At 40.6% G+C, this 233,430-nt stretch overlaps 8 protein-coding genes across 30 annotated transcripts; 4 read left to right on the top strand and 4 right to left on the bottom strand.

Annotated features, from left to right (window-relative positions):
- The first annotated feature begins 2,347 nt into the window (after positions 1–2,347).
- strip2 (striatin interacting protein 2) lies at positions 2,348–37,235 on the top strand. 3 transcript variants are annotated; one of them, XM_019278969.2, is made up of 22 exons: positions 2,348–2,545; positions 9,666–9,735; positions 11,808–11,882; positions 16,339–16,473; positions 16,584–16,704; positions 18,501–18,569; positions 20,127–20,233; positions 20,379–20,506; positions 22,808–22,996; positions 23,550–23,600; positions 26,797–27,029; positions 28,460–28,525; positions 28,602–28,665; positions 28,924–28,995; positions 29,405–29,479; positions 29,612–29,709; positions 30,270–30,396; positions 31,470–31,570; positions 31,876–31,942; positions 32,057–32,161; positions 32,762–32,966; positions 33,927–37,235. In XM_019278969.2, the coding sequence occupies exons 1-22, from the start codon at positions 2,525–2,527 to the stop codon at positions 34,175–34,177; spliced, it is 2,430 nt and encodes an 809-aa protein (XP_019134514.1). In that variant the 5' UTR covers positions 2,348–2,524; the 3' UTR covers positions 34,178–37,235. The 3 variants fall into 3 exon arrangements, with proteins under 3 accessions (XP_019134514.1, XP_019134512.1, XP_019134513.1); XM_019278967.2 differs by having other exon boundaries at positions 2,348–2,635; XM_019278968.2 differs by lacking the exon at positions 23,550–23,600 and having other exon boundaries at positions 2,348–2,635.
- Positions 37,236–37,642: 407 nt separating this feature from the next.
- On the bottom strand, positions 37,643–39,826 carry morn2 (MORN repeat containing 2). Its single transcript, XM_019278961.2, has 6 exons — positions 39,604–39,826; positions 39,480–39,509; positions 39,355–39,405; positions 39,171–39,277; positions 38,953–39,089; positions 37,643–37,992 (listed from the first exon to the last, which is right to left on the bottom strand). Exons 1-6 carry the CDS (start codon positions 39,608–39,610, stop codon positions 37,881–37,883), a joined length of 444 nt encoding a protein of 147 aa, XP_019134506.2. The 5' UTR covers positions 39,611–39,826; the 3' UTR covers positions 37,643–37,880.
- A 171-nt stretch (positions 39,827–39,997) lies between these two features.
- dhx57 (DEAH (Asp-Glu-Ala-Asp/His) box polypeptide 57) lies at positions 39,998–48,432 on the top strand. Its single transcript, XM_019278960.2, has 25 exons — positions 39,998–40,104; positions 40,743–40,776; positions 40,869–41,075; positions 41,177–41,482; positions 41,553–41,759; positions 41,845–42,734; positions 42,811–42,995; positions 43,082–43,203; positions 43,391–43,586; positions 43,771–43,895; positions 44,018–44,151; positions 44,241–44,295; positions 44,412–44,626; positions 44,713–44,829; positions 44,943–45,039; positions 45,180–45,353; positions 45,501–45,701; positions 45,833–46,109; positions 46,208–46,303; positions 46,397–46,480; positions 46,600–46,737; positions 46,820–46,894; positions 46,983–47,117; positions 47,191–47,391; positions 47,482–48,432. Exons 3-25 carry the CDS (start codon positions 40,873–40,875, stop codon positions 47,623–47,625), a joined length of 4,377 nt encoding a protein of 1,458 aa, XP_019134505.2. The 5' UTR covers positions 39,998–40,104; positions 40,743–40,776; positions 40,869–40,872; the 3' UTR covers positions 47,626–48,432.
- A 132-nt stretch (positions 48,433–48,564) lies between these two features.
- smkr1 (small lysine rich protein 1) lies at positions 48,565–49,649 on the top strand. Its single transcript, XM_010749157.3, has 3 exons — positions 48,565–48,681; positions 48,814–48,865; positions 48,965–49,649. Exons 2-3 carry the CDS (start codon positions 48,863–48,865, stop codon positions 49,226–49,228), a joined length of 267 nt encoding a protein of 88 aa, XP_010747459.3. The 5' UTR covers positions 48,565–48,681; positions 48,814–48,862; the 3' UTR covers positions 49,229–49,649.
- On the bottom strand, positions 49,369–51,200 carry stmp1 (short transmembrane mitochondrial protein 1). Its single transcript, XM_010749145.3, has 3 exons — positions 51,041–51,200; positions 50,730–50,783; positions 49,369–49,928 (listed from the first exon to the last, which is right to left on the bottom strand). Exons 1-3 carry the CDS (start codon positions 51,053–51,055, stop codon positions 49,857–49,859), a joined length of 141 nt encoding a protein of 46 aa, XP_010747447.1. The 5' UTR covers positions 51,056–51,200; the 3' UTR covers positions 49,369–49,856.
- Positions 51,201–51,310: 110 nt separating this feature from the next.
- LOC104933661 (dynamin-1-like protein) lies at positions 51,311–63,320 on the top strand. 2 transcript variants are annotated; one of them, XM_019278942.2, is made up of 19 exons: positions 51,311–51,542; positions 51,903–52,044; positions 52,478–52,524; positions 52,610–52,681; positions 54,019–54,105; positions 54,477–54,639; positions 54,744–54,864; positions 55,107–55,238; positions 56,614–56,820; positions 57,037–57,157; positions 57,304–57,459; positions 57,538–57,627; positions 57,736–57,828; positions 58,509–58,562; positions 58,910–58,990; positions 60,579–60,710; positions 60,805–60,914; positions 62,198–62,357; positions 62,461–63,320. In XM_019278942.2, exons 1-19 carry the CDS (start codon positions 51,441–51,443, stop codon positions 62,515–62,517), a joined length of 2,127 nt encoding a protein of 708 aa, XP_019134487.1. In that variant the 5' UTR covers positions 51,311–51,440; the 3' UTR covers positions 62,518–63,320. The 2 variants fall into 2 exon arrangements, with proteins under 2 accessions (XP_019134487.1, XP_010747469.2); XM_010749167.3 differs by lacking the exon at positions 58,910–58,990.
- An 875-nt stretch (positions 63,321–64,195) lies between these two features.
- On the bottom strand, positions 64,196–78,066 carry tnnt2e (troponin T2e, cardiac). 10 transcript variants are annotated; one of them, XM_019278943.2, is made up of 20 exons: positions 77,965–78,066; positions 75,193–75,239; positions 75,090–75,097; positions 74,988–75,011; positions 73,701–73,724; positions 73,092–73,112; positions 72,905–72,919; positions 72,701–72,715; positions 72,371–72,385; positions 71,866–71,880; positions 71,351–71,371; positions 70,054–70,075; positions 69,893–69,953; positions 69,655–69,771; positions 69,488–69,565; positions 68,592–68,705; positions 68,116–68,228; positions 67,901–67,991; positions 67,075–67,115; positions 64,196–64,392 (listed from the first exon to the last, which is right to left on the bottom strand). In XM_019278943.2, the coding sequence occupies exons 2-20, from the start codon at positions 75,225–75,227 to the stop codon at positions 64,353–64,355; spliced, it is 870 nt and encodes a 289-aa protein (XP_019134488.1). In that variant the 5' UTR covers positions 75,228–75,239; positions 77,965–78,066; the 3' UTR covers positions 64,196–64,352. The 10 variants fall into 10 exon arrangements, with proteins under 10 accessions (XP_019134488.1, XP_027128310.1, XP_019134489.1 ...); XM_027272509.1 differs by having other exon boundaries at positions 72,371–72,376; XM_019278944.2 differs by lacking the exon at positions 67,075–67,115 and adding an exon at positions 66,031–66,068 and having other exon boundaries at positions 77,965–78,065.
- A 1,100-nt stretch (positions 78,067–79,166) lies between these two features.
- Positions 79,167–137,449, bottom strand: cald1a (caldesmon 1a). 11 transcript variants are annotated; one of them, XR_003461257.1, is made up of 17 exons: positions 137,324–137,449; positions 111,384–111,469; positions 101,778–101,915; positions 98,534–98,963; positions 98,419–98,442; positions 98,128–98,337; positions 96,704–96,819; positions 94,649–94,916; positions 92,490–92,627; positions 88,898–88,941; positions 88,625–88,703; positions 87,391–87,534; positions 87,133–87,228; positions 85,168–85,236; positions 84,798–84,849; positions 83,380–83,416; positions 79,167–80,959 (listed from the first exon to the last, which is right to left on the bottom strand). XR_003461257.1 is itself a non-coding variant. In XM_027272109.1 (16 exons), the coding sequence occupies exons 2-16, from the start codon at positions 111,458–111,460 to the stop codon at positions 80,946–80,948; spliced, it is 1,884 nt and encodes a 627-aa protein (XP_027127910.1). In that variant the 5' UTR covers positions 111,461–111,469; positions 137,324–137,449; the 3' UTR covers positions 79,167–80,945. The 11 variants fall into 11 exon arrangements, 10 of the variants coding, with proteins under 10 accessions (XP_027127910.1, XP_027127915.1, XP_027127914.1 ...); XM_027272109.1 differs by lacking the exon at positions 84,798–84,849; XM_027272114.1 differs by lacking the exon at positions 84,798–84,849 and having other exon boundaries at positions 87,391–87,531.
- Positions 137,450–233,430: the final 95,981 nt, after the last annotated feature.

Genomic DNA, 233,430 nt, shown 5'->3' with positions numbered 1-233,430 from the left:
TCTAAATTTAGGAGGAGAATGAGATATGCACACCACTAAACTGCAAAGTACAAAAGAAAACTATTATTTTGCCAACTTTTTCATGCAGTAGTTTAAAGTTGTGTTGTCTTTTTTTCTTTCTAAATTCATTTATCTTAGAAAAAACTATTGGAAAGATAACCTCAAAGTGTACTTCAAAATCTTTTTCTCAAGATATGGGACCTTCCTGTAGTGGTATGTGGAGAAATCCAACAAAACATATTCATCAAAATACTACAAAGTTTTGGATGTGTTTCCTTTAACATTATGTTTAAATATCAGCCTGCTCCCTAGTCACGTTCATGCACTTAGTACACAAACATCCATGATTAGTTGCGAGCTAAAGATTTGACTACAAGACAGAAAGCAGAGGTAAAATGAGTTCCAGATTATTGCAGTCGTGGCTCCAAATGGGAAATATTAGGAGGAAAAGTGCAGATGAGGGGAACAGCTTTTCTACCAAATTACCTCTGGATCTTGAACCGGTTCTGCTCCAGAAAACAGTCCATTCATTATTAATGATAATTGGATATGTCTAATATTTTCTGAGGTGGCACGTAGTGTAAAAAGTTTGAGAAAATATCCCCAAGAGCATGATGAAGTCCATCATTGGGACCTCTCTCCCCTCCATCCGTGACTTTTTTTACTTTTACGCTGCACAAAAAGAGTTTGTTTGTTTGTCTGCTGCTGTATTTTAGATTTATTTACACTACTTGAATTTATATTTTTATATTTACATAACTCTTGTAGAGTTTGCACAACATGTACACATCATTTTGTACCTTGTTGTTGTCCTTGTTCTTATATAGTCTGAATGTTTGCTTCTCTTCTTAGTGTTGCATCATATATTCTTTCCGTTTTGCACCGGGGATCCAGAATATAGTTTTGTTCTTCGATGTGCCCTGTATACAGATGGGTGACAACAAAGTCTCTTATCTTTTATAATGAACATCACAACCAAACAAACCACAGGAATGTTACTTGTTACTACTCTGACTTCTCTCGTCTTTGTTTTATTGGATTTATATGTTTGTCAGACTTCAGTCTAAATTGATTCAACCACCGCCGAATATTTATTTATTTATTTAATCGTGAACTTATCCCCTCACAACCCCTGCTGACCTGCCATGTGGTCACGTTCCACCAGAAGCTCGTGCTTACATTCAGCTGTACAATTCAATCATGTCATCTTAAGTGGTTTTCACAGTCAGGGGTTGGTGTGTGTGTGTGTGTGTGTGTGTGTGTGTGTGTGTGTGAGCATGTGGGTAGGTAGGAGTGTTTGGCAACACGAACCCCCACCTCCACATATCAATAATTCACTTGCTTCTCTGAGGGGAGGGTGTCATCTAAAACTGTGAAAGTCACACAAACTGAGACCCAGACATATGAACTGACAGCAGATTGTGTATCGAGACATTTGATTATATTGTTTTATGTTCATTTAGCTTGACAAAACCAGAGAGAAACATCATCCGTCAGCCAACGCTGGACACATTCTATTTTCTACTATCATCTGCAGCAAATAACCAACTATACTGACCTACAAAACCAAAACGCAGTAACATATTTTGTCAAGGATATTTGGTTAAGACCAAAGAATCATTTAAAAATACTGCCACTAACAGGGGAATTAATAGTTTCCACTGATGTTGCAAGTATCCAGCACTGCTGTTTGTAACCCCACAACAGAGCTTGACTGCTCCTCAAGTAAAAATCAGGAATTTGTTCCAAAATGTTTAAATATGTTAAATGTTCCATAATGTTTAAAAATGTTCCATAATCTTTAAAAATGTTCTTAAGTGTTCCAAAATGTTTCAAAATGTTTCAAAATGTTTAAATATGTTAAATGTTCCATAATGTTTAAAAATGTTCTTAAGTGTTCCAAAATGTTCTAAAATGTTCCAAAATGTTTAAAAATGTTCCAAAATGTTTAAATATGTTAAATGTTCCAAAATGTTTAAATATGTTAAATGTTCCAAAATGTTTAAATATGTTAAATGTTCCATAATGTTTAAAATGTTCCTTAATCTTTAAAAATGTTCTAAAATGTTCCAAAATGTTTACAATGTCAAATATTTGTGTTATCCCTTTTGCATGTTCAACCCTCTACATACTGACTGACCCCACGTAACACCTCGTTTTACTCTCATGTGGTCAGCTGATGCTCCAATTTTTGCTGTCATGTTGCCTCTCTCTAACCCCGCCTTCTCGGGGCGCACAGGGACAACGAACCAAACATACTAGCGGCGTGTGTGTGTGTGTGTGTGTGTGTGTGTGTGTGTGTGTGTGTGTGTGTGTGTGTGTGTGTGTGTGTGTGTGTGTGTGTGGGGGGGGGGGGGGTATCAGCAGCAGCAGCAGCAGCAGCAGAGGAGGAGGAGGAGGAGATCTTGGGCAACTTGGGCTCCGGAGCCGGTGCTCTCCTCTTGGTGCGGCGCAGTCTCAGCTCTTCCACCGGACCGGTATGCACTACCCGCGGAGAAGGAAGTGAACCGACCGAGACAGAAAGATGCAGGCGGAGGACATGGAGGTACCTATCATTAATAACCTTAACGATAACGGCGACAGACAGAGGCCGAAAGGGAAAGATGTGTTCAAGGATCAGCAGAAGGAGTCGGAGGTAAATCGGAGAGGTGTTTGTGTCCAGTCGGCTACTACAGCTTATGGTATAGGAGCGCACTGGAGGTGTGTGTGTGTGTGTGTGTGTGTGTTGTTGCTGGGGAGCTTTTAGTCCTGCTGGATGTCCTTCCCATGCAGTCAGTCGCTGTCTTGGCTCCGAAAGCATGCATGCATGCAGACAGGCAGGCAGGCAGACACCGAGGTGTTATTTTGGCAACCGGCTCCTATAAATAACCCAGCAGTAATCCTACAGTGGTGCTCAACGTGGAGAATGCAGGTGGTGAAATGCGACTGCTTCTGTCAGGACCACCACCACCACCACTACCACAACCACCAACAGATCTGTGTATTAATATTCATAGATTTTTATTCTCCTTTGGTAATACATTATTTATCCTCATGCCTCATGGTTGACATTGGTTTGTGTCCTTCACTTGTGTTGACTAAAATCAGTTTTTATATTTTGCAAAAGTCATCATTTCACATCATTAAAAAAACCTACTCATTTAAGACTTTACTTTGGCCCCTGGTAACATTTCTAATTATTTTACTCCGTTTATTGCTACTTCTAATTCTAAAAAAAAAAAAAGTAATATTAAGTGATAATGATGAGCTGTAGCTCTGCTTTATGTACAACATACTTCCTCGAAAAGCAGAAACTCTCTGCCAGCAATTTTCTCGATTCATTGATCGCTATAACATGACAGAAAATAGTGTTTACAGCCCAACATGATTTATTCGCACTGCTCATTTCACAAAGAAATGCAGCAAAGTGTCACACCGATCCTGCATTTTACTTGCGATCACATTTTGGGTATTTCTTAAGCAGCATTCTCCGTGTCTGTGAAGTGAAGCAAATGCAAAAGTGTCAAAAACTGCAGTTCCCCAAACATCCACTTGAGGCTGGCTACAGAATGAGTCAATCTCCATAAGCCCTCATGTTAAAATGTCCAACTTCACAGCAGAAATAAACATGTTTACAGCCTGGTACAAAAAACTCCCCCATGCCAATTATATGAAGGCTTAGAAGAGACAGGACTGCCGACATGGCGGAGGCCAGCGCCACAGATTTTGAGCTTTAAAACAGCTCTACAGAAACCTACGAGTGACGTTACGCTTACACCGTCCATTCTTTATACTGTCAGTGGTATTTTTGTTAATGACAGCTTTTAGGCCTTTGTGAAATGCTCAATTGACAATATTTTGGATTTAGTCGATCAAAGGAAAATGAATGGGCAACGATTCAGATTATTAATTAGAGCCTGATCAATACTGGATTGCTGAGGCTGATACCATTAGTATGCAGTAAAAAATTATGATATTGACATCCATCCCTCTATTTTCTATCACTGCCTGTCAGGGTCACAGGGTACTGGAGCCAACCCCAGTTGGCACTGGGTGAGAGGCGGGGTACACCCTGGACAAGTTGCCAGTTCATGATATGAATACATCAGCAAGTATTTTTTGATGTATGTACAGTATATAAATAAACACTTTTTTTTGCAATAATCCTTCAGACGTGGTCATCAAACACTAGTCATAAAGATATGAAATGGAGCCAGAATATTTTATAGTTTAGCTATAAACTTGACATCAAAACGTTTAAACTTCACTGTGAATGTAATAGTTAAAAATAACTATACATTTAAAGCACAAATAGCTCATAAATGAATAGATCAGAATTACTCCAAGCATCTGTTTTCATTCAAGCATATCCGCTGATACTGATATGTCTGTGATTGGCCAACATCAACCGATAAAATTGGCCCAATATCAGACCCTATAAATAATGTTATTGTTTGTTTTTTAAGGATACACACCAAACACTTGGCTGGTTCTAGTTTCTGAAATATTAGGATTTGTTGCTCTGCTCTGTTTGAATTATTGTAAATTGAACATTTCTGGGGTTTGGACCATTATGGACACATCACTTTGGGCTCATTTCACTACTTTTAGACAGTTTATTGAAAAAAAACAAGTGCTCGATTGATCGATTTTTTTCTTCTATCAATGAGACAAATCCAGTCAACTCTGCTCATGTTCAGCCTGACGACTATAATTCATCCCCTCATGAAAAAATTAGAAGAAGATGGGTTTTCATTCCTGGGTTGTTCAGCCTCAGATACACTTGAGAAGTTAAGCAGTCAAATCTGTCCTCCAGGCCAAAATCGACTCAGTAATACCCCTGTCATGTGTGTGTGTGTGTGTGTTTGTGTATGAGCACATTGAATGGTTTTGAGGGAATTGGAGCATGTTCATCTCACAGCCGTTGGATTCTGGGGCAAGGGGTAGAGGGGGTTGAATGACAATACGAATGGACGTTGAAAGCACTTAACGTCAGAGCCATGTGTTGATGTTGATGCTCTGAAACCGGTCTGTCTGAATAAATGAAGCTCAAATCCGATTCGTTTATGTCTGTAAACTGTCTGTCGTTTGCGCCGTGTTGAGCAGCCATCTCTTGTCTATGTGGCATATGTTGGTAGGAGCGGGGGTGGCCTGCCTTGACATTGTGCCCAGTGTTTGCACACCGATGTGGTGCAGAGTGTGGGAGCGAGCACAGAAGCGTTGCCAGTTTGGAGCGAGGAAGGCTTTCGTTATCGGCTGGCAGCAGAGAGGGGACACTGGGTGAGAAAATGAAGGAGAGAGAGGGAGAGAGATGGTGCAGTGGAAGAGCTGAGAGAGACGCTCCGTGTTGATGCTCGCAGGAGTTGAAGATCTCAGTTGGGTTTGGTCCCCGAGGTGACAGTGAGATCTTCCCCAGATGGATGGTGCACAAGGCTGCTTGTTCGATTAATCAATTAAAATTAACTAATTTTCATTTATCAAGTCATTTATCAAGCAAAATGGCAAACATTCTCCTTATCCAGCTTCTCAAATGTGAAGATTTGCTGCTTTTCTCTTTTTTTACATCATCACTGCTCAAGCTATTAGTTGCTTAATCAAGAAAAAAAATGTATTGCCAATGATTTTGATGATCGATTAATCGTTCAAGTCGTTCTTCAAGCAAAAAAAAGTCAAAACGTGCCGATTTCATTTTCTCAAATGTGAAGATTTGCTGCTTTTATTTCTGTTTCATATTGCTGTAAGTTGAGTAGTTTTGGGTTGTGATCTATTAGATGGACAAAAAAAGCAATCTGAACACATCACCTCTGATAAATTGATTAATATAAGTGGCCTTTAAATTCATTTTAAAGAAGTTGCAGCCTCATATATGATTATTCTGTTGGTTGGCATTTTCTTTTACCACAAACAATATTTCAAGAATTGTGGTTAAAAGGGTTAATTTTTAATTTGTAGTTTGGGTCAAGTTCCAAAAATGCTAGCTCCTCCATTTACCATAATCCAAACGTTCTTTTCATTAGACCCTCCCTGCCAGGTAAACTTTCCAAAGTCAATTCAGAGAACTCTTTCTGATGTTTATGTGTAAAATCTGTCAAAAGAGAGATGCGTTGAGGTCAACTTTAGATTTATGTAGAAATGATTTAGGGTTAAGTTTTTGCTGAGCACTGACAGTAAAAAGAATGGATGTTGTATCTGTAACGTCACACATAGGTTTTCTGAAGCGCCGTAATGAATCTCAGAATATGTGGCTCTGGTCGCTGCCATGTTGGTAGTCCTGCCTCTTCTGCCTCCGGTATGATCTAAAAATCGGTAAAGACGTGGATCATTGCTGGACCTTAGGCGGGCTGAATGAGACCTGGGTGCTCAAACAGGCCATCTGTAACAGCACCTACCTGTCAATCAAAGCAGCCATGCTTTAAGCCTTAATATAATTTGAACAGGTGAGTTTGCTGCAGTTTTTTTTTTTTAAAGATTATTTTTTTGGCCTTTTTTGATAGTACAGCTGAAGATAGACAGGAAGCAGGGGGCAGAGAGAGGGGGAATGACATGCAGTAAATGGCCGTCTGATGCGGGATTCAAACCAGGGCCAGCTGCAGTGAGTACTGAAGCCTCTTGCACACGGGGCGGCCGCTTAACCCACTACGCCACCAACCGCCCCAGTTTCCTGCAGTTTTAGACACTTAGCATTGATAGCCACAGAGATTGCTGCTTGGTATTATGAGAAAAAAGATGTGAGCATATCCTGTTTTGAAAACTTAGCTGTGTGCAGGGTTTAGTAGTCTGGTCTGTTGGTCGGACCAAACAAGACATTTGAAGACGCAAATAATATCTATAATTATCAAATGATAAGTGAGTCAAAAATAATCAAGACATTAGTCAATAATAAAAATAATCAGACTTCTTTTTTAAGCCACAGACAGCAGGATGAGCAGCTGATAAAATGGGCCTTTAATAGAGCTTATATTTAAAACTTTACATTAATAATTCTTAACTAGCATTTATTGTACTGTATCGAAAGATTTTACAGTTTCATGTCATGATGATTGTCAGGGCTTGCTGCAGATTGTGAAAATAAGGCAGCACCCCGGCTTTCTTCACATTGAATCATCCGCAGTCCCAAGTGGTTTTCATTTCCTGGTTTACATGTGCAGTAATGACATCAAATCTCCATTGCTTTGGCTCGGTGTCATAAACAAACATCCTGCTGACGTCTGACTTGTATATTCCAGTTGCATGCTGACTTGGTCGCTGCAGGTATTTATAGGAGACAGTTACATGACGCCACACAGTGTTGTTTAACCAGGATAGCTGACTCAGAGCACATCCTTATTTACAGTCCTGGACCTGGGGCAGTTTTGACAGGGTTAAACACATCTAACACTCACAGCTTAGAGACTTCCAGTGCAGCCAGGAGGGTTTTTCTTTTTGTTTCTCATTAACATTAAATTAATCTTTAATCAGCCCTGCAGAGGAATTTCGTCAGTTCACATCCCCCAACCGAAAAATATGAGTCTTTTGTCGCTGGTAAGCTCCTGTTTGTCAGGTTAAACTTTCCAGTCTCTTCAGTTCTTACATTTTATACATGTTAGATTGTCTGTTTTGCAATATTGAGTTTTTTTGCAGTTCTTGAAGCCAAATGCTAACGTCAGCATGCCGATAATGACAATGCTAACAAAGCTGATGTTGAGCAGGTATAATCAGGGGGCGAACTAAAGAGTTGAGGCTTGGACATAAACTCGCCCTGAAAACATGATCTCTAAATATGCTATTTTAGCCATGCATTTCTATTTTTCTGTATCTTCATCTTCTTGGCTTATGAGTAAAATTAGGCTATTATTGAGATATGATTCATGCATGAGGGCGTTCATCGTTAATTCACTTTAATAAAGATACCACATGCCATTCTTGGCATCACCACCAAGTGTGGTAGCACAAAATTATAAACCACTCACATTAACTCAAAGGGTTTGGTAGGTTTGATATGTTGCCCATTTGAATTCCTAATTGTACCAAGAAATTATTGTGCTCATCTGTAAGTGATAGGTAACTTGATCCCTTGTAGGCAATCTGGCATCCTCAGTTTTTGATGTAATGATCATACATGTTTCTACATGTATCATACGACTATGTATGATACCACTGACTGTATAAAAGAACGGACAGTGTATCCATGTCCAAGTCACCCATAAATTTCTGAAGAGAAGCTCAGGGTGTGGTGGCTCTGACCGCCGCCATGTTGGCAGTCCTGCCTCTTTACTGGCTGATCTAAAAATCGGCAAAGGTGTGGATCATCGGGCTAAGTGCTAAGTGCTAAGTGCTCAAACAGGCCATCTGTAACAACATCTATCTGTCAGCGAAAGGGGCAATGCTGTTAATTCTGCATAACTTTAGGCCTTAATATAATTTGAACAATGAGTTAAAATTTAGACTCAGTACAGTTGTCTTGAACGGTGAAATTCACAAAGAGATCAAAACTGTTTTGTACCAGGCTGTAAACATGTTTGTCTGTTGTGAAGTTGGACATTTTAATATGGAGGCTTATGGAGATTGACTCGTTCTGTAGCCAGCCCCAAGTGGCTGTTTGAGGAACTGCAGTTTTTGGCACTTCCGCATTGGCTTTACAGCCACGAAGTTGCCGCTTGTAGAGTTCGCACACTGTGTATATTGTTTACCATGTTCATCATCTAACTTTGACATGTTAGCATGCTATTAGCTAATCAGTTCTGAACACAAAGTACAACTGCGGCATATGATTTGGTTTTTGTTTTGGTTGTAAACCAAAATACTGGACTACGACAGTTGAGTTCCAACAATTGAACTAGATTAAAAGTTAAGTTATGGCAGTTTGTGGTAATCCGTCCAGTACTTGAGATATTTCAGTCTGGACCGGGCTGAAATTGTCATCCCTAAGAACCAAGAGTCTTTGTCATTTGGATAATTCACTGCTACCACAGTATTAATAACCTCTGTGTGAGCATGCCTGCCTGTCCTGCTCAACTGAACTAAATGTGTGGGTGCACGTTCATTGAAAGTTTTGAAACCCAATAAATCAGATACCACTTTGTCAAAAGTTTGTGCGATTGCATGCAGCCGGTGAGTGCGTTCATAGAAACTTAATGTGTGCAGTGTCTTGGCCACGTGCTAATCACGGGGTTAGGCTAAAGTCGGAGACCCTCAGCTGGATACAGCAGCTAATCTGATGTGAAACAGAGACTACGTTGACTCCCCACCCTTCTTTCCTCATGCACTTTATTGCTCCACCCGAGCATCTGGACGAGCTGCCTTGTTAAGGAGAGCATCCTTTAACTGTTCAGTCTGATTGATTAAAGCAGTAGCTGTGTGTGCCCGTAGAGAACATCTGTTACTGTGAATGTCTCTCTGGATAAGAGGATCTAAGAGAAACAAATCTAAATGGCTAATCAACGCTGCCTGGAGATTCAGCAGCCAATCAAAACTCTAAAATACACATGATGAAGCAAAACTGTGAACGAGTCTGAGGAGTGTGTGTGTGTGTGCGTGTGTGGGTGATGTGTGGAGTTGAAGTGTGTAGTGGTAGGTGTTGCAAAATGTGAATAGCCTACAGTATGTTTGAGGATCTGTTTGCATGTGGGTGTCAGGATATCTGTGACTCGGTGTTCGGTGACATATTTAATGTATGTAATGCTCATTTGTGTTTTGATCATTCACAGAGCTCCATGGAGTCTCCCAACCTGGAGTTTGAGTATGGAGACACTGACACACTGACTGCAGAGCTTTCAGGTAAGACTGACCAGCGACTAAACTCACCAGACCTTTCCTTGAAACGATTAGACATTATTGTTTGTGATTCCACCACCACCATATAAAATCTGGTTTTCCCACGATGGGTGGATGTCATCTTGTCGTCATACTAGCGATGTGGCATTGCTGTGGTCCAAACTTGAATAAATCGACATTTGGATAGATTCCTGTTGACATTTTGTGCAGACATTCATGTTCCCCAGAGGACGAATCCTACTTATTTTAGTGATCCCTTGACTTTTCCTCTAGCACCACCATGAGATTGACCTATTTTAACTTTTAGTGTAATATCTTTATAACTATTGGATTAGATTGCCATGAAATGTTAATATTCATGGTACCCAGAGGATGAACACTTTGATAATCCCCTGATCTTTCCTCTAGAAACACCATCAGGTGTTTAATTTTAATTCTGGACAAATTAAACTTTATTTTAACTACCAAAACTAATGACATTCATATGCATAGCAACTGATAACACACTCAACTAAACTGCAGCATAAAACTTGTGCTTCTGCATTGGTTTGACTTCACAGGTTGCCGCTTGATGCTGACGTTAGCATGTATCTCAAAGCACAGCTGTGTTCACATGGCTGTTTTAGCACATCTGGTTGGTTATATACCATTGTGCACACATCTGGCCTGGTTGACCTGCTTCCCTGAATTTGTCCTTTTTGTGCTATCAGTAGTTTTTATCCAGTTCGGTTTTCATGTCAAACTCAGACTTACAGCAAAACTTCTAAATAGTTCTTATGTGCCACACAAGTTCACCCACAGTAATACTTCTGTTTCTGCTCAGCATATAGACTACAATGTGCTATTGATTGGAAAAATAATACCACATCTACATTCCTCAGGTTTCCTTCAGCTGTTTTATGTTACAGTGCTATTCATAAAACAAGACAATAAGCTGATACAGTGCTGAAAGCATAGAACAAAGATTTTTCGTCCTGACATGTTTTCCAGACATAGGACAGATTGTATGACTAATGTTATGAGTAATCACAAACACTATGATTATACATGTAAAACTGCTGCATTGTTCCAGCGTCTGTGTATCGGGTAACAGCTCATGTGTGACTATGAGCTTGTTTATGAATGCCAAAAGACACATAAATTACAGAAGAACAGATCAACAATGTTGAACGATAGTTTATTTCAAGGGTCAAATTTTAACTCCTCACCTTCTTGGTAGAACTTTTTTTGTCCCCAGAGCCAGGGAGAAACGTTGAGAGCAAAGATGGAAAGCGGCCGCTGATTTGCCAAGTGTTAGTCCACATTGGCAAACATGCACAAACAGACAGCGACTTTCTAGTGACAGCTCCTTGGGGTCAAGGGATGTCGACTGCTCTCAGAACAGCAACCTGACAGATTGTTCGACTATGCATGAAACAAATGAGATCACCGCTGAGGACACAGGAGCTCTGCACTGTAAAGATATCTGTAGATTTTACAGTGAAAAACTACTGATCCATGACAGTAAAACATCGTAAAATAACTGGTTTCCTGCATGAAGTAAAACAGTGATATTTCTTTTATTTAGATGCCATTTTAAAGGTATTAAAACAGTGATATTTCTTTTATTTAGATGCCATTTTAAAGGTATATTTTAAGGAATAAAGTAGTATTTTATATTAGAGACTTTGAATTATACAGTAAAATACTGTAATATTTAATGGCATATTTTACATTTTTTTACTGTAATGGTTTGGCAGTTTTTATTACCACAAAATCTACAGACATTTTATATACTTTATATGTGAAATCAACAGTACTAATGCCCTTTTACTGTTATATTAAAGTATGTTGTACTGTATTTTTACAGTAAAATTCTGGCAACCACAGCTACGAGTTTTTACTGTAAAAACAAATGTGTTTTAGTTTGTTTAGTTTTTGTAGGATAGCTCGGCTTACCCGCAGGAGTTTACTTGTCTCCTGTTTCTATTGTATTCTACTCTAACTGTTCTGTTCTGTTATAATTGTTTGTTTTTTCATTGATTAATTGACTAATCGTTTGTAATTGATCCACGTATGCTCTGTTCTGTCCATAGAGCTCTACAGTTACACAGAGGAGCCTGAATTTGCCCTGAACAGAGACTACTTTGAGGAGGACTTCAGGAGCCATGGTACTGTGTTTGCATGTACGTGTGTGTGTGTGTATGTGTGTGTGTGTGTGTGTGTGTGTGTGTATATGAGATTATAAGGTCTGTTAAATGGCTATGGAAAAGCTTTCTGCACATCCCTTAATGTGTCTAGATTACCTGTAGGATACAAGGTGTGTTGCTCTCCACGGCAGGAGAGAGTAAAAGCTGAGCTGTCTGCAGTTTGTTTGAGACACAAAATGGGGACACAAATACTCACACCACTTTGCCGTATCAAACACGAAGAAGTCTACAGCCAGTAGAGTGAAGCTGCTGCTGCCTTTTGTTGCTGCTGTTTACCACAAAGACCTTGACGGCTCTTTGAACAATGAGACTGCTGTTGACTGACACAACAGGACAACAGGAGTCCTTTTGTGCAGCTCTGAACGTCCCTGCTGGCTCCAGTTCAGTGCTTGATAAAGTATCCATGAGTAAGACGCTGAAGGTTAACTGAACAAAATGTTCCGACTATACAGACACAATAAAATGTGCGTTAAAGGAAATTTCAAGTGAAATGAATAAGGAGATAAAAACACCTAGGCTCTCTGTAGAACTCTAAAGGGCAGCACATTAGCTACAATGTTAATACTGCCAGCAGTAGATCACTATAGCTGTGTCTTAATTCAGATACTTGCATTAGTACACTTCTATGTAGTACTCTGTACTTCCTGGCGAAGCAAATTGGGGCTTGGTATCTTGCCCAAGGACAATGACGTGCAGACTAAAGGAGCCGGAGATTGAACCACCGTTATCACTGCTCTAGCTCTTGAGCCCCAACCTTTGACTGCAAAAACATAAATATAAAATCTATGTACAAGTTACATTTGTATAATAGGGGTATTCAGTGCATCCACTTCAGCTCCAAACTAGCAAGTATACGTATGGAAGTACGTGGACTGAGATACAGCTTATGTTTCAGAGCCTCAGTGTTTTTGGACTGGTTGCACAGCAGACATTTTGACTTGTCAAAGCAGGAAAAACACAGATGGACATGGTAACTGTACCAACAACACATCTCCATTAAATATCACAGTAACCTCCCCTAAGTGAATGCTGCTATCATTAATACACCTGTGAGTTTCCTGCTAAAACATTTGCTGTGCAACCACTTCAAAAGTTTTGTGTCCAGTGATTGACTGTGCCCACAAATTCAGCTCAGGTCAACATGTACACACACATTAATGGCGAGATGTGCACAAAAGGGCCCGTAAAGTCAAATTGGTGACTACAAAATTGGTTGTTTTTCACCCTTCCAGCCTGCATTTCTCAACCTCTCTGTAAAAGTGATGTGTTAAAACTCGTTCACCTCTGAAGTGCATCACGAGCCAACGTTGCTCTTCAGTGTACTGCTGTTGGGGTTTGCTTTTTTTTCTTTTTTGGTTTTAAGCTGACCTGTGCGAGGCGAGGCGAGGTTTTCCAGGCACATCAAAGCTGTGCTCTTTTAAGCTGTTCAAAGAATGAATATCCCTACAGATACAGATGGGAGGGCCTGTTCTGACCGTGTGATTAATGTTTGCTTACCAAGAACAAAGCGACTTTTCCCTACATGAATTATCAGCCTGTCTGACGATAGATCCTGCGCAAATGCAAAGCAATAAATGTCTCTATACTTGACATTTTAAATCATACAGTCTTGTCTTGATCAGGTCTCATGCAGAAGTCACTGTGGCACACACTGTAAACAAGAGAGTGAGGTGAGGTCCTGTTTATCTGTCACCTCCTCTTCAAGCTGAGCGGTAATGAATAGCAGGATTAGATGAGAGCCTCTCCGGCTGCTGTTTTACAGAGATAGAGCACAAAGGTGCCTCTATGCATCACAGCCTTTTCATTAGTGTGTGTGTTCAGTGAGCAATGTATATCTGTGCTCTTAGAGTGTGTGTATGTGTGTGTGTGTGCTCATCAGTGTTTGCCACCATAACCCATAAATCACGATGTATCACTGTGATTATCACGACATGTCTAATTTAAGTTCCTCGCTGTAGAAAAGGACAGGGCTGTCTAGAGTAGACAGCGCAAGTCAGGGTATCTTTAAGCAGAAGAAGAGCTAAGCTCTGCTGATCATGACGATGTTACGCTTCTTAATGCCCATTACTGTCAGCAAGTGAACAGTCTAAGAATAGAGGACTTACGCTGTAGAAAACAGGGTTTGATCCTTGCCAAAGAAGGCCTGTATTTCTTTAAGGCTGCCTTTTTCTGTAGTAATTTGAGATCTACTTTATGCCACACTTGGTTTGTGCTAGTGTCAATAATCTTTTTTTTGTGCATATGTATTTCTCATTCCTTATTATAACGCCACTGTTAATTAATGCTCTGTGTGCTTCAACACACTCTAGCCTTCAGCTATTTCTAGAGCTGATGCAGTGGGCCTGAACATGATGTTAAAAGCTAATGACACATCAAAACAACAGTCAGTCTCTATATTCATGCACACAGTATAACATAATCACTGTGAATATCCAGACACAAATTATTTGCAGCCGGCCGTACGACCCTGAGTTTAAATAAGTCACATGTGAGACATGTCTGGTAAGGCAGGAGAGATGAGAGGTATAACATGACCTTCAGACAGTAAGGGACGTGTTGGTAGTTCACCTGGTAGAGCGTCTGCCCCATAGAGTCCTTACCACATATAGTGGCCCTTTGCATGTGATCCCCCATTTCTTTTCTTTTTTTATTATTTTTTTGGCCTTTTTATGCCTTTATTGATAGCACAGCTGAAGATAGACAGGAAGGAGGCGGCAGAGAGAGGGGGAGCGACACGCAGTAAATTAGCCGTCCGATGCGGGATTCGAGCCGGGGCCAGCTGCAGCGAGGACTGTAGCCTCCACACACGGGGCGGCCGCTTAACCCACTACCCACGCTACCGACCGCCCCTGTGATCCCCCATTTCTTTCCCCAATTTCTGGGAATGTGTTCAGCTTCACTATCTAATGAAGACACAAAAATAATGATAAAAATAAATAATAAATGAGAATAAAGACTTCTCATAAAAGCATGACGTCTCAAAAATGAGGCCGCAGTTAGCTTGCAAAAAAAACAAAAAACTCATTGTCCAGATGACAATGAGTTTAAGCTAATGTGTAGCTAATGAATATGATAACTGCAGTAGGCTAATGAGTATGATAACTACATTAAGCTAATCAGTATAACTACAGTGGGATAATTAGTATGTTAATACCATAAGTTAATGAGTATGAGAACTACAGTAAGGTTATGAGTATGCTAATATAGTCAGTATAATAACTAAGCTAACACAAGTAGGTCCTCAGCTAATGAGTATGGCTGTGTCCGAAATCACTCCCTAACCACTATGTAGTGCACTATATAGTGACCACGCCATTTTGTAGTGGTGTCCGAATGTTTAGTGTCCACTATATAGTGCACTGCATGTATCCCATAATTCACCGCGAAATGTAGTGAGCATCCGATGGTCACTAACCGAAGCAAGATATCCCATCATGCATTGCCAGAAGTTCTCTGGGCGCGGAAAGGAAATAAATTGAAATAAAAAAGTAAATAAAAAGTAAATAATTGAATTATTGATAAAACACAAACAGCCAGACTGACAGTAGATGGCATTTCTACAGCGCTACAGGAGTTTTCTAAAATAACGGTGTATGTTTTTTTCAGCGGATGGATGAGAGGATGAGGATGATGCTTAAATAGAAAACAAAACACGAAAATAAAACATACAGGACAGTAATCAAAAGACTCTAATTTAATAAAAATGCAGTAGTAAATGGACAAGAATTATGTGAGACGACATTAATGTGGTACGTTTTAATTGTGCGACAGCAATGACGTAATTACCGGCGCCAAGAGAAGTGTCCGAAAGTGTCCGAACATTTTTTCTGTTAAGCTCACTATATAGTCCACTACATTTATTTCCCTATGTAGGGAGTAGGGAGTAGGGAATGAGTGAGTGATTTCGGACACAGCCAATGAGAACTACAGAAATGCTAACGAGTATCATAACTAAGCTAACAAATAGGATATTGAGTAAGATAACGAGGGTGAAGTGACTGATAGAAAAGTGAAAATCTACACTGGCCCTACATTAAATCCCAAAATGCCGATGTCCGGACTTGTGCTGGTGGGCAAGTGGCCAGAGCAGGATTATGTAGCTTAAAGATGAATTCACAAGTAATGTGAAAAAAGTAATTCAATACATTCGGGCGTTTGGCTACAGCCACAATATGACCAGCTCATGGTAAATATTGCTGAGTAACAGACTGAGACAAATGTATCCCCATAACTGAACTTTAAGACACAAAGCATGTAACCACCAGATTCCCTCTCTTCTCATGTTTCCTGTCTGTGTATTAACTGTGACAGTGTAGCCACACATTGCAGTAGCTGTGTCTAAGGCAGAGGAAAAAGATACTGAAGAAGTGCGTCTGAAAATAACCTCGTGCTCTGTGTTGTTGTGTCCTTCCTGCAGCTCGAGGCAGGAGGTGGATCGAGCTGACGGTGGAGGAGCAGAGGGCGTATGTGATGAGGCTGCTGGATGCGCTGGAGGTGACTGATAGAGACAAGAGGCTGAAGGTGGCCAGGGCCATCCTGTACCTGGCACAGGGTGTGTAGGCATTCATTAAAATCACTTTTTACAGCAGACATTTTGTATACTTTATAACAGAACGCAAAACTATCTTGTGTCCTGCTTTTCCCCACATCCTTTTTCCCCAGGAGTGTTTGATGAGTGTGACACCGAGGTGGACGTCCTCCACTGGTCCAGACACAATGTCTTCCTGCTCTACGACATGGGAATCTTCACGGCACTGCTGGAGCTGCTTAGCATGGAGATCGAGTGAGTATGACATACAGAACATGCTGGGGATGTAGGAGTCATTCAAAGCTTTGCTTTACTACTTCAGTTGATGGAAAAAACTGCCTGATGAAATCAGCTACTGAGAATTTCAAAAACAACAATATCACTGTGACCTTGGATGTACGTGATAAGATTACAGACTTGCTGCTTGCTCGTGTTCACAAGAGAGAGTTAAGAGAAAGGGACATGAAGAGCAAGCAGAGCCATTGAAACAGGCAGGTCAACAGCCTGTGACCATACAGGAAGCGAGGGGGTCTCAGATAAAGGAATATTTTTAAAACCTGCAGATCTCTCAAAGGCAGAACGGTCACGTTACTGAAAAAGCCAAAGCCAAAGTCACAGCAGCACGTGTAGAAAAGGTTAATAAGAACTGACTCATAAATAAGAAATATATCGAAGAAAGTCATGAAGTCATGCTGGTGTTAAATAGTCTGACAGCTGTTGGAATGAAAGACCCGTGGTAGTCCTCCTTCTTACATGGTGTATCAGTCTGTTGCTGAGAGGCTGTTTAACCCTTTAAAGTCTGTGTAAAGTAAGAATAAATATGTGTTCGTAGTTTGACCAAACAAGAAAGTGTTATTAACCTCACGGCCAAATTTGAATGATTAAAAATTAAATTAGGTGTCAAAATCTGGTAAAAATGAGCAGTATCTCAGCTCCAGGACTGTGAATGTGCTGAAGCCATACCCACTCATGGGAGCAGTCAAGCAGCAATTTTGAAGCGACTGTCAGATGAGTTCAGAAAATGACATGACAAACTTTGAAACACTGAGTGAGATGAATGAAACTCCATCGCTCTGTTAGGGGTACAGGGGTATGCTCAGGGTGGCCTCAGCGTGTCATCGAGCCACCCTTTAGGACCGCCCACAAAATCCTGGACTGAAAACTGGTGAAGAACCAGTTTTAACCTCTAACTTCACATTCCAGTAATATATCTTTCAAAGTCTTATCATGTGTTTTCAGCAACTATTTTCCTACAGTCATTTTTTTTGACCAGTCCAGTTTATTGTTGAGGTGAACAACAATACACATTTGTGTGCTCCCACAATCTCTATATCCAATCCCTGGATGTTCACCGGTGTGGTCTGAGGCATAAATCACCATCTCCTTCTTTTTGCTGGTGTTGATTTGAAGATGGTTGAGATCGCACCAGTCGACAAAGTCTGTGATGACCCCCCCTGTACTCCTACTGATACATATCCCACGTTGGCTGTATCATCAGAGAACTTCCAATCCTTCCATGTTCGAAGCTCTGGTCCCTCAGCACGTCCACTTGTTCCCTCCCAAATCCTCCTTCTCTTGTGTACGATTAGAGGCGTTCGCTCGCTCAAGTGAGAGGAGGTTTGCGAGAGAGTAATAAGAGACTGAAATGCAGGAATAAAGGAAACACTGCACCACAAACCCTCTGATGAGGACACGGTGCTGCAGAGGCTCCTTCATGTCGTCTTTGTTTCTGCTGGTGTCGACCTCAGTTGGGATCTGGCTCTTCTTTGTTGTTACATAAGCTGCTCTGAGGAATCATGGCACAGTCTGGCTTATCACCGTGCTGCACGGCAAAGCAGCGTAAGCAAGCCAATCATGCAAACACACACATGGTGTTTTTGGAGAACGGCTGGTTAAACAAAGAGGATGATGAGTCTGGTTGGATCCTTATGTCCCTATCATGGTGTATATTTTGACAGCTGTGTTATGATTGTATGTACGCACAGACTGTCTCTTGTTTTTTTAGGCAGACCTAACCTCAAATGATTTACTTACTGTTTTTGTGTTTGCAGTAACAACCAGGCGTGTAGCAGTGCAGTGAGGAAGCCTGCCATCTCCCTCGCAGACAGCACAGAGCTCAGGTAAGCTACACTCACCGGCCACTTTATTATGTACACCTTGTTAGTACCGAGTCTAACAGATTTATCAGCTGCACATCCATGATGCGAATCTCCCATTCCACTACATCCCAAATGTGCTACTTTGTGTACAGAGAACTCATTGTCATGTTCAAAAAAACAGTTTGAGATGATTTGAGCATTATCCTGCTGTAATTAACCATCAGAAGATGGGTACACTGTGGTCATAAAGGAATGAACATAGTCCGCAATGATACTCACGTAGGCTGTGGTGTTTAAAATGATGCTCAGTTGGTGCTAAGGGGCCCAAGAAAATATCCCCCCACACCATTACACCACCAGCACCAGCCTGAACTGTTGATACAATGCAGGATGGATCCATACTTTTATGTTGTTTACACCAAATTCTGACCGTACCATCTGAATGTTGCAGCAGAAATCGACCGGACAATCTTATATCGTTCAGTTTTGGAGAGCTGGTGCAAATTGTAGCCCTAAGTTTCCAGTTTTTAGCTGACAGGAGTGGCAACCGGTGTGGTCTTCTGCTGCTGTAGCCCATCTGCTTCAAGGTTCGACGTATTGTGCATTCAGAGATGGTCTTCTGCATACCTGTGGTTGTAACAAGTGGCTTTCCATCATCTCGGACCTGAGTGGCCCAATTCTCCTCTGACCTCTGGCATCAACAAGGCAATTTCTCAGACCATTGTCTGTAAACCGTAGAGATTGTGCGTGAAAATTGCAGTAGATCAGCAGTTTCTAAAATACTCAGACCAAAGCCACTTATTCTGATGCTCGGTTTGAACTTCAGCAGGTCGTCTTGACCGTGTCTACATCCCTGAATGTATTGAGTTGCTGCCATCTGATTGGCTGATTGGATATTTGCGTTAACGCACAGTTGACCAGGTATACCTAATAAAGTGGCCAGTGAGTGTATATAACCACATCACTACTCCACATGAGAAAGAATAATTAATGTACTCACACATTTTCCAAATCTTCAGTCTTCAATTTACAAAATTTAATTAGACCCTTTGTCCTCTTCCCTCACATTCATTTTCAATCTCTGCCTCTGCTTGATGGAATTGATTTTTTTAAACACCCCTCTGTACGCACACACACACACACACACACACACACACACACACACTCCTTCTGTGCATTCCCCAGTTGAACACTTACAAATAATTACAGGCTACAGGAGTAGATTTACACCTAATTGTGGCTCCAAAACTGAAGACCATTGCAGTAAATTTAAACAAAGTGCGAGGCTTTGTTGAGCGAACAAAGCATTTAATACAAAAAGCATTGCCTGGCGTACATCGGGTAATTATGAATGGATGATGCATTATCCTGGCAGAGCACAGAAATCATTTCCTCTCGTACTTCTGCTCACGAGCAGATTGTATAAAATCCTCCTCTGCCTCTCGCACTTACCTTTCACTGTTACTCATCATATTATAGTCTTTTGTACTTGCAGACCTTTCTAAGCCCATTATTACTGTTTTAGGCACCAGATAAATGCACGCAAAGGGTCAAGCAGTGTGTTTGTTTTCCTTGCAGGGTGCTACTGAGCATCATGTACCTGATGGTGGAGACCATTAGACTTCAAACAGAGGACGACAGACCTGAGTGGAGAACAGCCCGAGAAGCCTTCAAGAACGAGCTAGGTCTGACTTTGCACACCATATTTTTTGTATAATACAGACAAAAACAATAGCACTGCTTCATGGACATCATTCAGTATTCTGAAAGCACATGTAGGTGTTTTCGTATATTCACATATCCAATCTGAAAACATCTTTCACCTCTCAGGTTCACCTCTGTACAACGGAGAGCCCTTCGCCCTACTCCTCTTCACCATGGTGACCAAGTTCTGCAGCATGAATGCCCCACACTTCCCCATGAAGAAAGTCCTACTGCTGCTCTGGAAGACAATACTAGTTAGTACACGATAACAACTCAGATATTGACACTTATACAACAGTTTTTTGTTGTTTTTAAAAAATATATAATTATTGCATTTTCTCAAACCGCAAAACACAGAGAACGGCTCAGATACGACAGAAAAGGAAATAGGAAACAGCAGAATGTGGGCATGTGGGTACAGTAAATAGAAAATAATTGTGAAAATAAAAATAAATGACAGTGGGGCACATTTTCCATCCAGCCTCCTCCCTCAATCTCCTGCAGCAAGATAAGGCAGTATCCAGATGAGAATCAATACAAAGCATACAAACATAGCAAGGTGCTTGTTAGATAGTGAGCACTTAAAACAAAGTCACAAAGACAGGCTAGGCTGATCTGGGAAATCCACAAAGCAAGGAGGATGACAGCATGGGCCCAATATGCTGCAAGTAAGGGTCCCAGACGACACTTATACAACAGTTGGACAAGAGTGCTGTTATAGAGCGTAACAGCACTGGGACTTTTAACAACTGTATCACTCCTCTTTGCAGGTGTTCTAACGACCGTTACATGCGCGTTACTTAACAGTCGTTATCTATCTTAGATTATAACAAACTTTCCACATACTAATAAGAACGTTAAAACTGCACACAATGATCAACCATTACGGCTGTTAGAAACGGAATAGCTGATGATAAACCTGACTAGCCACTGTTTATTATTAATCACACCAATAACTAACGTCAGACAACCATATCATACTTACGAGATACATTTTGTAGTGTTGACAAAATGTTCAAAAATAAACTTATTACCAGTTTGAATGAAAATCAAGCTCCCTGCACTCTCCGGGGGAAATATTACACCAAACTTTAAGAAATATGTCATTTTAACAATTCTTTAAAAAGATTAAAGATGTCGACAGTCTTCTTGTTAATTCGGCATTAATATAATTGTTACGACCATATGAGAGGGTATGAAAGAAGTAACATAAGAACCAGATTTTAACGGTTATTAAACAAAAGTAGTTTATTAAATGAAAGTTTTTAGATTGTTTTAACAAAAGGAGGTGAGGCAAAAGGGAACTAAGGGCGAGCAAGTGCTGTTAAACGAACAAACAAATATAACAAAAGAAGAACTCTAAACAGAGCCTATTATCTAACTAGAACCTCAAAACGAGAAAGAAAAACCTCACTAACGTAGTCCAACTCTAAATAACAAAACACATCAAAACAGCACCTCTAAACTAATGGGGCTAACAGAAATACACTCTAGTGTGATCAGTATATATATCTAAACTAATCCCTGCCCAGTCCCAACAATTCAATACACTATCTCCACAGTTACGAATACTAACAAACGAGGCAAGCTCAAAAAACCACACAAACAAGTGAAGCCGCCAGATGCCGGGCGGCTGCGGTTAAATCCGGTGATGCTGCTGCGGGGGCCCTCTCATTGGTGGCGCGGAAATCAGCCGCACCATCCTGCCGTTTTTTTTTTTTTTTTGGGGGTTTTTTTTTTTTTTTATTTTTTTTTTTTTTTTATTTTTTTTGCTTTTTTTTTTTTTTTTTTTTTTTTGGGATTCTGCTCAGCTGCCGAACGTGTTGTCCCCGCCTACTCCAGTTTGAGGCCAACCAGGGACCGGGAACCGCACACCTGAATTTACCTATAGTGGGAAAACAAACACTACAAGCACACATATATGCGCAGGGCGAAACGGCGACAGCCGTAACAATAATCCATGAAGATAAACTGTAAACCGGTTTCCTGCTTCCTGTTTGGTGCTGAAGAGAGTGCACCTTCCTTCTGATAATATGAAACATTTTATAATGACACATCATGGTGAGAAAAACACTGATATTTCTATCAAAGTGACTGTCAACAGACTCTTATTTATTTCACTGGTTGCATACATGATAAAAGCATCTGGCCTGTGGTAACATGTAGACGGACATAATGTTGCTTGCTGACCTAGTACTCAGGAAAATGTTGATGTGTTGCTTGGCAACAGCGCAGTGCCAGAGTAGTTGGGGAACTATTTGTGTTGGTGGAGCCAAAGAAAATATTTAATAAGCAAACAAATCATAATTTGTTATCACTTGTTACTGTAAACTAATAAATAATCCTTGTTGTTATTGTGTCTGTTTCATAAAAGCAATATCACACTCAAGGTCGTTCTGTTATACAGAATATCAGCACGTCTGTGATTAACTTAACTAATGACCGAATCACAGACGTGCTTATATTCATTATAACATCACATTAGGGTTTTTGCATGTTTTTGCCCATAGCCTCACTGTGAATCACTGTTTCTGTCTCCAACCTTTATTTTCCAGTTCACCTTGGGGGGTTTCGAGGAGCTCCAGGAGATGAAGGTACGGGGCCGGGAGCGTCTGAACCTGCCCCCGCTGCCCGAGGACAGCATCAAGGTGGTCAGGGCCATGAGGGCAGCCTCGCCACCAGCCTCTGCCATGGAGCTCATTGAACAACAGCAGCAGCAGAAGAGAGGCCGTCGCAGCCGCAGGGTATAAACCTCCAAACATCACACATTCAGAGCTCATGAGTAGTGTGGCACGGATAAAACATGTCTTACTTTACGGTCACACATTATATTTAACTCCCTGTTTGATCGCTCACATACAAGTGCTTTTCTTCTAATGCAAACACTCATTTAACTTCAGCATATTCAGACAAGGGGACATAAATGTAGTATTTTTGGATCCAGAAGGCATCATCTGTTAGGTAAAACACACATCTACTGATTCTCTTTGACACATAGTCCCAGTGTTGTGCGATCTCACAAGGAAAAAGTGTGTTTGGTACCTTTAACTCTAAAGTATAAATGCTACCTCAGACTAATTTTGTCATTATTTGCCTTCTTATTTGTAGTAAAGTGATCCTACCCTCTAACTCTTTGCTGGGTCAGGTTTTCCCAAAAGTTTTTCAGTGCCAACATCACTGGTTCTCTGTTGTAAGTCAGAGATGATATTGGCGCTGGGACGTCTTTGAGAACTCCAAGCCCGTTGTTTTTTTAGTCTTTAGCTTTTCTCATTGCCCCTCTTCCTTGTGTTCCCACAGAGTGCCTTTGTTGATAGCTTGGAAGGAGACAGTCCCTTTCCCAAGAAGCAGGTCTTTACCCACAAATTCCCTCTTTTTTTAACTTCTGCATTTTCTCTCTGCATTGAGCTGGACTTTTAAGCACTCCTCTCCCACACCCCTGCCACCTTCTTTTCCTCTTTCCTCTTTCCTCCTGCTATCATTTAACCAGTCACGCTGGAATGCACCAAAACTGAGAAAACTGTCACACTATATATATAAAACATGTTGTCTAGACACTCCGACTATTGGTCTAGAATGTTTGATGAAATTTTGGTGCAGTCCTCCTCTCTGCTATGTTTTCAATATTTGAAGGAATCATTTGACATTTGGGAGATACACTTGTACACACAATACAACTCACTTTTTTATTTTTTTTTGCTGAGAGTTAGCAGAGAAGATAGACACCACACTCTTCATGTCTGTATGATAAACAAGGGGCGACAGCTGGTTAGTTTAAACTTGTTGGTCTTGTGACTTTCTGAAGTCTACGCCAGTTGCCTGGCAACATCACTCTGACTTAAATTAAGCATTATTACATGAGAGGATGTGTTTTACCGTCATTATTGGCATTTCAGTGACACTTATGGACCTGTCGTGCCAATAATGATGGTAAAGCACACACTGTCATGTAATATCGGAATCATACAGCAATTGGCAATCCTCCTATCCATCGGGGTTGCAGGGAACTTAAATAAAATATCTAATTATATAATAATATATAATAATAATCTAATTATATCTAATAATATTTTTCTCCCATTAGTCATGACAGTAGTTTTATGTAATGGTACCCAGTTTACTACTCCAGCAAGTAGTCGTCCCTCAGTAATGATCTAGCAACAGACTCATGTGGCCATTTGAGGAACTGCAGTTTTTGGCACTTCCACTTTGACGTCACTTCACAGCCACGGTGGTTGCCGCTTGGTCTGTTATTCTAAATATGAGGCAAACAACTGGTTAGCTAGAACTAGTCGTCCTGAAGTCTCTGCTGGTTGCCTAGCAACGCCGACCTGACTTGCATCTGCATTAGTGTACAGAGAAGAGATTGGTATCGATCTTTTCATCTAACTCTCTCTCAAGAGGAAAGCAAACCATTGTATTTCCCAAAATGTCGAACTGTTCCTTTGATTGAATAATTGCTTCCTGCATGTTTTTCCTTCCTTTTTCCTCTTGTCTCTCTTTTTCCTCTCTTCCTTTTATTTCTCCTTATCCTCCTTTCATGCCATACATGCCTATGTACTCCACTGTCCACTGTTTTCCAATCATTTCTTTTCCTTTTTTTATTTTCTGCTTTAATCCTCTTCCTCCCTGTCCTCCCACTCTCCTTCCCATCCTTAATCCACCATTTTCATTTCCTTCCTAGCCATCCACTAAGACCCATACTTTCCTCTCTCCTCTTCTCTCTTCCTCTCCCTCCTCCTCTTCCTCCTTCACTGTCGTCTGCTCAGTTCTGTGGGGGGTTTGAGAGACAGGGCTGACTTGCTGGCTGTTGTCATTGGCTCTGGAGCGGTCACTATCCACCGTCCCATAAAGACAGTCACTTCAGACATCTTACTGTAGTAACATCTCCCCTTTGTAGTTTCCATCACATCGCTCACAGGTTTGGCCTCAGAAATCACATTGCAATGTAGACTCTGGACTAGGGGTCAATGTCATTAAAATGCATTCATTGAGGAGGTGAACTGAGATCGTCACGAACATATTATCTCCTCTGTAGGTGTTTGTATTTGGTTTTCAGCTGATCTCTCTCTTAAATGGATGTCATTGAAAGCAGTTGTCCCCTAACCCTGATAGAAAAACACTAGCTTTACCTCCCACATAGCAGTGAATGGCTTCTCCATAGAGAATGGCTCACAACACGGTTTCACCTCCTCCTCCTCCTCCTCCCTTCCTCGCTCCCTCCATACACTCACTATACTCCTCACTTAGTCCAGCGTTAGTGGCGCACCATACTGTACATCGACTGCACTAGCTCAACTAATGTCCAGAACGCTGACTCATGCCTGATGCTTGCACTATTGCCACGGTCATTCATCAGAAGAACTGTTTGAACTGAGATATGTGTATGTGTGTGAATGTGTGTTTCGCACCTGAATTGAAATGGGAGTCTTATAAAGCCTTATTGGGCCTTTGCTTGCATTTTTTTTTTCTCGTATCTTTTTGAATGCAGATGTGTGGTAAGTTCAGAAATGTTGCCTGCGGTTGCTGTGCAAAGTTGATCTTTTTCTGACACTTGAGGAAAATGTTAAGATGATATTTGTTGTCCTGTCAGGTTTTTGGCTATTCTAATGTTTTCTCCTGTTTCAAGACAATAAATAAAAGACTTCAGAGAAGCATTCGCCTTTTTATGAAACACGCTTATTCACTTTCTTGCCAAAAGTTAGATGATAAGATCAATACCACTCTCCACCCACTTTTTGTAGCTTTAGATGGAGCCATACTAGCTTTTATTCATTTTTCATATTCATATTTAACAGACAAATCTGGGAGTGGTATCGATTTTCTCATCGCACTTTCACCAAGAAAGCGAACAAGTATATATTTCCCAAAATGTGTCCCAGTCCTTTAAGGTAACATTCACAATGCAAACCTTAAGTCTTCATTTTGATCTATTCCCTAAATGTGATTTTAATGTTATTGTTTGTTATGCTGCTCACAGTATGTTTTCAATATGGCCAATGTGTGATTTATCAGAAATAACTGTTGTCAGCAGCTTTCTGTAATGCTTTGTCTGCAAGAAACTCACCTTATCTTTTCCCCATAGACTAAAGCTGCAGTGTGAAAGTAGCCTATTGTGTCTGTGTACTGTGAAATTGGGTGGTATAAAGTCCTTATACAGTATATAATGTATTGCAGAAGAAATTAAAATAATGCAAAATAGATGTATGTATGGCCATAAGAGTCTATGTTTTTCTCTTTTCTTTCAACTCAGGCAGGCTATTGGACGGTATCATACAGTATTTATTTATTAGTATTATATATTAGTATGTATCAGCTTATCCCAACTCTTAATTGACGATTGGGGCATTGAAATTTAAGTGGGTTTGAACATTGAGCACTATGAGTTTGCTTGTTAAGTGGTTATAGGGATCTCAGGTAGCGTTTATGTGGCAGATTTGGGTCATTTCTCAGTTTCTCGGAGTGAGTTTGCAGATCATGTGACTCTCGACATCCTCCCAGTCCTCCCAGTGCAGTTGACCACCTGTCCTCCCTCTCTCCCGCCCAGCCTCTGGTCAAACAGGACAGCCTGGACACGTACAACGAGCGGGACCCCTTCAAGAACGACGACGCCCGGGATGAGGAGGAAGACCCCGAGGATACGGACAGCGGCATTGAGGGCGAGGTGGACCCCTTGGACCGTGATGTGATCATCCAGCCGCCGCCTCCACCTCCTCCCCTCAGACCCCCCACAGAAAGGGTCAACTTCCCCAAGGGCCTCCCCTGGGCCCCCAAAGTCAGGTTAATCGCACATTTAAAAATATTTTAGCTGTAAAGTACTGTTAAAAAATATTTGGACTTTTTACAGTGTTAAAAAAACTGCAGTTATGTGGCTGATCTCAAAGTTTGTAAAAAGTGCTTTATGATTCTGCCTTATTCCAGGCTAAATTACACTGATTATATTCATAGACAAGTGTTAATATGGATCATAGCATTAAAAAAAGCTTCAGTGAGACCTTTATGCGAGAAATAGTACTGCTACTCATTACTCTACCTGCTAAAAAAATGACCCCTGTCAGATTTTATATTAGTTCAAAAGCACTTAGCTCTCATTCCACAGAATAAAACCTCCAAATGATGATTGGCTACCTACCATAACACCATTCGGCTGGCAGCCAGGTCAGTTTCCCCACCCTGATTCTGTGCCAACTTTTGAGGAATTAAAAAACTAAAATTAGCAAAGTCTCTCTCAGTTTTCTCTCCTTGCTATCATTGAATCAGACTTGTATAGCACTTTTCATACAAAAGGAACCGAGGAAGCGCTATCTCACCATCTTGAAGTGAGTTAACAGTAAAAGCCAGATTAAAAGGAAAAGTCTTGAGTTTGTTCTTAAAAATATGAACATTATCTCAGGTCTTCAGCGAGGCTGGTTGCCTCAACGTGGGTTTTCGTTCTGACTGGTGATTAAAAAGCTCCCAGAAGACTTCAGGTCCTCAAGGGTTTATAGTTTAAAAGCAAATCCAGTAAATAAATGGGACTAAGACCATTAAGAGATTTATAAAGTAGTAAAAGAATCTTAAACACAATGCTGAAGCAGACAGGTAACCAATGCAGGGACCTTAAAGCTTTCTGGTCCTCGTCAACAGACGAGCTGCTGAATTTTGTAATAACTGTGTAATAAATTCTACTTAGGGAGAGCAGAAAGTAGAGTCGATTCTGTAGGTAATGAAAGTGTGCATTAGTGTCTGTAGTAGTGTACTCTGCCTATGTTCTGAAGATGATAAAAAGCATTCTTAGTCATGTTTCGAATATGGGGTTCAAAGCTAGGAGTGCTTGTAGTTTTGTATTAATATTTAGCAATATGGGCTCTCTCTGTTTATTCCAGTAGCATGTTTGTCTTCGCAGGATGCTGCCTCTGCTTTGGGGACACAAATAATACATCCAAGACAAAACACAAACCCATCATGGCACTGCATTTATCATGCATTTATGATCAGAACCTACGGTATATCCTGTCTAGTGTGTTTACTTCTGAGTCTTGCTGATTATGTGTCAATCAGTAGGAGGCTCTGAGCCCTTCACGCACAGAGAGAACCAGAAGTGTGACTGATGAGATTTGGAAAAGCTAATGCGGCTGTTTAGTTGCTCGTTCATATGCAGGATTGTGGCAGCAGGTGCTCCCAAATGAATCCAAAATCTTGACTGCAGCCTCTCTGTGTATTCACCGCAGGGAGAAAGACATCGAGCACTTCCTCGAGACCAGCAGAAACAAGTTCATCGGTTTTACGCTGGGAAAGTAGGTATTTCATCAGAGATGATAAAACATCCTGGAAATATGTATGTGTGGTGTAATGATGTTTATTGTTTTGTAGTGATATAGAGACCCTGGTGGGCTTGCCCAGACCGATCCACGAGAGCGTCAAGACTCTTAAACAGGTGAGAAGGGATTTTCAAATGTCCTTCTTCATTTTCTCCTTTGCTTTGTCTCATTATGGCTCAAGTGTTTACCTAATCAATACTCCCTTGCAGCTAAATCCCCTGACATCGACACCCCACTTAAAGATCCATACATCCTCCTGTTATAATAAACTGAGAAGTGTGCTTTCACAGAGGAATACCCCCCCAGGGTCTCTAATTAACACACCTTTCACATACATTTATATTATATATAGGTTGTTTTCTTCTGTTCTGCAGCACAAATATGTGTCCATCGCTGAAGTCCAGATCAAGAGGGAGGACGAGCTGCAACAGTGTCCTCTGACTCTGGTCAGTAATCTTACCATCACATTTAATACTCACATAAGTCTCCTAATCATGACACTTAAACGTGACAGCCATGTAGATCCAGTTTCATTCAGTCGTGCTGATATTCAGTATAACAGCACAACTGTTTACAACAACCATTTATTAGTAAACATTAATAATTGACAACAGATTAGTCACGATCTAAGATAGATGATGACTGTTAGTGTGACGTTTATGTATTAGTCATTAGAGCACCTGTAAAGTTCTGTTATACTCTATATCAGCACTCATTAAACACCTCTTTTCCAATCGGGTCGCTTGGTCGCAATAAACTGTTGTATAAAGCTACATGGATAGATCAACTGAATATTCAATCAAGCTAGAAACAAGGCTGTGTCCTTTGTGTCTGAAGTGTTTTTTCAATGCACAGGGCGAGGAGGAGGTGGAGGAGACACCAACAGAGATGCTGTACCTGGGCATGCTTCCTAACCTTTCCCAGTATGTGGTGAGTGGCTCATAATGCACTTCTAAATGGCATTATTGACCCTGGATTCACCCTATTATGCTACCGAATTGTACCCAGATAATTATGTAAACACACAGGGCTAATATAATGTTTTGTTGTTACCTTTGTCAGATTGCCCTCCTGAAGCTGCTGCTGGCTGCAGCTCCGACCTCCAAAGCCAAAACTGACTCCATTAACATCTTGGCTGATGTGTTGCCTGAGGAGATGCCGTAAGTAGAAAGAGTGCTGCAGTTTGACTGACTGAATCGTATTTTTCTCATTTCTAATAGTTATTTTTATGCATCTGCAGACATCTAGAACCACATTTAGATCAGAGATGTGAATAATAAAATGTAAAAACAAAAAATGAACGAATGTCATCATCTACAACTACGGGTGTAATGTAGAAAAAACTCTTGGATGAGCACAAACTTCAGCCTTCAGCTGCATACCATTTAACTTTTTCTGTCATTTTTGGCTAGATGTTGAAAATTCACTTATTCTAGGTTGTTTTTGTTCTGCAGTATGGTCTTATTTTAGACTAGCTGACAGTCAACCAGAGCTGAAAGACAGTTTCACTGTTGAGAACAGAATATAAACCACCCAACTCACAAAATTCACAACCCTATCTGACATTTTCATGACTGAATAGTTCTTGGTTTGTTAGGTACTTCTTGCTGGATAAACCTCCAGATGCATCATCCACCCATTAATCATAATATGTGTTTTCTAAATGTTTTTCTTCCATTGAGATTAAGCTGTGTTTTTATTGTGTGTGTGTGTCCTCCAGCATCACAGTCCTTCAAAGCATGAAGCTGGGAATCGACGTGAACCGACACAAGGAAATCATCGTCAAGGCCATCTCCGCTCTGCTCCTGTTACTCCTTAAACACTTCAAGCTCAACCATATTTATCAGGTCACACACACACACACACACACACAGGCACCTCACATCACCATCTTTTTCTCCTCTTACATTATCCTCCTCTTTTTCCATCTCACCTTCCCCCCATCGCACACGTACAATCCATGCACCTCCCCCCTGCGCTTACCTCCGCTACCCTCCACCTGATTATCCGGTCAAGCGTGCCATTACTTTTCCTCTATTCATCTTCTTCTCCACCCCCACCATTTATTTGGACCTCCATCCTAACACCCCACAACCTCCTGCAACAGTGTGATATGCCCACTGTTTTGATTATTCATCTCAATAAAGACAGAGAAAAACAGAGAGAAAAAGAGCATGTGGACTAAAATTAACACTTTGTCCTGATTTCAAGTGCTTATATTTTGTTTTAGTTCCACATTTAGTTGGACTTTGGTTCACTGGGGATGGAGATATTTTCTGTTGCTAGGAAGGGACATTCCTTCACTCTTTTAGCACTGTAGAGTTATAGTGGTAGCGCCCTCTGCTGCCACGAAACTAGATTACACACGGACGCATTAGCTGCAGTGGGAAGTCAAATTGATTAGTCTTGCAGAAATGCATTTCAAAAGCAGCGTTCTGATAAATCCTTCACTATGGAATCAATACATTCAGAAAACAGGGTAACATATAGCATATTATAAACAACCACAGTCAATAAAATACTGAAATATGAGCTCATATTAGATTCAGCAGCAGAATTGCTTCTGTTTTTAATCTTGGTAAATCTTCTTAGATGAGGTGATGGATTTATGCAGCTGCTGTATGAGAATAAAAATCCTCTGGTTCTTGACCTTTTCCCCACACACAGGAAACTCATCAATGATACAGGATTATCAGATACAGGATTATGTTTTTTCCCGTATATTCTTTCTTGAGATATGGATTTTTTTCTCTCAGGGTTTCACAAGCATCATCAGGAATGTTCTTTATCTTGTCTGACCACAAAATAAGGCCGCTTCTTTCTGTGCTGTTATTTCTTTATTCATTAGAGTTACATTTTTAGTTTCCAGACTGTCAGACTGTCTAACTATTCCACCCTGCCGCCTCTTCTTTCCCTGCAGTTTGAGATTGTCTCCCAGCACCTTGTGTTTGCCAACTGTATCCCACTCATCCTCAAGTTCTTCAATCAGAACATAATGTCCTACATCAGTGCCAAAAACAGGTATGATCATTTTCTCCTGCTCTGTACCGGTCTTTGTTTTGGTGCATTAGATGCAGGAATAGTTATATTTACAGTGACTTGTATTTGAATAGCTACTACTTTAGTGCTATTTGTGGGTGTGCCTGGTGGACACACAGGGTTTGTTTTTGAGGACCTGCTGGTAAGAAAGGTAATAAAGTATGAATGCCAGGTGGCACAGATGGCATAGCAGCAGCATTGACAGGTTTGAATGGAAAACACAAATTAGCTCAGGTGCAGGCTGCTTTTCTTGTGTTTTATTATGTCTCTGTGTGTTTTCATTGTAGTATATGTGTGCTGGACTTTCCCCACTGTGTGGTCCATGAAATGCCTGAGCTCACAGCTGAGAGCCTGGTGAGTGAAAACCCTGTCAGCATGACACACTTGGATGAAGGTCAGTTAGTCAGTCAGCCTTTCAGGTGGCATTATGACCTTTGCTGTGTTCTGTATGTTGTTTTTTTTCTTTAGGAAGCAGGAGACAGCAACCAGTTCTGCTGGAGAAACCTGTTTTCTTGTATCAATCTGCTGAGAATATTAAATAAGCTGACCAAGTGGAAACACTCCAGGACAATGGTGAGCGATTCTGCACCACCCTCATAATGTGGGCTTCCACCGGATCCATTGTAAAACCCATTCTAATGTGTCTCTTTTAATCTTATTATCAAGTCTTAATGTTTTATATTTTGTAAATAAAAATCTCTTTAATCACATAATTCTGTGTGCATCCATTGCAAATCAGCAAAACTCAATTATATTTAGTGTCTTTATCTTTCCAAAATTTGCTTCAAGAGAAAAATCTGCATTATTTTATTTGTATTAAATAAAATCAAGCTTATAATACTTAATATGAGACTAAATGTCTTGATAAAGTATATGCATGACTGAGTCTACCATCTGTGTGTCCCAATCCGTTTCTGAGTGCACACCCAATGGCCCAACAGGAGCCATTTTATGTACAATATCACTGGTTTATTACAGTTTATTTAACAATATAGGAGCAAATGTCTAATGGGGCTTTTTTTTTTTTTTTACACCAATCCAGATCAAGTCAGTATGTGGGTGTTACAGGTTGCAAAGCAGCCTGGCTCTCATTAAGGTCTCAGTGCAGTATGCCTCTGGTCAACCACAGCATACTCAAACATGCTCCTCCGGTCAATTTCATCCCCTTTTCAGATGCTGGTGGTGTTCAAGTCTGCCCCCATCCTGAAGAGAGCACTGAAGGTGAAGCAGGCCATGATGCAGCTCTACGTCCTCAAGCTGCTTAAGATCCAGACAAAGTACCTGGGCCGCCAGTGGAGGAAAAGCAACATGAAGACCATGTCGGCCATCTACCAGAAAGTCCGCCACAGGCTCAATGACGACTGGGCCTACGGGAACGGTAAAATCATGAAATGTTTTTCTTTACAACTTACATGCTTGACTTTGATTTTTAAGGTTTAAGGTTTTGATTTGGTAGTTTTCGTACACTCAGGACATAAACAGATTAAATGTCTGTAGCAGTTCATACAGCAAGTAACTCACAGTAGAGAGATCATAATCTAAACAATGACTAATTCAAATAACCAAGAAAGGAAAAAGGGACAAAATAAAATAAAAATAATAACAGAAACAAATAAATAGATACATTTGTGTCTTTCCATATATTTTATTATTTATGGTGATAAAACAAGTGCATTATATCTTCAGAATATTATCAAGTGCAGCTTCAATAATAATAAAAAAGGGCCTCAGAACACACACTGGCAAACATTTAGTCCTTGTTCTCCTGGATCTACGACTCACTTTGGCCTCTCAGGTCTTCATAAATCAAAGTGATGATGGAGATAATTAATCTCAACAGTCCTCATCTACCCTCACATGCACATGCACACGCACACACACACAGCTGATTAATAGAACAGAAGCTGCAGTATCACAAACACATTTACCCAACATGACGTTTCAGGCTAATAAACACAAATTGTGTAATTAATGGTAGATGTGTACTTTTGTGTGTGTGTGTGTGTGTCCGTCTTGTGCGTGTATGAAATACAATGCTCCGACAGCCACCGGCGAACAGTCTGGATGGTGTTGCCATAGCAACAGCGAAAGGCGGGGGGGACTTTTCAGGGTCACAGTCCCTCGCGGGAGAACAAGTGATCTGTCACCATGAATGTTAGGGAGGAAGATGAATAGAGGCTGAAAGAGGGGGAGAATAAGGTGGAGCAAATGGTAGAAAAGATCAATAATCGATACAGGCATAGGTGTGTTGTACACTGTGTAAGTGTGAACCTTAAAATCATAAAATAAGGGACTTGTGATTGATTAAAAGCCCCCCTTCGCTCTCATCTCATCCCAGATATCGATGCACGTCCCTGGGACTTCCAGGCGGAGGAGTGTGCCCTGCGTGAGAGCATCGAGAAGTTCAACAGCCGGCGCTACGACAAGAACAAGAACGGGGACTTCACCCCCGTGGACAACTGCCTGCAAAGCGTGCTGGGCCAGCGCGTAGAGCTTCCCGAGGACTTCCACTACAGCTACGAGATGTGGCTGGAGAGAGAGGTCTTCTCCCAGCCCATCCAGTGGGAAGGGCTGCTGCAGAATCCGTGATGGAGGGTGGAAGGAGAGGGTTCGGCGGGGAGGGGAGGGCGACGTGGTGGCGGTTGGAGAGGTCACATACGAGCCTGTCGGAGTAGTTTTAGGGTGTGTTCTTAGTGTGAAAATGGAGCCTCCGAGCAGATCAGAGGAGGAGGAGGCAGGAATGGAGGTTATACTGCACGTCAGTGATGGAGAGATGGGGGAGGGTGAAGAAAAAGAAGCTGATGGGAGAAGACTGAAGATGAAGGGTACAAACAAATGAATGCTTCCTACTGTGAACTGTGAGCCCGACACAAATAGATGCCACACTCACACTCGACGCTAACACGTGCCTACGACTACTGTGAACACACACATGGACGTGAAAGGCAAGAACAGACGAAGCAGTTCATCATAAACCTGCTATATCAGGAGACTGTATCAGCCAGTTATACTGCCCCCGCCCCACCTCCCCGCCTCTGTGTTACACCACAAAAATATCTTCACCACTTCAATTTATATGTCTCTCTTTTTAAAATGTTGGTGCTCTTTTGACTCCTTAGTGACATTTTCCTATTTATTTATATCAGTGGGTGTGGTTAAACATTTTACAATATTTTTGTTTTTGAAAGAAGATGTAAATTTAAATGATTTCTAATCAGTTTATGTCTTTTTTTTTTTTTTAACAGTGGGTATCGGGTTGTAGTTTGTTGTTGAGGGATTTGAAAGTTTTTCTTACGCATTTTCTAGAAGAAAAAAAAAAAGCCACAGGGTCATTTTTTTAGTCAAAATGTAGAAGTGGGAGATATTTCCACAAAAGGCATAGTGATCTCACAAAATATGTCACCAAAAAAAAAAATAATTAAGGAACATACCAGCTATAAGTCTATGGGTTTGTTTGTGAACGTAAACAGTGTGCATGTGCAGAAAGAAAGAAAACAAACAGTAAATGAAAATGGGCACATGAGGAGGCTTGGAGAAAGAAACAATAAGAATCCTTTGGAAGAAACTCTATGTATCCTGTTTGTTATCTGGACATTTACCCTGTATTGAATCATTACTATTCTAGGTATCTTAGAAACTCTTTGGTATCTTTGAATTTCAAATCCAGAATCAAATCTGTACATCCAAAATCATGAAGTCCATGGAAAAGCTAAGCTCTATAACAGTGGGGCAGTTAACTTGATGCACAGTTAACAAAACAACCATTTAAAGTCTCTTTTAAAACCTAAAATTTGGTGTAAAAACTGAGCAGCAACCTCCGTGGCTGTGAAGTGAAGCCAACGTGGAAGTGCCAAAAACTGATTTTGAAAATGGCTCTTTAGAAACTCGTGGATACAGACGTATACACTGTCCCTTCTCTTTCTGTCCCATTTGAGGCAAAGAAGAAAACTTACTTGGACTTAAAAGTCCAGTGTGTAGGATTTACCTGCAGGTTGCAACCAATTGAATATCCCCTACCTCACCTACCCTTCTTAGCATGCAGGGGAACCCACGGTGGCTGTGAAAGTTGCGAAATAACCTGAAATCTCTCGTTTGTCTGTTCGGTGCCATGGAGCCACTCTTTGTCTATGTTCATTCAAAGGTAACACAAAACAAACAAATTCAACACAAATATTCTTATTTTCAGGTGATCATACACTAAACAGTTTTGTTAAAAATACATTTCTGCCATTGATCCCTCTAAATCTTACACACTGGACCTGGAAATTTGAGATTTATGCTTTTAAGAATCGAAACTCACTGGTTGTTTTGGCAAATGTACATCTCTTAACCTCCCCACCAGCCTTTCTATAGAACCATATGGGGCTAATCGAGCCTCAGCAATGATCAGCATAGCAGGAATTTTGTTGAAAGTTTAAGATAGCTAATTGTGACCCCCCCGTTTCAACCCGTTGACTTCCTCTCTATCGGCCCAACAAACAGCACAATATGTAAAAAACCACTGAGCTCCTCGGTGGTGGCCTTGGTGAGCACTTTGCCACCCTTGCTTGGAAGAACACAGTCGTCACAAAAAAAATGGTGCTGCTTTTGTAGTTCGTCTTCACTGTACCTTATTCGCTCCTTCACGTCCAACTACCTAAGCGGGGGACTACAGAGTTGAGGGCTCTGGAGTGTTTCCTGTGAATGTCTGAAACTGAAGCACAGATTACAAAGAGCATGGTCACCTTTTTTTTTTTCTCCATATCATTGCTCAGATTGTTACCTACATGCCTTGATGGCTCAAGAGCAGTCGTGTATTATCTTTGTACAGAACAATAATTTGGACACTCAGGCTTCTCTGTGCAAACGTGCATGGCCGCTGTTTTGTTTGGAGTATGTGTTAACATTTAAACCTTGTATTTGGAATGGCTAGTCTTCTTTTGTCTAATGTTTCCAATACAAGTAGAAGTCTCTCAGTGTTCTGCATTACAAGGGGTTTATTTTTCTTCTTCGGGAAAGTGAAATCTTTAAAAAAAATAATATTGTATACTTCATAGATTCTCAGGTTTACGGAGATAATATATTGCAACGGTTTTAAAAGCTTCCTGCCGTCATCTAGCTCACTGTACTGATGAATACACCGTTATTGTCACGTTCTTGTACAACAATAACACCTGAAGCACTAAACACTCACTGCATCGGCTGTACGTGTTCACTAATAACTCATGGTGAGTTTGTATTTATGTCACTTACATTTTAATTTTTTTTCTTTTTTTGTATCTTGTGCCAAATGTGAGTGCCATTTTCTATTTTTATTTCATTGTTGTTGCCTTCATGACCATGTTTAAGGTTTTTTTTCCATTCAAGTCAAAGTTGAAGGATTGCAATACAAAAATGTTATTTTCTACCTGAAAATTGTACAATCAATGAAAATAGCTGTTTCTTGTATCTGGTACAGTATTTTACCAGAAAGTGTTTAGCATTGTATGGATGTTACTACAGTATATATGTGTTTTTGTTACACACATTTCCATATCTGTATAGTCTAGGTCAATACTCAATACTGATTTGTTCAGGGGTATGTGCAATTACAGATCCATAGAGGCATTATTCAATAGAATGACAGATTACAATATCAGAGTTGCTTATTAAACAATGTTGAACAGTTTGTTTGTGCATTAATTATCCATTCGCTGAGGCAGTCGTGCTGGGTTACACACAAACATACGCCAACACCGAAGGTCAAACTGACTACACACACTCATCACATCACAACACAGCACACAGCTCCTCTGGCCAATGTTCCAGCAGTTCGGGTACAGCTGTTGTGGAAGAAGTCATGAGCATATGCCCCTCTGTGATTGGCTGCTGGTGTAATGCCCGTGCATGTCCTTCACCCTGATAGTCAAGAGACAACATAATCGGGAAAACATGAAAATATTCTTCAGGTTTTCTCTGTTTATTTTGGCGTAGCATGTACATACACCTCTTCTCTCATAGCTACTTACAAACAGAGTGACAAACGGTCTGAAGAAATAAGCCCAGTGTGATGTTTTCTGAGTGAAATGAAGCGAACACAAAGAGATCAGCAGTATAGCTAGAGATACAGCTGAGACAGTGACTCCAGGCAACACATGACTCACTTATTGCATGGACTTTTAACCACCAATACATAGAAATACACGGATGAGAGCAGAAACACATGTCTGTCAGCATTTAGTACAGTAATTATTTAATTACATGTACAAATACAGACTATGTATAAAAGAGGACACATGTACATTTGTAGATTTTGAGTGCAGGACAAATATGCTTATGTTGTCCAAACGTTGTGCTGCATTTTCAGGCCCAGTGCTGCTTTGCCGTGAAACTCCCCCGTCCAAACCAGTCCCTGTGGATTAGTGAATGTACCTTCTCCCTCCAACCTAGAACACCACACCAGTTCAGACATAAGACAAATAACTCTTACATTTTATATAATAAAAAGTCTGAACTCCCTGTACACTCTTAGTGTTTTTGCATGCAGGAAATAACACTGACAACCCAGTGAAAAACATGACTTCAATATCAGAAGCTAAATGAAGTGTCACAGTGAGAATGTCACCCTCCTGTCCACTAATCTTAATCTAATAATTTATAATTTATCTAGTTACATTTTACATAAATTTGAGAAGGTTTTTCAAAACAGCGAACTTGAACACCTCTGTGTGTCAAAGCAGCTCCACAGTCTACAACATCATGATCAAAGTTATTATATCATGTCAACACGTCTGTACATATTCATACGCTCTCTCTCTCTCTCTGCTGCCGTCTGCGTCACACTTTTGAAATGAATTCATGTTTTTTTAATGTCTGGTTGTGAATGACCACAAGGATTTGTGGGACGGCATGACCTCCTTTCCTTTTGTAAAGGATGGTCTGATGTATCCTATGGATATAAAGGAGATAAGAAAGGAAGCACTGAAGCTCCTTTCCTTAACATTTTAGAAGAGAAGCTCTTCTCATAAATACTTACGGGTCATTTCACTCATTTAGAAGCAAAATAGACTATTCAACTGGACTCCACGTCTGTATATATAAATCTCATTACCTCATTTTAAGGTAACAAAATCACAACAGTTCTTGTTTCCAGGTGAATATAAACTAAAAACATATATATTATATTCAATGTATGCCATATTCTGCACATAGAGCTCCCTAAATCTAAAAGATTGGACCTTTAAGTGGGAAACTTCATATTAGGGTATAACTGTAGCCTTGCAGCTTTATTCTGGTAATAAAAGAAGGCTTATCTGAACTATTAAACATCAGTAACAGCATAATTATTTCGAAACATGTCTCTTTTCATGATACATTAACTGCCAAAAATAACTCCTTTTTTTCACCTGTTCTCCTGAAAGTGACCCTTGTAAGTACAGCCGTCTGGGAAGGTGTATGTTCCCGTGCCGTGGTACATGTTGTCTTTGAATTCTCCTTCATATAGTGCTCCGGAGGGATGCTGCAGGGTCCCTCTGCCATGCATCTGTGAGGAGAGAGAGCATGTATGAGTAACCACATCAGAGGAAGTGAGGCACACACACACACATGCACAGTAAATACATACTTTATCTTCATGCCACTCTCCAGTGTATATAACACCACCTTCTGAGGTGTGTTTACCAGCACCGCTCCTCATCATCACACCTGATGCACACCTGCTGCACTCCCCCTCTGTGGAAGAAGAGACACACACCTGTGTAACCTGTGTAACGTAAATATGTGAAGTCATATCACCAGTTATCACTCACCGTATCTGTCTCCATTTGGGAAGATGTAGGACACCTCTATCGGTCCTTCCCCTGTGAACAAAATAAAGACATATTTACCTGAAGCACCTCAGCATGCACAGGTGTGGAAACACCTGGATGTTTACCTGGAGTTATTATGTCACTTTTCTTCTTGCCTGAAAAGTGGAAATCACATCAAATTAGACATAAGGCAGAGGATGTTGTTTATGTGTGTGCTTGGTGTTAGAAATCTTCATAATCACACCCCACCAGACATCCGTGACAGCTTCCCCCGGCTGGCAGATGGCTGTCAGAACCGAGAGGAGAACGCCAATTTCTGGGATGTGAAAAGTGAAAAACTGCTGATTAAAAAAAAAAAAAGTTTATATTAATATGATATAAACACACACGCTATGTTTGTCTGCTAAAAACACCCTAAATATATCAGGACTGCTCTAAAATAAGCAAAGTGCGTAGTACTAGTGGGAGCTCGACGACGCAAACTGCGGTGTGTTGCCATGGTTACAGCTTTGGTGCAGCGCTAGCTTTTAGGTGCTAATTTAAAAATATCGTCCCATTTAAAAAATATAGTTTATATCGACATGTGTCGCCTTCAGTGCGCTCACACAAGCTTATTATGTTTCTTACATAACAAACAAACTAATTATGATTTCATTTACTGCCTCAAACACCGGAAAGGAAACTTTGAACTCTTGAGTTTAGACCAATAGAAATGACGCATGCTACCGGTGGTCGGAACAGCTGTATCAGGTTTGTTCATACTTGTTATGAAAGTTGTTGTTTTTAAAGTGTTTGCGCAACTTTGTCGCTTGTGATATATTCCCGTGTTTAAGCTTTTAAACCTGTCGACTTTGACCCGTGAAGAAAGCTTTTTTTCTCTGAGCTAAGTTAAATGAGGAGTGAGCTGGTTAGCTGTTAGCTCCTCGGCTAGCTGGAGCTTTGGTATACTTTACCGGCAGACACAATGCCACGTTATTTATCCTGTTTATATCCTGCTCTTTTATAACTCGGCTATGCAAACACACATTGTCGCTCAGCCATGCGTGTGGTGTTTTAAATGCTCGTCGCTCATGTCGCCCTGGTTTGAGTTTGTTAAGTCTGCATGCCCGGTTTTCATTGCGTAATTGTAGCCACCAGCGCTCGCTGTGTGTCAGCCACCATCTCATTGCTCGCACTTCAACTGAAGCGCCACGACGAGCCACCCCACGGCTATGTGCGACTCTGTGCACTGCAGTGCATGTACAGTATCTGCAGCTCTCTCTCTCTCTCTGTCTCTGTCTCTCTGTCTCTCTCTCTGTCCCTCTCTCTCTGTCTCTGGTGTATCCAGGATTATTGCATCCTCTCAGGGCGCACAAGATTCATTCAAGCTCTGCTCTCTCTCTTCACAGATTGTTTGCTGCTATGAACGGACGCTGATTGAAGGTGAGTGTGTTTTTTTAAAGCAATTCGTCATGTGTTTGATAGGTGGTGATATCTGTGATGAAACTCTGTGTTTCTCTCTCTGTTTTTAACAGAGACATGAATGCAAGGAGAAGAGGTGGGAAGCCAAACAGAGGAGGGGGCAGATTTAATAAGCCAAGAGGAGGAGGAGGAGGAGGAGGAGGAGGCCGTGGTGGTGGTGGTGGAGGTGGTGGTGGTGGAGGTAGGAAAGGAGGAGCTGGTCTGGTCTGGGATGACGACGATGATTTCAGCCTTGATTTTGGACCGTCTCGTTCCAGCAGGTATACATTTCTATCATCACAATGTGCTCATTTCCCTCTGATTTCCTCTTCTACCCTCATCTCTCTTACCCTCCCCTCTGTTTACTTGGTTTTGCCGCCAGACCTGGCAAAGCACGAGGCAGTGGTGGTGGTAGTGGCCGTGGCCGTGCAGGTGGCAGGGATGGAGGTCGAGGAAGGGGAGGAGGTCGAGATCGAGACAGGGACAGCAGAGGCCAAGGGAAAAGCGGGGGCAAGGCTCTCCCGAGGTCGCTTGCGAGGCCCAGAACGTCCCCAAAGCCAGGTGACTGCATCAGGCCGGAGGTGAGCACCATGCCCTTGCAGAGGATATTCATGACTAATGAGAATCAAGAACAACTCAAGGAGCTGCTGCGGGATCTGCAGGCCCAGGACTTTGATGCGGCGTATGAGTAAGTACATTCTCCCAAGAGACCAATTGGTGCAAGTCGATGTGAACTCATGTCATCCTTTCTGCCTCAGTGAATCTGGTTCAGATTATTCGGGGGGAGAAGACAATGAGGAGGAATTTGATGAGCTGGACCACCGGGAGGATGGCCAGTTTTGGGCCACTAATGATGATCCTGTGGAGAGAGCAGAGAGCCCAGGATATGAGCCATATGAGTCTGGTGATGAACAGTCCACCCCTGAACCTGTCATCTCCTTATTCGCTATTGGAAAACTCTCCAGGTGATGACACTAGAAATCTTTTTTTAAAGTTTAAGTATTTAGCTCATCTTCTGACCCTTAGTTTTCTCATCTTTCCTTTCTGTAGGTACGGGTTTGACAAGGAGCGCAGCAAGCAGGCGCTAGAGTCTGGTGGAGGAGAATTCGGAGCCACTTTGGAGCAGCTCCTCCATCAGGTTTTCAGCGAGCGATACGGCCAGAAAGCAGTGTCCCCTGATGGGCTCGAAGGGGTTCCTATGGATGAGTGTTTGAGCCAGAGGCAGGAAGAAGCTCTGGCTCTAACTGCCATTTATGGAGAACGTTTCAGTGAGCGCATTTCCAATGCAGTCTGGACAATAACCCTGGACCTCGCATTCATCGCACACAATGCTGCCAGGAATGACAGGCAAGGCGGGAGTCGAGGCGGTGGTGGAGGAGTTGTTAACATCCGTGACGTCTGCCGATTCTACATGAAAGGGCAAGGCTGCCGGTTCGGGGACAAATGCAAGTTTAAGCACCAACTCCCCACTAAAGGGAGATCTGGGGCTGGTTCCCCAGACCTGACAGGCCCGAGCCAGCCTGGCTTCAGCAGCTATTCTCCTCCCGAGTATGAACTAGAGATCCGTTTCCCCAAAGGAAACCGGTACCCGTTTCAGGCACCGATAGTTGCCTTCAGCACCACCGACGAGTCTGTCGGGGCTGCAGGGAGGCTCAGCGTGACTGAAAGGTTGTTTGGAGAAGCGTTGGCCGCAGCAAAGAGCAGCGAGCCTGTTGTTTACACTCTGATCACCGTATGCGAGGATGAAACTACCATGAATGAACTGCTGGCTGTCGGTCATCACAAATACAGCACGCCGCCGCCGGTTGTGGTCATTCCTTCCCCTTCTCTTGCCATAGCTAAGAGTAAGAGTGTGAGGAGCAATGCTTCTGAGGAAAGCAGGAGTAGTAGCACCAGCAGCAGAAGGACAGCTCCACCTAACAACCAGAGACCCACAGATTGTGAGTAAACTTACTTTATTTACTGTCCCTACTTTGTGTCTATAAGCTGAAATCCCATCACATCTGTCTTTTAAAGTAAAAGAGACAGCGGAGGCGGAGGAGCTGGATGAGCGTGACGAGGAAGACGAGGACGAGGTCGTTCCAGTCGAGAGCGAGAGTTACGTCAACCTGAGGAAGAAGATGGTGAATAAGCACAACCTGAAGATAGACAACCTACTGCAAGAAAACAACAAGCTGTGCCGGGAGTTTCAGAGGAAGCAGGTAAAAAAAAAAGTTCAAGTGACAGTTGATCTTACTGAACATCCTCTCCAACATGACTGTATTTTTGATCTGTCGCTGTTTTTCAGTCATCCAGGCGCTTTGAGTCCATGTTGGAGCAGAGGAGGAGACTACCGGCTTGGCAAGAAAAAGAAAAAATCCTCGACCTGTTAGATCAGTGCCAGGTGCTGGTGGTCAGCGGGATGACTGGGTGGGTCTTAAATCGTTCACGAAGACTTAAGTCAAATATAGTGTTATTTTAACAACACTGACACATTTCCTTCCATGTTGTGTGCTTTAAAAATAAACCTAAAGATGACATAAAAATACCAAATAAAGATCCTAGAAGATTGTAACATGGAGATTCTGTTTGATGTTTATTTTCTGTTACTTTGCAGGTGCGGTAAGACCACTCAGATCCCTCAGTTCATTCTGGACGCCTCATTAGGTGGGCGAGCGAAGCAGGTGGCCAACATCATCTGTACTCAACCACGCCGCATCTCTGCCATCTCCGTGGCCCAGAGAGTGGCACAGGAGCGCGCAGAGCGTCTGGGCAACTCAGTGGGCTACCAGATCCGCCTGGAGAGTGTCAGGGTACAGCACGTTTGACATTTCCATCTAGTACGCAAGATATTAAGCCATCAGGTTTTAGTCACTGGGTCCTAAGGATTTGCAACATATTAAGTCCTATCCTTAGTATATGTAACTAAGATTTATATAATAAAATCATAACTTTTACCTTTTTTTTTTTTAAATCCTGACTGCTCTCTCCTGTCAGTCGTCTGCCACCAGACTGCTGTACTGCACCACAGGCGTGTTACTGAGGAGACTGGAGGGCGAGGCGGACCTCAAAGGCGTCACACACGTCATTGTGGATGAGGTGCACGAGCGAACAGAGGAGAGGTGAGAGGTTATCCCGATCACTGCATTCAAGCTAAAGCTCAGACGTTGGCTTCTGAATAATATTTACAGACTTCTTTGGTCACTGTCCGTCTCCTTGTTTCATCTTCTCTCTTTTCTGTCAGTGACTTCCTGCTGTTGGTATTAAAAGACCTGCTCGTACAGAGGCCAGACCTGAAGATCATCCTAATGAGTGCCACACTGAACGCCAACCTCTTCTCTGAGTATTTTTACAACTGTCCCACTGTCCACATACCAGGTAATTCATCATATCTGTTTCCGACATAATATGCACATGACATATTGTACTCAGACACCTCCTTCCATAGATTGTTTCTTTCATTTCAGGACGTACTTTTCCTGTTGACCAGTTCTTTCTTGAAGATGCCATCGCTAAATCCCGGTAAATATATTCGCCTTCGACCACAACAATGTTTCAGCAAACTCAAACTGAAAAACACAAGGGGGAGTCAAAGCGTTTCAGATCCAAGAAAACACACTTTTCTTTATTTTTCCCAGCTACGTCATCGAGGATGGCAGCCCTTACATGCGCTCAGGGAAACAGAACTCGTCTTTCACAAGCGGACAAGGAAGCAGAGGAGGGCCGAGGGACGTGGTGGACGACTTGGGGGATGACATGTGGAACTTCATGTCTTTCTGCAAGAAGGACTTTGTCAAAGACTCCATTCCAGACCAACAGCTCAGCCTGCAGGAGCTCACGGTCAGATACAAAGGTGAGTTTAGAACAAGTATCATGAACTGAACTATTTTATGTACCTCAATGATCAAACTGTTGCATTGTATTTTGCTGTTGTTGCAGATACTAAGAAGTCTGTGCTGAAGACTATTTCTGCAATGGACCTGGACAAGATCAACATGGACCTGGTGGAGAGCTTGCTGGAGTGGATTGTGGATGGAAAACATGACTACCCTCCAGGTAAGAATCACCCATGTATACTCAGAGACTCCAGGCGCTACTCAATTCTCTTGGAAAGTTTCAGTGTGGACTTTGATTTGTTGGTGTACCTTTTTTTTGTTTTCTGTATCCAGGCGCAGTGCTCGTGTTTCTGCCCGGCCTGGCTGAGATCAAGATGCTCTACGAGCAGCTCAAGTCCAACAGAATGTTCAACAACAGGGGCGCGACCAGGTCTGTCTGAAGTCACGTGTGCTTCCCCATGGGTACCACATACAATCCCACTTCAAAAAACCCGAACTTTACCTGACTACAGGAAGGCCAGCTGTTAGTACACACTGCTAACTAATGTCTATCTGGTTTCCCTTCATAAGGTGTGAGGTGTACCCTCTCCACTCAACCCTGACCAACGATGAGCAGCAGGCAGTTTTCAGCCGACCACCAGAGGGTGTCACGAAGATTATCATCTCCACAAACATTGCAGAGACCTCAGTAACCATTGACGACGTGGTGTACGTCATCGACTCCGGCAAGATGAAGGAGAAAAGGTAACGTTGCATTTAGATATTTGTTGCTGCACACAACCAAACAAACAGTAATCTTATAATCTGTTCATATACAATATGACAATTTGGATTGGGTGTCGCAGAACTTGTTTTAAAATCTACATCTCTTTTTTTTTTTAATCTTTTCAGGTATGATGCATCTAAAAGCATGGAGAGCCTGGAGGACTCGTGGGTTTCTCGGGCCAACGCGCTGCAGAGGAGAGGTCGAGCGGGTCGTGTGGCTTCAGGCGTCTGCTTCCACCTCTTCACCAGCCACTGCTTCCAACACCAGCTGGCTGAGCAACAGCTGCCTGAGATCCAGCGAGTGCCTCTAGAGCAGCTCTGCCTCCGGTAAATCCATCTGTTTGCTCTTTGCACAACACCAACCAGCTTTGGTTTTTTTTTGGGTTTTTTTCTAGTAATGCAAATATTAGAAGTTAAATTAGGAAAGCAGCATATCAAATTTTACCATCCCCCCTCAGAATAAAAATCCTGGACGTGTTTGCCGAGCGGGCGCTCGAGTCCGTCTTCTCTCGGCTCATCGAGCCTCCGGCTATGGGAAGCTTGGACGCGGCCAAGCAGCGCCTGCGGGACCTTGGAGCTCTGACTGCAGATGAGAAGCTGACCCCGCTGGGCTACCACCTGGCCTGCCTGCCCGTCGACGTGCGCATTGGGAAGCTCATGCTGTTCGGTGCCATCTTTCGCTGCCTCGACCCAGCACTCACCATCGCTGCCAGTCTGGCCTTCAAATCACCATTTGTAAGAAACTGTACTGCTGATTTTTAGGATCCTTTTAGTAGTGACTGACTCCACGTACTGATCTGATCTATTGAAATACTTTGTATATTTGTCTCCAGGTGTCTCCGTGGGATAAAAGGGAAGAAGCTAATGAGAAGAAACTGGCCTTTGCTGTTGCAAACAGTGACCATCTAGCTTTGTTACAGGCGTACAAGGTACTGACTAAACTCTACTAACAAATAAAGCTTTTATCAGTGATGACCTAGCTTTTCAAATGATGGATGTGTTGGATCTTCCCTCTCTCGCAGGGATGGTGCTGCGCTGCAAAGAACGGCAACCAGGCCGGTTTCCTTTACTGCAGGGAGAACTTTCTGTCTTGGCGAGGATTACAGGTGAGGCGGTGCTCTCTGCAGAGGCTGCATTCTTCTGTAATCGAGTCCTTTTTGTGTTTTTTATTTTAAATTATACAGCTTGTCCAGGGAAAAAAATATGTCTCCTGTGATGTGTGCAGGAGATCGCCAGTCTAAAGAGGCAGTTTGCCGAGCTGCTGTCTGACATTGGCTTTATCAAAGAAGGACTGAGGGCCAGGACTATAGAGCGCATGTGCTCTAAAGGCACTGATGGTATTCTGGAGGCTACTGGCCACGAGGTAACACACGTACATCATAGTGCTGGAAGAGTTTTATTTGTTGTCCCAGTACACATTGATACATCTGCTTTGTCCGTTCCAGGCTAACCTGAACGCTGACAACATCCGGCTGATGTCCGCCATGCTTTGCGCTGCCCTCTATCCCAATGTGGTCCAGGTGTGCGTTCATTCTCTCTCTCCTGAATACGAAACTGAAGCCAGTGATCAGTACGAACGTGTCTGACGTTTGGTTTACACCGTTTCAGGTACGAGCCCCTCAGGGGAATTACAAGATGACCAGCAAAGGAGCGATGAAGATGCAGCCCAAAGCCAACGAGCTTCGCTTCATGACCAAGAACGACGGCTGCGTCCACGTGCACCCCTCGTCTGTCAACTACACAGTGAGATAAAAGAGAAAAACATGTCGTCATGTAGTTAAGCGACAAGCCTCGTGACTATTTTTTTGTGCTCCAGGTTCGCCACTACAACAGTCCCTACCTGGTTTACCACGAGAAGGTGAAAACGAGCCGTGTCTTCATCAGGGACTGCAGCATGGTGTCCGTCTACCCGCTGGTGTTGTTCGGAGGCGGGCAGGTCAACATGGAGCTGCACAAGGGAGAGTTTGTCATCTCCCTCGACGACGGATGGATCCGGTTCGCTGCCTCTTCTCATCAGGTCAGAGATAAGAGACGACAGAGTTATTAGTTTAGAACGAAGCTGTTTGGAAAGTTTTTGCACGTGAAAACGTTTTTGTGTGTTACCCAGGTGGCTGAGCTGGTGAAAGAGCTGCGCTGGGAGTTGGATCAGCTGCTGGAGGACAAAATCAGGAACCCGAGCATGGACCTGTGCAGCTGCCCCCGCGGCTCCCGCATCATCCACATGATAGTCCACCTCATTACCACACAGTAGCTCTGCTACTTAACGCCCCCCTTCTTGTTCACCTCAAGGGCTTAATGGATGGAGCTCTGTGGCAAAAATATCTCTCTGCTCCTGCATCACTGCCACAAATTGATTTTAATAACACGTTAATCGGTGAAATCCAGGTCAAGAGTCCTGAACCTGGTTTGAATTTGTGTTGTATGTATCGCAGACAGATCGGCAGGGCGGGTACTGTACGTGAACCGCACCATCCTGCTGCCACCTGACGCATCGGTATCAGTTTACAGAACAAACTGCTGTTATTGTTGCTGCACTAAAGACAAAATTTTGCCTTTTTAAAGAAAAAAAAAAGGCTCTATGCAGGTGATCTACAAACCTCCATCAATGTTTCTGCTGGAATAAAGTCTAACTTTGACAATTTTGAAATGCAACAATAGATTTTTTGGATGCCATACGAATACTGTAGAGGCATAGGACGCACAGTTGATTGTTGAAATTTGATGTCAGATATGATTTGTACATTTTATTTTAGGTTGTGCGTGTCTCACTCACAACTGAGAAGTTTCTTGGGTCCATATTGGATTTCTAATATGCTCACAGTGGCTGCATACTTTGTTATGAATATTTATTTGTGTTGCATGATTGACGAGCGATCCAAGAGCTTCTGCATGATATTTGGGTTGTTTTACATTTACTGAATGTATTTAACTATTACAGTGATGTCACAACTACATTTTCACAATGTCAATGCAAGGGCTTTTTAAATCAGGAGAATTTGGTGAGGATTGCCAAAGAGTGATGAACTACACTGCACTAAAATAAAAAAAGAAGCAAACATGGCTGACTGTGGGGTTTTATTTCAATTGTAATGGATTCAGTTATTTCCATTCAGCTCTGGTTGAGCATTGTGTTGTAGCTAAAGCTGCGTCCAGGATGCAACACAGGAATTTACTGGCTCGTTGTCGCTGAGGCCAACCCCTTCATTCTGTCCTGTCTCTATGACAACAGGACATAAACAAATGAGGTATCACTGTCCCCGCTGAAGCCATTCAGTTGCCACTTACAACAGTGCCAAGTCCAGACCTGGTAAGATAAACGGAAATGTTTTTAATTTATTCCAAGTGATGAAACTTTTGTGAAAATGTTTTATGTACTGTTAAATCATTAAACACTGATCTACTGTTAATTACAGCCTTTGATGTACATTTCATTTTACAGTCGGTCAAATAATCACCTCATATTGCAAGCGACTGTGACATCTTTCACCATGGTAAAGTACATGTAACATTATACTATTAAAACTATTCAATGTAGTCAAAGTAGAGCAAACTAAGTGGTATAAAACATCTGTATTATATTTTCTTCCAAGCCCACAAAATCCAGGAAATCAAGGTCCCACAGTACAAGCCCGGCTAAGAAGACCAGGAGTCCAAAAACAACCAAAAAGAGATCGTCCAGTGCCAAATCCCCCAAGACCGAGGTGGACATCCTCAGCCCGGCAGCCATGGAGAAAATCTACTACATTGCTCACAATGCAGTGCACTGTCTGGAGTTGACAGGCTTTGGGCCACAATCAAAGAAGAAGAAGAAAAAGAAGAAGAAGAAGGGAACAAAACAGAAAAAGAAAAAGTAAATTATTTCTGCCAAACTTCAATGAATTTTCACCCTTTTTGGTTAAAGCGGTAGCTCCACATAAAACCTTTTATAGCAGCACCATCTGGTGGACACAAGCCAGTAAAACTAGACTTCATTTATGAGGCAAAGACTCAAACGTCATTATCAAGAACTTTATTGTAAGCTGAATGATTCAGAACTGTGTTTGCGCTAATGTCATAAAAACTTTGGCAGTCGTGGATAAACTGGAAGCTTGTAAAGCCAAATGTTTGAAGACAACACAGAAGACATGTTATCTCCTGATGTGAAAGTAATGAACATCTTGTGTAAAACACCACAGTGCATCCAAGAAAGTGCCATCGTACTGGATTTAAAGTGATCCCACCAGTTTAGCTGCAATATTCTTTAAATCCAAGTTTTTGCACGATTTATCTTTTTTTTTTTATAAAAAATAGGCTACAGTTTAAAATATGCCTATAAAACTAAAAGGAAGAAACAAATGTGGCTCCAGGCACTGTTTATATATTCTCAAACATATTTTACATCAGTCTTTAAATCAAATGTATGCTTCTTATCGTAACCCTGTAAAATAAATAGTTTCTCTCCAGAGTCCATCTGTTCTGGTTTGCAACACGCTCCCGCTCGGCTCACTCTGGGGGCTTCTTCTTGGCCTCCACGTCTTTTTTAAAGGCATCGATTTTCTTCGCTATGTTGGGAACCTAGACAGGAAAAAGCACGACAGTCAATACATATCATACGCGTATACAGTTGCTAGTTTATTAGATACAATCAGTTGAAAGTAATGCAATAAATCTACATTTATTAGGGCATTTATTAATTCACTTGCAGCTAATGTAGACAGGGTGGATGAGAAATTACTCATGAATAAGAAATGTGTAGAATAAATAAAGATACATATAACAATAAAAGTCTAAGGCAAGTTATTACTCCATGAACTATTGACTATAATGTACATCACTGAGGGGGGGTTGGCAGGGTTCCCACACCTTTTTCATGAACAAATTCAAGCACTTTTCAAGCACCTTCAAGCACCAGTTTTTCCATTTTTCCAGCACCTTTAAATAGGTAGCCTACTAGTTGTGTTTGCCATGATGGTCATGGGAAGCGCAGCGGTGCCACTGTATGGCATAATAATATGGGTCTAATTAGCATTATTTCATATGGTGGTAGATTGACTGTTTTGATTTTTAACTAATTGTGAATTGGCTTGTATTCTCAGCTTGTGAGCGGTGTATTGTGTAACTACCATAGCGCAATAACAGGGACAAATAGACATCACAAAAAATTCAAGCATATTCACAACCTTGAAAACACTGAATTGAAATTCAAGCATTTTCAAGGAATTCAAGCACCCGTGGGAACCCTGGGTTGGGGGCCCCACATACTTGTTTGTCTGTAGGAGGGCGTGGTAGAGATGAGGCCGTGTGACAACTCGTTTAGAAACAAACAAACAAACAAACAAACAAACAAACAAACAAACAAACAAAAAACAGACTTACGTCATAGTTTTGAGCCAGATACATCCCCACAACATTTCCCAAGGTGAAGCCGGCCTGAAACACAAATAAAAACATGTCATTCAAGGCTGAAATATCTGAGAATTACTCACAAACATTCATTTAAGTGCCTTTTATCAGGTGACATGTTTTAAGTCAATTAACTGTGAGCTGTTTGGTTGGTGACAGCAGCTTCTCGGGTTTGTTTACAAAAATAAATGACTTTCACAGCTAGTTATCATCGCGCTAACACATAAGCTACTTTCGCTACTCCCAGCATCGATGTCAAGCCTGAAAACGTTTGTTAAACTCACCAGGAACTGTAGCATGGTGGAAAAAACGATGGTTTGGACGCCGGCAGACTGACTTACTGACTTCAAACCAGGCAGTAAAGTTAAAGGTTAGAGGAGGAGAAAGAAGCAGCCTGCTAACGAAGCTAGTGGGAGCTAGTCAGCAACAACGCGTACGCGCATGCGCCAGAAAACGAGACGTTATTTTCGGAGCGCGCGCGCGCGTGTTGTAGTCTTTTGTCCCAGCCTGCGCAGTAGTTTTCACACATTTGAGGACTACAACTCCCAACCCCGCCTCCCTCCAGCTAACCGTCGCTTGTTCAGTGGGTGTTGTTGCAATGGTGGTGTCGGTGGGACATTGAATGACTTTGGCTCCATCACGAAAACAGCCGGTTTATTCATTTTTATTCATTAAACCGCGAGCATGGAGGCTCTTATCCCCGTAATAAACAAACTGCAGGATGTGTTCAACACAGTGGGGGCGGATATCATTCAGCTGCCGCAGATAGCAGTGGTGGGGACTCAGGTAAAATGCACTGACTGTGTGTATTTTGTCATGCTAGCTAGATAACCTTGCATTATTGTTAATGTATGCACAGATAAATGTCAGATTATTTCATAGGACATATGAAAAGATTTAGAGTGATGATAAATATTCAGATCACTAAATGAATTGAGGCCTTTGTAGACCTGCTGTAAATCTCCTCTGCACTGGCAGTGACAGTGAAATCTATTTTCATCTTCAATCAGTGCTATTTTAATATCCACACACACACACACACCAACCTCTGTTAGCCAAAACCAGGTCACCGCTTTAGGAAAAGACAGGTGCAATCATGCTGGATCTTCATCTAACACCATCACGTCTCTTATCTGTGTCTTCCAGAGCAGTGGCAAGAGCTCAGTGCTGGAGAGCCTGGTCGGCAGGGACCTGCTGCCCCGTGGTACCGGCATCGTTACCAGGCGACCTCTCATCCTCCAGCTGGTCCACGTAGATGCTGCGGATGCAAGGAAGAATGATGAAAGTGGTAAGCACGGACTCCACCAATGAATCCACTGCTGTGTTCGGATTGAGCTTCACTCCTTTGTATGTTGTGTTGAAATTATTCCGTGCAAGTCACCCATGTTTGAGGTGTTTAGGGAGGGGACATCATTGTTTGTGTCCAGTGTGACATGACTCATGTAATATGCTGGTCTGTCTCTCTAATCACTTGCAGATGCCAGAGTGTGAAAGGGCACATTGCTCCACAAAGGTGCATTGTACATGTGTCTCCACGTTTAATAACCCGAATTAGCTTCTTAGCTGTGCTCCCTCCTCTTCCTCAAAGTCGCACCTGTGACTTCAGCCGCCGATCCTGATGTTAGCCGTGTTTGTTTAGTTTTCTGCACAGTCACCTTTCGAGTTAACACCCGCGTTGAGTCCGCTTTGAGTAACCCGCACCGTTTTGTTATGTCACACAGGCAGAGAAGGCGAAGAGTGGGGCAAGTTTCTGCACACGAAAAATAAGGTTTGACTTTTACGATACAAAATAATTCAATTTATACTCTTGACTCTTGCTCGTCTTTATTTTTTTCTTGTGTTTCTTTTTGCAGGTCTACACAGATTTTGATGAAATCAGGCAAGAAATTGAAAATGAAACCGAGCGAATATCAGGCAATAATAAGGTGAGATATGATGGAGGATGGAGGGGCTATTTTGTGTGTTTTCTCATACGGACATATCAGATTTACTGCCGCTTTAATCTGTACTGTTAAGCGAGGAGGAAAATCTACAGAGCACAAACGATGCTGTACTGATTGTCAACAAAGTTGCCGTTAACTTTGGTCTTCAGATGACAGTGTAGGAAAGACAGGATAAATATTAAGATGCATATATAAGTAAACAATAAAGCTCTGAGGCAAGTCATTACCAACAACCGTAGCAGTGAATAATGTGAGTTTCCTTCTGTCTTTGCCTGTTAGAAAACTAGGTGCACATTCTGGGCTAGCTGCAGGCGAACCAAAGATTAGTGACTAACACATAATGTGTACAGAGAATTAAAACGAGATGAAAGCGAATATAACTTGTCTTTTTTTTTTTTTTTCTACAAATCTGAGCATGTGTGAGTAAAAAACTTGACTCTGGATATAGCCCTGAGCTGAGGAAACTGGATTTCAGAGCAGAGCTTATATAGTATGTTTATCAAATCTGAGACCACAGTGGAAAATCACACCGACATTTTTTTGGCATGTAGCTCAGGGCTACTGGGGCCCAAAGGGTTTGGAGAGGCTTCTAGGAAGCTGAAAGGGAGGCAAATGAGGACAGACTTGCTCTCATTTAGCTTTGTAAAACTTTGGGTTATTTACATAACTACACTTCTCTGAGTGTCTGACGCTGGAGCCGGCCTCTTTGTGACCTCCATCAGAAACTTTCCTCCCCTCTAAAAAAAAATAAAATAAATCCATCTTTGAAAAACCCAGAAGGTAATTTACAATACTTATTCTATCTGTTTTCAAGATATTTGTATAATCCTCAAAGACTTTTTTTAATCACCTGGATGGGAAAATATTTACTGTCCCTGGAAGGATAAAAAAGATTTTTAACCTGTTTCTTAACTTCTTACCCTAATCCTAATCCAGACACAGATATGTGGCTGAGAGACAGAGTTACAGCTTGGGAAATGGTTTAAAAGTCTTTTATTGTGCAGCATACAAAACATTTTTTTCATTCAGATGTTTTAGAAAAGTCGCAGAGGAACCATAAGTGTGAAACATCGCAGGATATTTACTTTTCAGAGAACCAAATGTTAAGCTCTTTGGATAAAATGTTATTCTAATACTCAAGAGGCACAAACGGGCTATATTTCACACCCAAAGCAGCTCTATGACATGATAACATTATTATCATTATCATTATCAAACCATAGATTTTACACCCAAAAGCATATTTTAAATGTACCGGTAAAACAGTGCTTAGCTCTTAGCACACAGTACACGTCTATTCTTTTCTTGTCCTCCTGCAGGGGATCAGTGATGAACCCATCCATCTGAAGATATTTTCTCCGCACGTTGTCAACCTCACGCTGGTGGATCTGCCGGGAATCACTAAGGTAACACATTCTTTACTTAACGCTTCCTCCTCCCTAAGACAAGGCTTTGATCCTTTCGTACCGCGAGGGAAGTTTGTTATACAACGCCCAAAAACCAAGATTTACCAGATGCCTGGTCACTGGTGTCTGTCTGTTCAATGCGTTTGTGTGTTTTTGATATTTGCAGACTTCAGGGGATTAATAACTCGTTCTTGATGCTTCTGAACCAGCTGTCAAAGCTCACCAGTCTGCAGGCTTTGATTCCAGTCTCATTACTTCCTCCCCTCTGGACGAACATGCGTTAATCTGAGAAATCTCCCGCTGTAGTTTCTTAACTAATCAAATTGAGACATACTCGTGTCTTTGCTTTTAATTGGATATGTTCCCTTTAGGTGCCCGTGGGTGATCAGCCTAAGGACATCGAGGTTCAGATAAGAGATCTAATCTTGAAGCACATCTCCAATCCCAATTGTATCATCCTGGCTGTCACCGCGGCGAACACAGACATGGCCACCTCGGAGGCCCTCAAAGTGGCCCGGGAGGTCGATCCTGACGGTAAGAAAGACTTAGAGGAAGATATTATCTAAAAAGCAATGTGATAATCAGAGCAGTGAGTGGTAAGAAGACTAAAAGAAGGAGTGTGTTGGTCGTCTCACCAGGCAGGAGGACGCTGGCTGTGGTGACCAAGCTGGACCTGATGGACGCTGGCACTGATGCGATGGACGTACTGATGGGCAGAGTCATTCCTGTCAAACTGGGGCTCATTGGAGTTGTCAACAGGTCAGAAAAACTATATTTACCGCACTGATACCATCCATCATCATAACAGAGATGCAGAGAACAGAGACGAGTGGACTGTGATACATTTTTAATGCTGGTATATCAATATCGAGTTATAAATTCTTGATTTAATTCAGTTTAATGAACACCTACGGTATCATAACATACAATGCATTAGGCAGCATAACAAGGACCGTATCATGAGCAAAGTGTTGCTGTGTTATTGTGTTTTACCTTCTTAGGAGCCAGCTGGACATCAACAATAAAAAGTCTGTGGCTGACGCAATTCGAGACGAGTACGCTTTTCTGCAGAAGAAATATCCATCGCTCGCCAACAGAAATGGAACCAAATACCTGGCCAGAACCCTCAACAGGTAAATGTGATTATGGATATTATTATATTTAACTTTTTTTAAAAGCACAAAGCCTCACTCGTCTGTCAACATTAGATTAAAGTCACTTAGCTGTCGTTTTTTTCAAAGCGACTTACAAAGGGAAACAATCAAGTGAGAGGGATAGATTTGGCATGTCCAGTTGGTAGTGTTAGTAGAGGAGGTACTCTCTGAAGGGCTGGAGGTTTTTAAAGGTAGAGCGGGGCACAGCACTGATCTGGTAGGAACTGGTAGGACGTTCCACCAACAGGGAACAGCAGACGAGAAAAGTCTGGATTGCCCTGAGCGTACGGGCGGCAGAGCCAGGTGTCGTTCATTGGAGAAGGTAACATATGTCTGTATAATGGCCTTCAAGCAGGTGGAGAGATTACTTGATAGAAAAACATTAGCTACAGGTAGCCACTGGAGCTCGATGAGCAGCAGGGTAACATGTGCACTTTTGGGCTGATTGAAAGCGAGACGTGCCACCGCGTTATGGATCACCTGAAAGGGTTTCACTGTGCAGGCTGGAGGGCGTTCTGTAGTAATCGAGTCGTGAAATGACCACAGCCTGTGTCAGGAGTTGGGCAGCATGTTGAGTCAGGTAAGGTCTGATTTTTCTTATGTTGTAAAGTGCAAAGTTGGTCATCGATCATGACTCATACGTTTCTCACTACCCTGGTAGGGGCGAGATATAGGGAGTCAACTTTCAAAACATTTTAAGCCCCCAGTATCATTGTGAAAACAGGTGCTTGTTTCGCAGCAGGGTTGTGTCAGTATTACTTAAACCAGCTCAGACTCTTTGATAGTTACTCTAAAGAGCTTTTCAGAAAAGACCATGGTCAGGACTGCAATCAAAAGAGTTCAAGTATAGTGAGCATTTTGATTAGAGTTTGTCATTTTCAGGCAAAAAAAAGGACAAAACAGTTGTGAATTATAAATGTCCAGAATGCTTTAAGAAAAAAAAGAATGATTTTATTGGTCCAGTAATGCAGAAATTCTTTTTTCATTTAAGTTTTATGCATATAGGCCAGAAATACAACCACACACACACACACAAAGGGCTTATAGACATGTAAATGTGGAGAGATGGGTAACCATGGGAGCAGTTAGGGGGTTCAGTACCTTGTTCAAGTGCCCAGGACGTGAACTGGCACCTCTCCAGCTACGAGTCCAAGTGCTGGACTTGAACCTGCCAAGCCAAGTCCCTACAGACTGTGTGCACCAGATACCCCCCGACCTTTGTTTATAAAAAAATATACAGTATATATAGTTCTTAATGTTTGAGTTGGAGTTGTGACAGTATCAGATGTTTAGCTCAGACTATAATTTCACATATCTGTGTAAACCCTCTTGCCCTTTCCTGCCATAATGTCAGGTTACTGATGCATCACATCCGAGACTGCCTCCCCGAGCTGAAGACACGGATCAACGTCCTGGCAGCCCAGTACCAGTCCCTGCTAAGCAGCTACGGCGAGCCCGTCGAAGACCAAAGCGCCACCTTGCTCCAGCTCATCACTAAGTTCGCCACAGAGTACTGCAACACCATAGAGGGCACGGCCAAATACATCGAGACGGCAGAGCTGTGAGTACCTGGCGCTTCTCCCCCTCTCCGCCACATGGTGATGCTGTTGATCCAGCACAGCCGAAATGAGCAAAACAACTGCATTGGTTTCATCATTTAATATTATACAACTTGTAAGTTGAGGCACGCACGGCCTCTGTGAAGGAAGAGCTGACAGGAGAGCAGGGGCCACAGGGTTCACATCACAGCTAATATCCCTCCGCTGCTATTTTTCAGGTGCGGTGGAGCCAGAATTTGTTACATATTCCACGAGACTTTTGGCAGAACATTGGAGTCTGTGGATCCTCTGGGAGGACTCAGCACCATCGACATCCTAACAGCCATTAGGAACGCAACCGTGAGTGCTGCTGCCTCTTGATCTTTTAGATATGACATCATTAGGGACGCCGGCGTTCTGACTTTTTGTTTTTGTAGGATCCTTTCTGTTGCTTTTTGTTTGCTGTGGGCAATGATCCGTAACCTTCAGCTCCCCTCCCACACCAGGGGCCACGTCCATCCCTGTTTGTGCCCGAGGTTTCCTTCGAGCTGTTAGTGAAGAAGCAGGTGAAGCGCCTGGAGGAGCCCAGTTTGCGTTGCGTGGAGCTGGTCCACGAGGAGATGCAGAGGATCATCCAGCACTGCAGCAACTACAGCACACAGGTAATCGTCTCTGTCACACTTATTTATCTTTTCCCCGTCACGCGCAGGCGTTTACATTCAGCATGTTTCGTCCTGCAGGAGCTGCAGAGATTCCCTAAGCTGCACGAGGCCATCGTGGAAGTCGTCACGTCCCTCCTGAGGAAGAGGCTGCCTATCACCAATGAGATGGTACCTTCATCTCTTTTTGAGCTGTCATCACCCGCAGTCTTTATCTTTTAGGCAAGATGAGAATCAGAGCGCTCAGATAACCGGGGTTGTCCTCTTTTCTTGTCTTAGGTGCATAACTTGGTTGCAATAGAGCTGGCCTACATCAACACCAAACATCCAGACTTTGCAGATGCCTGTGGGGTCTTGAATAACAATATAGAGGTCTGTACTCAGAAATACAGAACATTGTTCTGGAAACCTGATGTTGCTGAGATTTATGTTGATTTATTTTTAGATAAATAATAAGTACTAATAGCCATTCATAGTGAAATGTATGGGAGCTAATAGAAGCTACAATATTCTGTGTCATTGTGTCATTTTGAGGCATTAACTACAAAAACTAATATTGAAATGTAAAAGTTTTACCATTTCAAAACCCTGATTTTAAGTTTTAAGTGTTTTTGCTTTTTTTTTTGTGTCTAACAACCATTTTCTGATCTGAATCAATTTGCATAATCCAGATTAGTGAAATTTAGACAGCAAAATTCAACTTTACTTAAATGAAAACAACTTGAATTAATATTAATATGTAAGATTTAAGGGGCTGTGTTTACAGAATGTGGCAGAAATATATAAATAGTATAAATGACTATTTTAATTAGTGTATAATCACCTGAGAATAAGAATTATTATGATATTGTTGCCTTACAAAAAGCCTTTTATATCTACAGATGCCACGGGTCCACTGTAGTTTCTCCTTTTATACTAGAAAGGAGAAACTAAGATGTGAGATCTTTAAGATGTAAGATCACTTTGTTCATGATGCGTTTTTTCACTAAATTGTCTTCCATACTTTCACAGGATGTGTTGAAGTTTTTGTAATTTCGTTCTCGTGTTCGTAGGAGCAAAGGAGAAACCGGATGAGAGAGCTGCCCGCTGCAGTGCCGAGGGATAAGGTAAAAGAAACACAACCTTATATTTTAAAATAAAATAACAAGTAGCTCATCTGTTCTAATATTTGGTTGCAGTCTGCAGCGTCCCGAGTATAAAGGGGACTTGTGCAGTGTTAATCACTCATAGCACTACAGGATGAGGATCTGTGAACCAAATGCCTCGGATAGTTTCCATCAAGGAATTTTATCCCACATGTCCTCTCTCCTTCTCAGGAAGCCTCCTCTCTTCCCCTCAAATGACTTTCGACTGCCAAAGCTCCTTCCCTCTGTCTTTCCACATTTCTTCTCAGTGTTTTTTTTCTTCTTTTTTTTTTCTTTTCTCTTCGTTTCTGCTCTCATATTCCTGCTAGTCTGTTGGCAAAGGCCCGGCTGGCCTGGCTGTGGTTTCTGGCGAGACCCCTACGTCTGGAGCAGACATGGACGGTGCCAAGGTGGGCACATATGCAGCTCGCTGTCTCAGTGCGGGGCCGCCTGTGGTGGAGCATGGATGTGTGGATGTATGGATGGATGGTTGGATAGGCATGGGCTGCTGGCATGCACTCTGATCTTTGTCTGCTGATGCCCTGCTCTTGTTTCGCTCTCCCTCAGCCTGTGTGGACTTGCACTAACAAGCGTTGTGTTTTCTGCAGAGTCTGTTTCCCCCAAAGTTGGTCCACCTGTCTCGTAGAAAATGCCTTTCTTGCCCTCTATTTTCCCTTTCCAACCTCTTTAACACTTTGGTTGCCCTGTTTTCTTTTTCTACTTTAGTTTATAGGAATTGTGTAAATCCTTACCACTGTGCACCACCTACTCAAGCCTGTTCAGTACTATTTTGGGGGGAATGACAATATTTTTTTTTAGCCATGCTAGAGGCACGACTCAGGGGATGGCAATGTGGGTCGGTCAGTTGGTCGGTCCATCACTTTAGTCCAGACTGAAATATCTTACCAGCGACCGAATGGATTGCCATGAAATGTTGTACAGTCATTCATGGGCCCCAGAGGATGAAGCCTACATACTGTGGTGACCCCCTTGACATTTCCTCTAGCGTACATTTGGGGGTTTTTCGTGTGTGTTGTCTCAAGAGCAATTGGATTGATCGCCATAGAACGTTGTACAGATATTTATGTAATCATTTAACCTTTCATCTAACGTCTTCGTCAGGTGAAGGTTTTAATTGGTCCGATGTTTATGACCAGACGCTTGTGAATGCCTCAGCTGCACTCTGTTTAATGTGATTTAGCAAATATTAGCTCGGGAACTCGCTAAATTAAAATGGTAAACAGGTTAAACGCTGTGCACGCTCTACATTGGTATGTTAGCATTGTCATTGAAAATAAAGTAAAGCCAATGCCGAAAACTGCAGTTCCTCAAACATCCACTTGAGGCTGGCTACAAAACATGTTAATCTCCATAAGTCCCCATGTTCAAATGTCCAACTTCACAGCAGAAATAAACCTGTTTACAGCCTGGTACAAAAAACTGTTTTGGTCTCTTTTGGACTGCGCCACAGATTTTGAGCTTCAAAATGTATCTCCGGAAACTTGCGGGTGACATCACGTGCACGCCGTCCATTATTTTATACAGTCAGTGGTGAGCATGTTAGCATGTTGATGTTAGCATTTAAAGCAGAGCCTCTAGCATGGCTGATTTTTTAATTCTTTTTATTTACTGCATTGCCTCTCTGACTCCCCCTCTTTGACTGCTGCACTAATAGTTGAGCTCACTTCCTTTCTCTGAGCAGTGGAGGTGTCTTCCCAACTTGATCTCCATGACAGAGACATTTATTGTCAGTGGGTCTATGTACTGTGCTCAGTTTTGAATATTTAGCTTCAAGTTTCTGTAATCTCTTTTTGTGTACATGCCTGTTTGACTCGTCTTTGCACTGTCGCATATGATGAGCCGGTCGAGGTTATTACGTTACTTACTCTAACCATCTTTTCCCTGCGAATATGAGAGAGGCGCTGCTCTAATAATTTGATAGCCTGGGTTGTGTGATGACATTTAATCTTCATTTTTCTTGTGTTCCCGGCTCCTCAGGCCCCGGCAGCAGGACCCCCGTGTGAGCAGGACGGCACAGGGAACTGGAGGGGGATGCTGAAGAAGGGGGAGGAAGCCCCCGGCTCTGGACCTGGAAGCCCCCTTAAAGGAGCTGTCAACCTGCTGGATGTGGTAACTAAATATAAGCACATCAGCATGCCTCATTATGAAGACTCCAGTATTTTTCAGCGAATTGATTAAAACATTGTCTCCCTTTTCCCTCAAGCCCGTGCCAGTTGCCAGGAAGCTGTCATCACGTGAGCAGCGGGACTGTGAGGTCATCGAACGCCTCATCAAGTCTTACTTCCTCATTGTACGCAAGAATATCCAGGACAGGTAGGCCAACGAGTTCCTCTCCTATGTCTGGTGATTTTTCTATATTTTGGATGATCGACAAATAAAAAAAGAGCAAAACCAACATTGAACTAACAAATATTGTGATATATGTGATTCCTCAGAGCTCCACTGTTCTCAAAAACTATATTAAAAACACACCAGTGAGCCACATTGTTGCACTGGCTGGCATTTTTCCTCATAACCATGAACACACACACAAAATCCTGCTGCCGTAAACACTCACTGTTGCATCAAATACATGAAAATATCCTCAACAAATGCAATATTTGCTCTTGCTTGAGTTTGCTGAAAACTCCAGTGCCCAGCTGTTCTCACACTTTTTGAAAGAGCAATGAATCAATCAGACTTTATTTGTATAGCACTTTTTATACAAAACATGTAACACAAAGTGCTTCACACAATAACACCCCAACACCTACCCCCAACCCTCCACCCACATACAAACTGAGATAGCGCCATCTCATCATCTTGCAGTGAGGAAACACTGGAGGCAGGTTAAAAATGAATAAAAAATAAATGAATAAAAAATAAACCCATTAAAAATGTATAATAGTGAAATAGTAATCATTAAAATGTATTAATAACTTGATAAAATAGTATAAAAGTAAAGCATAATAAAATATCCACATAGCTGAAAATACATATATATATATGAAATACATATATATATGAATATATATATATATGTGTGTGTGTGTGTGTGTGTATATGTGTGTATATGTATATCTATTATCTATATATATATATATATATATATATAATCTCCATAAGCCCCCATATTAAAATGTCCAACTTCACAGCAGAAATAAAAATGTTAACAGCCTGGTACAAAAAACAGTTTTGGTCTCTATCGCTAATTCCAATGTTCATGACAACTGTACAGAGTCTGAATTTTTATTTAACTCACACTCAAATTATATTAAGGCATAAAGTTATGCATAATTAACAGCATGGTCGGTCTGATTAAAAGGTTGCTGCCTGCTGTGATCATCAGTCGTATTTCATTAGTTTTTATGTGATTCAACATCGTTTAACCTCTTTTCAACCCTATCAAAGTGGATTTCTTTGCCATATTATTGGTGTATGCCCCCCTAGAGCTCAGCAGAGATAAAGATATTTAACTCTTCGACAGGCATGGCCACCTGAAGGATCAAACTCAAGCCTCCTCCATCTGGGGGAGATCACAGTCACCAGGCCATCTTGCGTCCTTGTTCTAAACCATCTGTTCGGTCTCTCTCTCTTCCTCCCTCCTTCCACGGCAGCGTGCCGAAGGCAGTGATGCACTTCCTGGTCAACCATGTGAAGGACAGCCTCCAGAGCGAGCTTGTTGGCCAGCTGTATAAATCTGGCCTCCTCAACGATCTGCTGACTGAATCGGAGGACATGGCCCAGCGGCGCAAGGAGGCGGCCGACATGCTACAGGTAACAGGCTCCCCATCTTGTAGTGTCAAGTTTTCTCTGATAAATTCAGGTTCCCTCGCCTGTCACTTGATTGTTATTTTGTTTATTTAATCTCGTCCCACAGGCGTTGCAAAAAGCCAGCCAGGTCATCGCTGAGATCAGGGAGACACACATGTGGTGAAAAATCTGATCTATCTCCTCATCATGCCTCAAGGACAGACGCTCCATGCACTCATCATGTCTGAACATGAAGTTTTGGATTTGCAACCATGAAAATGCACTGATCTGATCCCTGCTCTAATGTACAGTAGGTATCACATTAGCTCACAAAGCTACCTGAAAGAAAAATGTAAGTTGTTTATTTAAAATGCTTGATGTTGTTGAGTATACGAACATGCACTGCCTCTGTTAGCTAAAGTTCAAGGTAAGATTTTAGAAACTGTAGTTTCCCCCCTCGTCTTCTCTCCCGACGGCTCCTCGAGTAACCGAGAGTTCAGCCAAAGCGCCAAAAGCAAAGTAATTTCCATTTTTGACAGACAGTGGTTAACCAGAGTGGAAACAGACTTTTGTGTGAAATAGAAATGATCATCTCCTCATCTGCAGGCTTTTCATTTTAGCTGTCGTGTCAGAACCGGAACCTCACAAGTGAAAGCAGGGATTGGTTTGTTGAATTTAAATACATATTGTTCCTGACTCGCTGCGAATGTTAGTCCTCTTACCTGTGTACATACTCCAATTTTTTTTTTTTTTGCACTATTGTCACCACACTGTACTGAGTCCATCCTGACACTGTATTGCCATCAAATCATTATTTATTAATGTGTTATTTAAGTGTGTTGATAATGTAATGAGCACTATTGCAGCTTGCTGCGGTGAGTCATTTAATTATGTTTACATATCGCTGCCTACATTGTGAAATTTATGGTGCACTGTGGTTCTCTGTGTATGGTTCCCAAAAGAATAAATAGAGCTATTTTATTGCTGGTTGAATGATTTGGATTAATTTATTTTAAGCTGTTTAAACACAGCAGGGATCGGTAGAAAGTAACTAGAAGTTACTTAGTGTGCCTGACTCTGGCCCCGTCGCCCCCATACATTATTATCGACACTGCTCAGCAAATTCTGTATTAATACAACAAGCTTTGTCATCATTGGCTTTTTAATGGGCTCTTATTTTGAAGGGACTCTTATTTTGAAAAACTTTTGTCTTAGCAGTAGATGCGTGTTGCTGGTGCATCTTTGTATCTGACCCCAAAACTATAAAAATTACAGCTTCAGTAGTGTTATCACTGCAACCGCCTCGGATTTTCCTACCTTTTTTAGTGGTAATCATGTCTGTATAGTGACATTTGTGGCCTCAATCGCAGTTTACAAATTTATTTTTCGACAAATTTTTCTCTCCCTCTCCACTCTAGTGATGTCACGCACTCTAGCTCTCGAATATTCAATCAATACACACCCATTCATTTTTTTTTTTCCGTGATTTTTGGCGATTTATCGGCAAACCATTTGATGAAACGCTTAGAAGAGTCATAGCGTTGCGGTCGGTAGCGTAGTGGGTTAAGTGGCCGCCCCGTGTGTGGAGGCTACAGTCCTCGCTGCAGCTGGCCCCGGTTCGAATCCCGCATCGGACGGCTAATTTACGGCCCCCTGCCTCCTGTCTATCTTCAGCTGTACTATCAATAAAGGCAGAAAAGACAAAAAAAAAAATCTGTGCGACAAAAACTGCAGGAGGAGTAGCATGCCAAAAAAAGGGTGTAAGATTAATAATAAGCGCGGTGAATAGTATATAGTGTGCTCTTTCAGGCACACTCAATGAGGAAATATGCAGTAGTTTCAGACTTGCACACAAACATGGCTCAAAATCACAAAACTTTTTATTGTTTATGTCTCGAACTAGCTGTTGCAGTGCTTTTTTTTTTTTTTAGTCTTTACATGTACGCTAATGTCATCGAAGTCAAATACTGCCTCTCCGTTTCAGACGCTTCCTTGAAGGTCTCCTGCTGATGTTTGCGTCTATCTCACCCTGCCCTTGGCCTTGCCTCTTCCTTTGGCGCTGTGGAAACAAAAACAATTGAACTGCTTACCGTGTGCATAAATAAATATGTCGGTGTCACTTGTGTGACAGTGTTCCAAATGGATTCAATACATTTGAATTGAATTAATAACAATAAAAATGTCTGAAACAGCTCATTAATATGAAAACATTATATCATCCTTTCAATCTTAATGTTATTGGCTGTCGATCATTCAGACAAAAGCAACAGCCAATCACAGACTGGCTCAGTTTGTCTTGGCTGATTTAAAAAGTAACATTTGTGATTTTAAAAAGTACCAGAATTAAATAAGACTGATCTGCAACACACACAAAAAATACTAGAGTATCTCACAATTTAATTAATTTCGTCTGTAGTTTAACATATGTTAAATGTCCAGTGTTGCTGTACTTGAGATTGGTCTTGAGACGTTTTAAGACTCTTGTCTTGGAATTGACTGCATTTTAACTCGGTCTCGGACAAAGAGGACTTAATGATATTAAGTTTGTCCCAGTTTCATAATTAGCTGAAAATACTTTAAAAAGACTTTGAAAAGTTGTTCTACAGTCTGTAGTTAGAGCAAACACTTGGGTGGCATGTAAGTATTTTATGAAGCAAAAGAAATGAACTGGGTAGAGGGAGAACTAGAGCGGACTGATCAGATGGACTGAAGTCGGCAGACACACCAAAGCATCATGCTATTAGAAAAAAAGTGTAAAATCACACAATTTCACACAGCCGGCAAATGATGATTGTGTCCCCCTGAGCAGCAGCCTTACCTTTGATACACTGCCTTTGTTCTTTTTTTGCACTTTTGCCCACAGTTTACTCTACCAGATATATCTGACTTGAAAAGCAGAGTGTAGACACTTACCGGCTGATTCAACACAGACGTCTCGTTCTGCACTGACATACACAACTTCTTAAGACTTTGTGTTTTTTCCCCCGAGATGTTTGGTTCAAATCGGTGTGCATTTCAAAATTTGTAACTGATAGTGTTACACAAAAGAAGTTTTTTAAAAAAAAAAGACGTGAATATGTGGGGCTTGTTGTGTTGTTGTTCGACCTAACCACCACACTGCTTCTCGATTTTGCCAACTTCAAAGCTTAAATATAGCCGTGGATCAGGAACACAATGTTTTCAGACTGCCTGGATGAATATGTAAAGATGTTGGGTGATACATGAATGGTGCAGACTCGCTCGATCAGTTAAGAGAATAAAGAATATTAAGTATGAAAATACTGCATGCAAGCCTCAAAATAGCAGATTTTCTACAACTGCCTTGATCTTTTTCCATGGCTGTCAGGTAAAAATCTATATTTTTACGTGTGTGCAGCCATTGGAAGGTGAGATCTGTGCAAAAACAACTCAAGACTGTCACATCTTCCCACGTTCTATGAAGCAGGATGATGTGAGTTTAAAAGCCCTTAGGGTAGAAGAGATAATGTAACACACTGAAGATCTGTGTATGGGGTTTTGCATCTACGATTGTGTTTATATGTAAAGGAGCTGGGCAAATAAAGATAGTGTTTCAGCATGGACTAGTAAAAGCTATGCAGCAAAACTTAGTTTTAAGGAAGCTACCAGCTGAGCTACTAGGGCACCCCCATCAACACCATTATGAGCCACACCTGGTTCAAAGGTGGCTAATACTTACCTCTGGTGGTCTTGAATGCGAGCCAAGAGCTGATTGATCTGTGGGAACAAACATGGAGGACCAGCTAAAGCACAGGGACATCACCAGACATAGGGGGACACCAGTTGAGCAAAAGAGCGGACCGTTGTAGTCCTAAAGAAGAAGAAGTCGGCTCGGGCATGATATGTTTCGTGGACTCACCTAGAGTCTTCCTGACTGAGCTGATCATTTAACTCAGTCCTAAAGGAGAGGCTACAGAATCTCAGAAGTGAAATATTTATCTCGATGTTTCAGTTGTGCTTGCATCATTTCAAGTCAAACTGTCCCTTACAGCGAGAGTTGAGTGATGAGACAGCAGCTGCTCTGACAGCAGCTTGAGATCAAATTATAGCTGTCAACATTTGAAAAAGTATGACAGCTGAAATTATGGTCTGGAGACACAGGGATCTCTTTCTGGCTCAAATTTTATGTAGTGCAAAAAAAAAGAAGTATTTTGCAGATTATCTGTCATGAGTATGTAACTATTGTGGACTGTAAACACTTTAATGCAACTGTACGACAGATGCTTTTTTGCTAAGCTGACAAGAGTGATACCACTCTCATGTAATTGGTAAATATGAAGCTACAGCCAGGTAGCTCAGCTAAGCATAATGCAGCTTTAACGTCATATAATTAATGTCGTAATTATGAGCAAATGAGTTGGGAAAAACATTCACGTCAGCCTCGGAGGTGGAATTAAGTTGGAGACAGGAAGTGTTACCAGACCTTCAGCAAAATGGCTGCAAAGGTAGCTACCATAGCTGGAAGTTACACCCAAATAAAATCTAACATTTGCACTCGAATTTCAATGATATGATTACGGCTCTTGGGACTCCTTTCATTGGATTAAACACAACCAGTTTCTGCAGGCTTCTTCATCCAACACACACTACCTTCTTTTTATGATTGTCGCCCAACTTTGTTTCTGCTCCACTGTCCAAGACTCGGTTTGTGACCTTTCAACACACGGACTGCAAAACTACACAACATCCAAGAGGCCCACACTCCTCATTAACAGTTACTCACAACTTCTGCTGCTCATTGATTCGGGTCTGCAGTACATTGATCTGGAAGTCAAGCCACATTCATTTTAGATTGGTGCCCTCAGGACTGCCGTGCACATACCATATCAGCTTTCATATTCTGTGGCTTTTTCAGGGCTGTATACTATCAATTTACAATATAATTTATTATCATTTTATCCCATGGTCCAAAATAATTTAGTCCTTAGGTTAAGTACTACATATATAGTAACTAAGTTGAGGCTTTTTCGGTGAGTCATAGGATTTTAATCTAATTTTATTTAAAAAACAAACACCTAATATTTACGTATTTTATTATTATCATTAGTATTCCTTTAAAAATTCTTCCTAAACCAGACTGATTGAACTTTTACACTGTTGTCATAAAAGTAGTTAGGTTCTTTAGACGTGCATGTAGAAGTGTGTTTTTTCCTTTGGTAAACTGAGCCCTTAAAGGAATAAGTTGACTCTTTGAAGAGTTTGAAAAGCAGATTGATGATACTCTCATGTTGGTATGGTAAAGGCTAGAACTAGCAGTTGGTTATCTTAGCTTAGCATAAAGACTGAAAACAGTAGGAAACAGCTAGCCTAGGTAACAAAATCGGTTTGATGGGGCCCGGCTGGTTGTTTCCAGTCTTAGTTGAGCCGTGCTAACTGGAGCTTTATATTTACCATACAGACATAAGTGGTATCAATCTAACAACTTTAAAAAAACTCTTCCTAACTTTTACACTGTTGTTATAAAAGTACAATAGTTCTGTAGAAGTGCGCTTCATCGGTATCATCATTTCATGGAGCAACCGGCACAACACCCGGGGCAAAGTACTTACATCATATTTCTGTCTCTTCAGTTTCTCGATGAGGTCAAACTTCTCAGCCTCCAGTGTCATCAGCCACTGCCACAGCTCATTGGCCTTCTCCCTTTTTGAGCAAAAACGAAGAGTATTTCAAGGACAGAAAACTAAAAGACCACGTCTATAGTGTAAAACTCTGCAGAATGCAGATATTAGTCTGTGAAAAATGATGCTAGTAGAAGCGTCCTTACTTCACTTTGTCCTCATTGAGATGGTCGATGTTAAGAGGCTTCCTCCTGTCCGCCAGGATCTTCTTTTTCTTCTCTCTCTCTGTCTGCTTCTTCGCTCCCTTCTTTCCTTCTTGCTGGACGGGAGAATAAATCCAAGAGGATGTGTTGAAAGAAAGAAATAATAAGAGAACATTTCAAACAGGCCACAACGTCTGAAACTCTTGGTTCTGTTTCATATTAATTCAAGCGTAAACAGGCATGCTGTAGACCTATTTATGATCATGTCTTCATCTCAGCGATGGTTTCTCAGAATTAATGTGGGAATGATTTCATAACACTAAAATGCTTAAATCCACAACTCACAGGTGGATATTTGGGATTTTTGCTATTGTGGGTACCTACACCACCAACCCTTCACATTTATACAACCACAGATTAGTAAATCAGTGAGAAGCCAGTCAACGGTTTGTCATGTGTATCAGCGTGTGATGACAGACCCGCTGTTGGACACCAGCATATTGCTGAGTCATGTTTGTCAGAGCCTTCTTCTTCTTGGCGTCCTCATCCTGCTTCTTTCGCGCCTCCTCCTGCTCCTTCCTCTCCTTTTCTTCCTGAGATACAGATTATACAAGGTGGTCACAGGAGAAAGAAACACACCACCTGTCCACCTTGTCTCTCCAACTTGCTGAACCAAGACTGATGACAAAATCTGTTGCTTAATTAGCTGATACGGAGCAACATTATCATTCATTTGGAGGCGTGTTTCTCGCCACCTGGCAAATGAAGTTCTAATATAAACTCCTTTTTAGCTCTGTTTTTGGTCTCCGCCAACTCCTAGGGGAAATATCTGGTTGTTTTGCTGCTAAACGCTTCACTATTTTCACCAGCTAGATGCTATTTTTGGTGCACTTTGGTAGGTAGTGTACAATTTTTAGAGCTTCTTATGGGAAAAAGATGCTTCCAAAAACAGAGCCATGAGAGTGATCCAAAAAAGATAAAGGAACTGATGATGGGAACTGCAGAGCGGGGTGATGATTCGATTCTGTAGGTTCACATTACACATGATTTGATCCTTTATTATAGTGGCTTTAAAGTGAAATATAATACTAAATTATTTGCACAACAAAGACAAAAGAGTCCCTAAGAGGCAAAGATTTAAGGTTGATCCAACTGAGCTGAAATAAAAGGCAATATTGTAATGTAACTGCACCAAACACACTCATATTTAAAAGACTGGCCTGTGGTGCTTTACGCTGTATCAAAGCAAAAAAGGGTAAGATTGTAGATCAAGGGTGGAGGAGTCTTTTTGTTTAGGAGTGTGAGGACGCTCTTCATTTGTTGTATGTCACGTTACAGCCTTAAAAAGATGAGGTGGTGAATAGAGGGAACTCACAACAACACGGGCCTGCCTTTCCTTCTCCTGCTCAGCACGGACCCTCTGCTGTTCAGCCCTCTCAGCACGGCGCTTCTCCTGCACATCGGTGCCCACAAAAACACACAGTGTAATTGTTTGCTGGCCAGTCCATCGCTCCAGTGATGTGGTTTTCCTGGAAGACTTACGATCCTGTTAACAAGAGCGATGAGCTCCTCCTCGTCCTTCTTCCTCTGAATGAAGTGGGCCTCGATCAGTGACTGCAGCTCAGTCAGATCCTTCTCCTGACGCTTCCTGTGGATGTCCTGCAGTCACAGACCCACATGGTTGAATTGGCATGCTTCAGTTAGAGCAAAACTCTAATCAAGTCTTGAACAAAGTCTTTAGTTTACAAATGTGTCACTTAAAAGAAAATCAGTCACTTACATCAAAATCGACCTTTTCTCCCTCTGGGATCTTCGGTACAGCTATAGGTGGAGCAAATGCCCTAAAATAACATTTCTGAGTTATAATAAGAAGAACTTTAGAGAACCAGTTAATCACTAGTTGATATATTTGGATCAAAATGAACAAAACTAAAGACTTACTTTGGTCTGGGTTTGGTGTCATCTATAAAAAACAAGGGATAATCACAGTTACTATAGCACCAAGTCATTGTCTTTATTTTATCAATCTAGCCTCCCATCAAGAGTAAAATATTAATCAGTAAACTACATTTGTACTATAAAATCTACAATGGATCTGTTTGTCTGAAACAAAATTCACCCATCCTAACTCAATAATGGAACAATAAAGGGACAAACAGACTCAACACACTCTAACAAATGTACTGTTCAAGTATTTGAACTCTAGATCATTCTGGACAGTGGTGGACTCAGGCTGTCTGAGGGGCAAAAAAATCAAAACCAATGAACAACCATCACCATACAGGGCACATTATCATCATTATCATCAAGTTTTCGCCACAAAAAAGGCACCCTAGAAAGAACTTTATCCTATTTTCTCCAATGGAAGGGTATCCTAAAAGGGCACTTATCTATGTTCTCTCTATTGGAACAGCAGAGTCATCAAGTTTTCATCAAGTTTTCTCCATAAGAAAGATACCCAAGAATGCACTTTATCCCATTTTAGGGTACCCTAAAAGGGACTTCATCATGTTTTCTCCACTGGAAGGGCATCCTATAGGGGACTCTATCACATTTTCTCCACTGGAAGGGCACCCTAGAGGGCACTTAACTATGTTTTCTCTACTGGAACAGCAGAGTCATCAAGTTTTCATCAGGTTTTCTCCATAAGAAAGGCACCCAAGAATGCACTTTATCCCATTTTCTCCAGTGGAAGGGTACCCTAAAAGGGACTCCATCATGTTTTCTCCACTGGAAAGGCACACTATAGGGCACTCTATCACGTTTTCTCCTCTGGAAGGGCACTCTATCGCATTTTCTTGAACATTAGGCCACCACAGAAAGTACTTTATTAACTTTTACTGCGTTTTTGTGCCCCTCCCCAAGTCCACCAATGTTGCTGGATTCTGTTCATTCCACTAAGTCAATATTCTGACATGCAATAGCCTTTTCTGTTACAAAAACTAAGACTACTATGGACTGTCTGTAGTTATTTTATGCATGACATTGAATACATTCGTTTGCCATAATATGAGCAGCATGTGTAACAGAATGTGTACCACCATTTTGAAACTGAGTAGGCTCATTATAAGTTTTTTTTTGTCAAAGTCTGCCAAAAACTGTATTTAAAAAAACAACATATGCTTTATTTTGGCGGGCGGTGCGTCTGTGAGCATATGTTGTACAGTGCAGTTCTCCAGTGGACAAATGAAGACTGCCACGTTGAGCTACAGCATTGATCTTCAGTAAGTTAGCGTACCTTCATCTGCAGTTGGAGACTCTGCGGTAAAAGACATATGGATATGTTAGTGTTAGAGCTGGCAGAATACAAAGGGGTTTCAAAATATTGAAAATATACTATTAAATACTATTTTACTCGGTTCAGATACCTACTTTACATATTTTGATATGAAACTCTTGCCTTTCAGAGAGAGAGATAAAAAGTCTAAACATATTCAGTATGCCTTGTCATACTGAGTTGTACTCTGGGGATTTTCAAGCCATGAAAGCTTTATGAGTTTACTTTCAGGCGGTGGAGGCAGTTCTTTTATAAAATTGTATTTCCAGAATACATGTTAAGGCATGAAGAAGATATTAACACCACATATGGATTTATCCGTGAAAGGGAAAACCAATATTACTATTTCCCTCAAATATCTCACAAAGATCTTCTTTCGTGAACTGACTGTAAAACAGGCGAGAGGCACAGACAGTGATAAAGTGTTATTTAGTCACACCACGCATGCAAGTTTGAACAGAGAGACTATGAGTTACCTTCTTCTGCAGGCTCTTTGTGAAGGTAATGGGAACAGGCATAATCATAATAATAAATGCCATGGTATGATTCAACCGAAATATACTTAAAGTTAAAGAAAATAAGCATGTATGTATGTATTTGTTGGACCTCTGAACATTGTTATACTGCATATCTTATATTACAATAGTATACAACAGTAGACAAACATCTTCTGCAGGCTCTTTGTGAAGGTAATGTGAACACAGTTGATCAGTGACATTCATCATAATCAATGCAAGAAATGGAGAATAGATTGTCAGTAAATGTTCATAGCATGACGTGCTAGCATGTTAATGTTACCTAGGAGTATATAAATGTTAAATAATATATTAAAGAGAAAGAAAATAAGCATTTGCCCTGTAAGAGATGTCATATTTAAAATGGTGTTTTATTCACATATGTTTACAATGTATTTATTAAAGCTCAACCACAAACACTTATTATATTGTATCACAACAGCATGCGACAGAAAACACTCATTACCTTCTTCTGCAGGCTCTTTGTAAAGGTAATGCAGGTAGTTGATGAGGGACAGCAAACATAATCAATGCACGAAATGGAAAATAGATTTTCAGAACATGTTCATAGCATGACTTAACTACAATATTAATGTTACATGAGAGCAGTATGATTCAGCCTATTACAAATATTACAGTTAAAGAAAATAAGCATTTGTCTCATGAAGTATGTCATATTTCAAAGTAAAATTATGCTTTATTGACATATGTATAAAATATATTTGTTAAAACTGGACCACCAAACACTGTTATACTGTATATATTATATTACAACACTGTAGAGAAACCTCATTACCTTCTGCTGCAGGCTCTTTGTGAAGGCAATGTGAACACAGTTGATCGAAGACAGTAATCATAACAAATGCAAGACATGGAGAAAAGATCATCAGTAAATGTTCATGGGAAAGTAAAATGTATCTTTATTCACATATATGTTTACAAAATATTTATCAAAGCTGCACAACAACAATAATAAGACAGTAAAAAAAAAAATCATTACCTTCTTCTGCAGTCTCTTTGTGAAGGTAACGGAGGCAAGTAAACAGACAGTCAGAGCGATAATAATCATTGCAAGAAATGGAGAATAGTCGGTATATTGTGTTTTGTTCAGATAACAGCATGTTTGTTGAACACTGAATATATTATATATATTAAGTTGGAGTAAAACAGTAGAAAAAAGGAATTACCTTCTTCTGCAACAGGAGGTTCTGTGATGTGAAACAATGAAAATATGATTAGATGTGTCACACTGAGATTGAGATCATTTGTCTTTGCAATCATAAAATAAGCAAGAAAACTAGCGTATGCAGGACAAATGAGACGTTTTAACATTTTAGAACATATCAAATAAAATATTTCCCATGTTTAAACCTCTAAAATGTAAATATTCATCTTCAGTCATACAAGAGAGCTGCAGTCTCAACATTAGTCAGTCTTGATTTTGACTCACATGCAAACAGTAATTTTTGTCTGAGTAAATGTCACAATTTTCACAAAGTAGATATCTTGTTTTAGGATGAATTAATCAAACACTGACTCAGCAGGCAGCCAAACATAGCAGCGATTAGCGAACGCCGAGTATAAAAAAAGCTAATGTTGACGTAGGTAAATGAATGGTGCTGAAGATAATTTCTGTCTCCATGCTATTAATATGAAATGGGTATTTACTGTGTGTAATATTTATGATGGCACAAGCAATGCTGTGAGCAGTACGACACACCACACTGTTATAAGATCAAGCCTTTTTCCCGCAGATGGAATGAATGAATAAAAAAATATTTAAAGAGGAGAATTACCTTCAACTTGAGGTGCAGGCCCTTCTACAAAAACATGACAAGAATGAATGAATCCACATGACAAAAGAAGACACACAGCACTACAATATACCAGAAGTTTGTAAGTAAAGAAAAGACAAATATAAATGATTTACGGACAAAAACAAGTCATATAAAGTTTCTTCTTTCAGTGTCTGAGTGAACAAAATAAGGATTAGTGGATCAATGTGACTCTGGCAAACAGCTTGAGGCTGGGATTTGGCCAAACTCTGAGCACTGTGATATTGTCTCTTGGGATGCTTCTATCTGACAATCTGAGCAAAGCTAAAAACAAAGAATGATCTGGGATCACAAACCGATGCCCCTGAGGTGTTTGCAACGAGTCACAAATCAAAGCGAAATCTCAACATACGACAGAACAACACAGAAACATGTCAACATCTTTTTTACTTAATCCTACTTAAGTAAAAGTCCAGAAGTACCAGCTGGATGTTCTTAAAGTATCAAAAGTTAAAGTACTCGTTCTGCAGAAAAATGATCTACTCTATTTCCAACCTAGTGTTCGAGGTCACAAAATAAATCAGAGAGGTCATGAGGGTGTCACTCCCTGTACAGATTGTAAAGCCCTCTGAGGCATTTTTGATTTGATTTGATTTGATGAGATGATTAATTCTGTGTATTTTATTTTTAGGCTTTTCTCTAGTCTTTTACCTCTTTGGACCTTTAACATGCCAATGTGACCCTGCAAAGTTACGGCCAGCAACTAGTTAGCTTAGCACAGTGACAGGGAACTAGGGGAAGCCGCCTAGAGTATAGTATAATATAATATATAATAAAGTATAGTATAGCATAGCATAGCAAAGCATGGTATAGTATATGATAGTATGCTATAGGTATAAGTATAGTATAATATAAAGTACAGATTTACACACCTTCACTGTAACTACATTATAGTAGTATATATCAAATTATATTATTATATTATAATATGTTATAACATAATGTATAACATAATGTATAATATAGTATAGTATACCATATAATAAAGTATAGATCCTTCCCTGTGCCTACATTGTACATACTAGCGTGTTCTTGTTTAACACGTCCTGGTCTGTACATTCTGACACTTCCACCGTTGTTTTACTCTGACTTATGTCTTTTGGTTTTGTTACAGCGCACTAATGAGAACATTTTAAAAAGAGACAAACAGAAAACACACTCTGCGAGCTCGTTACGGCCTTTATCAGTGACAGCAGACACACCGGGAAAAACAAGACGACGCACGTGAACCCATGCAGAAGCTTTTACCTTCCTCTTGCTGGATTTCTTCCTCTGAGGAGACATAATCAGGTCAGCCACGTCGAACAACAAGAGCTCGAAAGTGACATTTTGCCTTCGAAAGACACTTACCCTCCTCCCTGGAATGAAAAGAAGAGGGGAAATCAGCTCGGTTTGTCTGCTGATTTAAGTTGGAACACGAGAAACGTCACTAAGATGTAATGAAGGTACTCACAGCATCTCCTCGATCACTTCTCCTACTTCAGACATGTTGGACTATACCTGCGTCGAAACATCAAGAATTCAGTTCATCACGCTGAAGATACATTTTTGATTAATAAACTTGTTTTGAGACAAAAGTTTTAATGCAGCTGTCTCTCACACACATTTGTGAGACTCTCATCTCTCTCGGGCTCGTTATAATTATATTCTTTTTTTAATGTGTTTTTTTTTCTCTCTCTGTGATTTGTTGTTTGTCTTCTTGATATTTTCCTCTCTATCTTATCTACTGTAATGTTTTCACAAGCCCTTGAGATTTCTTTCTTTTCCTTGGGACAGATGGTTTGTATCTCTCTTCTTTTCTTCTCCTTTCAGTGCTTTTATCATTTGTGCAAACAACTAAACCAAAAACGCACACATACATACACACGTATACACAAATACTTGGCTACACGCTGCCAGATTGGAGCAATTGTAGAATTTGAAATGATTCCACCATGGGCACTGCATGCAGAGGCCCAGGGCTTTAAACAGCTCCAGGCCTAATCCTCAGCCATTTCCTCTTGGCACTGATCAAGGCTGCAGGCAGCCGACTGGAGTCTGAACAGCGCTGTGAAACAGGACTGCATGAGTCCTTCAGGGACGAACCGACGCATCTCAAGCTACGCATATCATGCTGGCTCAGATATGTACACTCGGAAAAAACAATTTTCCAGGTGCTCAAAAGGCTTTGAAGTGGTATGCTTCAAGAAACGTCCATCATAAGAAGTGTGATTTACTCTGGCGTTCACGCGTAACGGCTTATTTGTTGTTCGAAAGCAAAGCGATTTAATCTGATTTCAATGCAGTTTCAAAAATCCTCTTGGAATCACACACTTGATTTGTTAGAGATCAGCTTACTTGTCATGAGGAGCGCGGCTCCTACTGTGGAAACTGGCTCTGGATGAGTTTTATATTGTCCAAAAAAAATAAATAAAGTCGTAATGTTGTTGTCTTGTGTCGGGCACATTTTTAGCAGAATATCTCGGCCTGTGCTGCTTTGTTTTTGACTCTTCGAGACGAAAAGATCGATACTACTTTCTCATATTTGAGGTTGGTGGATGCTCCAAGGAAGTCACTACTCCCGGCCAAGAAATAGTTCGGCACTTAAACCCCTGTAAAACCACCACTTGTCATTTTTACACTTCAATATTGTGTGTATTAAACAAACACATAAAAAAGAGAGTTTAGAGGTAGATTTTTTTTGTACCTTTGGACAGAACCAGGCTAACTGTTTCCCCCTGTTTCATATATTTAAGCTTAATGCTGATAACTCTTGGCGAGAAAGCAAAATAAGCAAACTATTCCTTTAATCTGTTTCTCACAAGTTCAATACTAAATACCAGAAACCTACACATAAATCTAGTAAATACATTAAATACACATTTTGCTCTAAAAAAACAACAATGAGGAATTTGTGGTCGAGGTCAAGGTTACAGGGATGAATTCAATAAGGCTACGGTCTCTTATATATATATATAAATATATCAGTTACATGTCAAGAATATGATTGTGTAGAACAGTCCCTTGGACCATGTTTGTTTCCACACGCTTATAAATCACCAGATCATAAAAACTGGTGTCAGTCGGCTGAACAGTGGGGGAAAGCGAGGGTCTATTTTTAAGAATAATAGAGCGTGCTTTTGAACAGGTGTGGAGCGACTCCTCCAGACAATGGGTTTGGCTCACCTCACCGAACTCATAGTAAATCAATGAGCTGGGACTCACATGCGGAGAGGCTATTCTTGTCGTTGTGGTTTTGGTCAGCTGCTGGTTGGGGGGAACATTTTTATGACAATGCCCCTCAGGAGTTTTTCTTGCCTCTATTGCTCAACATAAAACAAGTTTATTCCATGTTTTTGGTGATCATAAAGATTTGATATACACGTTCAATAGGTGATGTTAGGATAAAGAAAATTAGCTCCACATCCCCAGTTGCAGCCTCCCTCCTCCTCCTCCTTTGGCCTGGCTCCTGTTCTTTCTTTCCAAGTCGTTTCAAAGTGCCAGCTGCACATTCAATCGCTGCATACCATATTTACACTTTCCCTGTATATGGTTACAGCCCCAAAGTCATGCTTCTGCTTAAATCCGGTTACATATCTGCTCAGATTCAAACATTGCGGTGCCTGGAGTCCCTGTGTGGTTGTTACATGTGTCATCAGACTGAGCAGCTGACGTCAAAGGACGAGGAAAAGTGAAATGTGGAGAGGAGAAAGTGAACACAAAGACAGAAAAAGGAGAAATAGAAGAGTACCATCTGGTTGATGAAAAGCACTGACTGGAAACCAAGAGAGAATTCACAGTGTATGCAGGCTTTCATGGTTCGGGTATTAACGTGTATTTGCTTTAAAGCGTGCGGTCAGTCCCTGTTTGGCTGAAACTGGGAAATAACACACAGTCTGGCAGTGGCAGGAATGTTGCGGGTGCTGGTTTCGGCATTAGGCAGCATTAAGTCAAAGCCCAAAGCATGCTACCAACACGGCAGTCTCAGGGGCGAGCTTAGCACCTTCATCACCAGCATATGAACTGTTCAGATCAGAATACATCAAAGAAAAACCAACGTCTGAGCCGGTTTAATTCAGCATTCATGACTTTGTCAGTGAGTTTTTGTTAAATTCAATTTAAATTGATCAAGCTTGTTTCTTTAAAAAACGCAAATATGAACTCTATTTCAACGCTGATTCAAACACAATACAAGATGTTATTGATCTTTTTGCTGTCAGAGGTCATGGTCATGCTCAGCTCTTACCTCCTGTATATCCCTGAGGATTAGCAGCAAGTTCAGGTCTTATTCTTTCACATCCAGACAGAGACAAGTTCAATCATCCTCCCAACCAAAAAGCGCACTTAATACGGCCCTGTCCATCATGTGACCACATATCTTCTCTGTGACTGGTTAGGATCGTCAGTTCTATTGTTGGAGGCAAGAGATGAGTTATACCTGGAGAGGAATGCTGCCTTCAAGTGCTCCTCGAGGCCAGAAATTGGAAATACAACTTGTTCCACCTCAAAGTATTATTTGGCTGGAGATAAAAACAGATCTTGTAAAGTTTGTTTTTTTGAAGGCAGCAGAAGACTTGCCAATGAGTGGGTCATTAATCTGTAATATAAACCAACCTATGCCTGATATTACATGACAGGTTAGTACTGCAAGTTCTTACTGTCAATGACTCGATCATTATTTTTCTGATATTTTAATTTCTAAAATGTCAGAAAATAGAATGTTTCGTCCAACAAACCCAAAGATGATCAAATTACAACTACACCAGAGAAAAACACTAAATCCAGAAAGCAGTCAAACATTTTTTTTTACTTGAATGATTAATCATGTCTTAGAAATAACAAAGTTACCAACTGTCAATCAACTATATGGTGCAATGAAACTGACAAATGTAATAAAAGGTTATCGTAATGGTCAAAAAGGTTAACTGAATACATAAATAATACTATTAATTGTTAGGTAATTAAAATCCTTTCATTTTTTCCCCCCTTTACCACCAATTACCAACCAAACAAACTAGATAGCAAACACTAACAAAGTAATCCTTGAGATTAAAGATAATTTGCTTTAATATCGTTTTCTCACAAACACACTAAAAACTTATAGAATATTGAACATCTTTGTTTCACTTCAAATATATTAGCTCTCAGTTTATACAGCGGTGCCACAGTTCGGTTCAGTCATGTGCACTGGCTGGTGCCATTTTTATGGCTAGCATGAGGAAAATTGGAAATATGGTGAGTATAAATAAGGAAATGTTGGATGGGGAAAACACATAAATAATTAAATTCACTCTGCCACAACCCTTCAAAATAGGAAGACTGAAAAACGATGTTTTGTCAGTTTCATGGCTCCATCGTTGACTCTATGTGCTACAACAGGTTTATATGATATATATGTAATGTGGTCCATAGTAGGGTGGTGGAGTTATGCAAGAAAACTTAACAATGTGGAATACCTCAATGTCTTTATTGCTGTTGTTGAATCAAGGGTACAATGTTTAAAACATTCATCCAGTTGGAAAACTGCCCACTTGTATGACATTGGGAGTGTTTAGAGAGACTACAGAGAGTGTGTTTTGCATAGGCGTAGCGCTACACAAACAACAAGTGTCTGGTTAAACATGGAAATAAAAAAAAACATAAATTGGACACAAGGTTGTAAAAAAAAAAAAAAAAAAAAAAAAAAAATTTTAAATCCACTTTTTTAAAAAAAAAAAAAAAAAAAAAAAAAGACATTATGAATCCACTGTATTAAAAAAACAAAACAAAAAACATAAATGTCACATTAAATCACGCTTAAAAGTATTTTGGTCGAGCTCCCCTGCTCTTTTCAGGAGCGATGGAATGTGATTGTCAGACTTTTGAGCAGTAACGATCAATTTAATGCCCCGGAAAACCGTCACAATATAATCAAAGCTTGCGTCGTGCAAAAACTATGAAAGGGAATGTGCTACTTAAGACTACATCAGTGAAAAAGAAACATCACAAGTCTTAATATCATCATACTGTTGCTTTGAGGCTATCATGTACTGTACCTCAGCTGTCATAAATGTTTTCATTGCAATCATAAGGCCAGAAGAATTACATAGTGGTAAATATCCTTGTATTGTACGAGTATCTTGCTATATGCTTAGGCACCCTGGTTTTTACTTTGCATGCCCTCAATTAGAAAATTATCTCTGAGCGTAAGAATGTGCATAGAGGAAACAAAGACGTTAAAAGAGAGTCGGTTTGCCGATTTCCTACGTTATAAAACCTACAGCGTTGAAGCAGCGAAGGCATGTCGTGCACCTGCTTTTGAAGAGGAATGTCTGAAGATATTAAAGTGATCAAAAAAAGGTACAAAAAGCTACAAACCCCTCCCCCCAGCTAGAAATAGAAAAAGGACAAAACACATTAGAACATAAATAAAATGACATAAAAAGGATAATAAAAGTCATAATGGCCTTCTGAATATTCAACACTCATATCACCACCCAAATTAACTGCCTGTTGGTGAATAGTTTCTGGATACAAAAAAAAAAAAAAAAAAAAAAAGAAGCAAAAAATACCTTTTGTTATGAGTATAAAGATGTTATATAAGATACAGTATGATATTCGAACATCACATGTGCTAACATATATTACTCAGACCGTTGCTGCACTATTGGTAAAGACATAATAAAAGTGAAATCAGCTAAATTCTAGAAGTGCTTATATTTCTATCCTGAACTGGTGAACGTTGAATAAAATAGCAATGTGTGAAGCTTTTGCTTTAAATATAAATAAAAAAAGAAGAGATGGAAAATGTACTGTAACGAGGGAGAGAGAACTGATTTCACCCATCTCTTTGGAATGTGGATACTTTGAACTCGTCTGCTCTGTCTCTATCAATACTGTCGACACGGAGGACAACAGATAAATTTAATTTGTGTTTTTCTTCCGTCTTCCTAGCAGGATTAAGTAATTAGTAATAGCAATTACAAATGTCCAAATTTCACAGCATTTTGTTTCTTTTAGAAAGCAAAAAAAAAAATCATTGTGCAAAGGCACTATACGTGGCAACCGTACAAAAATATGATGCTGTTTTCGGTACAGTGCTTTGGACAGCGTCTCTCCTGTCCGTCCGTTTTTTTTCGTGGGGTCCCTCTCGGGAATGTGATCATTATTTGGTTCTTAAGACAAAGTCAAAGGAAGAGTCTTGGATTGTCGTGGTCCCCAGCTGTTTTAAGTGGCTCCTTCAAGACACTAGTGTCCCATACCTGGTGAAAAGACACAAAGCGTCAGTGGATTTATAAGTCTGCAGACAGGCGCAGGTTCATGACTCTGACCCTTGTGACACAGAAGGTCAAACTAAGCATCAAACACCACAGTGAAGTGTTGAAGTCATGCAGTTAACATGCAGCTTAAAGGACACCTGATACTATGAGATGTTTACTGCTTTTAGTAGGTCAAATCTCTTAAAAGTGTTACTCCGTTAACAAGAATGCCTTTCAGAGGGATATTTTAAGGGATGTTTGCTTGATTGACAGATTTATTACACTGTGGTGGTGGTTGCTGCTTGCTTGCCCCACTTTAGCTTCACCCACTCAGAACTAGCTCAAATTAAGATTTCCTGGCTCAAAGAGATTGACAAAATGGCACCAAACCCAAAATTAGATTTGTAAATATCCCTTAGCAAGTTTGTTTAACCAATGTCTGTCTGTCTGTTTGATCCAGACTGAAATATCTATGTAGCAACTGTCAGATGGATTTCCATGAAATTTGTACAGACATTTGTTGTCCCCAGAGGCTGAATCCTCCTGACTTTGGTGATTCCTTTTCCTCTAGTGCCACCATGAAGTTTATATTTTTGGTCATGAAATCTGGTTCTTACATTTACATCCCCCTGAGGATGAATTTTAAAAATATCGGTAATGCTGCCATCAGAGCAAAATTGGCAAAACTTTTTTGAAGGGGACAGAACGATGACATACGACAAATAAGTTTGAAATATGTGGTGATGTAGATGTAGATGTATGGTAGTATGCTAACAACATCCATATGTAATAGAGTAAAGGAATCACATTTCTGCATCGCCTTCAGATAGCACTTGAACTCAGACATAAGATGGACCTGAAGAAGTCGACTCAATCCTATCAGTGTTTACAGCTAAACTGAAACGTTGATCATGGTAAGCACAGGCTCGCATTGCTTCTAGTCTTGCATGAATGATAAATATTGAATAAAGCAGCTTCACGAGCAGACACCGAGGGGAAGTTTGAGTCGCATTTAAAGGTTTAAAATGATCTTTAGAGAGTAAGAGTTAGATTTAAATTGTATTTGGAAACAGTGATGTTAGCTGACTGAATTAATACTTCATTTTGAATTAAGAGGCCTTAAAATGTATTAAAATGTATTGTTCTAAATTGAGCACAGGCAGACAGATTTAAATTTCCAACGACACTATTTCCAAAATGGTGAACATTATTTTAGATGTTCTGTATTAGACCCAAGCATGTGGAGGGTATGAAGCTGCTAACTTGTCCAGTGTGGTGTCGAATGTCTGTAAGGTCCTGCAGCGTACTAATACTAGCAAGAAAATACAAAATCTATACAAAGCCTTTGTCATCCTCTGGGTCAGACTGTGATGGTGTGCTAATCTCCAACATACCAGCTCTTAATCTGACAAACCGGGCTGGCAGGCCTCCGAGAGGCAGGACTGTGGTCGAGTGCTTGAGTACAGCACAAGTGGACGTGTTCATGAGTGGAAAGGTCGAAAGGTTGGAGTGCCGTTGAGATGGCTGTTGAGTGGGTTTATAGAGGTGAAATCAGTGTGTGTCTATGTGTATGTGAATATGCAACGCATCATACAGACGCGTACAGAATCTCTCAAGGCCAAAGCCCCCTCTTCTGTCCCGCTGTGGGAACAAAAGGAGGAGGAGGCTGCACTCAGGTCTAATTTTAAAATAGCAAGCAATGTTTAAATGGCATCCTAATACGCTGTCGAGCAAAAGGCCAAACGGCAAACCGAAAAAGGCCGCACGGTCGGCAAAGATAGGGTCAGTTATTAGTTTTGAAACACATGGTGTTGTGTAAATCAAAGAGCTCGTGACAAGACGACTTACTTAACAGGAAGCCCCGCCTCCGTTATATGCAAAAATCCAGCTAACACCACTGGAAACGCTAAGTGGTGGGAAGCCAGTGAGGGATTACATGTTTTTTTACTGCAAACTTTTCATGGGATTTGATGGATATTTATGGGAATTAATGGGAATAAATAGGAATAAACCGGGAATTTACGGGAAGGTTGGCCCTTAACAAGAACTTAAATATAGTTGGGGGAAATATATTTTAGCATAATCTTCACAATCACAAGACTATTGAAGCAACACATTTGAGCCTGAAAAACTTAACTCATTTTGGTCATTTCAATGTTTTTACTATAAACTAAAGGATTAAAAACTCCTTTAAGGTCGAGAAAATCCCATCTTTTGGTTTCTGAGAGCAATTAGAAAAATGTAGCCTGCGGCCGAGTTAAAAACAAGGCGGTGTTTCTTTGGTTTTCGAACGTTGATATTTCGGAGCCACAAGTTCACCGACAACTGCAGTGTGCCTGCCCGCATGCCTGCCCACCCATTTGTGTGTTTTCTTGCACGCCCATTCACGAGCTTGACACTTCTGGTGGCTTGTAAAAACTCACCGTTGGCGACTGATTTGGTCTCCCCTCTGCCTGCCACCTGCAAGACACAAAGACGGGAAGGTAATAAGGCAGCAGAGACGCGGACTGATGCAGAAAGTTAGCAAACCTGCAAAGCTTACAAAGTCAAAGCAGCGAGTGCTTACAACCACTTCTGATCTCCCACCTATACAGACTCTTGAACCTATCCAGATCTCTCCTCATCATCAGTCGTTACCCTGCTCATCTTGCCTTCACTGACATCACAGCATAGCAGGGTTAACTAATGACAAGGTCGCTAACCGCTACCTTTCCTGTCCAGGGCCCTTTTTACGTCAGTGCCGACCACCGCCTGGTGCCCTCCAGCTCCAATACTTGCTGTGGCGGACCACAGCCTCCGGCCTGCACTGCAGCTGTTGGCTGCAGGAACACACCAGTACCAGAGTAGGAAAGAAGGAAGGAAGGAAGGAAGGAAGGAAGGAAGGAAGGAAGGAAGGAAGGAAGGATAGGTAGGACATCCTTGTCGTACTCTTGTGTGGTTCCACTTCTACTAAGCAGCTCTTGAAACACAGCTTTATATATGTGTAGAAATAAAGGTAAGAGGATGTATTTATGTCAGTCTTGTTTAAAAATGTGAGGTGATAACAGCGATTCAACACTTTCAAGCTGCCGTTGCGCAGCTCAGTTCAGCTCAGTTCAGCTCAGCTCAGTTCAGCTCAGCCCAGCTCAGCTCAGTTCGGCGTTTTACTTGTAAATAAATGCTGTAAACAGTTTCTCCATTAGGGCGATATAAAGTCAAGTGAAGTAGTGATTTGTGGTTGTCAGGAGAAAGAGCGGCGATGTGATACAGCCATTTGTGAAAAGCATTCAGCCCGCAGTCAGACAACAGGCGCACGGTTAAAAGTGTTTTTTTTACGACTTTACACTAAACTGTAATCTTCTGGATTTTGTTGAGTCGGCTTTAACAAGTTATGGGTGTTAATGGAGTCAACGGCGTAATCCTTTAAAATTAGCTTTACTTTGTTCGCTTTGTTCCTTTTTTATTTTACAGCACTTAGAACATCTGGCAGACATGCTTTACAAGTTTCATTCCTTAATGCCCTATGTGCATTTTGGAAAGCAACTCATGTTTATTGCTTGGTGTTTAAAATGCAAATAATTGCGTCCTCTAAAATGTCTGTGTGTGAAAGAAACTGGAGCAACACTTGCCAGAAATCACTCGAATCATGTGAACGTTTGACAGATTTGTCAAACCATAGATCTAATTTTGGACTCCTAGATATGACTGATGATTAAAATAAGCATTAGCGCCCAAACACAGCAGAACAAAGCGCAGCATTGCCAACAACACAAGAGCAAAAGAGTCGACAGCGTGACAGCAGAGCGTGAGGTCATTCTGTGATAAGTGCTTTGAAGGAAACGTGGAACAATTACTCCTTTACCTCTCCAGGCTTATTCCAGATTTAACGGTGAGGTCAACTAGCTATGAGAGTTCTTTAAAACAAAAACAAACAGAAGTTGATTAACTCCCATTGCTGAGAGACACCAGGGTCAAAATATCGTGAGATTATTTTAATATTCCTACTCCATAGCTCTAAACAGGAACGTTTTTCTTGATCGTCAACAACTGGAAAACCATGAAAAACCACGGGAAATCCTTCCAAGACCACAAACCAATTTGGCATCATTAAAACTTCATCTGGACATACTCCAGGATGTGTAATGCTCACTTGGATTTTCCCCGTAGGGTGAGACTGGCACTCTTTCTTCAAGATACCAGACAGTGAATAGCTTCAAATGAATAATAGCTACCTTGGTTGGAGAGGCGCCTTTGTTTTCCCATAGACTCCTCTTGTTGGTGACGTCAACAGGCTTCAGGTCCTGTCAGAGAGACAGCAAAGACAAAGCGTTGCATCAGCGGCGCTCAGAGTGTGGGTCAATTTGAAAATAGTCATCATATTGTGGCAAATGACAGAGTACCTGAGATGTGGAGGAGAGCTTAAGTAATGAGAGCAAAGGTTGACAGACACTATCAGGCAGAGAGGTGCTTGTCTAGAGGAGGTGGAAAATGGCTCTCACACTGTGAGTCTGAGGCAATCCTCTTAAAGACGCTTGTCACTAAATTCAGGAAAGACCTATTAATATTGTAATGCTGGATAAACGGCAAAGGCGCTCCGGTTTTTGAACTTTTTTGGCTCTTGTTTGGAAATACTCGCATACTTTCATATCCTCAGTCTGCTGTGTGTTACATTTTTGAGCCATAACCCGTGACATGGAAAGCTCTTACATAAATATTTGGGTGAAATATAGGTAGGAGTAAAGAAAAGGCATGATACACATGAGCAGGACTGAAAAAAAAAAAAGCCACTCAAGGGTGCTTTCAGTCTGCTAGCAAAGCTTATGATAAGCTTAAGATAAAATACTTAAGTGACACTGTATAACAAACTGATGCCAAGCCTATAATATCCACATGTACTGTGTCTGTACATTATGACAGATGTAAGAGTGGACTGAAGCGAGCTTGGACTGCCACCAGGTGGTGCCAGACACAACATGACTTGCTCCGTTGCATCATTTGAAAATGATTATAAAACATCTACTGTGCAGAACATGACCAGCAGTAATTGTGACATTGTCATACTGCGGGGCTGAGTACTGCAGTCTATTATGAGATGGAGCGGTGTTTGTTGGATTGAGTCAGCTGTTACAGGCTTGGATGTGTCTACTGAATTCTTCAGACAAATACACATAGATGCCCTTAAAAGTTTTAAACAAAGCAGACGTTGCATTAATGTGTCAAGTTGTGTCTCTGCTCTGACTAAAAGCAGACACATCACTTAAAAGCCCTTCAATGTAACATAAACAAAAAATATCTTAAAGGACCAGTGTGTAAGATTTAGTGACATCTATTGGTCTAGTTCCTAATTGCAAACCCTTTGCCACACCCTTTTCTCCCAAGCCTGAAGGAAAAAACTATAGTGGCCAAGTGTTTCGTTTGTCCATTCTGGTCTACCGTACAAACATTCAACATGGCGGACTCCATGGAAGAGGACCTGCAGTGTCTAAGGTAACAAAAACATAAAAAAGGAAGAGGACCTGCAGTGTCTAAGGTAACAAAAACATAAAAAAATCGTATTTTCAGGTGATTGTGCATCTTGAAAACATAGTTCTGTATATTACATTCAGTTTCTGCCATGTTCTGTAAATAAATTTGACACACCGGACCTTTAAAGCCCCTTCAGACTTTAAGTATTCGTCTGTAACGTTTTACATTCATGACGACTAATAATAATTTAAAAAAAAACATCTTAAAAGTATTTCTGAAGAGTTTAACTCAGCTAATCTGCTTCTTCAGGATTGTCTGGGTGTGGTTCGACCAGATCTGTCCAAATGACCCACGAACTGACATCATAGTCTGATTCAAATGTTGTCAAACTGTACTAAGTCCCGCCCACTTCAAACCAGTTAGAAAAACACAGAAGAACAGAAATCTCTCATGTGAAATAACCAAAGCTATTTAACTTGGGTTAGGGTTAGACCCCGTCGCTTATCGTGGCAAGATGATGAGGAAAATATTTAAAGTCAATGTGTAGAGAGATAAACTTAATTAGTTAAAACAGATTGATTACAGTAAATCTACACAAAGAGGTCAATAAACCCAACTGCGTCTGCTCTGTAGCAGTTTTTTTTAAGCATTTCTCTGCAGGGCCTTGAGCTGTACAGTACATGTACTGTACTTCCTGGCAGTAGTGACGGGTTGCTACGGTGACGACCTACCGCTGGCCTTCCTCCTGACGTTTTGCCGCTCTCAGGGGTTTTATTCAGCCAGTCGTTGATGCGGCCCGCCACGCCTGTCTTCATCACAGCTGCTTCCTGTTTAGATAGGGTCAAAGGTCAGCTAAGCCTTGTCGTCATCGTAAAAGGGGCCAAGCAGGAAGTGCCAGTGAATTGGGCTCTTTCCTCTCTCTGCTCTCATCACTCAGACACACAACGTTTCATTCACTTTCTCCCATCCTCCACCACCTCGTCTTTTACCTTGAACGTGCTCCCACCACTTCCAGGTGAGCTGAACACGTTGCCTTTCTCCCACATGCTCTTGATGCTTCGTATGCTGTCGGTGACCATGGGCAGATCAACCGCTCCGGAGCGAGGGGATCGAGACTCCTTGTTCTCTCTCTGCTGAGACAAAGTGGTGGGTTTAAGCTGGTAAACAACAGGGATGGCTGTTCTGATCAAAACCTCAGATACCTGTCTGTTTTGTTAAAAAAACTCTCATAGGCTAACAATAGCAGAGTCTTCACAGTGCATTGAGAAACATTAGTGTTGATTTGCGCATAAATCAACAGAAATCAGGCTGGGTATGAAGCCACACTTATTCTGACTTTATGTTTGCTGTTTAGGACACAGCATACATACTTTTCAGCATCTTTCAGGTATAAAAATGGCAGCCAGAACTCATGTATTTGGGTACCAAGATCTGCAAATTGATTTTTGGCAGTTTTATATGTAACTGACTGATCTGTCTCAGTCTTTTTGTTCACATCCGATGTGAAACTGTCCTTCATGTTGTTGAAGTCACATCCAGGATAACTTCAGCCCCATTATCTGACTGTGACACCAGAGATTCTTTTATTGGGATCCAACAATACTCTTTATTAGACAATAAAAGAAGAATTATGATTTTTTAAAGATAGAAGATGAGTACGTTAAGGTTGGTAAATACTTGGATAAAGTAAGGGAGAGGAGGAAAAACACCTTTTTTATGAGGATATAAACTTAAAGTAATTATCTTCTATTTGATATACAACATTTGCATAAACATATGTCATTTTAAAGTTTAAAGAAGTACATATCATATCATAACCAGTGTTGTAGTCAAGAAAATGAAAATGAGTCAAGTTATTAGAAGTTTTGACTCCAATCCCAGTGATGATGCTAACTGCAGTTTTTTGTCCTGTCCTCTTTGTCTGAGACTGAGACAAGACAAAGTAAAATGTAGATGACTTCATTTCAAGACAATGACATTCAAAAAATGCTAAATGCAAATCTCGAGTACGACAACACTGATCATAACTGATGTTTTTGTGTATGTGGTTACTGTGAGAGGTGCTTCTGGAGTTTGATATATTGCTTCCTCTTGTAATCCTAAGTGGGACAAGCCGAATGTTTTGCTTGACACAGAAATAAAAACTACAGAGTCAACCTCACCACTAATGTGGATGCAGCGCTGCCTGTCTTTTTGCTTTTTTACAGTGGAGTAAATGCTAACCTGAGCAGCCGAGGTGTACTGCTCCAGCCTGTTGTCTATCTTGGACACCACAGGAGAATGAGACATCTTCACTGAGCTGCTGGGCAGAAACAAACAGTTAGTATACGCAGCATGGGGCCACTTTGAATATTATACACAGTGCGGGTATTTCATGTTTAGTGCCTTGAGAGAGGACACTTCCCCCCAAGTGGGAATTAAAACTTCAACATTTTTCTAGTTCAACAAATGAGGACTGCGAGGCGTCCCTGCTCAACTTTACGGTTTTGTTTTTACCTTTTCTGTGCCGACTTGTTCAGGAACTCTGCCCTCTCTCCAATCTGTTGAGAAAGGTTATTAGAGCTCTAGGTTAATTAATATTGCAGTAATGTTCCACACATGCAAACATCACATGCAACATTTTCCTTTCACCCTTCACTAACCTCAAAACAGATGTTCAACCCAACCCTCCTCTTAATTTCCACGCTTCTATCGCTTCTTTATTGTTTGTATGAGTAGTGTCATTGTAAAAGCGGCTCCTGACGGGAGTTCATACGTCAGTATGATCCTGTATTAAGTAATTACCGCTCCTTATATGATTCATAACTTAAATAGCATTATGTACTTAACTTTCTTGCCAATAATCACTGAACTACAGTAGTATCTTTTTTTGCCTTCATGTGTTTAATAAGCTGGATTCTCCTGACCAGCAACACACAATATAACTGATTGTTCCCTCCGTGTGCAAAATGTTCTGAAAGACATGCACACACATGCACAAAAACACACACAGAAAAAACACAGCAAGTATTTTTTTTCCCCTCCCGTATCTCTGCCGCTGGACTGTGGGAATCTCAGAGGATTGTTTATCATATACGTAAAAAAAAAAAGAGAGAGGGCAACACATGTTCCTTAGACGCTCACAAAAAAACTCTTTAAACAGACAAAAGAAGAAAGTGCAGAAAAAGCTCCCTCCCTGTGAAAAAGGACCTTGCGCTCGCCTGCTACCGAATGTGGGAGTTCCCAAAATACTCCCCGACAGGAAATTCCCCATTCTCAGATGCGTTTTAAAGAGCTGTAGCCATTCGAACGCAGTTACAGTAATCCTGTTAACCCTAATCGCTTCCCTGCACCCCCATTCTGTCCCTCTGTCCTTCTCTTTTAGAGAACACTGTACTTTTTATCTACAGTACAGAGCAGGGTTACGCTGCTTTACTGCTGATAGCGTGTAGGCGAGCTCCTGGGACTTCGTGTCCCACTGGGAGGTTATTGCTGATAGTGAGGTATATATTTCTCTATGTTTTAGTGTAACAGGAGCCACAATACGGCAGCTATTGGGCAGCAAAACACATGAAATATATTGTCAATGGCATGTACGCAGTTTGACAGGAAAACGTTAAAATGGGTCTCTTGTACCAGTGGCAACACTTATGAAGACAGATAAAGTTAGCGATGGGCTAAAATGAGAGTAATTATTGGATTTACATTCACTAAGTGACCAAAAACACAACTCCAAGTGATCGCTAAGGTTGTGAATGGACGACGTATGCGCAACGTCACCTACGGGTTTCAGGCGAGACGTTTTGAAACTGTTAGTTTGCAGTCTTGCCCCTTCTGCGCACCCAAAAATGGGCAAAGACATGGATCATCGATGGCTGAATGACACGTGGTTGCTGAAACAAGCCCGAACAGCACCCGTCTGTCAATGAATGAGTACCTACACCCTTAATTATGCATAACTTCAAGCTTTAATATAATTTGAACAGGTGAATTATATAAAAATTCACCCTCAGTACAGTTGTCATGAACAAATTAGCTATAGAGACCAAAACTGTTTTTTGTACCAGGCTGTAAACATGTTTATTTCTGCTGTGAAGTTGGACATTTTAACATGGGGACTTATGGAGACCGACTCGTTCTACAAGCAACCTCAAGCGGAAATTCTGACACTTCTGCATTGGCTTCACTTCACAGCCACGTTACTGCTTGATAAAAGAGCGTCTTTTGTTGTTATTGTATCAACTTTATCAGGTGTTATTATATGTATATATGTATATATATATGTATGTATATATATATATATAATATAAAGAAAAGTATTAAAACTGTCTATACACCTAAAAGCAGTTATCTCAGATGCGAAATGGTTCTCCTGTTCAAAAAGTTGGAAGACAACTAAAACAACACAAACACAATGCAACTATATTATGACCTGTCATAATATATATAGTACACAGCACAATGTGTAGTGTATGAAACATAAAACAGCCCACACACAGGTGAACACACATGTACCTACAGTGAACATGATCACAAAGTAAAGCCGTGTCTTGAGTGCAGCGGGATGAAGAATTAGAGATTAGATTACAGAACTGACCACAAAGAAATAAAGTACTTGATTCTAGCACAATCAGAGCTGACACACTATTACAGTCAAACCTTCAGTCTGGAGTCTCACCGGGACATGCCAGATGGATATTACTGCTAACTGTCACTAATTAGATTTTCTCCACTGGCTGAAAATCCCCCTCGATTTTCAGTATGTGGGAGTTGGCTTTTGGCAACACTGCAAACATTTATTCACATTTGAGTTGATTAAACGTTCCTTCACCGTGACAACCATTTATCTTTGGACGAGGTGGAGAGGGGCACGCAGCGGGTTGATTCTGGTTGCATTTCACAGTGCAATGTTTCTTGTGACAAACAGGTTAACAAATCAGCAGAATCTCAAAAGCGAACAGTGATATAAAATACAGAGAAATCTGACAGGAGCTGACTTTTTTCCCCTCAGAGTTCAGCGAGGCTTTTTTTTGTATTTATGGACACTTTCATCTCAGTCAGATAACACTTCATGCAGAGAACTAAAAGAGGTGAGAGGGGCAGATGCGGGTCATCTGGCACTTAATCTCTCCAAATATTTTGAATATTTAGCTCGAGCTTTGCTGCACTGCCGGATGAGTGGGATTTGCAGGTTGTTGTAGAACTGTTAATATTGACTCCATTATGCTGACAACTGTGCTGGAGAGGATACAACTACAGAGAGAGAGAGAGAGACACAACACAGGCAGAGTGCTTTATAGTTATAACTGTTTAAAGTACTGAACTGAATAATTGGCTGTTCGCTTGAGCTGCTTAGCAACCGTAACTAGGCAGCGACAGCATGAGAGTGTAGTAAGAGCAATATTCAACATCTTTTTAATTTTTCAAAAGCTTTCAAAAACCAAAAACACCAGAACAAAAATGTCTTTTTTTTTACAGCGTGCAGCTTTAACATAAGCTAAAATACATAACATAAGCATATAGTCTACAATAGTAACTGAACATTTAATTATCTTACTAATTTATGGGGGCTAGAAAGTTATCAGACATTTACTGTGCAGGCCTGGTATTATTAATTCTAGCAGCCCTGCCCTGATCTTTATTGGATTTGGCAGCCAAACATTTACTTTAAGACATAAAAAGTCTGATTTTACATGATTCCCAATCAATTTTACACTTACGCCTATTATGTTTACTGTTGAGGTTGTAGTTTGCGGTAGTGTTAGACGTTTATTTTATTATATCGAGGGGTGAGAGCTGAGACATGTAGCTTTAGCCTCATGTCTTTTAGCTCATCGAGTGGCTATCCTCAGGTGGAGCAATCTCCATGTTACAAAGGATCAGTCATTACCAGGGTTCGATTTTAACCTGTGGCTTTTTTGCCGCATGTCATCCTATCTCTCTCCCTTCCCGCTCTTCAGCTGCTCACTTTCTAACAGAGCTAGCTCCATCTGAAACTGCCAGCAACAATTGTCATTTCAGAACAGAACTGGATCACTTGACATCAAGGACAAGGAGACACGCTCCTGATGCCGGGCAGAAGTAGGAGGTTAAAAAATGTCAGACTGACCTTCAGAGAGGAGCCTCGAGGGCTGACACACTTGAAGGGTCTGTCCTCCCCGTCCATAGTGTCTTCCACCTTCTGTCTCTTCTCAGCTGCCTCTGCTCTCCTCCTTTCAATTTCCTCCTTCATCTTCCTCTTCTCCTCCTGACAAAGACAGATGTGTTAAGAGTCAGGGGCACTCCAGCAGACAGAAATTAGAAAGAAATTAAGTAACAATCCTTGTCATCTCTCGCGTTGACGGCGGAGAAAGCTGCTTTCTGTTGATTCACTTGAAACATATGTAGGTGGCGCTCTGTTCTTTGCCAGCCCAACCATGCTTGATATTGCTGCTCATGCTGACTGCCCAGTCATCTTGTATTTACTCTAAACAAACCACCGTTGCTGCTGGAAACCTAAAACACGTTTCATGTGCACCAGCGGATTTTGCCTGGGAACGAACTAACAAGCCCAGAGGGTTTGGACTGGCATCATCTTTCAAGAAGAGGGGATAAAGTTTAATGTAACAGAGAGAAATGTATTTATATTATAGATTAGGTCGGCAACATTACAGACAAGCAACAATTAGGAATGCATCCAACCTGGACACAATAGATATGTACCACTTTCTAGTTGGTTTACCTACTTTATCTAATGAAGCAGGTCAGGAACTAATTACATTACTCAGAGAAAATTCTTATTTACAGTGATTGCCAGCCTCAGGAAAAAAGAAAAGCACGAGACATGCAGACTATCAACAGTTTTTGTACAATTAATGTATGAATCATTTGTACTGTATTCAGAAGAGGACTGGTGCTTGGCAGTATATCAGCCCTCTCCAGCAGCCTTGTCTTGGTTAATTAGTCTCTATGTATCTCTGGGCCATCTTTTAATTACAAACCAAAAGGCCTCATTAACATCACACAAGAGGAGAAGAACAGGGGCAGATAGCAAGAGATGGGCCGCCACATTCGGAGCCAAGATCAACAAAGAAGACCAATCATGGTAATGGAGGTCCTTCGGAGCGAGCGCGCGAAAGAATAAAAAAGGGATTGTGTGGTTGAATACAGATGTGAACAACAACGTAGGAAGGCGCAGGTTATCACATTTGAGATACGCGAGGATGAGGTCATCATAAGTGGAGGAAGAAGGAATGACATACGTGAGTTACGAATGGGAGACCCACATCGGTTCGGTCATGATAACAGTGAAGTATGGAGAGATAACGTCACGGCGGCGCTAGTATGAGTGTGATGAATGTGTTTCGGGCTCGCACACATGTAAAGGCTAAATCAGCATGAAAGTGGGGGTGTGAAAAACAAGGAAAGAGGAGGTGGGTTGTGAACTTTAAAGAACGAGAAGAGATGAGAGGAATAAATGAGAGACCAGCTTAAAGTCTACAAAAATACATGTTTTGTTTAAATATAATTATATTTGGTTAAAACTGTGATCACAACAAGGAGAAAAGTACATTTTTAATGATTCTTCTGCAGCATTACTGTCCTCCAGTGGGTGTGATTTCTGTGTTTTAGCTGATGTGAGTGCTGGTAATTTAATTTGTGCAATATCTGTGTCGGTGGGAACGAAACATTAAGTCACTTCAGTTTCAGTAATATGTTACTTATTAATATCTTCTCCGTATGTTACTCTGTACGCTACTATTAATAGGAGTACTGCTATTTCCTATCACCACAATTGGATCCATGCGAGAGACAGCTAATGCCAGCTAGAACCGCTGTTTTCTATCATGTAGAGCGAATCCAGCACTGAGTGTGCGGGAGAAGGAGCTTGTAAATGTCTCAGCAGTTGCTGAAATAACATGAACAAAAAGTAACATCCAGCAAACTAAACTAACTAGGTCATTTACTTTGCTGATACACACTTTTCTTGACATCCAAACAGTACAATGATGTGTTGAGTGGTTGGAAAGGGACAGATGTCTTGAATTGCTAATGGCACATAACCAAACATGTTCTGTATTAACATTTGTGCTCTGGTTAGCAGTGCACCATGGAAGCTGTCAGTCAACAGCTGTACCCACACAGATGTTTTCACAAAAATACACCTGCAGTATCAGTATAGTTTAGATTTCTTTTTACAAAAAGACTTAAGTCATCAAGAAGAAACTGGAGGGAGAATAGTAAATAAGGAGAACTGATCAAACTACATTCATAAACCCTCTCTCCTACCTCCTCTCTGGCTTTCCTCTCCGCCTCCTCCTGCTTCTTCTGCCTCTCCTCCTCCTCCAGCACCTTCCTCCTCTCCTCCCTCTTTCTCTTCAGCTCCTCCAGCTCGGCTTCGGCCTCTTGCTGCTTCTGCCTCATCCTCTCGAACTCCTCGCTCTCCGCGTCGTCGCGGCGGCGCTTCAGCTCCTCCAGCTTGCGCTCTGCCTCCAGGCGGGCAGCGTCGTCCTGGTCGTCACCCGCGGACACCTCGGGGGAACGTACGCTGCCGCGACTGGGACGGACACACAGACACGGGTTAGAGCACAAACGCAGATCACAACACAAACAAAGGCAGTGTAAGTAGGACACGCAGCCGGTTGACATACAGGTCAACGCTTGACATTTGATACAAACTGAATATTTAAACATTCACTTCAAGGATTTGTATCTTTCATGGACAAGCAAACATACACGGACAAAAACAATCACCTCTGCAAAGTTAAAATTAGAGCACATCTCAAGTTTCATCCACAGTATTGACTGTACATAAGCCATACAGGTTCAAGGTCTGCTACTGAATTCTGAACAAAAACAGCTTGTTTGTTTGAAATTCTGAGCCAGATATTCTTTTCAATTATTTTGGAGGTGCCTCAGGCAATACCTCCATGCTTTCATACCGGAGCTGGAGCGACAAACAATAAATGTCAGACTGCAACATTAATAAGTTCCTGTCTGCTTAAACTGGCCCTGTTCAGCATACGCAAACACTGTGAAGTGTTACAACAAATATGAAGATTTCTCCTCTACAGTCTGCATTAGTACACTTCAGGAACTGCAGGACTTATTTAGCATCCTGTGTTTAACTGTTATGCTGTCAGTCATTTGTTATCACGGGAATATGTGTCTTTTCCTCTTCCTTTTGGATATCTTACTTTCTAAAGCGAGCTTAGTGACATGGAGCTTTGGTTGTTAAGTAGTTTGATCTTCTCAACTGACTGTTGAGAACAAGAATATTAAGTTACTGCAGTACTTTTCCACAAACTGGTCAAGTGTAGACAGGCACTGATGTTGCCCAATATCAGTTTCATAAAGCAGTATTGCTATTTCTTCATCGTAATATTTTAACTGCCAATATTTCGGCATTTGGGATTTCTGTGTGTCATCCATCACTGTTAAATTAGCTTGGCAATAAAAGCATCATCATTTTTTCAAAAAGGAGGAACAAACTACTTGAAGCTACTTTTGAAGCATGTCTGCAAGTTGAAACATATTTCTCTCATGGTGCATTTAGACAGGATCGATGTCTTGTTTTTGTCGTTGCCAGGCGCTCGCTCACCCTCATTCACTGTTTGTGTCTGTCGACCAACACTCGCTTTCTCACTCTCCCTCTGGACACAAACCAAAGAAAACTTCTTCATGTCATTATTTTACAACGTTAATTGCGAGTCACACACAGATTTTAAAACTGAAGTCAGACGCACAAACGGCAGAGAGAATCCACTCAATAACATTTTTTAAAAAACACCCTATGCAAAACAGCCAAAAGCGAAGAACGTTAACTACGTAGCATATTTACACATTTAGAAGCACCTAAACCGAGGAAAATGACCAACTCTGAGCAAGTCTACCGGGCAACGCGCTCCAGGTGGGGTAAGATGTTGCGTGGATGATGGACCAAAACAGTGTCACGCCCACCACGTGACAGAGATGTACCCAGTGGGGTTGCGGGGTGACTGTGGAGGTTTGACCGGTCTGTTTGGTGGTCGTAGCGTGATGTCGGGCTGCGTTTTTCAAAAAGTTGGATCCAATGTAACGTGTTGCAGCCTACACCGCTGCAGCCAAAACGCACTAGCCCCACTCTGTGTAATGAGTACTAGCCAAGTGGGAAAACACTGTGGGAAAATATTGTATTCTGGCTGTAACATTCATTTTCATGAATCTAGAAAAAACATTGGCATATTGGGACATGTACTTTCATGAGTGTTGCTGAAACCAGTTTCTTAAATTATTCATCAGGCCTGACTCTCCCATGTTTGGCCTCAGTGGAAACCAGTGATGTGTGTTGTTGTGTCTGTGTACCTGAGGGTCCTCTCAGGTTTCCTGTGCTGTTTGGGAGCCGCCTCCTCTTCGTACAGCCCTCCGTTCTGCTTCCCCTGCTCCTCCCTCTCCTCTCTGGCCCTGCCTCTCTCGTCCACCTGCGCAGAAAACAACCACATAGGGAGGGGGGGTGAACGGTGAACAAAGATTTCGATTGGCTGGGCAGGCCGAGTGGGCGTTGTCTTGACATGTGACATGACGGGATGTCAAACGAGAGCACACCCTGAACAAAATAACACAGAACATCACATAACACAGCGTCCACTCCAGAATTAGTACTGAGACGGGATTAACTAACATGTGATCACCATGGGAGTGTCTCCAGCTGTATATTCTCAGTCTCTGCCTGTTAACCATCATCAAAAACATGATTCAACTTTTGTAGATTATAATCATTATGTGTCTAAGCCCAATATGTACACAGCCAGTCAAAACCCTATATATTATTAAGCATATTTGCCTATCACTTTTAACATTATAGAGATTGCTTATTAATATGTAATTACTTTAATTAGATCTCAGAGAGACTAGAGAAACAGATCACAGTTAAATGTCTTTATCTTAGCGGGGGAAGTACAGAGAAACACAAAGTGTCTTTGAGTGCTGTTGTTTCCACTACGGCATGTTGAAACTGAGATGAGCTCTGAGGCCAGACAGACCTCGACTGACTAGAAAGGGTGATCTGTTTGTGCAAGAAAAGGCTGAGCAAGAAATCAAGGTGGAAAGTGTTCACTTCAGCAGTGTAGACAAAAGTTTGGGAGGCATGGCTAATGGGCTAAATTGAAAGCCAGAGCTCACAGGCTCGCTTGGATCTTTAAAAAAAAAAAATACTGAATTTGTATTAGTACAAATACATTTGGGATTTGTAGTTCATCAGGTCATAGACATTTTATTTGGACTTTGGCCTAGTGTGACTGGAAGTGTACACATGATATGAAGGCTCAGTGATCTCCTCATAATCCCCCTCTGCAGTGAACACACTTATTATTTTAAATTACATGATGTTCCTCTGCTGCAGTGACTTCTTCTTGGAGTGGAGTCTGTGTAATAAATGTTGCTGCTCTCATAGCTGAGGTGGAAGACATGCAGAAAAAAAAAAAAACACAGTGACCACTCTGTGACGGTTAGCATTAACCTTATCGAAAATCTCACTGCGTGGTTGTAAACCGCGCCTCGGTTACCAGCAGCTCACAAACCACACTGTGACGACGAGAGGTGTCTGGGCAATTTCAGCGTCTGGCTCCGACATAAATCACAACAAGATGAGAGAGAATTTTTTTTTGGGGGTGGTTTATTCTTTAAAGATTTCTGTTTACACGACTAGTGAAAGATGCTGAAGTTACCCAGAGATATTTTCTGTGCTGTGCATCACACCTCTACTGAAAATCTTACCACATGTATGATACCTCATTATCCTGTGAGTGCAGTATCTCAGCTACCTCATTGTCCTCTTCAGTGTCATTTCTGAGTGTCATAGACTCGTAATCTACATAATCATCCTCAGGTACCTCCTCAGGTGCTACTACATCCTCCTCAGCATCCTCTGAGTTTGTTGACTTGGCCTTGTTTGAACTCTCACTGACTACTGAATGTGTTTCTTCTTCTTCAGCGAGTTCCTATGACAAAAAGTTTATAGCAGTTCTTTGAAAGAAAGATCAAGGATGTGTATCAAGAAGTCAATGAATCAATAAAAATACCTCGCTAGGTTCTTCAGTTGATTCCTACAAGAACAAGCATCACATTCGAAGGGACGGTCAGCTACAAGAAAATATAATAAATGGTCAAAATAACAAGAATGAGCAGGTGACTCACCTGTTCTCTCAAGTAAGACCTTCTCGGTTTGTCCTCCACCACTTCCACTTTCTGCTCCTCCTCTCCATCTACCCCCTCCTCTTCTTCCTCTCCCCCCTCAGGAGCAGCCTCTTCTTCCTCCCTCGGCTCCTCTCGCTCCTTCTCCCCTCTGCTTGAGCCGTACGTCTCTGTCTTCTCCTCTTCGTCCTCATTGTCACGGTAACGACCCCTGCGCCAGGAGGATGGCCTCTCCTCTTCTGCGTTGTTTTTCTCCGTGGCGACGCTGTCGTTGCCCTCGGTCACGGTCGGGTCCAGCTGCCTCTGTCTCTCCAGCGCCTCCTTCATGCGTCTCTGCCGTCTCTCCTCGCGTTTGGCCATGCGCTCCTGCAGGGCTTGGTCATCGTCGTCACCGCCGCCTCCTCCATAAGAGCTGCTCACAGTCTCTGTGACACTAGGAGGAGAGAGAGGAGACAAACATCTCACTGTGTGGTCTTTGTTAATGAGGAAGAAGCATTGAGGTCAGAGCAATATACGTCAGCGGTTAAGAAAATGTGGGCAGGGAATGCATAATATTATCTCGCCTGATCAAGGCCTTCCATAGTTTTTTAACTGTGATGCTGAATGAGCTTTAGCTGAATGTACAAGACAAAAAGAGCAAAAGATGACATAGATCTCTGACATGAAACACAATGGAAAAGGACTCAAAAACTCAACAAAAGCATAGCCAAGTAAAAGATTCTTGAAATTTTTGGGACATCATTATCTGACTGACTGTGACTGTGACGCTGACCACTGATACCAAAGAAATGTGCTAAAATAGCATATATGCTCAAGCAAAAACTTTATCTGTGTTGCGAAAAGAACAAAATGAAATTCTGTGAAAGGAAAGTTTACAGACAGTGTCTGCTCCATTGACTACTGACAATTGTCAGTGCTTAAGCCAATATGTTGAGAATGCAGACTATTGGCCCTACTGACAGGTCTTCACTGCGGTTTCTTCTAAAATAAACTTTTGGTCAGACCTTAAAATAAACAGAAAATCAGAAAATTTATCTTGGATTCCAGCTCTGGACAACTTCTATCCTTGACTCAATAGCTCTTTTGTACACACTCACTCAGATATCAAATATCTCTACTGACTTAGCAAGCTAGCACCTCAGTACAGCTGAGTCTGATGAGAATATTGGACATTTTGGCCTGATGATGGGGCTAGATGAAAAATCAGAGGATCACTAAAAGTTATTACAGCACACCCTGAGGGGAACATGTATATATATATATATATGCCAAATTTCATGGTGATCTGTCCAACATTTGTCAAAATATTTCAACACAAACCATAAATGCAGCAAGGTCAGGGAATTACCAAGGTCAATAGGGTTCATGTTCTGGGGAACATGAATGTCTGTACAAACCTTCATGGCAATCTATCCAACAGCTATTGAGATATTTCTACACAAACCACAAATAAGAACCCCATGGTGGCACCAAATGAAAAGTCGGGGCATTACTTAAGTCAGTAGGATTAATCTTCTGGGGAACGTGAATATCTGTAGAAAAGTTCATGGCAATCTAACACAAATGCAAACTTCATGGTGGATGCCAGACGTCATGGCAAAATCATCCGATAGTTAGTATGGCTAAAAGCTAACTAGATTTATTATATATTTCTTTCAGTCCACCAAATACCAACTATACTGTACATCCATCCATCTCGCTCCAAATAGCATGACTCATAATATTCTGACCCAAAAGTCTGGCAAACATTATCCTTGCATCTACACAATCAACAATGGCTAGTCAACACTAGGTCCTGTCTCAGCATCCTCCTGCACAATCCCCTTGTTGTTTGACCAGCCCAGGATGTATCTCTGATCTCATAGAGGGGAAACATTCATGACCACAAAGCAGTGTCTGTGTTGCTAGATGTCAGAGCAACCCACCACTTCCACTGTGGCCAAAGCGATTGATCTCATAGTCTTAAACGGCATAGAAATGGATTTAGCCCTCTTTGTTCCTATGGCAGTCTTTCTGATGGATAGGTATGAGGTCATGAGTTGGTTGTCATTTTGGTAGCTGGCAGTGGGTAGAAATTCCTGCATTAGTTGAAGAAGTTTAACGTCATGAAAAAGCCACTTCAGTGAATTTCATCAAAAATTCATCAAAACCAAAAATACAAGAGCAAAAGGGTAAGGAATAAATTAAATATTCCAAAGGTTAGCTTGTCCAGCTAATTAGCTAACCTACACTAGTAACCAGGTGTTACTTTTAGTGCCAATGCACAAAAACTAATAAGCATTTTACCACTATGTGGAAGCCGGTCCTGGATGCTATCAGGTTTTAATTTAAGGCATTAATGTTAGCATCTGCTAGCATCTATTAGATTTCTAGAAGTTTTGCAAACCCAGCCAGTGTTAGATACCTGTGATGTTATACTTTATGCCATTGCATAATGCACACGAACGTAAGCTAAGAAGCCAACATAAACTAATATTAGCATCTGCTAGCATCTATTAGGATTTTGGAAGTTTACACTTGGCACTCTATTCTGCAGGATTGTCATTTAAAACATTGAAAATGAAGTTAATGTTCGCTTGGTAGCTACAGATAATATAATTTACCAAAAGCAGAAGTGAACAGGATTATGTTAAAACAAAATAATTATGTCAGATAGTCTTATTCAGTCTTTCAGCATGATATCTTATGTGTAGCCATCAGGTGCATATTTAACAGTCATGCAATCGACTTAAATCAACCATTGTCAGCTAGAACGTCTAAAGCTGCTTTTGTCTTCATATGTCTGAAATCAAGGACCCACTGTTTTGAATATTAACATTAATAGTGAGTGGTAAACCCCTGTTATCATTGGGAACTGCATATGTGCTGTGCAAACATAACTGAGAGCACAGCTAACGGTCAACTGTTTTATGAAAGAACAACAAAAACTGTCTGTCCCAGAGGCCTTCAATTCAATCTCCAACCCTACAATATACTGTATTCTTTTTATAGCAGAGGTTGTGAAAGAATTTTTGGTTGCATTCTTCTGAGTTGTCTTGACATTTTTTCGCACAGAAGAGGGACTCACATTTATTATTTATTGATGAAGTACAGCCCCTTTAACTGGGCAGGATGATATGATGGTGACAGTTTTTCCTGTTGTTTTTTTTTCCTGTTGAGCTGGACTAAAAATTGGGAGCTAAGAAGATGATATATTTGTCACAGACAACCTGCGATGCTATATATATGTACAGTATGTATGTGTCACCTGTGGCTGTTGGTCATGACCAGACTGTCTGGCTGTCCGCTGGGCTCCTCAGTCTCCTTGCTCATCAGCCTCTCCTGGCGTGCCCTGCGCCTCCTCTCGCGGGCCGCCTCCTCCTCATCATCGTCATTCCTCGCCAACCTGAGGGAGACAAAAGAGAGGAAACAAATTAAGACATTTTCTTTCTTTTTTTTCCAGTCCTTCATCCCCTCCTCTCCTTCCTCAATTTAGCATCACGGTTAAAAGCTTCAGAGTGAACGATTCTTTCAATTGGACTGTAATCGTCACAGTGACCAAACCTGGAGGATTTGTCAAGCTTTTTCTTCCCAACCCCCGTCTCTCCTATCAAGCTGACCTGTCAGCTGTGCAACAACCAATACTTCTTATCGTGGCTGCAGTTTTCACGAGCTGATAAAAACTCAGTCTGGAGACATGGCTTGGCTGAGGATAAGAGAGAGCCAGTGAAACTGTGCTTGTACTGGTCTGGTCAGTGTTGGAACAAAACAAACCAGAGAAGTGTGTTGAGTGGGCAAAAACAGCCGCTAGCTTTAAAAGTTTATGTTTCTACAAGGAATTTAATACCACATTAAATCTAGAAATTACATATTTGTTGAGTTAACAAACTGAAGTAAAAAAAAAATCTTCAGTGTCAAAACTGTTTAGCAGATCTTTGTTCTGACATAGGTGGAGTGAGCTTTGTTTTGAAGATATTTTTGTAATTTTAGACACCAGCTCAGTTTTGCTGATACACCCACTTCAACACAAATATCACTGACTGAGATAAAAGGAATAGTTTGACATTTTTGATTCTTATTACTCATCTGTATGTTAATTTTATGCTACAAAGTGTTAGCTTTGCTTAGCACTAAGACTGGAAGCACGGCTACCTATGGCTCTGCCAGATAAAACAAATCTGCATACCAGCACTTCAAAAATTAAATAATTAACACGTTATATCTTGTATGTTTTAGAAGATTGTTACAATTCATTTGTATGCTAAATATAGCACCACAAAGGGTTAACTTAGCTTGGCTTAGCACTGAGATTCGAAGCAGTGGGAAAGAACCAGCTATGGCTTTGCCCAAAGATAAAACAAATCTGCATACGAGCACTTCATAAACTCAATTATTAACACATTTAATCTCATGTGTTTACTTTTTGACAATGCTAAGATAGTTATATGCTAAGTTAAGATAGCTGGATGCTGGCTGTAGCTGTATATTTAATGGACAGATATGAGAGTGGTAAAACAAATCTCTTTATGCTAAAAATATGTTTAAAGATATTGCTTCTTGCATACTGATTCTTTTTTTAATAACATTTTTAAAACACAAGCTCAGTTTTACTGATATACCGCTGACAGAACAAATAGTACTTTCCTTGTTTACTTCTTTCACAACCTAAGAATGCATGCATGTGTATAATAAAAGTGTGAAACACAGTTCCCCTTTGTTGGGGTATTTTTGTATTAGGTTACTATGCATAACTGGTCAACCATAAAGCGAGGTCAAGTCAGGTCATGTCTAAAATATCATAGTTAAAAATATATTTTATTTTTGGCATCAGACACTAAGAATTCGACAAGACCTTCTTTCTTGTCTCTCCATAGATATAAATCCAATGTAAAAAACAATGCCAAGACCTACAAACCGCCCTTATCCTTAATACAGTAAAATCCAAAGCAGACTTTTCAGCGGATTATGCATGTCTTTATTAAATGCAGTGGTTTAAGTAAAGGGTGCGGCTACACGCAATCAACACAACTCCATTGTTCACAATCTAGTTGGCTAGTGAGCTACTGTATATTTATGTGCTTAAATTTGATTGAAAGCAACAAGTTGAGGCCTTTTTTCTGGAGCCGGTCCAAAGTCGTTCTGGGAATTTCAGGAAATCTAACTGAAATAGAAGACTGGTTAAGGGAATGAGGCTACACCCAAAGAAGTATATTCAATACTGTATTATTAATGAAAGCATGAACTGATATTTAACAGTGCTGTACTACCAGAGACAGAATCTGACCAATCTGTTGTGTTTCTGGCCACCTGACATCCATGAACTCAGCTCCATGCTTGATCTGCGTTGCCCCGACTGACCTCTACACTCCCACTGCTTACCACATGCCCAGCTACCTAACATCACAGCGCAGCCTTTGAGGTCAGCCAGCGAAGCGTGCTATTGCATGTTAATTGCAACATGTGTGGTGAGCCGAGCTAAAGCTGCTTTGGGTTTATGTTTTAGGTTTTACAGCTTGCGAACAACAGTTTCCTTCTTCCTTTCCTTCCCTTTCTCCTCCGCTGTTCCCCCACGCCTCCCGTTTCTTTTCTCTCAAATGAGGAATGTTGTCATAACAGAACACAAGAATCTGTTAACGCCCAAGCTGGACCTATGGGAGGGTGACATCGATGACGTCAGGCAATGCTTTACACATGTGTGTTTGCTTAGTTCAGATAATTTAGCATCTTTAAGCATCCAGATTGGTTTTACTTACTTTACTTTTAAAATTAAACACACACGCAGAGAAGACTCATAAAGTCAGCAAATTGTAACTTTGCAAACATCAGCTAACATTAGCCACAATGAGCTAGTGGTCATACCACACCAAGTCAAACTGTAGCATGAAAAACCTTGTGAGTACTGAAGTAAGCAAGGGTGTGTGGTTTTACTAAACAATTCAACAATGGAGCTAAAGTTAACTAACTAACCATAGCAAGCTGCAGCTAATAAAATTCGCTAGAAACAGTTGTGAAATCAGCCACTAAAAATGATAGCTGACAGCTACAACGTTTAAAGCTTCTTATGTTTGAAATCAGGACCAACTGTTTCAAAAATGGTATTAATTTTGAATAGTAAACCCCTGTTTTCATTGGAAAATGCATATGTGCTGTGCACGAACGAAATGCTAACGTAACTGAGAGCTGAGCTAACGGCATCTCTAAGCTTTAAGCATTCGGATTACACTCTTTTCATCTTAGCCTTTTGCAAATTAACTTTATGGCAACTGTATGATGTTAAATGCTAAGATGTAGCATAACAACACACAAGCAGAGAAAAGTCATACAGTCAGCAACATTAGCCACATTGAGCTAGTGGTCATACCAGACCAACTCAAGCTGTAGCATGAAAAACCTAAGCGAGGTTGTCATGTATTACTAAAGAATTTAACTTTTTATTTGTTAAAAGAAGTCTGTGTCATTAGGTCTTTCAAAAGTTAAACAGTCCATTCATATTCTGTCAACTTCAGTTGAGTTCCCCTGCAGCAGAACGCACATTAACTCTTATTTGAAAAGCCAGAGTGATACGTTTCTGTGAAAAAAATAGCGAAACGACTGCCTCAACTCCCAGAGGATTGCACCATCCCAGTAACAGCACCAAAATGTCATGAGAAAGAGAAAACGACAACATCTAAAAATGGAACAAAGGAGTCCTTGGTGGCGGTGACGACGACGACAACGACAGTCTCAGGGTTAAAGATTCCTTCAGGAGGAGAGAAGAACAAACTCCTAAAAGCTGAATTAGCATTCCTGTCAATCACAGCCTTGGCTAGAGACTCATACACACAACCAAAGCCCTGATTTAATATCACTTTCCTTAGCTAGGCCCCAAAACTCTATCAGCATACTGACACAGAAATATGGGGAGAGGTGGATGAAGGAGGCGGGGGGGAGAAAAAAAGAAAGTGAAATGCAGAGTGAGGATAAGTGGAAAATGAAAAACGGGGAAGGAAAGGGCGTGCACGATAATGGAAAAAGGAGTAATCTGCAGATTTTATCATAGACGACACCTTTTCCTGTATTGAATGATGTGTAGCCAGTTATAAACGTCAGGTGTGAGCGTCTGTGAGAGTATAGTATGAAACAGCTGCACACTTCTACATGCGGCATACTATGATTCAGCTGAAAAGCAAATTAAAAGTCTCGTTTCACATGCAGCAGAGTACAGTAAAGCTGATTTAAGCAACCGTCGGCGTGGATAGCACAGGCACACAAAGCATCGCCATCAGCGAGCCTATTAGGGAGAAATATGTCCAAATATTTTCTTTACAGCGAAATATCTCAGAAATGTCAGTGAAAACAATTTGGGAAAAGCCCATGAGAAAAGACTTCTTCACCCCTCCTCGAGAGGAGAGAGAGTGGGGACGGAGAGGGAAGGGAGGGAGACGAGTAAAGAGGAAGATAGAAAGAAAAGAAAAGCTGCTGTGAACGGAGGGGAGGGGAGAGGAGGAAGGGATGGCGATGGCCAGGGAGAGGGAAAAGAGGGTGGGGGCTCTGCTTACGCTGTCAGAAATGCTGACCCATTCCCACGCTGGCCTCTCTGGACAATTTCCCTTCCCTTCCTACTGCTGGCCCAAAGAACCACAACGTACCCAGTCTGTCTCCTTTCCCCACCCTGCTCTCTGCTGCTCTGGCTCTAACAGTACACGATGTCAAAAATTCTCTATAGACTGCAGAACAGCATCCATATAAAACACATTTGGAGAGAGACTGCAACAATAGCTTAACTCCTTTCCAAGCTGATGTGGTGAGTTAGAAGTTGACATGCGTGGCTCAACCTCCCCCTCCCTATCACTATCGCTTCATCAGCATCTCCCTCTCTTTTCCTGTCAGAACCAAAAGGTTTACGATGTAGGACCGGGTCATGTTTAGAGCGGTCCACTCAACCAGGGCGGGGGAATGTTTGGCATGGCTCATTCACGGAGGATGGGTGTTATTTCCTCGACCCTTCCTGGTCTCTCGAGGGGAGGGGCCAGGACAGATGTTGAAAATGAAGAGAGAGAGAGAGAGAAAGAGAGAGGCATTGGAGGAGAAGAATGATGTGGGTTTGAACATATAGTGGAAGTACAAGTTTAAAAGAGGGGGAAGATGTGAAGAAGGAGAACAAAAGTTGAAAATGAAAGTATAAGAAGATGGGAAGTACGAGGTAGGGGGAGGTAAATAGAGAAGAAGCCGAGGAAGGTGGGAAGGAGGAGGAAAAGGACAGGGACACCCAGGGGAGAAGAAGAAGGAAGAGATGGAGTATGACAAAAAAGTTGGAGGAGGAGAAGAAGGAGGGAAATGGCAGAAATAAACAGATCCCTAAAAGGACATCAAAGAAGACATTTCCAAAGTAAACACTGTACATGTAGCCAAGCCTTAAAGAAGTTACATTCAACATAAAGGAACATTTTGCGAAGTGCTAAGATGAGATTGATACCACTGAGACTGTTAATTATAGTTTTTATGGTAAAAAGCTGGCAGCTGTGGTTGCCAGAATTTTACTGTAATAAATAGGATATAACCTATTTTTAATATCAAAGCAAAAGGGTTGCACTGTTAAAGACTGTAAAATATGTCATTAAATATTACAGCGTTTTACTGTACAATTAACAGTCTCTTATATAAAATTGTACTTTATTCTGTATAAACTGCCTTAAAATGCAACGTGTGTTTCACTATAAAAAACTGGCAGCTGTGGTTGCTAGAATTGTACTGTAATAAATACAGTATAACTTTTCCTAATATTACGGTAGAAGGATGTTAATACTGTTGATTTTACGTATAAGGTATAAGGTTGCTGTTTTAGTCCATGTTTCTGTAAATTTGACAAAAACTGTCAAAACCATGACGGAAAAATAACTGCTATCAAATATTAGTGTTTTACTGTATAATTAACAGTCTGTAAAAAAAGAATACTAGTTTTCCATTGCATAAATTTCCTTAAAATTGAGTATAAATATATAAGTAAAGTTTTACTGTATACAGGACGGCATATTTTACGGTCTTTTACTGTCATGGTGTGGCAGTTTTTCACCAGAAAATCTACAGACACAAACAGAGACGCAGAGTTTTTCACCAGAAAATCTACAGACACAAACAGAGACGCAGACAAAGACTAAAACAGGATTTAAACAATAACAAGAGGTGTTGTGGCTTTGTTGGATCATCTTCGCTGACTCTTTCCTGAAATGTCTAACTATTCCATTAATGGCCTTCAACATACAACAGTGATGAGTCACTCATTGTGGTGCAGAATATCTATCTGTGTGCAATGTGTAAATATTCTATTCAGACTAAGCCCGAGACAATGAATTCCTCCAGCTGCAATTCACAGGGAGCTTTTTTAATGCGTCCGATCACTGTTAGAAAAGACGACTATTTTTAGCTGGAGCAGATACCCTCTGGTCACTGAATTGACTGGGAAAATTCCACATCCATGAGCTCTGTTTGGGGGGGTGGGGTGGGGGGTGGAGACATTCCTGTGTGTTTCATTGAACAGAAACCTACAGAAACATTGATGAGCATGCATGGATAGTGTGAGAAACTTCAGCAAAAGTAGATGTGAATTGAAGCCCAAGGCGCACCTCTATGTCAACAATCATTTTCTTACAACTATAACTGAGACTGATGTAAGACAGAACAGGGAAGACTTGGCTGTTCTCCCTCCACACACACACACACACACACACACACACACACACTTGCTTTGCACACATGCACTCAGAAAAGTGAATGGAGCTTGTCAACCCTTCATCACCCGATGCCGATCCAAACACAAATGCGCACTAAGGCGAACACCTGCATGGTTAACTTACTGCATGTACTCATCCTAACCCCCATGCACATACACACACACACATGCACGCATGAGCAGCTACACACACGCCAGAAATCTCACAAACACACACAGACAATCTCACTGTCCCAGCATGTAGGAAACAGCTCATGGAGACCTGGCCAGTAAACACTTATAATAGCCAGGAATTTGGCATTCCTACAGCCGTTATTATATGGCCCCACACTCTCCCTGCGCTCTCCGTCTTCTCACAGCATGCTCAGTGATGGTTGAATGGAAGCCGGCCAACGAGACAACATGTGGTTTTGACTAGTCCAACCAAGAGGGGCATGTAAATATTGATTGTTTCAATATATTGGCAGAAATGGAAACAATGTAGAGATGTAATCTTTTATCAATACCAGGAGCGGCATGTCGCCTGCCAGCTGAAATTATTGCTGCTCGGACCAAATAAACAGTCATGAACAAACTCCCGCCGAGTTGAAAATGTAAATGTCGAAGGCGGTTACAACTCTTACTCTTTTTCGCTCTCGGTCCATTTCTCTCTCAGTCAGTCACTGCTCGTTTCTTCCTCCTCTGTCGGCTCTTCTTAGTCTACATTTTTCTGCCAAATTCCATCTTCTCCGTGTAACATAAACACTCCAAAACTGCATAAATAATTCTAGCGGCGGGGGGTTTATGGAGGTTTTAAGCCATGAAACATAACAACACAGCATTAACCTTCACTTCAATCAGCTTTTTGGAGTGCATTTAGGGAAATGAGGCATAAAAGTCTAAAAGAGGTAACAATAAAAAGATGCCAAGAATGAGACTTTTAAAAAAAGTCAAAATGTACTGGATCTTTACACTAAAATATTAATAATGTTAAGTTATGAAGGCTGTAGATAAAATATCAACATTATGGAAGCAGTAGCTAGGTATGAGTAAGATGGCCTTATTTTATTTCTTACCACACTTACTGGAAATACTGGCTATTTGTCAGCTAAAAGTAGTAATGATATGAGAGTTAAAGAAATCTCTTTAATAATGACTTATCAGCGGACATTAGTTTGTTAAACAAGGTTTTTAAAGGACCTCTTAAAGGTACAGTGTTTAAGATTTGGATGTTTAAGATCTATTTTTAGAATATGGCACGAATGTAACTGTTTTTATTTGTGTCACCTTCAAATAAGAAATGTTATGTTTTTGTTAACTTAAAATATGAATTTTATATCCACAGTCGCCATGGATCCTTGGGTCAGGTCTAGACTGTACTATACTATGCAGCAATTCCACCAGGAGCAAGCACTTGGTGACGGTGGCGAGGAAAAACTTCCTTTTAACAGGCAGAAACCTCGAGCAGAACCCAGTTCTTTGGTGGACGGCCATCTGCCGCAACTGGTTGCCACGTTGGTTGAAAAGAGTTTTTTCGTTTTGGTTTTTGAGGCAACAGTTCAGAGGCTGGTTTCTTTTTTTTGCAAATGTACTAAATGAATTGCCGGGCACTGCTAGATGCCTACGAACTGGACCTTCAAATCTTGTCAATTAAATTAAAGATATGCTAAGAATTTAGATATAAAAATGTAACAATTAGCTTGTGAACACTGAATAGCATTTAGCAGCCTTATTTCCCTCAAGAATCCGCCCCAAAAATGTGACTCTAAATTAATGATAACGTTCTATATCGACTGAATATGTAACCGTTTGCATACATGTTGCCATGTCAACTTTATATGGTGTTAACACTGAATGCCCATGTTGTGTTTTTAGCTTGTTGCAGTGCCCCTCACTGGCCGAAACGTCAATTAATGCAGCTTTGTAACTAAAGTTTTTACTTGTGTATCTTCAAGAATTGTAACTAAAATATATAATACTAGTAACACCACAAATATTCACTATATTTCTGACTTGCAGTTTCTTCATACTTATAAGCTGATCTACATACTGATACCGCATATCTCTGATAAACAGTCATAGGATTGGCCCTGTAGGTGTAATGGTCAGGCTTTATTCACGACCCAAAATAACCCAAGCTAGCGGGCACTTTATTTTCAATGGATGAACAACTTAACCCTGAATTTTATTACCTAGTATATGTCCTTCACTATTGTGGATGGTGTGCACTGTTTTGCAGACTGAATTTTCCGTTATACAAGAAATGGTGTTTTACCTTGAACAAAAAGGGCCCTTGTTCATAGCTTGAGCCAAATGCTACTCACGTATTCGTTGTGTCATAAAAACGAATTATCAGAGAGAAACATCTATGTATTCAGCAGTGGTCAGACCTATGTCAGCCTGTTTTTCATCAGTGATGGAGTAACTGGCTCCAATAAAACTCTTCTAACAGTTACATCAAAGAGGAAAGTGACCTTGGCCAGTATCTGCATCAACATCACCCTCGTCCTTAATTGGAGGAGCTGCAGAACAGACTTTTGTGAAAGGGTCCTATAAAAAACCTCCTTGGTACACTATGTATCAAGTTCTCACAATGAAACTCCCTTTTTACTATTTTTGATTACTGCGCTTGGCATGTAACCGCTCAATCAATTTGTTGAAATGAACTTTAGTTTAATCAATTTCTTCCATTGAATCTAAAAGGGTTCGCAGGGCCACAGTATCTGGGAGAGAAAATTGGAGAAAAGGAGGGAGGGAATGATTGAACATTCCCACTTAAAGGTCATCACATTGCTTATCAGATTTCTTATCAACCTTTTTTCTTTCTTGTTGCCTCGGTCGGAGGAAGCCAATATTTGCTGAGCAATGTTTTTAAAGACCTAGAGGAGGGTCTAAGCTATTAAAGCTGGCTCCCTCCTGTTCCAACTTGGCACGAACATCAGAGGAGGTGCACTGTGCATCGACAACCAGAGCTTCATTACAGAACACAGCCTTTTCCCTCAGCTTCACACAGCTGAAGTAGGAAGATCTTCAGTGACAGCAATGTAGCCCCCTCCGGACTTCTGCAACTACAAATGAAGCCACTTTTTTATAGACTTTCTGCTTTCCGAGGGAATTAGTTGTGAAAAATCCTCGAGCACTAATTTGCAGACGTGAAAGAAAGAAAACCAAATACAAGTCTTTTACCGTTCGGCCTCCAGACGCATTTCCTCCCGCTTCTGCCTCCTCAGCTCCCGGCGTCGCTCAAAGTCCATTTCCTCCATGATTGTGCCCTATAGGGATGACATCATCAGACACAGGCATGTTAATTTAGTCAATTTCAGGAAGGAAGAGAGGAAAAAAAACAGAAAGACGTTGATTTAAATGTCCTGAGAGCTAAGAAACAGGTTCACAAGTCGAACAGTTTTTTGATATCTGGTTTTTAAAATACTGCAAATCAAACCCTGTTTTTGACACTATCAGCCTCACTGTTTTGGCAAACAGATCATGTGACACAACAGAGGAAACACAATGCCATAGTTTACCTAAACTGTGTCCACAAAACAGGTGCGGACACCAGCATGTAAACAACCACCTGTACGCGCGGCGTTCGCCAAATCCACCACAAAGATTTAAACTTCAAGTACATCCCATCCTTCTACACACAGTGTTATTTGCACATTATCTTTGTGCCCACAATCTTTGTGTGAGGCTGGAAAGGAAAAGAAAGAAAGAAGAGCAGAGTCTGGAAGAGTGAGAGGGAAGGAGAAGCCAACACAGGATGTTAACTCAGTGAGTTAAGTGCAACGCTCACTAAAAATACCCCGCTAGGGTACGTGACAGGCTGTGCAGTGAGGACCTAAGACCACCCAGGAGCTGCTGCTGAGCCTCCCATCATACATGTACGCATCCCAGCTTAAACCACCGACAACATCTACGGTGCACCGGAGCAGAGTAAACACAGGAAAAAACACAAAAGGGTGCATGGCAGCATCTCAAAGAAAGTCACATTTCCAAACTTTATCCTTTGTAGCGATACAACATGACTAAGAGAGCGACTGCGGCGGGAAAGAAGATGCTTCAAAGTGCAGTAGGACAAAGGAAGAATGTTGACTGTCATACCTTGAATTAGCCTTTAAACAATGTGTTTCCTTTCACACCATGCCAGCTTTTCACAATGCAATAACGTCCGGTAGCAATAGTCTCCCACAGAAAAAAGCAAATTCCTGCTCCTTCCCCTCCATGCTATTTGTCCCTCCCTCCATACTTCAGTGACCTCCTTCCTTCTTTCCCCTCTCTCCCTCCTCCTTTTCTCCCTATCTTCACTGCTGGCTTTTCCTGTGTTGTTTACCTACATGTCAGAGCTTGGCCAAACTCTGTTCTAGGGCATGACTCTGCACTTGAGCTCAGCTTCCTGTGGGTTTTTCTGCCTTTCATTCACAGTCCCATTATACAGAGGAAGGGTGGGGGTGGGCATCTGTATATAAGTATGCATACACACAAGCGTGTAAGGTGCAACATTACAGCGTTTGTGAGCATACTAATGAGCACGCACAGATGTTCACATAGGCGAGAAACACAAAGACACAACCTTCGACTTCCTAACTGCATCTTCTCACCCACTCTCCAGTGCGAGCCTGTATGGTAAACACCCGTCTCCTTGCGATTACACGGTAAAACCCGCAGTGACCCGCAGGAGGGAAAGATACTTTAAATACCACGAGGGTTCACTCTCTATGTTTAGATGCACGTTTTGGTGTCATTTGTGAAATGTTGTCCATTGCAGCTCCGATATAGGGCTATTCATACAATCGTAATTAGGACAAAACGAGCGCAATAACTAAAACCGACAAGGCCTCCAAACATCACCAGTCTAATCACACACTTTCCTCGAAACGGCGACGCCAAGGGAGACAAAGTTATTAGTAACGCAAGCACGGCAGCATATAAATTTGGAGCTATTGTTGCAAATAATGTGTGATTTATGCGGCTGAGAGGACTGTGTTTTCAGTCAGTGTTCAGTTTTGTATAAAAATGAGTTATAGATCATTTAAAAAAACATTAAATCATTAAAAGAAAATGACCACGGGGTTGATCGTATATACAAGATTCCACATGAATGGTAAACCTGAGCGAATGATATTTTTCAGGTTTATATACCGTGTGACACATGAATAGGGCTGTTCGATGAATGCAAGACTGAAAGTAGCACACTCGCATTGTCTTGTCTCCACATGGAAGAATACCAGGACAGAAGAGGAAGCCTGTGGCTTGCAGAAAAAAGCCCTCAGTGCGACGTAGAAATGTAACTGTTGTGTATATCACTGGAGGGACCACCCACACTTTGCAAAAGCTAACAGACGCTGAGACGAGAGAAATACAGCATTCCATAAAGTTGAGCAACCTCGAGTCACAAGTCTGTGACATTTTCAGACTTTTTTTTTTAACAAGTCTAAGCCTGTCAACTTTACAAAACTTCTTCCTTTGCTGCAACTGACCATTTATTCCACCGTTTATCTCCGCGTCCATCCATCCCGCCCACCCTTCTTTATTCTGTCTCGTTTTTCCTTCCCCCCTCTTTCTCTTTTCCTGTCTGCCCCAACCTTCTACAATGGCTATAATGACACATTTACCAGTCAAATTACTACCTGTCGAGACTGCCAGACCCTGGCACAGAACCCCGTGTCTAAGTGCCAGCCTTTTAAAAAGCCTTAAAAGCCAAGTTGATATTATCCTGACAGCCACTGGGATTACACCACCTCATAACGCCTCTATCTTCTCACGGAGTCTCGAGTTAAAAGCACCAAAACAATGTGCCCCTATCGGACATATGCAGCACAAAGTAGATAAGTCTGGGAGTAAAAAGGCTGAAAAGTAAAGACAGGCCAGCAGAACATCTATTTTTGGATTTGGTGAAATGTTCCTAACGCTGGCTTAGCGTTCTGTGAGACAAGAAGACTGCAGCTCTTTGGTCAGATTTGTTACTGTGATACTCAGAGCAGCTATCCCCTCGCAACCTTTAGACAAACACATTAATCTCCACATTATGGTTATGGTGCTATGCGAGGAATGCTCCTATTTAACCTCTGATTTTAACAGAGGGGACTTGAAAGAGCCTTCAAATTACTCATTCACATGCCAATCAAAAAAAAAACCCTTTGGATCTTTTATGTGTGCAGTGACTGTTTTGGTTGTTGAATAAAGGGAATTAATGTGAAGATACACAAGTAAAAACTAGCTTGGCGCAAGTTATGTGCTTGCCATCTGTGAGGTTGGCAAATAAAGAAACAATGGTGACTTGTTACAGCTGGTGGTTACAAGGCTGAAAGAGTCATACACAGCTTCAAGCTAAAGAAAAATCAACCTTTACAACCCAAAATCATGTCTTAAATGATGTCATAACCTGCAACATACTTGAATCCAACATGCTGGAACATGACGTACTTTTATAATAAAGATGAAAAAATCTTACATTAATCTTTTATTGGCTTGCAACAGATAGCAATTCTGTGAGATCAGGCATAGCGGTGCTTTAAAGGGGATCCATTATGCTCATTTGCAGCTCTATATTTTTATTCCAGGACTAGATTAGCTTTGCATGACTAGCTCTTCAAAAACGTCCTTATTAGTCTTCTAACGGCCCTTTATCCACCATCTGTAATAAGCTGTCTCTTTAAAGTAGCTAACTGCTAACATTAACAAATAATAATGCTATATGTCCTCAATTAACATTAGAAGAGTTGAGGACAAGCCAACGCAGAAGTGTCAAAAACTGCAGTTCCTCAAACATCCACTTGAGGCTGGCTACAAAATGTGTCAGTCTCCATAAGTGCCTATGTTAAAATGTCCAACTTCACAGCAGAAATAAACATGTTTAAAGCCTGGTACAAAAAACTTTTTTGGTCTCTATATATTTCCCCGTTCATATCAACTGTACTGAGTCTGAATTTCTACACAACTCACCCATTTAAATTATATTAGGCTTAAAGTTATGAATAATTAAGAGCATGAACACTTTGAGAAACCAGGCTTCACTTGGCCCGCCTCAGCTCCACCGATGACCCATGTATTTGCTCAGTTTTAGATTAGCCGCTTCACAACAGCTCTTCAGAAATCTGTTTCTAAGTCCATGTTTTATACTGTCGATGGTAAATTATCATCAATGTTGATATGCTAGCAGTTCTGCAGTTCAGTTTGTCTGAAACAAGCTGTCTTTAAAGGAGCTAACAGCTAACATTAACAAATATCTCAATGTGTACCCCAGTAAACATCAGTAAATCACATCGATGTAAAAGCATCTTCTGGGAAATGTACAAAAGTGAGTTGGCTTGTTGAGTATTGGAGAATTGCGTTCAGAGTAGTCTGAAACCTAAGCTTTTTGTTCACAGGGATAACTTTTACGTAACCTAATCTTTGGCCATGTTTACAGCAGATGTGCATTATTATTAGGCCTGAGTTTACAAAGCAAGGACAAAGAAGCAAACGCATGTCATGTAACACGTACTGCTGTCTCCCTCTTGGCCTCCATACTGCTCTCCGGAGAGACAGGAGGAGTTACATGTCTAGCAGCTATGGAGTCACAGCTGTGCAGGTGTCCAGGTGAAATGAAGTATTCCAGTAATCTGGAATGTGAAAAAAAGACCAGCACAAAGCCTGGCCTTTCTAATCTTTGCATCAATGGAAGAAAATATTTTGTCCACCTGCTACAGTGGTTGGTATGTTGGGGGAACTCATGAACCACTTCCACTCTTTAACCAGCCACGTTCAAGTCTATTTTTCAGAAGTAGCACGAGTATGAACTGCCATTCTGACAAGATAAGAGACATAGGGCACGCTCTGTTGCACAGGATATCATGGAGGACATGGTTTTAGTGTTTTGACATCAGCTGTCTACACTTATCAATACTTAGTCAGCCAGACTAAAAATGTACGACGTCTAGTTGAAGAAGTCTCCACATCCTGACAAATTTGAGGCTTTTACTGTGACAGCAGGATTTGTTCTCCTCAAATACTGTCATAGGTCTGCCAGACTAACCTGACGTGTGTGAATCACCTCTCTTTCACAACAAAAGTGACACAAGCTCTCTCTCTCTGTCTCTGCTAATAGTCACCTTAGCTGAAAAGGTATACTCTGGAGTTTTCTTATAAACAACCATTACGTTTGCATACAGTGTTTCTAGCATGCGCATGTCCTTGAAAACGTACAAATGGGTTGGAAACTGTAGGCAGGAGTGTTTATTGCTTCACCCGTGTGCTCATGTGCATACATGATTGACAAAAGCTGGATAGAACAGCTAGCTAGTCAGCTAATAGACACATCAAAGGTCAATTTTTACTCATTGTAATATGATTTTTTTTGAATCCACAAAGATTTAATATGTCTAAAACTTTCTCTGAACATGGAAAAATTGAATTTTATGTCCTTTTAAGGTGAAGTTTTGGGTTAAGCAGCCGCCCCGTGTGTAGAGGCTACAGTCCTCGCTGCAGCTGGCCTCGGGTTCGAATCCCGCATCGGACGGCCATTTACTGTGTGTCATTCCCCTTCTCTCTGCCCCCTGCTTCCTGTCTATCTTCAGCTGTACTATCATTAAAAGCATAAAAGGCCAGAAAAATAATCTTAAAAAAAATAAATAAAAAAATAGGCCCGAGGGAGAGAGATGCTAATGCTAAATGTGCAATCTTTCAGTGGAATAAAATCATAAAAATATTGCTTCATGGCACTATTTGTGGTCAAAAACTTGAGTTGGGATAGTTTCTCCTTCCATTGAAAGGTTAAGTAAAAGAATCCATGTTGGGAGAGACGTTTCGGTGTTGGTATGTAGGAGTTAATTGACACTGTGGGAACCGCTAACATTGACATACAACATTTGCATGTAGCTGTAAATTGTCCATTTATGGAAGCACTGGATGCTAAACTTGACAGGAGAATACATTTATTTGTACATAGGTCAAACCGTGAGGGGAAAAACAAAGCGACAGCGAGGTCTGTCGGGTCAGTCTAAGCGACGATATATTGCAGGCATTTTGGCAAAGTAAGAAAGATCATTTTTATGATTATTTTATCATACGGATAAAGCTTCTGCAGTAAAACAGAGAAGAACAGAGAGATAAAGAGAAAGAGAGAGCGAGTTAGAGAGATACTGCATGCCTGTAGGTAGTGCGCACTAACAGCTGTTTTGGCTGAGGCTCTGGGGACAGCTTGAGTTGGGTAAACCTAACGTTTTCTGCAGGGGTAAGGAGTCTCCTGAGACACGTCTGACAGGGTGGTTAAAATATGCTCAGCCTGTGTGTGTGTGTGAGGGTGAATGCATCACGATAAACACTATTTAACAAACAAGATTTATATTTGTAAATGTGTTCTGTTATGATGTAAACGTGTAGCACGTATGAATGAGTGCACGCTCTTTTTACTTTAGAGCAGGAGTGCTTTTTTTTTTTTTTTTTTACTACTGTAATGCTGAAAATACGCGAGGCCACTGCAAGTACAGTACATGTGTGTTTATGGTTCAGTAAAATGTGTGTACATATGTGATATCCATCACCACCTACAGTGCTGTGTTTGGAAAGCTGGCCTTGTGGTTGTGGTTCTCTGTGCTATGTGTCTCTTCTCACACGTCCAGACCTTCGGCAGCATTAACACGTTTACAGTCCCAGGATACAGAGCGGCTGTGGATGAGCATTCATAAATTCACTGGAGGTTTTCTGGCACACCGAGGCCAAAAGAATTCTCTCTTTCTTTCCATCTCCGCTTGTCCCTCTCTCAACATCATCTGTCATCTAAAGTATTTTTCTTCCCGGCCAATACATTTGGGGGACGGGTATTATTGACGATACTGTGTAATAGGGCTGTCACGTATTACGACTAATGTTTGAATATACAAAATCGAAAATAATACTCATATATTCAATCTGTAATTATCTTTTCCAATACAAACTTAACAGTGTAATTAAGTACAACAGGCTTGTGCCCTGTAATGAATGAATGACATTCATCAATCTATGCATAATGCCAATTACCGTATTTTGTTCATTTAATGTTTATTATCATTTGTAGCAGATCAGCATTTACTATTTTTTCTTATCACAAAATCATTATTACATAACAGGTTTCTTATTACAAATTCATTGTTTTTGAGGTTGTTGTCGATCATATTTGATGCTAATTAAATTTCACAGTTCACTGTTTCAAATCGACAGTTATACTAGTTGTTAATGTCATGTTTTTGATATTTTTTGTAACTTTAAAATGTCCCACTCGGTTTATATCTCTATACCAAATTATCGTGTTAGCGTGTCACGTTAGCTTGTCACCCAAGTGTAATTTGGGTTTATTGGATTTATTTGTGGGCTGTATTTAAATGAATTTCATTTGAGCAAATTGCTATGTTAGTTCTTATTTGTAAACAAAAAAAAAAGTGGCCTCAGTAACAAAAGTATAATTCCAGTATAAAATGCAAGATATTTTAAAATGTTTATTATTTTATAGTTTGTTAGAGATGCATCAACATTTTCAAATTTTTCTTAGCACAAATTCATTGTATATTGGAGGTTGTTTTTGATAATATTTAATACTAATTTAGTTTCACTGTATAAAATTCACTGTATAAAATCTACAGCTATACTAGTTTTTGCAACTTTAAAATCTATAACTTTTTTAAATTAAAAAACAAAACAACCCTGAACAATAATCTTTTTGTGATTTTTTACATTTTTCTAAAAGTCAAATATTAATATTAACATGCAGTTTTACCATCACCCTTTTCTCCCTGTTTCTATCTCCTCTTGGACCACAACGCAGCAGCTGCAGACTGAGGAGACTTAGTGTTAGTTGGCTATGTATTAAGTTTACTACTTGGTTTAATTTTTATAGCATTTACCCATGTCCAAGCAGCCAAACCTTCTTTCTGTATCTGTCTGTGTCTGTATCTGCATGCCACAGCCTGAATATCAACCACAATAGCTTCTTTTGTCAGAGCCGAGGACTTCAGCTACGACTATATATTCAAGGCAACATACGAGGTGGCTAACTGCATCAGACCTCAGCTCAATCTCAATACCATCTGCTTTCCACTCACACTCTATCTCCTCCAAAACAAATTTTTGCAAGTGTGGCTTCTGCTCGAATGAGGAAAAATTTCACTGAGCATGAGCAGACGGTATTCATAGGCAAACCTGAGAAGCTAATGCCACTGTGGCAAGTGAAATGCGGCGGGATAACGTGCTGATGGTTTTGAGGGTTAGAGCAAAAAAAAAAAAAGAGCGAGAGTCCTTGAATGCCTTAGATGCGTTGTCATTAATGACTTCAGATCGGGCGTTCTGGTGTTCAGATACAATCCCTCAAATCGCCCTACAATCCTTCTTTGTGCTGACTTTAGCTTTCGGATAGAAGAAAAACCAACAAAGGGGAAAATCTCACATCGGTGTGAGGAAAAGACCTGAAGGTTAAAGATGGTGAGTTTCCATTTGGTAAAGAAAAAGGAGACTCTTGCATTCCCAGACAATGGTTCACATTCCATAACACCTCTCTGTGCCCTGTGAATCATACACACCGAGACAGACTGACTGAGGTTATCTGTTCTCTCACACACAGCCAAGGAAATCTCAATGGAATACCTAGCTACGCTAAGCACCGCTGGAATTAACCAACCACTGAGTTTATCACAGAAAATGTGACCTGAAACATCAAATATTCATGACTGAATAAGGAACACTCAAAGTAAAAGTAGAGAGAAAAAAACATAGTTAATTTCTATAATATTTTTTAACAGTAACCCAGCTCCCCCAATGCAGTACTATAGGCTATTTCTGCTCTTCCTGCTAAAGAGAAAATCTAAACTGAACAAAAAATTACACCAATAAATCGAGAAGTATGTGAGGAAGAATTTTGGATTTGAAAAAATGTGGATAAAATAAAGCTAAAAGGCACCTTAGCTTATCGCGTTAGCATGTCACGTTAATTTGTCACCTAAATGAGGCAGTGAATGCAAATAATCAATAATGTAATTCAGGTTTATTGGGTTTATACGTAGGTTGTGATTAAATACATTTAATTTAAGCAAATTTTTATGTTAGTTCTTAGTAACAAAAATTACTAAGGACTGAGCCTTTGTACATGGGGCGGATGCTCTACCGTCTGAGCTAAACGACACCCCCAGATGAGAATGTTCAGATATCGACCACATTCAAAAAACAAAAAACAAAATTATTATTACTTTATGACATGTTTAGGTATATTTTATTCTATTCAAAATAAAAATATTTATACATATTCTGTGTGTAGCATGAATGAACTTACAAACTTGCATTTCAGTGTGCAACCCTGTGTTGTAAAATTAAGTATGTAAGATGGCAAGTTGAGAAAATAGATTTTCAGGGTCTCAGGGATAACTCCAGTTTCAACAGGGCAAACCTTCAGGTTAGCTAAACTTATCTGAATGTGCTTGTGAATTCAACCTTTTCTCTTAAGACTGAGGTTGTATTGTTTCTTCTTTCAAAGGGTACAGACTTACTTTTAAGACCAACTTCCTGATAACTTGGACTGACTGTCCTTGCCATACTATTTCCCTGTGTAGTGAGGGATTTTAGCAACATATTGGGTGTTCCTTCAGTCCTCCAAATAAAGTGGTTGAGATAATCTTACTTGATTCTTGTCTTGCTTACAACCAGTCTACCAAACAGCTTGTGTTTGTTGCCTTATCAGACTTTCCAGATAGTAATTAATCACCCATAAGACAGGAATTACCTAAACCAGCTAATAAAAATCATAGCAAAAAGTATGAGACCGTAAAAACTGGAATACTTCATTAAAACTCATTTCTAATTTAATTCAGGTTTATTGGGTTTATACATGGGTTGTATTTCCATGAATTTAATTTGAGCAAATTGTTATGTTAGTTCTTGGTAACAAAAATTGCGGTACAGAAATGCCAAATATTTGTGTACCGTCATTGAAATGTTTATTCAATGTTTGTTATCATGTTATAGATCAGTAGTTTTCTCATTTTTCTTATCACATATTCATCAGATAGTAATAAATTGGTATTAAGAATAACACTTATTTCAACCGGGCCAATAAAAATGATAGCCCAAACTACAAAATGTAAAATTGGAATAACCCCTTGAAATACTGTGTAACTCTTTTATAACTCTCATGACTTTTTTATTAAGTTATACTCAGAAATATCATTTGTTTGAATTATCTTTCAAAGTGACGAATCTCTTTTGGAAGCGAAGCTGTAGTTTGATACTTTCTAAACTTGTGTTGCCCTGATAAAAACAAATTACTCTCTATGTTGCATTCTTTTCACTGTCAGCGAGATAACCTCTGTATACTTTGAGCATATTGTCATATTTTGTATATTTAGACGATGACTCACTGTTCTTTTAATATTATCTCCTTTCCTGCTTCCACAAATGGATGGAAGCTCCGTACTGCTCATCACACTTCAGGCTCCGTTACATCTGAAGGCGTTATGACCTTTTCCTTGAAAACACCTGTGCTTCCCGAGCCAGCGTTCTCCTTCAGGCTGAGGGTGTGTTTATGTGTCCTTAAACTTCACGCCTGAAGCTAAGTCATGCTTAAATTGCAATAAAAACAGTACCCCACAACATGCCATATCCATCATGTGAATCTCACAGCTTTCTCGACAGCAGGTTTGAGGGCACAGACGCTCCATTTTAACTGCAAACATCAACCATCTAACTAAATCCAGCTTCGACAGGATTGAAGCTCCCTCAAAATCAAATCAAATGATAAATTCTTGTCAGCTGTTGATCCAATTCACCAACTGTCCAAGAGGAGTTGATGTAGCAGTTGGCTGAAAAAGATGTTATGAAACAGTCTTACTTTTAAATGTTGTTTTTTAAGAGGCACATTTGCATGAGAGTTTAGCCAAATCATAAATAATACTGCAAAAAAAACAACTTGAAAAAGTGAAACAGCAGCAAGCAGCAACACAATTTCTCTCTGCTCTTTGACTTTTAAAAGGCTCGTGTCCCTTTTTAAAAGTGCACTTTCAGATGCTACACCCACAATCAGGCTGAATCGAGAGAGAAAAGGCATTCCAAAAAGTACATATCCCACACAAAATAGGGATGTTTGTACGGCATCAAAAGGCTACTGCTCACTGGCGGCGCTCCATATGACCAAATATGGAAGGAAAAAATGCTGCCTTTTCCCGTAACCAAACTGGGAAAAAGAAAAAAAGAAGGGGAAGGTTTTCTTGCATGCTGTGTGCACAGCGAGATAGAGCTCTCACACTCACTACACAGTGGCTACAGAGTTGGCTCCATCTCAAAACAGCATGACTGATGGTGATGTTGGACCTGCCGTGACATCTCAACGAACACACAACATGCACACCTGAGCGGCTCCATAAAAGAGAGGCACGTCCATTCCTTTTCACGACGCTGACGTTTCATTTTTAAATACACACAAAAGCTTTCTTCACTTCCACATATGAGCTCTATACCGGAGTCTCAGCAGTGAACTTTGAATCGGAGCCCCCTGGAAGGGAACATTCCTCTTGGTGAAAAAGCAGCCGTCTCAAACGCCACAGTCCTCTGCTTAAGTTAGAAACGGTTTGTTTATCTGCGCCCACCCCCTCGTTTTCCCCTCGCTATATGGAGCAACTTTTAGACATTCTCCTGCCACTGCAAAAAATGTCTGTGGGTATGTCACTTCACAAGAAACTTATCAAATTATCTGGGACATTTCTTTTGGAGCGTTTTAAATGGCAACAATTGAGGGGGGAAAAAAAAGCTGGGAGATGAAAGAAAAAGAACAAGGCAATAAATAAAGAGACTTCTGTGCTTCTGTTTTTACAAGACTGACCGCGTTTGTTTTACCATCTTAAAGGAATAGTTTGACACTTTGAGAAATATTCCCATTCTTGACAAAAGTTTGATGAAAAGCTACAGCAAGCTGGTGATTAGCTTGTATCTCGTATAATAGACTGAAAACATGGGCAAACAGCTAAGCTCTGTTTGTTTGTGTGTTTTATACTTTTTATACTTTTATTCACTTTAGGGACTATTCTCTACACTACATAGATATAAAGCTAAAACCAGAGGATTATTAGTTTGTCTTAGCTTAGCTTAGCTTAAAGACTGAAAGCAGAGGGGAAACATCTAGCTTAGCTGTCTAAAGGTAAAAGAAACCTACCTATCTTAATTCAGTTCAGTAACTTAGTTTGTACAAAACATTAAAAAAAGAAAGTCTGAGTTTTAAACAGGTTAATACTGTTTTTCACTGCTTCCATTCTTTGTGCTAAGCTAGGCTAATTACCATAATGTGTGCTCACTGTAACAGCATCTCCCTAGTAACCAATATTTGTGAATTATTTATTATACTATGATATTCTGGTGCAAATATCCAGAATGTCAAATAATCTCAATAAATATACACCTCTACACTTGACATGTGATATTAAAAGACTGTTGTGTAATTCCACAAGGACTTTACAGCCAAGCCTTCATCTTTTTGTCACTCAGGGCCAAACACGTTGTCAGGACATAAACGCTGAAGGGCCAAGACAGCAAACTAGACTTTAATAGTATCAAACAAAGCGAGACTAATGAATAAATAAATGCAATTTTTCCACATCATTCTCCTGTCATAACAAAGCAGAGTTATGATGAATACATAAGGACAACATGGAATCTCTCCAGCGCCTTAAGGTGAACTGCGACGACTTTTAAGTTGATTAAATGGGATTGTGAATAAATAATGACAAACAGGTGCTGAATGAAGCCAAAGACAAAAGATGTGATGGTAATCTCAATCCACGGGAATGGTCTCGCAAACCTCTCGCACACATTGGTAATTGAATTTTTGCTCATTTTAGGCAACAAATAGCATTTCTAAACAAGACACAAGAACACGTGATTTGTCATGAAACCCTCCCTCATCCTTTTGTGTCCATTTCTAAGGGAATAGCTGCCTCCTCTCGTTCCTTCAGGACAAGCCCGTCTTGACACCTGCCTTCTGTCAGAGTAAATGAGGCCCGGGCAGGAGTCTGTGTCTCCTCAACAGTACATTAATCTGCTACTAGTGAGCTGACCAGGGAGACTAGTGGAACCAGAGTGCTGATATATGGTGGGTTTTAGTCTAAGCACTGCTACTGCCGACACTGCAGCTAGAGAACAGTTTATCCAGCTGATGGCAATAAAGCAGAGAGGATAAAAACAGAACAGAAATTACCTCCACGCTGCTTAAAAACCTCACTTTTTTTCAAATCTGCAAGGAAAAGTTCAGCTTTTCTAACTGGGAACTTAAAAATCACAGTTTCAATCACTGGAAAAAGCCAGTGCGTCTGGCCTAAAAGACCCTCTGGCAAAATCCTGAACTTGTACTTTTTTTTAATAAGTGTAAGTCACTCGGGATACGCACCAAAGCTCAATGACTAAAATGTAAAAGTATACGTGATTAGCATGATCCACAGCAGCCCCACAGCCTCTGGTATACGGGCAATAACATGACATGCTGGAAACATTAAGTGGAACATAAAAATGTATTTCTCATAAAGCCTGAGAGGTTCCTGATGTGTTTCTCTAAGGCAAAAAAAAAAAAAGAAACAGAAAGAAAATGGATCTGCTGAACATTTGTGACATGCTTCCTATAAAAGCCACGTTTTCGGTCGTGGTTCGGACGTGTGGCTCTCCGTGGCCGGAGAGAAATTACACTTTGGTGAAAGAAAGGAGAAAAAATCAGAAGAAAAAAAGAATATAAACGGTGGAGTGATTTATGTGGCTGGCTCAAACCACACTAAGAAAGAACGTCTTCCCATCATACCTTACATGGAAACATACATGAGGTTAGAGTGAGGCTAAAAAGCATGATGCAATGCCTGTTGAAAGCATGACAGCTGAGTGCAAACGCTGACACAACTTTGCCTTTTTTGCGCATGTATCAGGGAATAAAACAAAGAAAATCACTTTCACAGAGGACATATTTATTTAAATCTCTCACAAATGTCATAAATCTTTATCTTTCTTGCCCTGTTTTTACACACAAGTCGGTAAATCACCGAGCGGAATGCCAATTTTTTTGAAGTGTGCTGCGAGGCTTTTCAAGGGTATTACATGACAAGGTATTTTTCAAAATAAGGGGCTGCATTCCTGGAGAGAGATAGGAGGAGATTAAGGAGCGGGTAGGTTGCTGGGTGGGGTGGCGGTGCGAGCAAGATGACCTGACCGAGTGGGTCTATTACTCACAGTGGATGTGGAGAGGTGGAGCGATCCCCTGATGGTGCTTTCAGTTCAGTCTTACTGTTTAGGGGTTTCTTCAGGAAACAGACAGACAAGACACTTGCTGCATGCACACAAAAGGAATGATAATAGAGAGCCAGGGATGTTTTGTTTGTCTATGACTCTCTCTTTCTCATGAGTACATGCTCTCTGTGAGTTGGTGCAGGGCCAAGCCATTTAATGGTGGATGTTCTGGGACTCCTCAGCCAGGTGTGGAGAAGTCAGTATACTCAGCAGACACTTGATAAATGGGCTCCAAGTGACCATGACAGTCACTTAGACAAGATAACTGGTAGTTTTAAGGTAGGACGCATTCAACAGGTTCAAATTACATTTCACGCTTTCTTCTACACGGTGCTTTAAACAGTCATGTTCAGTGTTTGTCTCCAAAATGTGTTACAAGTATCCTTAAACCTTTGTAAGCATTTGTTGATTTTTGGCCTCTTTGACCTAATAGCACCTTGAACCTGTTAGCAAAGAGCAAAGACCTAGCTATCTACACATCCAGCAGATATTTTTTTAGCTTTGGGTTCATGTCACTCTCGCTCCATTTAGCTCTGTTTTGGTCTCCTCCATATCCTGAGGGAAATACAAGCAGCAACCTCCATGTATGTGAAGTAAACCCAATGCAAATGCCAAAAACTGCAGTTCCCCAAACGTCCACTAGAGGCTGGTTACAAAACGTGTCACTCTCCATAAGTCCCCATGTTAAAATGCCCAACTTCACAGCAGAAATAAACATGTTTACAGCCTGGTACAAAAAACTGTTTTGGTCTCTATAGCTAATTATCCCATTCATGACAACTGTATTGAGGGTGAATTTATGTTTAACTCGTCTGTTAAAATTATAGTAAGGTATGTAGAATTATAATAATACTGTAATAACATTACAGGTGGCTTGTTTGAGCACCCGGATGTCATTTGGCCTCCCTCAAGACTGCCGATCATTCGCGTCCTTGCTGATTTTTAGATTAACCAGGAGGCGGAAGAAGCAGGTCCTATGACCTATGGGGTCACGCATACAGTGTCCATTCTTTATGCTGTCAGTGGGGAAATACCATAGCTGCAAAATGCTAACTGTGCTTTTGTAGGGTGTAGTGTGTTTTGCAGGGCTTTTTCACTGAAAATGGAAACAAGCAGTAAACTTTCTTGTCGTGAAACCAAAACAAAGAGCTAAAAGACGCTACTAAAGTCCATCAAGTTTCTAGATATAATTTCTTTCTGTGGGTTTGTGACTCTGAGCAGCAACTTTGACATTACAAATACTAAAATGACCCACTGTTGTCCAGAAAATAATTTAAAAAGTGCATCTTAAAGGCCTAATCTAAATCTGCATTATTAACATTGGCTAGCAGTCTTCCTATTCCCTGCCTTTTGTCTATTGCTACTTTGTTTTGTTATATTACTATCACCAACTGTTGATCTGTTGTATAGCATTAAACCTTTGGATCCTGCTTTGATCGTTTATCTTCTCCTTCATGTTTTATGCCTTGCATTTGCCACACATTTTCAATCTATTGCTCGCTGCAGTCAGCAGGAATTGGTTTTTCATTGCCTTAATAACAAAATGTTCAATACTACTTGTAGGTTTTCCAAGAGATTAAATTCAACACTTCACTTCATGAATTTCACAGTAATACCTCTCTCGAAGTGTAAGATGGAGCATATCGAGTGTGCAACCGGGCACAGGGAAGAAAATACTGTAGTTAAAGGAAGAAGTATTGTATAGCTCTTGACAAAGGACTGCAGAAGTCAGCACAAAACTGGAGTAAACGAGACCTAATCCCAGTCCACCTACACCGGTTGACAGATATGATGCCAGGAACTGGAAATGTGGAGCTTTTTCATTCAGACAAATATGAAGTCCCGACAAATATCACACCCCTGTGGAAAACGTGGCAGATATTAAAGCATTAGCGTTGCTTTTGAATCAGTGGATGCACATTCTCCAAGTGACAGCGAGCTCACCTCTCCTTCCAAAGAATACATTCCACTCTTCTCATACCTCAAATCTTTTCAGGGCTCTACAGGGCTAAAGTTCACTAGCTTTTACCAGATCTCATTTTCGTGCATGGCTCTGCCGGCTGTTATTATTGGTGTGGCAGCCAGCCAGCCAGCTTGGACTGTCCACCCCTTCGCGAGGTGAAATACCCAAGCTAGGGGTCTATAATCTGTAGGTATACAGTAGGCATATGTCACTTAAAGACATATGTGCGTACCGTCTGCCGGCGTGTTTGTACAGTGTTCATTGTTTCTGTCTGTCTAGAGGCAACAGTGACCACCAGTGCAAACACTACAGATCTTCATATCTTCAGTATACAGTGGCAAAGCAGCTATTGTCAGTAGAACGTCTTGAACTGTGTCCTTCAGGAAAGTTACCCCCCGTCTGTCTCTATTTCTTCTCTCTTTCTGTGGTTATGTGACTTCGGGATCCGTTGCCAGAAATTCCAGGAAACCCTAGAGCTTCATGAGACATAACAAAGCTCGCTCTCTTCCTCCGTCTTTGTCTCTTTCATTGAAGATTACACTATGTTTCTCTGTCTGACTTTTGCAGGCCTGGGAGCTCTGCAGCTCATTCTCCCTGGGAGTTGAAAGTAATTTTATTCAGTGGCTGATTGACTCATATCATAGCATTTTAAACACCAGAGTTTCTTACTTTTAATGCCTGTGCTAATTCTAGACCACAGACTATTTAGACCATGGAAGACGCAATCATCATTGAACACCATTAGCATGATGTGGCATTTACCACTAAATTGAGGATAAAATTCAGCTTTAGAGGTTAATATATGTGCGGTACTTAAGCCTCCTAATTCCTAAATTTATTAGAATAACACATATCTCAGACAGCCATGAAATTGTAAATAATTGAGCGGTGCTCTTAAGAGGCTTCTCTGGTTGCGGCGTTGAAGTTGCTGCAAGCTTCTTTTTTTTTTTTTTAGCTGATGGTAAAACTGGAAATGAGATTTGGTTCACAAAACAGCAGAGCTAAATGGGAATAAATCCAAAACCACAGCCGTCCCCCCAGGCACTAATCTGTCCATGGGGGTTCACCCATCTCCTCGCGCTCTCCAAAATTGTCTCCTCCATCTGGGTCAACTCTGCTCAAACACATCGATGCATGTCTGAACCCCCTCGTACACACAGACACGCACCTATAGACATACCTATTCACCCACCACCCACCTTGTGTTTATGTTCAGAGTTTGAGTGACTGGTATTTCATTTCGGCCGGCCCGGAGCCCTTTAGCACAGTTTGGCTTGGCCGGTGTACCATTACTGGTCATTAAGTCTAACCTGAACTAATAGGGGCCCATTTTCCAAGGTGGTCTCCCAGGTGGCTGTCACAGACGTGAGTGGCACTGCGGGGCTCAGGGCTTGACTCAGGCACACCGAGTCTCATGAAAAATCTGCTGGGACGTGAGCCAGACTTCATCATACACTTTGATAACAAGAACCCATTGTTCTAGGGGGGCGTCTGGGTGTTTTGTTTCTCATTAAGGAAGTTTAATGAGGCCAGCCTGAATGGGCACCCCAAACCATCCCTTCTTTGCACTCTAATACATTTCTTCAGCATCACATCCCATGAACCATCAACAATCCGCCTAAAACCATTAGCTTAAACCACATCCAAAATCACCGTCATCCCAAACATCTCATTATAGTTTCTGCTTGACCATTATCATACCCCTTAATAAACATGCTAATACACCAATATATATATATATATATAACCAACCGAGCAGTAAATTGATCGGCCAGGTTGATATTAGCTAGTGTAATTTATATCTTGGCTGGTAAATTACTGAACAGGAATGCCATGTTTTAGGTAATTTAGTGTTGCCATTACATAGATTGTCCAACAGAGAGCATTGGCCATTTCAATATTGTACCTTTGGTTTAGCTCAATAAACTATTCTAAAAAAAAGTATCAACTCAACCAGAGAAAATTTATGACTGTCTGCCAATGTATATATTGTAATACAATTTTGTATTGGATATCAGTACTGGCCTCAAAATGACACCTAACTGTCAATCAAAGTGGTCACGCTGTTACAACTTTAAGCCCTGAAATAATTTAAACAGGTGAGTTGTATATAAATTCACCCTCAGTATAGTTGTCATGAACAGGGAAATTAGCCTTAGAGACCAAAACTGTTTTGTACCAGGCTGTAAACATGTTTATCTCTGCTGTGAAGTTAAATAAAGTTTTAACGTGGGGGCTTACGAAGGTTGACTTGTTCTGGAGCCAGCCTCAAGTGGCCATTTGAGAGACTGCAGTTTTTGGCATTGGCTCCTAAAAGCGATAGAACAGCATACAAACTTAGAGCTAGATTGTCTTTATGTAATGCTCACGACTTTTATAATATTTAAAAAGTGTGTTTTCACATCAGAAGATTTTCACACAAGTAAATGCTGTGGTATGTATGTAATGTTACCATAAAACTCTTCATATGTTTTTAGCTGTGCCCTCCTCTGTGCGACATGTGTCATCATTAATCAGAAGAGAAACAGCCATTAGTCTAAATACGGGGGTAATTAATCCGCGCTCACACTCCATTAGACGTCATGCTCAATTTGTGCAGAGAGCTGTGTACTGGGTAAATAAGCAGAGACGACGGGACCCACGGCTATTATTCCTGTGGAGGTGCTAACGTGGCTCTCCAAGAAAGCTTTGATCTAAAGCGCTCGGCACACACGAGTTGAAGTGGATATTACAACTTGAATTGAAAGAAGAATGAAATTACTGTCTGTGCTACATAATTGTATTCATGTGGGGTTTTCTTTTACGTAGATTTGTGAACACTGATGCCTGATAAGAGGATAATCGTACGCATATGTATCTCAGTCATAAAAAAATGTGACTGGACTTCGGAATTAAAGGCAAACCGTAAGCCTCCAACAAGGTTAAACTGCAGTAGGGCATATAGCATGAATCATCCCTTAGTTTAATAAGTACCATTTGGCTGTCACCTCTGCGGCTGTAGTGCTGCTCTATTACAGTAAAGCCCCTCCGGTACAGCTGGGGTTATTCAATAAAATCCTGACTGAGTGTTTCTCCCAATCACCACTGGCAGAGCTCTGATGAGGTAAAGAGCTCTCCTATGCCAGCCTCTGTCCCTGCGGAGTTCTGTGATTAAAATGGTTTTCTGAAGCCATATTTTTGTTCTCCCCCTTGCCAGACCCGAGTTAGAGTACAGAGAGAAAAAATTGACAAATTACCTAATGCGTACTGAAATGAATCCACAAAAACCGATCTAATCTAGAAAGGTCGGTGATAGGTAGACAGATGGGAGCATTGGATTTCCACTTTTTTGAGAAATCATTGGTATCTGTGTCTAAAAAACACAAGTTATAGACATATACTCCGCGTTTGTTCCTAGTGTTGAGGGAGGATTGGCTTCGCATCGGCCATTATGCACTTTTGATCTGCAGCCTTAATCACTTTCACCCTCCTCCCTCCTTCCTCCCAACAGGGCAGTGACATGCGAAGTGGAAAGAAATGGCAACAGCAGAGTGGCCCACAAGAGCCGGCTAACTCTCCTGTCCTCTTGCCTTGCTTGTAATGCATTCCTGAGCAATCCTCGGAGGCTCATATGTAAATGCCTGAGTATGCTTCTTATTAGGAGGCACAAAGAGTACACTCTATAAATGCACTCTTAAACAATTACCGCTGCTCCCGACTGCAGCCCCGACACAGACCTCAGACTGTGCTGCTGCCTGACTGGCTTACTCGGGTGGGAAAGATGGATGCGGACCATTTCAAACAATGTGCCTTGCTATGAGACACATGTGCAAAGTCTGACTTAAGATGGCCAAAAGTTTGAGAAACAGTATGAATGGATTAAATTTGATTTAGTGCTGAAACGAGTCAACTAAGCCGAACCAAAAGAAAAATTACTCACCCAGATTTTTATTGTTGATGATCAGTTTAAAGCTGCTATACTTAATATTTTCATATCAACAATGGATTAAGTAACATGTTTTGTGAAAGGTGTTGCTCAGAGTGACAAAACCAAAGATTACTGTGACCTGCCTTGCAGTTTCCCTCAGCTCTATGGAGCATTTTAGCTTCTTTTAGCTCAGTTTTAACAGAACTTTAGTCCAATCTTACCGCATTATCGTTTTTAGATGTCTCAGGAAGCTTTCACCAACCAAAGAAGTACTAATCATCCCACTCTAGACTACCTTGCTAGCACCAAACAGTAGACAGGCAGAGCTAGTGACTAGCTAATAAACATAGTGAAGTATTTACTGTAGCTGCTTGGAGGAGACCAAAACTGAGCTGAAAGGATGGTGAATATTAGACTTACGCTCATCAGGTGGCCAGAAACACAACTCCAAATGAATTCTAATGTTGCTCTGTCTGCAGAATGTATAACAGTACATTCAGACACAGTTGTTGGCAATGTGTGTGGGAATGAGGGGCTGTGTCTGTTTGCGTGGAACATAACCGCAGTGAAACAATCAGAGAATAGCTTTTTATTTCACTTATTAACCGGCTTTATCTCATTCATTGTCTACATCTCTCTCTCTCAAACCATCGGATGCAAAACAAATTAAACACCTTTGTGTTTTCTATTGTTTTGAAATCATGCCATTGTACAAACAATTGTGATTTGGAAAGTGATTTATCAAGAAAATAATTGGCAACATTTTATGGTAAAAATAATCATTAGTCTGCTTTAAAATTAAGTTGTGAGGCCATTTGACAACATTGTATTCTGCTTAGATTTCACACCAAGACTTGAACTAAATGTTGAAATACTTAAAATACGCTGAACTTTGAAGCTCTTCCAAAGAATGCAACAAAACTAAAGTGGAAGTTTGACTCATGTGAATATCCATGTAAGGACACAGTGATTGTTTTATGTGTATGAGGTAAGTCCTCACTTCCATCATTACCACATACAACCCTGATCTCGCTCTCGCCAGTTCTCACTCCCATGATGGCGGGCGTCCAAATGTGGACTCTCTCCGAGCTGTCCTTCACATTTCGCCATACACACTTCTGACACACACACACACAGCACCTCCACAGCCACAAGCATAAATTCAGCAGGCGTATAAGTGACCTACACACTGCCCTGTCTGTTTTCCCCCGTGCAATTCATAGAGCGGTTAACCTCGCTAACTGTGTAAACACATGACCTCACCAGTCATGTGTTTACACTCAATGGTATTTTTCACACACGCCGCTGGGATTTACATCACCTTATTACCTCTACGTTCCCTTAATTCCCCATTACTCTAAAATATGGGACTTTTAAAAGGCGATTTGACAGGCTCTTGATTAGCCATGTTTGTTTAGCTTTGGGACGCGATGGGAGGAAGACGAGAGGCTGAGAGGAGGAGGAGGAGGGGGAGGAGGTGAAGAGAGGACAGGAATGGAAAGCTGGCGAGGACACGGAGCAGGGTGAAGTGAGAATGAACGTTAGAGTAATCATTTCTTTTCGGGCTGAAGTAGAATAGATTGGTGTTAAAAGGAAGGACAGAGGCGAAGAGAAAGTTAATGTGGTTGTTAGTGGAGAGAGACAAGAAAGGTGGTTCTTGCCACGGGACACACTTGTGTGCACGTCTGAGGTCCCAGTGGGCGGGCGCCGAAGGAAAACACAAGGCCAATCAGCTAACAGACACGTTTCCTGTGCTTGTTTTATCAGATGAGAAGAAGCCCAAAGGCTAAATGTCCCTCTTAACAATGTTGTACACTTCTCAGAATAACCCGCTTTGGGGGGAACGAAGAAGGGGAGAACATGCATCTTTGTAGGATGACATCAGAAGCGCTGCTTAGGAGCACTGACCTCACTCTCGCACCATCAATCATCCGCAAAAAAACCCCTCCATGAAATGTAGATCATGTGAGTAAGATAGGAGGTTTTACCTTTTAAGATATAAAGCAAAGCTGCCTCGTGAATTAAATCATCAGCCCGCTGAAAAAACAGAAGATTTAGTTAGAGGGGGTAATAATAACGAAACTTCTGGCGGAGCTTGGCATCTGGCAACTAGCAGATGGTGGGCCAATATGCCAATTACCAACACCGACATGCCACGCTGCCTATTAGGCAATCTGGCCTTGAGTGATAGCACTTTAAAGTCAGGGAACGACACGAGTGAGAGGCTGATCTAACAAACCCTCTTCATCGGAGTGTGACTAAAGCCCAGAGGAATTCAAACACAGGTCCTTTATCCCCACATGACTGCTTCAGTCAGGAGAATCAAAGTTTGGGGGAAATAATTTGAGAAGAAGGGAAGCTCCTGAGAGAGAGGATCATCGTGGAATGTAAGCTATGTAAATGTGGTTTGATTATTAAGACTTAATTTAGGGGGTGAATCTATTATAGGCTGGAGGAAGGGGTCAACTAGAAGAGGAGAAGGAGGGGGGAAAATGAGAGTGAGCATTCTCCATCACCCAAGAGACAACTGGAGTCTAATTGTGCAGTGAACCGGTGCCAGAACATCTAAGAGCACCGTGGATATTCCCCCGCAGAACTTTTCCAAGTCAGCTTGGCTGCATAATGAGGAGCAACAACTGGGTTTTTCTTTTATAAAATGGCAAATAACATTCTGAATTTATATCACAAACATCTGCAAAGCTCAAAGCTGCATATTTTCCAGGTCCTAAACAAGCAATCGTCTAAGGTTTCAATGCCCTCATGTGACTTCACAAGCAATCAAGCAAAGCAAAGCGGTGCTACCAGTTTCTGCCTACCTTACTTGTTGACCGCCTGGTGAAAGAGTTAACAATTCTTTTTCCAAACTCGAGATCTGCCCGTATGTCCGTCCAAGCATATTATACAACTTAGTGTGCGGTTCTGGATGCAGCGCATTCAAATTACATGCTATCAAATTCAAAGGCGAAGGGGGGGGGGGCAGAACGAGTACGCTGTGGGGCTCCGGTCCAGGGAGAGTCCCATGAGCACTAGCTACACGTCAATCACAATCACTTGAAATGAGCTGAACCCTGTCTTACTCCTGCTGTTGTCCAGAAGATACAAACCTAAAACCTAAACTAACTGTATTTGAGGCAACTGGTGGACCAAATGACGAGGACACCAGTGATGTTTGGTGGAGGCAGCGTCTCATATAAACAAATCTGCATAAAATTAAACCAACGTTAGAACACAGGAAACATGTTTGACATAGTTTCATCGGTCCGTTATGAAGAAGAAACCAGAAAATAGTTCTGGCACCTGCTGTAAGGAAGCAATGTATGTTTGGATGGACATGTCAGCATGCGATCACTGGAAACCCAACCACGTTTGGAAAACCTTAACACTCAACACAGGATAGGTAAACATCTATTTAAAAAAGAACAGAATGATCTGATCATTTGTGTTAGAAAATCGCCTCTGCCAGTTTTCCATTCTATTCAAATTCAGTTTGCCACTTGGTTGGCTGCCTTAGCTCAGTGGTGGTAAGAAACTATTGCCTTGCAAGGAAACTCTGGATTCTTGCTTTGGAACTTGATACTGTGGTGGATTGAGTATCTAGGATCAAACTATAACAAAACACCCACATATACTGCATGCATGTTAACTCATAACTGTACACAGAAAGACACATGAGCGCCCCCCGTGCTTTAGCACATGATGATTATGATGAGAATGAAGCACAATAATTAACTGGTCCAACTTTTAACTTTGATCAAGTGTATGAGAGAAAGGAGAGGGAGCCTGCATACAGTAACTAGAAGCCTTCACCGCACTGTGCAGTCCAGAGCCAGACTCCGGAAATGCATGGCAATGTTCCCTACATCCTGCCCGCCCAGCCCTAACCCTGGCCCTGGCTCGCGCCCCACACTGCCAAACCCCTGTTATCACTCTGTGCAATTACCTCCAGTTTCTTCTGCGCCCATATCACATCGTGCCAATTATAAAATCCCCTTCTAAGTACACTACAAAGCACTACATGCATTTTAGTGTAAAGCCTGCAGTTTTCTCTGTGTATTTCAGCCTTGAAATAGCTATGTGTGCGGACATGCATGCAAAGACACAAAACAACTCCTAGTACAGTGATTCCCTCCAGGGGAACACTTCTAGAGATACTACCGGATATTTTGAAAGGTGTAGGCAATCAGCTTGAAGAAATTCTGATCTTATTGAAAAATATCTATATGCACATATTGAGTCTGCTATAATATCTGAACAGTACATGATGGGACTTGTGTGTGTGAGAAGAAGTCTAAAGAGTTTGCTAAAAGTAATGAATATATGACTGAAACTGTTAGCTAGTGGAAAATGACTGAAGCACCTAAAAGAACTGCATAAACAATTGCTCCGATAGCTAAAAGTAGATTAGATTAGTAATCTACTCAGATTAGTAAACTGAGATCAGACTTTCTAAATAGTTAGCCAGAAGTATTAGTAAAATGGTGAAAAAGCTAAAAGTAGTGGAACATGATTGAAACTGTGAAAAGCACTAGATGAAACAGTTGAAATCGTTTGCTAAAAGTATTGGATAAGTTTTTGAAATAGGCCCAGTTAGCATAAAGTAATGGTAGAATGGTTAAAAAAGTTCATGGAAAAGTGTTGGATAAACTGTTGTTTAGCAGTCCGAATCCAAAATTGACTGAACCGACCTAGACGATTCATTTCGATGAATTTCAGTTGTATGAAGAAATTGTAACAATGCCCGCTTTAAGTGTTAAACAATGCCACATTTTGAACATGTCAGGTTGAGTCCATGAGTCCAGGTTGAGTCCATCTGACAGGGCTGTGGGGGTACTGTACATCAGACAGTGTATTAGAGGACTGTTATTAGCACTGCATTCCAGAGACTATTCCAATCACCTGTCACCAGGTTGGGCCTGCGCCTTATAAGGAGCGGAGGGCATTCTCCACGTGTTTTCCAAACACTGCACAACTTATCAGATACAGTTTCATGGGCAATTACTACGCTGTCTCTGGCCCTGCAAGCATTCAGAAAAGAAAAAAGGGCCTACAGACCTACTCCCTCTCTGCAGCTCCCTCCCTCCACCCGCTCCCATTTTCCATGCTTCCATTTCACAGATACTACTATGTAATAAAGCTGAGATCAAAAGACTTGCTGGCCAACTCAAGTACAATGAGAGTTGAAGAGAGAGTTTTTGGCCTCAGGGGTGGTGGGAGTGCAAAGAATGTGATACCTTGATACGATGAAGTGGATTCATCTGCGTGTGCCCTGTGGCTTTGTCTACAGGAGATGCTGGATGTGTTTAAAGTTCATACACCAAAGGACATTTGCCTTTTGTAACTCAGTATGATCTTATGGTCAAATCTGATCTTTGAGGGCCATGTGGTGTGCTGGTAGCCATATGGAGGCCCCCGTTTCTTGCTCATAGCCAACTTTGCACACCGACCACATGTCAAATTTCAACAGGTTAAGCAACTTTGTGCAGCTAAGAACACAGCTTTGGAGGATGCCATGAGATTTCTAAATGTGTGGTGTCAACAAGCATATCTGCAGCATTTTCTTCCCAGCCTTAATAAGTTGTTTCAGGCTGTAGTTAGTGCCATGAGAAACTTGGCCGGCCGGGGGTTTGGAGACACCCACCCCCGCCTCCCTGCATCCCTCCCTCCCTCCCTACCCTCCTTCTCTCACTCTCGCCCGCCCTGGAGGACTGAACGCGCATTACAGGAGTGGACAAACGCTTTTTCTTTGTGTTGTCCCGCGGTTAACAAAACATTCACATGACAGCCTCACTCCTTGACCAATAGAAAAGCTTATAACAACTCGCAATCGTGACTTCAACTTTGCGTAAAAGCGCACAAAGAGCGAGGAGCGCGCAGCCAAGATATCCTGAAAAGTGCCAGCAGCAGCAGCAGCTCATGCGCACAGCATAATGTGATCATCTCAAATAACGCAGAGCATTTTTTCCCATCAAGAAGTTTCTTCCTAAAGAGACTGGAGGAAGCTCTTACCTGTGGATCTTAGCGGGACAAAGTAGAACTGTCGAGTCGAGTATGAGGAGAGGAGAGGGAGCCAGTCTGCAGTCGGTCCTCAACTTACACTGAATGATTAAAAAAAAAAAAAAAAAAAAACCCAAACTGTATACCCGTTCAAGCCCCTCCCTTTAAGACATAATCGCACATCTACTCCTGGCTTGAGTTGTCTGCTCTGCTCCAGTCTAACTCTTAAAAGCACCGCGCAGACTTCAGCTCAGACTTCAGCATTTCACAAAGCCGAATGAAAAATGCCAACTCTGCGAAGAACTCGTGCAAAACTCACCAAATAACAAAAGTGACTGCAGGAGGAAAGTGTTTTTTCTTTTCTTTGGTTGTCCTTCGGGGGGCCTCTGAAAGAAAATCATCTGTCAGGAGCGATCAGATGAAATGTTAATCTTACACCAAGAGGAGGGCTGTTTGCCCGTAGGCCTGAAAGCTTCCATGTTTATGCGGTGGTGACTTCATAAAAGAGGTTAGAAGTGATCATCATAGTGCAAATAACCACAGATATCTGTTCTATAACTGCAAGTGACACTCTGAGATTTCTCCCAGTGTTCTGCAGATGCAAATTACAACAGACTTCCCTGACAGGCTGTTTCTGTGTTTATTATAAAGTATTACAGATAATAGTGTGGATTACCTACTCAGCTCCAATGTATCAGATATAGTAATTTTGTTGAATTTTCATTGCTGTTTAAAATGCAACAAACCTACAAAACCTCAAAACTACATGGATGGATAACACTAGAGGTTATTAAGAAAATATTAAAGTTTAAAGGTGCAGTGTGTCAGATTTCTATCTACATATTCATAACTATGTTTTAGTGTATATTCACCTGAAAATAAGAATCATTATGTTTTTGTTACCATAGAACGACTCTTTAATGTCTACAGAAGCTTTCTCCTCCTCCACGACATTTCTGGCGGACTCCGCCATGTTTCTACAGTAGCCCATGTGTTTAGAAATACTGTCTCGAGGTACCGCCTTTTGTATTTTCCATGTATTTTGTAGTTTCTTCTACACCCTTGGAAGACGGTTGATGTGAGTGAGTTGCCATCAAACAGCAACCTCCTTGTCTGTGAAGTGAAGACAATGCTTAAGTGCCAAAAACTGTAATTCCTCAAACGGCCACTTGAGGCTGGCTACAGAACGAGTCAGTCTCTATAAGCCCCTATGTTAAAATATCAAGCTTCACAGCAGAAATAAACATGTTTACAGCCTGGTACAAAAAACAGTTTTGATCTCTATAGCTAATTTCATGACAACTGTACTGAATTTTATTTAACCATAAACTACAATGGTAAACATGGGTGAACCACTGACAGTATAAAGAATGGATGTCGATTCTGATGAGCCGTTTTGAAGCTAAAAATATGCAGCCCTGGATGTTGCCATCTTGGTAGTCCTGCCTCTTCCGCCTCCAGGCTAATGTAAAGCAAAGACATCAATGGTGGACCTGAGGCAGGCTGAATGACGCCTGGGTGCTCCAACACGGCATCTGTAATGGCACTTACCTGTCAATCAAAGCAGCCGCACTGTTAATTCTGCATAACTTTAAGTTTTAATACGATTTGATAAGGTGAGTTAAATAAAATTCAGTCTCACAGTACAGTTGTTATGAACAGTGAAATTAGCTATAGAGACCAAATCTAGTACAGTTGTTATGAACAGTGAAATTAGCTATAGAGACCAAATCTAGTTTTTGTACCAGGCTGTAAACATGTTTATTTTTGCTGTGAAGTTGGACATTTTAATATGGGGGCTTATGGAGACTAACTTGTTTTGTAGCCAGCCTCAAGTGGACGTTTGAGGAACTGCAGTTTTTGGTTTCTGCATTGGCTTCACTACACAGCCACTTGAGTAATAACTTGAACATTGTAAGTTTGTAAACTGTGCGACGGTTGCTAAAAACCACAAATTCCCCTCTGTTTCCTTCATTTTCCTCAGCCCTGACTTTACTTTCTTTCATATAAAGATTTTAAAAATCATGTGTTGTCATGTTTGGCTCTCACCTCCGAGTGCAACCCTGCTATTTGTGACCTTTTGTCTGTCAGCAAATTCAGTAAGGATGCAGGAAGTTAGGAGGTGAGAAACACAATAGCTGCAGTGTTCTACTTTCTACTACGAAACAGCAGCATGGAGACACTGCCCCGCTTTGTCCTCCCCTTTAAAACAATGATGCTTAGAACAAAGAATGAACTTAAGAGCATTAGGCCACTGGTGCGGAAATGAGCATCATATGCGCTGCTGCTCTCTTGCATTTGTTTCTTTAAGATAAAAATGAAAATAAATGCGGTCTGTTGTGTGGCGTGCATGTGCCTGCTGTACGTGCATGAGGGAAGACAAAGAGGGAGTGGAGGGGGGCGTTAGATGGGCCGTCACTTTTAAACAAATCTGAAAATGCATTTAGCTTCATTCCTTTGAAAAATGACAGCCTTTAAGATAAACCCGTCATCCTTCGTCTTGCAGGTTTCTTTCAGGAAATCTTGAGGACAACATCTTGGCCCCAAAGTTGCATTACTCTGTTGCAAAATCACTTCATGGTATAATTTGATTGCCAAAAATGATTCTCTGGTTGGGGCATGTTTATAGTTGGTGTAATGCCATTATACTCACGGCTGATGCTCATTTGCTATATTTACTTCATGAGCTCAGGTGTTTACCTCATCACCTTTACACCTTACATTCCATTTAGTGATTTAGTTGGCGCTTTTATCCAAAGCGATTTACAAAAAGGGAAACAATCGAGGTACGGTGCAACAGGGACATGTTAGCGCATCAATAAGTACTGTGACAATACTAGAGAGGATATATTTAGCATGTGTAGTTGTTGGTAGTGTAGGAGAGGAGGTACTCTCTGAAGAGCTGGGTATTCAGGAGGTTTTTGAAGGTGGTGAGGGACGTGCCTGATCTGGTAGGAACTGGTAGGACGTTCCACCAACGGGGAACAACAGATGACAAAGGTTTGGATTGCCCGTTCATTGGAGGAACGCAACAGTCGTGTAGTAACATATGCCTGTATAAGGGTATTCAAGTAAGTGTGTGCAGAACCGGAGACTATTTTGAAGGTAAGCATTAGCGATTTTAATTTAATGTGGACAGCTTCAGGTAGCTATGTAGATATGTCTGAGAGGCATTCAGAGATCCATGTAAAGGCAGAGGACTTACATGACTGTTTATATTGAAAGCTTTATTACAACAGAATGGACATATCACTACATTAGTCTATATTTATCTGACAACAAAACAAGAAGAAAACTTTATGGCTCTTGGCTCTTCTGCTTTCTGTGAGTTGTCAAATCTTCCTGACATAAATGCCTTCACACTCTTACATCAGATGAAACACCTCAGAACCAATTATAAAGGTTTTAAACCACATTGCTTTCAACAAACCTTTGACATTTTCCCATTTCATCATATGGCTTTAAATCAGACGAAAGACTGACATTAGAGGTGAGGGGATGGGATTTTCCGTCAAAGTTGAGTTGTAGAAAAGTGTTAGTTGATGATGAAAGTAGCATCTGTCATTCTGCAACAGCATAAGCAAAGTTTAATAAAACAAAAGTTTCTTTTTTTCAAGTTGACAACAATAAAAAAAACTTGTAGTTTTATATATATAATCAGGATCTCTCTGTTTAGGGACAAAGTAATGACATGTTTGCGTGATGGATGATTGTTATCTATCCCTTGGCGTCTCAGCTGGTCGATGTGCATACCAAATACCTGCAGCGACCTGGGTAAAGTCCAGGATTTTTATCATTCTGATCTGTCTCCTGTTCCTTCCTGTATCGGTCTACTGTGTACTGTCAAAGACAAAAATGCTAACAAAGGATAGGACACCTGCAGTGGAAAACATCTGGATTATTTCCCTTGTGCGTGGCTCGTGTTTGACCTAATACTGATCACTGGTCTGCCACATTTCATAGACAAACAATAAGGTTATCATGAGAATAACAGATTTATGTGTTCATCTGTGGGACCACCTTTAACAGAGATCCTGGTGTGAGTAAGTAAAGAGATATGAAACTATGTTACACTGTAGTGTGTGCATGTAAACTGCCTTAATGTCAATCTTCTATATATAGGTATGTTTTGATTATTAAAAAAAAGAAAGAAAAACAAATTAAATTAAATAAATAAACCTAAATACAAGCAGGAGTCTACAAGCTTGTGTAATAAGGCATGAATGATAAAAACATGATGATACTAAAAGTTAAAGGTACAGTGTGTAAGATTTAGTGGTGACATTGCAGATCACAACTCAACCATCCTCACATACCCCTCTTTTCCAAGTGTGGAGAAGAATCTATGGTGGTTTTTGTGCGCCAAAAAAGGATTTTGATGTTTCATGATATTGTTTGTCTTCAGCTTTTAAATTGGTATTCTTACAGTACATAAGTGATAATAACGCCTTTCTTTTTAGATATATGATTATATTCTATCCAACCACAAGAAAAATCAGCAAATGGAACAGGATTGAATATAAAAATGAAATAAAAACCAGTTTATGTACACAGATCAATGAGACAAGGAGTCCTCAGCTGTGCTACTAGCTCTGTGAGGATGTACTTGGACACAGTGTTTTTGAGTGATGCTAAATGTTAATGACAATATTAACAGGCAAAAACAACAACAACAAATGTGAACCTCATGGTGGTGCTAGAGGAAACATCACGGCATCCTGTAGAAAGAAGACAGACTTTGTTATCCAGCTATGACGCTAGCGAAAATCCTTGAATAATTGTGTAATGTTCATACTTTTAATATATGAGAACATTAGATCAAGGTGGATTACATACGTGGATCACTGCAAGAGTAACTGTTACATCTGAAATTCGACCCTCAACTGTTAATGTTTGAATCCTTTCCCTGCACTAAGCCCTCTGACCTCTCTCCACGGCTAATTTCCATTATATAAAATGATTTATAATGATCAATTACACGTAGCGTGCAGGAGGCTCAGGCAGGGATTAAAAGCCTTGCTGTGACCCACCTGGCTCAAGTTCTGACTCTTTCACATGTTCAGGGGCCCCTGGACGGGTCCCTGGGGAACTCCGTCACACCAGCTATAAGTCTAACCAAAGCAAACACAGAATCCCTCGTTTGTTGACTTTTACGAAATGTTGAATGTGGTCAGGAGAATGTGAAAGATTGTCAAAAATATGGCTTGGTACTTTTATGTGAAGAATGTGGCTTAAAAGGTAAAAAAAAAAAAAAACTCATGTCACGTTTCATGACATCAAAGTAGCCCTGAGCCCGAATTCCCATGAGTTGGTGTAAAGCATAAAGCTGCACACATTAAACTTTATGAAGAGACATGTTTTTACATTCATCCATCATTACTCCAGAAAAGATACAATACACCCTTTTTTTTTTAAAGATACATCTAGCCTCTGACTTTTTTAAACATCCAGAACCTAAACGCAGGTGCGAGAGCTTTTTAAACACACCAAGAGCACAATGGAAACACTTGTTGCCTGTTCCAGTCCATCTGGTAACTCTCAAACCTTGGCCAAGTGCTGTCATAATCAGAAATCCACTAGTTGCATGTCCACAAATTCATCTTTGTCACATTATCGGTTGCTATTTGTCATTTTAAAAGGGGGCAAGATTTACAGAATATGACATAAGTGGATATATTATATATGAATATAATATGCATAACAATGTTGTCATAACCACCTGAAAGTAAGAATCGTTGCAAATCCTGTTTGACGGAGTCCACCATTTTTAACCACCATGTTTCTACAGCAGCAAAGAAAGGACAAACTAAACACTGGCTCCAAAAAGGGTTTTTTGCTTTTTGGAACTCCAAGAAAGACGGCACAAACTAAGAGAGCTCCTCATGACTATCAGTAAAAAATTTTTTGAAAAACAATGTTTCAGGAAATACAGAAAATGAGTGACACTTTAGTCATTAGGTAACCACCCAATGACTAAAGTTTCACTCATTTTAATTTTCATGTTCAGGGTTGCTTCATGTTCACATTATCCATGTTTGATCTTGCGCTAAGACAGTATATCTAAGTGGGCCTTTTGCTTTTTTTTGCACATTTTTTGAACATTTTGTTGCCACTGTAGTTTCTCCTTTATGCTAGGAGTGAGTGAGAGGGCTGCAATCAGCACCTACATCGCTGAATGCCACTGAATCCTACACACTGGACCTTTAAGTCATCACTTAAGTGCCTTTTGTTTATCGTTATATGAGGAATATTCAGGTTTGGCACTGAATAAACAAGACTTGCTTATAAAAACAGGGAAGGCAACTGAGTTTTCTTATTTATTAAAGAACAGGATGTGAAAAAGCAGAACCTGGCTTTTATACACAGTTAAGAAAGAGGGGTGAGTAAGAGAGAGTGCATGTCACTGAGGTTATTAAGTGGGCACCTCCCATCACAGATGTTTAACTGAATCACTCCCATGACACCTCCGCGAGGCTCCTCTGAATCCCAGAGCCGCCACATCAACAAACATAAAAAGATAAATATCTGTATCTAGATGGATCTCACCGCCAAGACTTTGGGTGATACATGAGAGGTAATTCAAAACCTATCAAAGACATTTCATGTCAAGCCGTTTGACTGTACAGAAATATTAGCAGTTTATGGCTTTCTTCTTGCCTATTTCAGCCTAAGCTGCAGTGACACACACATAAGACAGCAGCAGACAATAAAGCTTTGAAATCATTTCTGCTTTGGAGTCAAAGCTGGGGCAAATCTAACATTGTGTGGGATGTTTGATATTACCACGGAAACCCCATCTGTGTCCAATCACAACAAGACCATCTGTTCAGCATAAAAAAAGCAAAATGACACGAGGAAGAGTTTGGGAGAGATCAGGAAACTGTATTTTTTGTGTGTATTTTATATGTACTGTACATGTGGACATGTAGCTCTGTCACCTACAATCACAACATGTGTTTTTCAGCAATCCACTGAAACTCTAGTTGCTCTCTCACTGCTCTGAATAATAAGACTGAGTACTGATCCTTCCAAACTTGGATTAATTATTATCCCCATAGTGTATGCTGCACAGTGTCTTTGGGCCAGTTCACTTTAATTACCCAGCAGACTAAAAGTGTGATTTTCTTGCCAATGTGCTGTCATTCCCACAACCCCCTTTTTCATGCATCAGTAAGGAATGAACGGATGAATGGAGGGTGATGCTTGGACAGCCCCTGGTGGAGATTATGATAAAGTGAAGATTGTAAGTATGAGTCAGATCCCTAATTTGTTACAGTGCCTCGGCATCCTGACCTATACTGCCACCAGCAGTTCAGAATGTACAATAGATGTAATCCTATGTAAAAGACAAGTGTGTGTGATAATAATAAGTAATTAGAGGTAAAACAACAGAAACAATATGAGAAAACAACAGCGGAGATGCTCACTGTACTACACTGCAGCACACATGAGCTGCTACCTGAATCAATTACATTCCTCCAGCTAAAGAGGTCCTTGACCGTGTGTCAACAACCCTCATACTGTGTGCAGGTTTCTACTCTTTAACCCTCTATTGCAGAAATGATTACACTGTAAAAATATAAATAGATACGATATAACATTTACTAATATTACAGGTTAGGGTTAGGACATTAGTGTTGATTGCATGTATACAGTCGACGTTTTATGCAATATTTAGTAAGTTTAGTTGAAAAGAAACACTGTTTTGCCATATAATTGACATAAAAATAACATATGAACGCTGTATACTGTAAAATAAAGGTTTTGCCATTAAATATTACAGTGTTTACAATAATAATAATGTTGGGCCTTAACATGGACCTTCTCTCTCTTCTTTTTTTCCCAAACTTTGCACTTCGGTGGTCGGGTTTGCTGCGACAAATGTGCTCAGGAAGGTAACAGGATGTTATCAAGCCATTTGACAGCCCAAAGGTTAACACCATGTGGTCATCTTTTCTTGGTGTGTTCTCCATCATTTTGCCCTCATGGCACCATCATCCATAAATGTGCAGTTCGCAAGATGGTTCTGTCTCTAATGTCTTCAAGATGGTTCTTTAACACATACAAAAAAAAAGTTGAATAATCTACTCAGATGCAAAAAGTTACACCATGTGACACTTAAAGGGCTTTGCCCAAAGCGAATGCCATGATCTACCATGAGCAGTGAAGCCACAATGGCACAGTGAGCGCCTGCAGTCCTTTGTAGCTCACTGTGGCTGCTTTTTGTACTTTTACTGCCTGTAATATTTCAAATTGATCTGCTGACCAAATGACATTACATTTACTGTGTTTATATATATATATATATATATATATTGTATAAGGTAGGTAAGGTAGGTAGTATTGTATATATTATCAAGGAGAGAGGAGGAAGATGTTCTGATTGTATAAAGTTGTTCTGACCTTGTCCCACATATACTCAATTATTGTCATTCAACAGCATTGGAACAGTCTTGGACTCTCATGAAGACTCTTCTAATGCACATATTTTTAAACACAATTTCCAAGATCAGGGATCATTACACAAAACAGCAAAGACTGATTTGACCTATCACTATAAGCACTGACAGTATAAAGAATGGACGGTGTATTCGTAACGTCACACACAGGTTTCTGAAGAGCTGTTTTGAAACTCAAATTCTCTGCTTCTTCTGCCTACGAGCTAATCTAAAAATCAGCGAAGATGTGGATCATCGGTACAACCTGAGGCGGACTGAATGATGCCTGGATGCTCAAACAAGTCATCTACTTGGCAATCAACTGCTGCCGCAGTTGTGGAATTGTGTTGTGAATGATCTCCTTTCCTTTTGTAAAGGGAGGTCTACTGTATCATATTTCAAAGAGGATATGAAAGAAAGCGCTGAAGCACCTTTCCTCAACATTTGAGGAATTCGAACAGCTTTTATCATGGTCATTTGACGCAGTCAGTGACCTTCCTAAGCAAAAAAGACTATTCAACCGCACTGTGAGTCTACTATGTTTCTACAGTAGCTCAGAACAGGCTGTAGATAGGAGGTTTCTCGTCCATGTTGGCCGTTCTTGGTTGAGTCAAGGAGCTTCAGTTGGTTGCAATCTGAAATCTCACCACTAGATGCCACTAAATCCTACACATTAGTCCTTCAAAGGTGGTACAGGCAAGAAATACTTGTATGAGATGTAAACATTTTGATTTCATGTCGAGGTGCACTATTGTTCACATTTTAGATGACATTCTTATGACAGTTAGTGAGGAGGTAGGAGTTCACAGGGACATCTATTTTGCACATTGTGACCAGCTTCAGATTGTGAAGGCGAGCTGTTTATACAGAGAAAACACTCAAAGATAATCTATAAAATACCAAGCAATGAAGCTTCTCTCGAATCTAAAAAATATGCTTCTATGAGGAAAAAAAGAAGTAGAAGTGAGCCACTGCCTCCGGCCTTACTTCCTCCATCTTCATGGTGTTTCCATTTGGTCTCCAGACTGCTTCACTTGCCTCAGGTTTGGCCTCTCATGAACCCCTCTGTTCAAACACCTACTAAAGTCACGAACTGGATCTGAGGGTCGGCAACAGAAACGAAGCCGAGTCGAGTTTATTTTCGTCTTTCTCTCTGCAATCTTCAAGTCTGATTCGGATATGTTGCAGGCAAATACAGCATGAATACAGAATGCCTTTTATTCTGTATCCTTTGTGGATTAGAGCAGATCACAAAGTCTGCAGAATACAATCTGACATGACACATGGTTTTTCATACCAATCCCTGCATTTCCCTGTGAGTTCAGGCAGTGCATACAAGATCGTAATTTCACTTTGGTGCGGTTACAGACGTAAATAGATATAATCTTAGAAGGAGGATTAAGATGTGAGTGTAGCATTTGATCTTCAAAGGCCTGGAGGTTATCTCAGGTAAAGTACAAGTGCGGTTAGCTTCCACAGAAAATTCTGACACTGAGTTAAACTTGTGTTCATTTCCATTACAAAGACAAGTAGCTCTTTCTCATTCTCGGCCACCTTCACCTCAGTATCGTAGCAGTCATCATCCGCTGTGTCAATCATTCAGTGTAAATCCTTACAAAGTTCCTGTGAAGTGAACAGACTCGGGCTTCTTTTAAACCACTACGGAGTGCTGAAGGAAAAAAAAAAGTTGAAAAAAAAATGGAAAGAAAAGGAATGATTCATCCTCAAAAGACATGTAAAAGCAACACCTTTAAAATTTCACTCAGCCGTCAACTAGACAGGTGACAGGATGTCTTTTAAAGGGGATTTTTTAGAAAGAGAGAGCTCGAGATGCTGTTTATCTGAGAAACACGTGGGAGCAGTTGCAGCAAAAAGCGTCTGTTTGATATTATAGACAGAATTTATTCACATACGAGCGAATTCTAAACAGTTTTCAGCACCGGGACATGAGAATTGAGGCACACAATACATCCAGAGACCTGCGATGTGGCTATTCAGTGTGTCACCGGCTCTTGGTAGTGTGAAAAAATAATTTGACAGTTGAGTGACAGTGATGACAAATTACAAAAACAAATACGCTACTCTACAGTGAACAAAACAGAAACCACAACAGGCCAACAATAGCATAAAATAGATTGCCAAGAGAATCTGTGTGCAATTCTCTGAGAGTCTGCAGCACGAGCAGGAAACAGACATACATACTGTATGCACCACCGGTGCTGCTGCAAGCCAGCCCTTGAAAAATAACCTCAACGTTAAAAAAACTGTGGAAAGAAGCTGTAAACATAACATGGACATCATATTAGTTGGATGTGTAAATAAGCACCTGGTAGTTAACATGTTCATCGTATCCTAAAATTGGCAGACCAACATTAGCATTCATCTTGAGTCTAATATTTTAACTCCTTTTAGCTTTGTTTTGGTTTCCAAGAAATTCCTGAAATGCGCTAAACACTATGTGTGAGGTAAAACCAAAACAATGAGCTGAAAGGCATTTAAACACAGTGTATACTGTGTTTAAATTTTTTAGCAACAAAGATCCAATAAAAAAATGCTGGAGTGAAGCATGAAGGAAGTATCAAATGATATTGCATGGCTAACTAACCAATCAGACAAGCAATACTGCGTTTGAAACATACGGTATACTTGTATTTGAGCCACGTCTCATCTCGGCGTTCACAGATCAACTTACATAATGATAATAACCATTTCCATGACAACTGAGCAAAGTCTCTGTCCACTGTGGAAGGCCATGAGATGTGGCTAAAAGGTCATGTTGTGAATCTTTTGCCAAACACATTTACTGGTACTGTTTGAATAAAAATGCCAGACTAATGAAAAGAACCTTTAAAAAGTTTAATTTCTCCCAGTTATATGTGCAGTTTTTATTTGTGTTGTAACAGCTGCTGTTGACGCTCCTCCTTCGCACTTAGTGTTTATTGTGTATGCAGAGTTAGGTGTGATTGGTTTCAGCTGATGAGGCGTAAGCCACCTGCATCAACCCTTCCTGGAGACCTGGACGATACGAACACTCCAATCCAAAGGACCCAACCTGAAGAACAACTTACTTAAACTGAACACAGTCATGGCGTGACTTGGTTATTACTCTGGCTGAGGTGTTTTGTTTTCTACCAGGGAACTGTGCCAGGTCTAGTTAATTCGCTGATTTGCATGCACAAAGAGATATTTTGTTTAGAAGAATCAGGTTTAGGGTTTAGGGGTGCTGTTTTTCTGTGGTCTTTGGCTATTAGATAAAAGATGGTGAGGTCTTTCCTTTTGATTTAGTTTAGGTGGTTTAGGTTTAGGTAGTACAGCATCTGCTTGGCCTTTGTTGTGAAATAATTAATCCAAATTTCTGATAAGAAATAACTTTAAGTACAACTTGGTTTATGTTACTTCTTTTCCCCTACATGAGCTGGGTTGTAAAGGCATGCACTTTTATCAAATGCAGGAAAATGTAAACAAAAATCTCTATGTACTTATAGCCCAGCTGTTGTGGTACCTGCAGTCCCTTAGCAGGAAGGCTGAGAACACTCTCTGCTTTATCACCGCCTCTGCAATCTCGACTTCCAGCGAGGCCTCGGCCCTTTTTAGCAGCTTGCCACGTCGATTAACCATGTATTAGGTTTATAGTCCATAGCTGAGACAGTGAACACTATTCAGCGCACACTGTTTGGCACTTTGATTCCAACACACAAGCATCCATTAGACTGATGACACCAGAGGCTGCAGAGTAGATTACCCTTCAGTGAAAGCCTGTTGGGATGTAACCCAGTACAGATAGGTTATTTGGATATGAACAGATCTGAAATGGAGCGGTAAACTTTTTATTTATTTATTTTTTCTTGCAGCACAAAACTGTCACAACATTGCACATAATTGCAGGCAAAAATCCCCCCGGACTTCAGTTACTATAAGGACCTTTTTATCCCCCAAACCTCTAAACAGCAGGCAGTGTGTCAGAGCCTATTGCCAGACCTGCAAGTGCAGACACACGACCACACACACACACACACACACACACACACACACACACACACACACACACACACACACACACACACACACACACACACACACACACACTTCCATCCTCACTGACTTTTCTCGTCAGCTCTTTTACACTGAATGCTCCTGTACGCCAAAGAAATGGTTTAAAAGTCAAGTGAAATAAAAAAATAAAAAAAATAGCTTAATTAATTGTGTTTTTTGTTGCACTCATCACTTGGGCAGAACTTAGAACATGTAAACAAATTGAATAATAAAACAACAATATTTCAGCTGCTGTATGTTAGCAGCACGGCTCTAAGAATGGGAATGTTGGGAACTTTAAGTCTTAAAATAATTTGAGTGGGTGTCATGAATGGGGAAATTAATTAAACAGACCAAAATCATTTTTTGTACTAGGCTATAAACTTTTTGTGTAGCCAGCCTCAAGTGGACGTTTGAGAAGCTGCATATGCAAAACTTTCGCATAGGCTTCACTTCACAGACTGGATAGAGACTGCTGCTTGGTTCCAACTGAAGCAGCTGATTGTCATCAAACTTGGTTCTGGCATTCATCACTGCAGGGTTGTGCGGCAGTGTGTTGGTGGTGGAAATAATCAGAAAATAACTTTTTATTTTGCTGATTCACTTTCTTTGTACTGGTGCTCCCTCATTCTTATTCACTGTTTATGTTGGTTAACCACTGCTCTCTCTCTCCGAAACCATTGGACATGAACCAAAGGAAACCTTGTCTCTATTTTGCTGAAGCCAGACACAGACGTAGAAACTGGGTATATGAAATAAACCAAACCAGAATAGCATATTAGCATTTAACTCAAAGCAGCTCTATGACTTAGTACAGCCATACAAAGCTAGCATGGTTACTCTTGCCAATTTGTGTGCACATACTTCACTTTTACTTTATTTCTTATTGAATTCACTTTTGCTACTTGGGGACCAAAGTTTCATCATATTCTTTAAAAACTCAAAAATAACTTAAGGTCATTATTAGGAATTGACTATGAAAACACCAATTAAAAACTGAGGACAAACAAAGAAACAGGGACATACACACAAAAAAATCATTAAATACAACTCTCTTAATTCAAGGTGCTTGGGGATTAAATAGCCTGGTCAACCCGGGGTGACAAAAGAAGCATTGACAGGAGCGAAAATAACAAATTAAGTCCAATAATTGTTCTTACATGCCCCGTGTCAGGGAGGAGGATAGCAAACAAACACGTCAAGAGCAAGCGAATCATTTCCCCAACTACGATCAATAACAAACACATTATTAAGAGATGACTGATTGAGGCACGATTGCACGACACTGTGACAGCAAGACAATCACCCCTCAGACAGGTCGCCAACAACCAACAAATTATTGGCTGGCCTACATTCACAGCTGTGTCATATTGTATGGCAGGTATTATAAGATCTAAGACTTAATTATGTGTAATTACATAGTGAGTTGTAAGACATTTGCATTTTGATTAATGGCAAAAATTGTGGGGACATATTAGCATCTACATTGTGTTTGTGATAATGTTTCATTCGTACCTATATAACAGCATCGATCTTTACACATGCAGCCATGTTAGACCCATAAATGGTTACGAGCAGCTCTGATTTAACATACATCACATTGATTGAAGGAGGTGCAGGCTGAGGCAGCACTGATTATCTGGATGTAATTGTGTTAGAGTCCCATGGCTATACCGGTCCTCCTCTCCTACACGCTGACCCCGGCTTTGGCTGTATCTTGTCCTATGATTTCTACAGAAAATGCTATTACAGCCACCTCTCCGGGGACCACATCGACAAGGTCCTCGCGGTCTCGACTCAGTGATATAAAAAAAAAAAGCTGATCCCATCCTACTCATCACACGCAGAGATGATGGTACCTGAGAGGGGGGACGAAAGTTCATCCTGCGGGTTAATAGGGTGCTTGGATGAAATCATGTGTGCGATACAAGCCCCCACCCCAAAAAAAGAAAGTGGGCAAGGAAAAAAGTAAAAAAAAAAAAAAAAGATCCTTTGATTTCCTCTCCGTCTTTCCTACTTGTGTGGCCGATTGCCCTTCAGATGTTTTGAAGGAGAACATTAACTTGTACGAGATAAGATTTCATGCTGTAATTGAGGCTTAGGAAACATAATAGCGTCTCAGCTACGGTGTCTGCTATACCAAAAGACCGGCACGAGGCAGCTGAGTAAAGAGGCCGTCTGCCTTAATGTCACCAGTGTGACATTACATGCAGGGACTGAACTTGTGACCTTCGTTGTGACACATCGTTCTGCTGGTTCTAGTGGCCTTATTAGCTCCCCTGAGCTGAAACACATAGTCACAATCACACACACACACACACACACATACACATAAGCTGTGTACTGTATGTCACAATGTCATGGACCAGGATGTGGCCATCTTGTTAGAAGGTTACAATACATTACACAGAGTCTCTTGACAGGAGCTCATTTTTCTCTTTTTCACACAAACACACACACTCTCTCTCTCACACACACACACACACACACACACACACACACACACACACACACACACACACACACACACACACATATAGAGAGGAGCATCTCAGGTTGAAAATGAATAAAAATCATAAGGACAGGAGGGGAATAAAGTCAATGCACCATTTTACAGGCAAACGATCTGACACCAATAAAATGCAGCTTTATTGGGAGAATCTCTCGCTTAAAATATGAGGGACGATATGAGCTGTGACCTCCAGGAAGACTAAGTCTTCCGCACATGAACACACACAAAAGCAATCAGGCAAGTACAAAGACGACTTGACCTATTTGTATTCATTGCATTCATCACTTGTACGTTCTCGTTTGAGAGTGATACCCACTAGACAATTAACTCAGAACAATAAAAAACAAATTATATTCAACTTTGATTAGAAAAAACACTCAAAACATGAAAACAAAACTCTCAGAGAATAATTGGCTGGGTCTCTATAGCTAATTTCCCCATTCATGAAAAGTGTACTGAGTCTGATTTTTAATTTTTTTTACTCACCTGTTTTACTCACCAAATTATATTAAAGGTCCAGTGTGTAGGATTTAGTGGTACCTAGTAGAATACTCTCCCAGTCTCACCTTCCAAGCATGTATAAAAAACTCTGGCTGCGAATTTCACATAAAAAGCAAAAGGCCATATGTAGATCAGTGTTTAGTTTGTCTGTATGGGCTACTGTACAAAAACATGGCAGACTCCATGAAAGTGGACCCACTCTCACTGTACATAAAAGGCTCATTTTAAGACAACAAAAACACAACAATTCTTATTATCAAGTGATTATACACTAATGAAAACATACTAATGAATATTGTATATTTAATCCTGCAAAGAACCACTGCTTAATCTTACACACTGGACCTTTAAGGCTTAAAGTGATTCACAATTAACATTGTGGCCGTTTTGATTGACAAGTGGACAATGTTACAGAGGGCTTGTTTGACCACCCAGACTTCGATCAGCCCGCCTCAGGTCAGCTGATGATCCATGTCTTTGCCATGTGGCAAGGAATTAGCAAAGATATGCTTAAAGATTTTGTTTTTATGTAATAAAATATTATTATTAAGATAATGTTACACACAGAACATTTTTGTAATCTGAGGCATTTTTGTAAAGGGTAATTTAAAAAAGTGTCAGATGTATCAACCACATTCATCAGCAGTGGATCGTTGCCAGAGAAAGAAAAATATGTCATTTATAAAACAGCACAGAGACATGTGCAATAATGTGAATTCCACTTATATGTTACCTGAACAACCGCTCAAATTTAATGTAGGTCAGGCTACTATAGCACCATGTTCTTTATTGAACGTCTTTCAATGCTGCACAGATTTTTAAAGCACATTTCTTTGTGTCTGACTCATTATCACATGTACTACTAACTATGCACGCTGTTCTTATTTGGACAATATCCAGCTCCTTCAGCGTCTCATAAAAACATTTCTGGGAACCAGGGGTCAATAAGTTCGGCGGGGTAATAAGGCCGTGCCACATCCCCAATGAAACCTACCCCCCTCTTCTTCTTCTTCTTCCCACATCCAAAGACAACACTGGCTGTGGATGTGCTTATGGTCAGGTGGTGCAGTCATAAAGCCTCATAATTGTTTAATGGTGCATTTTATGAGGCTACACTGTGAGTCAGTGCAGCCTAAAGGCTCTGAATTCCAGACGATAACACGTTGGGTTCGGTAATGCGAGGTTAATCACAGGTGGGTATTAGTTCACTGTGCGTTACAGGCAGCTGCTGAAAGTGTGTGCAGCCTTGGGTGGAGGTTAAAGGTGCATCCGGAGCTTTCGGCCCGTCTGAGTCAGGCCGTCCTTGCTGTCTGAGCACATCAGAGAGGGGATGGGGACACGGCGTACCCCTGCAAACACGAAACACAATTACAGACGTTCACAAAGACGTTCACGCCTACGTACACATGTACAGATTCTCACATGCGCATTGTGTGCGCTCACACAAAAGATTTGCTGAGGTAGGAATCTACACAATGCTTTGTTCCACGATCAAAAATAATTGTTCCACTGCTGTCTGTGTGCTGTGATGCAAGGTAACCCGATACTGTCCCACAGTGCATGTTCTGCATGAGCTGAAAGGGCCACTGTACACAGTCCACAAACACACAATCACACACCAAAGCAGTCAAAATGAATGCGCTCTTTGTATAAACACACACAAAACTCACATCACACCAACAAACACACCAAGAAATGTGCAAATAGAAATGCATGCAGAATATTTTAAATGTGCAAGACAGTTATCAAAATGTAGTAGTCCAAAGGTTGTTAAATAAAAGGTAAAAGGTGTGCATACATAGAGTCAGTAGATCCTATGTTAATGTAACATGTAGGGTTTAGGGTGGAGTGTCAGTGTCAGCGTCAGTGTCGTCGATGAGGCCATTGGTGTTTTTGTGTGCTGTGGTTCTGGCCCTGATGGACCTCAGCCTCCTGCTAGAGGGGAGTGTCTTAAAAAGCTTGTGTCTAAGGTTGGAGGGATCAGCCACAATCTTTCCTGAAAACTCAGGGTCCTGGAGGAATTCATGTCCTGAAGAGACAAAAAATTGCAGCCGATCACCTTCTCAGCAGACCGAATTACTGAATTGTGGTGGCAGCAGCTTACTAGATGGTGATGGAGGCGGTGAGGATGGTGGTGTAAAAAGGTAGCATCATTGCCTTTGACAGGTTGAACTCCTTCAGCTGCTGCAGGAAGTACATCTTGATGCTGAAGTCCCCACTTGAAGTTCTGGGAGATGATGGTTCCCAGTAAAAGGAAAGACTCCACTCCACGGTGTTGATCCACAGGAAACTTTAATATTTTGTTCTTGCTGGTAACCTAATAAATGCTCATATGAATTTATTGGCTGATCCAGAAGAGGATTTTCAGGTTCGCACTGGTGACCAAGAGTCTTTGGCTCACATGCGATCTACAGATCCTCACTATAACAGTGTACAAAAAGCCTGGAACCATCATTTCAGATCGCATGCTGAAGGTGCTTGGTCTAAACATTCAGAAGCCTGTTAAAGCCACTTTTTTGGATTTTGATGTACAGACATCAAATCTGCGAGAGCAATCAGATACAAATGCGACTTTTTTCACATCAAGGAAGATAGAGGTGAAACTTTGCCAGAGGTTTTCGACACAAACAAAAAAAAACAGCTTTCCAGCTGCACTGACATTAAATTCAACAGTAAGCGTGGTTCCTTCATGTTGGATTTCAGAGTGGCAGGTCTGCTCCGTGTTTTTCTTTTCTTGCCTTTCAAAGATTTGACCATCTTGTACTTTACTTGTCCTTGTGTTTTCTGAATAAATCCCTTGCTAGCCGTGGCATCATAGCACCCCGTGGTCATACTCAGTCCAATAAAGGTGAAACACCAAATGTTTTAATTAGAAATAAGAAACTATTAAAATTAGAAATACACTTATAGGTACATTACAACCTGCAGGATAATATATGCATATATCCAATAATCCCATGTGGGCTGGAGAAGCACTAATGCATGACATTGAAATAGATTAAATTGAAAAACTCTCCCTGTCTGTCATCTCCACACATGCTGTACATTACACCCACATAGGCTCAGCGCTGCCATGTATCAGAGTGATGGAGTTAAGCCTCCTAATCAGATGACGGAGACTCAGCAATCATGGCGTTAAAACTAAGGACCTGCAGCTCGGCTCTCCTGCGTATGAGCCATTAGCATAATCCCGACTATGAGGTGAATTTGAGGGGAGATTTCTTGCGTCGTCGGGTGCGACAGAAAAGGACTAAGGTCTCGCTCTTGTGTTGCACATTATCAGGAGATTCTCTCCATCACGGCTGAAGCTGTAAGCTCACTTTGGAAACTTTAAACTCCAAGTGGAGACCGGTGTCCATGTAATAAATGTTTGAGCACAATGACACTGCTTGGTTATTTGTTTGGATTTATTCAGAGATACAACCAGATTTGAGTGTGAAGAGAAATGCTGCATGATGGCCAATCATATTATTACTGTGCGCCATTTGCATAACCTAATTCAACGTCCCGTCTCCCCATCCATACCTTAGACTTGACTAGCACGGCTCTAATTTTAATTAGGTTTGATTTACATAACGATTTCCCATTAACTGGGTCCCCGGTGACCTCTCACTAATGGCGCCAACTGGTTTCCCAATCACACACACACACACACACACACACACACACACACTCTAGCCATTACTTTGAAGTCTGTGGGAGGTGTGACTACTTAGCGACGCCAAGAGTGTACCATTAACACGCAGAACAAGTCTGATAATATCGCTGGACGAAAATGTTGTCAACAAGTGGCCACGACTGTTTCCAGAAAACTCTGCATGGATGTATTTAACTTATTTTCTATATTATTTATATTATGTTACTATATATTTAAAATGATGCCGCATAGACCGTCTCAGAAAAACTTGATAAGTTCTCTTGAGCACTTTGAATTAAAAACCTTCCTACCTATCTTTGGCTGTTTAAGGTTTTTAGGGGAACTGAAGATTTCTTCCAAGTGATGAAAAACTTTTATTTTTTAATGTAGGAGGTACTTTACGCAGTGTTGCATTTAAAGTAAATAATTTAATTCAACTTTTTGTTCAAAGTGTTTTTAGGTTGTACAAAATGCAATTTTAAATACATTTGAACATATTGTCAATCCATCTATCTGTCGGAGGCTCTAGAGCTGGTTGTCAACTACTATTATTTCCTTTTAAGCAGTCCGGCCCAAAACCGTACTGTGCCAAATATTGTTTTAATGGTAAGAGGTTCTATGGATATTTTTAATATGTCAGAAAAAACTTGAATACAGATGGCCAAAAAATAAGTGAATTTAGGGAAGAGCCAAAACATATGTGATACAGTTGCTGGTCACAGTTGGGGTCAATATTTAGTGTGAATTTAGCTAATCTCACATTAGATCAGCGCAATCTATGTACAATCTTAAATAATATTACTTTATGTTTTAAAAGAAATTGAGGATGTATCTATCTAATACAGATGTGTCCTCACAAAGGTCTACATTTAATTCCTCTTCCCGTTGTCTTTTTAAATTTGTCAGAGGTTTTAAATTGTAAGAGTTGAGTAAACCTTACATTTTGTATCTCTTTAAAGTCAGCTTCAAAACAGATTCAAATGGATGGAAATTTTAATTCAATTCATTATATATTGCACCTTGAGTGTGAAGGATCACTTAGACTAATTTGTAAGAAGAACTTTTTAATAAATGAACCAATAGTTCCTTGCGGGACAGAAAAAGTTCCCCTGTGGCATCAGCAGGAAGAACTAACTAGAGGCTTTATTCATAGGGTGTACTAATCGGTATGTGCAAGTAATACTCATGTGAAGTAACCTGAAATGCAGACTGCCACACTACAACTTTCAGCACTTTTATATATTTGTTTACTCCCAAATCCAAACCAACAAACACCATTTCTCGAGTCATCTCCAGGTTATCTCCACTCGTCTGCTCCCTCACAGAAGGTGGCACATTGTTTAACACGGATGAAAGCCCCGTATTGCTTGTGTACCCTGTGGGAGGAAAAGCAAGAGGCAGGGGTCCTCCTCCGCTATCTCTTGACACACTTACACGCACACACACATACTTGATGCCTTTTTTCTCTGAACTGGGGCAAATTTCAAACAAATCTCCTCCGCCTATCACATCCTGTCCTTCGCAGTTTACACCGGGAGCGAGTAAGGAGAAGAAGAAGAAGAAGAAGTAGAAGTAGGAGAAGAAGAAGAAGAAGAAGAGCGATCTTGGAGCTGACCTAAAAACAACTCCTCACGGACGTTCTCCATGTCTCGAAGACACAAGGCCACGCTATCAAATATTTACAGAAAAAGCTGTACCCGATCACCGCGCAGAGAGGTGGGGCGTGTTTGTTAAGAAAAGGTCTTTGAAAAGGATTCAAAAGCATCTGTGCAGCAGTACATGGGAGCTTTTTCTCTCTCTGCTCTTTGAATGGCGATGGGGAGAGAAAGAAAAACACTACCTTTCCTTCCCACTTGCCCTCAATTCAACAGAGTGATTATATGGGCCAGTATAGAGTCTTTCAGTGTGACGGATGCTCGCTGTAATTCTTTCAATGCTGTGGGATCATGAGAGAACATTTGCATATGTATGATCGGGGGCTGCACAATAAGTAATCTTCCCAGCACATGCATGGATTCACTACACACCAGTGACTTAAGCCCTCAAACCCATTTTCACATGCTCTTTGCAATTAAGGTGCTTTTTTCTTTTTTAGGGGGGAGGTTGTTTTGCTATTTCGGATTACCATTACTCAGCATGTGTTTTTTTAAAAGCTGAAAAGGGGAACTCTGGAAAGCGTATCATTCGTATGAATGTGAGTCAAAGCAGTCAGTGGTGCGCAACCAAGCCTTTTTTTTCCTGCCATTGAGGCAACACAACTGTTACAGTAAGATCAAAGTTGCGTTACTCATCCTGGACACTAGGGGGTGGAGGTCCTCTGCTGTGAGGCAGAGAGAGAGAGAGAGAGAGAGAGAGGAAGGTAAAAACTGATGCCATGATTTCAAATGAGCGGCCTTGTAAACATGCCACAGACAGTTGTTAAAGATGATAATGAAAACGGAGGGTGCCAGAGTGCACAGCACAATGAATCCATTTTCCAATATGCATAAAGAGGAGGGGAAAGGCAGTTCTAGTAACCGCCGCAGAGGTGAGAAATTTGATTTTACATTGTCAAGTAGCAGCCTTTACAAAGGCGCCCTCTTAAATCCTTCAACGCCCTGACAGCATAATAGCCTCACTCACTTCTTGTAGCCAATTATTGTAGCTTTTAATTGCACCGTTGTGCAAAGCGACATCTCTGTCACTCACTTGTATCTGCTGCGTTCCTTCAGTGTCTGCCGCTGTCACTCACACCTGCCAGGTGTTTGTTTGCCACGGTGTGTGTGTATGTTTTCCCTCCGTGTACGTGTGTGTGTGTGCGTGACTGAGTGGCAGCGACACATCTGATCAACTGGTGTGCGGGGGTGACGGTGTCTCCGAGGTGACAACGGCGCGGCGATAGAGGCTGATTTACCTTTCTACAGGTGACAGTGTTGTCAAGCCGCAAAAAGTCCACGTCATCTACTGAGGGACAGTTCAAAAATGAGTCTTCGCTTTTCTTCTCTCCCACACTGATAAGATCCTGTGCACTGTCACAGGAACTGATGCGAGGCGATCCAGGCTAGGGGCCACCGTTGGCTGCCTCCAAGCGCTGTGGATCACTGTCAGTATCGGGCCAGCATGTCCATCACAGGTCTGACCTCAGGAAGGGAGGTTTGGGCTGGAGGCTAGGGAGATGAACATAGTGCTGCAGGAATAAACAGAGGAAGTTAATGGATAGAGATGGGGCAAAGATAGGCAGCCAGAGGAAGAGGATGGATTAGATCAAGGAAGATAATTCTATATGACATGATAAGGAGGAGAAAGCTCTGACGGACAGAGGACAATGGACTGGACTGGAACACAGTAACACACATACAGTAAGGGTGAAAAGGACATGGTAAACAGAAGAATACTACATAAATCTACCTTCTTTTTGGCAACTTGGATGCAGCAGTAACATATAACGCAAGTTTATATGTTGAACTTATATATATATGTATCAATTACAGCTGCTTTAAAGAAAGAGTTCACCTTTTGGAAAAAAAAGGCTTACTTGCTTTTTTGAGAGTTAGATGAAAACACTAATAGCACCTTCATGTTTGTGGCTAAATATAAAGTTAGTACCAGCTGCTGGTTATGTTAACTTAGCATAAAGACTATAAACAGCTCATTGTTTTTTTTCTCTAAGAACAAAATCCAGGTACTGGCACCTCTAAAGCACACAAATTACCATATTATACCCTTAACTTAGCATAAAGACTATAAACAGCTTGTTCGTTTTGCTCTAAGAACAAAATCCAGGTACTGGCACCTCTAAAGCACACAAATTACCATATTATACCCTTAACTTAGCATAAAGACTATAAACAGCTTGTTGGTTTTGCTCTAAGAACAAAATCCAGGTACTGGCACCTTTAAAGCACACAAATTAACATTTTATACCCTGTATCCAATTGTAAAAATGCTGCCAGACAAACAGCGGAGACTCTAGGAAGTTACTGGTCAACAAACAGTCCAGCACATAACCCCCCCTAAAATTGCAAATTGTCGTTTACAATTGTGTTTTTTTTTTTTTGGAAGAAGGGTCTCATAATCTCCTACAAACATAAAGCAAAAAGTACACATTTAAAATTGCCAAAATGTTTCATCTGGGAACAAAGCGTGAGGTGTGAGCTAATTAACTTGTAACCCTGAACAAATTGCTTTCTGTCTGCTCCAGATCTGCCAGATTAAAACAGAAAATACAGCCTTTTGTTAAAATATAACGACGACGGAGGTATATGAGCACAACACCAACGATGAGTCTTATCAATCCAAGCGCATATAGTCCATTAGCAGGAGCACAGACTTTGAGCTGATTAATTGATTTTTAATTGGCTTAGGCGACGAGGTGGCCACAGGCACAGCGTGATGGTTTTATTGGGGGAAAAATCTGTTTGACAACCCGTGGCCATTGTTATCTGCTACACACACACAGACACACACAAACTAGTGCTGTGCACTGGTAAACCCCCTTGAGTGTGGCTGTGATGATGTTAATTGAGAGGTAGAAACTCATGCCCCTCATGCCATGCAGCTCGCCGGGAACAGGATAATCATCGGGACTATGCACAGGCTCCTGCTCCCCAGCCCACGATCCTTTGCTGCTGGGAGTTCTCAGGGGCTTAGCCGGTGTCAGGAACCCTTTTCATCCCTCAGCTCCGCTCTGACAGAGCAGCCTATTAAACTTGCCTTTATTATACAGGGTCCCGATACAACCTGAAATAAAGTCTGCAAAGACTATCACAGATGCTGTTGGTTTTATTTCCACATTCATTATGTGCAGCCCGTGCTGCCCGGCATCTTGAGAGCTGTATCTTATAAACTGTTACCATTCAAATGTCGTTATCTGAGCATCACACATCTGCAAACATACGCGCTCATGGAAACGCACAAACAATTCCACACGATTCTCTCTGTAATTCATCTTCCGAATTCATGATCCGCATTTTGGATATGTGAATCCTCCCTGAACGTAATGTTTGGATGCCAAATGTGGCACAAAATGTGAATGCGATTGGCTCAAAATCTGATACCCCGAAGCCTCTTCACAGAAAGGAGAAGCGTTCTTACTTTGAGGAGGAGCTCCTGTGTTTTGATGCAATCTCCGAGGTAAACAAGAAACTGAGAGGCGCCTGTGAACGCGATGATTCATTGTGGGGACCTGGGACACACTGTAAAGGCAATTATCAGCATACAGCAGATAATATTGATGCACGAGCTGAGGTGTAGTTTGCAGAAGGGAGTTTATTAGCATTAGTCACTGCTCCTAAAGCGACAGCACAAATAGGCTTGCTCATATACAGGAAATTGCCTCATAATGGAGAAAATAACATCTTTGGTCGAGGAAGCTATCCAAGGAGCGGTATCATCAACTACAAGCTATTGCATTTATAACTGAGGACATTATATTGCCAGAATAAACACATGAGAATATCACATAATCTGGACACATATTAGAGTTTGAGTGTTTTGATATACTGTGTGCTATTTACATTTTACATGCACTGTTTCTCAAACTGTGGTACAAGTACCACTGGTGGTACGCAATCTCCTGGTAGTGGTACTTAAAGGAATCTGGGAAATAATTATAAAGATACAATAAATATATTAAAATAATAATAATAATAATAACAAATACTATAAAAATACTACACCAGAATGTATTTTAAATAAGTTTTTTATTCCCTGCAATATTTTGTTTCAATATCAACCTGATGCAGCATAGCACATAGCGTGCATACATCAATGATTAGTTACGAGGTAAAATGTACGGAAGCCCTAAGTGGTCTATGCATTCAAACATTTCATTACCTCTGTTTTCTCGTGATAACGAGTTTATTTCATTTGGTTTCTTGAGACAACGTTATAATTTTCTTGCAATCTTGGGATAACAAGACTTTCACACTGGGTTGGACAGCAAGATGCCGTCCACCTGGGACAGAGTTTGAACCGACTTGAGGGATAACTCGTATAACACTGAGCTAACAACACAATTGCTAGAGATCTCGAGAAATCAAAAGTTTAGTACATTATATTATATCACTGTATGAAACATCATTCAGTGTATTAATGTATGCCAGAGGAGCAGGAGTATATCAGTGCTTCACATCCAACTCTCAGGCCTATCATATTTGATTCATTATCTTGAGATCTTGGATTATTATGTTGTCATCTTGTGAAAATAAAGGTTATCTTGATATCTCAAGGAAACAAATTACATTAATTTGTTATCACGAGAACTGGAGGAAATAAAATTTATGAATGCATGACTGCTTAGGGCTTCCGTAAAAATGTGATGTCAACAGTAAGCATAGCTACAATGAGCGGTTCAACAGCTCTGCATCTGTGGCTCCAAAAAGGAAATATTAGTAAGAGAAGTGTGGATCAGTTGTACCCCTTTACACCAAATGAACTAGATCTTGAACCAGATTCAATAATAAACAGTCAATAATAAATATACTTCTTATGAAGAATAAACCGTTCCGTAGCCGAATTAAGTTGAGTAGCCAAACATTTTCTAAGATGGTACATGGTGTAAAAAGTTCAAAAAGCACTGATAATGATAATGTAGAGAACTGGCAGTGTTAACACATTATCCATGACCAGTCTTAGCTCTTTTGGTATTTTTCTGAGATTGGGAATATTGCCTGAACAATAATTAAACTTCCACTCAGCTTCTTAGCCGAATAGGAGCAGTGAAGCAGCAGCAGAGCGAGAGGCCGGATGCCTCTCAGCATTAACTATCTCTCTGTGAAATTCTGCAAATGAAGAGGATTTCAGCGTTGCCAGAAACTAAACGGGTTGAAGTAAATCACGATGGTCAATAATCCTGACCTAATGCAGTGTCTAAACTCCACTGACATACCTGCTCACACAGACTGATTCTGGCTCCTGCAGATTCAGTATTAGATCCTGCAGGGGTTTAAAAATGAAGCTTCTCTCGGGGTGAATATCGTGCTTGCAGAAAAATGATTTCCCTCTGTGGATTTTTTTTGCTTCCATGAGAAACCTTTTTTTTCCTTTCTGTGGCAGAAACAGCTTCTAATCCCCACGGAGAGATGAATTTAGGACACATTCTCATTCGTTGTATTTCTTATTATCACAATTGGAACCTAATCTGAAAGTTACATTGAAGCATAACGCTGCTGATCAGGCATACCAATAAAGTGTTCTCTCGAACTGCTCGCGCCTCTTTGTACATGTAATTGTTGCCAGCGTCCGACTAATAACACAACTGAAGAATTACATCAGTCAACGGATGTAAAGCTTCAGCTTCAACCTCCTTTCTCTCTTTTCCAGTCTCTGCAATCAGTATCTTTAGAACTGCCCTGATTTCCATCTTTTTCTCCCTGAGTGGGTTCAACATTAATTTTGTTTTTGGTGGTGAATATGTATTGGCATTAATCACAGATGATAGAAATTTGCAAGTTTAATTCTGCCCTCTGAAATCTCAGCTGCAGACTGGCTGCTTATGAATAGCATTTTTTTTCCCTTCTCCCCCCCCTCCCCCTACGAACATTTGCAATAAAAAATAATTACACCCGGATAAAAAGCCTTGATGATAACTCAGTGATTTCAAGTGCACTTAATGGTCTATTGTCTAAAATTGTCAAGCGCTGAGAGTTGTTTTGTTGTCTTTCGGAGCAGTAATTAGCCAAGTGCAGTCTGTCCTCAAACACCATAGCTACATGACTCAGCTGTTTTAGCCAATTTATCACCAGACTGCCACAATGGCGGAAGCTAATGAAGAAAATGGGCATCTCAAACTCTCCTTTCAAAAAAAACTCACAATGCTGCACCCTTTGTCGCTGCAACACTAGCTGTTCTTTATGACAGCTTCACTATAACTCCACTTGTTTATGTTTAATGTGTTAGTTTAAATATTAAGTCCTCTATTCAAGAGGTTCCCAATGTTTTCTTTGTCTGATGGACCTCCACAAGAGTCGACGCAAGAGATTTTTCAAAGCAGGACTAATTTATTAAAAGTGAACAATGCAGGGTTTAGATCAACAATGAAAGCAGTGCACGGATTCGTGGTTAATTCGCTGTGGAGGTGCTGAAAGTGCGAACCAAGACACAATAATGCAGAGTGGATGCAAGCGAGAGACAGATTCATTCCTTAGCACACCCTTAATTCCTTTCCGTGCCTTGCTTCTTAGTCACTGACAGTATGAAAAATGGACGCCGTATGCGCAATGTCACCCACAGGTTTCTGAGGAGCTGTTGTGAAGCTCAGAGTGTCTCTGGCCACCACCATGTTGGCAGTCCTGCCTCTTCCGCCTTCCAGTTCCTAATCTAAAAATGGGCAAAAACGTGGATCATTGGTGGACCTGAGGTGAGCTGAATGAAGCCTGGGTGCTTAAACAAGTCACCTGTAACAGCACCCACCTGTCAATCAAACTGGCCACGCTGTTAATTCTGCATAACTTTAAGCCTTAATATAATTTGAAGGGTGACTTAAAAGTTGAACTTCTGGCACTTCTGCATTGACTTCACTTCACAGCCACAGAGGTTGCTACTTAATCTTAGTCCCTCCCGCCTGAAATACAAGCGATGGACAAGGAAGTAAAACATGGAGAGGGGAGTCGAGACAACAAGCATTTCAAGTCTGTGTAAAGTCAAAATAAATGTGTGTTCTGAGTTTGTCAGACTAAGAAAGAAAGTGCTATTAACCACCCAGCCAGATTTGAATGATCAAAAATAAGTTTATGAAATTAGGTGTCAAAGTCAAGTATTGTCAGCTCTTGGTATTGTTCAGCCCTATTTGTTTGAGCCACCAGAACCACCGTTATATATCATTGCGCTAGGGGGCGGAGCTATTCTCATTTTATGTTAATGACCACCGCATGGCGTCACATGGCCTCGTTTTAGGACCACTCACAAAACCCTGGACTGAAAACTGGTGAGAAACTGTTTGAACCTCTAACTCCACATTTCAGTAATATATTGTTCAAAGTCTTTTCACATGTTTTCAGCAACTATTTTTGACAGTCAGTGTTCAGGGAAGTTTGGTCAAATTTGCATCCATGCTACACTTGGAGTAGCAAAAGCTTTCCGCCATCTATCCATCTTCTACTATCCTAATATCCATCCTATGTCCTATCCTTTACTCATAGCTAACTATCTGAAACATTTATGGATTCTAACAGTGTCAACCATCATCTGTTTGTTCAAAAAGCCATAGCAATTATTGCCTTTTCAGTGGGGAAACCAGATTCGGTCAGGCCCGTATTAAAAAATACAGCGGGTGCAACTTAAAGTACAATACCTGAAATAAAATAAAAAATACTAAAATAAAAGTAAAATGTAAAGTAAAAATATCTTCAACTTAGATACTTGTTATGTGACATAGATAGTACACAACACTCAGAGATAATTGTACCCTCACAAAGTGAAGTTTCCTTATAACTTCTTTCCCAGAGTTTTGGTGCTTTCTTCTATCACAGGTTCTTGCAGATCGCAGAAATCAAGTATTGATCGAGCCTGCTGCTGCGATCCTGCTTGACATCCACTACATCCACTATTGTTATCATTATGGCTACCTTTACTCATATCTTCATTAAAGTTTATAGTTACAGTTGCTGTTTTGTTGCTGTCCACCAATGAGCTTGGATAAAAGACCGATTAAAAGGAGGTTGTTCCTTGCTACCGTCGCCGAAGTACTTGCTCATGGTGGAATTTATTTGGTCTCTGTAAATATATAAAGAGTACGGTCTTGACCTGCTCTATATGGAAAGTGTCATGAGATAACTTTTGTTATGATTTATGGCTATGCTTTTGGATTCATCCTCTATCAGTATTACATAAGGAGATCTCCCTTGCAGCTGCATGTTTGCAGCTGTGTTGATTCATCTATTTTTTAAAATAAACAAATTATTCTGTGTCACAATTAAGTCAATTAAATTTGCTACTTACACACACATCTCATACCATGGGTATGATAAAGCTGAGTTATTTATCGTTGTAGCAATAAGTTCAGTAAGCAGTACTGTAGGTTCACCATCTCTCCTACTATCTTCATTCTCCTCGTTAGATGACTTCCTTCTTGTCCACTGGTGTACATGCCTCAGAATGATAATAGAGTCCCATCATTGTAAAGAGATTGTGTACTGAAATGGGAAGCAGCAGCAGCAGCTGAGTCCTTTGGATCATCTCTCTACAGATTAAAAGCTTATTCAAATTATATTTCTGCCTCTCTTATTAACAAGGCGAGCTTTACATTCCCTGCAGAGGAGTGCTGGTAAGTAGCTTTGCAAACATTTGGGTCTAGAAGCGCCCAAATTGAAGCTTGAATGAGCTACTTCTTGTTTGTGAAATGAATGCCCAAAGACGTAAATGGATTATGAGTCAATTAACAATATTGTAGAAAAACAAATGTGGTAATTGTTTTTGTAATCTGATATCGACTTAAGTAAATTGTTTCATCATTGTTAGGGAGAAGAGAAAACTCCCCCTGTATCTGTACTGCAACATGAAATGAATTTTGTAAACAAATCTGCCCCCGGGCATTTCTAAACTTGGTTAAAAAAAAAAAAAAAATCAATGCGTTAAACCATTTTCGCTGTAAACAAAATATGATCTTTCAAAATGACATTTTATCAGGCACAGTCATGCCCCCACGGAGCTCTATTAGCAAATGGGTTTGTCATTAAGTAAAAAAAAAAAAAAAAACGACGGACAGAGCAAAATCACAGCAGTATCTGAGTGAGAATGCAGTAAATAGCAGAATTTCTCTGATAGCCCTTATTTGTAGGCTACTGAGCACTCGCCTCGGTATAAAAAATAAATCACGTGTACTTTCAGTGGCAGAAGCTTAGATCTCCACAATAGTGATGGGCTGTGCTGTACCAGTTCTGCTCTACTTCAGCTTTTGGCAACTTGGCAGCTCCAACACGTTGCATATTCATGTGAAACTATGCCTGACGATGAAACTGCAAAGCCCTGACATCTTGTTGCAAACACAGTTGATGTTACTAAGACGCCGGCCCTCCGTATAGGAGTGCAGATGTGTTTACTGTCAGCGAGGTGTCTACGTCTCACTGCAGTGTCGAAAAACGTTTAGGCGACAGAAAAGTCTGGGCCTCATTGTGCTTTGGCGATGGCTTGGTGATGAAAATGAAACAGCACATCACACCTCAGCACACCGAAGAGACAGGAATTGTTTTAATGAAGTGGAAATATTCTCTGTCTTTGTCTTCAGAACAAAGCCATGGATTATTGATACTACAGAGAAATCATCGAGATTTATGCATGAATTATTACTCCCAAGATAAGATTGTCCACACATGCTGATTTTCTAAGTCTCCCGCACTGTTACAGAGAACTCAGACTGTTTATTACATCCTGACAAAGGCTTATAGAATAAATCCAATTCAGCCGGATGATGGCTCACTCAAGCTCAAACTGCATGCCCGCTGAGTTTTGGCCCTCGCAAAGTCTGAGCACATTTACACTCATAATACGGTGCTAACTTTCCAGTAAGCATTCACATTATACAGTCAGGATGGATTCACATCCGTCTAAATGAATGATGTGCAATTACTGTCCCCCGCTCCCCTCCTCACCCCCGCGCTGTGTGCGTGCCACGGCACGCCGCCTCTGCAATTCGAGCTGCGATGTCATATCACATTATGAAGAATGACCTTTGTCTTTGCTGTATCACAAGCCCGAAGTCTGTACTTAATCAAAGATGATTAGTTCAATTTACTAAGTCTGCTCGGTAATGGGTGCACAGAGGACCGGTGGCACTGGGGAGAGGTCAGCCTGAGTGGAATTCAACCCCTCCATCGTTTGAATGATGTGTGTGGGTAAACATTCGCCCTTTGTCTGCACAATCACGTATTGCTTCATTTTTTTATCTTCTTTTAATGTGGTTTCATTCATGTACATTATATATGTTCACTGGTAATTATTGCAAATTTGTCCAGACAATCTGAGACCGCAGCGCCAGCATGGTGTCATGTTCTGTTATATCTGTTCAATCTGTCCTTGAAGAGACCTTCAGCTACTCACTAAATCCATGCTGTACCTAGTCTAGTTAGAATAAATCTAAAATACATGGCATAGATGTTTTAAATATGTCTTTATGACAATTGACCAGCATGACTAAAATAAATGATGTGATATTGATGATACGCGTGGGACAAAATGGCATGATCTCACCCAATAATTGTCTGTAAAAGCAGCAAACAACAGCTCTGGTGCAGAGCCCTCAGGCAGTTGGTGATGACTGTCTATTAAACAGTCTAAGCTGCACTCAACTAAATGCAGGGACTGAGTGAGAATATCAACCCTCGAATTGTTCATCAAGATCCATCAAATATGATCGATTTTATCTCATCTCACATAATCTTGAAAAGAACGAGGGCTGAGATTAAACAGCATTGTTCTGTGTGTGTGTGTGTGTGTGAGAGTGTGTGTGCACCCTTTAGTATTTTACATGCAGGGCTGTGCGTCTCTGTGCTCCTGTTTTTGACATGTAGGTCTCGCTTTGGCCTTTGAGAGGCCCTCCCCCGTCACACTCTCTCTTTGTGATATGTGACTGCATGCAGATAAACTGTACCACGCGTCAGATGTGACAGCTGCTGATAAAACGCTCACAAATGACTTTTCTTCATGAAACTGTCAAGAGTGAAAATATACCTTCGACTCCTTCCTGCGCTCTTTCTCTTTCTCTCTCCAGCGTTAGACATGCTCTGGGTGCATTAGCCATTCGGTTATGTTTTATAAAAGAACCTAACAGCGTGTGCGCTCGTCTCTTTACACCACTGGAGGCCTGTTTCTTTCAGTTCCTGGTGTGCAGAATGTAAAAAGTCCTTCATCAGACCCGTGCCTTGGTCTAATTTGTTAACTGGCAGAAAGGTACTCAAGTCTAGGATGCAAGCGCCTTGCCCTGGGCATCTACTCCCTCTACCAATTAAATGAAAGCTAATTAAAGCCATTTAAGCAAAATGAAACAATTCAATGCAGTTTGCTTGCCACAGGTTATGAACGTCTTATCCAGTAGCGAGGGTGCTATGACATCTATGTGGTGATAAGTAGTTGTTGAACATGTTTAAAATGAGCGAGGTGATATGAATATTTTATTCTATGCATGTATTTTTTCGCGCAATAGACATTTAACACGTTAACATTCAGTAAATACCTCCTTATGTAGCAGTTTTCATTGTTAGTGGCGGGGTCCGCCATCACAGCTGGATTCAAATTGCCATGTAAAATGGGCTTCGTCAGAGCTTTCCTTCAGTCTAATTTGTTAACTGATAGAAAAGTTGCTCGACTCTGGGATACAAGAGCCTTGCCCTGGGCATCGGCTCCCTATACCAATTAAATGAAAGCTAATTGAAGCCATTTAAGCTAAATTAAACAATTCAACACAAGTTGCTTGTACAGCAAATCCATAATGCGCCCAGTGCAACATACACGTTGACATTTTGCCACCGAGACAAAGGGGCAAATCTTTGTGGAAAGGTTGATTCTGTTAAACGTCTAATTACAAGAGAAGCAGGCTGCAAACAAAGGTCACCTGTAATCACGTGTTCATTCTGTACAACTTTAAATACATTAGTGTGGCTTCAGCTTCTAGACCCAGTAGGTTCAGGTAACTATGATGGACTTGTTCACTTGGAACCGGACCAACAACACTAACACTTTCAGACGTCTCGCTGGTTATTTGGTGCCACCCAAGTTCAAACCGCATTATTCACACCTGTCCAAACAAATCAACCCAAAGGAACAAACTGCTCCGAACATGGCCTCAGAAAAGAATCTGCAAAGTTGATCTGTGGCTGAGAGTAGACGTTTGAAACGACATATAGCTTAGTAGGCAGAGATCATGGTACTAATATAGTGCACACCAGTAGCAATTTGATTCCCTATAGGGGTCAACACGCAGGCCGCAACACTACACTGTTTCAAAGAGATTCAATAATGGATCTCTGATGTGGCAGTGTGTGCTAAAAATACGTACGCACATCCTGTATGCTGCTTGATAACATACATTTACCAAATGACTGCTTTTAAGTCTGTTATATAATTAGCCCTGAAAATGCAGCATCTGGCTATACATCGATGATGAAACGTGGAGCATGAGGGTTGTATTTCAAAATTAATATTCAGGGTGATGTGATGCTTGGTATGGAATGACTCAACCAGATACCAAAGGACTGTAAATAACAGGTAACTAAAGCTTTGATTGTTTTTGAGTCAGCCTTTGAGGAAAAACAGACAAATGTGAAAATATCTCTGGCGTCTCTTCTAGATCAAATAACACATTAGAAGACTTCACCTTGGGCTTTAGGAAACATTGATTTTCTGGCATTTTATGGATCAAACAACTTATCGATTTATGGAGTAAGTGATTGACGGATTAATCGATGCTGTAAATAATCATGGGCCAGCTCGGTGGTGCTGTGGTTGGGGCCTTTCTGTATGAAGTTTGCATGTTCTCCATGTGTCTCTGTGTGTTCTCTCCAGGTACTCCGACTTCCTCCCACAGTCCACTTAATAGGTAAATTAGTGGCTAAATTGCCTGTAGGTATGAATGTGAACATCATATCTCTTGGGATTGGTCGGCTACAGAAAAAGGCTGAAAAATAATTGTTATTTACTGTAATGAGAGATGCAACCTTTCTTTAACCAACTTTAAAAGTCACTGAGAAGCTTCAGGTGAGTTTATTCCTGATGGACAGTGATTGGTATGAGGACTATGTGGAAAGGGCTGTTTCATAAAGATGGAAGAACAAATGATACATGGCAGAAGGAGAGGAAAGAGAAAGATAGAGAAAGAGACAGTCTGCTAGTTCCAGCACAGTGGATGCTTCATCCTGCTATCCAAATCTGAGTGGTATGAGGCTGCAGAACGCATTAATGCCTATTGAAAATATCCTTGCTGCCTGATGGAATCCCATAGGAGATATGAACAGCCTTACCTCAATATCAGCCTCCTATCTAATTTGACAAATGGATGCCTATTATACAATTTCCTATGATAGGTGCACTAGGCAGTGGAGTGCGGGGTGCTGCCACATTGAATTTAGAAATAAAACATCCCCCTCTCTAAATCCCCCCTCTGCGGCACCTGATCCTCCAGATCTGCCTGGATTTGTATGTTATCTTTCGGATGTATTCTGATTGAATTCACAGGAAAGGTAGCCATGCTAAAAACACTTACACTACCTCTTCAATGTATTCATCAAGCTGAGCTGCAGAGACAAAATGAACTGTTGAACACGGTGTTTGACCTTTTTCCGATTAGCATTGTGCAAACACATGACTCGCACAGTATGGACGGATATGACTCACATTAGTAATTCCTCATACCTACACACCCATTTTCTAAATTATGAAAGCAGAGACTAGAGAAGTGTCACACGTGCGACAGGGTCTCACTGTATTTTCTTTTTTTCGCTCTTCAGATGTGTTACGGGCAGATAATAAACCTGCTGCTCTCAGATCGTTAATTAGACTGACCTCAGCTCAGCGAGTCGCCGACATCACAGGAGATTGAGACTGAACCATTTGCTGCCACACATATAGAGCTGTGAAGGGATTTCATTATGTCAGGATTTTTTCCCCCCCTAAAACAGTGACACTTTATTCAGATAGTTTTGTTGTGTTTTAAAAGATGAAACTGTGATTACCTTTTTCTAATTAACATCTCAGCTTAAAGTGAAAGTTAAAGATTCTTTTTGTGATGAGGAAACGGTCAAATTTAAATCATCCAGTTGTAAAATACAAAAGGTATTTTTTAACTGCAGGCACGTCGACTTAGAGTACAAGTGTTAACAGTTAACAATAGCTGTGAAAACCTGAAACTGAAGCAGCTAAATGGAATTCAGCCATTATTTACACCTGTACTTTTAAATGTAATGTTATAATAAGAATGAATTAAAAGCTGGTTCTATCAAAAAGGATGAAAAGCACTTGAATGAATGAATCAACTCTACATTTGAAGACTTGTCTCCATAGCACGCAATGACTCAGAGACTCTGCTTGTATCTGATTAACCCCTGAGACATTTTTTTAAAATCATTTTGCACGATTTCTTACAGCATATCTTGTTCTGTCAGTTATTGCTACAGTACATTCAGCTATATTTTGTGGGTTTTCATTATAACCACCACGATATTTTGACAGTTTGACTTTCTTTTACAACAGAAAAACTTTCCTGTCATAACAAGATCCAGTGTGAGTTATTTCATCTTAGTGTGGAGACTCTGCCTAGCTGCACATTGTGTCGATATTAAACTTATATATAACAATAATCTGGCTAAATAAATCTTGTCTCATGCAGCTTTACCAATCATCTAAAGGCAAATATTCTAAAAAGATACATAATATAACGTAACCGTAAACTATACTTAGAAAGTGATAATATAATGATGAGCCTGCTGATAACACAGGTCGCTTTAAAGCTCTGGCTCCCTGATGGCAAAAGTCTTAAATCCAGATTTTGGAAAATTCTGAGGAGTTCTGGCTGCAGATCTGAAGCTGGCACCGACTCAAAGGAGGTTAAAAAGTGTGCAATACAGCATTGGGCCAGACCCAATCTTGCCTTAAAGCTCATCAGTAAAGTCTCAAAGCTATTCTAAATTGCCATTGTGCCACTGAAGACATATATTTATGGTACTTTTCTCTGGAAATCATCACTGCTGCTGCTGCTGCATAAGACAAGCTGCTGCACAGTAGCCTAAACATTGAGGAGATATAAGCATGAATAAATCTCTCCACATCACTAAATGGTAAAAATGGCCATGCCGCTCTGTGATAATGTCAAATTCTGCTTCGTCCAAAGGAACTAATCAGAATCATCCGCACTTAAACTGATAAATCGTCTCCCAAAACTGATTCGTGGGCCTCTTTCATTCATCAGCATGATAAGGGATGAGCTGAGAGAATGGCATATGGTCCCTTTGATGGATTCACACTGTTCATAAGCGCTCTGAAGATAGTAGCTTCTCTGTGCGACAGTTTGCAGTGTTTCCTCGCCTGACGCTCTGACTAATGCAGGAGTTGTCGTACAGATTAGCATTGCTTTAATGTAAGGAGGTGAATCAACAGTAAATCTTGATAACAGTGGCAGGCAAATAAAACTTCGGTTTCCACCCTCCTCCTGCTGTTGAAAGTGATGTTTCACAGTGTAAAGAGATGTTTGTTTGTTTCCCCACAGTGCCTCCGTCCTCTTAACTTCACGCTTTATCAATGGAGGTAAAGTGGGATGTTTATTTGTTTTCGTACTTATGGTCTTTTAATTTTTAATCTGGATTTCAACCAGCTTTCTTTTCTCATTTGTACAGAGGAAATTGCCAATGCTAATGAGAGACAGAGGACAGTTATTCAGTTAGAGTCGAAGCCAAAATAAACTGTGTGTTTAATTTCTCGGGTAAATTAAGAGTGTGTGTCTGCTGCTTCATCTCGCCTGGATAAAAGACATGTGGCCTGTGGAACTAAAGAATAGGGTCATGTTGGGATCAGTGATGGACCTAAGGTGGGCTGAATGACGCCTGGGTGGTCAAACAATGCTGTTAATTATGCATAAGTTTAAGCCTTAATATAATTTGAATGGGTGAGTTCTATAAAAATTCACCCTCAGTACAGTTGTCATAAATGGTGAAATTAGCTATAGAGACCAAAACTGTTTTTTGTACCAGGCTGTAAACATGTTTATTTCTGCTTAAAGTTGGACTTTTTAACATGGGGGGCTTATGGAGATTGATAGAGTTGAAGAAATCTGAGCTGTGTCCGCACTTTTTACTTGAGTTCCTCCATATTTGGATTTTCTAATCGCCATATTTGCACATTTGGACGCCATAGCAGTTCATTCTGGTGCCAAAATTTACAGTCTCAGTCCTTTCCCTCCACCTCGGTACTATCATCAGCGCCATGGGGCCGGATTCAAAACTTCTTATAATCCTGCAACACTTCATAGTCCTGAGTACACACAAATTTCTGCTTTAAAGCCTTTAAAGTCTTTTTGAAGATTCCTCAGTTCCTCCGTTATTTCTGCAGAGCATACGTGCTATGCTTTCATGATTAAATATGATTTTACAAACTAAGACTAATCATTGACTTAGACTATGAAATATAATGCAGTTGGTAAAGTTATCTGAGATATATTCCAATACATTTTAAATACACTATATAGTCTTATGTCACCCTTGATATATGGTCTAAGAGTATAACAGTCAGTGTTAAGTTATCTTGGCTACAGCACAAATTCTGATTGCCGTCACTTCCTAAATCTGATCCAGGTCTGATTTTTTGCAGCGTGACCTCAGTCTCAACAGTCATGAACGCCTGACTGTTTTGTTACAAGAGCAGTTAACAGATGTGGTTAAAAGTAGCCCTTGACATCCTGAGATTTGCATGTGAAGCCATTCACGTCACAATCCCACCACCGTAGGCTCTGACTCCACATCCACACACATGCCTCTGTAAGGAAGTGGCAGCCATTGCTCCACAAAAAGCCATAAATAGCTGTAAATTGGCTCTCTTTCTCGTCATCCTCAATACTGACAAATTCTGGCAAATGCTGGCTTCCGCTACACAACTTATACATGAAACCATAACCGGTGACAATGTTTACAGCGTGCTACATGTCCTATACCACACTGTTCCTTAGCACACACATATTTGCACACTTAGAGGTCGTACCGGTGAGCCACATCCGAAAATGTGCCTAGGTGCTTTTGGAAAGCGATGTCCGTTCAATTTGGAAGAAAACTTTTCACCTCTCCATCTGGTTTGTTAAGAAATAGACTGATTTATTGGTGAAATAATTGGTCCGTTGGCTGGTGTCAAAAGTCTGCAGGGACAGAAGTGGTTAGTTACTCTCTAAATGAAATGCAGAGTCCCTGTTTCCCTCCATTGCTTGCACAGTGAAGAGATGACAGTGGAAATCCGGTGAAGCGCAACGTGGTGAGGCTCATTTCTCACTACAAACTTCAGCTGATCAGTAAATTAGCTTCCAATATAGACGTTAGCACAACCACAGGATGTTATGACGATCGGCTTCATACCATCTTTTCAAGAGAGCTGCATGAATGGTGCTGGAGTCCCTCTGTGACTGTGCTCTGATGATGACGATAATAAGATGTATCTGTTAGATAACACTATTTCTATGTTACTGTTACAAGGCAATAGATAAAGGCCACTATCTTGCTGTATTGTATGTGATGATGTGGTTTCTAGCCCTTCATCTGTTCGTACAAATTGCTCCTCACTCGAAGTTCTTTAACAGGAAAACACTCCAACTCAAGCAGGTTGTAACTAAAAGTGTTCTCAAATATTTTATTATACATTTAGTCTAGTAGGAAGAGGGGGGTATCATGCACCCCTCGGAAATATACTTCTAATCAGTGTTTCTAGATTAAAAAATGTGTAGAAAATGATGTGCTATGTTAAAAGGTTATCAGGATGTCCCGCTTATTATTTTTATGCAAATTACTGCCGCCATTATCGATATCAATATTGCAGATAACTGAACAAATAACACATAGAACCCAAGAAAAGTGGTGCAGTAGTCTTCTCCCAGGGATTCTGCAAGCGAGATGTTGAGAAGTTTTCCTGACCCCGTGTTCAGGTATGCAGTCAGCGTGATGGCATGAGCACAGTAGAGAAGAATCATGAAGATATCTGTGTCAGGTGTTCTGACTACAGTGTTCTTGTATCCAAGGGAAGCAGCATGATGGAAGTACAGTACCACCATTGTATATATACATATATACACATATATAGATATTCAAGCTGTACACAAGCCAGAAAGAAATGGCATCAGCATTGTCATGATCAACCTTCGTGAAGTGGATATGTTCTTTGGTCAATGGTGAGGTCAGAAAGGAAGAAAGTGTTCAGGAGCCACGTGTTATTGTCAACATATTCTAGTCTGGAGACACAGACGTCTGTTAACGCAGATTGGAATATCAACGGCAAGCTATCTATTATGTCTAGGAAGGCAGCAATAGGTCTTTTCGACCCTGGCCACCACAGTGTTGAGATAGACTGGAACCTACTGTTCTCAATCAAAGCCAAACTAATACTGCTGAGGACCTCAAGGCCCACACGTGACCTTGTGTAACCTAAGGATAGAAAATTCCATAACACTTTGATTGGGTCATTCTGTAAGCGTTTCAGTAGTTTCTCAGAACGATAATTTGAGTTCTCGCACCCATTTAGTTTCAGTTCTTCTACACAGAACAAGCGCAAGGAAAATAGCTGAAGACCTAATTTTGCTGGATGACATGAGTTTAAATGTGTTCCAGTACCGAGACGAATGCCTGTTAATGGGCGGCTGACATGCAAGCCTGCTCTTTATCCTAGCTACCTTTAGATATAGCTACATTGTGGCCAGCTGGATAGATAAAACTATAGATAAATGACTAGAATTAAATATCAGTCAGGCTAGCTGGCTATACAGAGCTGAACAGACAGCTAAATGGACAGATAGATAGGCCACAATAAATAAATAGTCATGGAGCTATAGTCTGATAAAGCTTAAAGTATAGATACTATAGCTTCTGTGTTGCTGTCTATGTAACATCTGCACACAAAGCCAATAGATAATGGCCACTATCTTGCTGTATTGTATGTGATGATGTGGGTGCAAGTTCATCAACATGAAACCACTCCAGCTCAAGCGAGTTGCAACTAAAAGGCTCTTTAAGTATCCTCAAATATTTTACTGAGAAGTTTGGTAGTTTAAACATATAAACACTCCTGAAAACTCGGCTTAATCTACCCTTGGGTGTCTCTCTCTGTGGCAATGTCATTGCCAAGGTTTTAAATATTTATCAGAGGTATCGGTTAATTAAAACAGAGAGAGGCTGCAGATATCCTGCACTCTAATCCATTTTAACGAACATCTGCCAGCATTGCATATAAGAACACGTCATTAAATTTAGCTGTAAAAGTATGGCACTTTATAATCTCCTCCCAACCAAAACAGTGAAGCTTTCTGAATTATTGAATTCATTATAATAAACATGTGCTTGCGCTTTAAAGAAAATCTACTGAAGAGACTTTGCCCAGGGCGTCAAATCATTTTGTACTAACCAAGTGTTTCCCATAAAACACATCATAAAAAAAGTTCAAAAAGTTCAATCATAAGAAGAACAATAAAAGAGCATTGAATCCTTCTTCAATACTCCACAAATACAAATATGTTGGAATGTCCTACAGTAAATCCAGTGCTTTCTCGGTTCAGCTGATAATCTAGTAGAGTCCAAGCAACTGTAAGATTTAAAAGCCTAACCTTTCCCCACAAAATTCATGAAAAGAAGCAATTATAGATTGGAACAATACATGAAAAAGAGCCATCACCACCCTGCGAGACTCGCCTTCTTTCTCAATAATGGAGAAGATAATCCTATCAAAAGTGAAATGCACTAACATTTCTGAGGTCAAGCCCTCAGACTGCTAGCAACAAGCGAAAGGCCTTTTCTCTGCTGCATTCACGAGACACAGACAGGACATGTTGAGACAGTACCAGCTGTTGCTTTTGCATCAGCTGTTGAGTTTTTGGAAGTTGTTGAGATTTAAAATCCATTTTAGTTTTGCACGGAAGCTCTAAGTGATAATTCTCTCACGATCTTGGGATAATAAGACTAACTACACAGACCTGAATATTCAGCTAGATAGCTATAGGTCATTATAAATGAATATAGCTACATATGTGACTAGATAGGTAGCTAACTATCGAGAGATAGTATGACTGCATGACTGCTTAGGGCTTCATAGGTTTGTTCTTTTAAGATAAAATAAGATGAAGAAATGACTCATAAATAAGAAATATACAGAAAAAAGTCATGAAGTCATGCTGGTGTTAAAGTCTGACAGCTGTTGGAATGAAGGACCTGTGGTAGCGCTCCTTCTTACATGGTGGGAGTAGCAGTCTGTTGCTGAAGGAGCTGTTTAAGGACCCCACAGTTGGAGTTGTTCATGATGGTCAGCTTTGCTAACATCCTCCTCTTCCCCACTTCCTCTATGGAGTTTAGGGGGCAGTCCAGGACAGAGCTGGACCCTTTTGACCAGTTTGTTGAGTTTTTCTTGTCTCTCTTCGTGCTTCCCAGGTTGCTTAAACCAACAACATATCTCAAATTGACACTCATCCCAAACCTTTAAACTCGCAATTCATTTCCAATATTGTATCAACACTGTAATACCGAAACAATAAAATATCAACTAAGCGTGCAATACGCGAGCTCTGTGTGTTTTTCATGTAATTTATGAGGCTGCAGGATATGCTGCCCCCGGCTGACGATAAGAGAAGCAAGGTTTAACAAACGAGAGGGAGAGAGGAAGATATGAAGACACAAAAAATCCCCTAACTTTGATTTACAACTGGAATGGAGAGCAAAATGAATGTGAGGCTGCGAGGCTGAGACCTCCCATCTGCTGTGCTGTAGAACAGAGGCAGAGCAGCCATCTGTGCCTGAATCTGTTTTAACATTTACATTTAGCAGTGAAAAACAGGCAATCTAGATAGCAGGCCCAAGATTATACAATCACATGTATGCTATATCTTAATATAACGCACATTACGTACACCACACCACATCTGTGTGTGGGAAAATCTGCCAGTGAGAAGAGGTAATTTGATTTTTCATTTGCAATGCTCAACTTGTTCTAATAACTCTCTTAGTTCAATAAATGTAGTGCAGAGTATTTCATGATCCTGGTCATGATCATGATCATTCAAATATTAGCATTATTAGTTAATGTGGACCTTTCAATTGAACAAGATCCAGTTCCTGTTTTACATTTGAAATAATCATTTCAATGTTGGAATCAGATGTCATGGTTATAATTTGAAAATCAGATCACATTGTTTCTGCCTCCTCCACTGGACCTCGGGTCTTTAACAAATGAGGAATTGAGGCAGATTTTCTAGCTACATAGATACATATACAGAGATGAATATATAGTTATATAGCTAGATGTACCGGTAGATAAGCCAGTATAAATAAACAGCTACATAGTTATAGTTATCTACATATGTGGATAGATAGGCAGCTATAGCCTGATACAGCTGAAAGTAGAGATACTGTAAATAGCCAGCTTGCTTAAACAGATACAGACAAAAAGGTAGATGGATGATAGATTGATACGCAGCTAAGTGGTAGAAATATAGAGCAGAATAGATAGATATTTTTCTTTATTTTTTTAAAACTAAAAGAAAGTTTTACATTGCAAAAACTTTTATCGTTATAGGAAGTTAAACCCCCAATAACTTCTAAGAGGACAGAAAACGTCAGAACTGGGTAGCTGGAGAAAAATGCATGAGAAGTACAGGGAACGACAGGAAGGCAGTGAGACTTCAATGCCACATATCAAGCCGTCCCTGGATTCAGCGCGAGCCACCCCACGCTGATGATTCACATTGTGAGACGCAATTACCAGTGTGACATTTTCTTTTAATTGGGTTACCAATGACTCCTTTCTGAGGCAAAGGTCATTTTCTGGCACAAGTCAGAGCCTTCACCATCCTATATTTCAATGGCGGACTGATGAAGGATGGGTGTAGTAAATGGTAAAATCACAAAGTGATATTTACATATAATTTGCAAGCCCTTTGGTAAGTGGAATTACCAAGGCCATGAGGTATATCATATGTCAATCCCCATGGAAAAAACTTACTGTCATGTGCATATGTGAAGGTAAACAGATATAAGAAACTGAATGTCAGACATCCTTTGGCATCCATCTTATGAACAGATGCTTTACAGCTTGGTAGCAGTGTAAAGACTACATTAAAACATGCCTCTCAATCGCTATTGTGTTCTGCACTATTACCGTACTGCCTTTCGTCCTTACCAGATCTGTGCTTTAATGTCTGGTGGAAGTAATTGTGCTGTCACTTCAATGAGTTTTATAGTTACCCGGATAGCAAAGGTTGTTAATTCAACATTGAGCTATGGTAAGACAGGTTGAGGTTGAAAAACCTACTTTAAATCAACATTTCTAACGCTCAGTGACAGTTTAAATGTTGGAAAAATGCCCTTGAATCAGGGCTGTATTTGGGTCATATTTTCAACAGATACTAATGTTTAATCAGGATTGTCCCAGTGTGCCTACTGCCAACTTTCCAACAAAAAGTATATTGTAAATTAAATGACGACTGGGGAACAACTGTTTTGTGGAGGTGTAGGACACATTTAATAAAGTACTTCCTCACTGTGATGCAGCGTATTCTGATTTTAGATGACAAAGAAAACTAATTAATTTATATGTGATGAGGAAATTTAAAAGTCAGTTTTGGAGGAAAAGTAAGACAGGCACTTCAGTAAAAACAATGCACCTGCTCCAACTGCTCAGTGCTCTTCTTATCTTGCTCTGGAGAAAGACATTTTTATCTTTTAACTAAAGACAATGCAAAGTTAATTCTGCATTATTGTCTCTGCAAATTGGTCTGTTGTTTGTATTAGGTGTGACTGTAATCTGGTGGTGAGCTAACAAACAACAGGCTAGTTTAGTCAGTCCTAAACTAACCTATTGTTTAGGACTGACTAAACTAGGCAGACTTTTTATAGCAAAGATTTGAACCAGTGCTCAGTGTTGCCAAATCCTCAGTAAGTAAAGTGACTATTGGCTGTCCTAAAAGTCACTAGAAGTCACTAAATGACGACACTATGGACACTTTTTTAGTGATAATGTTCGCATTTTGTATAGGAAGGACTCAAGGAGGCTATGTAAAGGTCGAGAAACCATCCCTCAGCAGATTTGAACACAACAACAACAAGCACCAATGAACTAAGTAGAAACAGTGGCTTGGTCAATGATCCTACCAAAAATCTCCCCACCAGTCAGCCAGAACTGAAGAAGCACCTTGGGTTAAGTGAAACTATGAAACTAACTACAACTGCTTCAAATTTAGCCTTTCTCAAAGAAAGATGACTTGGATAACTGATAACTCTCACAGATATTGGACAGATGTTACTTTGTTTGCATCCGTTTAGTCAATCTAACCAACCACCCTCTTCCTCTGATCTGTCAAGGTTGAACGACAATTCAAACTGTCCACCATCAGCGTCAGGTGCCAGGCAGGCGAGAGGTCCTTCAAGGAGACAGTAATAAAAGACTGCGTGTTATGTGAGTTTGTATCACAATAAATTATGAATAAAATGGATTTAATGTCCCTACTGAGATAAATTATGAGATAATTATACTTGGTTTTATTTAATCCGGTCTCAAAAAAAAAAGACCATAATTTATACTGTTTGAAATTTTAGCAATATATGTGATGACCTGTGTGCTGACCATCAAAAAAATGGAATATCAACAAAACATTCATGGCTTTACAGGTTTAAAAGATTAAATAATCATTTTTATCTGTAAGTATAGTAGTATTATAGTATTGTGTGGTAGAAATGTTGATAAAGTACATGTCATGAAAATGAAATGGCTGGTTTCTTGTTGTTAATTAGTGTAATATTGTTTTAATACAACACAATCAACTAATTCAATCCCAGGCATCATTTCAGTTAATGGGTAGAATCACTGTTGATTCATGTGACATTTATTTAAAGTAACAAGAGTTTTAATTTGGTTTCAGTGCCAGGCATCAGTGATATTTCACTGTTGATTCAATCATATTTTCCTATGTACGGAGTGTTTTTTTAGACACGCACAGGGCATTGAAAAGACTATTGTTTTTGCAGCAGCCTATGTGGCTATGAAATGAAGCCAATGTGGAAGTTCCAAAAATCAATCTCAATCTCCATAAGCCCCCATGTTAAAATGGGCACAGCAGAAATAAACATGTTTACAGCCTGGTATAAAATTACAGTTTTGGTCTCTATAGTTATATTAGTTAATTTCACTGTTCATGAAAACTGCACTGAGGGTGCCAAATTATATTAAGGCTTAGGTTATGCATAATTAACAGTATAGTTGCTTTGATTGACAGGTAGGTGCAGTTACAGATGGCTTGTTTGAGCAACCAGGCTTCATTCAGCCCACCTCAGGCCAGAGCCAACTTCAAAACAGCTCTTCGGAAACCTGTAGGTGAGGTCCTGTCCATTGTTAATACTGTGTAGGAGCATGCTTGAAGTGCTAATTGACGTTTTTACACTTTGCTTTTAACACACACAATATATATAACATGTTCATTAGTTTCCAGGTTGTCGTTTTTTTGCTAAGCTAATATAAACTAACCAACTGCTGGCTCCAGATTTATAATGAACAGACAGATCTTCTCATCTGAGTCTTTGCAAAGAAATATTGAACCGTTCCTTTAATGAATTCAAACAATTGGTGCCACTTTTGCGCATTCACACAGAGAAATTAGAGTCAACTGAACTACAGTACATACTTTCTCCTCCTGTGTCTTAATGGGTTAAAAACATGCCAACTAAGATGGTGGTTTTAGACAGCCATCACCTGCTAAATACTGAGGGGTTGCAACCTGAGTGAGTCGATGACAGCTAGAGCAATTTTGCCACTTGCTCACTTTTTGCAATTAACTAATCAGGTCAGATACTAAGGGAGCTGGCCTCAAGATGTTTCCTAGCAACCACGCCGCCGTGGTCGGCCCGCAGTGTTGGTGTGTGTGTTTCTGTGAAGAGGGAGAGTTACTGCTGCAGTAAAACTGTCTCTCGGCCATAAGTGATTTGTGACTTCCCTCTCTTTGCAGTGCCAACATAGTGGAAGGCACGTACCGTCTTTTGTTTGAGCAAGCACACTTTTATTACGAGGAAGAGATTGGCAGGTGGTGCAGGATCTCACTTACAGTGCAACTGCGCTTTATCCAAAGGACGGTGCAGCATAAAGAGGTTTGATGGATTTCAAGTAGGTTCGCACAATATAGCGTATTTTTAATCCTTTGCCAAATAGAACATATGTGGTTAACACATTGCAGGGGTGGAGTTTCACAATAGGTCGGATCAGAATGCCAGTAAACAACATTTCCAGGTGGCAAACACAACAACAGATGTGCAGATATTCAGGTTCAATCACCATTATTATTCTTTTATCTAAGGTCCAAATTATGGTTCTTCATCAATCCTTGGTTTTCATGAATACATTTTCAAGCTCAGCTGCGATAAGTTGAACTCTAATGTGGAATCATCTGCAGAACCCAGATGGGCTTTATGAGTTATGAGAAATATTTAAACTTTTGACAGGTCTGCCATAAAACTGTGTACAGGTATTCATGCTCTATGTGTGTTTATGAAATATCTCAAACCTTTGAAAGTTTCGCCACAGAACTGGACAGCCGTCAGAGTTAGAGTTAGAGCGGGTCGTCCATTAAACAGATGAATGGTGGTTCAATCCCTGGCTCCTCCAGCCTGCTTGTCAAAGTGTCTTTGGGCAAGATACTGAACCTCAAATTGCTCCTATAGGCTGCGCCATCAGTGTGTGAATGCGTATGAATGGTTAGCTCTTAAAACTGATGAGCAGTTGGCACCTTGCATGGCAGCCAATGCCATCAGTGTATGAATGGGTGTGAGTGGGTGAATGAGATATGTAGTGTAAAAGAGCTTTGAGTGGTGGAGTGAAAACTAGAAAGGCGCTATATACGTACAGTCCATTTACCATTTACTTCACTTCAGTGACCCTCGTTACTTTTCATCTAGCACCACCATCATTTAAATCTGTCCAGTACTTTGGTTTATGACAAACACTGACACTCCCTTTCATCTGTAGTTTATGTTTAGTGTTAGCATGCTAATGCTAAACTTCACCATGTTAACAATGACATTGTGAGCACGTTAGCATGCTAATGGCGGCATGTACCTCAGTGCCATATTTAATACCCTTACAAAGGGGAAAATAGTCTGACTTAATTTACATTATATAGTGCACAGGCTTTATAGGCTATTCACTTTCAGGGTCTTCATTTACAGCATATCTGATCTAATCATGGCCACAAAATGAAACAGTTAAATATTAAAGTGGATTCCATATCATAATTGCACCATGTAACAACTTAATCACACATTGCATATTTTATCCATATTCTAAAGCTAATTTTAATTTATGTAAAGGCTGGAAGATTATTCATTAACTCTCTCTCTCTCTCTCTCTCTCTGCACAAGAATTATACCAACATTATAAATGTAGCCTTCCTGTAAACTAAGCCATCAAGCCAATGTGTAAAATTATGTAATACAAGGCATGCAGTGTTTCAATAGCCTCCCTGCATGCACCGTAATGAATGCTGATCAACCTTAGATTAATGGACAATTACAGCTGTATTTTATTGCACATCAACAATATGGCCAAGTGGACTGCTGGGGGTGGCAGGTTGGCAGCTTGCAGGCAGTTGAGAGCATGTGGGAGAGAGATTTTCTGTACACCTCTACATGTGACATTTCTCATTACTGAAGGAGAACTGTAGGAATTAAATGATCCAAAAATACCTGAACATTGATTATCCTTGTCACGCTTGTCTAGTGTCGGAACGGCAGATAGACTGTGAAATCATCCTCCTTCTTTTTCACTTCTTCTGACTGCCTTTTGGCTATGTACGGCGCCACAGTGTTATTCTTAGAATGTACTGTGAACAACACAAAAACACTGTCAACTTCATTAGGCTCTGATGACTTCATTAGCCGGTATAAACTGTTCATTAGCTTAAGAAGTTGAAAAGTGATCCTGACTTGGAACAAAGCTTTGCTTTGATCAAATTCAGTCATCCCAAGAGGAGGCTGGCTCTTTGTCTTTATGATATCTTGACAACAAACCCCACTAGTCTGTCCTCTGTAGTTTGCCTGTGTGTATGTTTGAGTGTGAAGGCATTTGTGCCTGAAAGTGAATGTGTCTTTGGGGGGTATGTGTGTGTCTCTGCCTGTAAGAGAGTGTGTTTCTTAGAAGAGCTCAGAGAATATGAGTGTGTGCCAGTGCCTGTTTGTGTGCGTGTGAACTGACAAATCTGAAGTTGCCTTGGATCTCCCTCTTGCACTGACTCCTGCTTGCAACTCTCTGCCTCTGTTGTGTTTGTAGATTTCAGGAGCTGTTGATTTTGCGGTTTCTTTTTCCCACTTCAAAGTTTGACTGAGCTCGCTCGCAGTATAAGGGACTGAACCACTTAAAACTTTCATTATTACTTCCCTTCCTCACCTCTGTCCACACACACACACATACACAATGTGTACACTGCGAGTTCCCTGCACTGTTGTTTGACATACGACTCCACACCATACCATAAGCTACACACTCCAGCGTGAACTAAGCCTGCAAGATGATGAAGAAATTCCAGCAAGATGGACTGCTCAATCAGGCTCACAACAGCTTTAGAGCAGGCGTTAATGCGAGGCAACAAGGGCTAAGGCATTTGCAAGTTGCCACTGGAAAGCAGACGCATTAAAAATCCTGTTGAAATCAAATACAACAACTTGAAAGCCTTTTAAAGCCCCAGAGAGTCGCGAGTTAGGGTGCATTACAGCGCATACATTAGTAAGTAAGGGTGGTTTAGCTGTAAATTACATTAATCATGCACCCACTCAGTGTGTTGTGGAAGCTTTTGAAGTGTCACTGAGTAAATGCTTTGAAGACCTGGAAAGGTCATGAATAACAATTCATGTCAATCACAGAATCAATACATCCATAAGTCTTTGATTCAGTATTTTTTTTACTGCAATGATGTGTTCAAATGTTCGGGCTTTTATTATTTTTATGTTTTCTGATTTTTGATGAATGCCGTTTTTCCATTCATAGATGGAAATTCATTCAGGATTGGTGCAGCATGTGCAAGATTTATCTTCCTTATATTGCACCTATCTGAATGTTGCTGTGCACACCCAGTTTCAGAGTGTAAATATGGACAGCTGTACACTTGTATTTCTTATGATTCTATTACTTATGATCAAAAACTAGCAAGTTGACAACTTTACTAACAGCCAAACATCAAGCAAGTGCAACAACACAAGACATAGCAGCCAGCTAATATTACTTACTAGTCCAACAGCAAGAAGCCCAGCTCAGTGTCTGTCTTTCATTAAGCTCTCCAAAAGACTAAACGTTCCAGATTTACTCTTGTCCGGTGGCCTCTAGCTTGGTCACTTTCTGTAATTATGTCCATATAGGCGGCACAGCTCCTGTTCTGGCACCGCACTGGCTTGGCTCCCTGTCAGCATTCCTCCATACCCAGGGCTTGAAAACCTCTAAAATGTCTGTGGTACAAATAGCAACACTCAGCTGGTGCTCTGAGCACAAAGTTACATAGTGCAAGAGCAGGTGCACAGTTAGTGTAACATCAAAATGATTTAAAATCGTACATTTTTATTTTAAATCACACAATGAGACTTTAAATAAGTCGTTTGAAACAAAACAGAAACAAATACACATCAAAATACATTGTAGCAGAGTTTATACTCTTGATTTAAAGCTATTATAATGATACATGTGTCAGGTCTTACATGGAGTGATTGAATTAACTGAGTTCAGCCTTGTGTTGTTGTGTAATCATGCTCATTATTTAAGTAATCCTATTGGACTTCTAGACTAGAATCATGTTCCTCTGATCAGTCAGAAAATCAAAGTGGGATTAGTCCGGTCGTATCACGGATTTCTAAGAAGATTAAGGGCTGAAACACTCATTATAATCTAAGAATATCGTTTACTTCCTGATTGATTGTTGATAAAGATGAAAAATCTGGGAGTCAAGAGTCAAAGCAATTATATGAGATCAAACTGTGTGTCTGTCTTGAGAGTTGATTTATGCCACTAGCGCTGCTCATAGCAGCAGTGTCCATAGCAACAAAAACCCTGCATGTGATGTACTTGAAATCTGACAGTTGATTTTGTGTGAACATTTTGATTTCACATTCTGAGTACGTCTGTCTATTATCCTTCTCTGGAGAACAATCGGCTTTGAGATGATCAGATTTAAAGCTAATGTGCTAATTTGTTGAGAGGGAGGTGGGAAGAAGAGAGAAGTTTGTCTTTTATTACGCGTGCATCTCATCTCCTCCACCCTCAGAAGCAGTCTCCAAGCATGGTTAAATCAAATTAACTTTAGAAATCAGTGTAGAACACCCTACAGAACTTGTAAAACACACTTCCCAACCAACTTCGTGTGTGTAATTAATCATGTGGAAATTAAAGTAAAGGGAGAGGGTTTGACCTTGTCCTCAGAGAGTTAACCCATGTCCGCAGCACACAACTATTTTTACATTATTTTCAATTATCGTCTGAAACGGACAGGGACCCTTGAGGAAGGTAGCCTCATTTTTTGCCAAGTGCCTGTCATTGAGTCACATTACCACGTTCTTTATATAGCTGAGCTGTGGAAACACGGTCAGCTGGCGCACACGATGTCCTTCACTCTCATCCCTCTCTTTTAGATTAGAGGCTTGATGTGACAGAAATGTTGGATTTTACACGTGTCTCACAACTAGTGTTTGACACCGCGGACAGAGACCACGTTAAAGTGATGAATGAACTATGAAAAAAGTCAGCCTTTTTATTTCTGGCCGTCACATATACAGACGAGTGTTGACAGGTGCATTCATTGTGCAGTATACCCTGCGTATAAATGCCACCGAAGAATGTTGTAAAAACTGTCATATGAGTAATAACATAAAAGCATTCTGCTACCCACATAGTAACCAGGATAATGACTTTAGAGATACCATCTTGTTATGCACCAAATACTTCTTCGTTTAGTGTGACAGCATCTTAATTAATGCACACGCTGGGGGTGCTGGAGTGGACTGGGTGCCTGTGGTGATTGGCAGATAGATTAATATTGTCAGACCCCGGAGACACGTGTCACATTCCACTTGAAGCCATTGTTACTTGTTTCAAGGACAATTTCCTCACCTCGACTCCTTTTCTCTATACCACTGTTGCTGAGTGAAGCCCATGGGAGAAGGAGCACTTTGTACAAAACATACTGACACCTCTCTTTTCTGTGAATATTGCCTCTAAAAGTCAGTAGAAAGGAGGGACCCTCAGCAGCTGTTCTGCTAATACCATCTACAAGATGCTGTGTGTTTGTTACTGTTAATTATGAATTGACTGGTCATTAAACCCATCACGCAAACATGCCTGTCAAGGTTTGGATTTCTCCACGTGCAGCAACGCTGAAGTAAGACACCTATTTAGTATTTAAACACTTTAAAGTCAGACCACACGGGCAAAAAAAATTAAAAAATACTTGTCCAAGTATGTAAGCTAATCATCAAAACAGGATTGTGTTAGAATAAAACATTAGTATTTCAGCATTAGCATCAGCCTTTTAGCATTATATCATACGACAGCATAAAGAATAGTATGTATGACATCGTCCTTAGGTTTCTGAAGAGCCGCTTTAAAGCTCAACATCTGTGGCTCTGGCTGCCGCCATGGTGGCAGTCCAGCATCTTCCACCCCCCGGCTAGTCTAAATATCGGCAAAGACATGGATCATCCACCGGAGTTGGGCTGAATTATGCCTGGGTGCTCAAACAAGCCATCTGTAACGGCACCCACGGACACCCAAAGCGGCCATTCTGTTAATTATACATAACTTTAAGCCTGAATATAATTTCAAGAGGTGAGTTAAAAAAAACAACAACCCCAGTACAGTTGTCATAATCATTTGTACCAGGCTGTAAACATGTTTATTTCTGCTGTGAAGTTGAATATTTTAACATGAGGGTTTATGGAGATTGACTTGTTCTGTAGCCAGCCTCAAGTGGACATTTGAGGAACTACAGTTTTGGGCACATGCCAGCTAAGGTATAAGCCTGTATACCTTCGAGGGTTGGTGTTTTTGTCTGCAAATATTTGCTTTGATTTCGATCAATTTGATGATTTCCTGATATTGTAACGCATACACATACATGTTATTTGCCCTGTTTTTATGGGACTGCACTGTAGCTTTTGCTAATATATTCAGTGCCTGACTGTGAATGTATGTGTGAGTTATCTTAGCTGTCAGTATACTGTGTTCCAGCTCACCGGTTTTGATTTAGTGCAGTTGTGACATGTTTATAGAAACTGAAAAGGCACATGTGAGACAGACATCCTGAAGCGTCTTGACAGTCCTCACCATCAGATTCTCTTTTTACCACAAAAATCATGTACATCAGTGCTAAAATTACTGCCAGAAATTCTTCTGTTCATGCTCTTTAGGCACTTACATAAAGACCTCTTCATCTCAAACTCAAACAAGGCTGAGTTTCAGTCCCAGGACATCTCTAAGCGTGTCCATTGAATGCAGAGAAACTGACCTCATCACAATATCAAACATCTGGTAAGACAGTGAACATGCAAATTTGAATCCCTTACATGATTTGTCACAAGTGCAAACATAAAAAGCATCCAGACAGAATTTAGATTATTTCATGTATGTTAACTACCTTTAATGTCATGATATTCAGGAGGAAAGTCATTGCCAATGATCTCCTCTCTTCACTCTCTCTTGTCATTTTGAATTCTGACAATGCAGCTTCAGATGAGAATGTGGCTTCCTTTACTGACTGCCACTGCAGTCATTTTAAATGAAGCAATTCTGAATCATCCATGGCCCAGTGGAGTGTTAAACATGTAGTCTGCAATTAAGCGACGATAACAAATGCAGCATTAAAACTCTGGGGCATATTCTGTCAGTCCCTGATAAATAAAATGTTTAGATTGACTGTGGGGGACGCTTAGCGACTGCGCTTTCAACGAAAGCATAAGCAGGCAATTTCAACAAGAGATTTCAACGCCTATGAGTGACAGAGCCATGTGTTAATATGATTCTAATGCACCGATGAGGCATGAAAAAAATTATAACTAGATTGAATACATTTATTTCAGGAAATACTGAAATCTAGAAGAAATCTATATCCCAAATGTCAAACAAGATTTTAAAAGAAGATGTAGTGTCAAAGGCAGCCTGACTACTTCAACTACATCAAGGCACCTTGAGTGTGGTGGCCATTAATGTATTCCAAACACCAAGACAGTTTTCTTAGAGCATGATTGTCCCTGGCTGCAACCCAACCGCCAATCATCTTGCAGAGACAGACTCATTCCAAAGTTGAGCCTAAGGCACAGTTGAAGCAGAGTACAAACATGAAGGAGAACCCATATGGGAAAGGAACGAGGTGAAGGAAAAAAAGAAATAAAATGTGGAGTCCGGGAAGTGAAAGATAGCCCCCGGTGGAGTTAAAGCTGTGTGTAAGATACTTCTGGCTTTCAGACGTGTCTTTGATTTGATTTATGTGATGACCTTAAAAACACAGAAGGAACAAATGAAAACATGAGGGACGCCTCGAGAATGAAGATACGTACTTTCTCTCACAACTGCAATGTAATAAAAATTAATAAAAACAGATCACAAATTGCAACCTGGCAAGCAATAAAATTCTGTCACACACCGTATTTACAGTGCGACTATAATACTAAAGAAATGCTCTGACCTCCCATCCTAATAACTGCCAGTGTCTTATTATTATCTCTCGCATTCTGCATTCTCGCTCAGTGATACCGGTGGTAGAATTGCCACCCATGATTCACACAAAAGCAGCCTCTTTTCTAATTTACCAGCAATTTTTCTGGCTGAAATTATTACTGTTGCTGGCAGATTTCATCAGCTGAAGCTTCTTAAGCTACTTAAGCTAACATTTACAGTTAAAGGTCCTGTGAGAATATAATTCACTGTGTTGTCGTTACCTTAAAATTAGTTTTTCATATCTACAGAGGCAGTGGGTCCTCTTACATGGAGACCACCATGTTGAACCACCATGTTTCTACAGTAGCCCCGGAAAGACAAACTGAACACTTTATGCTTGAATAAGGAGGGTGAGCCAATTGGATGTTCATTTGGTTGCAATCTGCAGCCCCACCACTAGATGTCACTAAATCCCACACACTGGATATTTAAATATGCTCTTGATTGCTACCAATAGGCAACCTCCGTGGCTGTGAAGTGAAGCCTACGCTGCTAATCTGGCTAAAAATTGCCCATGCCTCGACCAAGGACCATACATAAATTACTGACATCAGAAATTGAAAAACTGTATGACCACTGGCTTGTTCGGTCTGGAATGGATCGGCTGTTTGGTAATCTAAAATTCCCAATGGTCAGCCCCCATCTGGACTTACTCTTCCCAGACAAGTTAGATCAGTCCAGCTATATAGATCTGAACTAAAATGCTTCATGTTGTTTTTATCAATGGTGTCTGGTGGCTATAATCAAAGTGACAGAAAGGATCTTTAATATAAAGGTCTATCTCTGTAAGGTTATTTTCATAATGTTGTCAGACACTTGTGGCAAAAACAAGCACTTGTTGTGGATGTACAATGATGGTGCTCAATTGTAATCCAAGGATTACATTGTAATCTGTGGAGCTAGCTAGCAATTGTTGAATTATTGTCTCCGTTAGTCACTTAGTCACAAAAAACATAAAATAGAGTCCAGGTGGAAAAATATCAACGTTTCCTCTCAAATTGAGAAAGGCACCTTTGACATGTACATTTGCCATTAAGTAATATAAATCCTTTTCTCAATTGATAATTTAATGAATAATTTATCATATTTCAAGTAATTTGTCCAGCACTGTATACCAACTAGGACACCATCTTGGAGAGAGCTAGTTAAATACATCAGATCATCTGGTCAGCTGGCATAGTTTAGTGACAATATGAAACACATCTGCTTGATCTTACATTGTAAGCCTGTTTTGGAAGTGTTGTATGTGAGGTGTTGCCAACGTGAATAGCATTTCATCACTGTAGTCAGAGTTACATGTATCTGTCTGCTGTGAAGATGACATTGTTGAACACACAGCAGCAGCAGCACAGCAGCCAAGGACAGCCTTCCTCTTGCCTTTTGTAGCCATGTGCTGCCCAGATATTGAAGTTGCCTTTGCTGCTTGGCAGGTGAGAGTGTGTGTGTGGCCAAGTCCGGCTGTGAATGACCTCCACGTCCTCGACCCGGCCATCTCTGTAATGGCTATCATATCTCAGCCCCACTGCTCATGCTCTCAGATTGTTGCTTATTTTTTCCTCCCTCTCTCTGCCTCAGGTTTTTGTATAATTGGTTTTATGAAACATCAGCCTGTTGAGGAAGATATATGAATTTACAAAACATGTCAAATTTATACAGAAATCTAAGTCAGTGTTTCTCACCGTGTACCACCTCACAAGGTATTCGTTCCCAAAATACCACAGATGTTACAGTAGGCAGACTGAGCTACAGACACTTTACAGAAGAGGCAGGTTTATTTCTAATATGAAGACATTTTATTATTGACTTTTTGAAGCCTGAACAAAAACAGTTCAAGAACCTGGGCTACTTTGGCGGAAAAGGGTTACTCCTGATCGACACATCTTCTCTTCCTTATAGTTTCTGTTTGGAGTCACGATTGCACTTGCTACCTCCTCGTCACATTTGACTTTTACATGTTGCCTGTACCAGATGCTCGTACTGAACTGGGGAAGACGGCGTTTGGTTACTCAGACTGGAATGTTTTACAGAACGTTTTAAAACTCAAAGATCTGATTTCTTTATGGAGATTGACTCGACTCAAATCCATTGTAGCATCCATTTGAATGAATGAAAGCCAGGAATGATGATCTATTTTGTTTATTTCATCTCTTGGACAGCTTAGATCAATTTCAACACAGGTCAACACTGATCATCACTGACGTCGACCAACATAAGAGCTTGTGCCACTCTCGACTGGTACTAAACTAAATTATTTGTTTCTTCTTGTGTGTTACAGTTACCACTTTAGCGTACTCTTTTACCATTAGTTTTTTCAGTATTGGTTCTATATGCATGCTTATCACGCCTTCAAAATAAAAGCATTTTTAAAATAAAATAATTAATAACACAAAGTCAAAAACGTACAGTGAGGTAATTTACATCCATATTGAAAGACCTGGAGACTGAATCATTGGGGTGGCGTTGTTTTAACTGATGTTGAATTAATGGCTTGTACTGTACTTTTATTATCTTTCTAGACTGCTATGTGTTTTAATACTTGCTGTGTAATACTTATCTGTTTTAATTTGATCTGTTCTTAGCTTGTGCCGCAGCCTGTCTTGGCCAGGACTCCCTTGAAAAAGAGTTTTTTTTTTTTTATCTCAATGGGACCCTTCCTGATTAAATAAATCTACAGTGAGAATGGATCTTCTTCCATGATGAACCACCATTTTCTACAGTAGCCCAGAACAGACAAACAAAACACTGATCCAGATATGGACTTTTGCTTTTAATGTAATTTTGGCAGCCGTAGTTTTTCCCTACATGCTTGGAAGGAGAGGGTGAGATGTTGTTACAATCTGCAGCGTCACCGATAGGTGCCACTAAATCCTGCGCACTGGACCTTCAAATGTTTCCTTTGCACACCACTCAAGAGAGCTTGCGTACCACCAGTGGTGCTTGTTTCACAGTTTGAGAACCAGTGATGTGTAAGTGAAATGTATGTGGTATGTCACAGTAAGAAAATTGTCAAAATTACCATTGATCTTTTTTCCCTCTGTAATATAACCGCTTATTATCTGCAGTGATAACAGAGTCAGTGTGCTGTAATATAGTGGCGGCTCGGGAAAACAGCAGTGGTTCGCGACCATCCAAGGTAGTCTTATCAAGCTAAATAATACATTTACGAAAACATTTTGTTCTTTACAGTACATTAGACGATTCGGTTTTCCTTCCCCGCTATGTGAATAACCCAAAACAATATCAGTCACAGTGACCAACTGGAGCAAGAGCAAATGCATGCACATTAATGCAAATCAGATTAAGTGACCACTGTGTTTAGAGAGAAAGCTGAGCTGTAATTGTGGGCTGTAGGCGGATATTTTATCGGAGTAGATTTTATATTCCCTGCAGGGAAATACAGTTGTGCTCTCTGTGGTTGTGCAAAAGTTTTATGGTCTTAAAGTCTAAATATTTATTTGCTTCCCAACTGATTTATGCTGGTATGAGGCAAGCAGTGTAATGTTATTATCATTTTCCTCGTCCTTCCTGAAATCCATGTTGCATTTCAAATTAAAATGGCATACTGTTTACTGGAAGGATATAAAAGGGCCAAAAGTCTGATATTACATTTATAGCAACAGATGTTTGCAGCAGTGCTCCCTTGATTTTATTTGTATTTTTTCTCACACACAAGAGAATTATAATGTGAAGTCGAACTGGGCTACCTTCCCAAATAAAAAAAGAAAGTAAAAACGTGAGAGGTGGCAGAGCTCAGAATGTGTTTGACCTCTTGAAGCAACATGTTGGACTCACGGTTTGTGTCTGGTTTTTGAGTGATCCAACTTCACTTGTGTCGATGTGGCCAGATGGTATTATTAGTTTGCTGGCTCTGAGCATTACTGAAACAGCTCTTGCATTGTAAGAAGCTTGGTGAATTGTGCTGCACTGTAATGTACATGAGCTTAGAAATAATGTCAAGATTGGAGTTTTTTTTTTTAATTCTTCAATATGCTTACAAATCATTCTAAGTGAAACGTATTTCAAAGTGGCAGGTTTAATTCTCATAATATCTGAATGTAATTCAAAACCCTAAATGAATATATCATATATATTACTGGGAAATAAAAAAAAAGAGTGCCTATGATTACAGTATAATGTTAAAACTTTGTGGCAGCCAATATAATGATACTACATATGTAGTATGTAGCAATAACGGTATGGTCAGAGTCAGTACGCAATATTTACCTCTAGATAAGATAAGTACTAGTATGAGATTAGTAGTTAGCTAGCTAGTATAATCTGCTACCAATTGTCATTTAACTAGCAGAATTGAAGCTATGTGGCTAAAATGAGGAGCCTGCCTTTGTGTTTGTCTATCTCTTTTTGAAATTAAGGATTTATTTATATATTTTTTCAGTTATGACTAAACATTTTGAGTGGTAAAGCCGTCACTCTTTTCATTTGAAACTTCAATATTGTAAAAGCGGTTAGAGCTTGATAGCTAACGGTAACAGTAGTAGTTATTACCTTACTTGTATTTTGGTGTATCATTCACCATAAATATCTTAATAATTTGAACATTGTATTCATTTTGTGCTATGTGCTAAGTGTTTTCTAAACACCCACGTAGACTTTACAGCCAAAGTATTCATGAAAGTGGTGTGGGATGCCTCAGAAACACTACCACCACACTGACTATTAAGCATCCACAACAACCTCTAACCAGTCAACAAAGTGCATCAGGATCCAACCTACTCTAAAATGCACAAATTACTCCCTCTTCCTAAAGGGGTCTAAATGATATGCTTTTAAGAAGAATTCTTCTCAAAGGCACACATGTGAAGCAGAGCAAAAAAGAAAGTGTCTGTATGTCCCCGACCTTAGCCGTGCTTAGCATAATTGAATTTCAAACGATCAGGGGAGTATTGAGGAAAAAGGGAAGCCATTGAAAGTGTGTAAATGGTTCACAGTCGGCACACTTCGGTAATATCATCATGGAGAGTGCCGATGTGGTTGACTGGAGGGTTGATGTGTCAGACTAAATAAAGTGCATTAAGTGAGGACATGAGAGAGGGTCAAAGGGTCATGTAGGTATTCTGTATAAATCAGTCCGTAATCTTAAAATGTACTTCAAGTTATTATGAGGCATTGGCATCACATTCGTACCAAGGTTCTTCTAAATCCACACTGATTTATACTGTATGCATTATGTATTGTCCATATACATCTCTCATATCTCATAATTTGAGATTGTCCTCACAAGCAAAAGGCCATATCGTTTTAAGGGACCAAGCCCTGTAGCTGTAAGTAATTATGAAGGGTATTTGGTGACGGTATTAAAAAGCGAAGTTCACATAGGTATGAAGTTTGGATGGATGCATTGGTCAACAAAACGTTAAACTTTAACACAGGTGACAGCAGTGATTTAACGGCTTTAAAAGCCACAGATAAATCATGTCCTACTGATGGGGTGTCACATTAGAAAATGCCTCTAAGGGCTGGAAAAAGTGACATATTCTGTTGCTTAATTTGGACCTAACTTGTTGGGTGTTCAGTTATTTTCTTGTCAGCTCTTCTTCCTTTCACTCTCTTCAACCAACCTGCTGTCTTTTAAGTCTTCCCACCTGTCGGCGGTCTGCCGTCGTGATGTCCTCTCCACGTTAGCAGAAAGGATGGTGATGCAGAGATATTCTCCCCTTTCCGTGACATTATATGATAAATGACTAGAGAGGTGTGGCAGTGGGTAGGGCAGGTTTCTCCTTGTGGAACGGTGAGCTATCGCTCAAACAGGGTCCCTGGAGCCGAGATGTCCATAAACATGCACATAAAATCAGATCTCTCAGCAGGTGGTATTCTGTCCTTGGCAGAGGAATGAAAAGTCAAATTGGCATACATTAGAATGATGGTAGCTGTCCCCGAGGACAGACTGTTTTTAGTTATCTGTCACTAGTCGGAAGTCAGAGCCTGTCTAAGAGCCCTCTGATAGGATTTGATTTTTGCCTCAGAGGAGATTAAATGTAATCTTGGCACTCAAAACAGCTGCTTGCACACCTCACAATGCAGAGCAGATGAATCACATGTCACCCATTAAGCAAAGGAACATTTAAACTATACAGGTTAAGACAACTGAAATCATAATTTTGCCAAAAGCGAAGCAATTTAGCTCTGTTCTTCATTTTCTATCGTTTGTTAAACAGCAAAGCACATCATGAATACAAAAAGGCAATTAGTCTCACTGATTAACCATTTCTTCACATGTACAGTACCACCGTGAATACTGGACAATCTTTATTTCATAAGCTTGTCTTCGGTTTTAAAGCTCCAGCACAGCTCATAAACAACATATGCTCGCAACAATTATGGTTACCCTGGAGGCAAATCTAACCTTGAGTCTTCATAGCAGATGTTGGCAAAAATAAGAGAGATTGTAGCAGCTTTGGATGCATGATTCATTGGCAGTGATGAGCTCTTATTGTATATTGGTCACCAGTGTCTAGTGCTGTGCAACTTTAAAAAGCATGTGCACCATATAAAAGAACATTACACACTTAGTTTTGCAATTGTCTACCCACACTTCAAATCTGAAGGATGCAAATGTGCAGATTTTGGCAGTCTTAGTGTAGGCAGTGGATGCTCCGGGCCTGTTTGGAGGATGCTGGAGCAGACATGGCAACTCTCACATTCATGGCACGAGACTGTTGTTGAGAAAATCAGATACTTTATTTATTCTCTGCCTCACACTGTTAAACATGAATAATAATAAGGAATATTAGTCACTGCCGGAGAAAATTTTTTTAGACCATCATCTTTGTTATTTTTGTTTGTTAGAGAGTAATTTGTGCTTCGCAGTGCAACAAAAGGCAAGAGCTAAATGTTGAAGGTCTTGAGAGCTACATTTATTAAACATAAAGCCTTCTGAGCTTTATTTTTTAAATTTGGAAATACATGGATTGTGTAGAGTATTTTGCTGTTAGTTGTGAATAGGGTTTGCTCCATTTCAGACTTGGCACCTCTCAACTCCCTTTAGACCCTGTTTTTGTCTCAAATTCAACTGGGCATAGTCCTAATCGACTTGGATATGATATAGTCTGGGCTGCAGCCCTGTTCTGGGGTCACATCTTAATCGGGGGTCTTAAAGTGCAAGTGCATGCTTAATTAGGCTATAAACCCTTGTAATTCCAGAAGGGTTTAACCAATAAAATGGCTGTGTGTTACCAACATGGCCATAGAAAGCTTTGCCAAAAAAACTGCAATATTGTCTATGCCTTTGCAGATCCATCCCTCCATGCAGTTAAGATTACACATCTCAATTTTTTATGTTGTGCAATAAAACTTCTACCTGTTTGTCACCTCAGGTCTACTGTTGGTGTCATTAAACCATAAACAGTATAAATATAGAGGATGTATCTCTGATGTCACCCACAGATTTCTGAAGAGCCGTTGTGAAGTTTAGAGTGTGGAGGCTCTGGCCACCACCACCTTGGCAGTCCTGCCTCTGACGCCTCCTATCTAATTTAAATATCGGCAAAGATGTGGATCATCAGTGGGATAAATGTAAGGGCACCCACTTGTGAATCAAAGCGGCCACACTGTCAATTACGCAAAACTTTAAGCCATAACATAATTAGAATGGGGAGTTAAATAGAAATTCAGACTTCTTGTCATGAACGGGAAAATTCGCTATAAAAACCACAACAATATTTTTGGTGGATATAACAAGATATTTTTTCTTTTGACTTAAAAAAAAAGTTTAAGTTTTAGGCTGCAAATTAAAGTCAAAGAAGTTAGCCATAGCAAAGCTACCTTTGATGTAGTCTGTTGAATTAAGTTATTAATCTGTCTTTATCAAATATCATTTAATAAATCTCCAAAAAACACAAATGTCATTCTGATGGTGGAAGTCTGAGGGATACCTGTAGCAATATTCATCCTCTGAAAACCATGAATGTGTCAATGTGACTGACAGACCAACGTTGCTCTCCCCAGTGCCATTTTGCCAGAAGGGATGATGAAAATAAAGCACATTGTGTTTTTTAGCATTTTGTACGTGTTGGTGCAGGTATTGTCTGATCCAAACAATAAATAACAAAATAAAGTCCAATAATAATAAATAATTCTTACGAATTACATCTTAAATAAATTATATGTTGGAACAAATCTGCTCTAGAAAATGAATTCTTTGTTTAGCCATACACATAAAGAGAAAGGATAAACTCAAAACAATATTTACGTCTATTTTTATTTTATTTAAGTGATAGTGAGTGAGTGATTCATTATAAATGCATGTGAGCTGTCCTTGTACTCCACGGTGTGAAATCAATGCCAAAAGAGGTTATACAATGGTAATCGCATCTCATTCAATTTTCATGAGTAAGTTAATTTAAGAACACATGGCGCACCAGGTTTTCAACTGGTTCTTGACTCTTTGGAATCAGTTTCTTATTTAAGTGTCACAAGTCTTTTATTCTCTGTAATCATACAATCAATTATATGCAATTTAGAAATGTATCATGAATATTTTACCAAAGATAAATTGTTGAGTGCTGTGGGAATTGTCTGAAGAGGCTGGACCTGACCATCAATCTTGTTAATAAAATTGGTGACATGGTTGTACATCAGAGCTGTTCATCATTTGTGTTTATCTCAAATGCCACTGGCATCCTTTCATGTCATTTTTGGGGAGGAATAATTGCAGGATGACCAGTTTTACCCATTGTATTGTCTATAAGTTGCCCCCAGAAGCTAGATCAGATGATAGGCGATGGGTTCTGAGATTGCTTGAGTCTAGACAGACTGATAATATCTCAACTATTCGATGGATTGGCAGGCATTTGTACAGACATTCATGGTTCCCAGATGATATATCTCAATGACTTTGGTGACCCTCTGACTTTTCCTCCAGTGCCACTAGCAGGTTGACATTTTTAAATTTTAATGAAATGTCTCAGCATTATCAGATGGATGGCCATGAAACTGGGTACAAACTTTTTAATCCCCCTCAGGAGGAATTGTAATAACTTGTGTTCGTTCACACCTGCAAAACTGACAGCATTCCCATAGCCTCAGCTGTCAAAGAAAGGTTACCATGCCAACATGCTAAGCTAAGATATAGATTATAACATCATCATGTTAGCATTGTCTTTGACAGTATGTTAACATGCTTGAATTGCATGAAAGTACTGCTGTGCCTAAGTAGAGCCTCAATGAGATGCTCCTGTGGCTGTAGACTCTAGCTTGGATTTAAATATTTACAAAGACTGTTGAGAGTATAGAATATTAATCAATGTGCTCAGTATGTTAATGCAACTTAATTCACACTGTTTGCTTAGCCATGGTGGTTCTGCTGACAGTCTCCATGAGATCTCTTTCAGAGACACGTAATAATGTGTCATCGTACTCACAGGAGAGAAATTTGACAAAAAGACCAAGATCTGGAAGTCGAGGGGGTTTTAAGCATTATTATTATCACATTCTATTTTAAAAGTGTTGCAGAGTTTCAGTGATAGACTGGTAAATCTCCCAGGTTTACACAGTGTCGTCTTGGTAAACAATCAAGCCAAATTGAAGTGGATTTAAATCCAAGTCCCAGTGCCAAGCAGGTTATTTGAATTCTCTCGCTGCCAAATGGTGAAAGCTTAAGAGTCGAGATATAAAACCATGATATGAATACAGTGACAGTCCGAAGCAACAGAGACAGGCACACAAAGAAGATATACAAACATTCCGTACATTGATAACAGACAGTTGACTGGCAGGTGCAGACACCTGTCCATCTATCTGTCTGTCAACACGTAGACACACTCAGACATGTACAGAAAAACCTTCACCATCCCAACATAATATTCTTCCAGAACACCTTCAGCTAATGAAGACGTTATAAGAGCTTCCCTAGATTCTCCTGATGCAGCAATTCCATGCGGAGCCACCATTTCTTTGCACAAATCTTTCATAGTATGACATGTTTCAGCCCCAGGAACTATACATTATGGACTGTAACTACTTTATGCTTCACTTGTCACTATACCTGCTTTACAGCTGCAAACCAGACTACAACATGCTAGCTGAATGTGCTTATGCTGCACGTTATATTCATTATCTACAGTGGTATGTCTGTCTGATGCTGTCTCACTGCAATGAATATTTCTACATGTAATTGGCAATAAAGGACATGTTTTATTACAACATGGGTTATATATTCATAGACGTAGCCATAACTCCTCCTGGTAATAAGAACATTACGCTCTTCTGGTTAGTTGCTGAGATCGGCAACAAGACAAAATTGTTAAAAAGCTTTTAGATGGTGTGTGGAATGCTAAACAAAGCCCCAACATTATTTGGAAACGCTGAATTGCTAAAACTGTTGCCTAAACTCTCTCTTGTAAACACCCACCATAGCTCATGTTGCGTAATTAAAAAGGTATTGGTTAGTGAAATGCCAACTGCATGCTACAACACGTGTTAACCATGATGATGTTAAGTAATGTTTACCATGGTCACCACCTTAGTTTAGCATGTAAGCATGCGCATTAACGCAAAACAAAACACAAAGCACTGCAGAGGCAATGCTTTAGCGTGAAATTAAAAGTCATAGTGGGGGTCACAAAAATGATTACAATTCATCCTGTGTTTTCATGGCAGGCCATCCAATAGTTGTTGAGATATTTCAGTCTAGACGAAATTGGTAGGCCGACCAACATAGAAAAACATTGCCATCCAATGCTACTGTGCTTTATCAGCCGACAATTTTCAGCACATCTTTGGTCACCAATGCTCTAAATACACAATTTTTGATTAATCAATCATCAATTATGAGAAGTGATGAAGATTTCACCACCTGATTTAGGGCTCCCCAAGATAAAGGTCTTGAAGGTTGATCAACTTCCATCTTGGGCAGCCCCAAATCACACACTGTGAGGATGAACTTTGGGAAAACTTTGACCTACTGTACTGTTTTCCTGTTGTAGTTTTGATGCTGGATTTTCACGATTACTCAAGTCTGACTGCACCAGATGGGAAGTCTTCAATGGAAACTGTTTGGTTAAGGGAATTATATTTGGCTTATTTGATAAAACATCTGACAATCACGTATATCGCAGGCAATCAGATCAACAAATCATATAATGTCATCAAATCCTCATGGAAGTCAGATGGCAGAAGAGTGGAAACATCTTTTGCATAGAGAAAAGCCTTTAGTGCAAATCTTTACTCTTCTTACAGTGGAGAAATACTTTATCTAATCAGATTCTTTGATTTAAAAAAAACACAAGTCATTTGTCTTCACTATAGTACAATATGCATCTAAGAGTGGAATGGTGTTTCTTGTAAATCCAATGCAATGATGGCCACCCCCTTATAGGAATCAAAAGCATTCAGGCAGCGGCTAATATATCCACGAGTAGTCTAATAGTGTTTTCCTATCTCTTGATCACGAGAATAAAACACAGCTCTCAGAGGGGTACAGTGCTTTTGTAATCACCCCGTGTGTGCTCTAACACGATTGCCCATGCGTAAGCAAAGGGTTTCCTGCTTCTCTATGTTCCAAGTACAGTTTGATGGATGGAGGCTGGTTTGAACCCCGCCGCACCGCAATGCCAAATTGCAGCTATCTGCTGATGTGTTTGAGAAATAACATTCTCCATCTCACCCTCTCGAGATGCCAGGCTGTTTGGCCTGGCGGCGATGTATTAAATGGTATATTGATAATTGAAATCTTCGTAGCCCCTGCGACGCCTTTCTGCTGACTGTGATGTTTTAGGCAGATGGTCTCTATTACTCATGTGCAATTGGAGAAGAGAGAGGAGGAGAGGAGGAGGAGGGGGGGAATCAGATAGGGCTTATATAAAAATCTGATTTTCTTATACGGCCATGTGTCGAGATTCTACAAGACATACACACATACATCAGGGCCTAAATTGTACCAGCAAATCTGACAGCACATTATGTTTATGAATACGGTATGTTTTATCCTTTGGTGAAGCATTTAATATTCCAAACATACTTAAGAGTTGATAAATGTGAACCTCACAGGTTCCCTCAGACTATGTACATCAGAGCCATAACCAGATCACTGCAGCACAAATGAGAGACCTCTTTTCATTTCCATCGCCTCAGAAATATCACATTGAAGGGTAATAGCCCATTTCGTTCCGATTCCAATGGACCTCATGAGTGTATTTTCACCCATGGCGCTCAGCTAAAATAGAAATAGAACAGACTGTTGACAGTAACCAATGTCACATAATCTCCCCCTGAAGGACAAGCATCAAAGATCAATTTATTTTCCAAAATGCTATTCATATATCCATCTGTGCCGAGCGCCCAGGGACATTGCATATCAGAGTTTAAATCTAATGTTGCATGAATGGATTCTACGGAGGAGCAAAAGACAATATAGCGACGTAGAATGCGGACATGAGAGAGAGCGAGACAGAGAGAGGTGACAAACAAGCTCATGGAAAACAAAGGGATGAATTGAATAGCTGCATGGAAAGTGGTGAGGGAAAATGTTTGCTTTCTTTAGAAAGCTATTTGCGCTGCGCCTAGAGAGAACATCGCCCCTGACACCGACATAGCTAATTCACCTTTGCAACAATATATAAATATCAAGGACAAGTATTGTAAAAGATGAAACAGAAAGTGTAAAGTGCTTATTAGATGTAACTGCAACGCATTATTAAAGCTAATTGTAAGTGTCTCTGCCTGCACCTTTTTGGCTCCAACTGTTTTTTAGTCTTTTTATAGCTCATGCAAAACCTGCTACTTCTTGCACTTCATAATTGCTCAGCACACATGGGACAGGGAGGCTTTGTTTACTGTACCGCGAGCCGGCAGATCAATTCCTCTCCCACTCTGCCCCCTTTGATAATTGCTGAGCAGAAGATGCGTGTTTGCAGTTACAGTTCTGCCAGCTCTGAAACAGTTTGGACAGGAATAAAAGCGAAAGGCTGTGAAGTGGAAGGGAGCGAGGGAGAATAAAAAGCTGGCAGCATCGTTTTTTTTTGAGAATGCAAGGGCCTGATATGATCGGTGAAAAATCAATACTATTAAAAAATGAGGGATGGGCCAACAGAAAGCCCTTCAAAGTGTCAGATTCAATAAAAGATGGCGCTGGGATAATTAGCCAGTGTGAAGAAGCCACAGATCTCCTACGTGACCTTGTGAGGAATTAACAGTCAAAAGATATATACTAACAGAGTGATAGGAATTATGGCGAGACATGATTTCTCATTAAAAATACTTCCAATGAGCTGTGTGTGGTGCACAGTTTTTCGAAGTGCGATTGTGTTTTTTCCTGTCGTTCAATCAATCTGTGTTCGTATGTTGAATATTTATATACAAAATACATTTGGCCAATTTGAAACATTGATTTTCTTCACAAGATTCTTGAGTCAGTTGCCTTAGAGACATCATCATTAGGCAACCTGACGGACAGCACAACACGCAATAAGCCAGAAACTTGTCTTGGGGTGAGACTAAGACATATTTACTTATACATGTTTTTCCTTTGCAATAAAAGGGTTCTACAGGGTCTACACAGTGCAACAGATTAGAGTTATATAATCAGTGAAGTGACTCACTAATGTCTGTTGTACAGCAATATTTATTCTTAAGTTTTCTAATGTCAACTAACATTAACCACCATAGTCTAGTACTCTTACCAGACTGAGTTAGACTAGTGGCAAAACCTATGACTGAACAGAGGCGTCTAACGAATTCAACATTTTATTCTTTCATTAGACATTGTATTGTTTTAATTCATGTTGCCATTTTTCTCTTCCCTATTCCTATCAAAAAAATGAATAAAAAGCCTAGAAATAAATAAATAAGTAAAAAAGAATCATCAGCAACTGACTGAACATAGCCAAAATCAATATTGCAATAATCGCTGAGAAGCAAACAGACCATTTTCCCTGCGACTAAGGATAAAACAGTGATTTCCAACTTAATTATGCTATTTATTTATTTTACTTAAACCAAACTCGCCTATTTCTTGTGAACTGCTGGGTAATTTTCACTCTCCAGGACTCAAATTTATCAAAATAAAACCAGAAACAAATCGTTCTTTAAAGAAACCCCAAAGGTTCCCTAAAGAACCATCAAAAAACGGTATCTTACCATTTCTTAACCAATAAATGATGACTTGATAATTACAATTATTTAAGTAATTTTCAAGCAAAAAAGTAAAATTTAATGAGCAAGAATTTGATACAATTACAATACATTTTATATTGTGTGTGTCAGACAGAACAACATATTTTAAGATGTCACTGTGACAGGGATTTTTACTGTTTTCTGAAGTTTTATAGAAATTAATAGTGATGAATTAGGTTATTTAGATAAGATAAAATAATCTGCAGATTAATCAATAATGAAAATAATGTGTCTAATTTCATGCTATTACCTACAACCACATAAGTCCAATAAAAATGAAGGACCTATAATCCTTCAAAGAACCACAAAGTTTGTACTGAAAAATAACAAATAGAGGCTTTATACATGTTTGTGTCAGGTGTTTTAGTTGTTCTGCTCGCATGAAAAAATAAAGTTAAATTATTAGACAGTTAAATTAACAAACACTTTTTTATATTCTTGCTTTTTCTTCATCATTTTTCACTCAGTATAGTTGCCCATGATTAGCCAGATAGCTTTGGCTGAAAGTTTTGAAAGTTATCGCCTGACTGCAGAGAGCAAAATGGTTTTGTCACATATAGATTCAATGTTTCCAGTTGGAGTAGCATCCACCTTTCATGTCGTTCCTTAAAACCCAACATCCCGAGCCATGACGAGTGGAGAAAGGTCTCGGTAAGCAAAATATTATTCCCCTCTTATATCTTTGAGGAGACAGCCGTCCAATCCGGGCTCCTACCTTTGAGATATTGTCTGGCTGGTGTTTATGGGCACCCCCTCCCCGTCCTGAGTGTCACCACCAAAGTGACAATGCAAAAGGATCCGCGGGCAGAGAGGGAGAGAGAGAGAGAGGGAAAAGAGAGGCAATTTCTGGAATGATGGGTGCTGGAGATGATGCCCAATATGCTTCAGCTCTTTAGAATTTACAGCCTCTGCAGCACTGTGTAAACAGCTGGGGAGCAAAACAGGGTGCTCTGCAATTTCCTCCTCCCCTTTCCATTTTTTTTCCCCACCTTTTTTTTTTTATGCTCGGTCGGCAATGTCCTTGAGACAACATAATTTTAGATTTCTCTGGAGAAATACTTAACTATAGTGCCTTGCCTATTGTTTGGATGCCAATATTGCAATTTTACCTGTGAATCTATCACCGTTGACAGAGGAGAATTGCTGTGCTAAATGTTTACAGGGGGGAGCGTATAAACATACAGGGGTTAAGAATGTTGTTATGAGCAGGTGTTTAATGGATAGTTGTGGATATGGCAACATAAATTCACCACTATCTTGATGGAAGGCCATTATTGTGAATCTTTTTTACGATGCCTGTTGGCTAAAAGAGATCTTTCGGAGATAGAAACGCTTTGCTTTTCAAACTATATAGTACATCAAATATATAAAATATTACCACCAACTTCATAATAGTGAGCAGGTACAATCCATATCTCATGCTCATTGTCTCAAGGTTTTTTCTCTGTACCTCACCTTCAAAAACTCACCACACTAACGTATGATAGCAGGTCGTCTTATTAAAAGTTTAATTATATTAACTTATAATATTAAAGTCACCTCCTTTACTTTATGTCCAAAAGTTTCCAAAGTTGAGCTGAAGTGACAGGTGGGGACACTGGGCGTTATGCAACAAGGTATGACCTCGTATGAGTGATGGGTTTGTCAATTTCTCACGTTTAGACCTTCTTCTTAGGCACAGCGAGTTGGTTATTGTACTTTTGTGTGCTGATACGGTCACGTTATCAACACAGTCGGAGCTGCAGCAGTGGCTGCGACACACAACTCACAGAGGTAATTAAAGTGCTTAGCACCTGATTGCTGCAATTTGCTTGAAAAATCGTACTCTGACAGACATGATGCACATATTTTTAGATCCAGAGGGTCCGTCATGAATATATGACTCCACTTAGAAATCAGTGAAAAAAGATGCTCCTTATAACTCAAGAGCTTCTCTGAGAATTTTTAATAAGATGAGAGACTTTAATCATCGCACAGCGGGGAAACCTCACGTGTCACAGCAGCTCGTCTACACAAGGTTGATAAGATTTTACTCATAAATAAGAAATATAGAAGAGTTATTAAATCATGCGGGTGTTAAAGAGTCTGACAGCTGTTGGAATGAAGGACCTGTGGTAGCGCTCCTTCTTACATGATGGGAGTAGCAGTCTGTTGCTGAAGGAGCTGTTTAAGGCCACCACAGTCTCATGCAGAGGGGTGAGAGGAGTTGTTCATGATGGATGTCAGCTTTGCTAACATCATCCTCTCCACCACTTCCGCTGTGGAGTCTAGGGGTCCAGTCCAGGACAGAGCTTAACCCAGTGATAGTCGTCTGTACGTCCATGGGTTCAAAACAGGAACTGATGATTCACCGAAAATGTGTCAATTTGCCAAAATGTAAACAAATCCAGGCTGAAAAAAAAGGCAGTTCAGAGGTGGAGGTGTCATATAAAAAAGAAATAACCAAAATAAACTCCATGCAAAATTAATGTTATGTTCAACCTGTCAGCCGCCTCCGGGTCTGTATGCAGCATCATCCTGTGCTACACCTGACAATGCAACATCCCCCGGCTGTATAATATTGTATAGACATTTTTCAAGCAGACATTTTTTGGCATGTCATAGCAGGAGAAGCACAGGCGTAATTGATACCATTGGGCCATTGTTAATGGAAATTTGATTCACCTGTGCTTTTCCGGCTTTGACATGAGTCAACAAAGGCGTTTCCAGTGATACTAATTAAGGTTCCATTCCATTCAGGTTAAACAGAGTCAGGGTGCTGCTGTGGTGCGTGTTTGTTTCACTGGAAAGTCTGCTACAATTAATGGAATGGTACCATAAGTATCATTGGAAACACCTGTGTTGACCCTACCGTCTATTGTCCATCTGCATCTTCTCTGAGCCTCTTTTTAAGGCACTGGTCTGGTGACACGACGGTACCAGCTTATTAATGTTTCCTATTTGTTTCGCATGTCCCATTATGACACTGCCAATGTGTTCTGCCTTCATCTGTCTGATTTCCGACAACAAGACTGGAACAGGTAGCCATATAATGGGATTATGCAGATGATTAGATCTCCGTGCAAACAGGTGGCATTCATCAAGCTGAATTGAGCAAATTACAAGAAGCTTGTGCAGCGAAGAGAACTTGGTGAATTCGGATCTGAAACGTACGAGCAAAAAGATGCATGAAGTGCTGAAACAGTTCACGCCCAACCAGACCTGCAGCTATCCATATTAACTCAAATTTTCAGACTGTCTAGAGTGAATTTCAAAACCTTTATCTTTCCAAATGTAATTTAAATCAGCTGCATAAATTGTGCTGAAAACAACATCTGCATACCAATTTATTTCATCCCAGAGATATTTATCTCAGAAAGTTTGACTTTTGTGAATATCTATTTCTTTTCCTATTCATAAGTGTTGTACATATTGCTTTCTTTGGGTTGTTGGCACGAATGCCAGAGGGTGAAAGAGTCTAAAGCCTTGTAGGTCAACTCCCAGTTGGCAACACAGGCAAGCCTGTGCCAAACATGTTGAGTTCTGACCTCGAGGGAAATCTATCGCTCATTCTGGCCTCCTCGTCCGACTAGAAACTTTTTTTATTTTTATTTTTTTCAGACCTCGATGCAGATCTATAGCGGTAGCTGCAGGGGTCCTCATCTGTTGGTATTAGCTCTTGGGGTCTTAGAGCCAAACAAGTCCACACACACACACACACACACTCTGAAAGCAGACTTTGGCGTTTTGGGAGAGCAAGCTGTGGGTTTGTTGCGACTTGCTGGTGTACTGCCTGTACCCTACGCAGTGCGGAGAGGCATTATGCAAGGTAGCTTGGATAAGGAAGTGGTTCTGTCCACCCACAGGGAAGGATCTCAAGAGTGTGTGTGTGTGTGTGTGTGTGTGAGTGTGCAGGGAGAGAGAGTGAAATGTGGTGCTATATCTTGATGTTTTTCTTCCTGCTGCTATAAAGGCTCTTGCTCATTTCTGCCCAGTGCACAGAAAACGTCCACTCAATGACCCCGACCTTTCATGTAATGCACAATAAAATGTTTAAGTGGCATACCAGCGCCATTGAACTCTGGATGAATTGCCTCATATTTTCTGTGGAGCTCCACGTTGTTCAAGATAACGTGACAGACTAGGGTACGGCCCAAAGGAGAAACTAGATTAAAAAACATATTAAAGTAAAAATTGTGTTGTTGTGGTGTAAACAAAGCTTTAGCAAACATTAAAATATTATTATTGAAATATTGTCAGTGCTTTATCTCCCAGTATGGGATCCCTATTCGGAAATGACTCCTACATGGATAAATATCTATATTACATCCTTGATTCTTCACTTCACTGTGTACTCATTTTTACTAACTTCGAGCATTTCCACACGAGAGAGAGGAGGCAAAAAGAAATAATGGAAAACATAATGCATATTTCAGCTCGAGAAGAGAATGTGATGGAATTGCACGATGAAGATGATTCATGCATATAATGGATCTGGCACCTCAAATGAATGACTCTGTTGCGTAACCCTTCAAAACTCATGTCGAAATACAGCATCAAACTTGTCACCCGTGGCTTTTAATTTCACATATCGCCCCAGAGGTGTGTCAGGGGATTGTTTGTATCCAATACACCTGCGAAACATAAGTGAACTCACGAACTAGATTTCTTTCTTCACGTTTACTGTTATATAAGAATATATAAAGGAGCAGGATAAAAGCTATCTTTACCCAGCAGGCTGCTTTGTACAAGGCCTGCATACATAGACATACTTGCAAATGAGCTACGGTCATTTTATTTTAAACTTTTATGGTTTGCCCATTAATTTCTTTTCTTTTTTTATGAGCCTTTAGAAAGATAATTTTTTAATTGCAGCTTTGAAAATTGTTATTTATAATTTACCTGGGCTGAATAAATCTGTCTGAGTGCTGAAACTGCCCACAATCCTAAATGCTTTGTTCAAAAGATGGCACGGGGGAAATGAAACAAAGCATTTTACTGGTTCACCTGAATTATACATTTAAAGAAAACAGATGGGGGTGGAGGTGGATGGTAGGAGAGTGCACTACTCTTTACACTATAACCATTACTCACTGTAGTGAAATAAACAAGGCATGGAACAAGGTGCAGCCGCGCAGTTTGCATGAATCCGTGTACGTCTCGGCCTTGGGAATCCCTGCAGGCGAACGCTGAACGCCTTCAAATACACACACTCGGTCTGCTCATGGAAAGATTACCATGATAAACATGTCTCCCGGGGAAGGGTAAGTAACGGGATAAGATGGACACACAGTATTGGATGCTTCCCAGGCCTGCAGAGTATGTACTTGAGTGTCATTTTAAATTCATGTCACACAGCAGCAACGAGCACTGCAATTGGCAGCCAGTGCTACTTTAATTTGATTTGAAAATACATGCATACTGACGGATTTTCAATAAAAGAAGATATATCTGTCTGAAGCAAATGTGAGACATATATAATAGACTATCCACACACATATTTTGCATTCTAACTAAGGGTGATATAAACAGCTTGAATTATTGAAAACAATAGCAGGAGGAAATGTGTGATTACTCTGACACAACAGGACAAAGGAAGACTATTTTTGTGAACTGTTTATGTATTTACAACGCCAGTTTGTGGGTGCATTTGGCAGAATTGTTGGGGTAAATGATGCACCAGTGAAAGTGCAAGATTAATAAGCAGTTTATCCCAGAAGGGGTAACATCTCCTGCATCTTAATGTCTTTTTCTTTTTTTTTCCTTCTGTGAAAATATATGCACACATGCACACAAACAAACCTCCAACAAAACAAAACACAGACATATTAAGTTGCATTAAAACACACTCCATGCTCGTGACAACATTTCTCAGGATTCATTTTACAAAACTGAAAAAAAAAAGAGTAGTAGATTGTTTAAACCTCATGTGTGACAATGATTTAATGTTCCTCTTTGTACTTTCTGCTCCAACATGACACCGCTCCATGCAGTTTACAGTCTTTTTGCAAGTAGCACAACTTAGAAAATGCTTCCGGTAACAGAAAGTGAAGAGAAAAATTCAGAGTAAATGCAAATGAGCTGCTGATTATGCAGTCCCTCAAAGTAATTGAAAAAAAAAGAAAAAGGAAAAAAAAAAAGACAGTAATTACCAGAAACAATGCCCGGTTACTCAGGATAATCCACAGACCTCAGCTTCAATAGTTTTCATATAGGGGCTATTTCTCCAGTGAAACTGGAGGTCTGGGGATTAACAGGGACCGTTTCTCTGGAAAGGCACACTGCTGAGTCTTTCAAATGTCATTTTTCAATGCTTCAAACTCCATAAAAAACATTGCATTCGCCCTCATTGTATTGTACTGGCAGCAGAGGTGGATATCTCAAAAGCTGAGACTATCTTCATGGCTAGATACCAAGTGAGAAAAATGTCTTTATATATTTTTGGTGATTTTGGTGAGATAAATTCCTAAATATGTTTTGATATGTTAATATGATTGTCTGAGACACTGTTAAAGTGCTTCTTCTGGCATTGCCAGACAGCCTTATCTGCATTTCCACCACCCTCTGGACCCTCTGGACTGGAGGAGGGCAGCCTGGGAGAAGCAAGATCGACTACAGTCAGATTTCTGATCTGGCCACTGGAGACACTTACATGTGGTTAAGTAAAAGTGTGTTATCTGGATTTAATCCAGAAACGAGATACTTGAAATGTCTCTTGCTTGCCGTGGAATGTTTATTTCTGCAGCACTAATTTGGTGCTGCTGTTACTTTTTCTGCCAAAAGTGGGCACCTGTTGGATTGCAAACATAGACGGTATAAACATGGACGGTTTCTGAAGAGCTGTATGTGAAGCTCAGACTGTGGTGGCTTTGGCTGCTGCCATCTTGGCTGTCCTGTCTAATCTAAAAATGGGCAAAGACGTGGATTGTCACGGGCCTGAGGTGAGCTGAATGACGCCTGAGTGCTTGAACAAAACATCTGTAAGGGGACCCACTCTGTTAATTATGTATCACTTTAATATTAATTTAATATCATTTGAAAAGGTGAGTTATATAAAAGTTCTCACTCAGTACAGTTATCATGAGTGGTGAAATTAGCTATACAGTAGAAACCAGGCTTTTGTACCAGGCTGTAAACATGTTTATTTCTGCTGTGAAGTTGGACATTTGAACATGGAGGCTTATGGAGATTGACATATTCTGCATCCAGCCTTAAGTGGCTGTCTGATGAACTGCAGTTTTGGACACTTCCACATAGGCCTAACATCACAGCCACAAAGGTTGCCGCTTGACTGTGACAACAGGACTGACTACAGTTTATAGCCAGACCTGGTTTTGGGAGCTTCGCATCACTGACACTGTGGGTTCTTGTTATTTTGTGATCAGTAGATTCTAGGCGGCCATCCTCCACCTAATTTGTATTTTTAGCATCTAAAATTATCCACTGCGATTGCTTGAGTTTCTGTGATCTTTGTCCAAGAAAAACTGTTTGATGTTGAGAGTGGGTTTTTTGTTGGAAATTTGCAACAGGCTCTGAATGAATATTTCCAGCGTACTTTGGAAAGGGGCAGCGCTGCATGGCGATGCCAGCAGCCACCAACTGTCTCCTCTTTGAAAATGTCCTGGAAAAGAATTCCCGTAGAGTCGCAGTCTTTTTTTGTCCTTTTTCCTGAAGAAAAACAGGAGCAAATTGGGAATAGTTTAATGTTATTTCCCAGACCGAAAATATCAAACCTCCTCTGTGACTCATACCACACATGGCGAGTGCACCCAGAGCTGTGTGTTTGTGCATATCTTTGATTTTTTCATCAGCAGTGACTATTCCTGTTTAAAGATAATTTAACATGCTTCCTCTACACCTGACTTGCCTTGCCTCAGCATCAAAATCAATTTCCCCTCACTCCCCACTGTAGATCCCACTCCAAGGTTTAGATCCTCTGCTGCCAGACTGCTCAGCTGTCCATCATGTGGCAGCCTTTAGCATCCCAGACAGTAATTGGATGGGTGCTGCACACAGGCAGTCCTTCATTTACATTATGCTGTGAATATCTAAAAGGACGGATGTTGTGTGATATGGTTATATGTCTGCATTAACATATATACAGCTATAGGTGGAATTTTTAAAGAAAATGTCAGTGTAGATCAATCTTAATAAGGAACACCTGCCTCTGCAGGATGATAAGTCATGGAAAGGGAAGAAGAAGCGAAGAACACTTGTTTACCTCACGGTCTGCGGCCGTCAGAACCAAGAAACAACATCAGAAGAAGTAATAAGGGGGAACTCAATCCAAGAGCTCACATTAAATTTGAAAATTACACAGAAAGCGAATCTAATCGTCTTTGGTTATTGGCCCAGAGCCTCCTCTCAAGCTGTCAGGTGGTGTTCAGGTCCAAGAGAACTCAGTGGACGTGGACGCGGTTGAGTCGAACGCAGCCACGTGAGTAGATTCATGCCCACACTCGCATGCATCAAATGTTCCATTTGTTTCACACATCTGTTGTTTATGCTTCATATGAGAGCCAGCGCTGGACTGAGACATCGTTTGGCATGCCTACCAAATTCCACTTACAGCATGCTACAATATTGTCCTTGATACAAAAATACTTCCTGTCTCAGTCTGACTTCATGTTCAAACACACTACTGTATTTTGACAATAACACTAGTATCTTGTGCCACTTATTTAGTGTATGATATAATTATTTACTGCCCACAAAACAGTCACTTCATTATTTTGGCATTAGTTATAAAGCTGACAAAGATTTTAAGACCGTTAAAATTACTCCATCATGAAATATTTACCACTGCCTAATTATTTGAGGCTTGGCAGCCATTTTCAAAAGCACCTCAGTGGACGAGCCAAATTCCAAATGAAAAAATTCCTGTGAAGTTAGCCATGGCCCCTATTAATATTCCTCTATGCAAATGCCAGACGATCTTCCCACAAATTTAACGGCCTGGCCTTTCTGCAATTCACCGACTGACTTTACAGCCTAAGAACGAAGTGTCTTTATTGACGCCAGGATTCAAGAACTTCCTCTGGATCCTTTGCAGCATGAAAGAAGAGAGCTGAGGCATCGAATAATATGGCAAGAACACATGAACAATACTTGAATGCTGTATAACTGAATATTAAATGTGATATAACTGGAAAGAATGATTTCTCTTGAAACTGCATGTTCCTTTGATAGAGTGCATTGCATTAACCGCTGTAAGAAAAAGGGCCATTTCTCCCCTCCTAATGTTCTCTTTTCCTTTTTGTTGTTTCTGACGTGTGAGTGACAGCTAGATAGTTGAGTTGCTGTTCCAAGACATCAAAAATAAATCCAATGACCGAAAAGCAGAAAACCTGTGGTAGTTAAGTGACAACAATTGTTGAGTTTGACTCAAATTGCTGGTTTTCAAGTGAACCATTAAACACTTTTCAAAATCAAACTTTGAAGTATTTACTTAGCCTCTGGGCACTCAACAAATGAATATCTTTGAATTGACATTGATTAAAAAAAATTTAAAAAATCATAAAACTGTAATCAAAGAGCACTTGAGATCAAAATGAGAGCAAGCATCGACTTTCCTCTTTAGAGACTTTTGATCAGCTTCAAACGTTTAACATTTGATTTTAGTTCCAACCAGCTGACCGACACTGGTGAAGGATGATTGGCATCAGCTGCAATAACTGGTTCTTTAGAGCTACGTGACTACAAGTAGGGTTGCCAAAGGGTGAAAAATTCCCGCAAAATTTCCAGAATCTTTCCTAAGCTGGGGAAATGATGATTGCTAAAACTGTTGACTCTCTCTTGTACATCCATTATTGTTTAGAGACCGACTTCAAGCATCAATAGACTGTTTGATATTTAACAATCTCATACTGTGTAGTACATAGATTATCTAATTTAAAAATTGGTTAGCAAAATGCCACCTGCGTGTTAACATGCATGTTAACACGCTGATGTTAAGCAATGTTTACCATGGTCACCATCTTAATTTAGCATGCTAACATTTGTTAATAAGTCAAAAACAAAGTACTGCAGAGGCTGATGGGGGTGTCTTTAGTTTTGGACCTGATGATGGTGCTAGATGAAAGGTCAGAGTGGGGTCCCAAAAGTTGTTACAATTTATCCTGTGTTTTAATGGCAGTCCAATAGTTATTGACATATTTCATTCTGGACCACGATGGTGGATCAACCAACAGGCCAACATCGCCATGGTATGCTAGTGTGGGTTGCTAGCAAAGAGATGAATACTCTTTGGTCAAAGTGTTGGCACTTCTACAAAGTGGAGGTAGAGTGTGTTGGTCGTTCTAAAGTTCTAAATACACTGACTGTTTGCAATGATATAAGATGACCATTTTGGATTGAAGACCAACAATTTCACTGCTTCTCATGTTGGTCAACTTTCTTCTTGCACAGCCCCAAATCACACACTGTAAGGTAACCTTTACTGGTTAAACTAGTTGTATCCAACCATATTCATGCAGGTGTACGATGTGGCCATTATCACCTGAAACTTCTCGTTGCTGTTTGTTGTAATTGTTGCAGAACCTTTTTAAACCATTTGCTGTCAATCGTCAGTTCCTTGATGTAGGTATCTCTCTGGCTGAAAACCATTTGATCATTGATTTGTGTCTTGTCAATATATACTTATACTATTACTTAATATACTTGTAGTAGAACTGATGAATTATTTTCAATAAGTTAACATTTCTTTTTGATGTAGGAAACGCAGCACACAAGTCCTGCTCCCCCGCCCACCCAGAGGAGTAGGTTCAATCAGTTCAATGACCTGTCTACCTTGAGACAGCATCTAGCCTGAGGCTGGAGAAACTTGCATTCACAATGCTGCTACAGGCATCAGAGAAGCAGATGGAAAGCACAGGCAATGTGCCATTAAAAAAACCCTCATGCTTACCCATATTTTTGAGCTTGTCTTGTCCATGTGTTTGAATGTTTATATCTGTCTAATTGGATTAATTCCTGTTTCAGTGTATATTTTCCAATGCCAAAACCCTACACTTACCATTTAATACGTCAGATAATACACATCTTACCTGCTCAACCCTTTATATATTCAATACAAGACTAAAGGAAACGATTACAAAGACACAAGGGCGACAGTGAGTGAACTTTGCGGTAAACCTTCAAAACCTTCCAATATGTGCCCCCAAGGACACAAGACTTTGACTTTGTATATGGGGTTGTTGCTGGGTTCTGTTTCAACCTGTACCTCGATATTTCAAAAAAAATCCAGGCTTAGTTGTAGAAATTGATGTTTTGTAAAACATTGTCCCACTTCACCAGGTGCAAACATGACAATATTTACAAAACAAAACAAAAATCAAGTAAATGAAACAAAATACTCTATATACAAGTTCAAAAAGAAACAAATGAAAAAGAAAACCAATATACTTTATATAAATATTGATACTCAATAACTGTAACCAAACTCCAATGTTATGTATGTATGTTATATTTCTAAAAAAACAAAAAAAAAAACATCTTTTCCTTATTATAGCGCATATTTTCATGTAACCATAACAAAGTTGTTATAAAAATTAGGATTATACTGGGGTGCAGATGTTTTAACTCATATAGATAGTGTGTGTGTGTCCTGTCTTTACCATGTCTCGTATACCTCCCTTAGTTGGCCTCTGATTTACTGAGGCTGGCAGGGAGAGACAATTATACATTAGTGGTACAAGGGACAGGAGAGACAGGCTAGGGGAGTACCATGTGGATATAAAATATACTGCTCATTTCTGAGCAGTAAACCAACTAAAGGAATGTTATGATGTTATCTGTATCAGTGGGGAGGTGTCCGAGACAGCCCATTTTTGAACGTGAACGTATAAGAACCTATTGATAGTGCTCCTCAGGGAGCCTTTTCTTGTTAAGAACCTATTGATAGTGCTCCTCAGGGAGCCTTTTCTTGTGTGTTGCACTGTTGAACGCTCCTTCTTGTACAAGAATAATAAATTCAACTTAAACTTTGATACTTTGAATCCAGTCCTCCTTATTAAAGGGTTCTTCTTTAAATTCTCGTAACAAAAGTAATAGTAATCCCTCCCTTCCCACATGCGATCACAAAAGTAATAGTAATCCCTCCCTTCCCACATGCCACAACCATAGCATGTAAGCAACCAATAAAATCCTTGTCCAAACTCATACAAATCTTAAACTCCGTTCTTAAATTCTCACTTTTAAGGATTTCTTGCAGCCTTTGGCGATTTTACAATATGTGGCCACAGTTGAGACATCTGTCTAGGTTTCAGTCATGCCAGCACGATTGCTCTTTGGATGGCAATGGTCGTTTGGTCAATTCACCACTACTGGACAGATTGCCACAAAATTTGGGAGATTGTATTGTGGATACCATGATGTTTTCTATAGCAATACCAGGTCAAAATTAATCATTCAACGGGCTAAATATTTCACACTTGATGAACTGACAAAAATGTTGTCCGGAACTTGATTATGTTTAGTACTTAACTAGCAAATATTATGACACTAAATTAGGTTGATGCACATAGAAAACGGTATACCTGTTAAATGTCAGCATGTTAGCATTGTCATTATGAGCAGCCTCACATAGCATTAGCATAGCTCTAGACTCTTGGGTCTTTTGTCTCTTCATTTTTATGTTGGTCTAATGACGGCAATAAATCAAAGTGGCTTAACAAGAACAAATGGAGGCCTATCTTTAACCCCCTTCACACACATACACACACAAAGCCCTTCAATGCTGATTGGAATGATGACACAGGCAGTAATTTAAAAAAAACATGACAAAAATTCCAATGTCGAGCACCCAAAGTTGCATGCAGACAGGAACACAAACACATGTCTCTTTCGTCCATCCTCTGCCGCTAAGAGGCCTTCCCGTGACGACAGGATTTGGCAGCAAGCTGCGGCTTCACACGTGTGATACAACGCCATGGGGTCGTTTGCCAGCCAGTCGGAGCTCAGTTCCACATTGTTCCATACTTTGTCAAGTCTTGCTTCACAGAGCAGGGAAGGGATAAAGGTCTCCCTGGCAACTGGACAGATGCTGTGTAGGAGACATTTCTTTCCCACCATGCACACAGATCTTACTATTTGTGATGTTCACTATCCAGTTTAACCCTAGGGAGGACCAGTGGACCAAGGAGACTTCTGTGTTTCATGCACTGTTACGTTAGCCAGGAGCTCCTTATAGCTGACTCCTGCCAGTCTAAGAGTGGATAACCCCGTGGTCCATGGAGATCCTATAGATTCCCATGGGAACGTGATGGAAAACCATGTCCATGCTTACTGATGCGTTATCACAGAAGAGACCAGACCTATCAGTCTCCATACAGATTGATTATGATTACGTATGAGCAAGGTTTGGGAGAGAAGAAAAGAGGCACTCGTGTTAATTCTCTGCAGCACTGTTTGTATTTGACATACCTCTATGGGAACCGAGTTGATGGACCAGAAAAACAAACAAGCGGTGGTGTTTTTTTGTATTCTGAACACTTGTGTGTCACCGTGCTGATGACAGCTTGCCTTGTAGACCGAGAGAGCAAAAAAGGTTTTTTTGAAAATGAACAGGTCCAGGTTGAAATTTCCATTATCTCATGCTTGATCACCTCTCAAATTGCAATATTTCGCCAAGACAAATCTGTTCCTTCATGCTTTGTGAGCTTTAGGTTGGATTGTTTCATCCTGCGCCTAACCGAAAAAGTCATTTTATGGGTTGTTTTAGTAAATCGTGTTATTCAGAAATGAGCCATTACTTACACTAATATGACACAAAGCTCATTTTGACCAAAGGCCCCATATTTCCCAGCCTCACTGAAGCAAGTCATATTTACATGATAAAGACTTCTTCATCTACCAGATCTACTTATATCTACATTCCCCTTTGAGCCTTTTATCAGTTAGAATGTAATATTGTGCTCCTCTATGCAATGTTCCTCCGATCCAAGACATCACTGGCAGGACACGATCATCTCATTACGCCAAATACTGAATTTTTAATGGGTCATTACGGTCTTCCATTTTCCGGCAGCGATTCTGTCAGTGCAAACAGGTGGAATAGGGTTCTGTCAGGTCACCGTCTGTACAGGCAAAATATCTCCACTGATCCCCCCCCCTCCATCTATATCCTGTCTGCCAAATGGGAAAAAAAGGGAATAAAAGCTCGCTGCTGCCATATCAGAGCCAGATCTTGACCCCTAACGTCCTTGTGCAGTGGCTGCGAGACGGACGGTGCCTTTCAAAAGCCATCAATTTATTTCAGGGTGAGGCCAAAGCTAATTTCAACAGCCCTCAAAGGATCTGCCGATATAATAGATAAAACAGAGCGGCATTCTAACCTCACTGTGCTCCTATATGCCATTAGACTTGTTTGTACTGCATTACTGAGTCAATCATATTTAAATGTACTCTGGTAATTAGGCCCCACAGTAATTATAGGGAATGATTATATTAATGCAAACTTGAAAATTGAGAATTGACAAATGCCGGCTTATTAACTGACTCCCATATTCACCTCATATTTATTCATGTTTTTTTTAATGCTGGTTTGCTGTACATCAGAGAGACAAGCACCAGCATCCCAGACCGAGCGCCAAGAGCAAGAGACCATTAAGCCTTAAGAGACTTGCAGGAGATGTCGGTAAAGAAAGAGAGATAGAGATAGAGAAGGAGACGGGGTGAGAGAAAGAGAGAGTGCAGAGTCCGATCAATATTCAAACTGCAAAATGAATTTGACTGGAGCGAGAACTTCTCATCAAATGGGAAAAGAAATTGGATATGAAAGATGACCTGCCATAAAATCCGATATCCCACAATGCCATCTGTCAGACAGCGGCTGGAGAATAATGACAACGGCTATTGAAAGTTGAGCCCTGGTTCGGCTGTGGTTTAAATCAGCTTCTTGCTGAGGCCGCCTCACTGTGCTGACTCAGTGCCCTGTCCTCTATCTAACCCAACTGGGTGCCACAGAACAAAAGAGCAGGAGACCCCTGACATAGTCCCAGACTGTTTTAAACAGGAACAGAAAAAGGGATCAGGTACTTTGTGATATTTCAACAATCCTGGAGGAGTTCTGTACACACCTCAGACTAACAGGGAGGTCAGAGGTCAGGATCAAATCCAGGACAGCACTGGTGGAGCTGGTACAGATGAAGGACTCTTCAGCATGGCAAGCAAGTTCCAGATGATAGACAGTTCTTCTACTACCCTGCTGCCCAAAAAGTACCTGATGTGCCAGGTGAAATATGTTGTCTGACTATGTCAAATCAAATTTTCATGTGTTCAGTATCTCTGGTTTGGAATACATTAAAGGTTAAGTGTTAAACTATATTTTCTTCTTGTCAAAAAAAAAAGACCAAAACCAAGTTGATCCTTGCTTGCACAACGAAAGCCTGATAAATCTTTAGATATTATTCCTATGTGCCACAGAGCTCAGTTGTTACCATTAAAATGTTTCACCACGGTGCGCCCTGATGGCTCAACGGGTACCCCATGTATGAAAGGTTAAAGGTTTGACCGATCTGATCGCCTGATTGGCGGCCGCAGCTCCGCCACAGGTCACTGCATTTTTTGGCAGACACCCCTCAACCTGCACCACCACCACAGAAACACACCACCCCCATTCAAATGAATGGAAAAACCTGCGTTTTCACTGCAGCATCGTATTCTTTCCTTGCTTTAAACATTAAAAAAAAAGTTCCTCATTACAATAAACATGAGCGCTGTAGTCTATTTTGTTATTTAAATAGTCGCAGACTACAGAACTACAGTACCCTGCTGTTTTAGGAAACTACTTTAAAGATGACTCTATACGTTTGTGACCCATTTTTAAAGACTTCAATTTGAATAAAAAGTACAAACAGACTTGAGGCTGCATGCCACAGGGGAAGGAAGATGTAAAGTACCGAGGGATGGACAATGGTTTGAAAAGAATAATATCTTATCCTTCAAGGCCCCAATTTACCATGAACGTCATTGCTTCCTGTTTCAAAGAGAAAAGAAGTGTAATATTTTGTAATAACAGTTCAAATAATTTCTCTCTGAAGCATGACGTGGCAATGTAAAATGCCTAAAATTTCAAAGTGCAACTGTCTCTGTCATGTATTTTTCATGACAGCTCTTTGCATAATTTGTCTCAACACACACAAGAAACACATCCAGACAACCAAACGGCGTCTTCATCATTTGCTCTAACTTTCAAATGTGATTAATGTACATTTCTTAGTGATTTACAGCGAGAAGTGCTTCTATAAGACTAACATGAAATTCAAAAGGTCATGCTGTCATGTGCTCCACATTTCTCTTGGTTCTATTAGCAGAGAAACATGAGATATAAGTAGCAACACCGAGATGCCAATACGTTTTTATTAGAGAAGTGTTGCCTTAATCCGGTATGTTCTCAGCACCGTAAATGCTAGGAAACTTAGAGCCTTGGGGCCTTATGCTGCAACTCAAGTGTATGCCTTTTCAGAGCATCGTATGTAAAGTTAATGGCCTCTTAAATAAACTGTCAATTGTGCCACTGCCTGGCTTGTTTTTCTTACCCACCCGAGTGCACCAATCTTCAATTGTTTTTCCAGCCATGAAAGATATTACTCGTCACCGGGAAAGCCTTTCTCACATCCTCTGCTCACCCACCTCTTCTCCATTCTCTGTCAAACAGCGGATTTCAAAATTGATCCCATTTGATCCTGTCGATTTCCATTCAAATCTACACCTACAACCCGCGGATGGAAAACAGGGGAGGCGGTTGTGACCGGGAAATCGCAGGAAGCAATGATGCTGTTTTACGATAGATTGTGAGGGTGCAAGGTGACTAATGTCAGGAGAAAGGGGGTCCTATATCTTACTGTCTCATTCAAATATATGCTCTGCTGTTGGGCTGTCAGCCTAAATCACGGCGCACTGTTTTCTCTGGGCCAGAAGGGGAATTAGCAATATTGAATCCGCAGTTGAATATTGAGCAGCTCGTAGAGTTTCTCTTGTCTGACCTAACGGCAACTTCGGAACGGCAATTAAACCCAGCACACACACAAAAAGCACAGAAAAGGGAAAAATAGGTTTCTTCAGCTTCTCCATTAGGAGTATGAGGAGCGTATGGAAGATTTATTGCAGGTAAGTGTATGAAGTTCTCCAACGCCAGATAAGCCGTGGTGACATAACACTATTCCGTGGGCTTCTGTTGTTGAATTTCAAAGAGTAGAAGTACCTCCAGCACTGCACTCAATGTCTTGACATACTGTTTATTCCGTCAGGGCCAATAAATATCCTGAACACAGCTTTGAGGTGACTGGAGGGCAGCTGGATGCTTGTTCTTTGTCTCGGTCTCATCAGTTAAAGACATTTAAACCAGCCGTGCCCCGTTTTTAGCCTGTGAGTATCTAAAAGCAGTTTCTTTGTTAAATATTCATGCTGCCCTTCTCTTTCAGGCAGGCTAAAAACATTTTTTTGAAGTGCATAAGTGCTGTATTGGTGTTTCAATGGCGGGGCATAAATGGAGCGTGAGGAGGACTCTGGCAGATGTGCAACCCGAGATTCGGCTGATAACAGCCGTGTCCGTTACATGAAGGAAGAACACCCTCGCATCTGACGGCGGCAACGAGACTTTTGCTTGTGTGGAGGACGGAGGCGAAAAGGCATATGAGAGGGAAAATAAGGAGGTGTGAAAGACTCTTGAGGGACCAGCCCTCGATACAAGAGTTGCATAAAACCGAAAGTATGAAATCTTGCGAGTTCCCCTTTTGTGTCCTTGTTCTAACCCACCCAGCAGCGCCTTGCTTGAAAACCATAACTTGCACGTCCTTGAGAATAACCTGCTTGTAATGAGCGCTATGTAATCTGCTGTAGGACTTACTTTTAATTGACAAAAGAACCATCAAAGGCAACTTGGTAGCTGGGACTAAGTGTAAAACATGTTTTAATTAAGGAGGATATAAGGATTCCTTTCTTCCCTCAGCGAGAAAGACTTTCCCAACGGACTGCCTTCAAATTCCACAGTAACGTTTCTCCAAATAGCTTAACTAGATGCTAATTGGAGGCTGTGCTAGCCAAGATGAGGCTACACTCCTTTTTAATCAGTCTTTTAGGGTGGAAAAAAAAAAGAGGCTACTGTACAGAGGTGCTTATTGTTCTAAAAAGGAGCCAAGTCCACTGCCCTAAAACAAAGCACTTATTTTTAGGAGGGTTTTTTTTTGCAAACGTGACAGAACAAGAAAAGGTATAGAGGACAGTGTCAGCAAATTGTTTGTAGCTTTGCCCTTTGATTCTTCTCTAAGAACTTTTATTTAAATAACCACTATGAAAATGAATTGAATCTGCTGTGGAATGTGAATGAAATGAGACTCCCTGACCATGAAAAACAGGTAACATTGCAGCATGTTGGGTCACCTAACTCCACTTTAAAAGCACAAAGGCAAAGAGGGGAAAAAAAAAGCAATCTTGACATGTCGATGACATAATAAACATTGATCAGGAACCTTCCCAAAGTCTCAAAACAAAACATGTTTTGTTCCTATTTTTTCTGACAGAGGGAGAACCTAAAACGACTTAAGAGTACTTATTGATTTTTGTTGAGCAATCACAGCTTCACGGTCAGAAGTATGATTCACAGATAACCTTGAGGTATGAATGGGCTCAACAAATCACCGCCTACAGAAGCCATTATCAGCGTACGAGTCATTAACATGTCATTTATGTATATTGGGGCGTGGGGGGGGAGACAATAGGCCATCAGAGGGCCAGGTGGAGGAATTAAACTCGCAAATCACTTAGGAGCTGCCATTTCTTATGGCAACACGTTAGCAATAAACACAAACTCATTATTGCAGTGCACTCCTTGGCCTATAAATGTCTCCAAAGCTGAGACAGGTAATAGTGATGAGTAAAGCCTTACATCACTGTTTGGTCTGATAGGCCAGAAGGGAACCTGCACCGGCATCTGTGTGTATTCCACCGAAATGGCTGAAATGGCAGCTGCAATGGCCCTGCGAGTTATTTGATTAGGGCTCCCTGTGGACCAATCATGCTGCCACAGAGAGAGAGAGAGAGAGAGAGAGAGAGAGGAAGAGCGAGAGGGAGGAATGTGCTGTTGATGTGCATGAACCATCAATAACAAATCATATTTGTTAGACGAATTGTTCGACATTTTGGAAAATGCTCTTATTCACTTCTTGTTGAGAGCTAGATGAGCAGATCGATACCACTCTCATTTCCGTGCATTCAAGTATGAAAGCTGGAGCCAGGGGGTGATTAGCTTAGCTTAGCATAAAGACTGTAAATAAGGGGAAATAGTTAGGATGGATCTGTCCAAAGATAGGCAAATCTGCCTACAAGCACCTCTAAAGCTCACCAAGCAAACATTTTGTATCTTATTTGTTTTAGCTGTAAAACAATCTGTGAGTTTATATCGGGTATTGTACTGTTTCTTGATTGGGAGCAGTGACTCCGTGGAGTCCATTTGACGCATATGAACCATAAATAACCATCTTTACACTTCAGTCTGTGCACATTCATCTTAAGATTAGACTGGCTGTTTCCACATACCCTAGCTTTCTACCTCACAACAATGTAGACAACAAGACTCCCAGTTAAGAAAGAGACCATCAACCACTGCTATATTTCAGTTTTTAAAACAAACAAGAAATACCTGTGTTAATTATGGAGCTGTCTTCCCTATTTTCCCCTATCGATATGGTAAGCAATGCTTATAGCTGCTGGATCCAGCTTGGAATTGAATGCACAGACATGACAGTGGCATACAACTGCTCATCTGAATGTCAGCAAGCAAGCAGTATTTTCTCCAAATGTCAAATTACTCATTGTTACGATTCGATCACGTCTTATGTAATATCACAACAAAGCCCATTTTTCTTTGTAGTTATTATGATAAAGGGGATAAAAAGTTAATTTCTTCCCCCCTTTGTAGCTGCAAATGTAAATTGTCCCATCAATTGGCGAACAATCTCATCTAGCCAGGCCTTTAACCTTGAATGCTGGCATCAAATGCAAAGGCAAGTTTTATGATTCAAGGCTGGACACGGGAAGAAAACAGTGAGTCACTGTTCATTTACATCTGTAGCAGCGTGCCCTCTGGTGATATCTAAGCAAATGACTGTCCCTAATTCTTGACTCTTAGCTTCTCAAGTCAACTGAGAGGGCGTACACAGATATAATTGTTTCTGAGCTTACACACACAAGACCTTATGTACACACACACACACACACTGACTTAAAAGCTTGCCACATCAGGACAACACTCACATTTCGCCGGCCCACCCAAGCACACATCACACACAGTCGCTAATGAATGGCGCCGCTAATTAGCCTCCTTTCTTTCTTTTGCCTCCCACTCCCTTAACACAGGATCACAGAGTGTGGGTCGGTCGTTCTCAGTATGGAGGGCAGACTATTCACCAGAGAGCCCTTTACTGCCGAAATCACCAAGATGCCGGTGAGCAGCTTGTCTGATTAGCACTGATTACTCTCTAATTGGAGTTCTCCAAAACACGATGACCTCTGCTTTGTTTACTGATGGGATTAATCACAGCCTGGCAGAATTAGAAATCCCAACTGAATTTGTTTTTTCCTCATTATTTAGAGGCTGTATAGACGAGGCCCGTGCCCCCCTACCATCTCGCCTCGTTTCTTGGTTGATGCAAATTATTTTGTGAGGTGTCAGTCCTGTCACCGTCAACCTTCTTGATTTTCAGGTTTGAGCCAATAGTTGGCCTTCCCCTGCTAACTCTGAATTGGAGGTTGGCTTTGGTATTTGCATTTGTGCTGCTATGAAGGTGCTGTGCGTATATGTAGGCCATTACTCATCATAAGAGTTTTATAATAACTGTAAGAATAACTGTTATGCATGTGTTGTGCAACATAGTGCAGATTATAATATAATTACATAACATATATTATTAATAATCATATCAATCATATAATGTTATAATATAATTATTATTATTATAATATCGCATGATAACTGTAGCACAGAATTTTGTCAGATAATGTCATATGTTTTTGATGGATATGACTTTTACTGTAATTTAATTACACAACATTTGAGTTTTTTTATGAAAAGATTTAACTGGATCTAGCTAAGCCTCTCCTCATTCTTTGCTTAAATCCTGACATCTTGTGTCTGTCCATCAAATACGAAGCTAGAGTCTGGATGCAATTATCTTAGCTTAGCATGAAGACCTCTTCTTGATTTTGAGCACTGACTTTGTGGAGTCCATTTGACACAAATGGGCCATAAATAACCATCTTTACACTTTGGTTTGTGCACATTTACCTCAAGAGGTGCCGTAGGCGGATTTTAGTTACCTTTGGACAGAACCAGCTGTTTGCCCATTTCCTGGCCTCCTACCACACAACAGTGTAGACTTCAGGAAGTCACTGCTCCCAGTCAAGAAAGAGATCACTGAGATCACAGAGAACACCGTTTCTGACAGATATGACATTACATTTAATTACACAAACTGTCTCTTAGGTACTTCTGTGGTCAAGGTTGACAAAATAATAATTTCACAGAATTTTTGATAAATTACTTGACCTTGTAATTAACATTGCTGAGATTTCTTGACATATCACGGTGAATAGCCATGTAATAAACAGGATAATGAACAAGAAAAAGGTAATTGCTCCAAAATTGGGCCTTTTTATGGTGATTGAGACGCTTCACTTCATGCTGGGGTCTGCCTAAGCTTGTTTGGAATAACAGATCACTTTACATGATTGTGAAGTGATTTATTATCCGCCGCTAAGCTACAATTAGGGAGATTTTTGGCGGTTTTCTTGAACGACTACTTTACCGATTTTCAATCTTATCTTAATGTTCTTGTTTATATACACCATTACACCTATCAAGCTCTTTGTGGAGCATAGACAGACTCTGTTCACCACCCCTAAAACCTGGCACAGTCGCAGGCTGAGCAAGAAAAAAATGCAGTTTTTCAAGTTTTTTGCAGGCTTGTATCTGGTGTAAAGGATTATTAGAGCTCTTTGAGTCTTACTTGCCATTATTCATTTCATGCTTGCATCATCAGGTGAAGGATTTAGAGATAAGCCTTGTACAATGCTCACATACTGTAGCATTGATAAAGAAAGTGGTTGTTAAAAGGTATCAGCAAATAAGCACTGAGAGTGCAGACAAGGTTTTGAAACCAATAACCTTTAAGTTCGAGTGACCACTTGAGACAAGGAAGCTAGCTGATGACATAACAAGAATCCTTATATGTGAGGTGAGGATGATTCACAGATACAGATCGCAAGAGAGAAACCAACAGAGAGCACAAAAGACATATTTAGACAGGTACAAAGACAGAAACGCAGATGCATGTAGATAGATCTGGCCTGAGAGTCAGAAACCAGCCAGAAAGTGAGTGGACAGAACAGATGCTCGGGGACGGACCCGGGCTCATAGCCGTCACAACCACAGAGTGTGTTGTCAGTGCAGAGAGGTTGATGGCAACATCACAGATCCCACTTAAGAGCCTGCTCAGGAGCGTCAGCCGATCCATGGGGACCGAGTCGGGCAGCCGGCGCTGGCAGGAAATGACCAGGTTTCCAATGATCTCGCTGACATCTGTCACCCTCTGAATTTGCAAGGCCATACCACTCAGTCTACAGAAAAATGTCCATCCTACAGGTGTGAGACGATTAAGTCGCACATTATAGAATTTTTTTTTTTTTTGGGAAACTTAAAAGAATGGTTTGACTTAACCACTTCCTTGCTGAGTGTTTCCTGTTTTATTTTCTAAAGCTCCCCTCTCCTCGTGTTTCTAACTTTACCTCCTGCCTTCTGTTTCCTGCCAGTTTGGATTGCCTGTTCCACCTGTTCCAGATTACTTTACACCTTTGCCTCATTAGTTTGTTCCCTTGTCTCAGTGTCAGTTCGTCTTCATAACATGTTCAGGCCTTTGAGCTATTCTTTGTGTTCTGTTATCCTGGTGTTTTTGGATTTTTGCCATGTTTTCTCGAACCTTGGCTGCCATTTGGACTTTTGATTTTCTGCCTCCTCCCAGTTGGATTTGTTTGCTTGTTTGGACTGCCTTCTCTGTTTTCGACCTCTACCTGCCTTACTATCCTGTAAGTCATTTGATTTTGTATGAAAACATAGAAGTGGAGTCTGCATTTGGATCCTTCTCGGCGTTTCCTTTGCTTAAATCATGACAGCTTGAGTCCAAAGGCATAAAGACTGAGCACAGCCTGACTCTCTTCTTAAATTTCAAAAATGCAGACAGCACGTTACTCCCTATAAAAGCCACAACTGATCATTTTTACATTTCCATTTTTGACTGGTTTAAACAAATGATATTCATAATGTTAATGAGTGAGCTTAGATGTGATGGTGCAGTGTAGGTGTACTTTTGTACTTGGAACAGAGCCAGACCAGCTGTTTCCAGACTTTATGCTAAGCTACACTAATTGTCTCTTGGCTCCAGCTCAATACTTTACACACAGACGTGTGTGAGTGTTATCGACCCTGTTTTTTGTTTTTTTAACTATGATATCTCCAGCAGTTTTCTCATGTATCTTGAGAAGGCATCTTTGAGGCATTTCAGTTGTCTTAAATAGTCTTACTGAGAAAGAAATCTATCGATATCAGCCAAAATATAGCTGTTCAGTAGCATTCAGTACTACATTAAGGTGAACAGATTTAATTGGTTGCATGCCACAACCGACTGATACAAACGCACTAAGGAGAGCTTAATGAAAAATGTTTTTCCTGCTTCCTAATCTGAGGACATCTTCCATTAGGCTAATTGCAAAAAACAGCACATTTAAAAAATGCCACAGAATAGTTAATGGTTGTGGGTCTTTGCCACTAAAACTCTCACCATCTGAGAAATGTTGTCCTTTCTTGACTGTCTTGTGTGCAACCCAAAACACTTTAGTATCCATTAAGGGTGCTAAGTACATAACCTCACAGTTACAACCAAGGACAATGATGCCAAGATCTAAAATTTACTCATTTAGATTGAACTCTGACATGCAAGAATGAGTGAACCATGCATAACAAAGAGTTTTTTTTTTGTTTTTGACACAGGACAAATCTTCATTATTCTCAATGCTGCCTGCGATCCTCGGGTTGAAAAGATCTCCCATCAATAAAAGCGAGCCTGACACTTCCTGATGAGCGAACAGTGCGCCGTCATTTGAACATTATCAAAGATGCATCCGCTCTGAATGGTTAAAGAGAGAACGGCTCCTCTCACATCACACACAGGCTCCTCTGAGCACAATTTCTAGCCTCTTGTAGCCTTAACAAAATTGCCTTATCATGTAGAAAATGATGGCACCACTATTACCAACATGGATACTACAACGTTTAACTGACAGCACCCAATTACACACCTATTGATTACCGTAGATTTCCCCATCACCTCCCTGCCTATACCATACCTATCATGTGTATTTTTCTAACCTTTCTTCATATGACAAGATAGTGAGGCTAAACTGCCCCCGCTGATCAAAACTTCAAGTCCTCTTTTTAGGGAGGAAAAAAAAAACAGCAGAGGGCCAGAAAAGCGAAGCAGAGCGGAGCCTGGCTGACAATAATTGCAGCAAAGTGTGGTAATGGCACACAATTGCGCTTGTACACTTTGTACTGTGTGATCAAAAAGGCCATGGAAGGTTTTACAGTGGTGTGTAACCGCAGAATAGCACACGCACACAAACCAGCCCTTTTTTGTAGCTTTGCAAAGGTTTTACAAGCTGGTGGCTATTCCAATCATCCTCTCGATGGAATAGCTTTATTCTCACAATTTTTTTTTTTTTGTGATGGCAAAAATTTGGAATGAAAGCAAAGCAAGAGAAACGAAGAAATCATTATTCACTCCAGCCTGGCTCTGTCCAAATGACCCTGATATTTTACTACCGCAAATATACCACAGCCGACTGGGCTCCCCCTGACAGAACTCCGCTTACAAGCGGAATGCAAACGACATAATTGGCTATGTAAAACTCTTGCTCTATTAGATGAGGGGAGCACGGTGCCTGATAGCCTTCATCACCACTAAAGCTCTTCATTAATCTCCATCCACAAGGTCAAGGAATCGCCCCGTACAAGACAAATGAATTAAAGCTCCGCCATCAACAAATGAACCTTGTGTGACCGAACGACAGGGGTGGCTCACAGATTAAGCTGCAATGTATTTTTTTTTTCTTTTCTTTTCTTTTTTCTTTGCAGGCCATTATTTCATTGGAAAAGTGATGAAAATGAGTTTGCATGCAGAGGTCCTTCTTCATTTGTCTTGCTTTGAAGAGCCCTAAAGCTCAAAAAGAAAACTGAACTGCTTCTTCCCAGTGCAGTAAACAACAACTTTGGGCATTACCACAGCTTTTATGTGCACAGCATCTGACCCTGAAATAATTCCCTCTTTCCACAAAACCAGGCTTCCACTCCGAGGTAAAGGTTAGCCTCCGAGCCAGCATTTAATGTAGAGGAAAAATATTGTGCGCCTACACAAATAAATCAAAACGCATTTTCGGACTGGCCTGTACTCATTCATAACCCCCAGGAGCACACTGCACACGCTCGCACTATCTCCCTCCTATGAGTATTATAAGCAGCTCACACAAAGGCTGCATTGATCATAGCAGAAGTTTGTGCTTTCATTACATTTCATATCCCCAGAGCGCCCCTTCACTCCCTGGGTGTGGATGTGGGTGTGGAAGGTGCAGGTGTATGTTACTGGTTTTTAATTAAAGTTCGCTAATGGCAGATGAAATGAACACGTTCCCTCTAGTTTATCAATAGGTCCAGGTCAGCTGCAGGGCGCTAACCCTTCTCAAAGACTCTCACTTATTAAGGCCTGTAATCAAAAGCGCTTTGGCTGACGATAAGATGAGGTTATATTCATGAAATACGCCCTGTTAATAAATCCAATCCCATCTGCCTAAATAGATGTTTTTGAGCTATTACATCTTGTCCTCAGAGGACAAGGGGAATGGAAATCTTAATGGGTCTGGATTATGGCCGGCGTTGTCGGGCGGTTTTAATGACAGACATTTTGCTGGAGAAATGACCGGAGGAAAAAAAAAAAAAGGTGAGACTTGACTGGAGAACACAAGGCTGAGAAGCAAGTGGTCTGACCTCAATTACAAATGCGCCCCTCGAACACTGGCTTTGCTCGGGTTTTGTGCCGCACCTGCAGATATGCATTTGCATAGACCCTTATCCACACATGCACAGGTCCTCACCCCATGAATACATGCATATGCACATCCACTTGTCAGGCACTTGCAAAATGAATATTATTACCTTGAGGAATATCAGCTCTGTGTCTGCTAAAGTTAGCTGATTTATTTCCTAATCAAGTCAATCAAAAATATATTACATAAAAGGGATTTAACACAATGAAATGTATTATTTATGAGTGTAATATTCATTGTATTCAGTGCATGTTGTTCCATATGCTTTGTCCTATGATAAACAACTTCAATATAGAGCCTTATGTGAAGCACAATTTAAACAAAAGTCGATATTTATGTCCGGTTACATTCAGGTACATTAGCTTTATCTAAAGAAACACATTAGTGTTATAGAAACAGGCAGACTTTTGTGTTCTGGTAATGTTAGTTCTTGTCATGTTTTCTGGCTCATTATGATGATTTAACAAGTTTTCTTGTTCTGTTCAAATACTGTGTATACCTGAAGTCTGACAAACACGTTGGGTACACTTCTTTCCTCATAAAACATTTGTGAAGCAATTTTTGGAAAATTTTAAAACTGTGCATCGTTTACATGCGTGCTTGTGTGTGTGGTGCACACATAAAAACCAAGCAGCAACCTCTATGGCTGTAAAGTAAAGCCTATGTTCTAGTACAAAAAACTGCAGTTCCTCAATCGTCCACTTGAGGCTGGCTACAGAACTGAGTCAATCTCCATAAGCCCCCATGTTAAAATGACCAACTTCACAGCAGAAATAAACATGTTTACAGCCTGGTACAAAAAACAGTTTTGGTCTCGATAGCTAATTTTGCCATTCATGACAACTCTACTAAGGGTGAATTTTTATAGAACTCACTTGTTAAAATTATATCAAGGCTTAAAGTTACGCATAATTAACAGTGTGGCCGCTTTGATTGACAGGTGGCTTGTTTGAGCAACCACCAATGATCCACGTCTTTGCCCATTTTTAGATAAGCGGGGAAATGGAAGAGACAAGAGACTGCCAAGATAGCAGCAGCCAGAGCGTTCACACTCTGAGCTTCAAAATGGCTCTTCAGAAACGTCTGGATGTTGTCACAGATACAACATCAACAACTCTACATGTTACCTTTTTTTTTAAGTGCTAAACTTTTTTGTTTAGTTTTACAATTTACCTCATTTCTGATTATCTCTTCTTATGTAGCTAATTTTTTGTTGGACAACAGAAGTCGGTCAGTTTGAGAGATGTGAGATCAGGCAGGGAGGGTCTAACAAAAAGTTGCATCATGGGAAGTGTAGGAGATCCGGCATTTTCTGCAGTGTGGCCCATATGAAGGACAAAAAGTCAAGATATTTTGACATCTGCAGCTTAAATTTTAATCATTCTCCCTCCGCACCTTTATCAAAATGCAATATTACGTAACTTGACTACTCGACTAATAAAAAATGGTACAAAAATTGCTGTAAAGGAACCACAGCGTGTGTTGGGGGCCAGATGGACGAAATTTGTATGCTACACTCATTTCATCTTACATGCACTACATCCACTTCGGGTCACACAAGTATGAACATTTAATTCATACCCTATTCGCTCATGTTCACATATATATAAAAGGCAAGAGCCATAATAGAGGTGAAAAACCGGTCAAGGTCACTTGAGCAACTTCTCTCCCTCACACATGAAAGGAAACGTCACGCTGCTTCGTTCAATATCTGCAATATCACACTATACATGTACGTTTCACAAACCTCAAGAACTTACACACACGCTTTACTGTCATAATTCAATACAGCGGTGCACATGCTGTATGTGATGCCTATAGTGCTCACTAAATGATCATTTCTTGTGGTACAACTGCAAGTGGTGCGTGTGAAGCTCGGCACCCCATCGCTAAAAATCATTACGACTCTATACATGTGTGTGTTACTGCCCAGTGGGAGGGACAAGGATGCATGTTTGCTCTGAGCATTTATAAGACAAGTGGTTTTTGTATTACATGAACACATCAAAGAGGGAAATGTGTATCGCATGTATGCAAAGCTACTGAGAAGTCGAGAAGAGAAGACGTTCACATGTTAAAATCTCTGTAAACTGACTTATTTTTGCAAATGCTGTACATAAGTCTTGATTTGTTTCTTCATATGGTCTTCTGCTACATAATGGTGCTTTTTTTTAAAAACACATTACTTCCTTGAGCTCCAGAATAATAACTCACCTACACATTATTGGATTAAATAAGTTCCACGCTAAACAAAGAACATATTGAAAAATTCATCATTTTGACTGCAAAGTTGCTAAATATTGACTCACAACTCAAACTGAATAATTCTCCGCCCCTGTTTTTTATTACCTTTTTTAAATTACGACTCTGCCTCTTGGCT

The sequence above is a fragment of the Larimichthys crocea genome, chromosome XX (assembly GCF_000972845.2).
Source record: "Larimichthys crocea isolate SSNF chromosome XX, L_crocea_2.0, whole genome shotgun sequence".
Lineage (NCBI taxonomy): Eukaryota > Metazoa > Chordata > Actinopteri > Sciaenidae > Larimichthys > Larimichthys crocea.
This window is presented reverse-complemented; position numbering and strand designations above follow the sequence as displayed.

Coding starts and splice junctions, on each gene's coding strand:
- strip2 (XM_019278967.2), top strand. CDS start 2,525: ATGCAGGCGGAGGACATGGAGGTACCTATCATTAATAACCTTAACGAT. Junction 27,030..28,459: donor CCCTGGGCCCCCAAAGTCAG/GTTAATCGCACA, acceptor TATTCACCGCAG/GGAGAAAGACATCGAGCACT. Junction 32,162..32,761: donor GGAAACACTCCAGGACAATG/GTGAGCGATTCT, acceptor TCCCCTTTTCAG/ATGCTGGTGGTGTTCAAGTC.
- morn2 (XM_019278961.2), bottom strand. Junction 39,406..39,479: donor AAGTGACATAATAACTCCAG/GTAAACATCCAG, acceptor TTTTGTTCACAG/GGGAAGGACCGATAGAGGTG. Junction 39,090..39,170: donor GAGAGTGGCATGAAGATAAA/GTATGTATTTAC, acceptor CTCTCCTCACAG/ATGCATGGCAGAGGGACCCT.
- dhx57 (XM_019278960.2), top strand. CDS start 40,873: ATGAATGCAAGGAGAAGAGGTGGGAAGCCAAACAGAGGAGGGGGCAGA. Junction 44,830..44,942: donor AAAACATGACTACCCTCCAG/GTAAGAATCACC, acceptor TTCTGTATCCAG/GCGCAGTGCTCGTGTTTCTG. Junction 45,354..45,500: donor GGCAAGATGAAGGAGAAAAG/GTAACGTTGCAT, acceptor TAATCTTTTCAG/GTATGATGCATCTAAAAGCA.
- stmp1 (XM_010749145.3), bottom strand. Junction 49,929..50,729: donor ATCTGGCTCAAAACTATGAC/GTAAGTCTGTTT, acceptor TTTCCTGTCTAG/GTTCCCAACATAGCGAAGAA.
- LOC104933661 (XM_019278942.2), top strand. CDS start 51,441: ATGGAGGCTCTTATCCCCGTAATAAACAAACTGCAGGATGTGTTCAAC. Junction 56,821..57,036: donor TACATCGAGACGGCAGAGCT/GTGAGTACCTGG, acceptor GCTATTTTTCAG/GTGCGGTGGAGCCAGAATTT. Junction 58,991..60,578: donor CAGACATGGACGGTGCCAAG/GTGGGCACATAT, acceptor CCGGCTCCTCAG/GCCCCGGCAGCAGGACCCCC.
- tnnt2e (XM_019278943.2), bottom strand. CDS start 75,227: ATGTCTGAAGTAGGAGAAGTGATCGAGGAGATGCT. Junction 68,706..69,487: donor AAAGGCAGGCCCGTGTTGTT/GTGAGTTCCCTC, acceptor TCTGTATCTCAG/GAAGAAAAGGAGAGGAAGGA. Junction 68,229..68,591: donor ATGCTGGTGTCCAACAGCGG/GTCTGTCATCAC, acceptor TCTCCCGTCCAG/CAAGAAGGAAAGAAGGGAGC.
- cald1a (XM_027272109.1), bottom strand. CDS start 111,460: ATGGAGGAAATGGACTTTGAGCGACGCCGGGAGCTGAGGAGGCAGAAG. Junction 92,628..94,648: donor AGAGGAAAGCCAGAGAGGAG/GTAGGAGAGAGG, acceptor TGTCTTTGTCAG/GAGGAGAAGAGGAAGATGAA. Junction 87,535..88,624: donor AGTACACCTCGGCTGCTCAG/GTTAGCATTTAC, acceptor ACTTTGTCTCAG/CAGAGAGAGAACAAGGAGTC.